The sequence below is a fragment of the Trematomus bernacchii genome, unplaced genomic scaffold (assembly GCF_902827165.1).
Source record: "Trematomus bernacchii unplaced genomic scaffold, fTreBer1.1, whole genome shotgun sequence".
NCBI classification, from domain to species: domain Eukaryota; kingdom Metazoa; phylum Chordata; class Actinopteri; order Perciformes; family Nototheniidae; genus Trematomus; species Trematomus bernacchii.
Window position 1 is genome coordinate 6,043,294 of NW_022987582.1, and position 228,427 is coordinate 6,271,720.

At 41.1% G+C, this 228,427-nt stretch overlaps 19 protein-coding genes across 32 annotated transcripts in view; 5 read left to right on the forward strand and 14 right to left on the reverse strand.

Moving 5' to 3' along the window:
- Positions 1 to 7,196, reverse strand: part of tcea3 (transcription elongation factor A (SII), 3) — a 7,778-nt gene extending 582 nt beyond the window's left edge. Inside the window, exons 1-19 of one of the 5 annotated variants that reach the window (XM_034127695.1) lie at positions 6,892 to 7,196; positions 5,983 to 6,045; positions 5,736 to 5,841; positions 5,531 to 5,621; positions 4,125 to 4,631; positions 3,913 to 4,044; positions 3,540 to 3,641; positions 3,383 to 3,451; positions 3,169 to 3,273; positions 2,990 to 3,058; positions 2,631 to 2,690; positions 2,453 to 2,524; positions 2,301 to 2,369; positions 2,167 to 2,229; positions 2,012 to 2,086; positions 1,527 to 1,687; positions 1,276 to 1,337; positions 1,015 to 1,164; positions 745 to 891 (exon numbers count right to left, since the gene is read on the reverse strand). In XM_034127695.1, the coding sequence (XP_033983586.1) occupies positions 745 to 891; positions 1,015 to 1,164; positions 1,276 to 1,337; positions 1,527 to 1,687; positions 2,012 to 2,086; positions 2,167 to 2,229; positions 2,301 to 2,369; positions 2,453 to 2,524; positions 2,631 to 2,690; positions 2,990 to 3,058; positions 3,169 to 3,273; positions 3,383 to 3,451; positions 3,540 to 3,641; positions 3,913 to 4,044; positions 4,125 to 4,631; positions 5,531 to 5,621; positions 5,736 to 5,841; positions 5,983 to 6,045; positions 6,892 to 6,960 (2,172 nt within the window). In that variant the 5' untranslated portion in view covers positions 6,961 to 7,196. Of the gene's footprint in view, positions 1 to 744; positions 892 to 1,014; positions 1,170 to 1,275; positions 1,338 to 1,526; positions 1,688 to 2,011; positions 2,087 to 2,166; positions 2,230 to 2,300; positions 2,370 to 2,452; positions 2,525 to 2,630; positions 2,691 to 2,989; positions 3,059 to 3,168; positions 3,274 to 3,382; positions 3,452 to 3,539; positions 3,642 to 3,912; positions 4,045 to 4,124; positions 4,632 to 5,530; positions 5,622 to 5,735; positions 5,842 to 5,982; positions 6,046 to 6,300; positions 6,815 to 6,891 lie in introns of those variants that run through there. The other 4 variants (XM_034127696.1, XM_034127694.1, XM_034127697.1 and 1 more) reach the window with 4 other exon arrangements.
- A 19,090-nt stretch (positions 7,197 to 26,286) lies between these two features.
- On the reverse strand, positions 26,287 to 31,307 carry tent5ba (terminal nucleotidyltransferase 5ba). Its single transcript, XM_034128141.1, has 2 exons — positions 30,919 to 31,307; positions 26,287 to 27,877 (listed from the first exon to the last, which is right to left on the reverse strand). The coding sequence occupies exons 1-2, from the start codon at positions 31,072 to 31,074 to the stop codon at positions 26,849 to 26,851; spliced, it is 1,185 nt and encodes a 394-aa protein (XP_033984032.1). The 5' UTR covers positions 31,075 to 31,307; the 3' UTR covers positions 26,287 to 26,848.
- A 14,897-nt stretch (positions 31,308 to 46,204) lies between these two features.
- Positions 46,205 to 54,749, reverse strand: zdhhc18a (zinc finger DHHC-type palmitoyltransferase 18a). Of its 2 annotated transcripts, XM_034127773.1 has the most exons (10): positions 54,137 to 54,749; positions 53,776 to 53,936; positions 53,398 to 53,547; positions 52,240 to 52,377; positions 52,074 to 52,125; positions 51,093 to 51,195; positions 50,886 to 50,998; positions 50,305 to 50,410; positions 49,021 to 49,091; positions 48,205 to 48,383 (listed from the first exon to the last, which is right to left on the reverse strand). In XM_034127773.1, the coding sequence occupies exons 1-9, from the start codon at positions 54,370 to 54,372 to the stop codon at positions 49,050 to 49,052; spliced, it is 1,101 nt and encodes a 366-aa protein (XP_033983664.1). In that variant the 5' UTR covers positions 54,373 to 54,749; the 3' UTR covers positions 48,205 to 48,383; positions 49,021 to 49,049. The 2 variants fall into 2 exon arrangements, with proteins under 2 accessions (XP_033983663.1, XP_033983664.1); XM_034127772.1 differs by lacking the exon at positions 49,021 to 49,091 and having other exon boundaries at positions 46,205 to 48,383.
- Positions 54,750 to 55,233: 484 nt separating this feature from the next.
- pigv (phosphatidylinositol glycan anchor biosynthesis, class V) lies at positions 55,234 to 58,093 on the reverse strand. Its single transcript, XM_034127238.1, has 3 exons — positions 57,741 to 58,093; positions 56,317 to 57,477; positions 55,234 to 56,219 (listed from the first exon to the last, which is right to left on the reverse strand). Exons 1-3 carry the CDS (start codon positions 57,807 to 57,809, stop codon positions 55,932 to 55,934), a joined length of 1,518 nt encoding a protein of 505 aa, XP_033983129.1. The 5' UTR covers positions 57,810 to 58,093; the 3' UTR covers positions 55,234 to 55,931.
- A 3,166-nt stretch (positions 58,094 to 61,259) lies between these two features.
- arid1aa (AT rich interactive domain 1Aa (SWI-like)) lies at positions 61,260 to 78,030 on the reverse strand. 6 transcript variants are annotated; one of them, XM_034127278.1, is made up of 20 exons: positions 76,796 to 78,029; positions 74,112 to 74,330; positions 72,182 to 73,090; positions 71,971 to 72,066; positions 71,047 to 71,287; positions 70,364 to 70,453; positions 70,087 to 70,257; positions 69,092 to 69,521; positions 68,830 to 68,975; positions 68,650 to 68,735; positions 68,333 to 68,542; positions 68,035 to 68,239; positions 67,734 to 67,887; positions 67,417 to 67,586; positions 67,121 to 67,310; positions 66,382 to 66,507; positions 65,736 to 65,829; positions 64,734 to 65,568; positions 64,492 to 64,622; positions 61,260 to 64,404 (listed from the first exon to the last, which is right to left on the reverse strand). In XM_034127278.1, exons 1-20 carry the CDS (start codon positions 77,732 to 77,734, stop codon positions 62,539 to 62,541), a joined length of 7,308 nt encoding a protein of 2,435 aa, XP_033983169.1. In that variant the 5' UTR covers positions 77,735 to 78,029; the 3' UTR covers positions 61,260 to 62,538. The 6 variants fall into 6 exon arrangements, with proteins under 6 accessions (XP_033983169.1, XP_033983172.1, XP_033983171.1 ...); XM_034127281.1 differs by having other exon boundaries at positions 62,539 to 64,404; positions 67,417 to 67,580; positions 67,734 to 67,869; positions 76,796 to 78,030; XM_034127280.1 differs by having other exon boundaries at positions 62,539 to 64,404; positions 67,734 to 67,869; positions 76,796 to 78,030.
- A 2,630-nt stretch (positions 78,031 to 80,660) lies between these two features.
- Positions 80,661 to 85,292, reverse strand: gpn2 (GPN-loop GTPase 2). The gene is made up of 6 exons (XM_034128185.1): positions 85,217 to 85,292; positions 84,185 to 84,706; positions 83,622 to 83,778; positions 83,272 to 83,432; positions 81,406 to 81,536; positions 80,661 to 81,221 (listed from the first exon to the last, which is right to left on the reverse strand). Exons 2-6 carry the CDS (start codon positions 84,635 to 84,637, stop codon positions 81,149 to 81,151), a joined length of 975 nt encoding a protein of 324 aa, XP_033984076.1. The 5' UTR covers positions 84,638 to 84,706; positions 85,217 to 85,292; the 3' UTR covers positions 80,661 to 81,148.
- Positions 85,293 to 85,836: 544 nt separating this feature from the next.
- gpatch3 (G patch domain containing 3) lies at positions 85,837 to 88,484 on the reverse strand. Its single transcript, XM_034127209.1, has 7 exons — positions 87,929 to 88,484; positions 87,210 to 87,661; positions 86,934 to 87,108; positions 86,634 to 86,693; positions 86,427 to 86,548; positions 86,223 to 86,350; positions 85,837 to 86,100 (listed from the first exon to the last, which is right to left on the reverse strand). The coding sequence occupies exons 1-7, from the start codon at positions 88,437 to 88,439 to the stop codon at positions 85,917 to 85,919; spliced, it is 1,632 nt and encodes a 543-aa protein (XP_033983100.1). The 5' UTR covers positions 88,440 to 88,484; the 3' UTR covers positions 85,837 to 85,916.
- A 17,697-nt stretch (positions 88,485 to 106,181) lies between these two features.
- Positions 106,182 to 107,485, forward strand: nr0b2a (nuclear receptor subfamily 0, group B, member 2a). The gene is made up of 2 exons (XM_034127927.1): positions 106,182 to 106,782; positions 106,899 to 107,485. The coding sequence occupies exons 1-2, from the start codon at positions 106,248 to 106,250 to the stop codon at positions 107,138 to 107,140; spliced, it is 777 nt and encodes a 258-aa protein (XP_033983818.1). The 5' UTR covers positions 106,182 to 106,247; the 3' UTR covers positions 107,141 to 107,485.
- Positions 107,486 to 111,045: 3,560 nt separating this feature from the next.
- Positions 111,046 to 115,336, reverse strand: kdf1a (keratinocyte differentiation factor 1a). Its single transcript, XM_034127648.1, has 4 exons — positions 114,980 to 115,336; positions 113,636 to 114,678; positions 113,203 to 113,283; positions 111,046 to 111,898 (listed from the first exon to the last, which is right to left on the reverse strand). The coding sequence occupies exons 2-4, from the start codon at positions 114,657 to 114,659 to the stop codon at positions 111,813 to 111,815; spliced, it is 1,191 nt and encodes a 396-aa protein (XP_033983539.1). The 5' UTR covers positions 114,660 to 114,678; positions 114,980 to 115,336; the 3' UTR covers positions 111,046 to 111,812.
- A 3,090-nt stretch (positions 115,337 to 118,426) lies between these two features.
- Positions 118,427 to 120,291, reverse strand: LOC117480354 (trophoblast glycoprotein-like). Its single transcript, XM_034127649.1, has 2 exons — positions 120,029 to 120,291; positions 118,427 to 119,399 (listed from the first exon to the last, which is right to left on the reverse strand). The coding sequence occupies exons 1-2, from the start codon at positions 120,289 to 120,291 to the stop codon at positions 118,427 to 118,429; spliced, it is 1,236 nt and encodes a 411-aa protein (XP_033983540.1).
- Positions 120,292 to 121,034: 743 nt separating this feature from the next.
- Positions 121,035 to 125,824, reverse strand: LOC117480355 (transmembrane protein 222-like). Its single transcript, XM_034127650.1, has 6 exons — positions 125,673 to 125,824; positions 125,361 to 125,445; positions 124,905 to 124,936; positions 124,714 to 124,810; positions 124,498 to 124,628; positions 121,035 to 121,720 (listed from the first exon to the last, which is right to left on the reverse strand). Exons 1-6 carry the CDS (start codon positions 125,789 to 125,791, stop codon positions 121,633 to 121,635), a joined length of 552 nt encoding a protein of 183 aa, XP_033983541.1. The 5' UTR covers positions 125,792 to 125,824; the 3' UTR covers positions 121,035 to 121,632.
- Positions 125,825 to 126,800: 976 nt separating this feature from the next.
- wdtc1 (WD and tetratricopeptide repeats 1) lies at positions 126,801 to 135,793 on the reverse strand. Of its 2 annotated transcripts, none has more exons than XM_034127653.1 (16): positions 135,716 to 135,793; positions 134,975 to 135,107; positions 134,744 to 134,827; positions 134,572 to 134,618; positions 134,270 to 134,381; positions 133,704 to 133,891; positions 133,436 to 133,618; positions 132,920 to 133,008; positions 132,652 to 132,767; positions 132,491 to 132,566; positions 132,290 to 132,386; positions 132,018 to 132,188; positions 131,691 to 131,926; positions 130,662 to 130,830; positions 128,746 to 128,938; positions 126,801 to 128,292 (listed from the first exon to the last, which is right to left on the reverse strand). In XM_034127653.1, the coding sequence occupies exons 2-16, from the start codon at positions 135,038 to 135,040 to the stop codon at positions 128,095 to 128,097; spliced, it is 2,025 nt and encodes a 674-aa protein (XP_033983544.1). In that variant the 5' UTR covers positions 135,041 to 135,107; positions 135,716 to 135,793; the 3' UTR covers positions 126,801 to 128,094. The 2 variants fall into 2 exon arrangements, with proteins under 2 accessions (XP_033983544.1, XP_033983543.1); XM_034127652.1 differs by having other exon boundaries at positions 135,614 to 135,773.
- A 3,266-nt stretch (positions 135,794 to 139,059) lies between these two features.
- Positions 139,060 to 151,324, forward strand: cep85 (centrosomal protein 85). Its single transcript, XM_034127655.1, has 14 exons — positions 139,060 to 139,267; positions 140,216 to 140,279; positions 140,374 to 140,505; positions 143,485 to 144,275; positions 145,512 to 145,642; positions 145,920 to 146,037; positions 146,155 to 146,340; positions 146,814 to 146,966; positions 147,068 to 147,222; positions 147,321 to 147,438; positions 148,063 to 148,113; positions 148,195 to 148,302; positions 148,431 to 148,674; positions 149,490 to 151,324. The coding sequence occupies exons 3-14, from the start codon at positions 140,388 to 140,390 to the stop codon at positions 149,651 to 149,653; spliced, it is 2,337 nt and encodes a 778-aa protein (XP_033983546.1). The 5' UTR covers positions 139,060 to 139,267; positions 140,216 to 140,279; positions 140,374 to 140,387; the 3' UTR covers positions 149,654 to 151,324.
- ubxn11 (UBX domain protein 11) lies at positions 151,319 to 155,288 on the reverse strand. Of its 2 annotated transcripts, none has more exons than XM_034127656.1 (14): positions 155,194 to 155,288; positions 155,042 to 155,082; positions 154,524 to 154,640; positions 154,309 to 154,409; positions 154,158 to 154,209; positions 153,980 to 154,059; positions 153,788 to 153,893; positions 153,462 to 153,679; positions 153,286 to 153,363; positions 152,984 to 153,107; positions 152,789 to 152,892; positions 152,569 to 152,654; positions 152,042 to 152,191; positions 151,319 to 151,942 (listed from the first exon to the last, which is right to left on the reverse strand). In XM_034127656.1, the coding sequence occupies exons 1-14, from the start codon at positions 155,262 to 155,264 to the stop codon at positions 151,795 to 151,797; spliced, it is 1,476 nt and encodes a 491-aa protein (XP_033983547.1). In that variant the 5' UTR covers positions 155,265 to 155,288; the 3' UTR covers positions 151,319 to 151,794. The 2 variants fall into 2 exon arrangements, with proteins under 2 accessions (XP_033983547.1, XP_033983548.1); XM_034127657.1 differs by having other exon boundaries at positions 151,321 to 151,942; positions 152,569 to 152,642.
- A 585-nt stretch (positions 155,289 to 155,873) lies between these two features.
- fez2 (fasciculation and elongation protein zeta 2) lies at positions 155,874 to 161,734 on the forward strand. Of its 2 annotated transcripts, XM_034127658.1 has the most exons (9): positions 155,874 to 156,284; positions 157,293 to 157,401; positions 157,570 to 157,686; positions 157,830 to 157,962; positions 158,510 to 158,775; positions 158,926 to 159,006; positions 159,167 to 159,242; positions 159,329 to 159,394; positions 160,680 to 161,734. In XM_034127658.1, exons 1-9 carry the CDS (start codon positions 155,944 to 155,946, stop codon positions 160,694 to 160,696), a joined length of 1,206 nt encoding a protein of 401 aa, XP_033983549.1. In that variant the 5' UTR covers positions 155,874 to 155,943; the 3' UTR covers positions 160,697 to 161,734. The 2 variants fall into 2 exon arrangements, with proteins under 2 accessions (XP_033983549.1, XP_033983550.1); XM_034127659.1 differs by lacking the exon at positions 158,926 to 159,006.
- A 66-nt stretch (positions 161,735 to 161,800) lies between these two features.
- On the forward strand, positions 161,801 to 164,171 carry clec3ba (C-type lectin domain family 3, member Ba). The gene is made up of 3 exons (XM_034127660.1): positions 161,801 to 162,508; positions 162,675 to 162,773; positions 162,958 to 164,171. The coding sequence occupies exons 1-3, from the start codon at positions 162,412 to 162,414 to the stop codon at positions 163,356 to 163,358; spliced, it is 597 nt and encodes a 198-aa protein (XP_033983551.1). The 5' UTR covers positions 161,801 to 162,411; the 3' UTR covers positions 163,359 to 164,171.
- Positions 164,172 to 164,365: 194 nt separating this feature from the next.
- Positions 164,366 to 172,438, reverse strand: LOC117480358 (CUB domain-containing protein 1-like). The gene is made up of 9 exons (XM_034127654.1): positions 172,226 to 172,438; positions 171,262 to 171,471; positions 170,796 to 171,158; positions 170,344 to 170,712; positions 168,965 to 169,156; positions 167,666 to 168,040; positions 167,229 to 167,585; positions 166,366 to 166,453; positions 164,366 to 166,107 (listed from the first exon to the last, which is right to left on the reverse strand). Exons 1-9 carry the CDS (start codon positions 172,287 to 172,289, stop codon positions 165,672 to 165,674), a joined length of 2,454 nt encoding a protein of 817 aa, XP_033983545.1. The 5' UTR covers positions 172,290 to 172,438; the 3' UTR covers positions 164,366 to 165,671.
- A 1,897-nt stretch (positions 172,439 to 174,335) lies between these two features.
- On the reverse strand, positions 174,336 to 175,789 carry LOC117480149 (transmembrane protein 158). The gene has a single exon (XM_034127340.1). The coding sequence runs from the start codon at positions 175,630 to 175,632 to the stop codon at positions 174,919 to 174,921; it is 714 nt and encodes a 237-aa protein (XP_033983231.1). The 5' UTR covers positions 175,633 to 175,789; the 3' UTR covers positions 174,336 to 174,918.
- A 12,261-nt stretch (positions 175,790 to 188,050) lies between these two features.
- lars2 (leucyl-tRNA synthetase 2, mitochondrial) lies at positions 188,051 to 218,730 on the forward strand. Its single transcript, XM_034127515.1, has 21 exons — positions 188,051 to 188,193; positions 192,129 to 192,372; positions 193,761 to 193,892; positions 198,824 to 198,915; positions 198,996 to 199,056; positions 199,176 to 199,265; positions 199,620 to 199,763; positions 202,789 to 202,896; positions 203,988 to 204,147; positions 204,487 to 204,591; positions 204,954 to 205,069; positions 205,490 to 205,773; positions 208,850 to 208,948; positions 211,335 to 211,472; positions 211,552 to 211,655; positions 212,471 to 212,650; positions 213,326 to 213,495; positions 214,451 to 214,528; positions 214,625 to 214,736; positions 216,183 to 216,310; positions 218,420 to 218,730. The coding sequence occupies exons 2-21, from the start codon at positions 192,139 to 192,141 to the stop codon at positions 218,597 to 218,599; spliced, it is 2,715 nt and encodes a 904-aa protein (XP_033983406.1). The 5' UTR covers positions 188,051 to 188,193; positions 192,129 to 192,138; the 3' UTR covers positions 218,600 to 218,730.
- Positions 218,731 to 228,427: the final 9,697 nt, after the last annotated feature.

The following is a 228,427-nucleotide window of genomic DNA, read 5'->3' on the forward strand; positions in this document are numbered from 1 at the left end:
GACATACGAGGATACAATGAGGAGATTAACTGAATACAATTGTATAACACTTCTTCATTAACACAGTGGTGTTGGGGAAATGTGTTCCTAGGCCCATAACCTTGACCCAGTTTATCAGTTTGTACTGCCCTTGAGCACAGGCCTGCGACTTTGGGCTGCTGTGCACTCAGTGTTTTGTCTCCCTATTCCTGCCTGCTGGTCAGCTGATAGAGGAGTTATAGTGCTTTGCCTGTTTTATCTTGTTATGCAGCATGTTGATTCTTCTCTCAGAGCTAGCTAAATACATGGGACTGGGGGAGAGATCTTCAGAATTGGTTGACTGTGTCACCTTGTACAGTAGCTGCAGCAAATGTCTTTGTCAATTCTCAGGCCGTAAGTTCATATCAATCTTCAGTGTTTGCCATCAAGTTTCAGCTCTCCCCGTGTTTCATTGGGTTTCGACTCCATGCTCCAGAAGTTTCCATTACAAGTGCAATTTTTTTTTTATGGCAGACTATACAACGATTTTTTTACTAGATGTTTCATCACATACAATACGATGACCTTTGTTATTACAATCGTGACATCCTTCATATGGCCTTTTTCCTTGACATTCTTTACGACACTTCTTATGACATTCTATAATACTTTAGTATTTTTTTATGGGACAGGACACTGTGTTTTTTATTTTGTGAGATTCTATCAAATGACTTGTATGAAACTTTTATGACATTTGTATAGCATACTACAGGTGTGTGTGTTTACCTGGTTGTAGGTGCAGTTCTTCTTCCTGCACTTGCTGCACTGGAACATGTCGGACGAGGTGCCTCCAGTTTTGGCCATCTGGTGCTCCCGGATGGCTTCCTGGGTGAGAACGTTCCTCAGCTGTTTCAGCTCCTCGCTGGCCATCTCCTACATCAAGCAAATATGTGAGAAACTGGGGCAGATCGACATAAAAGTGTGGCACACCAACAGATCCGAGCATCACAAAAGGAGTTCATGGATGGTTTAGTATGAATTGGCGGTGTTCTGTACCTCAGCCGACATGCTGGCGATGCGACCCAAGTCAATGTTTCCTGCGAGGACGTTCCTGCGAAGCCCAGGGTTCTTCGGGTCCTTCAGGTTGCTGATACGGCTGCGGACTTTGTTTTTATACTTCATATCAGTGGCCTTTGATTCCTGGTAGATATGTGCAACCGCACAGTCAAGGTAGATCTGATCACAGTCATAATGTCAAACAGGATACTTTCAAGTTTGATGACCAAACATAAAGAAAAATTATTAGTTAAATTGAAGGATATGATCTTCAATCTCTGCAGCCATGCTGTCACAGTTGGTTGCAAAATCCTTGAAGTCGTCTGTAAAGACCAGAAACAAAAGTAAATCTGGACATCACAGTGACATTTGTGTGTGTTCCTTTGGTGGTATCTTGCTGTAGATTTACACTCTGCCGTCTGTTTTTGTATGTGTTTCTTTGTCAGTGTATTCAGAGCACAGCAGCTGCAGTAGTGTGTATTCTCAGTGATAAAGTCTAATCTTAGCCTCACTGTCTGCGCGCAGGGCAGCTGCCAGCAACTCAATGCACTTGTCTCTGATGGAGTCTCCAGTAGCATAACGAGGGGACAGTGGCCCCCCGGGGGAACTGAAGCTGGGGGACATGGGGCTGGTCGGGGTGGTGGGAGTTTTGGGAGTTTCGGCTTTGCCCCTCCTATAGAAAAAGGACACATTAAAGCATAGCATTCAAAGTGTGTGAAGCAACACCTCCTGTGTGTTTGGCCTGATTTGACCTGAGGAAGGAAAGGAGTTACCTGCTTTTGTGATCTGCTTTTTTGGGGCAGCATAAAACCCTCATTAGCTTTGGTCTCAAATGATTCATATGTCTTTATGGGCTTTAGGTTTGTTTACCTGAATATAAGTTACTTAAAATGAATGTATTTCAGCTAGATTAAATGTTAAATAATCATCACCAAACATCCTAAACCTTAGCCTACATGACTCTACTATTGACAAAATAAATAAATAATTGAAATACTTCTCAATGCTGTCGGTAGAGGGCTTCCTCTGTGGAGGTCCAGGCTGAGGAGTCTTAGAGCCGTGAGACTCTCTCCTGTAAAACAAAGTCAATAGCGTCATCTTCTTGCTTTTCATAGAGAAACCCTCTGAAACCTTAACGGGAAAATGATTGACCTTTCAGCTGGTAGCTTCCTTGCTGGCGGTGAGCTGCTTCTCTTTAAATCGATGGATTTCCGCCTAGTGAATAATGAGACACTTTCAGTAAATATACATTTCCTTTGCATTTCCAAGTATGAATGAGATTTTACCTGTCAGGTTTGGAGTCAGTTGACGGATGTTTCACTGGTGGGCCAGGCTTTGAGTCGCAGGAGTCCTTCCTGCAACACAAGAGACACCGATAAAGTGTAGTTAGTGTTGATTCAAAGGCAATATACAGTTGAATTCATTTGTTTCTGCACACCTGTGTTTTTCTTTTTTGACATCCAAACTGGGCTTCTTGGGAAGGGGCGGTCTTGACTCCAATGAATCTTTCCTGAAAAAGGAAGCATTTATTTGATTCTTAGACAAATCCGGTGGCAGAAAGTGAACAACAAGGCAAATATAACCATCACTGGTGTTCATACTCATGAGTGACCTACCTTTCTCTCTTGGCCTCATCTGAGTGTTTAATAGGCACTTTGCTATCCGATGACTCTTTCCTGGAAAAATAAAACAAATGTCCAAATATATTACCAAAATAATATATTTGCTCTTTACAGTTAGCTATTGCTCTCCCTTTACACTGTAGGTAAAGAAGTGAATAATTTCTTTTTACATCATATATTGAAGAAATGCAAGAAACATAGTGAATAAAACCTTAAGCTGATTAAATGTATCCTTGGAAACTCTGTAAATCTATTTATTTTGCAGCGACGTAAAAAGAAACCAAAAAACATGGGTTGAGGTCACTGATCCTCCAGCATTTTTTTCAGAATTAATAATTTCCAGAATCCCGGACCTTTCTTTTTTTACAAGGCCTGATGTCTTCTTCTGTGGTGGAGGTTTAGAGTCTGATGACTCCTTCCTGCTGCGGCAAACAACACAAGGTTTCGATTCAGAGAGGAAAAATTATAATTTTTCAAAAATAATGCTCTCAGACACTTCCGGTCCTGTAATGAGAACTCATCTGATCCAGACCTCTCTTTTTTCACATCGGGTAAGTGGCGCTGCGGGGGAGGAGCCTGGGGGTGAAGGTGAAATGGAAGTGGAGCAAAAGGAGCGTTGGGGTCAGGTGGCTCCTTTCTGAATAAAAGAAAACACCTTTGAGTTGAGAGGCGTCGCTTCATGGTGAGAGTGGATATTATAAGCAATTACTTATGTGAGGCAACGCAGTGGGCATGCAGACCCTGACCTGGGTGGAGGAGGATGAAGGTGAAGAGGAAGAGGAGCAAATGGAGCATTGGGATCCAGTGGAAACTTCCTGGTGTGAAAAGAATTCAACATTTGTTTGAGAAATCTCACATTTCTCTGCACTAACTCAGTCCACCATGCACAGAAGCACGCCTGACCTCTCTTTCTTTACTTCCACGGAAATCCGCTTCGCTGGCGGAGAGGCGGGGAGAGGAGTTTGAGGACGAGGATGTCGGGAGGAAGAGTCTTTACCGTCCTTCCTGAACAAATACCACAACAGAAAAGTCAGAGAGGGGCAACTGAAGAGTACCCAATGCTGTTCCAGTGAAATAAAAAGTATTTTCTGACACACCTCACTGACCCATCACAGCATGCACCCATGCACAGAGAGTATCCTGTTAGCCCAAGAGTCTGCTAATAAAACTGAAGACACAAATGTCAGTGCATTCGAGTGACTCAGAAAGGGTTATGTGGTGCAGTTATATTTCCGTCCAACATGCTCTTCAGCGCACGCCATGCATGAGTCCAGACCTGTCTTTTTTCAGGTCCACTGAGGGGCGTCTAACTGGGAGAGGGGGCCGGGCAGGGAGCGGGGCCCGGGCAGGGCGAGGGGGCGAGGGGTCCCGGGTGGGATAAAGAAGAGTGCAGTCCATCACTCCTCTCCTGCAATACATTATTTAATCTGAAACTCTGACGCATGTTTTGATGTGTATTAATCCATTTTTGAGCCACCTCTGTCTCACCTTTCGAATAGTGGTTTGGAAAATATTGGTTTCTTTCTCTGGGGTTCGATCGGCGGCCTCTCATGTCTGCTACTCTCCTTATATTTGTCCTTCTTCATGTCATCTGTGTTGCTGTGCTTCTTCGGCTCCTCTGGGTGTCTTTCCTTTTTGAACTCTTCCAGGTGTCTCATGTTCTTTGGTTCTCCTAAAGGTCTTTCTTTCCTTGGTTCTGGATGGTTTTTCTCACTCTGCAGGTCTTGCATATGTTTCTGTTTGTAGTAATCTGCTTCCAGCGGGGCATCCCCTGCATGTCCTTGTTTTTGGGGTTCTTCTAAATGCTTCTCTTTTCTGATTTTTTGGGGATGTTTCTCATATTGGGGCTCCTCCGGATGTTTTTCATCGCTGGGCTCTTCTTGGTGTCTCTTTTTGTTTCTGTGTTCATCATTGTGTTTTTCTGTTCTGTTTTTATCAGAGTGTTTTTTGTCAGGATCTGAGTCGTGTTTGGATTTGATATCCAGTCTTCTGTGACTAACAAAAACAAAGGGAGTATCATATTTACCTCTTTACCAGAGCCAGAAAAACGTCTAGTTTACGTCAGGTCTGTTGTTGTTGCAGCTTAAGCCCCCTTCATACAGGATTCAACTGACTGATGTTGACGGGTCAGTTATGCGCTGAGCTGATTAACTCAGTAATAGTTAACGGCTGTATCTGTACAAACTCAGAGATGCCTTTACAGATAGGACTCTAATTACAGATACAGCGAATAGTGGAATAAATGAAATCCAAATGGGGACAAACAATGTCAGTCTCAGATGGAAACACCATGCATGATCACTTCGTTCATATAGCCTCTTTAGAAATACCCTAGTTCGCACTCGTAAACATGTTTACCTAGAAAAACATGCAAATTCAAGCCTCAGAGAAAGAAGCATCCATCATGACATGCCTATAGGTGCAGCTATCAGCAGGTAGGAACGTAGACAGACAAAATATGATTTAAAAGCTTCCATGGAAACGTTTAAAAAGAGAGAAAATATTTACACAGTGTAAATAACTATTGACTGGATAGGCTGCTAGAGTGTGACTCCTGAAACTTTCTTACAGCTTTAATTTGTGTAGTTCTTCTTATGAAGGAGATGCTGGGTTAAACTATTTCTATATAATATAAATATAATATACACTATTATGAATACTATATTTAATAAATACAAATGTACAAGTACTCTAGGTCTACTGTTGTGTATTGTGGCAATTCATGATAAACATCTCTCTATCTCCCTGAACGTCTACACTTCCATCTTTTACTACATCATATTTCAGATTAAATTAAAGCAGTTCACACTCAACACTCTCTTCTTGTCTCTGCTTCTTCATTAAATATCATGCCAGCTGTGGGGTTTCGGTGCAGCAGCTGTCCAAGTACTGACCTGCTCTGTGTGTCAGAGGGGGGGCTGCTTGGAGACCCGGCCGTGTTGCTGGAGTCCAAACCGTTCTTCATGAGGGATGCTTTCTCAGTATCTGTGTGAGTGTTTGTGTGGAGGAATCATATCAGTAAATCACTCGGTTCATAATCTATTTACTGCACAAAGTATGCTTCTACTGCTGAGTAAATCATGCATCAGTGTCAAGTACCCAGATGTCTTTTCCAGTCTTTAATGAGGACCTTTGCCAAGGCAATGACTTCCTCATCTGTGCAGTGCTTCCTGATTCCGTTCACTGACATGCCGATCCTCGTTTCCTTAAACAGACATACATTTTGGAGCTTAAGTAATAGCAGTCATCTTATTTTTCATGATGGTTTATGACTATCAATAAATCCTATGTTAAAAAGCAAACTGTATAAGGTAAATTAGACTCAAGACAACATACTGGTGCATACCTGGAGACGTTTGAGTGTCATATTGAAACTTTTGAGTTCCTTCAGCAGGTCCATGGCGCCCTCCTGAACACACAAAATAGTCAAATGCAAAAATAAGTCAGACGTTTTAACCTGTACATATTGAATGGTTTTATTTAGAAATATGTCATGAAGATGTCTAATGCAGATTTGATTCCATGCAAATATGAACATCTCAAAAAAGAAAGTGCAGATCGTGTGTGTGAGCAGAAACAGTTTCACTTTTGTAATGTAAATCAGCATTTTAGACAAATACATATTAATTCATACATTTAAATAACATATCATAACAGGCATTACATAGTCATTTGTGAGACTGTTGTCTTCATTCTAGAAATCAAAGTTTCCATGGATTATTTTTTGAGTAGGCTACTGCATTGTCGTGTAAAGCCCTCTAATGCACTCTGCACTCCGTGACTCGCGCCATGAAACAACGTCCTGTTTGCACAGTTCTTCACAACACACACGCACGCACGTACGCACGCAAACACACACACACACACACACACACACACACACACACAAACACACACACGCACACATTTACAAACGACCTTGCCCAATGGTCGCTCTGTTTACTTTCTGTCGAATGAGTCACTTTTAAAACGTCAAACTGAAAAAAGTTGCAGAAATTGTCGAAAAGCTGACAAAACTTGTTCCATAGAGCGCGGCACAGTAGAGCCAAACACCTGTTGATCATTTGTTGGAGTACAGTCAGGCTCGTATTTCAAATGCAAAATGTCGAAGTATTACACCGATACAAACGAAATCAAACGTAATGCAAGGTAGATCTGAAGGGAAACATTTCCAGAAGAGACGTTCACGGGCCTTCTGTGCAGCACGAGGTGGCGGGACGACGCGCCACCTGTGGGTGTCAAAATAAGTTCTCACCGTGTTATTCCGAGTCACCATCTTGTCCAGTTTTTTTGCAATCCGGATGAGATCTTCCTCTCGCGTCATCGCTGCATTTACTCGATTAACAAGGAACCTATATTGTCGATAGGGTACTTATTACAAACCGTGAAATTAGGTTTTTTTTAAAAAACTGTTTGTCTCCTCTGCAGGTCGGACTGTAGCGCACGCTCCATTCAGCCCAGAGGCGTGTCCTGCTGCAGGGTCCCACACGCTGCACGACACATGACAACAACTAAATATAGAAGCTGAAGTGGACACAAATATATAATGCTAAAGGTTATTCACTTAATGATATTTTAAAGAGACATATTCATTGATTACTTTCTTATTTGTGATGCTGAAGCCGCACATCAGTGACCTCATTGCATCCGTCTCATGTATTACTCTGTGTTTTGGCTGCACCTGTTATTTCCAGTGCAACAGTTGTTGTTATCGTGCCAAAGTTCAGCCTGACACCGGATCACAGTTACTACATGTGTGTTAGCTCACCAAGAACTTCAGCACTATGTAACACAGGTGTACCCTTTCTGAGCATTGGGTGTGTATAGTGTGTGTGCGTAGTTAACATCAGGCAAAAATAATTCATTTTCGTTATTACAAATAATATAATGACTGATGGAACTTTTGTATTTGTTTGTACGTGTTTACCACCAGAGGGCACTGTGGTGTAAGTCTATAACCTCACAACAGTCCAACAACAGATCTGATCACAGATCAGATATCATGCTGACCTTGCAACCAACCATTACATTTTCTTCTGGGTGCCATCCTTCAAGTAGTAAATGTAAACCATTTTTAAGTGCTCACACCATTTGCTGTAACATTTAGCGTTTAGGTGTGACAACGTTAGAGAGCTATTTTACCCAAAATGTTTGAAGTGATACCTATCATCCTAATATTGAAGTGGAATCATATTATTCAGAATGACTGAAGCCTGTTTCCGTGCTGCTCAGTTTTTTTTAATTCTGGCCGTGTACACAGTGAGTAAGCTGAAGTTGGTTAAAGGAACATTCAGTGTAGGAAATTACTTGATATTACACGAGCAAGTGCTTTTCACAAGATCCCTTTAAAAAATGTGTTTATAAATCAGCCTTGACAACTTTTTGGAAGCAACCACTTTCAGACTGTTTTCAAAGCAAAATCAGGGGAAGCACGCTCCCAGTGCTGCAAGGCCCAGAGACTTACTCCCACGGTCGACCCGCTGCACTTCAGATCTTAGAGACGTCCCTGCTGCTGGATGTCTCCACAGTTGTGGGAAGCGAGGACATGGGAGATGCAAGTCCCAACAGTCTGCTTTTGAAGTTAGATCAAATATCAGTGGGATGAAGGTTTTGAGGTTTTAATTAGTTAGGATTTCTCCGTCTCGAAATGTACTCATACAGCGACAGTTTATATGGACAGTTTATGTAGTCAGCAATGCTCTGCAACATAATTGTATATCATTACAGAACAGTATTGGCTGGAAAACGTAAAAGTCTGCCCTTAAGGTGAAGTGTAAGAGAATGGATTTCTTTTATAACGGTGTGTTTAAAAGCCTAAAATATGGAGCATGTCCCATTTATCCTGAGAGCTAACTGTGACGCTTCTGTTTGTGGCCCGGGGATTTGAAGATAACTGTGTTAATGATGGCAGGTGAAAGTACAGTCTGAAAGCTTGTCTCGGGCAAAGAGTATTATCTCTTTACAACACTCTTACACAACAGGCTGAGTGTATAACCCTTACCCCTGGATGTCTGGCAGGTAGAGACAGTGTGGGCCAACTAGAGAAGTGGGACAGCTACGCGTGAGGTAATTGAGGAAGCAGGCCAAGAGGAAGGACCAGTGATCAAGATCAACTGGCAACATCCTTTAAAACTCTGTGCACTAAACCCTTTGGCTTGGAGCCATTCGAGAAGAAGCAGAGGATGAAGAAAACAACCTGCTTCCACTTCTGCAACCTCAGACCTTCTTCCCAGACATTTCGACAAATAAACTGTATGATCTCTTACTTTTGAAGAAAAGCACTCTGTATAGCTTGATCCACAAGCCTCATCGCAAAAATCAAATAAGGCTCATAGACAGAATATTATAATACATTAATTGCACCAAAAAAACAGCAAATGCAAGCTGCGTCAACATCATTGACTGAAGACTTTATTATGTATTAATTTTATATTTTATAACGTGTATATTGCCAATGTGTCAGCAAACAATTTACACACTAAATTATTGCAGATAAACATTTGCTTTTTATTTGGGGTAATGTATGGGTCGACATAATGAATTTAATGGTTCAAATCACTCTTTTAGTGCTGTATTTGTCTCTCTGACGAAAAAATAATAATCTGGATCTTCAGCCGCTATGCGTTCACCTATGTGACGTCCGTATTATTTTCCGTGTTTGTAATGCTAAAGGACCGTTTGTTATAGTTTTTTTGATAGAGTTGGATATGTCAACAACAAGTTGCATCAAAAAATACTATGATCTATAATACAGCAGCATGTCCCGAGTGACAAACAGAAAAGAAAGCATGCATTTGCCCCATAGGGCAAACATTGGAAAATGGATTAATGTGCTGGAAATAAGATAACTACAACTTTGAAGCCGGGGCCCTAGATTCAATGCCTGATAAAGTCTAATAGAATACATGATTTTATACTGTAAAGAATTTCAATAGAGAGCCCACTGTGTTGGTCCAAAGTGTTCCTCTTAGGGCACTGTACATCCTACATGCTTTAACAGACAAAGAGTACACACAGATCCAACAGGGAACATCCACCAGTCTACTCTCCTCTATAGGAACTCGCCCAGAGCTGGTGTCTTCGCCAGTCACAGACCAAAGACGCCAGGCCTGCGCAATTATGGCAATTTTTTGATGACATCAGACCAGAAAATGATTTAATTGAGATGTCCTTTTTTTTCTGGATCATGGTGCAGGATGCAGAACCTGTAATAGAGCATGTCAAAACAGAGTGGGAGAATTGTTTAGACGTTCACATCTGCCGTTGGCTGGAAGGTAATTCCAGCCTGGTTGGTTCGTCTGCTAATAATGACCACTGTTTGGCGTTGGCGCTCGCAAAAAGTAGGCTAAATCTCCTGGAGAGGTTGGACCACCCAAAGACTTTAAGAACATCCCTGTGCCTTCAGCTGTCTCAAAGTCTTTATTTACTGCCACACACACTCCAAATCTACCATATCCAAAATTGTTTTGGTGGGGGCACTATTTTAGGCTACCTTTGACCAAAATAACCGGTGGTGCCACCGTTAGACACAATCCAACCAAAATAAGTAAATGAATAACCTTACTAAAGCTGAATTACGCCCCAACAAAGAGATGTTTAACTCGATTCATACAAAAAATACTGTTACTGTCACCTGATTTGCAGACTAGGAAGAGAATGATTCGGCCTATACAGTAGCTTCACAGTGAGCAGCACAAAGCTTCATTTAAAGACAACAAAAAAAGCTGGATTGGAATATGTAAAATATTCACTATAACTTTTCCACAACTGTCAATTACACATTGGCACACTGGACAGACACTGAGTCATTTGTATAGTGTTGTCTGCAAAAAGATCCTGTGGTTCTTCCCAAGGCTGCGATTTGATCTCTGAGCTCTCTTCGTTTGTGCTTGAGCTACGGCTTTATGCTGACAAACAAGTGCATAACCCTCATTTGGCATGAGACTAAAAGAAAGGAAAATTGTTTCAAAATATAGAACAAAATGAGGATGAAGAGCAGCTCAAAATAATTGATAAAGCGGAGCTCCTACGCCAACAGCCCAGATAGGGTTAGTGTGTAAATCCCGTCTTACTCTCATTTCCTCTTCAACTGACCTCTAATCCAATTATAAGTTCAAAACCTGCAACATCTACCGTTCCTCTACTTATTAGCAGCTTTCTGAAGTGATTTAAGAGAAGCAGGAATTGCTGACTCAATGCTGAATGACCCAGTTAGTAGACATGTAAATCCACAGATTACATTACATTGCATTTAGCTGACGCTTTTATCCAAAGCGACTTACAATAAGTGCATTCGACCAACAAGATACAAACTTGAAGAAAACAGAATCATATAAGTACATCAGGTTTCATAGAGCTAAAACATTTCAAGTGCTACTCAACTGGCTTTAGATAAGCCAGTCCTTTATTAGTATATAAGTGCTTTGTTAGCAATTCTTTGTTAGTAATTATATCGCTCGAAGTGGAGTCGAAAGAGATGAGTTTTCAGTCTGCGCCGGAAGATGTGCAAGCTATCTGCTGTCCTGATTTCAATGGGGAGCTCATTCCACCATTTTGGAGCCAGGATAGCAAACCGACGTGTTTTTGCTGATGGGAACTTGGGTCCCCCTCGCAGTGCTGGTGCAGCGAGCCGTTTGGCCGATGCAGAGCGGAGTGCACGTGCTGGGGTGTACAGTTTAACCATGTCCTGGATGTAGGAAGGGCCAGATCCATTCGCAGCATGGTACGCAAGTACCATTGTCTTGAAGTGGATTCCAGAAATAACTGGAAGCCAGTGAAGTGAGCGGAGGAGCGGCGTGGTGTGGGAAAATGTTGGAAGGTTGAAGACCAGACGAGCCGCTGCATTCTGGATGAGCTGCAGAGGTCGGATAGCACATGCAGGTAGACCAGCCAGGAGGGAGTTGCAGTAGTCTAGGCGTGAGATGACGAGAGCCTGGGCCAGAACCTGCGTCGCTTTCTGGGTCAGGTGGGGACGTATCCTCCTGATGTTATAAAGCGTGTATCTGCAGCAGCGGGTTGTAGCAGCGATGTTTGCAGTGAAGGACAGTTTGTTATCTAGGGTCACACCCAGATTCCTTGCAGTCTGAGTCGGGGAAACAACAGACGTGCCGATGTTGATTGTTAGGTCAAGAGTGGGACAATCTTTTCCCGGAAGGAAAAGCAGTTCAGTCTTGTCAAGGTTGAGCTTGAGGTGGTGAGCAGACATCCACTGAGAGATGTCTGCTAGACAAGCAGAGATGCGTGCAACGACCTGGGTCTCTGAGCGGGGAAAGGACAGAATTAATTGGGTGTCGTCAGCGTAGCAGTGGTATGAAAAACCATGCGGGCTAATGACAGATCCGAGCGAGTTTGTGTACAAGGAGAAGAGGAGGGGACCAAGTACAGAGCCCTGAGGGACCCTTGTAGTTAATTGACAAGGGTCGGACTCGGACCCTCTCCAAGTTACCCTGTAGGTGCGGTCTTTGAGGTATGAGGATTTAAACAGCGGTGGGAAGTAGTGATACAAATACTTTGTTACTGTACTTAAGTACATGTTTCTGGTACTCCACTACTTGTTTTTCTGACGACTTTTTACTTTTACTTCTTACATTTTTAACACAAATACACAGTAAAATCTGGAGTGTTAATTTAACACTCTGAGATAAGGACCATATGTTCACTGGCTCAGTGTTGAAATTGACTCTTTAACTGTTAAATTAACACAGTCAGGAAGTGGGCGGTGTTAAATTAACACTCCAGATTTTACTGTGTACCTGTACTTTCTACTTCTTACATTTTCAAAACAGGCTCATTACTTTAGTTTTAATCTGCGTTTGGTGGTGTGATCATTATTATTTAGAGTCATTGCGTGCCTATTGATTTGAACACAATCCATGTATCCATAATTTCCTGGTCTTCTCTAAACAAGAGGGATGAGAATGGCGGGAGGAAGCGTAAGAGGCAGAGACAGGTGATGAAGTTAGCGACAATACTGAGAGCAGCGGAGATATTAATCTCCCTCACCCATGGCCATACAGTATCTGAGGGTGATGTTCGAAATGATTGGCATCAAAAGCGATTCCTGGCGATGTGTGGTTCAGGAAACTATTGTTACGCTGATGTTTTCAGCTATAATGTTACTTCATGTTAATTTGTTTGGTTTTCGAAGACATAGACACAAACACACACACACACACACACACACACACACACACACACACACACATACACACACACACACACACACACACACACACACACACACTTTTTACTTAGGCAAGGCAAGTTTATTTATATAGCTCCTTTCAACACAAGGCAATTCAAAGTGCTTTACAAAACTGAAAGACATTAAGAAAATGGCATTTAAAAACGGTCATTAAAAAGTAAAGATAATAAAATAAACATTAAAAGAAAAAATACATGAATAAAAGTTACAGTGCAGTTTAAGATATGAATAGTTCAATTAAAAGCAGCGGCAAAAAGAAAAGTCTTCAGCCTGGATTTAAAAGTAGTCAGAGTTGCAGCGGACCTGCAGGTTTCTGGGAGTTTGTTCCAGATATTTGGAGCATAATAACTGAACGCTGCTTTACCATGTTTAGTTCTGACTCTGGGGACAGAAAGCTGACCAGTCCCTGAAGACCTGAGAGATCTGGATGGTTCATAATTTAGCAGTAGATCAGAAATGTATTTTGGGCCTAAACCATTCAAAGCTTTATAAACCAGCAGCAGTATTTTGAAATCAATTATTTGACACACAGGAAGCCAGTGTAAAGCCTTCAGAACAGGAGTGATGTGATCCACTTTCTTAGTGTTAGTGAGGACTCGAGCAGCAGCGTTCTGAATTAGCTGCAGCTTTCTAATAGATTTAGATTAGATTAGTGAGACCTGTAAAGACACCATTACAGTAGTCGAGTCTACTGAAGATAAAAGCACTACTTAAGTATACTTAAGTACATTTCGAAGCCCATACTTTGTTACTTTTACTTGAGTAAAGAAGTTTAGTCAGTACTTTTACTTTTACCAGAGTATTTTTAAACACGAGTATCTGTACTTCTACTTGAGTAAAGGATGTGTGTACTTTTGAATTGAAAGACAACCACACAAAAACGGTAAAGTACATAAAAACCAAATGGAAACTTTGACCTCAGGGTAACAAGAGTGAAAATATTTATAGTCCCTTTTCTTGGAATGCACAGAGGCACTACAGGTTTCGAACATCCATAAAGCAAAGTATTCACAAGTGTCTTGTGGAAGTATACAACTTTAACAATTGATCTACATGACTTCACAACAAATTGAAAGTTCCTCACCGAAAGGCTTGGAGAATTCCCTGCAAGCACTTCCTCTGACCTCTTATGGTAGACTGACAATCTGAAATAAGAATAGGTTAAGAGTCAAGTCTTCGTCACGTCTGAGTGGATAACCCCAGTGATGTCATCAGGGTCAATGTTGAAAGAAGTGAAAATGTATTTTTAGGTGATTTTAACGCGAAAACTCATATATTGTTGCACAACCTTTAAAAGGGGACAAAGCACACATATATTCTTGTGCAGCTGATCAAACCTAGTAACTGATGCTGCTTCTCACTTGCTCACAGAATGTGAAAAAAGTTGTTTTATTTGTTTTGACTTACACTTTTCGAGAGATGGGACTTAGGAGGATATTTCAAATAACGCTCTGTGAAAACTTCCCTCAGATGTTGCTTTGGGCTATAGCTGTGTATGTCTGGATTCTTGGTAAAACATAATCATTTTGAAAAGGTTTATTTGTGCCGGATTAAGGTTTATTTAATTACAGTGCTGCACATCAATGGTGAATAATAAATTGTGCCTTCATAGCTCTGGGCTTTGGCCAAAAGGAAAATGGACTCTGGTTTGTTGTCCATTTACTGTCCATATCTTCCCCTTTCTGGTTCCATGTGGGAGGTAGTGGAAAGAGTGAGATCAGGCGTTGCCATAGACCAAAGGTTTCAGACTTTAACAAAAATATGATTTGTTCATTGTTATTGGTATTTTGATTGGCCTTGGATTCCTTCACACCTATGAGAGGAGGCTCTGTGTGTCTGGAGGTTTAGATAAGAAGAGGAGCTCGATGAGTCCCAAGGTAAACTGGACAAAGGGTTACACAAAACTGTCTCCCCTCCTATTTGGGGTTGTAACATAGAAAATGTTGTATAGAGATAAGTAAATATATTAGTTTTTTTACGTCTGTTTCCATGCATGTTTGTGTCTTGTGTTGTAATAAACTTTATCTTCACTAAGTAGAACTGTGGTTCATCGAGTTATGAGATTGATCTGAAGTCCAAGATTTCCACAACAGGCACAAAACAAAAATAAACATCCAAAAGAAAGAAAATCAGTTTATGGAAGGAAAAAAGAAGCAGGAGGGGCTATCCAAACATCTTTCAGCAGTGTTTGTTTCAAGTTTGTGGAGGATTTATTACTACCACATGAGACTGCAACAGCCCACAGGAAACAGGGATTTTTTGTCCAAGAGTTGCAGTGAAAAAGGTCTCCTGATGGCCTTGGACGGTCAACCCAAGGTCAAAAGGAGCAGACTTGTAAATGCTTGGGTGAAGTCGTGATCAAGAGGTCTCGAGTGATGATGTCAGGATATAGACTAATGCTTTACATGTGCATGTCTCTGTTAAAGAGAGTAAATGCATGCTGTGGGTGTGTCTGCTGGGGGATGGATGATGTATATATTTGTTTCTGGTTCAGTTCCCTGACAGCACACAGATACTCTCTGTCCATGTGGGGTCCGTGTAGTTAAAACGTCTCCAGGCAGAAGACTTGTCTCAGCTGAGGACAGGATGCCTTAGCTCATCTGGTTCAGCTTCCTGCAGGCAGGTCACACTGCAACAACGTATGCTTTAAATCGTCCTTTTCAGCTGTTTGTTTTGTTTACCATTGATGGCTGATTTTAAGATTGCTTTATGTAACCTTAAAGACAAGTCAGGTTTTCTGTTTAGAGAAACAATCAGAAGACAGAAACTGAGGACAGTCTTCAGATATCCAAAACATTTATATTTTCACTATCGACCTAATGTGGAAAAAGCTTCAATAATGACAAAATATATTTGTTTGTCACAGATGTTTTTTTTTTACATTCTTCACATCCTCACACAACTTCAAACAGATTGAAGGTCAAGCTTGGATGCATGTTGTCAGTGAAGCACATACAGTAGGTAAGGATAGAAAAAATACCAGGGAAAGAATATTTAGCAAATAACATGGGGCCAAAGATGGAGCCTTGGGGAACACCACAGGAGATAGTAGCAGGTATACTGTTAGAAAAATCACTTATCTTTGAATGCTACTGAAAATAATTAACAACTTCATACTGACGCCAGAAACAGATCAGTAAACAAAGACCTATGATTCCTTTGACATGTTGACCCACATTACAAACACTTAAAAAAAAAAACACACACACAGCTTTATTCTGTTATTTTCTCATTAAAATCAAGTGAATTATTTGTGAAAATACTGCAGAAAACTAACTGCAGAGCACATTGTGAGCAGCCTGACTAGGCTGGAGTACATTGAGGCCTCAGGGCTCTGTGTCCTTACTGTAAGATGTCCAAATGTGGTCATTTTATCCTCTGGGGTAAAGCAGAGGCTTGTATTCAAAGTTGAGGTTAACATTGGTTGTTCCAAATCTGCACGTTCTGATGCTTCCCTTCTGGCCGTAATTAAATAGAGAAAATAGAGAGCCCAAAGCATACATCACACTGAATAAACACACAATCCAAGATTTAAATATAAAATCCTTGTATTCATAAGAAAATACCACCTCAGTGAGGGATTCGAAAATAAAAGTGAATGAAAAGTTAACAAGGCCTTCATCACATGAAGGAACATTTAGTTTGTATCATTATTCCTGCTGCCTGTGACATGTCTATTAACAATAAACATTAAACCTTTTGGTAGACAGAGAAAAAGATTTTATGAGAAAAGGAAAAAGTTACGTTTTATATCTCACTATAAAAACTGACTGACAGTATACAATAATTACAATTATCAACAGAACAGCATGAACACCATGGTAATTACGTGCATGTAAGTTTAACAAGCATTTTTTAATGCTTGGAACTGCATTGGGGTGATATGGGAACATTCATTGTGTTCGTGCTACGAACCGGAAAAGTCTTCAACTTGGGATTTAACTATTTCATGCAATCAGAGATAAAGTATTCCCCAAGGATAAACATTTGGTTTGGTTCAGTTATCCTATTATTTCTGTTTAAATTTGATTCAAGTGAATCATGTGATTATCGAAAAGCACCCGGAATTAATTATTCTCTTGATGTTGACTGCCAATTGTGTCATTTATGGCCACTTGTAAACATGGATTCATCTCTAAGTTCTAATTTAATAAATAAATATGGTGCACATAACAGATAGTCTGTCAGCTATGCATACAACGTTTCAAAATCTGAAAACACTGAGGGCCTTGCATCTTTTATGACAGCTGTCTGACGTTTTGTGTGCGGTTGAGATCTGAAAAATAGGGGGGGGGGGAACAAGTTTTGTTGAGGCTGCCATGATCTTTGAGAAGATTCCCTGATAGTAAATATTTGGAACATTATTGAAGCTAAAAGCCTATGATTCACAAGTGAAATGCGCTGGCAAAGCAAATCTTGATTTATGTGTTTTGATGAGGTCTCAGTTTACATCTGATCTCAGTGGCAGATAGAGAAGAAATGTAGTTTGAAGGGAAAATTGCCACCTTCAAAAGTTCTCAGATGACCTTGGAGCAACATCAAGACATGAAGTGTTTAATGGTTTAACTAAGATTAATATCGACACAAAGCCATGTGGTTATTATAACCAGATTGAGTTGATGTGCTTAGTGAGTTGGTAGCCAATAACCCCAGTCACTTGCAGCAGAAGGCAGATTTTGGGGGTTGAGCAGCCAGCCTGTTGAAAGCTTGAAATGTGGAACAGTAACTATTACTGAGCCCTGAGTAAACAAACCCATCAGACTGGACTAAAGTCCTTTCACATAAGTATGCTTATATTCATGAGCCACCAACAACACCAATCTCATGAAAGCCCTACGTGGAGATCTTCAACAATCCTCTCTCCACCAATCGAGCCCTTCTCTCAATATGACACTTCCTGTCCTGCTCCAGGAATGCAGAAAGTGGAACATCAGTGAAAGGGGCCGTGGTGATGGGATCCACATGACGTCCAACTTGTGAGACAGGGGGATTTCCCATGCATAATATTAGCCCACCTCTTAAAAACAGATCACTTTCCTGGATATATTCTGGAAGGGAAATACTAAGTTACTTTTGACTAAAACAATGTCTCCACAAGGTCCGAGGATAAACTTTTAATCTCAGCTTTTACGTCCACATGGATGAGAAGTTCTCCAAAAACGTTGAGTTTAGGCAGATCACTTATTGCAGTTTATATGTTTACATTTATGATAACAATGGAGGATTTAGGACCTCAAATTCTCAAGATTTCTTTAAACAATGGGTCTTAAATTTCACAGAGAAGTAAACACATGCAATATTCTCATTGTTAGCCTCTGCCGACAATAGATGTTTAGCTCTAGATTTAACAATTTTCTGGTTTCACTTTTAACAAACTTAAGGTTTCATGAGAATGGACCATAGTTTTCCTTAATCCTGCTGAAAAACAGACAAACAATTCAACAAACATAATTGAAAACCTAACCACGTGTAACCCAATGTTACTACTCTGGGCAAGAAGATGGATAGCTGAACACACTAATGTTTATGTCAGAGTATAGTAGATAAACACAATTTGTATCAATTGTATACATTTATCCACCCTACAATCTTCAATTGTGCTATTATTGGACAATTGCTGTTTAGTGCAAGGTGTAGCAAACTGTTAATTTCATGATAAACAACTTAAAGTGGACCTATCATGCTATATTTGAATAATATAGTGTAGGACCATACCTATATAAGGCATATTTATACTTTTTTTTAACCAAACAGATCATGCATTTTAGCCATGCCTCATTTCGCTCAATTTGAACTTTTTTAGCTCTGTTTTTGCAAGGGCTGATTCTGTGAGAACAGCACCACCTACAGGCCTGGCATATGTACTACAGCATCTCCAGCGCTTTCGAATGGCAATGGCCGTGGCTGTCTCCTCCTGATTGGTGGAGTTGGCCCAATAGCCGTAGCGCCACCGTCCTGACGTCAGGACAGTGTTCAAATCTGGATCAGTTTTTATCAGATCCGTTGCAGCCTCTTTTTTAGAGATTTGGGTATGGAGGAAAATAGAGAGGGTTGTGTTTTCTGACACTTGGTGAGTTCCCTGGAACACCGGGGACACATATTCATGTATAAAAGACGTACAAAAGTGCATTTTGCATGATAGGTCCCCTTTAACTCAAGTAAGATGGTATGAAACTATCAAAAGCTAAAAAAAATAGCAATAACTGACATTTTGATGTGATGTTGTCAGGGCAAGAATTCACTTTTAATCTCAAAATTCCTCACTTTAGTTCTGAAATGAGACAACACAATAAGTCCTGTTGCATGGCCGTTATGCAGAGTTTATATTTGTATATGTGTGTCTGTGTGAGTGATGTTAGAATAACAGGCAATAGTTTGATCTATCCCACAGAGTGAAGGGTGTCGAGCTTTTGTGTTCTCAATAAAATATTTTTTATTATTGAACAAGGCAATATAAAGCTATGCTATATTTTGCTTTTTGAATCTTTCTAATCACAGCTGACATCACTTTTTACATTTATAGAAGCAGACATGTGTGCTTACATGTATTTCTATATTTATGAACATGTTTTGGTGTATTTTCTAAGGAGTATGAAAAGGCCATCTGCTACTTCAATAATGAGAAAAACAATCAAATGAAAAACACAAAAAGAATAACTTGCAAACACCAAAGATGTTAAGGTGCCATACACTGGGCGGACAGTTTCACCACAGACTGTTTGGATGGGGACAGAGTGGAGGATGGGGCCGGGCACTGCCCCCTTCAGCGGGTAAACTCTACACACTGCAGCCATTCAGTTGGCGAGGCTCACTGGATAAAGTTAGGATTGTTTGTCAGCGGGCTGTAATGCCAGGAATGCTCAGTGCTGGCTCCCCCTGTGTGTGTGAGTGTCTCTCACACTTTATTTTGCCTCTCCAGCAGCAGTTTGGATCTGCGGTACCACCCCCAATGCTCACTGAACTCTGAAGTAAAATAACAGATTATATTTCTATATTTTTCTATTTCTGGTACCCTGACACACACACACATCCACCTCCTCAAATTACCCCACCCTCTGCCTCCCACCACCCCGGTAGAGACTGTCCTGTCTATGGTCTGGCATATTCAAGAATGTTCCATCCGGCCATCATGACACACATTACATTACATGTTACTTGTCAGACGCTTTTATCCAAAGCGACTTACATACTCAATACTGTGGACAATCCCCACAGGAGCAATTTGGGGTGAAGTGTCTTGCCCAGGGACACAATGACATGCTGACTGCAGTGGGGTTTGAACCTGTGCTCCCCTGATCCCCCTGATCCGATCACCAACGCACTAACCCACTGCGCCACAACACACACACACACACACACACACACACACACACACACACACACACACACACACACACACACACACACACACACACACACACACACACACACACACACACACACACACACACACACACACACACACACACACACACACACACACACACACACACACACACACACACACACACACACACACACACACACCACACACACACACACACACACACACACACCACACACACACACACACACCCACACACACACACACACACACACACACACACAGGTTGGTCTGGTGAATCACAGCTTGAATCAAACCAGCGTCCCCAGAGTCCTGCTCCACTCTCAGATCCAAGTCTGCTGTTTAGGGTTAAATTAATAATGTTTTCACATTATCTTAAAGGAGAAAAAAAGCCTTTGTAATTGTATATATGTCTTAATGATGAACATTTCATTCACATAGGCACAATGTTTATAACTTTTCATAAATTACTTTAATAGTGGTTAATTGATGGTTTACTAAAAGCTTCTCAAGTCATCGGCCTAAATGAAACAACTTGTGTGGTTTGCAAGGCAAACACACATTTTATGAAGACAGTTGAACCACTCACATTCCTGTGAGCTGAAGTAAATGAAGCTAAAGTGCAAGTGGTTGATTAGCTTATCATAGCTTAGCTTAGTTCAGCTTTGCAAAGTTTCGCTTATTTAAAATAAAAGCTGGCCTGGCTCTCTCTTAAAAATGTCTACCAACACATTCAAAGGTGGAAACAGTAATCTAAAAAGGACAAGGGTTGTAACTATTTGAAATTTAATTAAAGGTGGGGTAGGTCATTTTGGAGAAACCAGCTCGAGTGCGCTAAGATTTGAAAATACACAGCCGGAACAAATCTGCCACTTCCTTACAGAGCCCCTCCTCCAACACACACGAACGCGCACATGACCAATGAGGGCACGAGATAAGTTTGTGCACAGATGGAAGGCTGACAGGCAGGTAGGCCATCCAGTTATTTTAGCCGGGCCGGCTAAAATGATTGGTCGTACTTTTTACAGTATTACGGCTTCCACAGATGACATTTTTTAATGTATTTTTTGTCAAAGCACTTAAAATATTCATTGCTATCGGGATGTTAAGAGCATTCCATGGAATATAACAAAAAGTGTATCTCGAGCCGGTTTCTCAAACTTACCTACCCCACCTTTAAATGTTTGTTGCTTTTATTATTTAATATTTGATGGTTACTAAAGGCAATGTACCAATAAATCTGTTACAAGTGAAGATTATACATTTAAATGTATTAAATGTGTTACTTACCTAAAAGCACACAAATATTATCAGATATAATTACTGTGAATGTGAAAAATAGAAGTACGCATACTCATGTAGACTGAGCAGGGGCGCCGGAAGCAGGGGGGCCAAGGGGCCATTGGCCCCCCCACTTTACAGCCCTGCTCCACATTTTCGCACTCTACATCCCGTTTCAATAATTCCCCTCTACTCTAAAGTCGCATCTAAAAAGAACGCGATCTGATCTAGCTGTGTATATTTTGTTATTTTTGCAAATTGAGGAGATGATAAGACAATCTCATTAGCTACAGGCAGCGACAGAGGCTCATATATTGCATTAGGTAAAATAAAGCAGGCACACATAACAGGAAGAATATGTACATTTTAATCCAATCCAAGAGGACATTGTCACACCATTCAAATGTATCCATGTACATTACAACCAATAAAAAAGCTTAGATTTGTTTCTTTGTTACGTTGTTCTGTGTCAGCCTTGATATCGCAAACATGTCAGAAGAACCAGAGCATAATTAAATAAAATACAGTCAAACAAAACTGAACTTCAACAACTTCAATGTCACATCCCTGACATCCACAACTCCGGAGCCTGGCCCTTCAACCCGGTAACCTCAATGGTGGATACGGCCATGCCTGTAGCGAGGCCGAGTGATTACCACTCCGCTAGTGCCTGTAGATTTAGCATTTCTTTGACCATCACATAAATACGCACTTTTTGGCCACTTCTGAAATGAATCCGGCGCCGCTGAGACTGAGTCACTGTAATATATTCTTATATTACGTGTTACTTCTGATTTATAAAAATAATTTAAATGTTGTAGTTTGTGGGAGAGACAATTCTGGCTCTAGTTCACTGTTTCATAGTTTAATCAATAGTAATGATAAATGTCTTGTAGTGTAGCTAAATAGACCCAAACGCAGGACATTGACACAATGGTAAGTAAAGGATTATTGCGGCCAACAGGGAATGGAATTGGATTGGAGAGCAGACCGGACTGAACAGGTGGACAAGAAGGCTGAGAGGTTTGGAAAGGCTGAGATTGCCTGAGGGTAAACAGTCTCTAGCACGAAATAATACACTGAATAGATCTGAATAGTTGTTCAAATAAGCTGGCACAGCGTGGAAGAAGAGCCTGGGTTATAATATGACGAGAAATTGATGCATTAAGAGCAGGCAGCTGTGCAGGTTAACCAGGGACACAGTGAAAAACTGGGGACATGAAGAGTGGGGAACAACAGGAAAAACAAGGGAGAGACAGGAAATGATAGCATCATAAAATGATCAAACATTCAAATGTAATTCTTAAAGCTCATGCAAAAACACGTGTCCACCCACAGGTGTTTTCACTTAAGTTGCCTCATAGTTCTCTTCTCAATAGTGTGTGGGCATGAACAAAAGCTTTGTTGACTTTTCCCCTCAAATGTATGTTGTTTTTGTTGTATTGTGTAAAACTCAGCATAGCTCCAACCCAACGCACACCTGATTAAAGATGTCTAATCAGCCAGAGTAATTGGAAACACCTGTGTGGGTGAGTCGTAGAAGTACCAACGACTGTCAAAAAATAGCAAACATTGAGTAATTGAGTACAAAACTGTCCTTTTGAAATGTAGTGAGGATAAAATGACAAGTTCTTCTACAGTATTTGAGTAGGCTACATCTACTTTGTACACTCTGCCACTTGTTGATATAAATGTATATCGTACTATGATGTATTTTTTCCAAACAATATTACCTGTTACTTAACATAAGAAAGCTTTAGGGCCAAAAAACATTTATTGGCTGTCCAGATTTTCATGTTTTCAATAACATCCAGGTAAAACCTTGTTTCCAAGTTTACATATTCAATATTTTCAGAACATATTCTGTGAGATAAGAAATGTATTCGAACTTTAATGCTCACTCTCCATTGAAAGCCCCATTGAATTATGTTCTTGGTGATACACGGATTTCACCTGATAACAGCAGCTTGTGATTTATAGCAGTATTATTCATGACTGAATGTTTTGTGGTCTATAAGTGTGTGGGTTTCCTCTTTCGAATCCACCAAGAGATACGCCACAGTTGTTTGGACTCTCTCCCTGATGAAGAACTTGTGATGAACTTGTGGACATTTCTCACTGCCGCACCCTGGCAACACAGCAACACACAGAAAGCGGCACACAAACACACACACGCCTCATCCAGATGAAGCTGCAATGTACGCTTGCTCCAATCATTTAGTTCAGCTAAAACATGTTTCCCCTTTGCACCCTCAGGATGATGTCACATCAACAGAGACATGTTCTTCCCAAGTGCAGCCTAATTTAAAACATCCGCATTTCCTGACTCAAGTCAGTGTGATTGGAATTTAGTCTTAAAAGAGTTTGTCCTACATCATGAAAGACAACAGAGGCACAAAGTGAGAAGCTCCCTGCGGATAATGGGTAAGTGAAACATTGTAATCTTGGGTGAATAAACCCTTTTTTTCAGGAGAGGTAATAGCACAGATACTGGGCTAGGGTGAGTTTGATTTGTGTTGTGGCAAGAAATTGCAAAATCTCTGTCATTACTGAGTCTCTGTCATCACACTGCTTTCACACAGACATGTGCACAGAACCTCAGCCCACACACATACTCCCTCAATTAAATCCCAAATTAAATGTCTGAGAAGTCTTAAACTATCATCCCTGGGATGAAAAAACCTGTGTTCTAGACATAGCAGTAGATAACAATTGTTTGAATCATCTGCATTAGTTTGATTGCTAGATTTTTGCAGTTAAATCCATCAGCAAGTGCAACATTTCATCAATCATACTGGTCTATTTATAATTTGATATAAGAAGATCAGGGGTCATCAAGCCTCAAACATTGATTGAGGCTGCGGCTCAGTGGGATAGTGCGCTGGTCTTCGGATCAGGGGAGAACAAATTCAAGTCCCAGTCAGCATGTTGTTGTGTCCCTAGGCATGTAGTGTAACACCAAATAATTTACAGTAAATGTACTGCTGTATTGCTACCCTTCAGCTCATATACTGTATATGTTTTAAGCTGATCTGTTAGGTGATAGAAAGGATGATCTTTTCAACTTAATTATCGCTGTAAGGTTTCATAACTACACGTCTTGGTGAAAGCAGTTATATCAGCATACTAGGAAGCATAGTGTCGCTTAATTAAGTATGTTTAAAAAATGGAGCAGCATATTGAGTTCATGACTCACCAATGACACTGAGAAATATACTAAATATAGAAGTAGACTGCATTATCTCAGCTTGGGCAGTTGCTCTGGTGAAAGACTGTCCTGAGCCGTAAGAGTACTTTATGTATTTTGTATAAATCAAAATCGTCAATCATTGTTCATTTTTATTATGGATTTAAAATGTTTTCTCAAACTTTTAACGGCAAACAAGCATCGCCAAGACGTTCCAACAGTCTCAGGTTCACTGAATGTCAGGTGGTTTCGGTAATTTCATTAAAGGGGTCTTCCACTGATTTAATAGCCTATTGTACTTTCATGAAGTTGGAACTAACAAGAGTCTTACTGAGAAATAAGGATGAATCAAACTCCAGCCCTCAGTTTGCAACACAGGCTTTTTGTTAAGACTGTGTTGTCCCGAGGCCAAGCCAAGATAAAAAATAATACAATCTCTCAGACATTACAAAGCCCCTTCAGAGCCCCTGAGTAGCACCCAGCATGGGAAACAAACCAATATCAGTATGTACAGTTTGTGGAGTGCTCATTTAATTGCAAAATTGATACATTTGCACCAGTGCATCAAAGCATCAACTAAGGAGGGTCCCGTGTTATTAACTATAGTGTTGTGAAAGTACCCAAGGCCAAAATGTAGGAGTTTTTTAATAATTGCACCCAATATAGAGGCTACTTGGAGGCTACTCTTTGAATACATGGAGGACAGTAGATGGGAAGTCAGCTTAATCTGGCCATGAGTGCAAGATAAATTAACACACAGTGAAAGAATGCCACGATGGAAACATTGACAGTCCTCCATTACTTTATATTGGCTCCAGTACTGACTGCTCGCAGTAACCCTGTATTTAACAGATTGATACAAAAGATAAAGCAGCGTATATATAGGCTTCAATAACACCACATTTCTAATGCTTTCTTTCAACACCAGACTTAAAAATCTCAGTTCAATTAATGACACACATTTGGCAAAATAAACTATTTTTTATTCTCACTTTGCACAGCGGATGTAAATATTGGCCCAAACGTCTATAGCAAGGATTGCAAAGGTCGGCGGTCTGCTAATAATTTATATGAGCTGTGGCGTTTCCACCATTTCTGTCTTTTTACAAACTTTACCATTCTAGCTAAAGATTTGGACATGGATATGGAATCGGTCAAGCAGGGCTGGGTTTCCAGTGGTAACATTCGTGGGAGAACAGGACGGCCTTTGTTAAAAAGCTTTAGTATCACAGAGGAGAGAGAAGTCATTGTGCTTTAGAAAAGCCTCCTTATGGTTCATGTCCTCAGAATGTAATGGATCCTCAGCCCCATTTTAACAAATGCAACTCACTCCAGCAGACAGTATATGCATTTCAATGGGCCTGCTTACTGGAAATGAGCGCCTTGTTGTCATCAGCTTATCAGGATATCCATCCCATGATTCCAGACCAAGATCAACAAAAGTGTGAGTCAAAGTTATTCCCAATTTCAATGAAAATGTGTTGTGTTATTGTGAGGTAAGAAGTCAAATAAGTTTAATGTGTTAATGGTAAAGCAGTTCAGATTATGACCAGTCTGATTTAACTGTATCGCTGACGACCACAGATTAACATGTCTAAACTTTAAAGGTTAAAATAATCACGATACCAAAAACTGTAGTTTTTCCTTTTTTATTTCACAAAAATGAATGCTCATGTTCCTGAAAAGAGACAGAGAAATCTAGAAAACACTGAATGCACAGTTTTCAATTTGCAGATGTGTATCTTTCTTCATTTTTTTTTTAGAACAATTCATGGTTCATTTTTAGGCACTTGGAATCATAACAACATTCCCTTTCTGAACAAATACATCTTTGGTCCAGTATGTCATTTAAAAAAAGATAAAGCCAGAGTATGAAAATAACACCAGCTCAGTTGTTTCCTCAAAAATGTATTTTTGACATATATAAAGCTTCATAAAGACTTTAATACTTAACAAGATATCATAGCTACATCTCAGAAATGACCAGCAATCTTACAGATGTTTTGCAAGAGAATACAAGTGAGAAAAGGTATGTGTCGGCTCAATCAGATGTACAGCAGTACAGGATTGTTTAGTCAAGTCACATTTGGCAAATATGGGTTTCGTTTTTTTTTTTTTTTTTTTTTTTTCAGTCCACTTCCTTTGAAACATAAAGAGCGATGGAGATGTCCACCCTTGCTCCTCTAATAGCTGGTTCAGTTACAGGGCAGCCATGTCCGATATGCATTATTGCACGGGGAGACCTGCGGCGGCTGCACGTGTGCAATATAGTAGTTACTGAAGTTGATGTCCTGCACGTACGGAGCTGGCTGGTAGTAACACGTGACGTTCGTTACAGTGGGGATGGCGTTCTGCTCAGCCAGCACCCTCAGTGCCAGCATGGAGATGAGGCTGAGCGTCTGGCGCCGCTCGTGGCCCATCAGACACACGGTGCTCTCGTTCACTACATGGTGCAGAGTCATCAGGCACTCATACCGTTTGTGCTCCATCCCTGCAAAGTGGTTCTGCAGGTAGGCCTCCAGCTTCCTCTGCTGTTCACCAATGTCAGAGAAGTCAATGAAGAACCGTGAGCACATGTAGCGCTGCAGGTTCTTCATTTCAGGCTCTGAAGAGGCGGTGAAGCCCCGCACCAGCAGGTGGCAGTACTTCAATAAGCCGCCCCCTCTGATTTCTTCAGGGCTGCGTGTCGCTATCGTCCTCTGACACAGGTGCTCCATGGCCTCCTTGAAGTCCCCATACACACTCTCCCCGATCACAGTGGGGTGAAAGCTCTCAGACATGGGCGTCTCTGAGCAGCGGTCAAATAAGAGCAGAGAGTCGAGGCAAATCTGGAAGGAGTCCACACTGAATTCAAACTGACGCCGTAAAGAGTCCACAAATTTTAGCTCCACATTCTTGCCTGTGTTGTTGGACAGCGAGATGAGGCTCCAGCGGTCTGTGTCATTGCAGACCTTTACCAGTTTCTGTACATAGGCCTCTTTTAGCGTCAGTGGCGAGATGCGCTCCTTAGAGACGCCAGCCGGCAGGAAGTCAAACAGGCATTCTAGAACGACATCCTTCACCAGTCGGAAGGCCTGATCGTCTTTCAGCGACACGCCAAAGATAAGGTCGAGGTCCTTGTAGCCCAGTCCGGTGTCCTGATGGAGCACATAGCTGGCAGCCGAGCCGTTCAGCCGTACGTCCTTAACGCACACACCCCTCTCCTCCAGCCGAGCCCGCACCACCTGGACAGGGACGAGACAGAGACACAACATGTTATAAATGACTAACAGATTCTCTTATAAAAAGGTCCCTTAATGTAAAAAGTGAGATTTCCTTTTATTTTTTTCTCTAATAGTAAAGTATCAAAACCCTCAATCCATGATCAAATGCACACAGCTCGTGCTTAGAAAATGTTTCTTTAAAACAAGCCGTCAGGGCTTCTGTAAAGTTGTGATGTCACAAACATTATACAGGTAGAAAGTCCAGCTACATTGACGCCACAGTCATTACCCATGTATAATGATGTATAAAAAAGGTAGATACGCAAGACACAGAAACACTGACCAATCAGAGCACACATGTAAAAATTCTAAAATATAAGTATAATGCTGAAAATTGGCATTAACATTTCTTATTAAGGAAGTTTAGTTTTAAAAAATAAACTAGAAAAACGCTCCTATATTTGCAGAAGACACACAACTAAAAAGACTCTTGAAATCTGTCCAAATAAGCTCCACAAGGGCTGAGTAGACATCAATAGCTTGTGAAGGCAAAAGTCAATTGCATCAGCCTCAGGTTGAATAAAACCTGAAGAGCCCAAACAAAGTGCAGCAGCGCTGGTGAGTGCGTGCTACAGGTCCATCTCCCTCTGGGTCAGACTGTCTTATCTTCTATCAAATTCACAATTAGATGTATAATCCTGAACTGCAGCCAAGAGAGAGGGAACACCAGAGTCAATGACCACCGGTGTCCTGTGGCGCTTGGGGCTAAATGACATGACCTGCAGTCATTAAGGGTCAGCAGCTTTCCCCTTCCTCTTTCCCAGTGACCTGTGAGATGTTTGAACTGTCTCGCCTCAGTGCGGCCACATTGGAAGAGGATGATCTACAGCTTGACAGGGTCAGCCAACATCAATGCTAGCGGGCACAAAGGGAAACATGTCAGAAATAAGACTTCAAACATGGATTCAGCCTTTGTACATGTTAAATCTGGCGTGCTATTTGAACAGTTTGTCAAACCTATTCAGTGTATGCACAGCTGATACATATTTAACAAAAACTAATACATTTCACACAGACTGTACATTTAAGCTACACTTTACTACACAAGCATTTCCTCTGTGCAAATAATTATTGCATACAATTTGAACAGTAAGGCTAACATGACTGGTTTCACTCTCGCACACACAATTCTAAATCTCCCCACTGGCACTGACCTGTCAGATTAGTGTCCGTTAACTCTCTCTCCCATGGTGATCAGATAACAAGACGGCTCTATTTATACATACTGGGTCAGGCTCCGAACAAACATTTTAAGGCAAGTCAACCTTCCGCACAGGACTGTGTTAAAGTACAAAATCATAATTACATAACTTTGCAGTAATAGCGTGGTAATCCTTCAGCAATAAAGTGGTGCCAATTGGGTTCAAATTCCAATCAGAAGCAATAATAGTTTGCCGTTTGTTTGCTTCTGTGGTCAGCCTGATATGGCAAAACAGTCTGAGCCAAATCCAGGGTCAGGTTTACACTTGACCCATTTCCTCCCTCTGCCCTATAACCACAGACAGAATTATAAACATACTAAATTGGCAAGACGGTTCCACTTCTTGAAATAAAATAAATTAATAAAAATGTAAGAGTAAGTTATTGATGATTGCATTTGCTGATTCTTTCTAGATTAATCACTTAATATTTGGTCTATGAAATATCAGAAAATAGTGAAAAATGTCCATCCCAGTGTCTCAAAGTCCAAGGTAAATGTATTCTTGTCATCACAAAACCCAAAGATACTCAGAGAGCAAAGCAGTACATATTTAGTGTTTGAGGGTGTTGTTATCTTAGATTTACAGTTACAGCCCTCTAACTCCTTGGACTCTAGAGCTTCATAATGTTTATCCCTCTAAACCTGCAGCATGACAAAGGTCCCCACTATCAGTCCGGCCTTCTGGGATACCTAACAGAAGTGATAATTACATCAAAATGGATTACACATTTAAGTTAAATAGCTTTTTTTCTAGGTTGTCATGACACAAGATTCACTGTTGATTGGTGTTCAGAAAACCACTCATGTTGCAGATGTTAGATTTGAGCTAAATACAAATTATATAGGGTTTCCACAAATCCAGGGGAAACTCAGTCCCCACATTTGGGGCTCGAACCTGCATTTAAGCCTCCTGCACACTCAATGGAGCATTCATCTCTCCGCAACCACAAGCATGAAGCTCTGGGATTCACAGAGCTTCATCTTGAATAGGTCCAAGTGTAAAAGCAATGGGGAACAAATTCAAGATTCTGCAACACATTACCTGACTTTACTTTTTGTTCATTCTGAAATGCTATCATATCATTTAACTTGCATTCTAACACACAGCCAACTATATCTACAGACTTCACGGGGGAAGTGAAATGTGATCCAGCCACAATGTACAAGAGATGGAAATGTGGAAGAACCTTTGCACGTGTCTGTTTCATACATTTAAGTCAAACCAGGGGAGTTGCCGTGTATTCCTCACTGTTGTATTTTGACAAATCCGAAGAGAAAATAACTTTTTAATATTTGTTTTAATCATCAAATAGCCTACTATAATGTAATCTCATTAAGATATAGAGAAGGATTTAAGTTTGTCTGCAGATATTTGAACACAAGCATTGAAGGAATACATAGCAGTCCTCTGAGTAATGTAATGGCCATGGAAATATAACTTAGCTAAGGATCCAAAGAACCTCCATATGTTAAAACCTGGGTTTAAGTGGCTCTCAAATGTAGGTTAAAAGACCACCAGGGGTCTTCTAGGTTTCCAAGGTAGTTCCAGACAAATAATGTAATTTTTTTAATTTCTAACTACCCTGGTGTGAGTGTGGAAAGATAATACTGCATGTAAGACAACATAATTAACAGCTTTCACTACTTACAGTACTTACCCACCTGAATGATATTAACTAGGCTAGTAATGTGATTCTAACTAAGTCTATAAAGTAAAGTTTCTACATGCTGACACTTCAAAGTAAAGTAGACATGCCAGAATAGACAAGTGAGCATGTTAAGGATGTGTGGTTAATATTACCTGGACGATCTGTCGTGGTTGCACGGACAGAGTGGGGAAGTTTCCCCGGCCGTGGATGGGGACAGCCTCCCCGAGGATCGAGTCCAAACGCTGCACCTGATCCCAAGACAACACACAGAACCGCCGACTCTGATCCGACGCATCACCGCAAGACATGGCGATGTTAACTTTGCAACAAAAAAACAAACTGAAATGTGAATCAGCGCTTCTTTTCTCTGCTGAGTTCTTCTCTCTGCAACACAAGGGAGATATTCCTGCGGTGAGGAGGTCCGGTTTGCGGTGTTGAGCTGAAGAGTGTAAAAAGTTGCTTGACTCAGAGGTGCTGGAGATGAGAATGAGATCTTTCTCTGGTGTGTGCCACTAAAATCCGGTCAGTTCTGCAAAGAGGCGATTCATCAGAGGGTTTAAAGGCTCCTCATTAGCATGCGGCCTGTGATTGGCTGCTGTGTTTGGTCATTGATTATGGACGCCCTGTCTGCACAGAACAACCTGCTGACGCATTTGACTGCCCCCTCCCTCTGCTCTGCTCATGGTGCACGCTGCATGCTGGGTTTTCCCTCAAACAAGCCTTGTTATAATAGTCTTTTGATCTGAAGCTGCAGTGCATTTATTAATCTATTATTTGATCATTTATGTCAGATTAGTAAAAACAATGACAGGTCAGTTTACAGCTGTGCAAACACAACCTTTACTTTCCTTATTTATCCAGGGAATGTTTGCAAAGCATGCAGGATGTAACGCCCTGCCTCACGTTCATACACTATATGACACTACATTTATAATATATAAATAAACAAGAAAGTAAAAAATATACATGTTGAATTACAAAATGTACAGTAAAAAAATACAAAGCAAGTTATTATATATACATAAGTATGTGAGGCATGGAATATTAAATTGAACATAAATGTAAAATGTACAGTGTGATTTTAAGTCCAAGAGAAGCTATGGTCTCCAACATCTGCACACGTTGAAGGATCTCAGCTTCCTCAGAAAATGGTCTGCTCATCCCCTTTTTGTACACAGCGTCAGTGTTGATCCTCAAGGTCAGTCCGTTCTCTAGTGGCGCATTTCCACCATGGCGCGGAGCGCGGTTTAAGCGTGCCGTGTCGTGCCGGGCCCGTTTTTGGTTGCGTTTCCACTATGCCTAGTTCCGGCCGGGGCTACTTTTTCACCTTTTTTCTGGCCCGACAAAATCGTGGTTCTATCGGGGCCAACAAACAGGGCTGAGTCGGGCTGAGTTTGCTAAACTAGAGAGAGAATCGCTGGCAAGGGGGCTACAACTACAACAAGATGAACATATTTGACCGTGATTTAATTGTAATACACGTTTCAAAATGATGCCGAAGTAACAACATACTGATACCGGTTAGTAAAAACCATGAATTAATGCTTTGACAAGTCTGCAGACAGACGGCAGGCGAAAAACCTTTTAAAATGCGTGTTGTCTAAATGGAGATCGGCTAAGCTAACGCAATATATGCTCCGACCGTCCACACTCACAACAACGGCCTACAGACATAAATAAACCAGCGACTGTACTCGCCATGACAGTCTGTGGTTTGTACTTGCCTAACAAGGCCTAACAAAACCGTACTAAGTCGAGCGAGGCCTGCGGTGGAAATGCGCCATAAGTGCACTCCCAAGTACTTGTAATCCTCCACAACAGCCACATCCTCTCCCAGAATGCACAGGGGCAGTGGAGACGTCCTCTTCCTCCTGAAGTCAATTACCATCTCTCTGGTCTTGGCCACATTCAGAAGCAGATGATTTCTTCCAGTCCACTCAACAAAATCACCCACCAGCTCTCGTTACTCCTCTCCCGTCCACCCTACAACTGCAGAGTCATCTGAAAATGTCTGCAGGTGGCATGACTCTGAGTTGTATTTAAAGTCAGTGGTGTATAAGGTGAAACGGAAAGGAGAGAGTACATTCCCCTGTCGGGCTCCTGTACTACCAACCACCACATCAGACAGAGCACTGCCCAGCCGGACATATTGTGTCCTGTCTGTGAGGTAGTTTGTAATCCAGGAGATGGTGGATGTGTCTACCCTCATAGCCTGCAGCTTGTCACTCAGTAACCGTGGCTGGATCGTGTTGAATGCACTGGAGAAATCAAAAAAAGTGATTCTCACAGTGCAACCTGATCCATCCAGGTACGAGTTAGCACGCTGCAGCAGGTAGATAATGGCGTCATCCACCCCCAGGTGAGGCTGGTAGGCAAATTGCAGAGGGTCAACAAAATGATATCATCTGCGATCTGAGATGGGCCAAGACCAGTCTCTCCAGTAGCTCTCACATACATGTGATGAAGGTGCTGGAGAGACTGGTCTTGGCGATAGTCAGCCCAGAAGGAGACGTCTTTTTAGGACTGGAACAACGGAGGACGTCTTCCACAGCACCGGGATGATCTCCAGGTACAGGGTCGGGTTGAACAGGTGTTGTAAGACAGGTAAGTACCAGAGTGTAGGAATACTCTGTTACAGGTAAAAGTCCTGCATTCAAAATGTTACTCAAGTAAAAGTAGAAAAGTATTGGCTTCAAAATATACTTGAAGTATCAAAGTACTCATTATGCAGATTGGCCTATTTCAAAATAATATATATTATATTTTTGTATTATAAATATTGATGCATTAATGTGTTATCATAGCTGGTAAAGGTGCAGCTAGTTTTAATTACTTTGTATACTGCAGGGTAGATTGTGAATTTACTCCAGGTGTAACTAAAGTCTGATTTAAGTTTTGATGTATTTCACATCATTAAACAAAATCTGCAAAGTAGCTAAAGGTATTAGATAAATTAAGTGGAGTAAAAGTACACGATTGACCTCTGAATTGTAGTGGAGTAGAAGTACAAGTATCTCAAAATTGTACTTATAAGTACAGTACTAGTCAATCTACTTAGTTACTTTACACCACTGTTTATACATTGCCCTTTTCCTAACACTGTCAGCTTTCTTCTCCATTTAAAATTAATGAGGGATCTCAATAAATGCATCTTTAATCAAATAACTTAACCACAAGCTGTGGCGACAACAGTATTAGCGTGCAAAGCTAGGCTAGTTATCTCTTAAAGGACTAGCTAATTTGATGTTATTTTTTTCTATACTAATATATTTTTAATGCGATACAAAACTCGTCATTATTTTTTATGCTGGAACATTACAAATTATTTTTCAATTACGGGAATAGCTAAAAAGCGATGTTGAGGTAAGGCTATCTTCCATGCTATCTTATGGTGTGCAGTCCACTATGTTATGTTTTTTGCATAGTATTTAAATATTTCAAAAACTCACTTTCTGATCTTATCTTTTTATATTTTTAATACAGAGTCTTTGTATGGCAGTCTTCATGCACACCAAAATCCTATTTTTTTATTGTAAATGTACAAGACAATACATGCATAATGTTATGTTCATTTTATGTAAGAACTCACATGCAGGCTTTTACATAATAGTGCCATAAAACTCTATCCTTTATCATCTACTGAAATTCATGAGTATTTAAACTATGATAGCAGGTTAATAAAGCCTAAAATGTTGTTTGCTGATCACACATTTGTATAGGTCTTTATCATTTTTACTAAACAGTCCTGTTTAAAGTGGAGTTGCCTTACCTTTGAAATGTATATTTATTCAGTAAATGGAAGATTAAAAACCACAGCTAGACCGAACAATCATTCATTCAGTTCTCTTATCAATCAATCAATGTTTATTTATATAGCCCAATATCACAAATGTTACATTTGTCTCAGTGGACTTCACAGTTTGTACAGAATATCAGTATGACAATACGACACCCTCTGTCCTTAAACCCTCACATCGTACAAGGAAAAACTTCCAAAAAAGGAAAAACCCCACAGTTTAAAGGGGAAAATGGGAGAAACCTCAGGGAGAGCAACAGAGGAGGGATCCCTCTCCCAGGACGGACAGACGTGCAATAGATGCCATCTGTGTAAATCGAAAAGATAATACATTTACAACATAGGTAGACCAAATGTTTGGAAATGCATGTGTCTATAATAAGAAGATGAATCCACGAGGATGTCAACAATCCTGTGGGAGCCATCAGGGAAGTAGTATGATGAAAGTCAGGCAGGACCACAGTGACAGGTTCAGCCACGACTCGAAATCCAGGACTCAAATACAGGACTCAGGATAGAGGATCCAGGACACAGGACCGCTGCAACAGGATCAGCCACGACTCAGGATCCCAGCGTAGATAGACACCAAAAAGAAATTTGGGGAAAGCTGGGTTATTCGGAACATGAGAGTACACAGGTACAGACAGAGAGAAGGAAGAAGTAAGGTGTCCCCCGACAGTCTAAGCCTATAGCAGCAAAACTAGGGGCTGAATCTAATCAGCCCTAACTATAAGCTTCATCAAAAAGGAAGGTCTTAAGCGCACTCTTAAAAACGGATAGGGTGTCTGCCGCCCGAACACAGACTGGAAGCTGATTCCACAAAAGTGGAGCTTGATAAGAAAAGGCTCTGGCCCCCATTGTACTTTTAGAGACTCTAGGAACAACCAACAACCCTGCATTCTTGGAACGCAATGCCCTAGTAGGACAGTAGGGTATAATGAGTTCTTTAAGGTAAGATGGCGCCTGCCCATTAAGGGCTTTGTAGGCGAGAAGAAGAATTTTAAATTCTATCCTGTGTTCTATAGGGAGCCAGTGTAAGGCAGCCAGAACAGGAGTAATGTGGTCCCTTTTCCGAACTCTGGTTAGTACGCGTGCTGCAGCATTTTGAATCAGCTGAAGCGACTTAACTGACTTCTTGGTACACCCTGATAATAAAGAGTTACAATAATCCAGCCTTGAAGTAACAAATCGTTTTGAGGCAAGATATGCCTGATTTTTGCTATGTTACGTAGATGAAAAAAGGCGGTCCTTGAGATTGATTTTATGTGGGCGTTAAAGGATAAATCCTGATCAAATATAACAACAAGATTCCTTACAGTCTCACTGGAGGCCAAATGAATGCCATCCATAGTTAATATATCTTTAGATAGTTTGTTTCGTAGAGTCTTTGGGCCGAGTACAATAACTTCAGTTTTGGCCGTGTTTAACATAAAAAATGTAAGGTCATCCACGTTTTTAAGTCCTTGAGGCAGTCTTGAATTGTATTGAGATGATTGATTTCATCAGGCTTGATGGATAAATATAGTTGAGTATCATCCGCATGACAATGAAAATGTACAGAGTGATTCCTTATAATATTGCCTAACGGAAGCATATATAATGTGAACAAAATAGGTCCAAGCAATGAGCCCTGTGGCACTCCATGGCTAACTTTGGTTTGCATGGAAGATTCATCGTTGACACACACAAACTGAGAGCGTTCAGATAGATAGGACCTAAACCAGCCTAAAGCAGTTCCCTGTATGCCAACTAAGTGCTCTAGTCTTTGCAATAAGATGTCATGGTCGATAGTATCAAATGCAGCACTGAGATTGAGCAAAACAAGAATAGAGACAAGTCCTTTGTCTGAGGCTATGTGAAGGTCATTTGTGACTTTAACCAGAGCTGTCTCTGTGCTATGATGTGTTCTAAAGCCAGACTGAAAATCTTCAAATAACTCATTGTTTTTTAAGTAATCACACAACTGTTTTGCGACTGCTTTCTCAAGAATTTTTTAGAGGAACGGAAGATTAGAAATAGGTCTATAATTGGCTAAAACCTCTGGATCGAGGTTGTGCTTTTTAAGAAGAGGTTTTATCACTGCTACTTTGAAAGATTGTGGAACATAGCCTGATAATAAAGAAATATTCATAATATTTAATAAAGAAGTGTTAATTAATGGAAAAACTTCCTTCAACAGCTTAGTTGGAATCGGGTCTAAGATACACGTTGATGGTTTAGAAGAAAGAATCATTGAATTAAATTGTTCAAGGTTTTTCTCTTATGATTGTGCAGGGGTTTATGAAAAGGCTCTGATAACCTATGATGCCCTTAAAGCTTTCCATGTACGATTTCACTGCCATTTGTTTCCACTCTGCCTTCTTATCTGTGGTGCACACTGCTCTTTATTTGTTTCAGTGCAGATACAAAGAAATTCCTCTGGATGAATAGAACATGTACAACTTTGTATGCCTAAAACTGTATGCAATGTTTCATCTGAGGCATAACAAAATAATATGTTCTGAGGAGGCCTGAGGTTTATAATACAACATGTTTTATTAAGCTGCTGTCAGATGTATTCAGTTTCCTCCAGTTTATTTAATCTCTGTATTTTCCTAATCTCTCTTTTCTCTGCATCAACAGGAAGGGACTGTGGTCACATCGTCACTGTCTTCATAACTCATCCGGTCCTGCATGCAAATTATTAAGTGTTTAACTGCACTAAATATCCTGTAATGAAGGACCTGGCACAATGGTAGACATTACTCACAATAGCAGACGTGACTCTCAGCGGTGAGAAGAGTCAGGCACTATGTCATTTGCCAGTTAAAAAACAATACAGGTGTTTACTTCAGTAATTTCCTCTTTTAAAATGACCCAACTTTAATTTATCAAATCCATAACAACTCATAAATGTCCACACAGCATGTTAGTGCACCTGTAAAACGTTTACAAGAGAGTAAAGTTCATTTCATGATTGATCTGTGTGGGGTTTTTAGTGATGCATCAATAAAACACAGACAGGTGGAAACACAGACGCACATCATTTTCCCGTGGCGTCCCTTGTGGCGTGTGTGTGTGTGTGTGTGTGTGTGTGTGTGTGTGGTGTGTGTGTGTGTGTGTGTGTGTGTGTGTGTGTGTGTGTGTGTGTGTGTGTGTGTGTGTGTGTGTGTGTGTGTGTGTGTGTGTGTGTGTGTAACTAATTCACATCTGGAGGTTGACAGTGGATCACAAGCCTCCGAGAGGTCGGGGTCGTGGGCGTACAGTGGATTTGGTCTCCATGGAAGATCACTTCAAATCCTATGATGTCAACATAATCCTGTTTCCTTGGCAACAGCATCCGCTTAGGTTGTCTCCAGCTGAGGGTCCTGCCAGGTGCCGATGCGAGATGTCTGCGTCATACGACTATAAATAACCCTCCATTCGGCAGCTGTGCATCCTGGGAGCAGAACCAGCATTTACCTGAATGTGAAACACTTGGGAACGAGGGAACAATGACGGGAGATAAATGTCAGGCCACTTGACATTCTCGGGTTCCCTCACAGCCCCATATCAGAGCGAGTGAGTCCAATGTGAAAGCAATTCATTCAGGCAATGGAACAAAAACAACGTACACAACATTAAAACACTCCTTCAATGTGTTCATTGCTTTTTTACTTTATTTCCCTATGTGTTCATTCACGTCATGGTCCACTAAGTCCTCTGTTTATCCTGGGTTGACATCCTGCTAAAGCCATGACAACTGAAACTGTGAGTCTAGTAGGCGCGGTGAGATAGGCTGTATTTAAACACACCTTTAACAAATGTATGATGCATTAGACCGCCGGGTGTATCAGTCCTAACCATAGCTCAACTGGTAGTCTTGCGTACATACAACTAAAGACAATTAATGAAGGTCTATTAAAGACATTACTTCCTCTGTGTTTGTGCTCAAAGGCAAATAAAAGAGATCAGACAATCGTTTATTTTTTTGTCGAAAATGTCTTTCTGTCTTTGCCTCATGGGAAGTGACAGGAAGAGGAACAATATAGGAGAACGGGCTTTTCCCTCAAGTGCAGGGGCATGATTGGACGTCACAGTGTGTTGTAAAAGGCTGTCTGGAAATCGATGACGCCAAACAACAAGCAGCAAAGTGTCAGGAAGATCAATTGTGCCAAGACTGATAACGCTCCGTCTGTCACACGGAATGAGTGGTGAAGCTGTTTTCTTACCACTGTCAGGGCACACTAAAATCTAAGTGAATGATTTCCTCAAGAAGATTTCACTCGTCTGTCACTGAGGACATGTTATACTAGAAGACTAAGTATTTGCTATTATTAGAGCGTGCATCATGTGTAACTGTGGGCCGTGTTGCCAGCTAAAATAGTGATGCAGCTGCTGCATGGCTGACATTATACTGCATGTTTAATTTTAAAATTCTACTTTTGTGAATTAAAAAAAGATTTGATTCTGTCAGAGTGACTCTTCTCAGTCTACCATGACAACCTGCAGGTTGAGTTGACCAGTCAGGCTGGACCCAAGGGGCCTATACCTCTGATAGAGAGTGTGTGATAAGAAAGGTTAGTTGACTTTTCCGGATTGCTACAGAAGACAAATCTATGGGACAGTGGAGTGAGGTTACGCAAGCAGCAGCGCTTCTGACGTCAGACTGCCTCCGTTGCCTGCTTGATTTATTACAGTAGTGCTTGGTAGAGCGCACCAGTGTGCTGCTGGTAACAACACACCAAAACACACTAAAGAAGTGGCATTCAAGTGGCACTGGCTCTCTCCTCTTCCTGCACACTGAAATAGAAAAATAGTCTTTAAAATAAATTACAAACTACTTGATCTGTTGTAACCTTTGTTCCTATTGCTGAACAGAAATCAATCATTACTTGTGTTTCCTTGTTGGTATCAAGAGCCTGTGCTAAAATCAACCTATATTTACCCAAGTACTGTATCTAAATACATTTTTGAGTTCTCAGTTCTTTACTCGAGTATTGATATTTTACAATACTTCATCTCAGAGGTCAATAATGTAATTGTTTTAATATAATACATGTATTGTTTGCCTACTGCACTATTACATTTCAGATTACAATTTTGCAGAGAAAGCCATATGAAAAGTTTACAAAATATAATACTGTGTTATAGGTTTAACTAAATGGTGGGTCAAATGCTTAGACTGTGGTAAATTCCAATAATATGATATAACAAATACTTTTATTCTAAAACATAAAGTACAGTTTGCTGTAAATAGTTGAATACAGTACTTTCAATAGAGTATTCCTACAAAGCAGTATTGCTACTTTTGCTTAGGTACAAGATATGAGTACTTCTTCCACCACTAATCCTTTTTAGACAATCACTGACACTTGAGAGGCTGGTGCATAGTTAAAAAGCTCTGAAGCTCAACGATCAAATGTTGTTTTAGTACATGTATTATGTCAGGCTTGGCTTTATAAAAGAGTAAAAAGGAAAGAAGAACATTTTGAGTCTGAAGTTGTGAGAGATGTCAAATACAAAACAGAAAGAGAAAGAACATAGGTCAATATTGGCTTGTTGTTAAGAAACATGAATCTATACAGAGGTGCACATCAAGGAAAGATAAGAAATTCCTTCAGAGGGTGCAATTCAAGCTTTATTTCCCTAATCAATTCTCAGCTTAGTAGAACTGAGAAATGTTGTCCTGCATCTATAGTAATAATAATAATAATAATAATAATAATAATAATAATAATAATAATACATTTTATTTTTAGGCGCCTTTCATGACACCCAAGGACACCGTACAATTTGTATAGTGAATATAATATATATATATTTACTTTTCTTTTCCTCAAACTCTCAGATAAGCACATGGATCTATCACATGTGACTCATTTCTGCTTATGGAGGAGCACATGTAGAAGAGAGAGAGGTATGGCCCTGGTAATAAAATACGCTCACCTCCTTATGTATGTCTGGAACGTGCTAACTTGGATAGGCTTCCTTAACTGGAGCTTATAACATGTTGTGCAACATCCCCACACCCTCTGTAACAGGACATTTAGGGTGCCTGTTGCATATTACAATGTTGAATCCACAAAAGAAAATTAAACCCCCAGTTTACTTCACCGCTCAGCATTGGTGATATTAGACAAATGATTCCCAGTGGGTTCTCACTCTGCTAGGATTCTGCTACCAACTACACTGCAGGGACGTAGGAACAAGTTGACAGCTGCCTACAATGTGCAGATACCGCTGAGTCAACTAAATGTGACCATAAAAGCTTATAAAATAAACATGTTCTTTAATTCTCTCAACACATGGTGTGGACATGGCGTATTAAAAGCTACCAGAGAAGAACCGGCTCTCTAAAGCATTTACCAGAAGTGAGAGGGAACCCCTATTTAGCAGTGAGCTCTGATTTCATTCCCAGAAATCCTGCTCCTCGCTCCCCCTTCCAGTAGCTGGGAGAAATCAGGCCGAGGGGCGATAAAGAGTGTAACAGGTCTGGAAACTGTGTAAATTCACTGGAAGCCTTTGTTGTTAAGCACAGCAGAGATATGGAGCAGCTCCCTCAGAGACGTGTCAGTTAAGGTCAAGATGGTACCAGCACAGCTTGACTCGCGTAACTGATACTGCTCCGAAAACAGTCAGGTTAAAACCTCTGAGCCACTAATAAAAACATGTCTGCAGTACGTTTCTCTGATCATCTTCCAGATTTCTTAAACCCTCCTACAAGGATTATGGGATCGGTCAAAAGTGTATCCCAACGTGTAGCCGCGAGTCAGAAAGAGCCAGCATGATGTTCCAAGAGCTACAAAAAAAGCTTTATAATATCAAAAAGAACAAAGTGCACTTATTAGATGGATAGATGCATAATCAGATTTACAGGCAAATTCATGACAGGTGTTTGTGGATATTTATAACAAAACAAGCTGTCAAACTAAATCAAATGTGGTTTGTTTTCCATAGTTTTGAAAAATTCACGCAAGGCTTTTTGTTGAAGGGTCGAGATGTATGCAGTGCTGCTGTAACTGAAAGCAGGCATGAGGCAGGCATGTTGCACACATGGCCAAAAGCTGCTCTCAGTTACATACTGTAGAGCTATTGGCAACAACAAGGCCTCAGCAGGCCAGTCCACAGTCTCAAACATTTGACTCTACAGTTACAAACCTAAACTAAAACTCACCCCTCTGTGTGTCTGTTCTACCTTTCTCCCCTTTACTTAACTTCCTTTTGAGTAACTTAGGTAAACGCGATAAGCAATGTGGAGAAAATTAACCCGTTCTGTACTCGAAAAGCTGCACTGAGACCTTTGCTATAAGTCAAACATGCTGGGAATATGTCTGGTCTTGCCCTTTCAGTGACTCAGCATCTATCTCTCTGTCACCTTGCACCACCTCTTTCCCCCCCTCACTTTATTGTCGTATCTTCATAAACCTGGGCCATAACCAAGCGCACGAGCGCACGACGTTCAGAGCACAACTAGGTCATTGCACAACTCTCATCACAACTCTCATCTGAACATAACCACATTCCTACAATGTTTGCATTTTCACAGTATGGCTGCCTAATACACTTATATGAAAAGATATATGTAAGAAAAGTAAAGACTGAAAAATAGCTGCAGTAGAGCTCATTTAGAAATACTTGTATACTTTTAGGAGGTTTTATTTACCAAATAGCAATGCAATGTGCTTATTGAAGATTTTTTAAATCATCTGCAAAGTAACAACTATACATTTATGCATTTTGATTAAAAAAGTTCTTACTTTCCTCTGATTCTTGTAATGATTGTTCCTTAACCCTACAGTTCTCAAATACAGCATGAATTCATCCAATATAATACAATGTGCTGACTGTGTTTCCTTCCAGAAACTGCCATGATTAGAGTGATAGATCTACCTGGTTAGTATTATATTTTAATAAAGATGTGCACATTCCCGTCTGCTGCAAAAACCAACACATGTTTCTCTTTTGTTCTGCCGTGGCGTTGATGTTTGTGGGCATGAAAAACAATCATCCAAATGTTATTCTGGCGTCGAACCACTGTTGCTCAAAAAACAGTGCTGGTTTATCTGTTGGCAGTTGAGACTATTATTATAACAAATAATCTGTCAGCAACCAAACAATTTTCTAGCGGATTGATTAAGGCCTTATCAAACAGTGAGCATGATAATGGCTGCAGTGATAAGGTCTGACCCTGTGGTACCCTGGTACACTAATCCAGCTCCATGGCACATATTCAGGTTTCCATGGGGAGCTCTTTCCACCTCGCCGTGCACAATCATTGTTTTTCCACTGCAAACTTACGTCTATATCTCACGTCTTTTAATTTATTTACTTATCTAATCTGCATGCTTAAAAAAGTGAAAAACGAAATGTTGCACATTATGGTATCTTGAAAAAGTGGAAATTGTTTTATGATTATTTAGGAGATATAAAGACCTACAAGACTGCATAGCAACAGTAACAGTTGCATAAAATGATCGTGTGCATAGTGAGCTTTACAGTCAGATCTGTAACCGTGCACTTCTAATCTTTCAACAAACTGGATGGGTCAACAAACCCTAATACACAAACCAATGAAGGGATAACACTCAACTAATCTATCATTAGCTGGATGTGCTAAAAGGCTTTCAGGGCTTTTTACTGGAGGTGTTCACACAAACATGTTGCCACCCAGTGACGTCCCTGGAAAAGCAGTCCACAAACATGGATAAGTACTGACCAAACTCAACAGCCAGGCGTGCTGGTGTTGCCATGGATATTCTTTGAGGAAAAATATTTATTGCATTTAAATTCAGCAACGATGAATGAGTTGCAAACTGTGGATGTGTGCAGGACTTTTGATGTTAAGTGGTGGAAGAAGCATTTTTTTTGTTGGGAAAAATGGCACTACTGCAGTCAAATACTGCATAAAAAAAAACAATTATTATGCACAATCGACCTATTTCACTTTTTTATACTACTGAATTACAATTATAGATGCATTCATGTGTTTAACCTCTTTAATGTGACAGATGTTTTTGTCATTTTACCATATATACTGCAGGGTATAGCTTTAGTATTTAACCAGTACAGTAAAATACACGATAAATAATTTGTTGATTATATTTTGTATTTCAAAACTGATTATAAAACTTCAAAGTAACCCGGTCTTCAAAAAGTTAAAAGCACAGTATGTATTAGTTGTATAGTGAAAGTAGAGTCCTAAGTTGCAGGAAAAAAATACTCAAGTAAACAATTAACTCCAAATTGTAGGTACAGTAATTAAGTAAATGTACTAATCTACTGTCCACCACTGGTTGTGTCAAATTCAACATCCAGGACTGAGAAATCCTCACTGCCACATGCACGCTGCCCACAGGATTCACTTGTTTCATGTTTCACTGGCAGTGGCAACAAACTCTGGCAGCTGGCTCTCCTGCTCAGTACAGGCGGGGTTAATTATATCCAGCTTCACTGCCCAGCACACAGCACACTTTTAGCTCTCCAAAATCACAGCAGCAAGTGATGTTGACAGCAGGCCTGACTGTGAGTCACCTGCTGTGCTCACAGAGGTGCTTCACTTCTGCTCTGGGCACACCAGCGAGTGATGAGGAGAAGACTTGTGAGAGTGTGACACACGGCTGTACGCATGACAGCAGGGCCAAACATGGCTCGCTTAAGAGGAACGAGCACAATGAGTCACAGAGAGGATGACGGCCGGGGGTAAATTGGTAGTAGATATTTCTTAGAAGAGCTGGAATCTATTAGTTTTAAGTGAAAGAAGTAGCTTTCCTGGATGTTCAGTTACTGTCTGTTTGAAAAAATAAGTGTCACATTGGACAATGGAGCCTGGGCTGAATCTATATAATGACCACGTATCTACTGAGGAGACAAAGCTTAGCCGTCATACATGCAATCCATTATTAATAAGAATCTGTGTCATCAAACTCCTTTTGTAAAGTAAAATAAAGTCATATTTTTGAATAAAATACACCCTCTTATTTTCAAAACCCAGCAGTAAAGCTGGCCACTCACTGGGTGGCCTCTCTGTCCCTGTGCCACACCAGTTGGGGTTAAAGAGCAGGTTACACTCAAGCGAGACTAAGTCAAATCCTCATGTAAACACTGCTGACAAATAAACCCGTTGCACACTGATGACTTACTATGCTGCTGTAATTTTAACTCATCTGATTCTGTGAGAACAGCACCATCTACAGGCCTGGCATATGTACTACAGCGTCTCCAGCGCTTTCGAACGGCAATGGCCGTGGCTGTCTCCTCCTGATTGGTGGAGTTGGCCCAATTGCCGTAGCGCCACCGTCCTGACGTCAGGACAGTGTTCAAATCTGGATCAGTTTTTATCAGATCCGTTGCAGCCCCTTTTTTAGAGATTTGGGTATGGAGGAAAATAGAGAGGGTTGTGTTTTCTGACACTTGGTGAGTTCCCTGGAACACCGGGGACATAAAAAGATGTACAAAAGTGCATTTTGCATGATAGGTCCCCTTTAAGATACACAGGTTGATATACTCTCATGCCTTAGCAGGGAGTCTTTTGAAGTCAAATTATGTAATAGATTCATAAATATCTTGAGAAATCCATTAAGGATATTATATTTCACTACAAATGTTGTTCTGTTTTGCAAGGTCTGTGCCTTGCAACCATGACATCCTGTGTCTGAATCCAGACACAGCTTAAGCACGAGTGTATGCCTTACTCATCTTTTTCTTCCTGAATGTATTTACAACTTTTCTCTTTTGAACAGCCCTAAAAAGGTCCAATTCACATTTTTTATTTACATTTTTTTTAAGTATTTTAAAGAAAAACTGAAATTGCATTCAAACCAATTACATTTTTGTGTCAATTTAAGTTAATTATTTGGCATTAAGAAGCTACAACCTTCAATTGCCAATTATAATCACACTTTTGGAAAGGTGAATAACTTCAAACAGGAGACACCAGCTGCCACATGCAGACCTCTTAGAAAAACCTTTCGGCCACATTCACGATTTTATGAGACCAGAAGAGCTGAGTGCAGTCAGACGGAGAGCTCAGCTGCCAAGGTCCATCCGTTGTGATCACTGGCTTTTAGGCTATTTTCTCCAGTTTTCAATTTGAATAATTACAGAGAACGGCGTCCTAAAAAGTATAACCCTGGGCAGAGAATAAAGTCCACCGCACTGTGATGATGACATTCACATTTTATGCGGCTATTTCCAGTCATATCCCATCTTATACAGTGGGAGAGCATCTCTGGGGAGATACTATATCTGTAAAGCGTCTTAGAGCACCTGTAAAAGTGCTAACAAAATAAATCTATTATTATTATATGTTTGAACACACACTTTGTATTATTGCCTCCTTGGTTCTGTACATTGAACTTGCAGTTTTGTTACCTTGTTGCACCACATTTTGTATCCACAAAGATATATATTCCTATCCTCTCCTCCAGGTCTGTGTCCACTTGCATCCACACTGCAGATGCTTTTCATTGGTGGATCTTTGTCCGGATGAGCACATGGTCAACATGTATGTCTTTATGGTTTCCAGCTGTCAGAATGACAAAGCCAAATATCAGTGATTGTTCTATATGTTCATTGGCGTCGGTTTGAAGTGTAGTTCAAACAAGGTGAACACAAGGTTTTGCTATTACTAAGCTGTTGCATGCAAAGCTCTTTTTGTGTAGATTTTACAGAAAAACACAGAATCAACAAATGTGATGTTTTTTTATTGACAAAATGTTACAGTTCCACTGTTACATCCTACAAAATACAAACAAGTTGTCCATACAAGCACTGCTTGTAAATGTCTACACAACCTATGGGTCTTGATGCAGAAATGAACGACCCACTCACTATGGCGATGCGTTTCCTAACAAACTATCTACAGCTTCAACACTCCACTACAAAAAATAAATGAAACATCAAAAGGCCTTGGTTGTCATGTCACTAAAGTGTCCTCTGACTGGGCTGCAATCACATGCTGCCCTCTAGTGGCACAAACTAACTCCTGCGGTTTCACGTCACACTCCACCATCTCAGACAGAGCGTCATACTGTAAAAAAGCAACAGACATGTAAAGAGACCTCATCAACATTCCTGTGACAATAATTTGCTTGTATACGCTGCATACGTTGAGCCTGTGCTGTAACCACCAAACAGCATGACAGGCAACATAAGTCTGTGGCCTGAGGCAAAGAAAAAACAGATGCACACTCGCACTGAATGAATCCCATTGAATCACTTTAACAGGAAACAGTGTGTGGAGACAAATACTGCAAATCAAGCCCTAGGGGTGTAGCGGGAAAATTGATTTGGATTTAAATGAAATACTGGTTTTAACATCCAAAACATCTGATCAAACAAAGTGGCAATTAAAAAACGTAATTTTTCATGGAGTTTCCAGTCATAAATGAAAAACAGAACAAATTAACTCGGTTTAAAAATCCCTCTTTCAATAATAGTCTCCTAAAGGGATTCACCCCAACAAAACAAAAAATATACCAACCACTTACCTTCATAGCCTCTGATATACAACATATGCAGAACTGATGACCAAATACAGCAAAGACCCTGATGTGGAAATAATAAAACAAAGAACAAACTGCCCTTCTTCAAACTGAGTCCTCATTAATCTTAACACTGTCAACATAGATCACCCTGGAACGATTTAGCTCTACATGACAGGAAATGATGTGACGTGAAATAAGGCCAACTTTAGAATTGATTATCCGGAAATGGCTCAATTCTCAGCCAGTTTAGAAAATCAAAGCTTCTGTTTCTGTACATCCTCACTCAAACTGTAAGTACTTACTGTACTCATTGTGTCTGTATTCTCAGATTTAAAGACCTGTTTGCATAATATATTAGCAGGAACTCAAACACTGCAGTGCTGATGTATGGATTGAGGTTATGTGGAAGTTGTGGAAAGGTGTTGCAAAAATATTTCTACATTGTGCTTCCAAGTATAACTAAGATTTAACTTCGTCCTCAAGGACACGTATAGGACACAGATAAACCTCACAGAACATAAAGTGAGTAAATTAACAGTTCACCCAAACATTTTGAAATAAATGTACATTTACCTATACACGTACCTGTAGTGCTTTGGATCAATCTCCAGTGTTTTGGTGTGAGTTGCATCTCAAGCAGACAGTCTTTAGCCTCATGAGTTGTAGTCATTATGAGTAACTGGGTCATGCATTCCAGAAATAGATATTGCTGTTGTGTTTTTCTGTAATTTTTTGGAGCTTTCAGCTACTTAAGCCGAGTGCCATACATTTGAGTTTTATTTTAGAGAAGGCCGATTTGTCTATATCTCCAACTCTGTGCAGCTCACACCAAAACGATCTAGATTGATAAATAGCACCACAGTTAAGAGAATAAATATGTATTTTAAATTTTGGGGTGAGCTGTCCCTTTAATCAACTCATCAGAATGTCATCTTCACTTAACGGCGACACATAGAATGACAACCACTATAAAAAGTTTCTTTGTAGCCATACACTCTGATCCCTTTTCTTCTCTTTTGGTTTCTGGGAGTACTCAGGGCAGGGGGATAAAGCCATTGTCAGGGGCATCTCCCAGAATAAAGGTGGTGCGGCTCAGCGATGGAGAGGGTGAGGCCAGGCGGAAGGCTGGGTTGATGGAGTGCAGCGAGTCTCTCCTCTTGTTGCTTCTGCTGAACGGGGGGCAAGGGGGGGCCACAGGCTGGCGAGGGTCCTGCGGCAAACACCAAGCGGAGAGGGAAGGCTCAGAGGAAGCTGCTGCCGGGCCGGAAACCTCCAGGTCCAGAGGGGTGGTCTTTGGGGTTGCTGGGGGGCACAGCCCATGGACATCGTACGAGTGGACCATCCTCTCCAGCACGTCCTTGGTGCTCTGAGTGCACTGTGTGGAGAGGGAAGAAATAAAGGAATAAGACACATCATCCGTTGGTGTTATAAAAGGCAGAGCTGTATCAACAGTAACAACATATATAGACAATTCTGCAACATGATTAAAAGGATTGGATTTTCAAGCACAGTGAAAGCGGTGATAGCACTGATGGCAGCGGGAGACTCAAATGGAGAGACATGGAAGAAGTGAGTTAGATGCAGACAATGAAACAGGTTAAGAGGGAAATGTGTGGAGAAGCTGCTTCCTCTTGTTTTTCTTCTGGCTCTGATAAAAGTAGAAACAGAGATACAGTTTATGCAGACTTGTATTTCTGGCACCTCCATGCATACACAATAAAGCCCTTGATACATAAGAAAAACCTCTCATCTAACTACGGAGGACAAGCGTAAGATCAGAAGCTTCAAACATGAGTGATTTAGAGCGATTGTTAATGAGACGGGAGTGAATGATAGTGAAGCATGCACACTCACAGGTGAGGCAGTGAACCCATCCCAAGCATAGACAAATACAAAAATAAGCAAAAAATGCAATAACTTAGAAAATAAAAGATGACAGCAGTTTCAAACCCAAACGGTGAATGATAAGTGAAGACATGTTGTGATGCTTTATTGTTGAACCCTACTCTTACCATCGACCGTCTACATGCAGCAGTGCCCTTCAGGCTGTGCAGGACAAAGCAAAATCCTGACAGTTCTCCTCCTAGCAGGGTGGATACAGTACAACACTGAGTGTCAGATCTAGCAATGACGTAACAGGCATAGGAAACAAATGTTTATAACAAATAAACCCTTATGTTCATTAATTATGCCTACTGAAATAAATATAATTACCTTAGAAAATACAACTGTTCCAAAACATCTTAAAATCCCAAGTCAGGCACATGAAGACTTGAAAAAATGAAGAGGCAAAGTAAATTCAAAACAGAGGCCAAAATCTCAAAATACAAAAGTTATGTTTATTTAACACTTTTAAAGAACACTTTTTAGGTGAATAAAATAGGTACGTAAAAAAGAAAGCAAAAGTGTAGTTAAGAAAATAAAGCAATATAGCTTTTGATAATACGTCTTAGACATGATATGCTGACCATATTGAATGACAAATGTATTGGACACATGTGGCAAATGATCTGTGATAAAGTGCTGTTGAGTCAAATACATAATATGATATTAAACATTTGCATGTTCTAGGAAAAAAGCAGTTATTAAGACCTTTGTGTGCATACACATTCACAAAAAACATAGCAAACCCTGCAGTACAGTAACAAGGAGGTAGATGCAGCAACATGTCGGATAGAAAGAGTGAGCAAACATAAACACAAGTCAAATATCAAAAGGTGCAACAACGAACGTGTTCAATGTCCCACAGCACAAATAATATATCTGCAGCAGGGGGACTCAGCAACTCACCATCACGTGAACAAATGGTTCATTTCTGACTGTAAAAACTCTTACAACTCTGTGTCCACTTTCTCACATTTGTACCTGCTCAATGGTGCCAAACATTGTTACAGGAGGCTCCCAAGACATTTTGTTTTTAAAGTTTAAACAAGAGGCACAGCAGTATTGTTTTAGCATGATCACACCCTTCAGTAGATGTTATAAAGCCTTTCTACTGTGGATATCTGGCGTTCTAAGCCATCGCAAACTCAGATGTCCAGTCTAGTTAGAGACTACCTTTCACGACATTCACAACGTTTTTACAAACAATATAGAATCCACGTCTTTCATAAACACTGGGCACATATTCAACTCTACTTTAGGGACTGAAACTGAAGTCTGGAGGATGGAGGAGTGGACACACAGAGTGGAGAAGGCACAGGGTGGGAGGGGCAGCCTAACAACAACAACAACAACAACACAGGAGCTAAGGGACAGTCGGGACTCAGGAGGGGCCACATGCTGCTTCATCCTACCATGTGTGCGTCGCTCTTGACCGTGAAGGGAGGCAGCTCTATCTCCGAGGCCGACACAGCAGGGATCGCCTCGTCGAGAGACAGGAAGCCTCTTCTGTCAATCAGACTACAGATCACAGGGTTATGAGAGGGTGCACTTACATCCATAAAAACAAATAATACAAGCAGACTGACACAAATGTCCCACACTATGATTAATAACATACAGTTAATATGCAATACAAAAGAACTGCAGAATCTTGACTGAGAGAGAAACCAATATGTTTCACAAAGGGTGAACATATACCCCTCTGTTTTTAGACTTTTTGGGTGAGATTTAAATGTATAGCCATGCATAAATTGAGTTGTGTTGATTTTGAACTGATGGTTTGATTCCAGACTTTTGTCTAAACCTTAATAAACTTGAAATAGTACATAAAACAGGTACGTATTCATTTTTAAATTACACATTTTACTGATTTCTACTCCAACGTTGATTGTACATGTCATGCCATCTTTAATAAAATGTTCATGAAGCATTCCACTGATACTAAATATATGTAAAAAGTCTCAGCTTAAAGGACGGGGACATATTCACTCACCTGGGGGGCATGGGGCCACATAAGGTCGCACAGCAGTTTGTTATGATACTGTTGTAACTGTACGGGTTCCCAGACTCCTCTGCACACCTTTTACTTGACCAGGAGCCTTTAATCTGCAGAGTGAGTACGGTACATCAAGTAAGCTGTCAGTTCATGGATGAAGTCTCAAATATCATGGTTGTATCATTAAGGTGCATGAATACTTACGTCTTCATTTGTTGTGAGGTTTGAGGCGATTAGGTATGTATGGAAGCCTGAGAGGCCCAATATAGACCAGATGGAGAAGAAACAAATCACCAACTCCACCACAGTGCACACGGATCAGTCAAGGATTGGTAATATCAACATTAACAATAATTATTTAAGGCAGATGGCGATAAAACAAACGCATAAAGGCAAGTCATTGTACTGCAAATTAAACAAAACCTTCTCAGATAATGGCAGACCATTTTTCAATATTAAAATACTAGATGTAAAAGAAATGGAATTACATAAGTAAAATAAAAGTTCCTCTAAATTATACCGGCGCAACACTGTTAGTTATTACAAAAAAAACTACCAATTTGTGACCATTATGTAAACAATGGGGTCTCCCTGCTAACATTTAGTTGCTTCTGAGAATCATTCATCCTAAGTCTAGACAGTATCTTGTTGGCTTACATTTGTTTTGAGATATATTTATCCTTAATCATGGACACGTTGTTCCAAATTACATGTGATATTTATACTGGCTAAAAGACGCATTACAGCGTTAAAGTCTCAAACGCTACAGAAATAAATCAGATCTTTGGCTCTATGAGATAACAAGTAAGGACAATGGGAGTATTCGTTCTGAATTCATGAAAATGCCATGCATATCATGCGCTCAATGTAGAAATTAACCCACACCCTGACTGTGAATAACAAATCTCTGTAGTTCTGCCGGCTATATTTACCTCTAACTTCATCTCACGAGAACATGAGGCAGCAAACCCTCTTCTGCAAAGCCATCTGCCTAAAAGCATTGCTCTGCTGGATGCTAACTCTCTGATCCTATTAGGCGTGGGCTTAGACTGAGACGCAGCAGGAAATGCCTTGTCAACGGCGTGACTTGTGTTATTTCTCGACATAAACAAGAAGCAAATATATAAAAGATCTCATCTATTTCATTAACAGATGATGTGAGAGCTGGTATCTACAAAAGGATATCTGGCAGGGCTCTCTTGGATGGACTGGACGAGGCTTTTACCTTCTTGAGAACCTGGAGAGAAAAAGGACAAATAGGAAATAAAGTTATCTTAAAGTGATTTTTGATAACATGACAGAAACATCATACTGAGTGCTTTATGTTTTAATACTTTGTGAGGATACTTACGCAGGGTAATGTGCGTTATGACACAGCCAAATATGAAAGATGTCAGAAAAGACAGAGAGATGATGAAGCTGTAGAAAAAGCGGTAGTTGCGTTTGCCCACGCAGTTTCCCACCCAGGGACAGTGGTGATCAAACCGTTCTGAGGGGGGGAAACAGGATATATAGAGATAAGAGGCAAGTTTATAGTAGTTTTAAAGTTTCTAAGCACGGCTTGATGCCAAATGTGTTGTATATTAAACAATAATGAAACACTACCCTGGTACTATAAGGGCCTTTTCATCAAATTATGATTTTCCTGGTTCAGTAAAAGGATAGATCCAAAACATTTTAAGACCGTAATCAGGTGTCTATGAGATTACTGAAACTGCTGTAATCCTTCCACCTGTTCATTTGGGGCGCAAAAAGAGATCCCTTCCTCATTTGATGTAAATTATTCGAAGGACAATCCTTGATCTGTGCCCAAATGTATTGCAAAGTTTATCTTATAATGTGAGGCTGCAAGAGTTAGACTTATCCAAACGGCCTCTTTTAAAATAAGACATTCTTTAGTATAAAATCCCCTCTTTATGCTTTTATCATTCCAACACAGGCAAACAAGTAAACACTGTAAGGAGAACACACAGAGGGAATGTTTTGCTTAAACTACTGTAACATTGTATGAAAGCCACATGATTTGATTAACTCTGAATGCAGAAGCATCACACTCGCTTCAGTTAAACATTCTAGCACTGAACGAGGTTTGTAAGATGTGTCGCGCATTCGTTTCATGGGAAGCATGCGAGGGGGAGATCATTTAGCTGTCAGCATAAAGAGGAGGAATGACTAGAGCAAAAATGGATCCCCACATGTACGTACATGTACATACATACATGTGAGGAATGTCTTAATACAGACATGGGAAAATGTGAGCAGGACAGACTTTCCAGGCAGGCTAATGCTTTTAAGGCCACCCACTTTAGGTAAGAGTATGTTGGTTTGTGGTTCTATGTAACTTTTTTGATTGGTACATTTCACTATAGTAGGAAGGTGCGCTCCACGTAGCAAACTAGTGGAAACCTGGCAGCCAAACAGTCTGCATGGCATGTTCCCCATGGCACTGATATTAAGTTGTTAAGTTTAATTAATGCAGTTAAGTGGTGACTTCCCACCACATCCTTACCCACACAGTTGTCACACAGGCTGCAGTGGGAGGTCCGAGGAGGGCGGAACATTTTACATGTGAAGCAGTATTTGAGCTTTACCACCTGCTGGTTGATGAGGATCTCCTTGGTTCGAGGAGGGGGGCGATACGTAGAGGATCCTGAGGTATCTTAAAATAGAGAAGGGGACAGACTCAATGGGACGTGCACATTTGATTTTACCCATTAAGCACACAAATGATATGTCTGGCTGTTGCTGTCTTCATACATGGTAGAGAGTAAGCTGCTTAGGTCTTGGTAGGCAGTTCAACCACAAACACTCAGAGATCCCCCATATGGCAAAGCTCCCTTACCCCATCTGCCCCACAGTGATGTTGCAACTCCATGTTGTGCCTTACCTATCTGCTTCTCTATGTCTGCTGCTTCATCTGGGGTAGCCCTAGGTAAGATGCCTGGGTCTGTAAAGCTGGTTCTCAGCAGGGAGAAGACCACAAACACAAAAAGGGCCCCACCAATCACAGGTATAAAGACGGTCAGATGTTTCACCAGGAATGGGCAACTGGAAAAGAGATACGTTTGTTAGTGTCTGCCTGCACTAGTCAAAACCACATTTAATCCCTTAGTATGTTGTCACGAAACTCTGCGATGAAAGTATGAAGCAGGAAGATTGTTCAACTTCCACATTAGTAAAATACATGACATGTTGCATTCAGGGTTCACTTGAAACAGTCATACAAAAGAAAATGTCTAGTTACTCACTCGAATGCAAAGAAAAGGCCACACGTGACAACAATAAGGCCTAGTGTCAGAGGAAGGACACCGCTCTGACTGGCCAGGATGATCCGTCCATCGCAGAAAAACCTGTTCTTCCCCGGGAATACTTCCCATTTCCTCCGCGACCGTTGCACCGTCTTCTCGGTGTTGTTCTGTGCGGACTGAGGCAACACCGACAGCGCCCTCGGGTCGATCTGCTGGTACTCGCAGTTTTTCATCATGTAAACAGTATCGACACGGCTCGAAGGTAACTAAAGGCACACAAAAAACTCTCCCTTCTCGCCACGTTTTCGAGAGACTGTTGTCTCCAGATTAAGTCATTGTAGGTTGGTATTTTGCCTGTTCGGTTAGCGTTCAGTTGTCCATTCTGAAAGCTAACGAAAGCTAGCTAGCGAACCAGCAGAGACATTCTTCTCCGTAGCAGACTTTAACAATATGAATCAGTTCCCGGGATGACTCAAGGCTAACTACCATGTTTAGTAGTTCAAATAAAGGCTGTCATCAAATAAAGTACTCATTTTGTTAAATTCTTTATCATAAAATCCAACACGGTTTTTGCTGGAGCTTCTTGCAGCAGTTCACATTTCCTTTTTTTTTTGTTGCTGTCAGCCAATGTACGTCAGGATGTGGACGTTTGACGTAAGCACGCAAGCTGCTGACTTGTAATTACGCAATCACGTAATGTTTGCACGGTGGTTATTTGTAGATCACATCCTATGGTGAAAACACGGAATCTTTAGAGAACTAATTAAATTAAATCCCCCATGGAAAATATAAAAAATAATTGCAAACAAGCAAAACTGAATATAATAATTTAGATGCATTATTATAATACACATTTGAACCAAAGGGAGGTAGTTCCAAGAGGTTTGGACACCACAACGTTCTCATCTTATATTATAGTAATATTGTAGACAGGTACATACATCCAAAATGGGACTATACAATTACAAATGTTTTTTTCATAAATGTTATTAAATTAAAATGTGCTGCAGCTGCACATCCTTCATGCGGCAAATGAGGGCATTATTCAGCCTTTGGCCCATTATTCAATACAAACATTCTTTCATAGAAGCCACTGATTAGACTGATACAAATGTGTTTTTTAGATGTATGCAGATTCATTTCAAGGGGTAAACATGGTATTGCATGTCCTTTACAACAAACACAATATAGCAATTTTACATTAATGCCTTGAGAAAAAGGATTATCTTCACAATCAAATAAAACTATGTGAGGATTATTTACAGCAACAAAATCTTTATTTTTTCATTCACATCCGATAATCCCAACGTATAACTTGGGATAATTCTTCCAAACATGCAGTGCAATATTAAATTAAAGAGCAAGATATCAGCAAGAAATAAAAATATTTATTTTTAAAGTAAAACCATAGTTTTCCCAATATGTACAATTAAACAGTGTTGAATAAAGGAATATTTTACATTTGCATTTGTTCGGTTACAAACAGTTGACTATTGCATGAATAAATTGCCTTCAAAAATGTGTTCATGTTCATAGGTTCTATGTAGGACTGGGTGACATAATTATAATAAGAATTTGAAAAAACTACATTTAAGTTAGTGATTTCAGTTGTTTTTTTTATAAATGAGACATTGACATAATGTTGCATTCATGTATACAATACAATTATGTTCTTTGTGAAAAAGGAGGATTGATGATGTACTGTAAAACACTGGTGATCATATTAATTATTATATGGTTTAAGCCCAGTCCTACATAGAAATGTTGCATTTAAAGCTCAGAGTACCGTCTTTGGTCATGTCCATGGCAAGAAGTTACAATGCAGTGCCAGGCCCAGGACCCAGTAAGAGAGGAAGTATCCCAGGATGCCCTGTGTTGTAGAGGAACAGCTTTTGAAGTATGGTAGCAGTGCAATGATGGGGTTTTGAGGTGTGTGCTGGCATCCATTGCTGGAATGAGTGTGTAGCTGTACATTAGGATTTGATGTTTTCCTTCGATGAAGAAGTGGCTCATTGAGGAGGAGCAGGTGAGCACTTATCCAGAAGGGCACAGGAGTCGAGGAGGCCATGAATCTGGTTAGAACCTACAAATGCAGATTAAAAATAGGAATAGATGAAAATCAAAAAATGTCATACAACCAGACAGATAAAAACATGAAGATGATTATATCCTTTACTCACCTGCACGTGCATGCACAATGTTCCGAACACCAGAAGTACCGTTGAATGTACAATGTACACAAACACTCTGGGGTTAAACATTCCAGGTGTGGGCTTGTCAAAATGTGCACCTGTGTCCCAAAGACCGAGTCTAAGACACAGTTCTGGATTAGCTAGAAAATAAGCATAAGCTGCCATAATGCCGAGGGTGGCCATAGGTAGAGCCAGAATGAAGTTCGGTATCTGCCTCAGCTCAAAGTAGCGGAGGAAGCCCACATCCCAATAAACATCCTGGATATGAGAATACAGCAGAGGCAGAGGTCTCATGCACCATAGAGGCGGTGGACCATTTTCATCTGGAACCCGGTAGCCCTTTAGTTCAGCCAGAGACACAAGAGCAGGGGGGATCTGTTCCAAGGAGACAGAAGGAGTGCAAAACGTCCTATACCCATAGTATTGGAAAGCACAGAAGGGAAGAGCAATAATTGCAGTTCCCAGGAGGGATGTAAGCAGGAGACGGATGATGGCCCAAATGTAGTGGAAGACTTTACTGTGGCCTTTTGTCGTTGTTCGATAAACACGAATCTGGGTAATAGCATGCAGTGATGGAAGATACAGTAGAAATCCTATGTTAACAAGTCCATTAGACCGTGCTGCAGTGGCTATACTTAGAGCCAGACAGGCTCGGAAGGTGAATCCTTTCTCCAGCAGGTACAGACCGCCAAATGTGAGTGCAGCAAACAGGCTTTCTGAGTATCCAGCGGTCATAAAAACGTTGGCAGGTGTGATGCAGTAGAGCAGGCTGGAGAGCAGAGCAAGTCGTCTGTCCTGAAGAACCGTCCTACTGAGCGCATACAGGGCGACCACGCTCAACAGGAAGAGGGCAGTGTTCCCCAGAGCCACTGCCACCAGCAGACGCCCCCGCACACTCAGCCAGCTGCTCAGGGGCCACAGCAGCGTCTCTGCCAGGCCCCGGAGGATGATGGGGAAGAGGGGGAAGAAAGCAAAGTTGTGCTCATAAAGGTATCCTCTCTCAGCGATGAAGAGGAAATGCTCAGCATCCCAGTGAGACAGGCCTCCCAACAACCACTCCACTGAAGAGTCCAAGTACAGAGGCTCCTCTGTCCGTGGGGGCCTGAATGCATCAGCATCATGGTCAGGGATGACAGCATTGAAGACAGCCTGAGGAGAAATATGAAACACCATTAGAGTAAATCCTGCCATCGTAAGCAATTTTGCTGTACAGAGAAACCCAGCTGCAGTCACTCTGTCTCTGACCTACTTACCACATACAGTATGTATTCCCCTGAGCACTATCCATTACACACAGACATATCATTGCCAAGGTGACTTAAACGTCAGGGGAAATCATGGTTAATAACAAACATTGCAGGTGTAAACCGGATTAGCCTATTCCTAACCATCCAACTTGGGCTCAAACTTACCTGCAACAACAGGGACAATCCCCTGGTAGCTGTGGCAAACTCCAGCACTGCTCGGACGTCCATAGTCATTGATGTGACGAAGAAAATGTGAAAAAGCCGGTTCTGAAAGGCTGGAGCATTGTCGCTGCTACGAGACAGTCACCTCATACTGACTATAAAACATAACTAGCGAGGAAAAAACACTCAGCGAATGATATTATGGAAGTTTCGCGTTTTCATTGGTTAGACAAATTTAAGACAGGGTAAACACTGATGTTATTAGTTAGCCAGCCGTCGTTATTAATCGTTTGTTTTCGCATAGGTGCAATCTTTGTCCTCACATCCTCATCATCCTGCAGCAGCAGCTTCGTTTCGAATAGCACTTTGTACTTCCGGTGCAACTGAAGTCTTTTCAAAACAAAAGCTCATGAGGCGAGTTTAGGAGAAGCCTTTTGTAGTTTCTGGTAAGTAAAAATGCTTTCATTTTTATTTATTCGAGGAATGGGGGAAGCGAAATATAATCAGTATATATTTATTTATTCAATTGTGTAATCTTAAATCAGATATGTCGTGTCTTAGATTTGTTGGTCATGTGACGGAATCAATGCTGTTTCTTCCCAGCAGACGGAGCTCCACACTGTTTTATGGACTGGTTTTTCAAGTGGTGCAAGTATGTTCTTCATGAAAGGACATCGTGTTGCCTGTCTTTTTAGCCTTTTAAATGTTATTTGTTTGGATTAAAGATGAATATTGTAACACGTCTTTGATGTACCCTCTCATGTGAAATATATATAATTTCTAAAGTCTGCACAGCTTTCATGTTAAAGGTCCCATGTCATGCTTTCCCGGTTATTACCCGTCCCCTTGTGTGTTATGAAGGTTTTTATGCATGTAAACGGTCTGCAAAGTCACAAACCCTCAAAGTACACCCTGTAGCGAGTAAAACTCTAACACAGAAAATACCTAGATGCTGCCCCAGAACGCCTCGTTGGAGATTTCTTTTTCTTCCTGGGTACAGTGACGTGCCCATACCCAAATGGACCCATTGGTCCAAATGGACCAATCCGTGGAGCCGTTACGTTACGTCGCGGACTTCCTCACACACACACACTCAATCTTTTCTCAGCTGCAGCTCCACCGATTTCTCCTCCCTGAGACGGCGGGACGAGGCGAGGCTGTGAGTCAGTCTGTGGGAGTAAGTCCTACATGTGCAAGTCATGAGCAAGTCTCAAGTCTTGACCTACAAGTATCAAGCAAGTCCCAAGTCACTGTGGTGAGAGTCAAGCAAGTCCCAAGTCACTGTGGTGAGAGTCAAGCAAGTCAAGTCAAGTCATTGCTCAGGTCAAGCAAGTCAAGTCAAGTCATACGAAATTCTGATGAATAAGCCCAGTTTCCGCATTTAAATCAGTTAAAAGACAGGGGTTATGAAAATGGATTCAACCCACACTATGATCTTCATTACATACACAGTTAATCATTTGAAATCTAATTTAGACCGATGACAATCATATTAGATTAATATTAACCCTAGAACTGCAGACAATATAGCTAGGACTCAATCAAAAAGTCTGTTCAAAAAGGCAGAATTCCAGGTAAGAAAATCGTATATGGCATTTGCCATTACACATATTTAATTTAAATATATGTTAACACAAGAACCGCCAACAGCGTCAGCACCTACATAGATATCATTTTCAAATCATTTAATTTATTCCTCTTCATAATTTCCTTATAAACTAAGTAGGACGATTTAAAACTCACTTAATTGGGTTAATTTTGAAATTGCTTCAGTTTATCATCATAACAGATCAAAAAGTTCAGATTCATTTTTACAATAAATCAAGGAATGATGCACTTCTACAAACAAAAACAACATAATTAAAACATTTAAACAAACTACTAAAAGTAGATGAACTACATTATTCAACAGTTTACAGTAACTTCTGATAATAACACAGGGGAAATAAACGAGGCATCTCTTTTCCTCTCTCTCTCTCTCTCCCTCTCCTGACAGCCCGTCAGTATCAGGGTTAGTACAAATGAATCCCTTGGCGGTTCTAGTGTTCATTTACCGTTTTGTCTTCTCTTTGTAATGCTTAATCGATTTGAAACCAAGTCTAACGTAGCTTAAACTTAACGTTAGCTTTCTAGCTAACACAACACATTCATGCACCTTTCTCTGTGGGGTTTTTTGTAGTGACGAATGAAGTTGGATGTTGTGGTGGTCGTGTCACTGATCTTTATGCTGCAGACCCTGCATACCGCTGTTCTCTTATTATTATCGTCATCGACAACATAATCCTTGAATCCAAACTTGACTATTTGTGGAGTAACGCTAGCCGCTGCCATGTTAACTGACGCTCCTGCCGTCTAGTGGGTAGCCAGGTTTGCGCGCATGGCGCTATAATCACCCAATCACGTTTAGAAAAAACTAAATGTAATATCTCAATACAAAAACAAACGCAAATATTTAATTTTAAAAAGTCAAGTCCTTTCAAGTCATCTGTCTCAAGCTTAAGTCAAGTCTCAAGTCATGAATACCAAGTCAAAGTCAAGTCAAGTCTTTTATCAATGTTAGTCAAGCAAGTCTCAAGTCCAAAAATATGCGACTCGAGTCAAGTCATGTGACTCGAGTCCCCACCTCTGGGGGCACACACACAAACTCCCAGCCAGGCTGCGGGTGTGTGTGTGTGTTCGGGCTGGTTTCGGGCTGGGTTTCGCTGTCTCGCATACGGCCACTGGGCTCATAGGGAGGGAGGGGGGCAGGAGCTCCAACAAGCCGTTTAGGACAGTGTGAATACACATACTATACAGAGATGCTGTATGAGAAACCAATGTGAGTTTGGAACATTGCACAATATAAATCTGTTAAAGTAGACCTCAACAATGGAATTATGATCAGTAGAAATGGCCATGCCATGGGACCTTTAATGCAAGTACAGTGTAAACATTTGTTGTATTTTTTTTCATATGTGTGTTGAATTAATTTCTGTTCTTTGCGTTTCCTTGTTTTAATAGTACTTTCATCTGAATGCACCAAAACAGCAAAGCAAATTGTTTGTGAAAATCTAATTGACAATACACACAATTCTGATAGTGTGCTTTTCAGATTTTTACTAAATGGAACATGAAGCGGGTTCTGTTTGGCCCCCGATAAAGATTTAGCAGAAATGTTTAGCTTTAGTGGGAAGCATAAAGCGGTTTTGATAAATATTAAAATGGATATAGTTTAAATGTGGCCCTCCTTCAGTCTTTATGCTATGTAGCCTGTTCAAGTTAGGCGAGACAACTCACTGCACCATCGTTTTTTTAAGCATGTTCGCATTTTTTTTTTTACTGAAACACAGAAACAGTAATGAAGCTGCTAATGTAAACAGTAATTAAAATGATGAGTCAAGCCCGCTGAGTAGGACAGTGTTTCCTGAGCACTGAGGTGAAGAAGCATGCACTTCAGAAATTCGTTTCAACACAATTGTGTGCAAATTCACACATTCGATGGAGGTCACTATTCCAGAAGAACAAAACAATCAACAGCTTACGAAGATTTAATGTACATTTATTCTTACCACGTGGAACATATAGTATAAGATTTCATACTGAATAAATGATATTCATTGAGCCAAAAAAGGGAAAGGGAGGAATTTACATGTTGTCTTAGCTACATAGTCTGAAATACAAATATGCAGAATCCATGACTGAAGAAAAATTGTCAAATGTGTACTTCATCTAGTTTATTTTTGTTGTACCAGGAGATAACAAGTTTTAGCCGTGTCTGCCATACTACGGAGCTGTGGAGAGACCGGAGGTGTGGGTCTAATCGGTGGGGACTGGAGATCACAGACCACACTCACATGTCAGCCTCAATCCCTCACCAATAACAAGTGTGAGAATAGTGACACAGACAGAGACAGACACAGAGAAAGGAAGTGTAATGTACAACATTATATATACACCACAGCAAAGCTGTATTTGAAGTTGAAAACCAGTCCTAAGAGGTGATTTCTTTTCATAAGGGTATTCATACAATCAAGGGATAAGAGGAGGTAAGGGTGTTGTAGGTTCTTGATACTTTGGGGAAGAAAGCCATTTTCTGTTTAACACCAAACTAAAAATGACCTCAAAAACTCTAGAAGAGCTGCATCTTCTGCTTCTTTGTGAAACGTGTGATACAGAATGCTTACACTCAAGAGCAGTACGGTACAGAAAATGTCCTACAATCTACTGCACACTGCACAGGCCTCCCCGGTGAAGGTGTCTATTGACAGCACTTAGTCTACTGTCGGGCTGACTGGTGAAAATCCAACTACAGCAACTATAACCAGTAGGCCACTTGTCAGTCTGTTTCACCTCTGAAAGTCAACCAGTTACAGACTCATTGTGCCCTCGAGGGGAGAGCTAGGGCACGCTGTGTCTCCCAAACTCACTGTAAACGAGACAGCAACTTTGGTTACAGTTTTTGTTTTTCAGCTATTTATTTATTTATTCATCTTTATTAAAAAGTACTTTTCCCCCCAAGTGCAGAACAGTCTCCCAACCGCTGTGCTCTGCTCCATGTCATCCAGTTGGCATTCCTGTTGCAAGTAGTGTCACTTTGTGGGCATCTCTCCGGTTTTGTAATCCCACACAGCTCTGTGATAGCCCTCCTCGAGCAAGGACGGCCTGCGGAGGGCTCAGAGAATGGAGTCTGAAGGATTTCATAAATTAAAGACAGTCACTTGAACTTTCCTTGCCCTGTTAACACACACAAGCCAGGTTTCCAGGGAAGAGGGGATTGGGGATAAAACCCCCCAAAATGTGGAGCCAAGGCTCCCTACAGCTGTCATGACTGGCCCACCAAAAAGAGTACATCACAGATAACATGAGAAACCAGTGAGTTCATAAGGGGAGACACTGAAAGGTCGAGGAGTCGGGACTCTTGTAGTGTGAACTCTGAGTGGTTATCCTCCACCTTGGCTAAGGCGTGCAGCGCCCGGGCAGCCCGCCGCATCATGTCTGGACTTGTGGGCTCGAAGTGCATTCCCTGTAGGTGTAGCAGAGAGCTCTGGCTCTGCTGGAGCTGCGTGGCGGCCAGACTGTCCTCCAAGAAGCCCAGCAAGTTCCCCACGCTGCCTTTCTGCACCGCGATTGCTCGAGCTGCGACGGTATCACCCTGGGCTAGGTTGGCCAGTAGGACCACGGCCATCTCCCTGCAGACGGCAACCTTCCTGTCTCCGATTAGCCGCACCAGGTTCCCGTATAGCTTCTCCAACCGACTGAATGGCGGAGTGGCCAGGATGAGGTCCACATTGTTGTCTTGGATGCTTAGTTTGCTAAGTGTTTCCAGCACCAGTCTCTGAGGTGACAAAGCACTGTGGGGGCCCAGGGAGGGGAAGGGGTCCTGGGCCTCTGCCGATGGGCAAACAGCCCAGTGGAGAAGACCATCCAACAGAGGCAGGCAGATGCTCTCGGGGTAGATTGAGAGGTCTAGTTGGCCTGAGATGTTTGCCAAAGTGACCAGTGTGTTCTCCCTCAGGAGCTCCAAGCAGTCCCACCACCATTCATCCCTTTGGCCCATGCCCTCTTCTGAATCCTCATCTTTCTCGTAGGTGAGCGGTGCTTGTTTGCGCTCAGGGTGCCTGTGATGGAGCAGGATCAGGCGGCCCAGCAGCAGCAGCAGCCCAGGATGTTTGGACATCTCGTGGTCGTTGCCTGGCACAAAGGACAGGCTCCGGACAATGTTGGAGATACAAATGCAGCGGCGGGCTAAAGAGTCCTGCCAGTTAGCCAGTGCGATGAGCGGCCCCTCGTCTTTACTGTGAGGCTCATCTTCCAGGATGATGCCAGTCTGCTTTGCCCTCGGGGTGAAGAGAATGTCAAGGGAAGGAATGGGTCGATTATTCTCCTGGTGATCAACTTTCTCCACTGTTTTTGTCTCAGAATCGTTTTTCCTCTCCTCCTCATTGTCCAGAGAGGGGCTGGTCTTCTCTGCCTCCGCAGCTTTCTCAGAGGAAGAAGTCTCTTTTGACCTTTCTTCTTCCTCCTGATTCTTCCTTTCCTCTTCATCAGTTAGCAAACTATTTTCCAGGTGCACTTCTGGGACGCGTTGCTTCAGCAACTTTGAGGGCACACATATTCGTTGTCGTGGTTCCAAGAAGTCTTTGCGTGGCTCAAAGTGAGTCTGGATGTGCTCTGTTGAGTCTCCCCCGCCAGCACTCCAATGAATTAACCCGCTGTCAAACTCTTGCATTTTGCCGTGATTATTATTAGCTGGATATGGGTCCTTCTTTCGTATCACCTTTAGAGGGAACTTGTCAAACTTGCTGGCCTGTTGGGGTCTTTCATGGGCAGCTAAGGACTGCGATGAGCCCGTCTGGTCAGAGGAGGAACCCTTGTTCTTCCTGTCCTCATCTTCTGTCTTCTCCCCTTGAGCCTGAGACTCAGAGCACTGCTCTTCCTCTTCTTTCACACGCACTGGAGCCTCTGTTTCTTGTTCTTCCTCTTCATCTTCGTCCTCGTCTCCGTCCTCTTGTTCCATATCCTCAGCTTGAAGCTCCTCTCCTTCTTTGTCCCAGTCTTGTTTCAAGGCATCAGGATCAAGTAGTGTCCTCTGGCCAGGGTCTCCCACCTCGTACTCCCGCAGAATGCCAAAGACTTCGATGAGGCAGCGTCTGAAATACTCAACCACCAACTCCAGTAGGCCGGGTAACTGAAGAAAGAACATTAGACAAACGTTAGACATGATCGCTAAGGATACTGTGCATAGTGATTGTTATAAACAGTCATTAAGTCTCACCGTATTGAGCTCAAAGGTGGAAATACTGTTGTCATCATACAGGAGGATGTTGATGGTGTCTAAGGCCCATGTACTTTCAGCCAACAAACCAGACTTTAGAGACATCATGACTCTCCAGGCCTCCGGGGTTCCTAAGGATTCAAGACAAAAAAGCAACTTAGAACCACATAGTTATAGCAGTGCTGTCAATCATAAAAAGGTTTAATGTTTAAATATACTATATTATTAAATTTTAGGCATACCAATATCTTTTACGGTGAGTCTTCGCCGTGGTTTCAGGATAGGATGGGAGGCTTCTATAGAGCCCGGGGGAAAAGGCATGTCTCGCCTTATTAGGGGCGACTGCACCGGAGGGGGCACTATGTGAGACGCAGGCACTGGAGGGCCGGCCTTCTGCATCTTCATGACTCCGTGCATGTAGGGAGATTTACTCGGTGATGTCCTGCTATCCATGGGGCGGGGCATGGAGGCGGGGCTGGACACCTGTGGAATGTGGTTCTGCACCCCCTGAAGGGACTGGTAGGTGGACTGTACCGGGCGAGGCATTGGCTGGCCGGGCCCGGCTGGACCATAAGAAGGCTGCCGAGGGCCCATCTGACTCCCCCACTGGCCATCGTGATTCATGCGCTGCTCTGACGACATCATCTCCTCCGAGCGGTTCATGCCAGGGTAACCGGGTCCCTGGGGTGGGCCGCCCTGCCGACCGGGGTAGTTCTGATAGTTCATGTCTCGCGGCCCCTGCCACATACCTCCCTGAGGACCCTCGGGACCTGGCTGCATCATCTGAGGGGGCATGTTGGGCTGAGCGTTGGGCCCCGTCGAACCCGGCATACGTTCACGGCCAAATGGGAATGGGAACTGATTGCCTGGGCCAGGTGGACGCCGATCAGGGCCGGGGTAGGGCCCGCTGCCGCTGTACTGATTGTACGACTCTTGCTGTCCTGAAGAGGGTGCAGGGGCCCCTCCTGGCTGCTGCTGCTGTTGCGGAGGTTGTTGTCCGCCATGGAAGGGCCCACTGTACTCCGCCTCATGACGTTTTGATGGAGGATAACCCCCTTCCACAGGACGCTTGTAACCCTACGCATCAAAAAGGTACAGAGAGACAATTGATTTCACAGCATAACAGTAGAACAAAACTAAATCCACTTTATAGTGTCATACTAGGCAAAGAGAAAAATATATACTAAGTCAATACAGTGTATTGAGCATCATGTGAGAGAGTGTAGTGCAGATGAATCATTGACCTGTTGTTGTGGGTACATTCCAGGCGGCTGATTTTGGTAGGAGCCTCCAGGGGGCGTTCCCTGTCCAGGATACTGATTACCATAGGAATCATGCCTGCAAACATAATGCCTCGTCAGTGTGATCATGAACATAATATGCATTTCTATGTCACAAGCTCACATTTACAGTCAACATTATGTCTTATAGTGTTTTGTGAGCAAAACATATCAAGAGTTTGTATTTATTTAAAGCTTTACACACTCATTATTCTTAATTTGTTTTTATACCCGTCTCAGTTGAATCAATAGGATTTTTTTGTATACATCTATAATACTGTTTAAATATTATGCTAAATAGAAAACTAAACTATTTGTGTTAATTGTACTGGTATAATACAGGCCTAGAGTAATTTTATAAAATGGGATTCACATTTCATTCAAATGTGACTGTGCTGCCTTTACCACACCCACATACAATAAACCCAAACCAAAAAAAACGTTGTGATCAATTGAGATGTAGAATTAAAATGTTACCCATAAGGTAAAGCATTTCATTTATAATGCTTATTAATGTAGAAATGTTTAAGATGGTACACTTTGTAAAAATGCAAATATGTTTTTTATGAAGTTTGAACAGTTTCCATTGACGGGGGCTATGTGTACTGACCGTGGCTGCTGTGGTGGGAAGCGATTTGGCGAATACATCCCTGCGTCGGCATTGGCAGGCATCATAGGGTTTGGCTGAGGAGCCCCGGATCCCATGTTGCCCTCTGGGCCCATTCCCGGCTCCGATCTGGATAACCAGAACAATACACATGGTACATTTAAATCTTTACAGAGAAACAAATATTTATAAAAAATGGTTCTGATCACACTACAACATGAATACTTTGGTGTCAAATGAATATCGGTTACTAGCTAGATATCAGATGCTACCAGTCCAAATGGGTACAACTGGGCTATCAGTCATTTTGCAACAAATTATTGATGTGGAATTATTTTTCAGAGTAGCACATTTTTCTAATAGAAACCAATCTGTTCACAAAGAAATTGAGTAAATAGATATCATTTCACAACCGATATAAAGTAAAGTGCACTGGAAATATAAGCATGGACGTGTGCCACATTCCAAACTCAATTTATATTTAAAAAAGTAAAACTTCTTTCAGATCTGTTGACTAAATTTTGAGTGTTTTTTGGTAAATATTTAATAACCAAACCGTGTCAATCCATGGCATTACATCGACTAATGTGTAATAAGCTAGCTGACTCATTGTTCAGCTTTAGAAAAACCTTTCATGACCTGCATAAGAACTTTTAGGTGTGACTAATCATAAAAATAGCTGCTGGTTATAATCAGTGTTCAACAACCTTGAAAATTCCATCTTCCTATCACTGATTTGTACCTCCTGTCGTAGCCTGGTCCATAGGGATACTGCTGTCTGGGCCCCATGGGCATCGTGCCTATGGCCCCAGGCGGTCCTCTGTTGAATGGAGGCTGATGTTGCTGCTGCTGTGGTTGTGGCGGTTGCTGCTGCTGATGGTCACCCACCCCGCTGTTAGGGCCTGGGTTAGCTGGTAGGAAGTGTTCCCCGACTGGAAATGCATTCAAAATAATTTGCATTAATAATAGACTAACTCAACAGGTAATATAGATAGTTCTTTAGTTTCTAGGACAACATGATTTAATCAGTGTGCCCACCTTTGCGCATGTTACCAAAGGGGTCCTTGTTGGGTTCGAAGGAGCCCATGCGCCCCTGAACGTCCGCCGGGTTCATGCCGGACTGATAGGCAGAGTTGGGCGTCAGGTTTTTCCTGGGGAAAGCAGGGTCGCTTCCTTCAGAGAAGGGGTCCTGCAGGTTAACGCTGCTCCTAGTAAGAAGCAGGGGTGAGAAGAAGGGGAAATAAGGAGATGGGTGGGAGAGAGGGAGGAAGAGGCAGAAAGAAATTAGTTTCTCTTATCAAAATGTCTTAATCTAGGACAAAATGGTAAAGTCAGGGGTGTTAAACAACAGTCACCTGGACCCGGGTGTCATTGGGGGCATCTGGGTGTGAGGAGTGGAGGCTGGGGTGGGAGGTTTAAGGTCCCCCCCCTCAGCCATGGAGCTGCTGGTGGACTGGGGTGTCTGTGGACCCTGCAGAGAGCCTGACCCAGCTGTGGAGCAGAGGGACGCTTCAGTTCGGAATAAAGACAGGAGCAGACAGACATGGTACATGACTTTAATTACACTCAAAAAACACAGGTTATGTTTGTAGGTAAGTGCATTCATTTAAACTGCACTTAAACATGTATTTGATTGGAATTGAGTGCAGCTCTAACCTGGAGAGGGTGGCTGGACCTTAGCAGCTTGGTTCTTTTTGTTGTCTGTCACAATCTCAGGAGGAGGGTCCTCGCCTCGCTCAATTTTGCACTCAAAGGCGTACAGACACTGGACGTACTGTTTCTTCAAAGAACTGGCAGCACTGCTGGATGTACCCACATTCAGGGATGTGGCCAGATCGCGCCATTTCTTATTCTTACTCACCTGGGAGATGCATAAACACATAATACTTAGAATAGGGGGACAAGCAATACATGTAGTCTTGAATTCATTGTAATTTATAAATGCAGTATTAACCTGTGCCATGCTTCCGATCTCTTTGACTGACATATACAGTCGGAAGAGATCAAGGGGTTTGCGGCCCACAGCGGGCAGGTTGGTCATCGGCATGGCTTTTTCTTCCACAAAAGCCAAATATCGGTCCACCCAGATCTTTCTCTCCGGCTCCGGTCCTAACTCATACAGACGGGTTATCTTCTCATTGGTAGTGGTCGAAGAGTTGGACTTCTACATTTAAAAAAGGAGAAAATAACAGAATTGTAGACATTTATGGGTTTAAGACGTTCTAAAGTTTTCTAATATAATGCCGTCACAACATGTGGTCGACAGGTTACCTTGGATTTGGGCTCCGGCTTGGGTGTTGCACCCCCATCTACTTTATTATTCATCTTATTGTTCATTTCTGGACTGGGGGCCATACCTTGACACAATAGTAGGGATTGGAATTAGCTTTTTAAATGCCACATTAAAAACAAGTGAACAAAGCTAGGGCTGGTCATCTCTGTACAACTTACCACTTGAGTTATTGGCCATGTTCGGCCCCATGGGATAAGGTGATCCACCTTGAGGGTTCATCATTCCAGGCATGTTGTTCATAGGAGGGCCATAGGGTGGGCCGGAGCCCATCATTCCTGGAGACATGTTGGCGTATCCAGGCATCCTGGCCAGAGGAAAAATAAATCTAGTTTTCATAAAAGTGACAAAGTATGGAACAGGCATCTCATAAAGTCAATCAGAGGTCTAGTGTGAGGTGAAGAGTCTCCATGGTAAACCTACCTGTTGTGCATGGAGTTGGTGGCAGGATGCTGCATGGCAGAGGGGTCCTGGGGCTTTCTGTTCATGCCTGGAGGAGGGCACATGCCTGAGCCTACCTGGGGGGGCATGTTGCCCATGTTAGGACCCATGTTAGGACCCATGTTGGGACCCATGTTGGGACCCATGTTGGGGGCCATGTTGGGTGCCATGTTGGGTGCCATGTTGGGGGCCATGTTGGGGGCCATGTTTGGACCCATGTTTGGACCCATGTTTGGACCCATGTTTGGGCCATAGGGACGTGGCCCCATTTGATGAGGAGGCATCCTTCCGGGGGGCATGCCGGCATACGGCGGTCCCCCACCCTGTCCTGCCATGGCATTCATTGGGCCCATGCCCGGACCAGTGTAGTTTGCGTTGGGCATGTTTCCATAGCCAGGTTGCCGTGGATAACCTAAGGATGTCATTTTAGAAAAAGATTATCAGGGAGAGAAATCACTTGGCTGTGGCTGTATACTGGTCTTGAAAAAACACGGCAACAGTTAGAAATTATTTGTGTTCACTTTAAATGTGGATATTCGGAGCAACAAGAGTATTTTACTCAAGAGCTATGTGATGCAGACTTTTTTCCTACAGTGTGCTAGCAGAGAGAGCTATGCACCCTGAGCAACAAGCCTTCGTCACAGTCTCAGCTCTACTGACAGGAGGCTCTGCTACGTCAGCTGACTCTCTGCTTCACAGCTATAAATAGCTGCAACAGAGTCAGAGGGAGGGACCATGGTATTCATATGAGGCAGGGGAGATATATTCCATAGGTTTTCCTAATGGAAACTAAACACTAGAGAACCTCAGAAATATAAGTAAATTAAGTGGAAAGCTTTTTGCAACATAATCGTTTAAAAAAATCCTCCTCTAAAGCCCATTATATAATTAATCTTTCCAAATCATCAGAGCATAATTTATAGTAAATAAATCTCTCTTCAAGTAAAACATAATGAAGATAATGTAATAGTACACACCTTGTGGGCCATATTGTCCCCCCTGCTGTCCATAACCACCCATGGAGTTGTTCTGCTGATATGGGCCTATCCCAGGATGCATCTGTCCCCCTGAGGACTGTCGCGGGGACAGTGCAGAGGCTGACTGGGGGGAGCCATAAGGGGGCATCTGAGGGTTTCTCTGCATAAACCCTGAAAGAGGGATGGAGATGGAGAAGGCGCTTAGAATCAGTTTCTGCGTCGAACACTGTTGACGTGTAAATCTCTAAGTACACTTTGCGTTTTGACTGCAGCATACCTCTGTCCTGCGCCATGGGAGACTGGCTCATTGCAGGATGTAGACTCCCATCTGAATGCACACTCGATGGCCTGGGAGGCATCTGGGTCCCTAAAAATAATAATATAATGAGTTAATTTAGTGACAGTTGAAAGTGGGTACAAGTATTGACTTTCAAGGTACTGTGCTTGTCAGTTACCAAATGTTGAGTAGGAAGTTAAGTAGTATGTCCCTATGTAAAAGTTGTATCTATACTAAAAATGTCGTTGAAAAACGTTCTAATGGGTATCGATTATAAATGGAGAAATTCAGTAACCCTAGAAAGAAACCTAGGGCCAGTGATTCAAACAGGATTGGTAAGCATTTACTGCTGGACCCATTGGGTGAGTAAGTAAGAATGCATATATTTTTTAGAAAGCATTATGGCTTCAATAAAGTGAATAGAAGAGAATAGTATTATTAGAGTACGGTACCGTGTAATTCTAAGTTAAAGACATTTCAGAGGGAAGCACTGAAATGATTCAAGCACATTTCAGAGGGAAGCACTTGAATAAAAAAGTATATATAATAATAGTTTTTATATTAAGTGTTATCCATTAAATGTTTAGAGAATATTTGTCATGTATTGCAATGAAAATTATTCAGAATTTCAGAACTTTCTAATGATCATATGCCTAATTTCAGTGTGTGAGGGATCAGCCCACCTGGCATGTTGGCGGGTGACAGCGGTCCTGTGCGGGGCGTGCTGGCACCGGCAGGGGAGCCAGCTGGTGAAGGTGAAGGCCCTCGGATGCCTGGCAGGTGGGGAGACGTATGAGGAGAGAAGGGCGACTGAGCCTGGTTACTCTGCTCGCCCTGGCTGCTCGACACACCTGACGTGCTCACACCGGGGCTCAGGGCGCTCTCTGCACCTGTAGGCAGGTCATCGATGGACCCCGACAGGTCCTGAAAACACAAACAGGAAGGGCAGAAGAAGGGTCACAAACATGAAATACTCTAAAGAGTTCGAAAAAAAAGAAAACTGTTATGTTTGTTTAATACTCCGGCTGTAGTATCAGCAGGTTGCAATTCCTGCTCTGTTGTTTATATACCAGTGACACACATACAGATACTACACACGCACACAAAGGCCCAGAGGCCTTTGTCCTTATTTATCTTTTTCAAAGAAAAAAATGAGTGTGCATTAGGGCCAGGGGTTGTCATGGTTACTAAGGCTTGTAGGATGCCAGCTGAGTCAGCATGTAGCAGCAGCCTTGCCATGTGATTTGAATACACAAACAAACTGTCTTGTGTTCATCTGATATGGACTCATTTACACAGCACCTTTTACACAGATGTTTCTCAAAATCTGCTCTCGCACAAAGTCTAAAATCATTAAGGGGCGGAAGCAGCCACAACACAAACGGAAAGCAAAATGAAAGCTTAAAAAAATTAATAGCTGACATTTAAAAGGGGGAATTTAAGTGATGGGCCTCGTATTGTCATATATTCGATATATTGACAGATTAATATGTCCAGTGGAATTTAAACAAGGACACAAATAGAAACTTGCCCTCTCCTCGGGGTGAAAGACAAATAAAATGTGAAAGGCTTTCTATGTTCCAGCAGAGACTTAAGAAGAAACTGACCGGAAGGCTGGAGGGGCGGCCTTGACTGTCCTCTGGGCCAGATTTAGGCTGAGTGGATGGAGGGGCGTTGGACTGAAATGAGTCCTGCGATACCTCCTAAAAGACACCAGAACACATGCTTAAGTATACTGCCAGAGTTACAGGACAGCATGCATGTGATCACAGTATTTAATTAAGTATGATAGCTATGTTGCCTGACTGGGGGTAGTACCTGCTGTGGTGGAGGAGGAAACCGCTGATAAGGTGACTGTTGTGCTTGCTGCTGCTGCTGCTGCTGCTGTTGTTGTTGTTGTTGCTGCTGCTGCTGTTGTTGTTGTTGTTGCTGCTGCTGCTGCTGCTGCTGTTGTTGTTGTTGTTGTTGTTGTTGCTGCTGCTGCTGCTGCTGCTGTTGTTGTTGTTGTTGTTGCTGCTGCTGCTGCTGCTGCTGCTGCTGCTGTTGTTGTTGTTGTTGCTGCTGCTGCTGCTGCTGCTGCTGCTGCTGCTGCTGCTGCTGAGGGTTCTGCGAGTACGCTGCAGGCTGGCCCTGTGGGTGTTGGCTGTGTCCTGGTGGCTGCTGTGGAGGCTGAGGCTGGGGCTGGGTCTGGGTCTGGGGCTGGGTCTGGGGCTGGGTCTGGGTCTGGGGCTGGGTCTGGGGCTGGGGCTGGGTCTGGGGCTGTGGCTGCGGCTGCGGCTGCTGCGAGGGGGGCTGCTGAGGCCCCTGTGTGGACCCTGGGTAGTTGGACTGGCCCTGTGATCCTGGGGGTTCCTGGGAACTTGGCTGCTGCGGGGCCTGACTGGGAGGACCCTGCTGCTGGGCGTAGAGAGACTGGCCAGATTGTGGGGCTGAGGATTGGGAATAAGGTGGCTGAGACTGTGTAGGCCCTTGGGACGGGCCTGGCAGCGGCCCCTGGGATTGTGGGGGCTGCTGATAAGGTTGTCCTCCCTGGGTGTGTGAAGCAGAAGTCGGTGCAGGGTGGGTTTGCCCTGGGTAAGGCGCCTGGCCCCCCGGTTGTCCTGGTGGGGTCTGGGAGTAAGGAGTCTGCTGCTGGCTCGGGTGAGGAGCCTGGCCGGGCTGGTTGTAATACGGAGCCTGGCCCTGAGAGCCATAGCCTCCTGGTCCCTGCTGTCCATAAGATCCCATCTACACAGAATAAACATATACATAAGACTTCAAACACAACTGAAACGCTGATGCAGATAAAATGTGTCACTTAGGACCAGAGTTCCCGTTAGCCGGTAATTACCGGACTATGACCGGTAAAATATGCTGAAGACCGGCAAATCTAAATATCTCCGGTCAAAATGTCCGGTCAAAAATAATTTCCCCTTAGCGCAATACCGCATCAGTTGTGCCACTTATGACAGACAAAAGATTATGTGACAGACAAGAATAGTCAATTCTAATGTCTAACACTTAATGTGGAGAAAGAGATGTCCTGTATGGGTTGATTGTGAGTTGATCTGTTGGTAATGCCTCGGGGTTCCGGTGGGCATGTAAACAAATCACAAATGCATAATGCTGCGCTATACTTTGTGGCCTCACCCGGTTGCATAGCGACGCTTATTGTTTAGGTGTCTTTTAATAAGCAGGTAGTCATATCATTAGCTAGAACTAGCTAGATCTGATCGATATGGACATAAACGCGAGTAAAGTCTAATCTGACGGGAGAGAGAGAGAGATCAGCTGCTGCTGACGAGTCGACACGCAGCTCTGCATGATCACCTGCAGCGGTGAGCGGAACAAAACACACACTTCAGGTTAGAATATCACACGTAGCTATTTTAATTACCTCTCAAACTACCTAAACTAGTTATAGATATGTTTAGGTTTACTGTTGGGTCACTCATTACTGGATCCGCGAGCTGCATGATACTGACGGGCTGTCAGGAGAGAGAGAGAGCGCTCCGTTTATTATTCCCGTGTTATTATAAGTTACTGTACACTTTTGAATAGTTAATCTACTATAATTAGTTTGTTTAATATCTAATCATATCAATTTGTTTTAAAGCTCAATAAATAACAAAGACGACCTTTGACAGGCACTTTTCTAATTTTGTCCGGAAGATTTAAACTTTAACGGACATTTTGACCGGCAAAAAAATATTCTAACGGGAACTCTGCTTCGGACTCAATTCTGAATAAGATAAGATGTGTTTAATACCTGAGGACCATACGGCACACTACCCATGGCTCCAGGTGAACGTCCTTGCATTCCCACTGGAAATCTTTGAGGACCTGGAGGGCCATAACCCTGACCAGGGTAACCTGGCCCCTGTTGTGGACCTGTGGGAGGCCCTTGCTGTGACTGCTGACTGTATGGACTGCCTGCTCCATATGGTTGACCTCTCATTTTCCCCATTGGGTCAATAGGACCAGGTGGCTAGAGATGGAAAAAACACAAGAAAAAGACATTAAGTCAACAACAAAACCGCATAGGAGAAATTGATGACAGCAAGAGATACCACTTACATGCAGCTCTCTTTATTCTTATACTTAATTAGGCAATTAAAGTGTCTCCATAAACTACTTGGCTGCATTATGTAACTTTGATCAACTTAAAGTGTTAAAACAAACTTCAATGAATGAGGAAATTGTGCCTTTTTTACCTTATTTCCCACGGTCATTACCCTGATTTTTTTCACCTCACTTTGCAATAGTTTCGGAAGTCAACAGAGCTATATATATATATCTACTTTCGAATGGAGGGCAGTCTGCCCAATCTTAAACATATCCCAGCTGTGCTTCTGTTTTGAGCCTGGTCCAAGTAGCTTTTTTTCCCCTAGAGAAGGCAGTTTGGCTCTGGATGAATGACACCAGAAATGAGCGAAGTACTTTCAAAACAGCAGGAGAGAGTGAAAAATGCTCAAGAGCCTACTCCGTTTATAAGCCCACGGTAAGCAGAAACTTTCATGCTCAGGTGAAAACTACCTTCTAATAAATCATCAATGTCGTTGAGATAGTCACTATGCTAGCGCCCTGCGGTGAATATGCATTATTACCTCACCTCCATCAAAATCATTTAGCACCCAGAAGGTCAGGAATTTTAAGATAATTTCAACACATGAAAATCTTCTTGAAAACTGAAAGTATCCCCTTACATGAAGTGAATTCCCACATGAGCACTTTGCTGAGGAGAGCCTCCTCGGGTTAACAACGGCCCTTTACAAATAGTATGCAAAATGCTTTACATGACATTTTGCAGATCTGAGATAATGAAGTGAAATAAATAAAGAGCAGCACATGGCTAATCTGCATAAGACAGAGAGGAAACTCCCTTGGCAAGTGAGAGATGGTGGACTGCCTTTTGATTGGCTTGCGGGGAGGATTGGGGGGAATTCTATGCAGTCACACAGTCAAACTTGTGTGGCATGCCAGACAGAGCAGCGACACACTCGCACAAATCCTCACAGGCAGTGGTCAAATGTGCCTATTGCTCCAGTGTAACAAGTTATAATATGAAACAAAGACGTCTATCACTCCATAATTTGTTTACAGAGAGAGTCAAAGATAACAAATAAGATTTTTTTTTAAAACAATGATGATGAAAGAATAGAGCAGGAGATGTTGTAAACATGAAACGACTGTAATTATGCCATAATGTGTAATTTTTGTCTAGTTTTGATACAAACAACACTGTAGTCTGCAACTTGTATACATTAATGCAGAGTGTAGTTCACAAACATGTTCCTTTTTAGGGAATCAAGCTACAGGGTATGTGATAGTGTATGTGATAGGACTGGTTCTCATGCTGCCTTGGTGTCCGAACAAAGAGGGTTTTTTGTCTCATTTGGGGAAATATTTGCCAAAAGATCAAATTTAAAAGCACACGTTATTCATGGCCCAGTTTACTCCAACAATGTCTGATTTGTTGAAAGTGAAACGGGAGCAGTTCTGAGGAGTGAAAAAGCAATCCTTCTGTGATGAATTAATGGTGAACTTATCAGCAACTGTTGCCCTGCATCACATGTAATTAGTAATGGCCATGAGCAGCGGATGAGGAGCCAATCAGATTACAGCTAGCATGTCAACCAAAGACCAACTATCTCCTGGCTTTGACAGCAGGATTTTACCTCCACAATTCAAATCCCAGTGCAAACTGCAATCTGCAGCCACTCACTCATATGGCTGAGCTGACTGTTTACAGGCAACATGCAATGGGAAGCCAAGCAGCTTTGCTGCACAGGGAAAGTACTTTAATTAATATGTGACCAAAATGTAATAATTACCATCCTTCCCTAATATTTCGACAGGGCATTTAAATTATTTAAATTTAAGCTATATTAGCCATGTAACTAACCGTGTGAGGCTGATTCGGCATGCAACACATTCCTTCCGTGATAGCCACACAATTATAGCTTATCACACAAGAAAACAATATAAACGTGACCGTATACGAAACTATCTAAAACGAATGTGTGAACACGTTATAATGTATACACACGTATACAATAAACCCATTAATACCACAATACGTTGTAAATTCAAGGTAAAACAAGCGTACAGACTCTATGTGAGAAAAAACGAGTCGTTGCTCTTCAGTGAGTATTTTCGCCCCTTTTCAAAGTCGGGCCTTCTTCGCTCGATGAACGTCCTTACATCGTTTCAACAACTTATATCTTCATCAAGCGGCACTCTTGCATTGCTACATACCTTCATCGATATATCAAAAACAACAATTATTTAAACCGTGTGCTGTAAAAGGAAAAAAACACACACGAGAGGCAGCCATTTTAGAGTCTTTGCGAACTAGTAGCAGACAATGGCTGGCCTGCTACGTTGTAGCTAGGAGGAGGGAAGGAGACGTGCTAAAGCCCACACCGTGTTCCTGTAATAATGAGACTTTACCTGGCTTCTAGCGAGCGGCTGCCCTGCACTTCCCGGGCTCATAGGCGACGGGTGAAGGCTTCTTTGTTGCCAGGCCGGGTTGCTCCCTCCGTACAGCCCGCTGCTGGCCATGTCTGCTGGTCCCTTAGTAGCTCCCTCCTGGCTGCTGTAGTCGTTAGACGGGTAGTTTGGATAACCCCGCGTAGAGCTGGGGGAGGTCAGGAGCTTGTTGAGTGTCGGTGTCGATGTCGGTTGAGGGTTCCCAATGTTATATCTCTGATTACTGTAAGTTCCAGCCATTGCTGTTGGTGTTGGTGTTGGTGTTGGTCCTCCCGCGGGTGGCTGCTGCTTAACGTTAGCTGGCTGCCCCCCAGCTGTCGGCGCCTGGGTACTGCGAGGGGAGTTCATACCGTACGCTTGGCCCGGATAGGGAGTTCTGTTCGGAAACTGGTTATAATTGTTAAACTGGTGGTTTGAAAAGCCATGCTCGTGTGAATTAGGTTGATACGGCTCCATCATGTTGCTCGACTGAACGACCGGACCCGCAGCAGCTGCCATGCCAGGGCTTTGTTGTCCGCCATGTTGATGAAAAGGGGCCCGACCGTAGTGCTGACTATATCCGTACGAAGGAGGAGGAAACGCGGTGCCGTGATGATGCACCAAACCGGGATGGTTATTTCCCTCCGGTCCGACAGAGTCATTCTGGTTATTATTGTTAGCCCTGGGCGGGTTCCCATTCCCGTTCTTCATCTCAGGTTCCCCTCCTCCCCCTGCATTTCCACCGTCGGCCCCGTCCTGCAGATCCCCCCGGCCCGGCGATCCGCTGCCCAAGCCCGGCTGCTTTTTGTCTGACTGCTTCTCCCCCGGTACCGAATCCTCCTTGGGGTCTCGATCCGGCTTTTTAAGTTCGGAAGGCGGGCTAGTGTTAAGAGTGGCGGCGCTGGCGACCTGAGCGGCCATGATATACCCCCCCACCCCACCTCTCTCTCCCTCTCTCGGCGAGTCAGTCACAATCAAAAGCTAGCATTGAATATAAATAATTGTTTATAACCATTTATCCTTGAGCCGATTCATTCCCACCCTCATACCGGACCGAATCCGGCTGCCATCCCGGTTCCGGTTCCGTAAATGGGTTAAGAATATGATGGACGCTCCATACAATGCGTAAAAAAGCGACAGAAATTGTTGTGGGAGTTGTGTTACTGAGTCCGGGTAGAGGCAGGGAGCAGACCCAACCAACACGAGGCTCCGCTACATACAGCCATTTTACTGAGCCGCACAGATGGCTGCAAGACATGGACTGGATCCGCTCCAATGCGGACTGGACTTTTTTTCTTACCACCACATTGTCTTTTTCCCCCCATAGGTGGAATATCTTCTTCACACGAAGATAGTCTAATGTTCACACAACTTACCAATGTACTGTTGTCAACATATAAGAACTATGTACTCTAAACCAACCGCTCAGTACAACACAATCATATTACTAGTTTATTTCATGAGTGATCAGGGAAAGGGGGGACTAATCCATTTAAGACATATTGTTTATATTATTTTACTTATGTGTGTTTTGCACGTATGTGAATGACACAGTTGCGAGTGTAAAGAGTTGTACAGCACATACTGCAAGATGGTTATTAAATGAAACAGGGAGTCTGGCTTCCACGCACACATACACACAGTACTAATTCATACTTGGGGGGAAAAAAGGGTAGTGATGGTCATATCTATAAATATATTAAAGCTCAGAAATCTGCCTTTGTACATTGTTGTTTATACTTGATTTCCACCAGTGATTCTGAGTGGTATTTAGGCAAGCAAAGGCAACACACACAGGTTTTTCCAGAGTAGAAGGAAGCCTTGCAGCAAACGAGACTACCAATGCACATTCCCTCTTCCTCCCTCCCCTGCCTGCTCTGCTCTCCTCTACCACCCCCTCTCCTCTCTGTCTGTCTCTCACTCCAGCAGAAACACTCCTCTGCTGAGTGTGGGGGGATGGGTGCTCACAGGCTCTCTCTCACCCTACTAACATTGAACTACGCGGTACAGGGAAAGAAAAAAAAACAGACCCTATCTACCAGATAGAGGATGCATGAACAGTTTCAAAGTCTCCCCAACAATTAGAAAAATTGAGCATTTGTCCCCCACCTCTCCTCAGTCAAATGAAGCAGACATTTTTGGCATCCACAAAATGCACAGGGTGTGTGCACAGCATTGAGAAGGGGGTGGTAATGAGAAGTGTGTGTGTACTGTGCTATGCTGAGGGAGTTGTTATTTAAAAAAAAAAAAAAATGCAAATGTATTTTAAGGGTTTTAAGACATGTTTTCCTTCGATTGGTTGTTGATTAAAATTCAGATTCTGGGTGTAAGTGGGACGAGGTTGCCTTTTTGGTTTATGTTCTCACTCTCTGCACACTCGCGCACACGCACACGCACACAAACTGCCTCTCGCTCACACACACACACACACACACACACACACACACACTGCCTCTCTCGCTCACACACATTAATACACACACACACAAACTGTCTCTCTCGCTCTCTCTCACACACACACATGCACTCGCACACACATCTACCTCTAGGGGGGAAAAGGCAGGAAGTAGCAGTGGGAAGTAGCAGTGAGCAGGCATACTTGATCACATGTACAAACATTGGAACACAATTTAACATTCTGCCTGACACACCCCCTCATGCACTGCGAGCAGAGAGCTTTGCAGGCACATATAATTTTTTCACAGCCACCACATCATACCATACAGGGTTAATGTGATTTCCCACATCAGTGCGAGCTTGCAAAGGGGATCACGCTTTATTTCAGGGTGAATACAGCAGTGCATGAGAAGTACATTCACTCTGACACGAAGCCTCTTGTTTAATGTTTGTATGAGTGTCTAGACTTTTGAATTGTAATGTTAATGAGGTACATTCATTAATGCGGATGTTGGGTTTTTAAACTGGGTTTCACAGTAAAGACAGAGTATAAGGGCAGCAGTGGAAACAAAGTCATCTCCCAAGTTAAAAAAGAGAGTTTTAGTTAGCTTTTTTAGAAAGACAGTTCCATCGCAGGGACCAGACACAGGGCCAGTTGTGCAGAAACAGATTTAATGTAGCTTCCTCTCCCCGCCTGACTTAATTTTTCTGCTCTGGCTGCAGGGAACATTTGGAGCAGACTTTAGAGGATCTGGGAAGAGGATTCGCAAGCTCATGTGCCATCTGCTGGACAAAAGAGAGGGCCTACATACAAGCACTTGCTCTTGGCCAAAGTCATTTCTACTTCTGATGTGTTGGCGATGTTTCTGACTCGTCTTTGTTATAAATTGCTTCTTGAGCATTAGTTAAGCAGTCATGTTATTTCTAAGTATCCTATGTTTTCCTGATATTCATTCCAATTGAACCAGGAAGAAGCACAACCCACATGTTGTACTGAGCAGAAAAGCTCTGTGTATCTTTCATTATGCTATAATTAAAGAAAACACATTACAATCTATACTGTACAGGATTTGGTGTTACATTTGTTCAGACTTCAAAACACTTCTTACAACTTATACAATGTAATCAAATTGGTTGGTTCTTAATCAGTTTAGTATTTGACCTACAAAGAATATTAAAATGTTTTTTATAAACAATGTTTATATTTACCTATCCACTATCCACACACTCAAATTGATAGTATCTGAGGCACTGCTGATTGTCAACTTCCATTATATCCCTCTTCATATCAAGGGGATTTTCTACTCTGTATCTTTCTGTCAGATGTACTCTACACTAATACATGCACATGACAGGAGGAAAGTCAAAATCTTCAGGATTATCTTTGCCATACTTCTTTAATTCAATAACAGAACCCAATTGATGCACAAATAAGCTCAAATAACCATCGAGTAGTAACAACATTAATCTTTTATTTCCATCCAATCCCCATAGAGAAGACACAAAAAATGCAGTCACCTTATTGTTTCAGAATGAGTGTGACTGACCCATGATGCTTAGCCATTGACATTTTACCTGTGCTCTTAAAATATATGGTGAACATAAACATCTAACAAAACTAAACTTAAATGAGGGCCGTTGCATTTGTTACATTTTGAGAAAATGTATTGGCATTAATTGGAGATTAACCCCTTTCGATGATAACTGAAGAAAAGCTCTTAATTTACCCCTACTCAGTTGTCCTCATTGTGAATTGTATGACGTGTGGTGCAACCTTGAAGCATCGACAGCACCCAAATGTAGTTCCTATCTCTTCTTCGCTTTCGCAGAGAGGCTCAGAATTCAGGCCAAGTTAGATGGATGTTGCCAAGACTCCCCTTGTATACTGAAGCTAAAAGGGCAAAAAACAGTTTTGTCCTTTTATCTGGGTTTTTCAATTTACAGATCCATCATTTCCTCCTCCAGAGTCTTTCCACTGGTTTCGACATAGCGCTCTTGCACTCCAAGAGTACTGAAGAACTGTTAAGGAAAACATTGAAAGACGTACATTTTACAAGTATATTTTAAGATTCAGGTTACCCTTAGCAAAATCCATTGAAAATCATTAGTCTTTTTACGATCTCCTGCAAATTTCAAGGTTTGTCTTTAAAACACATGAGTCACAGTGAGTCACCATAGCGATTAGAAAAGGATACGAGTCGAACTGGAAGTCTGCCCCCACAGCAGCTGACATCATGGCCTGCAGATTCCTCTCCTCCAGGTCTCCAAAGCAGTAGCCATTGGCTTTGTCCACAGTCCGTAAGACCTGAATCATGCTCTCTCTGTCCTGGAAACGAAAGAGGAGAAGAATGTGAGATCGGGGGTTTTTCCCTTGACAAATTCCCTGAAACTGCCAGATGGCTTAAGATTTGCTGAAAAAACTCTCACCGAAACCTTGATAATGTGCTGTTTAATTATATTCATGGTTTCTGAATAATCTGTATAAAACAGTATATAAATCAGTGTGGGATTTAACTTGCTTCATATGTCCTTATTCTCTTCTCCTATTGTTTTTCTACCAGGCAGATCTACTGGAGGAGCAGACTGCAGGCAGCTCTTTCCTTGGAAAAAGATTTTGAAACCCCCTCAGAAATGTAGCAGTGCAGCCTGTTCAGCCTTGCAGTATGTTTATCAATGCTCAGTATTTGGTGATAAGCTACACATGAATACAAAGCCATAAAATCCCAAACTTCCTCTGCTGCTCAGAGTTCAGCATCTAGTCCCTCTCAAGGTCAAACGTGTTGTGTCTTTGTTCTTTTAAATTTGCTCTCTTAAAGTACCCTTGGTAACCACGGTTACCAGTGGCTGCTCAACTTAAAGGGGGTAGAAAAACGTAGAAACACATCAAGGCTGCGTTCTCACCACTGTGGAAACAAGACTGCCAACCTGCCATTTGTATAAATTACTCGTCCCATAGGCAGAAATGGCACAGCGGTCTAGACTCATCACACAGGATCATATCAGTCTCCATGAAAACATAATGGCAGGGAACGAATACAGTGTGCAGACAGCCCACTCCCTTTCAACAGCCCAATCCATCTGCAGAACATTGATCCACCGCTCAATTTTCAACTGCTAAAAATGATTTATGATGAACTTGTTGGAACGATGAAATATGCCATGACTGATTTTTTAAGATGTCTTGAAAAGGGAGTCATCTTTACACTTGGGAATAAATGTTTGAGTTTAACATGTTTGGGCTGGTTATACTAAATAATATAGATATTCAGTGGGTACTAAAACATCCCTGTAAAAATATAATGAAGGAATTCTTAAATGCTATCCACTCAACATCTCTCAGTGGCTTTGCATAATTTCACAGAAATATATAAAACCTGAGACAAAGGGTTTCAAATTAACTTACACTCAAAACATGGAAAGACTCAATGGCTAAAAAAAGGTTTTACTAAACTTGTAATCTTTCATCCTGTTATTCTTTGCCAAACACAGATAAGCTTCAAGGCCTTATTTATGTGTGTGTGCCATATTTTGTACAGCTGTTCAGGCTACTTGTGAGTTTGGATTAAGTTCATAGCAGACTTGACATTTGTTATCAATTAGCAATTACATGACTAGCAGATTGCAATATACAGTAGCTCTGTTAATTTTTCTTTCAGCAAAAACATCCCTGATCAGAAACAGGGCGATGTTTTTCTTTTTTTGGCGTTACAAAATGGCAGCAGATCATGCATACAACTTGATCCGTTACAGAAAATATTACCTAAATATTAGTCACATTATAAACCTATATGAATAACATTAATTATATAATTAATTCTAATTTAGAAGGTTGATGACAGCCATGTACATTTAACCCCTAGATTAGCATCAACAGCCCAATCCTTTTTTTAAATTAAGGGAAGCCCCAGGAATTCAACTTGTAATGTCTGAATCATATTTAAGTATATATATATGGGCATTTTGGCTTGCATATTCCACCAGTCGTTTGAAATACATTGAGACAGAGTGTCATGCTTATAGATAACAAACAAGAAACCATTTAAAACAGTCAAGGATAATACCTGCACATTGAGAGGCACAAAGGAGACAAGGCTGTAATCTTGTATGACTTCTGCCAACTTTTCATTAAGACGATGGAATTTCTTAAAGAAGGGGTCTGCAGCCAGGTGATCGAGAAGATATGTCAAATCCATGACCTCTGTGTAGAAGTCAAGGTTGAAAGCTGTGTAAGAACAGACAGGAAAAATGTTAAAATGGTGAATTAAATGACCACATAAATATGTTTCTGACAAAGTTGCTTGTTTATTTATTTCTGAGAAATATAAGAATACTGGGTCTTTATTTGTAATATTTTTTGAGTGTGTTAGAATTTTGTTTTTGTTTAAGGTAAAGCCAAAAGCCCTTAACTTACCCAGTTTGCCATACTGCTCAATCAAGTCCATCTTGGAGAGGATGTTGACGTGGGGAAGCTCCACGTGCAGCATGGTGGACAGGGAGGTGCACAGCACAGAGATGAACTTTGCCGGGTCAGCGCAGTAGTGAGAGTCCACAAGGTGCACTGAAGTGAGCTGAAAAAAGGGAGAAGGTGGTTGAGAACTTGTATCAGGATTCAATACAATCATGACAATCAGCACTGCTCCCAGTAGTCTGCACATACCAACACTGACAATTCCCCTTTGCAGTAACAATTTATACCAAACTGTGATATATCAACATTTCATACACGTGTACAAATGTGAATCCAATCATGAACTTATATTTAGCTTTTTTACTTCTTTTTTTAATGATGACTCTTGTTGTGGCTCCCCTATGGCACTGAAACACTGCAGTATCTCAGCTCTGGGACTAATTAAAGGTTATCCTAACTATTATCTTAACATATTGTATATACATGATGACAGTATAGATAAAGTATCAGTGTAAGAATTAGGTGAAATAACAAAATTCCCATCCCTGAATGTTTAAGAAGCTCACCCTGAAGTTCCACTTGGCGAGCTGTGAGAATATATTCTTTACTGAACTCTGGTGTGTGTAGAGCTCCACTTGTCCTGGACAGTCAAACAGGAAGTAACAGTCACTGTGCTCTTTCAGCTTGTTCTCTAACCAGTCCAGATTTGCTTCTACATACTCCATACAGTAGAGGAGCCCACCGTTGGGCCCGAGCTTCATGCTCTCCATCACATCGTCCAAAGTGACCAGCTCTGAGATATTCACCGCACAAGAGTACGGTAGAGTTTCGTTGGCAGGGTCCATGTTCACCACAATCACCTTGCGTCCCAGGCTAGTCAGGAATTCCTGCATTCCTCGACAGTAGGTGGTTTTTCCAGAGCCTGCGGGTCCAATGACCACCTGGCCGAAGCGCAGGGAGGGCTTTACTCCTGTATGGCTTGACATGGTTTCAGTTCCCCAAGGATTGGAGAGAATCATATAAAATGGGGCCAGAAGTCAGATGTCCACATAGGATGTCCTACTGGGTGTCAGCATCCAGGTTCTTACCTGCAGGGTCACATCAGTCAGTGTGAGATCATTAGCATGCAAAAGGCTAGACAAAAGGACATAACAGGTTACTTTACTAATTGCTGTAAAGCTATATAGTCAAAGAGATGTAACACATTGTAATCCCTGTTGACTTTGTTTACATAATGGAATATCACACATCCTGCAACTTCAATGGGCAAAAACTTAATTGAACGAGATCAGCATAATTTTGGTTTGAAGTGAGCTACACATACATTGGGGGTATATATATATCTAAAACCTAAAAAGTTACGGGGTTCTTTGTAGGTTTGAAAGGATCCCCCCCCATACTTAGCTAAACAGGGTTAAGGTGAACGATGTATAAACAATTGCAACATCACACTCCGGATAACTTAACAGTAAAGTTATTAAATAAAAACTGCAAACTGTAGCTAATTTTAAGTGTATGTGTGAGCATATGGAGTACCTTTTCTGTTACGACATTGTGGACTTTGTTTATAAATGTAATAAGTATGGATGGATATTTACCGTCTGCTGCCGTTGTGTTTGCATGCGTAGAGCGGCAGCTAGCTAACTGGCTAAAAAACTCTGAAGTACATCCGGGTCACGTGCTCGAGGTTTCAAAATAAAAGCAATGTTTTATTTGAAAGGGATTCTACACTTACCCTTGCGCAATGGTGGAAATTAACCAAGTACATTTACTCAAGTTATTCTGCAGTAGATGTATGCGTCTTTATACTTCTGTTCCACCACATCTCAGAGGCAAACGTTGCACTTTCTATCCTTCCACTACATAATTTTTATCTGACAACTTTAGTAACAATTACTTTTACTTTGGTGCTTCAAATATATATATTGATACTCATACTTTTGTACTTCTACTTAGGTAAAACATTTTATTTGCAATGGATTAATTCTACACTGCAGTATTGCTGTTTTTATATAAAAAGACTACTTTTTCCAATCACTGCCTTTGGATAGCGGTTTTTATATTTCAGCCTAAAACATATGTAACATTATTAATACATTTCATACTTTTCCATACATATGTGAGGCATTAACATAGGAACAACATTTTTTTCGTGATTAAGACAGTCATTTGAGGAATTATATAATAATATAAAAAGACAAAATCACCACAAATGTAATGAAAGGTTTGAAAAATGTTTTAATAAAACAGTCAGACAAGTAAATAGGTAAAAAAATCTATAGAAAAATAAAAAAGTTGTCATCTTCGGGGTCCAATGATGCCACCTGGCTGCCAGCCTCTGTACTTCATACTAGTGATTGGTTGACGTCTCAGCAAGGTGTCGCCTCCATCAATGTTTTTAGGTTTGTCATAGACTGTACTTATATGAAGATCTGTTTTGGCCTTTTTTACGGGATTCAAGAACAATTTCTCTCCATGATACCTGCAGGGAAAAAACATATATTGACTTCAGGAGAGCACTACAAACAGTACATACTCATTGACATACCAAAACATGCCACATGCAGTTATTTTGTTTGATTCAGTTTTCATGTTCATACGCACCCAAAGCCCCTTTTACAATAGGGATGTTGTCCGTCACTCTCAAGAGCGTCAGGAATCCCAATCTGACTGTTTCCCAACCCATCACCATCCTTCCAGCCTTGTTTTTCCATCAAACGACGGCCAAAGCCCTAAAAAGTAAAACAATATTATGAAAACTGTTCATATAAGCTATGAGATGGAGTAAGTTAAAGGCCAAATCCTTACCCTAGTGTACTTCTCAAAGCTGCCAATGGATTGACTCTCTCCAGATCTTTCTTCAAGACCCTCCCTCAGCCTTTTTTCATACCTCATCCGGACATAGTCACGGGCATCCATGTCACCTCCATCTGCGAGAGAAAGACCTTGGTTAAAGATCCTGCATAGGTAATCTGGCTTCAATGTTATCGCAGATGTAAAAAAAACTTGAAATACCTTTATCATAGTACACACTCATGTCGACATCCCAGTCATCTGTCGTTTGTTCATCAAAATCTGAAAACAGAAAAAAAAGAAGGAATAAATGTTATTGATATCTCCTCTAGCAAATAACTTCATTTTAAGGACAAAAAACAAATACATTGATCTTATGATTCAATTTAGATAAAAATACATTTTGCACACTTAAAATATATTTAAACACTTTCAGATTTAAACTAAACAACACTAGCCATATTATTTGATATTCAAGAGGTATATATCAAGACTTTTTCCTAGTATGTTAGTGTTGCAAACCTCCTTCTTCCTCCTGCCAGAACTGGGCGTCAGTGTAGAAAACCAGGCCTGAGCCGCCCTTCTCCCACTTCAGCTCGATCCTCTCCTCAAACAGCCTCTCTTTGCTTCGCTCCTGGCTCGTGACATCCTCATGCAAAGCTTCATGGCGTTCCCACTCCTCACACCAGTCATCATCCTACAACCAACAACATGAACAATTGTCAAACAGCAGTCAAGGCATGATGATTTTTCATGTATACTTGACATAAACATAATGATATATGGATTCAAACCCACATCATCTGCATTTGAATGTGCATCCTCTTCTTCTTCCTGTGGCTCGTCAGTCTCTGTTGTTTGTGTGCGATCAGCCAGCAGCCTCCGTCCTAGGTATGGAGCAGTATAAGTTCCTGGTCCTGAGATTTCATGTCCATCAGCTGTGAATATAGTCTCCTCTGTGGCTGGAAGTGTCCAACTGTCCTTATACTGGAAAGGTACATTGCCGTACCGGCGGTTGGAGCCAGTCTTGGGGAAAGTGAGGCCCAACTTCCGGATAAGTCTCGGAGGCAGTCTGCAGGACTGGATGAGCTGGAGGAAGACTTTCACCGGTGTGCCCACATTGCCATTCTGCATCAGAGCTGGTGGATTCAGCTCGGATAAACTCTTGAGGTCAGCTTCTGTGAAACGCTCTGTTAAGGACACTCGATGGCGCTGCTCGTGCTTCGATTTATAGGGGAATGAGCCATCATCTGGAAAAGGAAAACAAATTAAATGGAGAACTACCTTTGAAATAAGTCTCTAAATAATTTTCGTGGTTTAAAATGACAGGACTCTTGATGTAATCTTCAAGTCACTATACAGTTTTTTATTATTAAAACATAAAGGTCCCCTTTAATATGGCACAACAGAAATATGTCTAATCCAGACAAAACGAGGAGTGATCTGTTTGTATGAGAAGCTACTAAAATGAGCCTGCCTTTATTTAAACTATGTAGGAAATAATATTGATCACTAACCTTTGTCGTGTGAAACCTTTACTCTTTTAACAACACAGCGTCTAGCCAGCCAGTCCCCCTTGGAGTTAATCCAGTGATTCCCCGCATACATCTTGATCAATCTGTCGGCATCTTTCGCATGAAGTGAGACTATACAGCAGCAGGACTTCACCGTCTGCTTCTTCACGGAGCTGTTTTCTGTCACGGCGCTGTTTTCTGTCACGGCGCTGTTTTCTGTCACGGCGCTGTTATCTGTCACGGAGCTGTTTTCTGTCACGGCGCTGTTTTTTGCAACGGAGCTGATTTCTTTGCCCTCTTCACCTTCTCCACACATGGGGTTTTTGGGTTTTTTGGGGTTTTCGGACCCCTCGGACTCCCTGAGAAGCTCCGGTCGATGTCGATAGTGAAAACACTGAAAACCTCCGCTCTCTATAAACTGACTGAAATAATTTCTCAGGTCCGCGGAGTGAAAGGCAACAGGAATGTTACCAATTGCTAAATACACAGGAGCTACCACTACAGAGTCCGCCATCTTTGTTTCTTTTTTGGACGTTAAACATCAACAGATCGGAACGGTAATGACGTCAGTTCCGCTTCCTGAGAACATTTAAAAGTTTGCATCAGGGGTGGACATATAAAATAGTTAAAAAGTTACATATTTCAGATTCAATATTTGTTAAATTCACAATTAGTTTTGATTCATAATATTTTAATAGTGCTACTATATTGTTTTAATTCTTGGTAAACATTTTTTTAAATGTGGTTTGGCATCAGCCCATCTCTTTTTATGAATATGAAATGACCCTAAAAATAAAATGTACTTTACAAAAAAAAAAAATCTGTGTTAATACCAAGCGGCAAACTCTGGGGAAGAGCCGGGACGCCAATACGGAAGTGCCACAAACTGCAGTTCATATATTGGCCGATAGGCGATGACTGCAGAAAGGAGCAATTTCCATAGACCCCCATGTTAAAATGCCCAATTTCACAGCAGAAAAAAAACGTTTCTAGCCATGGATGCAATAAATATTATTATGTATATAGTTAGATTCCACCTTCATGATTATGAATCTGTGAGTGAATTGTTTTCTAACATGACCCTTTTATTTATATTAGGTCTTAAAGTTTTTGCATAAATTAGGGCGTGGTCACATTGAGTGACAGCTCTGTCAAGTGACTGCTGCTGTTAGCTTCTTGTCTCTCTGCTAGCTGCTCCGTCTCCATGAAGCTACAGGGACTCTGCCTGCTCAGTTCATCCAGGGAACACAACTTGACCCCGGCCGTGTTTGTTTGTTCTTCATGCTTATATATCGGACTATTGTGACTCGCTCTGCGGTTAAAACAGACGGTGCATGAATGCCGTTTTGCGGTAAGTGAAATTCGAGTACTTTATTTATGTGTTTATGATTTCAATCAGCTACATAATGAATGTTAAGGCTTTGGTTAGCGTGTAAGCGAGTGGTAGCTACATCGGTGCTAACGATGCTAATCTTAGCCTCCAAGTTAACTTAAAACCATAGACTGTATATATAAAGGTTCAAACGAAATAGACAAGTGTTAAGCGTTAAGTGGGATAATACTGTAGAACAAAAGGCTTCTGTTTGAGGTTGATAAAATAAGGTCATCCTTGTAACTTAGAGAGATATTTTATTATGTAGGTAGTAACTGTATGCATCGCTAAGGTTAATTTAAATTGGCTATGCTCAAGTATGTAGACAAGCTAACGTCGAAGTAGTGTATGTGAAATCAACCTCACAATAAGATGTGTGTATATTACAATTATTAATGTCATATTTCAAGATGATTACTTAGATATTACAATATGGTTGGTTGAGCTGGAGTTCATTATTGAGCTTACACGTTAACGTCACAGTCATCTGAAGAACGAACCCAAACCTTGTTGTTTTTATTAATTGCATTACCAAATTGGTATCAAATAAACAGTAAGCATTGGTAACACAACTTCCAAAGTTACAGTAAAATAAAAAGGACCCTGACTCGACAAAATGTATTTAAAGACCAATCTTTATTTGAAGGTGCCTCTTAACCTGAGATATTAGTTATACAGTAATAGTATTGACAATCTAAAAAAACTGAGCAACTCAACAGTCAACTTTATATTTCTTATTGTCTAAAGCATTTATTATTTTCATGTTTCCCCTCTCATATTCAGTGTGGATGGATTGAGACAGCGTGGTGTCCAGAGAGCTGCAGAGACTTCAGGGAGAAACCTCCGTGTGATGGACGGATTGAGACAGCGTGGTGTCCAGAGAGCTGCAGAGACTTCAGAGAGAAACCTCCGTGTGATGGACGTCCTGTCTGTTGGTTTGGCCGGAGAGGACTGAGGGTCTTTCCTCTGTGAGGAGCACCAGGCCTGATGGAGGAGCCCATGCATAGCTGATACCACCTGATCAGGCCTAGTCTGTCACTTTATTTGACTAAATGTGTTTACTTATACATTTAATAGGTTTACACCTTCTGTCCATATGTGCTTTTTATTTAAAACATGTTTGATTAACTTTTGGTTCACATTTCAATAAATTGAATTTGTATTTGCACTCCTTTTGTCCATTATTCTTACTGAAAATGTTAGATTACACATTCACATCCGACTGAAGATTGGCCCCATTTATTTGCGTTGCAAACTCTGCGGTACAAGGTACATGTTGTGAAGCTCATGAAGTGAGGCAAATAGAAATAATCAGCTGATGGAGTGTAGATGTGGAAATAGGTGCATTCGATCAGCTGACTGTGTTTTCACAATAAAAATAGTTTCTTAGTGAATGTCCTGTACTGGTCTTAACATCTCATAACATCAGCTTTTAATTTTCCTATTGGATGTTTTTCTTGACCCTCAGAGAAAGAGGAGATGCTGAGTCGTGTCTTTCAGGCATGTCCTTTCCTAACAAAAATTACAGGAAACATAAAACATATTATTGCAGAACAAGTGTGTTATTTATGAAAGAGGTGTGTTTGTGTTTAGGGGCTGTAGATATAATTATTTTGTAATTGTAATGTTGTTGTTTTTTCAACAGTGAGCTACAAAGACAATCAGATTATGAATGAACAGTATGAAATTCATCAACATTGAAATGTATTTTATTATCAAAATAATATTTAACTGTTATTAAAACAAGCTTGCTCTGTTGTCTCACTGAAAGAATAACTTTTACCACGTTTTTACAGACAATATTGAGAGATAAATAGCAGTTGTCACTATGCGTTAAATATCTTTGCCTTCAATACATTACATTAGAAAGCTGACAGTCATATTGCTTGTTAACATCTAAATGTAACCCTTTGCATGGAAAAAACCCTCAACTTCACTGATGTGTAGGTGATCTAGTATTTAGTATTGTTTAATGGAATGTATAGCAGTGTATTAAAGTCAATACTTCATTTATTTAAACCAATATCTTTCTTGATTCTTTGTACAGTATGAAAAAAGAGTCTTTGTACCTGTGCTGAAGTTCACTGCTGTGAGGAGTCCAGTTCTGTCTCTCACTCTCTGGTCCAGCCTGTCTGCATCACCTGGACACTTTAAACAAACAGATATATATGTAAAGAACCATGTGTACAAACAATATAACTGATTATCTTCTGTTGAACATGTTGGATTGTGTATTGTCCGAGTCAGGGTCCTTTTTATTTTACTGTAACTTTGGAAGTTGTGTTACCAATGCTTACTGTTTATTTGATACCAATTTGGTAATGCAATTAATAAAAACAACAAGGTTTGGGTTCGTTCTTCAGATGACTGTGACGTTAACGTGTAAGCTCAATAATGAACTCCAGCTCAACCAACCATATTGTAATATCTAAGTAATCATCTTGAAATATGACATTAATAATTGTAATATACACACATCTTATTGTGAGGTTGATTTCACATACACTACTTCGACATTAGCTTGTCTACATACTTGAGCATAGCCAATTTAAATTAACCTTAGCGATGCATACAGTTCCTACCTACATAATAAAATATCTCTAAGTTACAAGGATGACCTTATTTTATCAACCTCAAACAGAAGCCTTTTGTTCTACAGTATTATCCCACTTAACGCTTAACACTTGTCTATTTCGTTTTAACCTTTATATATACAGTCTATGGTTTTAAGTTAACTTGGAGGCTAAGATTAGCATCGTTAGCACCGATGTAGCTACCACTCGCTTACACGCTAACCCAAGCCTTAACATTCATTACGTAGCTGATTGAAATCATAAACACATAAATAAAGTACTCGAATTTCACTTACCGCAAAACGGCATTCATGCACCGTCTGTTTTAACCGCAGAGCGAGTCACAATAGTCCGATATATAAGCATGAAGAACAAACAAACACGGCCGGGGTCAAGTTGTGTTCCCTGGATGAACTGAGCAGGCAGAGTCCCTGTAGCTTCACGGAGACGGAGCAGCTAGCAGAGAGACAAGAAGCTAACAGCAGCAGTCACTTGACAGAGCTGTCACTCAATGTGACCACGCCCTAATTTATGCAAAAACTTTAAGACCTAATATAAATAAAAGGGTCATGTTAGAAAACAATTCACTCACAGATTCATAATCATGAAGGTGGAATCTAACTATATACATAATAATATTTATTGCATCCAGGGCTAGAAACGTTTTTTTTCTGCTGTGAAATTGGGCATTTTAACATGGGGGTCTATGGAAATTGCTCCTTTCTGCAGTCATCGCCTATCGGCCAATATATGAACTGCAGTTTGTGGCACTTCCGTATTGGCGTCCCGGCTCTTCCCCAGAGTTTGCCGCTTGGTTTGTACACATGGTTCTTTACATATATATCTGTTTGTTTAAAGTGTCCAGGTGATGCAGACAGGCTGGACCAGAGAGTGAGAGACAGAACTGGACTCCTCACAGCAGTGAACTTCAGCACAGGTACAAATACTCTTTTTTCATACTGTACAAAGAATCAAGAAAGATATTGGTTTAAATAAATTAAGTATTGACTTTAATACACTGATATACATTCCATTAAACAATACTAAATACTAGATCACCTACACATCAGTGAAGTTGAGGGTTTTTTCCATGCAAAGGGTTACATTTAGATGTTAACAAGCAATATGACTGTCAGCTTTCTAATTTAATGTATTGAAGGCAAAGATATTTAACGCATAGTGACAACTGCTATTTATCTCTCAATATTGTCTGTAAAAACGTGGTAAAAGTTATTCTTTCAGTGAGACAACAGAGCAAGCTTGTTTTAATAACAGTTAAATATTTTGATAATAAAATACATTTCAATGTTGATGAATTTCATACTGTTCATTCATAATCTGATTGTCTTTGTAGCTCACTGTTGAAATAAAAAAAAACATTACAATTACAAAATAATTATATCTACAGCCCCTAAACACAAACACACCTCTTTCATAAATAACACACTTGTTCTGCAATAATATGTTTTATGTTTCCTGTAATTTTTGTTAGGAAAGGACATGCCTGAAAGACACGACTCAGCATCTCCTCTTTCTCCGAGGGTCAAGAAAAACATCCAATAGGAAAATTAAAATCTGATGTTATGAGATGTTAAGACCAGTACAGGACATTCACTAAGAAACTATTTTTATTGTGAAAACACAGTCAGCTGATCGAATGCACCTATTTCCACATCTACACTCCATCAGCTGATTATTTCTATTTGCCTCACTTCATGAGCTTCACAACATGTACCTTGTACCGCAGAGTTTGCAACGCAAATAAATGGGGCCAATCTTCAGTCGGATGTGAATGTATAATCTAACATTTTCAGTAAGAATAATGGACAAAAGGAGTGCAAATACAAATTCAATTTATTGAAATGTGAACCAAAAGTTAATCAAACATGTTTTAAATAAAAAGCACATATGGACAGAAGGTGTAAACCTATTAAATGTATAAGTAAACACATTAGTCAAATAAAGTGACAGACTAGGCCTGATCAGGTGGTATCAGCTATGCATGGGCTCCTCCATCAGGTCTGGTCCTCCTCACCCTCAGACCCTCAGTCCTCTCCGGCCAAACCAACAGACAGGACGTCCATCACACGGAGGTTTCTCTCTGAAGTCTCTGCAGCTCTCTGGACACCATGCTGTCTCAATCCATCCACACTGAATATGAGAGGGGAAAAATGAAAATAATAAATGCTTTAGACAATAAGAAATATAAAGTTGACTGTTGAGTTGCTCAGTTTTTTTAGATTGTCAATACTATTACTGTATAACTAATATCTCAGGTTAAGAGGCACCTTCAAATAAAGATTGGTCTTTAAATACATTTTGTCGAGTCAGGGTCCTTTTTATTTTACTGTAACTTTGGAAGTTGTGTTACCAATGCTTACTGTTTATTTGATACCAATTTGGTAATGCAATTAATAAAAACAACAAGGTTTGGGTTCGTTCTTCAGATGACTGTGACGTTAACGTGTAAGCTCAATAATGAACTCCAGCTCAACCAACCATATTGTAATATCTTTTGTCTTTTGAATTGTTTGTCTAAAGTCAAGGATCTAGAACTGGTACTTGTAGTTTTAATGATACAGTCTGGTTATAATGCTGTTTGGAGGAGGCCTCACAGGTAAGAGCACTAACTAGCTATCATCACATGTACCTTAGCTTAACTTAAATGTATTAAACGTATAATTAAGTGATGGCAAAATATAAATAACTAATGTCATGCAAACATATTAAAGCTCCCATGTCATGCTTTTCCGGTTATTACCCGTCCCCTTGTGTGTTATGAAGGTTTTTATGCATGTAAACGGTGTGCAGAGTCAAACCCTCAAAGTACACCCTGTAGCGAGTAAAACTCTAACACAGAAAATACCTCCCCAAAACGCCTCGTTGGAGATACGTCACTGCCCATTTGAGTCTTCCATTTAGTTCCGGGTACCGCCTGATGTCATGCGGTACCCGGAACGAAATGGACCAATCCCGAAGAGCTATGGCCACACCAGCAGCGTCGTGTTCCTCCTCCAGAGGTTCGAAGAACCGGCATTTCACAGACGAAAGCTTCCAAAACATTGCCCAGTTTGAGGCCGGATATGCACAGCTTGTTTGGACCGTTTGGAGCAGGGGAAGATCCAGGTACACAACCTGTAAGTTTGCATTGTTATTTGTGTATTTATCAAACAAGACTGTTTAAATGTGTAAACTGTGTTGGACTGCTAAGCCATTGACACAGTGCTAACTAAGTTGCTAGAGTTTCCATATATCAACTCTAATATCAGCAGATGGCCTTGCATACATGTATCTCATAGCAGGAGAATGTCTGCATTCACACACAAAATACCTATTGACAGTATACTCCGGGTGATTTGCCGGTCAGTCGCGAAACGTAATTACATTATAGCTGGCGTAGCGATCTAACACACGGAGCTAGAGCTAGTTTCGGTCAGAAAAACATTTTTGTGATGCTACGTTGCTAGCGTTTAAATATATCAACTACAATGTCAGCAGATGGCCTTACATGTTTGTCATGGCAGGAGAATGTCTGCAGTCACACACACGGAATACTCATACAGTATACTGTACTGTGATTTACCGTACATTGTGACCGTACATATACTGCATGTAGCTAACGAGGCTAGCTGAATGCTAGCGCAAAACAATGTATTCATGCAAGTTACATTGTATGACCGAACGTAGCAGAATACCCGTATACGATTGCAATTATAAACACGTTATTGCTAGCCTAATATGAACCACTAGCTTTTGTTCATAGTAGTTTTATTACACTGCATTATAGTTGCCTTTCCTCCAAGCTAACGTTCATATCGTGTTAGCTACCAAGGTAAACAAAGCTAGGTTAGCATATTAGCAGGCAAGCTGTTCATTACACAACTACTACTAACGAATCTAAAACAACTAAGTTTCTCTAATATTTTGTGATTTGCATTTGATTTCGTCCAGCCAGATCCTGGCGGACAATCCATGACGGGGAAGGGATTCTACTACTACTGAGGGTGCTAAAAGGCACCGCACCGACTGTGCGCAGGCAAGATGCGAGGAGGAGGAATGGATGATATACCGTGTATATATGTATATTTATGTTCATTTTGTACATTTCTAAAAATAAAGTTTAATGGAAATACTTAGTAGGCCTATCCTTTCTTCCCTGAATTCATATATAGCAAACCATGATTTGATTTCTCATCAAACAGTAGTAGTTTATAACGGGTAAAAATAACTTACTCTTTGTTATGAGAGTAGCTCGTAGGCCACAACGGAAAGGCAAGGAGACATACACGAGTTTACAAAACCACGGCACATTTATTGTAGTAAATGCAGAGACAGGTGGTCGAGGGGAGAGGGTCGCTCAGTTCGTCCTTCTGCAGCCGCTTTGGAGAGAGACTCCGGGCCGCTGGGATTAATAGCACCGGCTACGGAGGTGTCCGTGATCGCGCTGATTACCCTCTTCAGCTCCACCCCACCGTAAGACAAAGGCCCTGAGGCCGTCACACTCTTCTATAACAACAGTTAAAAATATATATGTATATAAAATATACCGCTGTACCGACGCCATGATAAGACTGATGTTACGCTGAGAGCAGCCGGGAAAAGCACTGACATGGGCGCAGCCTCTCTGGTGGTTGACTAATCAGAACGAGTGGCCGAGCTGACCAATCGGAGCACACTAGGCTCACAGGGAGGGGGGGGGCAAGAGCTCCAACGAGTCGTTTAGTGGAGAAAGTGAATACTGCTGAATACACATGCTTGACAGAGATGCTGTATGCGAAACCAATGTGAGTTTGGAAAATTGCACAGTATAAATCTATTTTAGTATACCTCAACAATGTAATTATGATCAGTGGAAATGGCCATGACATGGGCCCTTTAATATTTGCTTGATTCCAGTGTTGAATTTAGCACAATTGCATACAAACGTTAAGGGATTTTAAGATTCTGAAGTATTATGCTAAAAACTCAACTTAGATTATTATTTATAGTTTTTTGCTGAATAGTCTCATGTCCGCTTACCTTAGAAACGTAAAATGCGACGGCAGTGTGCAGATGGGGAGCATGTTAGCTTAGCTTGGTAGCTTCAGCTAGCTCTGGAACTTCCGGCCATGGATGTATAATAAGAACTGGATACAGCGTGGGAGGCGGGGCCTCATTCATTCCTATGAGAGTTGCTCATTCGCGCATGATGATAAAATGGCCCAACTTTTGAGAGAGCGAACGTCACAGATTACCCGGCATGCCTGAGAAGTACCCGTATGTGCGCTCATAGCGCATGCGCAACTTTAACCATGCCCCCCAAAATGCTCGTTCACATCAAGCACGTCAATTTGCGTACACGTAACAGCACCGCACGTTCATGACAGCATGGTAATGTTTGTTATGATAGATTTGATATTAACGAGGCGGCAGTTAGCAGCTAGCGGTTAGCTAGTAATTATGCTAATTTACACATCAATCGTTATGTACTTTTATATTACTCTGTAACAGGATCTAGTGATATCCAAGCAACAGAGCTTCATTTAGCATGAAAGAATTATTGCACTGTATATATATATATATATATATATATATATACACAGTGCAATAAGCTTCTTAGTGCAATAAGAAGCTACAGGGACGTTAATCTACGTCGGTAATATTAACTTTATTTAATACAACATTTACGTTACAAGATTTAATCATACAGCCCATGTAGTATAATATTTTACAAATGATGAATTACAGCAAACATGTGCAATATATCCATTATTACAGCTCCGTGGGCTGGCAGTAAGGCGACATGGGTCCGTTCTTATTGTGCATCCATGGGTAAAGATAAACGCATGTAGTGCTGAACACGTAACATGAACGTGCCGGGCGGCGCGGTCCCGTGGGTTAGATGCGCGTTCATAATGCAGAGGGAAATAACTCTCTGAATAACGTTATTAGCACATTTTACAACTTGAGGAACGAATGTTTTTAATAGAGTGGCGAAGTCCCTCCCCTTCCGGTGGACCTCCATGGGACCTTATTTCGGAAAAATTATGTATTGAAGTCAATGGAGAGAGAAAGATTATCTTTCGATCCCGTTTGAATTGTGCCACGAATTACACATATGATGTTTGTCAATTTAAAAGATAATTTTGCAAGTAAAAAAAAAAAAAATGTGTCGTAAAACTGTGAAGTAACACATTTGTTTGTGTGAAACGCTCAATGAACTACATCTCTGGTCAACAACACACGTCACCAAGATGGCCGTCACTACTGTCTTGTCAACAAAACGATTGACTATCCTCACTATCACCACAATGAAACACGTCCTGAAGAATGTCATGCAAAGCTGCCTGCCTGCCTTCCTTTGATTCTCTCTGAACTGCCTGGTCGTTTTAATGTTTAATGTCAACCATTTGTGCAGATAGCATGAAGTAGAGAAGATCGCCGATGCTAACGTTAGCGTTAGCATTTCTCCCCCGGGCTTAAATGGTATATTATAGAATGATCACACCGGTGACAGTACTATTCAAAGGGTTCACGAAATATGACTACTACTCTTACTGTTTAACATTTTGGGTTACTTAATGTTACTTCATGTTAAGGCTAATAAAAATGACAAGGCTGTAATGCTAACTAACGTGCTAGCTACTAGCTAGGTAGCTAGCTTGATCAAGCCACTCCTGGTCATCAGACGGGAAGCAAAAGAACGAGCAAGACCCATTGCTGGTATAATAACAACCTGGTACTAAGCACACAGGCATCTTGTTAAAGTTATCTTATCTTAGCCAGCGCCATATAGATAGATTATATCTATATTGCGCTGATCTTAGGTATCTGAATGGTGGAGGAAAACAATTGTGACATCACTTACGCGACTCTGGGATTTGTAGTCTTTCTAGTTACGTATTTTTCATAGTCTTATATTTCAACAGTTTTACGACAAACTGTGACTTTTTTGACATGGAAATTATTTTTTAAGATTGACAAACATCATATGTGTAATTCATGGCACAATTCAAACGGGATCGAAAGATAAGTTTTCTCTCCCCATTGACTTCAATGCATAATTTTTCCGGAAGTAAGTGGGCGTGACTTCGCCACTCTATAAGGGCAAAGAGGCGGAGCCGAGGCGGGACCTTCTGCCACCGGGCCGGAAGCAAGCCCCCAGGAAGTGCGCCGGACTCTGATGATAATATTCGTGCTGGCCAAACGGCGGTACTACACTTCCTTTTGGTTGCCAGGCCCGGAAACACTTTTTCCCATTGACTTACCTGGGGAAAGAGTGGTCTGTAAATCGTTGGATAATTTTTTTTAAACTAAATAAACTACCCAGTATGAACACTTGTATAGCCCTTATAGAGTGGCGAAGTCACGCCCACTTACTTCCGGTAAGTAGTGACGGCCATCTTGGTGACGTGTGTTGTTCACCAGAGATGTAGTTCATTGAGCGTTTCACACAAACAAATGTGTTACTTCACAGTTTTAGACACATTTTTTTTTTTTTGACTTGCAAAATTATCTTTTAAATTGACAAACAACATATGTGTAATTCGTGGCACAATTCAAACGGGATCGAAAGATAATCTTTCTCTCTCCATTGACTTCAATACATAATTTTTCCGAAATAAGGTCCCATGGAGGTCCACCGGAAGGGGAGGGACTTCGCCACTCTATTTGGAGCAGGCGGGAGTGGAACTCTGACGCCACTGTCGAGCCGTTAGTGGCCGACTCCGCCTACTAAGGGCTTCTCGGCAACTCTGCAGAATCCTATGGGTGACGTCACGGACCCTACGTCCATTTATATATACAGTCTATGGTTAATACTATCACCTTTGAAGTATGTAAACATTTCTCTACAAAGCTACTTCACAATATATATTTTATGTATGACCAGGTCCCTTATTTTAAAGATGAGCTATATTTAGAAATAAACTACATATTGTCGATATTGTAACAGTCTTTTAATCTCTTTTTTACTCTCACTATTATTATTTGTATTTCTGTTATATTGGTGATGGAAGAAATACTAATTTACTTAAGCAAAAGGAGTTACATTAAAGTTTAAAAATAGTTTAAACACTCCTTTTATAAAGTGAGAGTCCTGCATTTGAATGCAGAATGTAGGCCTATCATTTCAGAATAATACATAAAATATCACTGAATTATAAATAAGTGTGCATTGATTTAAAGTGGGGGGAAATAGCCCCATGCAGCTTGCAAAGGTATGGGGATTCATTTCAACGTTATATACTGCTGGGTAGCTTAATTCATACTATTCATCATAAATGTTTTGTTAATTTAGATATTGTATAATGAATGTGATTCTGCAACTAATGTTGGCAAAAAATGTACATATGAAAATATTTGGTAAATACTTAAATAAAACACAAGTACCTAAAAACTGTACTTGCACTTACTTATTGAGTTCTCTAGCACAGGCAATTATCATACATTTAACAGAAAAGAGAAAAAAGACAAGTGTGGAGGTTTATATGAAAAGGTAAAGATATAATATGCATTATGTCCATGCTCATACATAGTAGCATGGACTATTTTTATCTTTCATGAAAATATGTTATATTTACTATCAAATCACATATCCTAAATAATCAATAATGAAATCCATCTCTTATAGTTTGACTGTATGTGCATTGAGGTTTCTTTATCTGACATTCACCTGATTTCACGTGAAAGGGCCAGTGATGTACTTTCATAAAACCAAAGGGAATAAAATATCTATTTTAGATGTAGGTGACATTATAGAATATTAGTAGAGTAACTAGTGGAAGACATGCTATATCTTTCAGGAAAAATATTAAAGTCTTTCCCATTACTGCACAACTTTTTTCAGAGACAACGAAAAAAATGATTCAGTCAGAGTTCATCAACCTGAAGCCTACGCTGCCTCTGGCCTTCACCTCAGCTTTTATCATTGTGTGTTTTGATAGTAATGGGCAGTAAAACTAGAACCGTGTGTCTGGACCCTGACTTAACATTACCCTTGTCACACACGTATTGTGTATTAACCATTATGGATTTTGGAGCCATGCTAATACTCACAAGTGTCACATCTGTTGGGAATTATTGATGAAAAAACCTGACAACACCAACATAACTTTACAGATAATATACATATATTTTACAGGAGAAATAGAAGCTAAATGTTACTTTTTAGGTTTATTATCTATCAAATTGAATAATTGTAAATTACTGAAGGAATTTTTGGACAGGAAAACCCTCAAAAGGCCCTGCTGTGTCCAGTTTATTTCTGCTGTGTCCAGTTAGGCCCTCCGAGTGTCACAAATAAATACACCAAATATCCGTCTGTGGTAGAAAATAAAATAAAATAAAGTAATATTGAGGCTGGAAGACATACCAGAAAATCTGAAAGGATGAGTCACAGTCAACATTTATAAATTAAAGATACAGCTTTAGTATTAAAGTTTATTTTATTCTGGAACCAGTAACAATACTTTTTTCAATACTTTGTACACATTGGGGAATATAAAATATAAATGCTTTGTTTTAATTAGACAAAAGACCTTCTCAATTCCTTCAATATTAAATATCGGAACTTATAAATAAAACAATGTGCAAACATATAATTATTAAGGAAACGTCTAATCAAAGGATGACTAAACACTACTTAGAAATGTATTCAATGCCAGCTTTTGGTTTTGTATTAATCTCAGCTATACTAAAAACTCTTACGGACCGTCCACACAGCAGCGTTAAAAAATCTTGAAACGCTTCTGCCCATTCACTTTGAATGGGGTGACGTCACTTTGCCTCACTTTTCGCCGAACTGCATTGTGGGCAGGCGAGCGGAGATTTTCAGGATTTTCAGGATTCAAAGTTGAGCAATGTTCAACTTTTGAAGCTGAGGTGGAAGCGTCAGCCAATCAAATCCCGTGTATGCAAATCTGACAGTTCAAGCGCTAGCCAATCAAACCGCGTGTATGCTGGGAGAGACATACCGCCGGTCATTTCCTCATATTCCAAAAATTGGAGGAGAAATTAGCGGTAGGGAATCACCCGGTGCTTTATGACCAGTCCCTATTTACCTACCGGGATATAAACCGGAGGAGCCTGGCATGGAGGGAGGTGGCAGAGACAGTGGTATGTTTTCGCCTGTTTGGGGAGTTTATATCCAGTTTACTTCAAACTTTTTTGCTTCGTATGTCGGGGGCGGGACATTCATGTGATTGGTTGTTGGTGCCTTGCTCGCAAAAAATCCCCAAGCTTCAGATACGCCCACCTCCAAGATTTTTTTAACGCTGCTGTGTGGACGGGCCGTTAGTCAGTCTTGAAACGGTCTTTGTGACCAAAGCATGTGTGCGGGTTTTTTTATTTTTTTAAAAACATAACCTCTTGGTCAGGACCCAAAAAGTATTGGAGTTTAGCGTTATGTTGGTTTAGTAGGTTTGCTTTTCCAGGTATTACCATGTCAACATCAGTGCAAAATCTGTCAGTACAGTACATTGGGTCATTCAGTTAGGTCAATGCAAAAAAAAAAGGGAAAAGAAAGAAGAGAGAGGGATTGCAAATCAAAACAAAATATCCATAATGATCAAAAACAGAATGGCACTATTGTTTTATTGTGTTGAAGTCTCAAAAGTTTGTAAAATTAGACTAGATGGACCATTGATCAGTGTTGACTTTGATTTCTCCAGTATCAAAAGGTAAATGTTTATTTCAACTTATGAATTTTGTTTTTATCAAGAAAATTATTCAAACTGAATGTTTTGAAAATGTATGTGCAGCACATTGCATCTGGAAATGTACTGTTTACAGTACATAGTGGTCTAGTAAGTAAATATCATATTTAAATATACGTATATACATATGTATTACTTTCATTGTGAACCTGAAATAACTGTATAAGAACTAAATTCCACACATTTCAAATTCCAGGATGATCTTAATATTTTTCCCCATGGATTGCAAATGACCATGTGGAGTAACTGTGACCTTTGTGTTGCTGACCTTATGAACACAGAGCCAGGTGAATGTACCTCTGCTGTATTAGCAGGACGTCAAGGCTAAATGTAATGTACCGAACATAGTGTCAGTCCAGCTCTGAGAGTTCATTGACCTGGGAAAACTAAAGCCAGAGAAGAGGCAAACTGTGTTGCTATACTGGCACAATTACCTTCAAAATGATGCAATGGTTGTGCTATTATTTATTTAACTTGAAAACGATATTACAGGCAATTTTCTTTATACATTTTGAGTCAATGATAATTTAGAAAAAAGGCCTGGACATCTTTAAGTGTCATTACATCATGCTTTATCAGACCTGCACTGTTTTGCTTGCTTGAACTCCGAATACAGCAGTTGCTCCATTTATAGAATCAAGGACATTTTATTTTTACTGTCTTGGTGAAGATAAGAGTCTGTCCTCCGTGTCCGTCTCTGCCTGCTCCTAACCTCTATAAACGAGAGCCTTATCTCAAGCATTTACGACTGTAGGCCTACTTCATCAAGCCTGAGGGTTGTTCTGAGTGCATTACAGGTCACTGAAAACTAAAAGGATCACATTCTTGAAGATAACGCAGTTGGTTTTGTCATGCATTCAAAGCTGAGGTCCATTACGTTACAGACATGTCACGTACTACATGAATAATCACTGTATCGTAATGAGATCACTTCAGGAGAGTAATCGAGGCTATAACATTCTGGAGTATTCTCTGAAGGGATGAGTAAGGTACTGATGAAGTAAAACAAACATTCGGTGACTGGTGCTGCCAGTAGTGTCTGGCTTGTAATGTCTTTATTGCAGTTAGTCACTTTATGAACTGACCTTGAACCCTCTGCGCTGTGTTTCACATCCTTCTCTGAAACTTCCATAATGATGCCTCCAGGCTGCTGGGCTTGTGACCGTCCCCACAAAAGTATAGAGCATAATATGTTATATATTGGGTCACCTGTCACTCTACAATGGGGTGTTCCCTAAGTTGGTCCATGGTACTAAATGTCAAATTGAAAGAAGCTTGTCATTAAAAATTAGAGTCTGTTTATTTGTGAAAACAATAAAGTAATTAGCTTATCAGTCTCAAGCCTCCGTGCCAGGCACAAGGGAGATAACGTAATAGAGTAAACTCATTTAAATGACAGGTGGAACATTTTACCGCCGGTTACAAATGTCATAAACTGGAATCCCCGAAAAAATTGCCAACTTTAATTGAGTCAGGATAAAAACAACATCTATCTGATATTATAGGATCCTGCCAAATGATAAAGCCCTTAAAATAAGCAATTTTGTCCACCACTGACTGACTGAAATATCTCAGCGTTGTCCTGAAACTCATCTCAGTATTGATCGTTCTGACTTTGGGGATCCCCTGACACTTCCTGTGTTTTTTATGAAATGTCTTAAACACTATTATAGATAGATTGCCATTACATTTTGGACATACACCCATGTCCCCCTCAGACTGAATTGCAAAAATCGTAATCTTTTTTTAGATTCTAGAGTCGTTATCATGTCCAATCTTCAATTTGACTTTCCCTTCAGCCTCAATTGTGCTTTGTACTGATGATAACTAGTAAATGTTAGCATGCAAACATGCTTAACTTAAAAAAGTGAATATGGTAAACATTACACTTGCTTAGCATCCGTAGATTACGATTACAATTGTAAACATGTTTGAATGATGGAGTTAGTATTTAAAGGGGACCTATCATGCAAAATGCACTTTTGTACATCTTTTATACATGAATATGTGTCCCCGGTGTTCCAGGGAACTCACCAAGTGTCAGAAAACACAACCCTCTCTATTTTCCTCCATACCCAAATCTCTAAAAAAGGGGCTGCAACGGATCTGATGAAAACTGATCCAGATTTGAACACTGTCCTGACGTCAGGACGGTGGCGCTACGGCTATTGGGCCAACTCCACCAATCAGGAGGAGACAGCCACGGCCATTGCCGTTCGAAAGCGCTGGAGACGCTGTAGTACATATGCCAGGCCTGTAGGTGGTGCTGTAGTCTGCCACAAAAGCAGTGAAGAAGACTTGGTTACCATGGTTACCCTTCTGTTTATTCTCCGCTGTGGCTTTCTTTCTCCCTCCCCGAGGCAAGCGTTTGCTCCCGCTGCAATGCAATCCCTCCCCGTCGAGGCAAGCACTGTAATTCTCTCCGGTTAGTCCACCAGCAGATGACAAACACCCACCTCTCCGCCTCTTCCAAGGAACGAGGGGACCGTGCGGCAGAGTTTCAGTTTCAGTTTCTTTTGCCGGTCAAGATGTCCGTTAAAGTTTAAATCTTCCGGACAAAATTAGAAAAGTGCCGGTCAAAGGTCTTCTTTGTTATTTATTGAGCTTTAAAACAAATGAATAACGACTCTATATAATAAAACACGGAGATCTCTTTTTCTCCCCCTCTTCTGACAGCCCAGCAGCTGATCAGAGCACGTCTCCCCTCTCCTGCAGGGGGGCGTGGTCAGCAAAATCAGACCCGTAGACAGCAAACAGCACACAGAGCGAAATGAGGCATGGCTAAAATGCATGATCTGTTTGGTATTTTGAAAACAGAAACGTATAAATATACCTTATATAGGTATGGCCCTACAATATATCATTTAAATATAGCATGATAGGTTTCCTTTAATTTAAAGCATCACTGTGTACAGCCTCAATTAGCAGTTAGCATGCAGAACTTGTTTAACTTCATTATCCGACCTTTTCTGAGTAAATAACCTTTTAGATATCATAAATGGAGAATTAGCTGAATAGATGTCAGATTTTCTTGGTCTCTGGGTTTTAGCAAAAATACAATTAGCATTTCTAAAATCCTGGCTTTGGATCTCTAGAGCTGTTTGGTATAAGTCATGTTGGTTCATTTTAATTGGGTTAGTTTATATCAAAGGTAAAAGGGCAGTTTTAGAATGCCAATAAAGCTTTTTGAAAATTACAAGATACATTTATTTGAAAAAAAGAACTCGCTATACCTCATGAGGACATAACTTGTAGGTCAATGCCCCCGCTCTGCTTGGCCTCCTTCCAGCTCCCAGGTGTGAGCTGGCAGGGTGCAGGGACACGGCGTGGCGCTGATTACCCCTGCAGTCCTTGGTAGCTTGGTACTGCCTGGGTTAATGACACCGGCTACAAGATAAGGCCCTACCCTGCTGTTGATATCCAGGCATTACTCTAGCAACTCCTTTTCATTGAGAAAAGCTTATCGGTTTCCCAGGGTTATGCCATCAGTCATCTGGCAGAGCACATGGTTGTTTTTCAGAGTCTATTGACAAGTCAAGGTCCGCCTAGTAGGCTGGGTCGGTCCTATAAATACGAGGGACACTGGAAGATGCAGCAGCAGTACTCACAAGCTCTTGGAGAGCCCATCATTTGAGAGGTCTCTTACAATTTAACTACACAGATCTCAATCAATCAATGACAAAATGGATAACAGGTGTCATTGTGCATCCAGCAGCGACAGGTTTTCGAACCCTATCCTGTACAACATCCTGAGCCAAATGGATAACAGCAAGCCAAACCAAAACTGCTTAAACTACAATTCAATACCTCACCGATGCAACTGTGAGCTGCGAAGGACAGTGTGCTTGAAAAGACCCTCCGAGGTCTGCAAAGAAGCGTCAGCAGTTCTGGTTAAGACTGTCCATTTCATGAAGAACTTACCTGCTTTTAACCAGATGCCACCAAATGACCAGTTCATACTTCTCAAAAGCTGCTGGGCACCGCTCTTCATCCTGGGTCTGGCCCAGGAGCAAGTGAACTTTGAGGTGACGGACACACCTGCTGACAGCATGCTGAAAAGGATTCTCCTTAACCGACAGGAGAGCCCCGATATGGAGAGGAAACAGCCCACTGTGTCTGGGGTCAGCAAACTTAGGTCCTGTCTTAAAAAGTTTTGGAGTTTGGATTTGAGTCCAAAGGAGTATGCATACCTCAAAGGGACCACAATATTCAATCCAGGTATGAATTCATCTGTATTTATTAAATTAAATACAAATACTTAGTTCCCAGGAGTAAGAAAACTGCTTTATACATGTCTGTGACAGTGTCTAATTTTCGGTCTTTACTTTCAACAGATGTTCCATATTTAAAGGCAGCTGTGTTTGTGGAAGGCTTGCAGCAGGAGGCTCAGCACGCCCTCAGTGCGATGGTCCAGCTCCTTCACCCAGGGGACCAGGAGCGCTTTGCTCGGATCCTCCTCACAGCCTCCATGCTGCAGAGCATCACACCCAGCCTCATCACTGAACTCTTCTTCCGGCCCGTGATAGGCCAGGCTGATCTGCTGGAGCTGTTGGTGGACATGCTCTTCTGCAGATAGACCAGGACAGGTGGACTGAAGAAAGTTGAATCCAATGGTCTTAACAGTGTTGATGCAGGACTTCTCGCTGACCAACCCAAACAATGTTTCCTCATAAAATGACGGAATTTTTGACAGCGGACTACTAAAAAAAAGCAATTACAACACTACTGTCAATTGGTGAATATGAATTGCTTGTATTGCATTGAAGCTCAGGTCACTTTAGCCTAGTCGGAAAATCTGTTATCCACTGAAGTTGAAAGGCAGAATTTTTACAAAAAGAGAGACTGTACCCACTGTTCATATTCTGCATCTTATGTGGAAGATATTTTCTACTTGCCTTAATGTTGTAAATAAGTCTGCATATACAGAACATTTCTAATAAATATATTTTTGTAAATTAACATTACAGTGATGTTTTGTATAAGTCCTCACAGCAAGCCACACTATTTTTATGTACAAGACTTACAGATCAATACCGACATGTTGTGGAAGTGTGCTCAAGTCCCTTTATTTTAAGTTCTTGTCAAGACCTGAAAGCAAATGTGTCATAGTGAATTTCCTAGAAATTAAACAAAAAAGACGTTACCCCTAAAAATACTAATATGGGTGATTATGGGTTTCAAAAAACCATTTCACTAATTTGTGATGAATCTTAAATAAAGCATACCTACTTAGAAATGAACATATTGTAATACAGTACGTCTGGTTATCATTGGTGGAAAAAGTACTCGAGTACTTGAGTAAAAGTAGAAGTACCAGAGGGTAGGAATACTCTGTTACAGGTAAAAGTCCTTCATTCAAAATGTTACTCAAGTAAAAGTAGAAAAGTATTAGCATCAAATATAATTAAAGTACCAAAAGTAAAAGTACTCATTATGCAGTTCGGTCCATTTCAGAATAATATATATGATATGTTTTATAATTATTGATCATTAAAGTGTTATAAAAGCTGGTAAAGGTGCAGCTAGTTTTAATTATTTTATATACTGCAGGGTAGCTTGTGAATTTACTCCAGGTGTAACTAAAGTCTTATTTAAAGTGGACCTATCATGCTATATTTGAATAATATATTGTAGGGCCATACCTATATAAGGTATATTTATACGTTTTCTTTTTCAAAATACCAAACAGATCATGCATTTTAGCCATGCCTCATTTCGCTCTATTTTGCTCTCCTCCACCCTGTCTTTGCATGAGCTGACCACGCCCCCCTGCAAAGGAGGGGGCCGAGTTACGAGCGTCGTGTTACCATGCTGTTACCATGCCACGGCAACCTCTCATTCCCCTGATAGGTCAGCTCCTCCATCCTGACATCAGAGAAATGTTCAAATCTGGATCAGTCTGTATCAGATCCGTTGCAGCCCCGTTTTTAGAGATTTGGGTATGGAGGAAAAGAGAGAGGGTTGTGTTTTCTGACACTTGGTGAGTTCCCTGGAACTTGGTGATCCTATCATGCAAAATGCACTTTTGTACGTCTTTTATACATGAATATGTGTCCCCGGTGTTCCAGGGAACTCACCAAGTGTCAGAAAACACAACCCTCTCTATTTTCCTCCATACCCAAATCTCTAAAAAAGGGGCTGCAACGGATCTGATACAGACTGATCCAGATTTGAACACTTCAATGACGTCACAGAAGTGGCGCTACGGCTATTGGGCCAACTCTCCACCTATCAGGGGAATGTGGGGTTGGGCCACGGCCGGCCATTGCCGCTCGAAAGCGCTGGAGACGCTGTAGTACATATGCCAGGCCTGTAAGTGGCGCTGTAGTCTGCCACAAAAGCAGCGAAGAAGACTTCCCGCCCATAGTTACCATGGTTACCCTTCTGTTTATTCTCCGCTGTGGCTTTTTTTCTCCCTCCTCGGGGAGGGAGAAAGCGTTTGCTCCCGCTGCTTTAATTCAATGCAATCCCTCCCCGTCGAGGCAAGCACTGTAATTCTCTCCGGTTAGTCCACCAGCAGATGACAAACACCCACCTCTCCGCCTCTTCCAAGGAACGAGGGGACCGTGCGGCAGAGTTTCAGTTTCAGTTTCTTTCGCCGGTCAAGATGTCCGTTAAAGTTTAAATCTTCCGGACAAAATTAGAAAAGTGCCGGTCAAAGGTCTTCTTTGTTATTTATTGAGCTTTAAAACAAATGAATAACGACTCTATAGGCCTATAACAATATAATAAAACACGGAGGACAGAGATCTTTTTTTCTCCCCCTCTTGACTTGATCAGAGCATGGCTACCCTCTCCTGCAGGGGGGCGTGGTCAGCTGCAGCTCATAGAATCAGCCCAGTAGACAGCAAACAGCACAGAGCGAAATGAGGCATGGCTAAAATGCATGATCTGTTTGGTATTTTGAAAACAGAAACGTATAAATATACCTTATAGGTATGGCCCTACAATATATCATTTAAATATAGAATGATAGGTCCACTTTAAGTGTTGATTATATTTCACATCATTAATCCAAATCTGTAAAGTAAGTTAAGGTCTTAAATAATTGTAGTGGAATACCAGTACAAAGTAGCAAAACATTGAAATACTCAAGTAAAGTACAAGTATCTCAAAATTGTACTTAAGAACATTGCTTGAGTAAATATACTTAGTTACTTTACACCACTGTTGGTTATTTTCTTAATCTAAATTTTAGGCATCTTTAAAATAGTAAGGTGACACTGAGAACGTAGCTCATACTTTGTTGGTATTGCTTAAACTCAAATTAAGAAACCACATCTGATTCATGCATGATGTGTTCTCCTTCTCGTTTTACCAGATTGTCCTGAAACCAAACTGTGAGTTCAACATATCAGTGGTGAGTATCTTTCTCTCGAGGGGAGACTTTAAAAACACGTGATTACAACTTTTCACAGAGCTCAATTGACTTATATATAATATATATGTACATATTATATATATTCAGGAAAGTAAGCCCCCTTTGTATGTTAGGTACTTTGTCTCCCTCTCATGGTAAAAAGTGGACTTCTCATGTTACTATAAAGGCTATGATCACAAAGACACAGTAAACAAGTGAACCTGCCATTGTTGTTTACAAAAAATAAAAGCTCCACACAAAACAAGAATCAGATTTTAAAAGTAAGTAAAGGAAAATCTGAATGCTGAATAAAGTATCCTTAAATAAAATCTGAGTTTGTTAATCTGCAGGTTAGATTTGATTGGAACAAGCCCTCTTGATTAGTCTTAACCTGTGGTATGCTAGTTGTGAAACAGTGAGCTTTTACTTGACACCTCATACAGGTAAAACAGGAATGTGCTGGCGGGGGCAGAGAGCTAGAGGAAATTGGGTTACACAGGGCTATTGCAACACAACACAAACTATAAAAACTCAGCATTTGGCTCAGGAGAATTCAGAGGAACTGCTCGTTTGTAGTTCAATGCACTTCGTTAAGTATTTGTAATAATCTAAAGGAAAACTCTTTTCACCAATATCGTGATAAACCAGAATTTAGAATTGTTCTCTTGATGCTACTGCAGCTATCTTCTGTGCAGTTGCAATATGTTCCATAGTCCTACAATTCAGAAGTCTTCCTATGTTGTATTGCTTTGTGGCTAATGATATTAGCTTTTACACATTTTAATTGACAGTTGCATCAACAGACATTATGGTTCATGAAGTTTCATTATTTTTAACCAAAGGATTAGGACCAGTTCTAGATGTGTGCAGTGCTTCTTCCCTTTGCAACAAATTACAAAGACAATCCTCTAGATTTTATTTCCTTTTTGTCAGAACCAGCCAAACGAGTTATTTATTTTGCTGAGGGCGGAAAAGGCTGCCTGCTGCAACACTGTGACCTCGGGGAGACGAGCTTGACAACAATAATTCCAAGACATAAAGAGGAGAAGTAGGCTAAAGCATTAGAAAATCCTGGGAATAAAGTACTTGATATATGAGAGAAAATGGTGCAAAATGGCACAATTATGTGGTGAAAGAACATTAAAAAAAGCTCTGCAAACGTCAAGCAGTATGTCCCATTTTCCATAAGCCAAAATATGAAATAGATGAGTTAAACACAATTATTGTATACATAAAGGCATTTCATTATTGAATGCACTCGAAATGGAATAAACAAGCATGGAGATTTTTATTTTGTTAAAAACAGTGAATAAAAAAAAACTGCGGCGAAATGCCACAAATGGTTAAAAAACCCAGAGAGTAACATTGATAAAAAAAATATGTACATCAAAGTATGGCTTAACAATGCAGTTTTCAGGACAAAACATGCTTTCAAGGAGACTTAAATGGCAGGAGTGGATAAGCCCCAAACATATATACGGTTCACGCACAATGGCTTGCATACACAATCACAGACAAGAATGAGGACGGTTACATTCTACCATCGGTCTCTATCCTCTGGCCTGAAGGAGTGTTGTCATGTTTCATTTTCTCAAAACAACTTTAAACACTGCATACATTAACAAAAAAAACCCTGCATTGTCTTTTGCTTTGTACAAAAATAATTGTTTCCTCAGTGGGTCACTTGCTGGAGAGATAAAAGGTGCATGAAATTAAATGACACTCCAATAGCAAACATTAACCACTAAAAGCAGAAGTACCACCGCCCAGGGTAAAAGGTGCTTCACTTAGTAACAGCAGCAAAACAATATAGCAAAAGGATAACATTGTCCATTTAGTCGGCTACATTGCTTGTTAGGAAAGGTACTTTTTTTGTCTGTGTGCCCCTTCAGAGAATAAGAGGAGCGCCTGAAGAGTCTATTTCGGTGTCACGATGGTAGGCCGAGTAGGCGGTAGCGGTGCTGGAGGAGTACGCTGTGAAAGAAAGACTTTAGTTTAGTTCAATGAAAATCAAAGAATAGCAGTCGTAGAAATATAAACAACACTGTAGATATCATGCACAACTGCGACACACAAGAGTTTAACCCGGGACGACAACACATTCCCAGGCCATGATGTGAAAGTTTAGGAAACACAATTCAAAGACGTGTAATGGGACACCCCTGGTTTTTAACCGCCTCTCCACTGAACAACAAAAAAGAGGAAAGGCTGCTGCACAGTAATCCATCCGTACCTAAAGTTGTGGGCCAAAATGACGTAGTAAACCATGGGACATTATGAGGCGTATATTTAATGTGACTCGATCTGCTGCTGCTGTGGCAGGTGGTGTAGCATGACCGCTGAGCTGCAGGGGAGAATGAGGCAGGTTGATAGGTAGGTGTAAGGTGGCGGATGAAGTGGGGGGGGGGGGCAGCTAATGAGCGAGGGATTGTAATATGCAGAGAAAAGGACAGGAATGTGGGAGTTTCACTGCTTAAAGAATGGCATGTTACAGGAAAGTAGAGAGAAGGTGAGAGAATGCCTGCAGCTGCAGCTGCAGCCGGTACAATGGAATCCAAAGACCTGCGCTCCACACACTGCTTCACCGAGGGAGTAATTATAGCTCAACGACAGGGACAAATGGGACTGTATCTCCGTCAGCACAATGCTTTCAATTAATAGGAACATTTGCAATATCTCTAACTGCTCACCGCATGCTTGTACACTTTTGTCCCAACTATGAATTCTTCAGACGTGTATTTAAATGTTACCCAAAGTGAGACGTACATGTATGGTGATAATTCAATATGATAATTTATCGCTTTTCAATGGCAATATATAGCAAAGATATCAAATATTGATAAATTGTGATGCATACATTGATAATAAGAACATACCACCTCACATTTCTCAGAAAGTAAGATCAAACTCAGTCAGTTAGTCAAACCACTGACTTAATCTGAAAACATTGTATTTATGTGCATGCTTGTAAATCAGTAGATAGCTGAATATATAATTTCTTTTTTTACAATTTCAATTTCAATATTATTGTCATTTTGTCATTTTGATCATATAAAAAAAACCACTCTGTACTTCTCATATGCCAAGTATTTCATTTACACAGAATTAAACATAACTACGCTTTGCCCTTTATTTATATAATTTATTAACACGAAACAGGCTATATTAGGATATAAATTAATATATTTATTGACATATAAAATGGCCTATATCGGGATAGAAGCTTTTGGCCATATTGCCAGGCCTAACTGCACCCCAGTTATAAAATATGTACTCACTTCTCCCGCTGTAATGTCTCATTTTCCTCGCCAGCTCATCCGATGGCGTCTGCTCTGACACTTTGACCTCTGGAAAAAAAGCTGGGGAGGAAAGACAAAATGAGCGCAAGCAGACATTAATGAACACTCATCTAAGAATAAATCCGGTCAACTTGGCTATTGTGCAACACGTTTTCCAAGACAAGCGTAACCTGTATCAACTTGCCTCAGATGAACCAATTACTGCTAGGTCACTGCCTGTTGTATTAGGGCTTTAAAAAAAACTATAAGCCAAACAAAAGCAGTGCTCCAACAGACACTATGAGTCATTTAGGGAAGACGGATCAGATTATTGGCATATTTAGTCTGTCAGACAGAAGAAATTGTCATGTTGTATATTATAAATATTAACAGAAGTAATTCATCATTTTAAACGCTTTAAAGGTATTCTTACAGTCACTGCTAACTAAAGTGTTGGTCATGGTCTCGTTTCCACTGTCGGGGAGGGTCCCGTTGGGACGCTGCCCTGTCGACTGATGGCTCTTGTTCCTCTTGCCCTTTCGGGTGCTGATGCGGATGACCCCGTGCACCAGCTTGCACTCGGCCTCCTGCTCCTCCAGGTTGTAGTCCTGAGCGATGCTGTAGATGAGCTCGCTGATCTCGTTGGTCTTGCGGGAGAAAGAGGAGTCAGAGGTGCACTTGGCCAGCTGGTCAATCTGGTGCAGGGCGTAGAGCTCCAGCAGCTTCTTGGTGATCAGAGAGTCAATGTCTGTGCCTGTGTCGCTCAGGTCATCCAGGTCATAGTCGTCACGGGACAACAGGCTGGTGTTGCTGACAGGCCGCTGTGTCTCCCCCCTGCCGGGCGTACGGGTTCGTTTGGGGGCAGCAACTGGATACCTGACCATCTGACCTGCGAAGCGCACATCCTGGTAGCGGAAGCTGTCACTCGTGGGCAATTTAGAGGCTTTGGTAGACTTGCTGGGCTCCAAAGGGATCCCGCAGGTGGGGTTGGTCACCGCCATGCCATTAGGAGGGTGAGGCTCACTGCCTGCTTTTGGGGGGTGGTCTGTGGAGCTCTCATTTACAGGCAGGCAGGGCTCTCTGCTGCCATAAAACCCGCAGGTCAGTATACAGCAGATAAGAGCCTTACAGCCACTCCAGCCCATGGAGGCACACGAGCCACAGGCATGTCTACTGGCAGGGGTGCTGTCCGCCGAACCAGGGATAAATCCTATCGTCTCTGAGCCCCGAGCGGTGCCATTTCGTGGGTGGCTTTTGCTCCGACCATACTTGTTGTCTGAATGCCGGGAGTGGTCAGCGTGGTGCTCATGTTTATGCTCCACATGAGGGTCCTTGCAGGAGTCCTGGCTGGTCGTGCTGTCCCTGTATATAGTCCGGGTCTGTCGGTACTTCGAGCTGGAGCTGTGGTGTTTGTGCTGGCGGGACGCCTGGGGAGCCCCTGAGCTGTGGCCAGGCATGGCTCAGAATACCTGGGACCTGGTGTGGGAGAGGCATGTTTAGAAATAATAACCAGGTGTTAGCCTACCCTTGTTGTTGCCACACAGGCTTGCAGAATTAAACGCACCATGACACATACAAAGTAGCCTGCGTTATGTGGTAAACACAGTACAGAAGGCTCCCAGGAAATTCTGACAATGTAAATAAAACTGACTGCATTGATTGCTAGCGTGATAATAATTTGGGTCATTTCGTTGCACTCTAAAAAGCTTGTTGTGTTCAGACCAAAACTCACTCAACATTTAAGCGTTTTTAAGGTATTTACAAAACGTTCACTTACCGCATAAGAAGAAACACTTGTGGTTGTCGTTTACCCGAAATAACTTGTTCAGCGAGGAAACCGCGGAAGTCTCAGGGAGAAAACTTCTGCTAACGCTTCACAACGAGAAAGAAAGACGGGTTTCCACCGCCCACAGATTTTCAGGTAACTTTACCTCCACGAAACAACAAGCTTTGCAAACTTAACGTCGGATGCCTCGACCGAAAAACACAACTCGGCTCATTCGCCGCGTGTCCTCTTTTTTGTAAAACTCAGTCTTGTGTAAGTCTTGTGTTGCCGTGAGTCTCCCAATGTTTGGCTATTACCTGCGGCTATAGCTAATCCCAGATCCTTCACCCACCCACAGGTGAGTCGTGGCGTCACGCGAGGCGGATATAAAGCACAGAAGAAGGAAAGAGGAAAAAACTACTTTAGTCACTATTTGTTTTTGTTATGGAATGTTTTGACTTTCTTTACTTTACTCTTTTTATGTTTTATCCCTTCATTAGGTTTTATAAACATCTGCTTATTTCTAAGTTTAAATATTTCTGTTTATTTGTGTTATTGTATTGTTAACTAACTTGATATAAAAAAACGAATACAATGTAAAAAGCAGAAGGAAACAAGAGGGAAAGACACTAAGGACAGCAAAGAGAATAGCTAAAAGCAAATTGCTGCAAATCTGATCAAAATTGAGAAATCTTTGATCAGATTGTAATCTGTAACAATGTGAAGCAACATAGCAACTAATGGTGAAACTCTACGCTTTACATTACATGTCACTTGTTAGACGCTTTTATCCAAAACCACTTACATACTCAATACTGTGGGCAATCCCCACAGGAGCAATTTGGGGTGAAGTGTCTTGCCCAGGGGGCTTTACATTGTGTGACATGTAGAAAGAGGTTGGAAGTAACTAAGTATTTACTCAAGTACTGTACTTAAGTACAATGTTGAGGTACTTGTACTTTACTTGAATATTTACTTCTACTCCACCACAATTCAGAGGTAAATTGTGTACTTTTACTCCACTACATTTATTTAATACCTTTAGTTACTTTGCAGATTTTGTAAAATGATTTGAAATATAATCAACACTTTAAGACTTTAATGTAAATTCACAAGCTACCCTGCAGTAGTCATTAAAACTATCTGCAACTTTACCAGCTTTGATAACACTTTAATGCATGCATAACTATAATCAAAACATGATGGCCCAATCCCAAACCACGCCCTACACCCTACCCCTACACACTCCCCCTCCCTGATGGAGTGAACTCCGTGGAGTGACACTCGCAGTCGCAGCTCAACGAGGCTCCCTCCTGTCAGATGGAGGGAGTAAATACAGCGGCAAGCTTTGGGACAAACTCCCCTCTCTCCGGCAGAAACAGGAAATGCCGTAACTGTATGTAACAACGGTTTCAAATCAGCATCTCTTAGACTTAGAAAAAATTAAATTAATAACTAAAATAAAACTCCAAACATCTTTAATTGTGTTACTTTTGTGTAAAGCTCTTTTAGTTTTTCAACCTGATTTTTACAAGCTTCTTAGTTTTTGCAACAATCTGTAAATATATAATAATAAAATGCACACATTTACCTTTTTCTAGACTAAACACAGGTATGATCCTAAGTTAAAAAAATATGAGGTTATCATGAGGTTGTTAACATCGCAATTTATCAGTGGATGTTTGCTGGAACTGACGGACACACACAGCGTTGAGTCCGGTCAGGTAGAGACCGGTCTCCAGTTAGCACCGATGCAGACTCGCTGTTTGTATGAGGGCTTGATAACCCACTCCCCCTCCACACCGCTCCACACTCGTTGGTTTGGAACAGCACTTAATGTGGCGGACCCTCCGCGCGAACGCGCAAACGGAGGAGTAGTGTGTAGGGGTAGGGTGTAGGGCGTGGTTTGGAATTGGGCCTAAATATATCTGTAATGGGCCAATCTGCACAATGAGTACTTTTACATTTGGTACTTTAAGTATATTCTGATGCTAATACTTTAGTACTTTTGTACTTTTACTTGAGTAACATTTTAAATGCAGGACTTTTGTAACAGAGTATTCTTACTCTCTGGTACTTCTACTTTTACTGAAGTACAAGATCTGAGTAGCTACTTCTCGCACCTCTGCATGCAGACTTCTTCATACATGCACACACATGCTATGAACACAAACACGGACCCTAGGTCTGACATGCGTACAGAGCTGCACAGCCGCAAAGCAAAGCAATATTTTTCATTTCGCCCTATTTTCCCTCTTTGGAAACACTTAATCACCCGCTGTTTAAACTGGAAAAAGTAAGGCCATCCTACCTGGGGAAAAATATTAGTCTTGTGGTCCCAATAAAACAGGGGCACAACAAATTAAATACATCAAGTTTAATTGAATTGTAATTATTGTTAATACAATACTTGTCTACGGTAGGTTTGATATATATATATATATATATATATATATATATATATTCATATCAATAATATAATACTGGTCACATTATAAATCCTAACATATTAAAGATTCATGAAACCTATTCTTCACATGATTTATATGATGTAATGTTGTCAAATTAATGTATGTTTTATTTGATCTGCTAATGATGTCTTAACGCATCAGTTCTTTCCTTGACCAAAAAGGTGCATTGAGAGGAAAGTCTTATTTGCCTGCCCCTTACTCAAGATATAAATAGTGTGTCAATTACAGTTACATAAACAATAATACAGTAGAAAAACAAGAATCAAGATCCATCCTTCCCAAAGTTCTCTCTTTAAATACATTTTCTAGAGCTGAAAATAATTAGACAACCCTTCAAATCCCTCTGCAGAGAATTACACATGCACTAAACAGTGTCTGAAATACATACGTGCTTTAAAGTAATCCATACATATTGATGCTTAAAATGTAATTCCCTTCTATAATCTTCGTCCATATCAACACCTAAATGAACAGTACATCGACATTAACATTGTCTTGTAACAAACACATCTTCGACACCTTTTTTTTTTTACTAGTGCTATATGATTTTCCATGTTTATCATGCATTACCACACCTCAAAACATAGATCCAGACAGTTTCAATATAAATTCCTCCTTCTAGACAGCTAAACTTTGATTATATTGTTTTAATGTGTGCCCTTTATTTTTGAAGTCCTTCGGCCCCTTTATTTATTTTTTTATTATTTTGTTAGGGTTTATTTTGTATATGTTTGTATTTTCTGTGAATCTTGTGTTCTTTAATAGTCTGTTATTTAGCCTATGTTTTTATAAAAGGTATAATAAACACACAAAATGTAGGTCGATTTACAGAAACGTGTGCCTTGAGAAAACACAAAGGCACTTTGAGGTATTTTTTTCTTCTCCAATGCAGTAGGAATCCTAAATACCTCAACTGTAAATGTACTGGCATTGACTATTCACATCTACATCACTCACTGTCAAATGAGTCTCTAGCTTCATTAAACGATCATAGTTTCACATGTGGAGAGGTCGTCAGCTGTTTAACCTGAGTGTCTGTAGGAAGCTGGACAATATGGGTGTCACTTGGCAGCTGCTGAGACGTATCTAATCCTGAATGCCCTCGTACCCCGCTTCCGCCATCTTTAGAGATCTGCCCCAGTCGAGGGTCCGAGTCCAGCTCAAATCGGTAGTGGTATCCCTCCAACACATCCCGACATGCATCTCTCATCTCAATGATCCACGTCTTCATACGTTTGCGATTCAGATAGAGCACGAAGAGAAAGACCATGCCCACTAAACCGAGCACCAGCCCCAGCAGGACGTAGGATGTCTGCAGGGTGAGATCATCCGCCTCTTCTTGGACAGGAACCACACATCCAAGGGCGTGGACACCGAGCCCTTGCAGCCGGGTGTCACTTAACCCCCCCGGTGAGGCACACCTCACAGCATCCACATCCACCTGGGCTCTGGATTCATTCAGCCAGGCAACAAAATGACTGATCTCACAGGAGCAGGTGTAAGGGTTGTCTCCAAGGAGGATTCGGATGTTGCCGAGCATCTCCAGCTCCTCTAGAGCATCAGCGCTGACCGTCGTGAAGGCGTTGTGTGTGAGGTCCAGCAGCTGCAGGTGGTTCATACCAGAGAAGGTTCCACTGTAGACGGCCTTAAGGGAGTTGTTGGTGAGGAAGAGGTGCTGCAGGTTGGGAAGGTGCGAGAACATCCCCGGGGGCAGCAGGACGAGGTGGTTCCCAGAGAGGTCGAGGCGGAGGAGCCCCCCGAGGCCCCCCCAGCGCAGAGCCGTGATGAGGTCCGTCAGAGCGGTGAAGTTGCTCAGCGAGTGGCTCAGGTTGAGCTCCTGAAGGGGGCTGCCGGGTATGCTGAGGGCTTCTGGGTGGATGAGGGCCAGATGGTTCTCACTGAGGTCCAGGAAGCGCAGGTTGCTGAGGGCAGAGAAGCTGTGGGATGCCATCTCTGTAATCCTGGGAAGATGACTAACACTGTAACACCTTTCTTTATGTATTGGGCATATAAACCATAAAACCACACTCAGAGATATAAACATTAGGAAGGCACAATATGTATGGCTGCAGAACAGTTATTGTCTGACATTAAGAAGTTGGTTTATTTTTACTGTAATACAATTATAGCTGATACATTCAAAACCAAACTGTTTCTTTGACTTAACAAGCAGTATATAAACACTACACTACAGTAGCCTATGTGATGGTTTGCACCTTTAAAGTGTGAAGGTTTTACAGTTTTAGAGGAAGACAACAATATTGTAATTTGCAATACAAGTTTTCTGATGCATGAAAAAACTAAAAAGAACATTGAAGGGCAACCCAACTTTTCTCAATATATCGCCTTCCTTACCCTCAGGTGCGCATAAACTACGGGTTATGAACTGAAAAATTACATGAGTGTGAAATATAAAATCATATTATTATCAGTCATAAGAAGCAATTGGTTATTCATCTGTATCGGCTGTAAAACAATCAAATTGTGCATACCAAAGAACATTTTGTATCTATTAGATACACATCAACAGAGTAAGCATGTAATATGGCTTGATATGTAATGAAACTAAAATAAACTGTGATATTCTTACCTATTATTGCTCAAAATGATGTTGCTGACATTCTCCAGCTCTGCAAAGGAATCAGGTCCGATCTGGAGAATATTATTCCCTGCGATGATGACGGTCTTTGCATATCCTGGAATACTTTGTGGCACCGTGAGCAGATCTTTAGAAACACATTTCACTGTGTGACTGACAGCAAAGCACTCACAGCCAAAAGGACACTCCAAGCACTGTGAGCGCGGTGCACAGAAAAGGACTCCCAAAAACAGCCGGACTGCAAAAACACACATCTCTAAATTATGATCAATGAAAATGTAAGTTTAAAAAGATGTATTGAATTACAGAAGAACAATTTTAATATTCTGTACACAGCTTTTGTTCCCTCCAAGTGAATATATGCTGCAGAGAGAGAGCTTCAGCGCGAGCCCCTCCTCATCTGCTCCACTCTGGGGATGAAGGTCCCCCTAAATTGATGTCGGTTCATATAACGCAGATGGTGCTGGATGAAAAAGGTACGTGGGTCCCTTAAAGGTACAGAGGACGATTAGGGCATCTACAGCCTGTGACCTACAGCAGTCTGAAAAGCTGAATACAGCACATCCAGCATCCAATAAGGTCACAGAAACAGATAAATCACAGAAACAGAAATGTACGATTATATGGTTGGGCTGCACCTAATGATTACTTCCATGAACTGTTAATATACCAATTAGTTTCTAGATTAATCAATTATTCACCTATACATTGTTAGAAGAAAGTCAAAAGGTCCAGCCTAGTCTAAGAGTCCGAGGTGATGCAGTATATCTGCACATTAGATGTGGTTTCTGTCATTTTTTGCATGACAAATAACTCTTTAGATCAACTAATTCTTGCAGCTGTAATGAATAATACTCTTTTGGGTACATACCATCAACAAAGTAAACAAAAAACGGACATAAGTATTATAGTATTGCCATTAAATTACAGTTAAAGTAACTTAAGGATGTAAGGATTCAAATTCTGTCTGGAGAGGAGCAAATAATACACGGAAAGATAAAACATATACTTGTATTTATACACCAAAAGAAACGGGATTTAATGTAGGTTTTTTACAGCATGACAGTACCTCGGTTTTTCACAGATGGGTCCTCCTTATCTCTTTTTGGTAGCGTCTCATAACTCCTACACAAATAGTTGATGAATGCTTTTAGCGTTAAGATTTTTTGATCAATTTTAGAGTTATTCCTCACCGATATGAACATTAGCCAGTCAGAAAACACATTCATCATTGCCATTCTTGGAAAAGTACATCTCAACAGTTCTGTGGTATAACCATTTTATAATCCCCCAGATAAACAAAACATAAACACAGAACCCACTGTATAAAAAAACAATTCAATCATAAAAACTTAAATAAAATAAATGGTAAAAACATACTATTGATTTCAAAACTACGCACAGACAGCTACAGTATGGTTTGCCCTTAAATACCCCCCTAGAGAATAGATCCCTAACACACAATGAAGTCCATCATCTGGATTTTGTGTACATGAAACAAATGTCCCGTCAAAACAATTTCATGTCAACAGCCGAAGACAATGTATAAAGTTTAGCCAAAGTCTGTGAGTCCTCCCGATTGCCTGCCTGGTCCCTTAATGCAGGTTGAACGTGAAGATGAACGTGCCGAGAATTCCGAAGATCATGAAGAAGGGAAGCCAAGTCTTGAGGAAGGCCGCCCAGCTGAAGGATACAGAGAGGGTAATGTGTGTTAGAGTAATTATTAACACCTGGATACGGAGAGTGTGTGGCAGAGAGGGTAAAATACCCTCTATTGTGTGTGTGTTGAAATCACATGGTCCGATCTATTTACTCCCAGGGGCCCACGGCTCCTCTCTCCGCCCCTGAATGCACCCCACCTGTGCCCTGCTGTCCTCTCTACCCAGCCGGCGCAGGGAGCCCCACACCGGAGAGGTGACCTTCAGGTGTGACACATTGGGGGGCTCTGCTGTCATTGATGAATTACACAACTCCCCTACTGTTCAACAGACTCCTGTGCAGCGGGAGTGTATGTGCAGAGGCAGCACAAACACCGGCATCTCTATGTGGGTCACCGGAGAATTATGAGGCGGGTTCTCTTAGCCATATGTCTCCCAATGCTCACCAGCATCCAGCAGCAGACCAATTTAAACGACTGTGTACATGTTAGTGATGACAATGCTTTAGGTGTGTTTGGTCCAGTACTGTGAGTAACAATGTTTTCCTTCTGTTAACTTTGTGATTTAGCGAATGCTTCTTCTGTCTTCACTGTCAGTACGACAAGTCTTTTGCCCATTGAAGTTTCCTTTCTTTCCATGGAGTTTTGTTAATCAAAATTGGGTTCTAAAGGCCCAGACAAACAAACCCAACTTCAAAAAACTAGCTGTGATGTCTCGCCACATGTCCCCTGTGTCTTGGCCAAAAAGTTGCACTTAAACACAACACAAAAACTAGCGCATACATGCTGCATCTGTATGAAAGGAGAAACTTTTCCATACTAGCAGGTGGCAATATTCTGTATCCCACCTGCAAAAAGGTAAACCTGAAGACCCCAGACTGCAAATATAGAAGCCTAAATTGTCCAGCGTGCTGGCCTGGTGCTTCAGGGCCTCATGGAGACATGTGTTGTAGAAATCCTTAAGCAGTGTGAGGATTATATGTGATTTTCGACTTTGGGCCAAACAAATAAAAATGTACATGATTTGATCAAACCCCTGTGATGTCACAAACATCATCAACACAAAACAGAAAGACTGTTTAATATGTTCAGGTTTCATTGCTACACCCTGTAGCGAGTAAAACTCTAACACAGAAAAGACGTGTCCATGCTGCCCCAGAACGCCTCGTTGGAGATTTTTCTTTTTCCATTTTTTCCTTCCGGGTCCTATTGACGTAACGAAGTCCAAATGGACCAATCCGCGGAGCTCCGCACACACACACACACTCAGCCGCGGAGCTCCGCACACACACACACACACTCAGCCGCGGTGCCACACACACACACACACACACACACACACACACACACACACACACACACACACACACACACACACACACACACACACACACACACACACACACACACACACACACACACACACACACACACACCACACACACACACACACACACACACACACACACACACACACACACACACACACACACACACACACACACACACACACACACACACACACACACACACACACACACACACACACACACACACACACACACACACACACACACACACACACACACACACACACACACACACACACACACACACACACACACACACACACACACACACACACACACACACACACACACACACACACACACACACACACACACACAGCTGCGCGGAGCTCCGTACACACACACACTCGGAGCTCAGGCTGTGAGTGTGTGTGTGTGCTCAGGCTGAGCTCCGCGGTGTCTCGCAGACCCCACGCAGCAACCAGGAAACGACACCAGTAATCCAGCTCACACTGTCCGCTCCTCGAGCCTCAAAGGGCGGAGCAGCGAGCCCCGCAACACGGCACCCAGACCCCACGCAGCATTCTCATCTGTTTGTCATTACTGGTGTCATTTTCTGGTTGCTAACAAACGCCATTGTAACACATAAACACTGATGTTCAGCTGTAACGGTGGTTGACTAATCAGAACAGAGTGGGCGAGCTGACCAATCAGAGCACAGTGGGCTCATAGGGAGGGGGGTGGGCAGGAGCTCCAACAAGGCGTGTAGGACAGAGAGTGAATACACATACTATACAGTAGGGCTGCTCAATTAATCGTATTTTAATCGCAATTACGATTTTGGCTTGAAACGATTATGAAAACAACATAATTTAAATAAAACGATTATTGATTTTTTTTTTTTTTTTAAATGTAATGTTTCTAAAAAAAGAATATTGGTTTTTCAATTGAATTATACTTAACGTTCAGGGTAATCAACTGTTAAAAACATACTGTTCACATTGTGGATGTTTTCAAAGTAAATGGATAATCGTTTTTAATAATCGTGATATCAATTATTGACCCAAATAATCGAGATTATGATTTTTGCCATAATCGAGCAGTCCTACTAAACAGAGATGCTGTATGAGAAAACCAATGTGATTTTGGAACATTGAACAATGTAAATCTATTCTAGTAGACCTCAACAATGGAATTATGATCAGTAGAAATGGCCATGACATGGGACCTTTAACAGAATCAATATTTGCAAAATGTATTGTAATTATAATGTAACAGTAAGTAAATCTGATAAGTCTTAACAAAGTAACTGTTGTTGCCAGACAAAATGTTTAAGACACAAATGCTATGGTGTAATCAATGCAAATAAGCACTCTGTAGTAAATTATTTTAACCTATTAACAAGATGGTAACCTGGAAGTGTGGCTGGGTTCTTTATGTATGAAGTGTCTTTTTTGGTAAAACAAATGGCAGGATGAGTCTTAAAAACTTACCTCACATGTTTTCCATGAATAAGAGACAGCGCACACAGTTTTATCATGTTCCAAGACGTGCTGTTGTTGTAGCGCATAAGGTTGAGGGCCATGGCAACGTGGGAATGGCAGTTATCTAAGCACAGATTGTGCTTAAACAAAACAGAAAAATGTTTTATTACAATGTGAATAATCAAGGGGAAATATAAGTTTCAAAAATCCTAAATATCGTCTTACCGGCCTACATTTGTATTCCTCAGAGGCGTCGTGCACTGCTTTGTCCCATATAGCAGCTCCATTGCCACAAACTTTGTCCACATCAAGCTTCCAATACCTGTGATAATAGTAAACAATCCATATGTTCATTAAACTGTGTCATAAGGTGTGACCCAAATACTTTTTGACAGTATTTTAAGTAAGAAACTTACTTTGTAGGTCTTCCAAAGCCCATGTTATCTTCCTGAAAAAAAATCCAAATTTAAATTGTAAAACATTGAATGAATCATAATCTTGTTTATGGCCAAGTAGGTTTTTACATACAAGGAATATGCTCTGGTCTGGTGTATTAGTGCATAGACTAGAAACATACATCTAAAATAGAAACAATTATGATAAAAAATATTAGAAAATACTACTACATTAAAAAAAATGCAGACAATATTCTAAGGGGGTGTACAAAGGTTAAAAGTATATAAAAAACATATCTCACGCAAAAGTGTATCTTTAAGGTTTAAGATAATCAAAACAATTCAGTCATTGAGTAAGTCAGCATGAATTACTCAATGACTGCAATTACCTATGCCATTTCATTAGACGTGAAACTAACTACTGTAGCTAATAAATACATATCATATTACTTTTTCTAAAGCAGTAGGCCTACTCACCGAGACAAAGTATGATCCTGCAAAATCTCGTATAATTCCAGCAGAGGTGCATATACCCATGTGACCAATGAAGGGGAACACCCACCTGCAGAATGCACCCATCACAAAACAGTAGGATCAGAATACATTAGGTAGAGGACGTGGAGTACATTGTATGCAATCATTCGCTTAAAGCAAGTACTGTAAACAACATGAGATTCAACCAGCTAACATAAACCTGTCATCATGTCATCTGACATTAGCAACATAACAACCCGCTGTAACGTTGCAGGTACGCTAGCAAGAAATGCAGCATGTGTTAGAGCTTCTTACGATAAAATAGGAATAGGCGTCCAGACGATGCAATACGGGTAGCGGTTGTTTTTTTTGTCGCCTTTTAAGAAGTCTCCGTGGTAGTTCATCATGATGTCGGTTTCGTCCACTTCCGCCATCACTGCCAGGAGGAGTGACCGGAGATAAGTGACGCACAGGCGGCGCAAGGCGACGTGAAAGCGCGTCTCCACGGATAAACCGAGCCATCTGTCGGTCATTGAACGCAACACCCCTCATTTGTGTGTTGAGCGTGGCGTTTGGGTACGGTCATTTATAAAGGATAAAGGAGGACTTTTGCAAGGTCTCAGTCTTTTGTTTCTACGATTACAATAATGTTGTTTTTATTCATTTTCATTCTGTAAATTGTATATTTAATTTTTAAGTCTTTCTAGGTAGTCCGTGTAGGCCTACCTTTGTTTCAATGTTTTACTTTCTTAAACCAGTAAACGGAAAAGCCACTGCAATGTTTTTTTATATACAACCACAATTATGACGATAAATGCGTCACAAATTAAACAAAGTATAAAATAAAAAAAGTGATAGGATTAAGAAAGTTTGAAAACATAAATAAAGGTTTTATTAGGCACGTGTACACCTGATTCTATGATAATGTTTTTTGAAGTTATGTGGATCAACTGAGATTATTCCATCACAGGGAGCTTTAAACATAAAGAGGCTGTGCTCATGTGTTATTTAAATCAGGATTATGTTGGTATCCATTTATCAAACATTTACAGATTGATAGATTTTCAGATCTGTCCCTTCAGTGTTATTCGGCACCCAAACTGCCAGACTCGGCTGTGTGCTTTATCAATGTATCCTCCACTACCCCCAAAACTGGGTCACCTCATTACTGTATGGTATATGGGGCAGGAGATGCCCCCCTAACTACTCATGCTTGTGATGTACTGTCCTCATATTTGTTTCACAGTAGTCAGCAGTAAAGCAGACACTGATGAATGAGCAGGATATAAGAGAGTTCATACCGTAAACTCACCAGCAGTGTATCTTCCCAGCCTAGTTAGTGATGTGTCAGTACTGCCTGTATCTTATGTGCAATTGTTATGACACTAAAAGGACAAACAATTCATCATTAATGTTTTAAGAATGAAAGTAAGAGAATACAGACAAGGTGTTCAATACTTTTATTGTTGACTTTGTTTGCAACAAAGATAATTATAAGATTCCTCAAATCTCAAATGAATGAGCAAAGTAAAACACATGGAAGCTTAGTGTTGCATGATGTTGAGGACCTTAAAGTTACCCTTTTGAGGGGGAAAGAAGACCCAACGGGCTGTTCTCTGAGCAACAGTTGGGATGGCTTAGTGTCCATTTTTGCTCACAACTATGGTCAGAGAAGCCTCATGCAAGCAGGACTGAACACCTGGCTGCAGCAGAGGACTAGCGCTAGAGCCACGCAGCTAGTAGGCAGAAACCCTATAGCCACCAAACATGTAGCGCCCTGTTACCATATAGCAAAAATTAGCATCCGTGCCCCTCTTATACCCAACAGAAGTTTCACACTAACATTTCATGCCAAATGACATAAGCAATCAATGGGGCTTGATTTATAACATAAAAACTGCATTAGAACGTTTTTTCTTTTTTTTTACAAATGTTCTTCTGTTGATATGTTGTTGATCTTGTCAACAAACTATTGTAGTAAAACATCTCAACTAAAAAGGAGAACAGTATGCCAACATGATGTTTCAATGAAACAAAGACAACAGACATTAATCCTTGGCCATTGAAGTGACGACCTTTGGCAGAAGAAAACACTTTTCTGACAGTTATAAACGTAACACAGCTTTTAAATACATTTCTTGGGAGCAACAATACAACTTGGAGAGAGACAATTTATTCTTGGCTTCCTGTGATCACAACTCCAACAAAAAATATGACCAAGTCGTGTTGGGTGTGCAGCCTTTCTGAGACGAGCGGGCACTCGGACTCCAGGAGACAGGAGGTGCAACAAAGCACCGTCTTCTGGTCTGTGATCTGATCCTCCGGGAGGACACTGCGACTGTGCAGCCACACTGACCTGAAAATAGGTCGTCTGAGGGCCTTCTGCGTGTTGAGTGTCTCTCCAACATAAACCTGAGGAGGGATAAGTGCTGAACTCCCTCGTCTTCGTGACAAACTGGGGAGTGTGGTGGAAGGTGCTCTCCTCAAAGGTGTCCCCCTGAGGTTGGTGCTTTGAAGGGGGCGAGATGTTTGTCTTCTCCACCCTCCATAAATTCCTCTCCCCAAAGTGGTCTCCACCAGTCCTCTCTTTGGAAAGGGGAGGGCGATGCATAGTGCAGAGATGTGACATGACATTCAATTAATGTTTCTGTCAGATTGGTTGGGGGGGAAGATTCAAACAGGAGCTGGGAGAGCGCTTTGCTTCCTACATCCATTCTCTAGAATGGCTGAGATTTGTTTAGCTTGGCCGACACTGAACTTGTCCGTCAGAGCTGTCTTCATCATCGGAGCCATCCGGACCGACGCCACGCAGGCCTGTGATGCGATAGCCCATGTTGAGCAGCATGACCTCCAGCGGGTCAGCGTTCATGCGCCGCTGATTCGCCTGAGCAGCACTCTCCATGTCCTCCACCACCCGCCCGTTCTCAGTCTCTGTCTGTATTATGAAAGGGGAGGAGAAAGGGATACAGAATGAGTGATAAAGGGTTAAAGCTTGTATAGGCAGTATGTTTGGTGTCATTAGGCAAACAGTACATATTAACCTTACAGAATATTGTAGTTCAAATTGCCTGTGAGAAAAACTAGAGTGTGACACCTCCATTTGGCTCTGAATTCAGGAATACAGAGCCAAAAGAAAATCTAGACCGTGATTGTGGACAATGACCAATCACAGTTTATCTGAGAGTGGTAGTTCCTATTTCTTGTACTACTACTACTGCGGATAGCTATACTGAATCTTCCAACAGCAAAATATCCTGTAGGAAATTGCCATGTATTTTCAAATTCTGGCTCAAAATCAATGATTTTGGAATTATGTAATGAAACAAAAATAAAGAAAAATAACAAATGTAGGAATATATATCAATACGCCTTCATTTCTGTGTTTTACCTCAGCTCTTGGGCTCCATAATCGAACCACAGGGTCGATACCGCTCGTGGCCAGGAAGCAGTAGCTGGGGTGGGGCTGCAGGCAGTTCACTATGGACTCATCCCCCTGCAGGATCCTCACCAGGTTAGTCGTCTCCTTTTCCCAGATAAAGAAGGAGCCGTCGTCTGAGCCGCTGACAATGTACTGGCCTTTGCTGAAGAGAAAAGGAAACCACTCAGACCCACCTGCAGTGCCATGTCGTACTAAGAGCAATCACAACATTGCATAGTAGATACAGTACTAGAGCATTTATTTCTGAATGAAAGCTACTTTTCATTGTAGATTTTTGCTCTACTGATTCTCCGCTGCAGATTTACTGATCTCCATCTCGAGCTGTGACCGCCCTCTAGTGCAGGGGTTCCCAAACCTTTCAGCCCGCGACCCCCAAAATAACTGTGCCAGAGACTGGCGACCCCCCGCCACGTGAATTGTCAACGGGGGAGGAGGAGCAGTCCGCCCCTGAAACATTTCTATGCACACGTTATTATTAATAATAGTAATACAAATAACAGTGTTTCCCATACATCGACATACAAACCCCACAGATCCTCAACTTCGGTGTGTCTCACTCATTAAGGCGAGACACGGCAGGCAAAAACATCGTTTTTCATGCACTGGTCGATTTTGATATTTTGTGCTATTTTGATTCCATAACATGTTTTCTTTCAGGCTTTTGGAAGGAAAATGTACAAAATACACATTCAGGTGTTTATTTTACTATAGTTTGTCTATTTGCGTCTGTAGATTTCTCCTAAATTCACCAAAAGTTAGCTTTCTAACGTAACATAAAGTACCGCGACCGCTGTTTGCACCATGTAATCAGAGGTATCGTTCGAAAGCTCCGTCTCTCCTGCACAATCTCATCGGATCCAAATATGGTCATTTCCTTTGTATCAGCAACCAATCGTGAAAGTACAAAGGGGTCTTAAACCAAAAAACTAAATCTCATTGTCTGGTGTACATTTCTGACAACGTGATTTGTTCAGATGCGTCACGTGGTGTGCTAAAACACTTCTTGGTTAGCTTTCCGCTAGAAATTTAAATCTCAAAATGGCAAAAGAACAGCGAAAAAAACGTTCACAGAGAAGACAACAATTGTCACTTGCACGAAGCAATGTTAGATAAAAAACAAATGATCCCGAACACGAAATACCTTCACGGAGTGCGTCGAGGCGCAAGCTGTCATCCAAAGAACAGAAGGGTTTAGGTAGCGCCTCACAGCAATCTGTGGACCTATCATGCTATATTTGAATAATATAGTGTAGGACCATACATTTTTTTTTTTTTAAATACCAAACAGATCATGCATTTTAGCCATGCCTCATTTTGCTCAATTTGACAATTTCTAGCTCTGTTTAAGCAAGGGCAGATTCTGTGAGAACAGCACCATCTACTGGCCTGGCATATGTACTACAGCGTCTCCAGCGCTTTCGAACGGCAATGGCCGTGGCTGTCTCCTCCTGATTGGTGGAGTTGGCCCAATAGCCGTAGCGCCACCGTCCTGACGTCAGGACAGTGTTCAAATCTGGATCAGTTTTTATCAGATCCGTTGCAGCCCCTTTTTTAGAGATTTGGGTATGGAGGAAAATAGAGAGGGTTGTGTTTTCTGACACTTGGTGAGTTCCCTGGAACACCGGGGACACATATTCATGTAGAAAAGACGTACAAAAGTGCATTTTGCATGATAGGTCCCCTTTAAAGAGAATCAAATTATGTGGGAAACACTGGATAATAATAATAATAATAATAATAATAATTAAAATAAAATATAATCTTTTCTATAATCATCTCGCGACCCCCCCTCGGGGTCTCGCGACCCCCACTTTGGGAACCCCTGCTCTAGTGGACCTCAGCAGACTGGGTGGAGATCTACTGACCTTCCAAAGAAGTTGGCCTCTTTGATATCAGTGGTGGTGTTGCAGTGGCCGCAGTATCTGTGCTTGTAGTCAAAGCTGCGTTCTCTCAGCACCAACTCGTCTTCAGGGATGGACTCTTTCCGACTGAATGAGTGGAATCGAATGGAGCTGTTGGCCTTCTTATCTTCAGCTGGTGAGGGTAAGAAAAGTTATACTTGTTAACACGGAGTCATTCAGATACACTTACAAACAAAGGCTGTCTGTTGCACATAGATTCACACAAGCAGCATTACATTAGTGTGATGAATCACGTTTACTGAATGGACATTTCTTGACAGAAGCATTTTTAGTTCAAGGAAAGCGGTGAGATTTATTTGGCAGTCGTTAATCTCAATTCCAACATTTTTAATGTTATCGTACATGAAGTGTTTTGTCCAGGGACACAACGACATGCTGACTGCAGTGGGGTTTGAACTTGTGACCATCTGATCCCCATACCAAAGCTCTATCCACTGTGCCACACGCCTCCCGCAGCACCAGTGTCAAAGTGTCCAGGGGTTTTCCTAGAAAACTATTGTGTGAGGGCGCTTACGCCAAAATTACGGCCCTGCCCACTTTCCGGCAAAAATAATACATTAGAGCAAAGCGGAAAATAATAGTTTCTTCATGTCTTAAAGCTGCCAAGTCAGTCAAAGTCAACTTTATTGTCAATCTTTCAGTTTGTGTGTACAGACAGAGATCGAAATACCGTTTCCCATAATCCCGAATATAATAATACAAATATATTGCACCTCAAACAAGACGATTTTCATATATTATTAGTAATTAAAACGTTTTAGACGAATATAAATATTGTTATCTGGCATGACTTTAACATTTTACTCGGAGAATCTGCATTTTGGTATGAGGGCGCACGTCGAAAGTAAGAGGGCGATTGGGAATTACCTAAAGGCAGTGTTAATTCCAAAATCAAACTGGGTACAGGATTTGGTTGACTAAATGAGGGTTATTTATTGGAAATCAGCAGAGTATCAGTTCTGTCTTTCCTACCTGTTTCTGTCTTGGTGAAGAGAGCAGCCTTGATATCTTTATCCAAGGAATCACAAGCACTACTGTGGGCCTGATCTGGAAATTTCCCTTTGAAATCATCCAGACACTCCATAGCTTCAGACACGTACTTCAGCTCAAACAGACAGCGTGCCAGCCTGAAATGAGCCTTTAGGTGAGTGGGGTTCAGAGACAGAGCCTTCAGGCAGTCCTTGAGGGCATCATAATGGTCTCCGTCCCTGTGACATGTAAACAAACACTTGATTATAGATTTGAATATCGTTCAGTAAAAGAACATCATCCATTGTGCAGTGATAAAGTGAGGCTTACCACTTGCGTTTCATGTATGCTGCTGCCCGGTTCCCGTACAGCATGGCGTTGCAGCTGGCCTGATGAATGCCTAAACTGTACAGCTGGATGGCCTGCGTCCACTGCTGCCGTGCAAACGCATCATTAGCTTGTTGCTTTATCTTTTCCAAGTAAGCAGGGAGCTCAGTAGAACTGAAACAAAGTGAGCAGAGGAAATATAACGTAAAGTGCGTGCAGGACCAAACAGTCAATCTCGTTAGAAAAACAATCAATGGCAGGGTGGGAAGACAAACCTAGAGCCCGTCGTGCTTCCGGAAAATCGAATATGGCTGGTTGGCAAGACAATTCCATTTGAGACGCCATTGGTTGTCTTTCCATTCTGTACATCTCCTGGAAAACAACAAAAGTTTCAGAAACCATCAAGACAACTAGAGATATCGTACTCGATTTGCCTTTATGGGGCACCTTTGTTGATATATATTTCACAGTCCTACCTGTTGATGACTGGCACTTCTTTGGAATCAAGAAGGTGTATGGCCTCTGTTTAAATGTCAAGTCAAACAGATACACCTAGAAGGACCAAGCAAAAGCACATGTTTAAACACTGAACCAGAGATTATTAACCACTCCTTGTTTGGTTGTTTTTTTAAAGTACCTGTTCACCACCCATGTTAACCAGTAGCTCAGTGCCATCAGGACTGAAGGTGACATAGGTGGCCACCAAGACTCTCAGGCGATTGTTGTAGTCTGGGAGTTTCACTGGCAAGTGACCTGAAGCATTTAAACAGAATGTTATGTTATTTAACCACTTCCTCCACAAACACATTTAACCAGCACATTTCCTGATGACTAAACTATATATTTTGAATAATAATGTACTCATTTAATACTATTTATACCAGACAATTCATCCTTATATTCACCTGCAACGTAATACTGCCCAGCTCCGTCTGGGATGGGTTTCTCACTGAATGTGTGCACAGCTGCTGATGTGCCCTGATTCATAGATTTCCTGTTAAAAAAAAAAACTTCTTTAAAACACAGTTGTGGATATTTATTTTAGAGCTTGAATGGTGAATGCACTGTAATAACGAGCTGATCGACAGATAAATCATCCAAACATATTTTGAAAGTGGATAAACCTGAAGAGCTTGTTCATAAGAAATGTCAGAAAATGCTGTTTTCAGTCAAATAAGGAGAGTTCCTGCTTTTCGGTTTTACGTCACATTAAACCGAATTTCTGTTGGTTCTGGACTGACAAAACCAACATTTCAAGACATCATCTGGGACATTTTTCCCTATTTTGTGACATTTCTTAAAAACAGTTATTCTATTAATCTAGAAATAAAAGGGCAGAATAACCAATAATATTAATAGGCTTAAGAAGTAACACTGTTATTGAATTATTATCATAGAATAACATCAGAAACGAAACCAACCTGTAGTTGTTAATCATCCTGATGTCATAAAGGCGAACAAAAGGCCCATTGGCGCCCACTGCCATGTAGTTGTTGTCCCGTGGGTTGACTGCGAGACACTTGGCCTCGACCAGCTGACCACAGAACTCCGTGAGGTCAATCAGCACCTCTGAGCGCTTACTGTTCTCCCTCAAGTCGTACTGCCTGTGGAGACGAAGAAGAATGTAAACACATTACCTGGAGCAAAATTAGAGGTAGGGTGTGTTTTAATTTCAATTTAAATGTAAACCTGATGATGCCATCCTCCGCAGCGCTCCAGAAGGTGTTGGGCCACATGGGGGCTGTGGCAATGCGTTTGACTCTGTTGGTGTGATCAGAAAACATATGGATGGTCTCCTTCACAGACAGGTCATGCACATGGACCTTTGTGTCGGCTGCGCCTGTTATCAAGATCCTGTCCCCGGAGTGAGGGAGGAACTGTATGGACACACAAAACAGCAGAATTAATTGATATGTACTGACATGATGTTTCGATCCATATATTGCCATTAACCACACATTTTCTGTACAGTGTTTTAACTTATCCTGATACTTCAGTCATAAGGCTACAGTGGTATGCCACTGGCGATTTTTCTGTGCAGCAATAAAACAGTTTGTGTTGTACACTACATTGTTTTAAATCAAACAACTTTTTGAGTTTGAGTTTGAACTTGTATCACAGAGTTATCATCATCACATTACGACTAGATTATCAGTATGTATGTGAATGCAACTAAAGTAATCTACAACTGTATAACAGTAGCCTAATTTCCCTCCTGACATTCAATGCACCCACTTTACATTAGTCATTCTTACCTTTACAGAGAAAATATTTGCTGCATGACCTGTGTGCATGGTGGTAAGCTTCTTGTGTTTGAATGGATCCCAGACGATGGCATGTTGATCATCCGAGCCCGAGGCCAGTAAACTGAAAACAAAAAACAATCACCGATACAAGTCAAGCAATATTTGTTGAGGCTCGTAACTACTTATGCCTTTTATGATCTGTGAAGTGTTAAGATGAGCCATAGAGGGGTCCTCTTCACTATACACCTAAGGGTTAGGCATTAGGTCAAAAGCTATTGTAATAGGCAAAATGGGAAATTGTATAGACTTACTCTCCACTTTCATTCCATTCCAGGCAGTTCACACAGCCAGTGTGACCCTGTTAAGACAGACAGCATACATTAAAAGAAGATATGATAATACTAAGGAATATTTTCACTCTCACGCGCTCGTTTAAAAACTCTTTCCCTCAACACATGCACCAACAAACACACTGTCTCTGACCTGAAGCTCGGCCTCCAGCCCAAGTCTTTTGATGAAAGGGTCGGTCACATGATAGGACCTCTGGAAGGCTGGTGCTCTCTTGTCCTGAACACATGCATCTTTATCAGACTTTTGTGCATAAAATGATCGATACAAAATGTGAACAATGCTATTGGTTGAGGTAGTATTCCGGGTTGTGTCTGACAAATTGTCAGTCGATGTGGCTCCACAGGATGCTGTTTGTTAACTCACTCTGATCTGCCTGTGCAGGATGTCTCTGGTGATGTTGACAGCAGTCATGTTGATACCACAAAACATCAATTGGGGTCCGGAGTGGAGATGTCAAAGCACTGATGACATTTACTCAGTTTTCCTCCAGAATGCACTGTAAATACGTTGAAAATAGTGAGATAATAACACAGAAAGACACTTTTTATAAAGGAATTCCACGTTTACAAGTTTTAGAGCAAAGGTGCTCAGCAATTTGAATTCATCGCTCATTATGGGTTGTCTTATAAACAGCTAGCCATAAGTATGTCATATTACGTTAGCTGATCTGCAGACTTTGCTAACCCCAGTGCCCAACACAGTGGGCGATGCTCCCGTCATAAACACCAATAAGGCGAGTTCATGAGCTAACTAGCATAAGCTTTTCATCTCTGTTAGTGTTATAATCGGCGGGCTGTTTCGAAAAACACAATTATTTGACGTCAATGCGCTATTTTCTTGAAAGAATCGTTAGCCACCTATGCAACGGGCCTTTAAGACCTGACATTCACCAAGTAGATGCTGTTAGCTTATCCGTTACCTTGCTAGCTAAACAAAACACTTCATGTACGATAACATTAAAAACGTTGGAATTGAGATTAACGACTGCCAAATAAATCTCACCGCTTTCCTTGAACTAAAAATGCTTCTGTCAAGAAATGTCCATTCAGTAAACGTGATTCATCACACTCTATGTGAGTTTGTTGACAGGATTGTCGCTAATACCTTGTGAAGACAACCCTCCTCCCACTGCACTGAGCAGTGAGCACGCAGATCACGCAACTTTGGTCTGCGAGCTAAAACCTAAACAGAATAATGGCTTCCGGTCGGTGTGTATTTCAGAATAAAAGCATTCTAACGACGAAGTAATCTTTACATGTACACCTATGGTTAACTTGAGACAGTGTTCATGCAGTCCTGGAAGAAGAACTCAGATATTATACTTAAGTAAAAGGGGCTCTGTACGGAAGTCTGAAGGAAGGGGCAGATTTTCTTCGGCTGCATACTTTCAAATTCTAGCGCACTCGAGCTGGTTTCTCCATTTTGATTGATTGATTGATTGAAAAGTTTATTAACAGCTTGTATATTGGGTACAGTACAGTACAGCTCAAAACATACAATTGTTAAGGGGATGCAGACCAGAGAAAGACTTTCGTCTTGTTTACATCAGGGTCCCCCATTTCCAATTCATCATATCATTTAAGACATATAAGACATATTTGACATACAGATGGCTTATTTACAATTTACATACAGGTGTTTTTTTACATACAGATGGCTTATTTACAATTTTCATTTTAGATTTCGTTCTAATACATCCTAACCGGACATTTAAGACATACCAAGTCTACAGATATACAGTTAGTAACAGAGTCTAAAATGCGAGTATATACATAGATGGGGGGGGGGAAGCTGTCCATTGTACGACAGGTTGAGATTTGTACCATTACCGGGGCCAGTTTTGCAATGCTTTCCCCCGAAGGTGCTCTTTAAGAGAGGTTTTGAAGGTAAGTATAGTTTTACTTTCCTTTACAGTTGTGGGAAGAGCGTTCCACCTTGATGTGGCATAATTGCGAAACGTGTATTCCCCTTTTTTTGTGCCAAATCTGGGTTTTACATGATTTGTGGAGCTCCCTCTGGTGTTATGATCATGGTATTCCTTGACCTTTGGGAAGAATTTTGACATGTACATGGGTACCATAGAGGTGTAGTGGATCTTGTAGACCAGGCCCATTGCAAGTAGCTGTACTCTGTCATCTACTCTAAGCCATCCTAGGTTGTCAAAGTGGGCAGAGGTGAGGTGGGTTCTAGATGAAAGGTCAAGCAGTAGTCTGACCAGTTTATTTTGCGATGTTTGAAGTTTTATTTTTAGCGCCTTGGAGGTGCTATGGTACCATGACGTGCAAGCATAGTCATAGTACCCTTGAATGAGTGCTCCTGCCAGAGTTTTCAGGGTGTTTTTGTTTACCAGAGAGGAGATCCGGTATAGGAATCTAGTTCTTTGATTGACTTTTTTTATTACATTGGATGCCATTTTGTCACAGGAGAGGTTTGCCTCAAGAATAGATCCTAGGTATGTAATTTCCTTCTTACTTGTGACAATAATGTCACCCACTGCAACTGAGAAGTCGTCGGATTTGCTGAGATTATGTTTCGAACCGAAGAGAATGGACTCTGTTTTACCCAGGTGTAATGATAATTTATTATTATTTTACCTACCCTGGCTACCTTTAAAGGTGGGGTAGGTAAGTTTGAGAAACCGGCTCGAGATACACTTTTTGTTATATTCCATGGAATGCTCTTAACATCCCGATAGCAATGAATATCTTAAGTGCTTTGACAAAAAATCCATTAAAGAAATTCATCTGTGGAATCCGTAGTAGGCTACTGTAAAAGCACGACCAATCATTTTAGCCGGCCCGGCTAAAATAACTGGATGGCCTACCTGCCTGTCAGCCTTCCATCTGTGCACAAACTTATCGAGTGCCCTCATTGGTCATGTGCGTGTTCGTGTGTGTTGGAGGAGGGGTGGCTGTAAGCAGGATCCCCAGGTGAAGTTGTGTCCGGCTGACAGAGAGGACAGCCTGTCACATAGAAACTACACAGTGGATGAATTTGTTCATATTAATAAGAGATAAAAAGAAAAAAGACCCAGTCCTGCCTACTTCGTATATTCAGAATGCTCACACATCAATCAATGCATTATAACACTTGTTACATTGTATCATTTTTAGAATTAAGTGCTATTTTAACAAACAACTGCTGACATTTTACAATATAAATAGAGCAAATTATACATCTATTTTTTTGCAACATAACGTGAGACAGTCAGTTGTATGTGCATTGCTGGTCACAGAGAATGAGAGAGAAGAAATGCATACAAAACGTAGCAAACTAACACAAAAGGTGAAAGGTCAGCTCTTACATTACCTGCTTTTCAGTGGAAGCTTAAAATGTAAAAATGTGTAAGCGTTGTTGTTTCACTGATGGGGAATTATAAATAGTTTGGAAAGATGATAAGATAAACCATAAGATCAGGCAGAAATGAATGTAATAAGACTGACGACCTAATAAACAACTGTCTTGATGAATGTATGATATACATGTTAACAAGATTGGTAGATTAAACTTCTGCTGAACACAAACAAGATATCTCTAACATGACTCTTATTTCTTCGTTACAGCTGCTTCAGCCCTTTTTTGTTGTCTTCACTAAAGCTCACAACCTAAACTCCTGCATAACTGAAAGTGTAGTGCTGAGAGATCTATCAATACAGAAGCTTTTATTGGTTATGATTGATGAAAGTTGTTCAAACACAAATCACAAGGCCTTCCAAAATGCCTTACATCAGATCAGGCAGTGCCTTTTGGCAAGCATATGGAAATATTCCTAAGTATTTGTAGTGCATTCATTGTTATTCTCCCAAAATAAGACAGAAAAAAAAGATGTGTTCAGTATTTGTATTTCATCCTCTGAAAAAATAAAGATCCTGAATGGCAGCATGTCAATTTGGTAGATGTTTCAAATGTTTTCATCAATTATGTTCGGCGTTGATTCCTTCTACATGATCTCAATATCAGTAGCCATATATGGCTATATGGTTTTAAGTTTATTGCAGTTGTGAGCAGAACTATGGCTCAAACACAATTTCCACAACAGTAACTGTACTGTTGTGGAAATCCATGTTATCTAATTTAAAGAGGACATGTGTATTTGTTGATGTGACTGCCTATTTTAGTTTTTTGTGTAATTTTCCAATAATACACATTATTAGTTTTAAGTCTGATTAAACGTTAAACCTTAAAAGGTTAACATTTTGGAGCCAAAGCCTTATTTCCGAGATTATTGTAGCAAACTGAGCCTTCTTTGTTAGGTTTAAATTGTTCGTTTTAAATCACTGCAGTGTTTTTGGTCATATGGCAGAATGACCCTAGTCAAGCCCTTTGTTGAAACAGCAGCTATATTTTAAGAAAAGTCTCACGTACTGTGCTACCCTGGGTTTTAAGTTGCAGTCTGCAAAAACGTAACCACTCCGGAAGCATATCCCTTGCAGGCAAGCAATCTGCAAACGGTTTCTTAGCGTAACCGTTCAACGGGCGGCGCTGTGACATTAAACACGCGCGCTTTATGTGTCTGATGTCTTCCATCAGAAGAGCGGATCAGTTCAGTTGGCAACCGGAACAACAGCGGCAGCAGCAGCGGATGGTACAGATTCGGTTGCCAGCCTCAAACTGAGATTTCTAACTGCATTATTCTGTGTTCATGTGAAACAAAAGGTAAAGTAACAGTTTGTCAGTTTATAGAGCTTAGCCACAGTAATGTAAGCACGGAAGCTAACACATATTCATACCTTAATGTTAACTCAAGTAGCAAACCGCAACGGTTTGTTAGCTGATAGCTAACGTTAGCTTGTAAGACGGAAACGGATTTGTCCTGGATCAGCTAACGAGCATCGGTCCACAGCATCTTACTAAACAAATGAACGTTATTTCGAAGAAATCTTTAAAAAGTTGTCGATTTTAAGCATCATCTTCGTTAGCTGTGATTATCGCGTTTAGGTTGTTGTTTATCATAACATTTAAATAAATGCTTTTAAGCAATTAGTCTCGTTAAGAAGATAGCCTGCCTTGTGTTAGCAGTTATTTCCTTTATGAATTAGCTGGTTAAGAGGATTAGTGTGTAACAACCAGGCTTCTCTGTACCCATCAGTAAGCATTATATCGGCTTGCCACCGAAGGTACAACTTCCTGTAGCCTCCTATTATGGATATAGATGTTTGTGTAACACATTATGTAAGGATAAGACATGTGCTCATGTTGTTATTTCTGTTGCTACCCAGAGGAGTCTTTTGAGGTTGTTGAGGGGCACATGAGTTTGATAGGTGATCAAATCAGTCAACAGCTAACAGCTGCTGTGTCCTAGACTTTGGACCATCACTTCACAATATACAGTGAGCACGAAAGGAGCCTTTGTCCAGATGGTATCACAGTCTCTGGTTCATCACAACGCCATAGCTACCAACCCAGTCTTTGCTTTTCCAGTTAATTAAATCTTAACAATAGCTTGTTAGATATTTTGCTTATGACTGAGAAGTAAACTTATCTAACCTACATTAAGATATTTCAAGAATTTGGCCAGTGATTTAAATTAGGTTGGCTACCACTCTTAAAATATCTTATAATAAATATATATATATATTTTTTTTTTCTCTTGATCTCAACCAGGTGACATTTTCTCGTATGGAATGACAACCTCACACAGATATATTGATTCCAAACCAACCAGCTGGTAAGTTGACACTTTGCAGTCAAAATGCGTACTGTGTTTCAGTTCAGCATTTGTTGATGTACTTCTCTATTGCCATTGTCCTGTTTCACATTAGCTCAGTTTGCTGACATGGAGTGGCAGACACCAGCTGTGTCAGAGAAGTTCCAAAGTCGATTTGGCCGCCGGCCTGGGACAGCGGACAGTGGGGACACGGGTCTTGGCACCTCGGCGTCTGACAGTACAGAAGGTGATCACCTTTGCTTGTTCTTCCCCTTCCTGCAGTGTGCATTGTGTAACATTGTTTTCAATTCTGCCTGTTGTTGATGGAGTTTTTACAGACAGAAATGGGTGTTTCTTGTCAGCTGCAAACATGCAAATTACATCATATGTGTTCAAATTATTGTTTATCATTACATGAAAAGTTTAGAAAAATCAGATTATGTAGAATGTCACAAACCACGCATGGTCCTTGCTGAAAATACTTTGTATTTACATTTGTGTTGGTGTTTCTAATGCTGTTTAAAGAGTGAAAAAGATGTTCATGATCCACAGTTGGTGCTCAGGAGATTTGCAGTGATAGATTAAAGTCCCAGCCAAAAATGCCCCAAGGCTCCGCTGCAACGCTCTGTTAATTGGGAGGGTGGGGGTGTTGCAAGGCCAGGACAGAACAGCTCAATGGAAACTGGACCTTGTCTGTCGAGTGAAATGTCATACTAGTCAACACATTTTTTACATTAGGATGATTACAGAGGGAATATCCCAATGGAGAAAATGTGACATCTCACTAGAGATAGGGCGTGTGCTATATTAATACGCTACACAGAGTGGAAAAAACCACAGACACATGGTATCAGAGAGCTTCCAGGTAATGGCTGGTCAGCTGGGGTGGATGGTCCCTTGTGCAGCTGAAGCCCTACAAAATAACAGCCTGAAAAAACATGAGAAGTGCATCAACAGCGTAGTGTTTGACTCCACGGAGCTGGTATTTATGTACGTGCTGCCAGTTGGAAGCTATTCATAACATACAGGTCAACAGTTTCCTTACGTCAAGTTACACCTATTTATGTTGACATCCCTGACGTACTCCTAAGGATAAGTTTAAAACAGCAAATGCAGAAACATTTATTTGTATTACAGTTCTTCCTTGCTCACTGTGTTGAATTAAAAGATATCTGCACATCTCTCGTCCCCAGATTTAAACAATCACTAAACCTGAAAGGGAAGGTGCAGATAATGCCTAATAATGTTAGTTGGCGCATATCTTCAACATCTTCCAAATATCTGAACAATAGGATTGAAGCTGCCTTCAGGCAAATTGTGGCCCATCTATCTTTGTAGATTATTATTAATCAATTCTTAGGGTTGCATGTTTTTTTGAACAAGGTGCATATAAAAATGTTAACAATAGAACTATCTTGTGTGCAAGCAATTTATTTGTTTATTTCATAATTGCACATTTTCATCCCAGCAACTAACCTATTTGGTTTTGATTGGCTTCTACGTTCTTTTTTACATGTTTTTTTTCCAACCATGTATATATGTGTGTTCTTGGATACATTTCCTTTATAGCTGTTGTCTTCAAATACACTTTATTTTTATTTTTTAGAAGACTGTAACTATAGACTCAGCTTGCTTAGTTACAACTGTTGGGCCTTCTACTAATGCTTGACAGCTTTATCCTGGCACTTAAACCGGCAGCCATGCCTAGCAACCTGACAATTAGTCCCAAATGTAGCCACATAATGAACTGTTATAGATAAAACTGGATAGCATGCTTAGGGTGTGAACTGAACAGCTAAGAATACATTAAAAAAAAAAATGTATTAAACAAATATTTAAGTAATTTGTTTTTAATTTTTGTTGCTGGGTGTCTTAAACTGCAGCAGGTAAATGTGTTTAATTATGTTATTGACTTTCCAATAGCAGGAATTTCTGTTCCGTAAAATGTTCTTCTGAGTAGTTTAGACTTGTTCTAGCCAGTCATGAAACAGTGGAGCCTGGAGGCTTTTTCTTATGTTAAGTTTTACCTTCCTTAAAGCTTTATGTTGTAACTTGTAATCATGATATTTTTACTTTTTTGCTAATTATTATTTTCATATGTAATGGGGAAAACATGTCTAAGTTAACTAAAGTTGTGGTTTAAACTGTGCAGGAACGAAATATCCAGTTCAGTCTTTGACTTTGGATGTACGTGTGCGCAGTGGGAGGGGGCAAGGTGCATAAATAAGCGGCACCCACAGATCACCCTGTAACATGAGAGGTGGGCTATAAATACCCCTAACCTTTCTGCGTGTGTCTGTTTGTGTGTGTTTGCTCAGAGCTCTGGTACAGGCTGGTTTAGCTGTTGGAGGACAATACTCTTTTGGGCACTGTGCCTGTCTGCTGCTCCGCTGTCAGTATTGGCTTCATAGATTGATCTGCTACTGTACAGAAATGCAGAGGACGACATTTTGTTTTGATTTAAAGCGATCTGCTGCTGAGCTCACCTCAGTTCAGCTGTAGAAAACATGCCACAGCTAATAACACGCTTGTTGCCTTCGAGTGACTGCCAGGTCTCTGTACTTCAACAGCTCTCTCAGGTTGGTAATGCGGTTGAAATCTTGAGTTATGTAACTTTGAGTTGTGTTGGGGCCTGTGAGGATGTCTGTAGGTTGGTTGTAATGATCTGAGCTGTGTTACTGAAGTCCTTTTTTTAAGCACAAGTTTGATCTCTGAGGTTTCCAAATGGAGTTAACAGTTTTAACTGAGTGGATTGTGTGTGTACTCTGACGTGTGATGGTGCTGCTCTGTATGTTGTAAGGGAATAATTACAAGAGTGTATGCTACTTCAGAAGGTAGACTCTTTAGTCAGCATACCTTTTGTAGCTGTGGATTAGGATTGTTTACTTGTATACTTGATGGCATGGCAACTTCTACAACACAAGCTTTATCAATGCTGTACACAACATGTGTTTTAGAAAAAGTAATACGGAGCTTTCATTCTGGCCATGGTTTAAGTCTATTATGAGCTTATTCCCTGGGTCAGTCAAAGCCAGTTAATTCTTTCAGTGGTGACACCTCATCATCAAAGTAGGCCACCCATAAACCCTGCTGCATCTACTTTACATCTCTGACTGGAAATAGAGGAAAAGGCCTGCAGAACTGCTCTAGATATTCGAATAGTCTGTCAGTCTATTGAATGGTGAACACTTCATGTCACTAACAATGACTCTTTCTTCTTTTAAAGATTTCTGCAGTTCCAGCAGCAGCCCCTCTTTCCAGCCCATCCGCAGTCAGATCCCCATTCCCACTGCACATGTCATGCCCTCCACGGCCGGAGCCCCGGCCTCTAAGCCCAAGCCGTTTGTCCAGGAGGGGTCCCTGTCCTCCGTTGAGGGCCACAGGTCTTCCTCTGGCTCCAGAACCACGAGTGGCTCCACATCAAAGTCTTCCTCCTCTCTCTCCAAATCTGCATCTTCGCCCAACCTGGACGCTCAGACCGGGTTGGGGGGCGATCACGTGGGGCCAGACTGCCTGAGCCGCTACCGCAGCCTCGTCAATGGGCTGGACCACTCGCTTTTCCCCTCGGATCACACGCGTATGGATGAGGGCCAGAGGTTTGACACTCCTGCCGTGGAGGCTACGCTAAATCAGTCTGCCCTGTTGGGGGGGTTGTGCCCTGATGTCAGACTCCGATTACAGGGGGCCGGGATTAGAGACACCCCAGACTGTGTGTCTGAGGCCTACAGAGGCAGCATGGAGCACAGCTATAAGGTTCTGCCTGAAGCTCGGTCTGGGGGTCCCAGCACAGCAGAAGCCTCCAATCAGAGGGCAAGTCTGCCCGGTGCGGCCGGACCCTCTGGAGTTTATGCCCCCCCTCTGAGCCTGCAGACACAGGCTCTGCTGAGGGAGCACGCCGGCGCCAAGGGTTACGAGACACTGCGGCAGGACAGATGTGGGGAACTGTCCAGCTGGCAGCAACAACAGCAACAGAAGCAGCAGCTGGAGAGTTTACGCCTGCAGGTGGAACAAATGCAGGTAAGCATTTATCCTAGATGGAACACTGTACTGAACTAAAGGTTTTTGGTCTATTTTCTAAAACTGTCACTGCTCTGTTTGGATTATAGTCTATAGAGGTTAGATGTCCCTCGGCTGGGTAGCAAAACAAACTCTCTAAGGAAACACCTTGATAATGTAAACATGTGGGACAGTCAGTCGTTTGTGGACATTGAAATCTGGCCAGGACTGTAGTTCCCGACACATTTATAGGTCATCATTGGAAAAACTAAAACAAGGCCTGAAGCCATACAGACAACTTGTCCTAGTTTATAATAGAATTTGTCAAATCAATAAGCTAAATCTAAATCACAAGAGCCCCATCAAAATCACAAGAACTTCAAAATGATTTTCTAGGGTTTGTTGTAGGATTATTTGAAACATGTACTATCACAACTCAGAAAATCACAGGCTTGATCAACTCTAGAAAGCTTGTGTCACAGCTTCCCTTCTGCAGGCTTTAAAAAACAACTCTTTAGCATCTCAGCTGTTTTTTAAAGATCATTTCCGCACCATGGCAGATGCTGACTGAGTGCCACTCTGGAGTGACTTCCTCATAATGTGTGCTGACAAATCACCGACACCTAAACACTTTAACACCATTTTAAAAGTTACTTGAAATACTGGGATATGGCAGAATATTCAAAGCCAAATTCCTATTGGACTCATAAGGGCGTTGACTTTATGAAAACATTGTTGAACTTCTTGCAAGTTTAAGTCATGATGATAATCCATTGCCTCAGAAAGTAAATGCTTGGCTGTTAAAGTTTTGAAAGGCATTCATTTATTGTAATCTTCAGCAATATTTAGTTGTCCGGAAGAGAGACATTAAATAGTTTCTTAGTTGGAATTTAATTCAACAATCTGTACGGCTGATGTGTGATTTTCTTTTTTGTGATAGCTGCTTAATATCAACCATGTTGTCATTGCCAGAGTCTGTCACTGATTTCCTAAATGACTTCTGTGGTAAAAAATGATGTTGTCAGGCTTAGCAATGCTAGCTATAATTCCTGAGCTGTTTTCATTATGTTTTGTGCAAGAGTCGTGTGTCTACACCTGTATTGTGTACACTACATGCTATCTACACGGTGCTCGGATACAAGTGCAAGCAATACAAAGTAAAAAAGAATGTCATGGTTCAAATTGCGCATTTGTAAGTCTTCACATATTTTCTCCACATGCTGCAGCTCTAACATGCTGTGTGTCTTTTTGTTACAGCTAATGAGTACTGGGGTGGGTCAGTACCCGTCTCTGTACTCCACGCCCGTTCACTCAGAGGCCGGCAAGTGGGACGCTCTGGTGAAAGCCAGTGAGTCTCTGCTGAAGGAGAAGGAGCTGATTATTGAGAGGCAAGTGTTTTGATTTGACTGCCTAGGTGTGGGTGTCTGTAGTGGGCTAGGGGGTTGTTGTATCACTTTTTGATAATGATGAAATTCTTAAATGATTTGTGATCAGTTAATACTGCTTTTTTGGACTAAGTCAGTATGTAATATAGTGTGAGAAAAATTGGTAAACATATTTATGTCTGTCCTCTCACCCCAGCTCTATACATAGCTTTTTACAGTTTTCCACAATGTTGCTAAATGTATTCTTTGCTTGCCATGACAATCTTTTGCCCTGATGCAGACAAAAGCAGCACATGACGCAGTTGGAGCAGCGTCTGAGGGAAAGCGAGCTGCAAGTCCACGGAGCCCTCCTGGGTCGAGGGTCTTCCTATGGGGATATGTGCATGCTGAGGCTGCAGGTCAGTGAAAACATGCAGAAGCTCCCACATCCAAACCCTGTGTCACACCGTCATTATCCTTACAAGCGATTTACCCTTAAGAACTGTGTTTTAAACTGAAGTATCACATGTTTACAGGAGGCTCAGAGGGAGAATGCGTTCCTCAGGGCGCAGTTCACTGAGCGCTCCGACTGCGTTGTGATGGAGAAAGCGGAGGCAGAGCGCAGACTCGGGGCAGTGGAGGCGGAGACACGGCGACTAACCGACAGCCTGAAGGAGACCTGTGAGAGACACGCAGAGGAGATGAAGAAACAGGAAGAGAGGGTGAGTGCTTACCTCACACTTCCGAACCAAGAGTGTTGAAATGAAACCAAACACAAAGTTGCAAAATGAAATGGCCCTGAGAAGTTTAAAAGGATGTCCTCGTTTACAAACTCTTTTGAGTGGATTTGAATGGTTAAAAACTGATTTTAAAATATGTATGTTGTTAATGAGGAGAAGCTTTTATAATCCTGTCCAATTTCCTGCCTGGCAGCGGATATTATTATAACATTTGACAGGAAACTCTTAATTTCCCACAGCTGAGATGCTATAGATAGAATAGCTGGTACGCTCGGTACAAAAATAGATGAAAAGATGCTGCTTATAACTGTCTAACAAGTTTTCTTTCGTGGAGAATATGAAAGTGACTTCCCCGAGGCCAACGTCTGACTGTCTGTCACAAGTTATGAATGGGGGTTTTTCTTGTTATTTTGGCAGCGTATTTTCCCACTTACCACAAATGCCTACTTGTGCAGATCCGCAGTCGAGACAAACACATCAACAACCTGAAGAAGAAGTGTCAGAAGGAGTCGGAGCTGAAGAGGGAGAACCAGCAGCGCATCGAGACTCTGGAGCGCTATCTGGCCGACCTGCCCACCTTAGAGGACTACCAGAGCCAGAACAAGCAGGTGAGGGCGCTTCTGCTCCAGTTTCACCATTCTTACTGGATCAAATGTACCCATCAATCATTCAATCCTAACGTGTGTGTGTGTGTTGTTTTTTGTATCAGCTCGTCGAGGCTGAACAGCATGCGGCTCAGCTACAAGAGACGGTTCGAGATTTGGAGCTCTGTCTAGACACAACGCGCTCACAGCTACGAGAAAAAGACGCACATCTGGACGAACAGAAACGCAGGGAGAGAGACCTGCTGACCACCATTACTGAGTATGAACACACACAGTCTTATAACAAATCACTTTTTAGTGAGCCTAAAAACCGTTAGGACTCTGAATAATGTGCATTCTGTGTTTTTGTTGTATCAGTATGCAGCAGCGGGTGCAGCAGGGCCTGGAGGATGGAGCCAGACTGCCTTCAGTGGATATGGAGAAGCTCAGAGGAGAGAACAATGTTTTGAGAGAGGAGCAGCAGAGACTCAAAAAGGTCAATTGTTGTGTCTGTTTTGTGTGTTTTCTCTATAAAAGTTCATCTGGGTACACCATTATACTTGAAATATTTCTGGAACACCTTTTTTTTTTTTTTAAATATCTTTTATACATAAAGTACAGAGGGTGTACAAGGGAACTTGATAAATTGTAGCTGAAGCAAAAACATTATCAATATAGTGGTTGAACCTAATATGTTGAGCTGGAAACAAAAGAGTCCCTTTCTAGGTAATCCCCCCCCCCCCCCCCCCAATCTCTTTGTCTTGTATCCAAAATAGGCCTGTGTGAAGTGTTCACTCTAAGCCATATCATTGTAGTTTTACTGTTTATGTGCTTGATCCCAGCTTCAAAATGTTGATTTAGCTACATGAGCTCCAAGAGAGAATGTTTGAAGTCTTAATTCCTCTAAAAGCATGATTGTATATTGTGTTTAAAGCAAACTGTTCATATTTAGAATTATATTTGTTAGCCTGGTTTCTAGTTATTACTCGATGTTAACCATGTTTGCCATGTGCTAGAAAAGGGGAATGCTTCCAGTCGTAAACACACACACGCTATTTCCTCGAAGCTAAGGTCCCACAGCACAGGGAGCGGGTGAAGTAACTTGATACTCTCTCTGCAGGTCATTGAGACGCAGCACCACATGATGGAGCAGCTCGGCTCCCAGATCCTGGTCTGTTTCCCTTCAAAATGAGTCTCAATGATTATTGTGGTCTCTTAGCGTTTGTGAGTTACTAACGGTTTGTGTCTGCAGGCGTTGGAGGAGCAGATCTCTCAGGAAGACAGCAGCTCTCAGGCTCTCCGAGAAGACGCGTTGTCCAAGGAGCAGAACGTGTTGGAGCTCCACACAGCCATGAAGGAGGTGAGACCATAATGGAATAATACAAAATAAAGAAATGACCCTGTGTCTAAGTATGGCATGCAGAGAATCTGTGAGTCCTAAATGACCGTGTGCACAATTGCCTGACTCTTTTTGTTGCTGTGTTCCAGCTATCGGCCCAGAACCAGGAGCTGATGGAGCAGAACCTGACCCTGCAGGAGCAGATGGGGGATCCAGAGCAGAGGAGCAGCAGCCAGGCGTCCCCCCCCCTGCAGCCCGCCGGGGCCCGCCTCACTCACAGGCTGCATGCAGAGATGAACTCGTGCCTCAGTGACCTGCGCTCCCTGTGCAGCATCCTGACCCAGAGAGCCCAGGGACAGGACCCCAACATCTCCCTGCTGCTGGGCCTCACATGTAAGCACTGCGGAGATCTTTACTCTTTCACTTATTTCAGGAAATCAGTGTCGTGAGATTTTAAATATGGCACATAGTTACGCGAATTGGGATAGAAATCGCAATAAGAGCTAGTGCAATATTCAAGTGGCAGGAAGCACAATATTTGTTTCAGGAAAAAGTATGTGTAATAAAGGAATGTGGTGCCGTAGTGATGTCGCCGCCTACAAATAATATTCTACTGCCTTAAAGGTCACCTGTTATGCAAAATCCACTTTTCATGTGTTTTATACAAAAACATGTTTCAGGGAAAAAAGATTCTCTCTCTTTTTGTCCTGATCCATTTCTATAAAAACCTGTCTGAAAATGAGCTGATCAGATTTTGGCCACTTTGTGATGTCATAGTGTTTTTTTGGCTTGTGTAACCATTAGCCAATCACCAACCAAGGTAACCCCCCCCACCTTATCACCTGAATCTCCTCCTAGAGCACCATTGAGTTCTTTTTAACCAAATATCTCTCAGAGGGGCGTGGGGAGTGGCTCCTTATTTTCATCTAAAGTAACAGACAGAGAATCAGCACTTTAGAAACAGGGCTGAAACAGAGGGGATTATGGGATGCTACAATGCATGATCCGTTTGGTATTTAGAACCAAACACTTCAGAGACATGTTTTGTATATATCTAAGACCTATACTATATTGTTGAGAAAGAGTATAATAGGAGACCTTTTTAATTATCTTTGTTTGATACAGATCCTCTCAAAATATAACTAAATAAATATTATTTCAGATATCTTTCAATGATAAGGAGATAAATGATGATTATTTTTCTCCAGTGCCCCCTCCAGTGACCCAGCTGGACGAGGACTGGATGAATCCAGAGGTGCTGCAGAAGAAGCTGGTCGAAGCTCAGCAGCTCCGTCGAGACGTGGAGGAACTACGCAATGTAATACTGGACCGTTACGCGCAGGACATGGGAGAGAACTGCATCACCCAGTAACTCTCCCACCCAGGTGACACTTCTCCACTTCCCCTCTGAAGCCTCTGAAACGGGCTCGTCTTTCATGACTAGTTACTGAATGTCACAAAGAGAACTGGATTTTCCAATTTTATTAAATGAGGACAAAGGAAAGCCCAAATGGTTTAGCTTCTTCTTCTCTCGACTGAATGTCTCAGAATCCTCCCATCCCTCCGGTGAGTTAATCTATTTCAGTCCAAGGGCTAACGGAAAATAACTTGCCTCTAATACTTGATCCTTAAGCATTTTGCGTGTGTTTTTTATTTGTATTAATGATGACATGAATATTGTCAGTTACCAAACAGTCTTATACTTTTTGTTTCACTAGCTATTTGTGTAGAAGTCCCACAAATATAATTTATTTAAAACTTTAATTTCCCTCTCCGGGGGAATTAAAAAGAAGTGGTTGACAATCAACTGAAATATTTTAAACTGTGCTTTTAACAAGATTTACAAGTGAATGTTTCCAACATGCCGTTATTTAAAATGGCCAATGCTGTAACATTAGACTCTGCTCTACTCTTTGAGGCATTGGACTTGATACTGAAGGGTTTAAAACCAAAACAGCTTCTCACACCAACAGGCCTACAACCGTTTTATTACCAAAGAAACTCTGGTCAGAGCAGTTGTGCAAGTCTGTGAATGTTTGTGAACGCTTCCCTCTGCTGCAGGCCTCGTTCTGAATGAACACCAACATGTGCCTTTCTGTCGCAATGCTAGTTCATTTTAGACCAACCACAAAAGGCTGTTTGCAGCTGACTCTTCCAATATGACCTTTCTCTCAGCGTATCAACCAGTGGGATATTCAATACATTCCCTGACTCTGAATGTAGCAGATAACTTTGGGAAAACTCACAGAGCTTGTGGAGGCCCTTTTAGAATGTTTTTTTGTTGTTCCTGGTAGATAAAGATAACTCTTTAGTCTGAGTGATTATCTGCCCAAAAAGGTTTCTGTATATTTCAGGTTGATAATGGCTGACAGAGTGGGTAACTGTTTCATTAATGTGTGACTGAGAAACAGTATTAATCTTCAGTATTATTTATTTTGTATTGTTTGCATTGACAACTCAGTGTAAAAGCCTCCTAATGCGTTGCTGTAATAATGTGCTAATGTGTTTGAGCTTGTGTAAAGGTCCCATGAAGTGCCATCAGATTGTCTTTTTCTCCCGTGGTGTTTTTTTGAACGAGTTGTCTGATGGCTAATGATTGTCAGCGGTCACTAAGGGATCTTTAGCTTCTTCAGGTCCAAGAATGTTTTAATCCCATGTGAGGATGATGGGAGGGGTTGGCTGGTTCACCCCCAAATCCCCCATCACATTGTACTGGATGGAGTTTTATATTTGCCCTGAGTGCAGGAGAAGCCATTAAAAAAGAAAAGCTTGACACTTTACAGGATATATATATATATATAAACATATGCAACAATGAGTTTTTCTGATACAGATCAACCCACCCAGGGACACACAAGCCATTTTTCATTTCATGGGACCTTTTTTAGAAACTTGAGTAGCACAAGTTATATCTTTGGAAAGTCCGGCTCCGCATGCCTTAACATCTCAAACGTTTAGCAAAAAGGGAAAAAGATGTTTATATTTTCATACTTTTGTCCTTGTTTGTATTTGCATATTTTAGAAATAAAGATTTTCAACATTTTGCCATGTGTTTTAACTTTATTTGATTTGGTGTAAAACATTTTCATCCCTTCTGTGCCGAAAGCCACGAGTTCCAGCTTTCTATAACTAATGATGCACTGATCCGATATACTGGATTTGTATCAGCCGTGAAAAGTATTTTATGAGCAGATCGGGAAAGGACCATGACTTGATCTATTACTCATACTGTTTCCTTTGCCAGTGAAAAATAATCTGTTTCCGGTATCGGTTACATGCATTCAGTCACGCGGGACCACCCACTTTGGAGACACCCTGTCCTCATGTTACGTAACATCCCAGGCGGGGGTCAGGCTGCGTGCTGGTTCACTGTCCTACTTACTGGGACGCTTACATAAAACAAAGCAAACATTAATGTTATTAAACAGCTGTGTTTTTCTATGACAAGCCAACATTTCTGCTGCGGTAAAGGCCGATACCTCATCTTTTATAATCTTATTTTATTGACTTCACTCAGTGAATGAGGCTGTTTCTGCCTCTTTTTCGCAGCAGCAGAGAAGCATTAGTCGTGAGGCCACATGATCTGAGCGTCTGGCGGTCCTCATCGTAGCGGTGCTGTGGGTACGCACTGATGATGTCATAACCAGGGAGACCACCCCCTCTGTAATGCAAATAATCTAAATGTCACATGCATGGATGTGTTAAGAGATGTTGTAAAGACAAGAAGATACTGCGTCAGTGCAGGAGGTCGAGGACTCACCTGTGTTTGTCCAGATACTGTCGCAGCTGACCGATTGTTTCTGAGAAGCTCATTTTCAGTACGTAAGTATGATTCCCGTCTTCTGACTTCACTTTCATTGTGATGACATCACAGGGGGACCGAGGCCGATCGGAGCTGGAAGTCTGCAGTCTAGAGGGAAAAACAACCCGTTTAATATTCATTAGATGCAGGTCAACCCAGCTGCAGTCCAAGGCATACAATTCCAAACCCACTTGATATAGCACTAGTGACCCAGACTGGCCTGAGGCTCCTCTACCAGGGCGCTGACCTGACCTATTTTCCAATGCAGTGCATACAGTAATCTTGACAATCGGACGCTGCGGCCAAATCAGTATTTCAATCAGCCTTTACATCATGTAGTATGTTCTTGGATCTAGTAATCCCTTTAACCCCATAACATCTTTGCCTTTTCTTAAGATGTATACATGATTGTAATGCCAAAAAATGTTCTAGACATATTACAAAAATGAATGTGCTTACATAATGGAGGACATCATTTTAAATACCTCTCTTTCATCGCTTGCAGGGCCGGCGTGTCTATGAGGATCATCGAGCTGCTGCTCCCAGCAGGAGATGAACCCTGGTGAGAGCACTTGTTAGATAATTGACGTGAGTGTTCTTTCAGCATAAGCACAGCAGGTGAGAGTGCACTACTATAGTGATTATATGTTTACCACACAAGAGCTATAGCTGCTAACACTTTCTGTAGGTATCTTTGATGCTCACCTGCAGGGCGGCCCTCAGGGAGTCCCTGATATCAACCACACGGCCAGCCTTCACTACTGCCTTTGGTAACCTGCTCAGGAACTGATCCACGCTCAACTTCTTGCCTGTGGTCAGAAGGAAACGGCACATTTAGACTGAGGAGAGCCACCTCAGGTCTGTATTTGGTAGCATTGTTGTGATGTGTGCAGGACGGACCAGGTAACTGAGAGCTGACAGTATTGGATGTTTCATTTTTCTCCCCACGGACAGCCTGTCCTTCGCCTGGAAAATTATTCCACGGTAGCCTGGTGATAAAATCCTCATCTCGCCTGTCATTAACCTGCAAAAAAAGTAGCAAAGTTGCAAATAGGCAACAAAAAGGAACAGACTTTTGTCACTATTTCTGACATCTCATAGAACGAAACCAAACCTTTAAAATAATTGGGATAATAATTGCTAGTGAATATAATTCTTAGCTGCAGTCCTTTACATTTGCTTGCAATCAAATAAAAACAAACCTCAAAAGGCACACCGTCTGGAAATATTTCTTGAAGCTCAGATGGAAAATACCCGTCCATCAGATCTTGCATGCACCGCTGCAAAGTCCAAAGATAAGAGGATTTGACTCACCAAAGAATCCAGGTTAAAATATCAAAATATCTTCTGAGCGACTTTACTTATAGTCTAATCTAACCTGGGTGCTGCGCTCCTGATACGAGCGGAAAGGACCGTCAAACATGACAATGCCGTTGCTGTAGAGACTCAGCTGAACAGGGTCCTTTTTTGCCAAGTGTGCCCCCGTGGATGTGGATTGAACGAAACACTCTCCCTCTCCTGCCAGGATGTTCAGCTCGTTGATCCTCTGCAGCACCAGGTCAACATTCATGTGGAAGCTCCTGACCACAGATGTGTCTTGCAGAGGAAAAACACCCAGCATGTTAGTAATCATTTCAGGTAGAAGGTATGGTGATATTTCAACTATTTGGAATGTAAATGTTAAGGAAGGCAATGTAAATATACCTGGCTGCCAGAGGCCTTGCTCTAAGTTATGTGGCTGCTCACTCTCTGCAGAGTCACTGCTCTCACCATCTCCCACCCAGATCAAACCATAGTCATTCAGAAAGCTCTGTAAGAATTTGAATCAGCATAATGTAATATGCTGTAATCAAAAATATTAACATATAACTGAAGGCTTTTATTAAATACACTTACATCCATTTCTTGCACTTGATTTTGCAGCTGTTGGCATCTTCTCTCAAGATCATCTCTGCCACAAGGATGAAGAGTACCCTCTAAAGCCATAAATAAAAAAGCAACATGTAAATAAGATCAGACTTTTACTTTTATTTAGAAATTCAGGGAATATTGAATTTAGGTATTTTCCCATTACCTGATTCTTTTATAAGCCTCTGATTTTTCTCCAACGCTGAAATCCTTTCATCCTTAAAGGAGACATTGGAAGAAAAGGAGTTAGTCAGTTGGACATGTTTGAAAGATCTGTTTTGTAATGCTATTCCTCTGGAGGAGGTGTGTGTTTTCACCTTTCTCTCGATCTCCCGTGCCTGGCTCATCACTGTTTTCTCCAGCAGGCTCACCCGCTGCATCATGGCAGACATCAGCTCAAAGTCGCTTGGTGCACTACCTGTGAAAGCATCCTTTACACTCTTGAAACTTGTTTTTTAAATTCATATAGTTACCTGAAAGTGTACATTTGAACAATGAATAAAAGGAACCAAAACTCTGTAATAGCTTTTACCTTTCTTTAATGGGGCTTTTGATTTTGAATTGGAGGCATCATTGGCTCCCGTGTGAGAGGTCAAGGAAGGTTTGACATCCGAGGATTCATCGTCATCAGCCAAAGCTGTCTGAAATTCTGGACATAAAACAGACCCAAAACCAAAAAACATGATGAAGTCTATGATCAGCTTGTAAGAGTAGTGTGATAACCAGAGTTTTGTATAGGTACATTGACTCAATTACGTCATTGTCTAACAGTAATAAGAGCTAAAACATTTATTTGACTGATCAATTCATAAATGAGAGAACATTATTTCTTTAACAAAAGAAAATACCAAAGTTTTCAGGGTGCAGCTTACAAATGAGAGAACTTGATGCACAATGTATGACTTTTTCTTCAAATTAAATCATTTTACAGTGGGCTATTATTATTACAGAATACTTCCTTACAACCTGGTGTACAGTTCTGCTTTGGTTACCTGTCAGTACAGTGTTATTATGCCTTTATGTAACGATCAGATTTCACTTGAAACCTACCCTTTATGAGATTCCCCCTGAAAGGCACTTTTTGTCCTCCCCTGCAGGTGAAAGACAGTTTAATGTACACATGCTTAGACCTCTTCACAGTAGCACACTTAAAGTGAACTGTCGTTAGTTCTTCTTTGTTGTTTCACAGTAAATAAACCTACCATTGCTCATTCTGAGGGCTCTGCAGTGGAGTGCGCCTCGTTTTCTTCAGCATCGACAAAGGTGAGCTCATTTTACCTGGTCAGGAACTGCAGGAAAACGCTTATCCCTAAATATCTCACACTTTCTCGAGTGCAGCCTCTTCACAATCCTGTCCGTTTTCACTTTGTTTGGAGTCCGTTACCATTAGCAACACAAAGCGGGCAGCTGATATTGTAGAATGAGGTAATACATGTTTCATCCACTGGGAGGCGCTGTTTAGATTTCACAATTACCTTTTATTCACCTTTGTTGGGACTAAAGTTTTAAGATGTTTTGTTGGAATATGACATGAAACTAACATCGATATATATAATAATTATACAACTTTCTGCATGTAAAGACCACATTTCAGTGCATAAACGTGTCTTAAGTTACTTACATTTGTATGACTGGTTAAGGATTGTCTTGTTTAGTTGTTTTGCATGAAACAAGCAAAACATTGTGATTTAACAAAAACATTTTAAGGGACAACATTTAATTATTCTCAAATGTAACAACTTATATGTAAACAATGTGAATAGCTGTCCTGATACGTTCACGGGCCTCTAACGTGTAGCCACTAGTGGGCCCGGTGCGGTGCCGCCATACTGTCCGGTTCAGCCCGCTGGCGGTGGGGAGTGATCGGGCATTCAGAGAGGATGCTGAGGCCTGCCTGTCCCGTCCCACCACACATCCATCATTAACCCGGGGCTGCTAAGCTCGTCCGGGCTATGGCTGCACCCATCGCACATTTCGACGAAGACTGGCCGATATTGGGTGATTTGAGCATGGTTTCAGACCAGCGGCTGCAGCTGCCGCAGAAAGGCCGAGTAGAGAGCGCCTCTGCGGGGGGAGCAGCGCCGCGGCTGCTCCTCCCGGGTGATGGTGATATCCCCGATCTGCAGGACGGCAGCTTCTCCCCGGGGGAAACCGGTTCTTTCAGGTCTATGGAGGATCTTGTGAACGATTTTGACGATAAATTATCCGTGTGCTTCCAGAATTTTAACGCCAATACAGACAGCATCGCTCCTGTGAGTGTGATAACAGAGGAGTCCCTGCTGGAGAAAGACGAGTGAGTGTTTTTGTTTCCGGCCTGTCCGCAGGCTAGTTGTTTATAATAATAAGTGGATGTTAAGGCTTTTACTCAACGCTGCAGGCTGCATTTTAAAAAGCATACAATGTTATGTTGTCTGCCATGGGATTTATTTTCTTAGATCAGGAGTATTACACATTGTTACACCGTGTAATAATGATGTAATGGGGCTCTAATGACAGCTAGACTGCCACCATCTTTTGTCAAGTCATCAAAACTCAGGGCATAGGTCTGCTCTACCAATGTAATAACAAACCCATTACACATTGATCCTAACAGGTGCGATGATATTGGCATCTGCTCCAAATGGCTTTACAAACAGATATTTACCAATATGTATGTGTATTGGCTCTTACTTTTGATTTTGCAGCCGATATTTAAAATATAGCTCTTGTGTCTATTTTCCAGAAACACACTCAAATCAACTGAGGGAGCCAGTCAATTAATCGGTCAATTGATTGATAGGAAATGAATGTGTTAAGTGTTAAATTGTTAAGTCGTTTATTTAGGAAATTATTTGATGTGTGTAGAGTAAAAAACTAAAATAAGTTATGTAGGGCCTGTGTACATACAGTCAATACCATGCCCGTGCTAGAAATGTAGGTATGTGTTCCATAATAATAGAAAGTCTTGATAATAAAGATAGAGTGATTAAGTGCTCCAATAAAAGAGCAGTAGTTTGATCCAAGCAGATTATTCTTACTTATTTTTGCTGTCAGTATATTTACGTTTGCTATTAAATACATCCTTACTGTTAGTCCTTCCATAAAATGTTTCATAAAAAAACAAAAAACACTTGACCCTAAAATGCATAAAGTATTTCCCATAATGCAATACAATCCCCTTGTAGCCTACCTGGTAAATCCCCCAGTTTGTACATTTTTGGAAGTCCGGGTGTTATTTTCTCCCCGTTATGAGTACATTGATCTGTGATTTTGTCAGTATAATTTGGCTTTTTGGACTGACATGTTATTTATTTCTCCAAAGAATCTGGAAGGTTTTAACCAGTAACTATGGGCATGTGATGCCGGTGGATTGGAAACATTCCCGAACATGCTCCCTCCACAAACCCTCCTACAACCTGGAGGAGAAGCCCGTAAGTGACTCCCCCCCCCCCCTCCCTTCTCTGTCCCACTTTCCCTTCAACGCCAGCACTCCTACCCACCCCAATCTCTTTTCTGTTTATCTCACAAATCTCAAATATGTATTGTGCCAGGGTTTAGCGTTTTTGATTAAATTCCCTCCCCCCATCCTTCCCGGCTAGAGAAAGACTGATGTCACGGTGGAGCTGTCGGACGATGAGGAGCTGAGGGAGCAGCTGGACATGCACTCCATCATCGTCTCCTCCCTTGCAGACGAGCCGCTTTTCACAGCCGAGCAAGTGAGTTACATGTAGTGTATCCCAGATGCAGCCACACTGTATCAAGTGTAGGAATACAGAGCTGCAGCTTAACATGGCTGAAAATGAGATTTAATAACAGATGAGTGCTGCCTCTCTGATGTGTGTGTCTTTGCTTTGTGCAGGTTATCGAGGAGATAGAGGAGATGATGCAGGACTCTCCTGACATGGAGGCAGGCCACAACCCCTCTCAGTCAGACCTCTCGATGCTCTCTCTGGACGTCCAGCGCTGCACCAGGAGCCCCAGCTACGAGTCCAGTGAGTGTCCATTTTGGGCTGAGACAAAACATCAGTAATATATATAATGAGACATGCTATTGTGGTCTGCTATAAGTACAAAGTAACCATTATGTCGCAGCCTTTTATACCATACTGATGTAATTGTATCAGTATCATAGTACAAGCCACACTGTTACACTGGGTGACATGTTCCTTTATTGCAATAATCTAGGCACTGTAGTTTATTTTGACTCAATAACACAAACTCTGTCTTGCAGCATAAATACTCCCAAGCACATCCTGTATTTTCTATTAATCCGAAATAATCCACAACAAATACGGGGATATGGGAAATTGTTGAGAGATAAACGTACTCATTGTTGATTTTGGTCTTTTCATCGGATTTGTTGACAATAAATAAAGCTAAAATAAAGCTTATCCTCTCGTGTCATAAAAATGTGATGGATTCATGATAGTCCGGTGTCATAAATTGCCCTGCGACCCTTAATCGTTCTATTTTTTGATGAATGAAGGATCAGAATCATAAACAACAGCTGTGTTTTCTCTTTGTTTGTTTGTGGTCCAGGAGTGAGGTCCCTGAGTGTTGCGGAGCTGAATGAACGTCTGGAGGAGACGGAGACGACCATCAGGATGTTCTCGGAGGAGCTGGTTCTGCAGCTGGCTCTCAGGGACGAGCTGGACTTTGAGAAGGAGGTGAAGAACAGCTTCATCTCAGCGCTCATTGATGTACAGAACCGACAGAAGGAGCATCGGGAGCTGCTGAAGAAGAAGAAGAAACTTAAAGCAGGAGCCGGGACGTCGCAGGGACACGCAGAGAAGAACCAGGGATCAGTGAGTGTTTTGCTCCTTCATAACTACTGTAATCACGGGATGTCTTCAGTTTTTCTTTTCCAAACAAACTGTATTTTCCTGAAACCTTTTCCTTTCTTTTCTTTTTTTACTTTGTCTTATATTTCTCTGCTTTACTTCCTTCCTCGTCAGCGCTTCAGCGTGGAGGGAATCTCCTCTGTCATTCAGAACAGCTTCCGGCAAACTTTTGGGAGCGGGTGCAGTGAAAGACAGGTTACTTTGCCTTTCTCTCTCAGCTGCTGAACTTTATCTTCTTCCTGTTTTCTGCACAGAATATAAACACATTGATAGGAATCTCATCCAACAGAAACATCATCTACAGAAACTTGATCTCATCTATTTGTCTTTCGCTCTGTTTTATGTTTCTTTACAGTATTTGACCACAGTCATCCCATACGAGAAAAAGGGACACCCACCCTCCCTTGAGGACCTCCAGATCCTGACAAAGAGTACGTTTCTTTATCTGCACCGGCAGTATTTGAGTGTTAGTGGCTGTGATTGATCCATTCACTCCTTTGTTTCTGCTGCCTTGCAGTCCTACAAGCTATGAGAGACGACAGTGACAAGGTGCCCAGTCTCTTAACAGACTATATTCTTAAAGGTGAGCTCTTCTCGTTTGTGTGTCTGCACTATAAATGATGTTGAGAATGACAAATGAATGTCACAACTAAACAATTGTATACTTCATCTTTATTTTGTCCATTTTATCACATGTTGTTATACAGATTGTGTTTCCCATATCTCAATAAAGAGTTTTAGTTTATTGCAAAAATCCCCAAATCATTTAAAAAAATGCTTCATTTAAAAAAAACAAGTCAAGTCTGCTTGTCGCAGTTGAAAGCAAGAACTTCTTTAAACAGTTAATGTGGGAGCGTTGAAAGACACAGCAACATTTGACAGTTTGCAGCAACAAGGTTCCACTTTTATATGTTTGTTGTTGTCAAAAACAAACACATATTCATAGTGATAAAAGTAATATATAGACCTGGTATTTAAAAAGTCTGGCTGTTGACTCTGAGGTCCTAAATGTCACAGTGCTCAATTAGAATCCAGCCCTTTTTACTGCAAACATTTTGACATGTCATGACAGGATAAACACAGGTGTACTTGATCAAAAATAATTATGATGCTGTTCTATTTAGTCTGTAACAGCCATTGAAGTTATTCATTTGATCAATTACACCTGTAAAATGGCTGCTGTTAAAAGGGCATTTCTTAATATTCGACTCTCAGATTAACTAGAGTAACTTTATTGTGAAATTCTGTCCTTCAGTACATCCTGCTGAAAACATTTGCCCTCCGTCTTTTATGTTTTCTTAGTCCTTCCTTTCACATATGTTCTGCTTTCATTCTTTCATGTTTTCTTTCTCTACTTCTCATGACCTAACTTATCTCCGCCTCACCAGCTCTGGTGTGAGCGATGGATGCAGAGGTTTGTTTCACATGTGATGTGCACTGTTGTGGTTGTCTCACTCACATGGGGAGAGCGCCCCCTCTCTCTACCACTGAACTGTAGTGCAGTCTGACCCTGGTGTTGTCCTTTCACTGTACCCCCCCCCCCCCCCTCTCCACACAGTGACTGCTGCAGCATGGTTGATCCCTCTTAATGTCACAACCCACTGTCACACAAAATGTCGATTCACCCTGCAGTTCACATTTAACACACAGTTTAATGATCATTAGCCACCTAGCATTGCTGTGATTTCAGGATGTTTCCTCACCCACCCTACTTCAGAAATAGGTCATCAGCACTAACTGGTGTCCTTACATTTAGATTTTCCTTTTTTCCTTTCTTTTTCTCCTACTTGTAATTTGTGCTGATCCCCTCATGCTGAAGGTGCACTCCTGCTCCATCGTTCTAATATGAATCTCTACTGTTATTACAGTGCTTTGCCCAACGTAGGCCAGAGGGACGGTGCGCAACGCTGGAGAGACTTGAGATAGTTTACCATGGCAACAAGAGGAAGAGGACTCATTGTATTTTTTGCAGACATGAAGCACACTTTAATTAGATCCTGCATGTTTTTACCTCAAGATGTCATTTTTTGTGTTCTTCTCTTCTTTATTTATTTTGTGTTGAGCATTGTGATTTTGCAAACCTCGTGTGTTCCTGTCATTTTTACCTATTTTCAATGTTTGATTTTTGATTTTCCTGCACTCTGAAAGAGCATCTTAAAAATGTTAAATTATATAAGAGAAAACCCCCAGATTAATATATGTGGGTTGTAAAAGCTGCTCTGTTTGTAACTGAGCTCTGCTTGCTGGTAATAAGCATTGCATAGGGCTTTGTATTTGTCTGAAGTGATTAACTGAGCAATGAACAAATGCACAAAGCATGTTGAAGTTGCAGTAATAAAGGTGCTTTTGAAGCATCATAACTGTAAAGCATAAACAGGAGAGTATGATTGAAAAATATTCTTACAATCCCCATGAGGAAAGTATTACAGCAGCACATAAGACAGTAGAGAGGTATGAGAGAACAGGAAAAATATACTTTTAACCAGGATGCATAAACATCATTTGCAAAACCACCATATGATTTATGCAGCCGACAAAGTGTTTATCTGCGTTCATCTGAGCAGATCACTCCATACATCTTCATTGTATGGAAGATAAAGTGTTGAGGAAATGTTTGAACTGAAAATAACAAACTGACTAACTATGCATTTGAATTGTGATCCACACTGTCTGTACTTCCTAGACACTGTCTGTAACTCTGAATCAGAGGCTGGAGCGTCGGCGTTCCTGCTGCGCACAGGGCAGCCTGTTATTCTCTGTGTTCTTTTATATGTACAAACTGCCTTTGGTCTTTGCCTGAACTTTTGTACATTTTAAATGACTTATTTTCAATTAATGTGAAATGGCTGGACTACTTACAGAGCCTGCTTCATTGTTATTTATTTTGTAAATATTTTTGTTTCAAATATATTGATACAAATCACACCCTGTTTGTCTTGGCTTATTTTATTCATGTTGCAAACCAGCAGATGAAACATAAACAAATATTGATTTCACAACAGTCTTTCTTCATTATATAAGTCTCTGCCTCATGTCTGCTACACATCATCGAGCTCACTGAGGGGATCCAGATGGGGGATGTGTAAAAAAAACCTCAAAAACATCCAACCGCTGGCCTGTGGGAGCCTTAGGCAGAAACACAACAGGACCTTTAACAGGAAAAGCCCATTTATATTAGCAGGCAACGATAAGAAGGCACAACTGTTTATAGCTCTGTATTTGTTGCACTCAAGTGGCACAGACAGATGCAGATCATTGATAAGGACATGATGAATATGAAAAAAATGTGACACAACCACACAGAGAGATAAGGCCCCGCTGCAAGTGATGACCTACAAACATGGAACCCGAATCATGCTTCACAATCCATCTCCTTTAAGCGTTTCAAAAGCAACACAAACGTCTGTTAAAACATCTGTAAAACATTTGTTCTCTCTCAGATAAGATTTCCTCCTTCAACTCTGTGTCGCCACCCCGGGCTTGTAAAACACAACAGCCTTTGTCTGGCCAGCCCTCAGAGCTGCAAGGAGCTTTCCAAGTGTGCTGCTACACCAGAAACAGCTTCTCTACAGTGGAGTTAAAAGCATTTCTTCCAATATCATGGATGCTCGAAGGGTTTGTCTGATGTTCTGCCTTCTCCTGCTGGCACACTGCACACTCCAGCAGACCTCCTCAAAGAAAAGAAACAGCAAGAAAGGTAGGATAATAACTTGACTTTGAAAATAGTATCATAGTGTCCTTGTTAAAAACCATGAAGAACTTTTAGAGAACAACAAAACTGAACTATGTGTCATTTATACTGACTGAATGCATTATACTTTGGAATACATTTGGCATGTTCTTTTTTTTTACCTCTTCAACAGACTCCGCAAACAGTGCTGCGATCGAGGAGCTGAAGAAACAGATCACTGAAATTGTTCAAGAGCTGAATTTGGTGAAAGAGCAGCAGGCTTTACAGACAGGTATTTCTCATGCAGATAAATGGTTAATGACTTGCATACAATTTTGGAAAATGCTTTTGTCTCACAGCTCAATAATATCAAGTATATTTCACAACATGTTGGATGTAACATAGAATAGACTTTAACACTCTCCAGTTATAGAGAGCCCAAAATAGACAAGAATAACCCCTGGTTTCCTCTTAAGTTTGTCTGCGAGGCACCAAAATCCAGGGCAAGTGTTTCCTGTCTGACCCGGTGAAGAAGACCTTCCATGCAGCCATCGAAGACTGCTTCTCCAAGGGAGGCAGTCTGAGCACTCCTCTGACAGGAGACGAGAACGAGCAGCTCTACCAGTACGTACGTCAGAGCATTGGCCCCGAGGAGCCCATCTGGCTGGGCGTCAATGACATGGTGACCGAGGGCCAGTGGTTGGACCAATCAGGGTCCAGCGTGCGCTTCAAGAACTGGGAGACAGAGATCACCCTGCAGCCGGACGGAGGGCGCAGCCAGAACTGTGGCCTCCTCTCCACCACGGCACACGGGAAGTGGTTTGATGAGAGCTGCCGAGCTGAAAAGGCTTCTGTGTGCGAGTTCAACATCGTCTGAGGGGCTGCTGTCGACTTTAATATCTCATCTGTGCAGATCAACACGTGTGTGAAGATCAAATGCTGCGCGCAGAAAGGAATAAAACAAGTATCAGGTACATCTATGCCATGCATTGAAAAGTAAAGTGCTGCATTTTCTTCTTCTTCACACAGTGGTCTGGGATACAGCATGACATTGTATAAGCTCAATATTGTTGTATACATAATAAATATTACTAATAAACGTGTTATCAATGAATGTATTTAAGCATATAATCAAGGTAAACACCACTGGATGGCTTTTCTCTATGTATTGTTATGTATTCTGCTTATCAATGCAATACACCTTTATTACTGAAGAGCAAACATTATGATGACCTTTTCTGAACTTATTTCTAGTTCTGAAAGTTAAAGAACTATATTCTTAATCTTTTGCTCATCAGAGGAAAATAACTGTCTATTACAATAGTTACTCTTTGATTTCATCGTTTTCTTTACAGGGTATCACCAGTTTGGAAAGGTCTCGAGCAGCTAAAGTTTCCCTTTCAAAATAACACTCAAATATTTGACAAAGGAAATGGTAAACTTCAACAGGAAGGTCCAAATTGAAATAAAATACATATATGTGGAAAGGAGGATTTACTGTTGGAAATATGTGCAGGGATTCCTAGAAATGCAGTGATCAACATTGCCTCCAAAGAGTTGACTTCTGAAACATACAGAGGTTTCCAGGTCCTACTTTTTAGAAACATCTGTCCTAACTTAATGAGGACAATGACTTACTCTGTCTCCACCCAGCCCACACTTTTTCCATCATGAAAACCTAGTTTCTGGCACTCTGAATAGTTTACTCATTGAAAGGAGGGTTACATCATGTCAACATGTTTAAACATCTCCACGGAGATGCACTGATGTCAGCAGCAGCAGCAGCGTGTAAGTATAAAGCATGTCCTCAGAGTACCTATTTTCATATTTACATGACTCTGGACCAAAGTGACCTCACATTCAGAGAGTTCTTGCATTGTTTTCTGGCAGAAGAAACTTTATTTCCTCAGGACTGAGAATGATTTTATGGCAACTTTGTTCCCCTCTGCAGTTCACTTTCTGAACAGCTGGAGGCGATATGACTTCACAAAAAAAACATCTATTCAGTTTTTCCAAAAGTTTGAAAACTAATCCCATTATTCCTCAAATGAGACCAGCTAATATTCTGTCACCTTGGCCATCTTCATGTCAAAATCGAAACCCTAATGAAATACTTTAACATGCTGTGTTATGGTTTTATATCCCGGTTGAAGTACAAATCTTTGAATTTTACAAAATGATTAACCTGTACTGGACTGTGACGTGGTTAGGATTCAGTTTGCACCATGAACTTTTTAAAACAGATTGTTGTTCAACACTGAATAACTGAGACTACACAACACATTAGTACCCACTCACACTTATGTTAAATGATACGCCTCACAGTCTCTCTTTTGAAAGCTACCTGTTATTAATGACACAATTCAGTCAACAATGTTGCTTCTTTGAAAGATGTAATTCTTTGCTCACAGAATGAAATGAAGTGTGTTTAATGATTTTAGTTTTGTGTGAGAAGGGGTCTGTAGTCCTCAAAAGCCTTTTCCTAGTAATTGTTATTCATCAAGTAGCAAAACAGTCTCTTTTTTTTAGCCGCAGATCACTCTTAAGATTCCTAAAAGCATGTGTTCAAAAAGGAACAAAAGGAATGTACAAAAAGTTGAAAAAACCCCCAGTAAAATCCTAATCTGCATTTAAAGGCGAGTATTGACTTAACTTAAATTGTAATGATATATCCAGAAGGCAAAGAGCAGGGTAAAAAGCTTATAGTAAAAAGATACCCCATGCACATACACTGCTGTTGCAATCTTCTGCAATACAGGCAATCTTCGGGCCATCATGTTGGGATGATGCCATAACAATACAGGGTAACAATAGCAGTAGAGTCCTCTCTCGGTTAAATATTAAAAAGAACATTTCAGCATGTAAACAGCACACACATTTGCTCATGTAAAAACAACCACGAATTGTACAAAATATCTCAAATAAAAAATGTTCATTGCCTAAAAGAAGCATATTTTCATAGTGGCATCGCTGGTACAAAGAGGATGATTGTGTACTGCCTTCATCTGAGATAAAACATCGTAACAAGCGGCAGGCGGGGTCAGCAGGGTAATTTGTGTGCCTGGCTTTGGTGCAAAACTACGCTCGAGAGAAAACAAAACAAAGGCTTCTTGAGAGGCAGGTAATCACAAAGATGCCAGGGAATGAATATCTCAAAGGTCAAGAGAGAAAGCTGAATCCAATCTCCTCCTCAGTTTCCTCCCTCTGGCTCCAGCCGCGGCCCCAGATTCGGAGAGTTTTCCTCTTCACTTGGGTCCTCGGTTTGGTAAATCACATTGTCCTGCATTGCTTTCACGTGGCTCGGGGGCCGGATTGGAAGCGGAGGAGCCTGAAACTTCTCGTAAACCCCAACCGGTATGTCATCGTCTGCAGCTATTTTAGAGACCAATGGATTCTGTGAGTCTGTCTGCCCCGAGAAGGGCGGGTGTGTGTCGAACTCTCCGTAGACGCCCATCTCTGCTCCCTTTCTCAGAAGGTGCGTGTAGACCAGCGTGTCCTCGATGGAGGCGTACACATGGGACTCGTTGTCTTCTCGTGTTTTTGGGAAGCCGTTTGGTCCTGGCAGGAAGCTAGTGCCGTTTGGATTGTAGATGGATATTTCATGATCCAGCTTCTTTTTCTTCTTCCTGTTTGGCAGGGAAGACATTATGATCAGAACTTTAGAGTTAAATACTGCATCAAACTAACAGCCAACCATTTAAGTAAGAACATTTTAAATAAAGGGAGACATCTCAAGCAGATTGAAGTAAACATGAAGAACCGCTATTTCTCCACTATATTTATTAAATGCCTTGTGTGCAAGTGAGCAATTATAAAGACAACAAAATGTGCTTATTAATTGTGCATTATGACATTTCTAGAAAACAGCATGCAGCAGCACTCACCTAATCACCACACAGACCACTACCAGCACAATGACAAAAATAACCAGCAGGACAGCCACCACACTCAGGATGATGGTCAGCAGCAGGTCTAAATGAGAGAGAACAAATCAGATACAAAAAGGTTTTATTCTGATGCACTCTAAATACAGTATACCCTATGTCCTTGTGATAGAAAATGTGATGTTGCTTATAAAAGAAGACTGATGATGAACCAATATTCATTAACTGGTTGTAATGTTGGCAAATTAGACTAAACTTGCGCTAACATGCTCAATAACACTAGCATGTTGATGTCAACGAATGTCATTGTTGACCATGTTCAGGATTCAGTCAGTTAGCATGCTAACATTGGCTAATTAGCACTGAACACAAAGTACAGCTAAAGTTGATGGGAATACAGTTTTGCAGGGATTTGGTCATCAACCAAAGATGATGATTTTAAACCTGGAAAACCATTGATATCTGTCCCAAATGTATATCAATTAATCTGATGGTTGTTGAGATAATTCAGCCAAAGGGGCTGACTGCTTGCATGGCTAAAAGTAGCACCTTAAAAAGGAGAGATGCCTGTCTGAAGCATATTACATTACATTACATTACATTACATGTCACTTGTTAGACGCTTTTATCCAAAGCGACTTACATACTCAATACTGTGGGCAATCCCCACAGGAGCAATTTGGGGTGAAGTGTCTTGCCCAGGGACACAACGACATGCTGACTGCAGTGGGGTTTGAACCTGTGACCCCCTGATCCGAACACCAACGCACAACCCACTGCACCACACGCCTCCCTCCCGCCGCATATAAAGACCCACTTGTTTTTTAAAGTGTTAAGTAACACAAAACTAAGTTGCCTCTTACTCTTGCTCTTGTGCAGGGTGATCTTGGTGATGACGCTGAAGTCTCCTCTCTCAGGCATACAGTTGGACATGTTGAGGTAGAAGTTCCCGTTGACCGTGATCTCACTGTCTGCCTCTTCGTCCTCCCTGCGGCTGTACTCCTCCTCCAGGCGGCCGACTCTCTGCACCCTGATGTTGGTGTGGCGGTTGCTGCACTTGGGCTGGCTCAGGTTGGCGAACATCAGGTGAGCCTCCATTCTCGGAGGAACAGAGACGATCCAGGAGACGGTGGAGTAAGACTTCATTCCTACTGGCCAGCCAGGAGTAGCCAAAAGGACAGGAGTGTCTCTCTTTGGAGACACAGTGAATATGTATCTTTCTGCGTATGAAAGAAAAAGAGTATTAAATATCACTGAAAACTGCTTTTATTTATCTACATTTATTTAAGCTGCTTGTTACCTGATATCCCCTCTTTGAAAAAGGCCTCCATCAGCACAGGCTTGGAAAGAGTCCTCAGTGATTTACCCCCCATCCCGGACACAGTGACGGTCATGTTGGTGTGGATTTGGACCTTCTGTATGGCTCCTGGGGTGCAGAAGTGTCCGATTGTAGTGCCGTGGTCTTCTGACAATTTAAAGATTATGCTGTTGTTGCACTGCTGCCCAGGTAGGGACTGCTTTAGGGGCCCGAAGGGAGAGGTGAGCTCCACAGTGCCGTGCTGAGGAGGACGGAGGGTCCAGGTCACGCTGCTCAGAGGGGCCAGGAGGCAGGGAGGCAGCACGGGCACCGACAGACGGGCAGGGGTCTTTGGGCAGTCTTTCAGTACACTACACTCTGACATGAAAGAGAGAGAGATAAACCTTTATTGATCCCCGTAGGGAAATTCAGGTGTTGTATGTAGATTAAAGCAAGAAGGGTTTAGAAATTAGAAATAATGTCTGCCTTCAAAAGCTCCAGGCTGAAAAGGGTCAACTCACCCAGATTACCAAACCAAAAAAAGTATTTTCAAACTTATTACAACTTATTTAAAAAAAACGTAGAAACTGTCTGTATGAGAACTGTCAACAGTGACTCATCTAGATTAAGACAGACACTGTTTCTGTAAAACAATGCTGACTGAGTACCAAAAACAAATTCCAATCATTCCAGTATTTTGGGGTGGAGACCGACACTTATCTTAAAAGTAAACTCAAACAGCATCCCACTGAACCCCTAAGGCCAAATTAAATGAGGCAGTTATTTTATTTAGGTCACTTACAAGTCAATGACATGTACAATATAACTGTGAGAAGACTATGAGGTTAACTACTTGCTGGCTTCCATTATTTACTTGGACATCAGATCCAAATACTTCTCAATAACTAACTAACTTATAACAGAGGCACTGATGAAGACAAGGAGTCTATTTTGGTTTGTCGTGAGATTTTGAGCCCAAATGCTCAAAGAATACATTTAGAATATAATTTCACCTAAGGAGAGAGAGCCTTGGTTTGTTCTGCATCACTTAATACCAAGCAAGACTTACTGGTTCCTGTTTGCAATACTTTGACATGCCCTACTAAAGAGCACATACTGGATCAACCATCAGAGCCATGCACCGCTTCCTTCTTCCATTGAAAAAGAAAATGATGACAGAGAGACTGTTTTCAGCCTTGATCTATGTTGGGATATAATATATTAATCCAAATAGGGTGAGTTATAAAAACCTATTTTGCAGAACCCGAGAAGCCTCCACTGAACACATAAATCAGGGTTTACCTATGGTTTTAGTGGCGGTGATTTGCACCTCTTCGGGAAGGCAGTCCTGGAAAGTGAGCTCACTCTTCGATGTGACCGTGATTTTCTCCTTAAGCACAGAGTTGACTTTCATCTTGCAGACAGAGGCCGGTCTCAACTTCTTGATGTGAAGAGAAAGGCCCCCCATTCTGCTCGGATCCACTTTACATGACACTACAGAATAAAGAAAAATCAGATATTAGTATTACTCCCGTTTCCTTTTCCCTCACGCACAACCACACAAATGCAAATGTGTGGACATGTGCATTTTAAAATCACAACCAAGTTGAACAGGAATTACAATTTTGATTTGACTGATAGAGTTCTATGTAATTCCCGGATCATTGAAGGAAGTGTTTCCCAATAATGAACCACTTATGTCATGACTCAGCGATGAGGCAATCTTAGAGCTCCCCTAACCTGACACCCTAGGGCTTGAATAAACACCACGGGGCCCACTCTCCACGTCACGTTGTGTTACTCATCCACAGCCTGTGGCTAAAACATGGAAGATGTATTTGTCCTCTGACTGATAAAAGTTCACCCCTGTGGTAAAAATAATAACGAAATAGAAATTAAAGACTATTTATATTCAGTAGTCTCTTGCCTGCTACAACATGAAGAGGAGACTCTCCCAACACTTAACTCCCTGTTGCTCCTGGGCCCAAAAACTGCTTTCTTTTCAGTTATACATTGACAAACGAAAAGTTGATCAACACCATTTTTTTTCATTTTCTTTTTCAGGCATGATACACTCGCTGAATCTAAGTCTAAACATTGTCTCTTTTAACTGTCTTCCAACAGCTAAAGGACAAATGTGTCTCTTTAGCTTCAAATGCTCCCTGTGGTGTAAAGTGTTTCTCTAGAGCTTTATATCCCCAAACATATGCCTAATGTGATCAGAAAGCAGCTATGAGACGTGAGAGTTAACAGAAATGTTTGATTGGGGGCTTAAAAACTAAAGAAAAGGATAAAAAGGATAAAAGCGATCCCTAGAGATGAAAAGTTGGGTTATAAAGAGTGGATTTGTCATTGCAAGCTAAATCTTTCAAATTATACATAGCCATTTGAACTACTGTTAATATATACATACATTATTAGAGCAGCTTTACATTTCAGGTAAATCATTTTTTCCTCATAAAACTATCCTCAGAAAAAAAACCTAGATCTCAGTTCGTTTTATAGGTATAGTGTATATACAAACAACATTCTATCTTCATTATGGACAAAAACTACTTTTCTCTGGCTCAAGGTCTATCTCCCACTCTCATAAATGTTTGGAACATATTACTTATTATTTTTAGAGGTAGAAATACATAACTCTCGTGGCAGTGGTAAAAAGTCAAAACTGATGCACAAACCTGGTAATCCTGCTCTTGAAGACGACACCCTGAGGTTCAGCAACAGTCCAGGAGAAGCAGCACTTCTTATGTCCATCTCACAGTTCCTCAGCGTCAGGGTGAAGTCTCCCTGATTCTGTTTTGGCTGGGGTTCCGACAGACTCAGCACCATCGCCCCTCTCCCTTTGCTGTGGTACTCCACCGCTGTCTCCTTCTTCAGACAACGCGGCTTTGTGACATTTAAAAACTGAAGGGCCGTTCTGTGTTTGTCCGGTACTTGAAAGTACCACTGCATCACGTCGTCATCAGGAAAACTATCAGGGTAGTTTGGCGAGAGCAGCTCTAAGGACGAGGTCCCTTTTGGAATCATCACTGTAATTTTGGTGAGGGCTGTAAGAGAGAAAAATATACAAACTCAAGTATTGGACACATAAAGCATAAGAGATTATTCAGACTCCAAAATGTAAACTCACATTTGATTTCCTCCCCAACAGACACGTCAAACTGGCCATTTTGCAGCTTCTGTCCTGCTGGGACGTCCAGAGAAAAGCTACCTTGATTCAGAATCTGAGCACCGACAACAGGCCCCCTCCTGCAGTATTTCCCGACGGACACATTTCCTGTAGTCTGGAAGGCCTGGAGATTGTAGCTGTGTCCATCTGGACATCTGTCAGAGGGATTTATCTGTCTTAGACCCGTGTTGCTGAAGTCTATTTTAACTGCTTTTGGCGCAGAGGCCTTCAGGTTCCAGATGAACTTGCGATTAAAATCCAGCAAAGGAAGAGAGCCGGTGTCAGCCTGGATGATGTGGCCAGTGCACAACTTTGTGGTACATTCTGAGAGGAGATAGTCAAAAATAGATTGTTAGACCTGCAAGAAAATTTGATTTGCTCAAAATAATAATTTGAATTGGCTCTTTTACTGCAGTACTATATTTACCTATATTTCGCGCAATTTCCACGCTGAACACATCTTGAGGTCGAGAGCACTCAAACTCCACAGAGATGCGAGTGTTGTCTTTTAACACAACGGATAAACCACATTGTCGTAGGCGTCCTGCCCCGGTGCAGACTTTGCAACCTTTGACCTGACTACTGCTGATGCTGAGAGTGGTGCCTCTGTCAGGGGTGATGGGCAGCTTTAGGACCCCTGGACAATAAAACAAATAGAAAATGTGATTAGGAGAAAAGGGAGGAGTGTATATACAGACACTAGATGTAAACTGCTGATTACATGAAATATCACAATGAAATAACCACTTAGATGTCAATGAATATCATATTATAAAGATGTATTGATAATTGTTGAAACATGCTTCTATTAAGTGTTAACAAAGCCCTAATGACTAACTGTGTGATGAGGCAGACGGCTTAGCTTCACTCCCTCTATGAGTAACATGGACTGTGCTGAGCAAACACAGCCATGTTCACACACAGCAGCACTTTGCATCAACTCTCCATTGTCCCATATATCTTGCTTTACACTCTATTATGTCTCTTTATATAAATCTATTTCTGAAGTGGACAAAATACAGACATGTTATTTAACCTGACACATGATGATGAGGTTTCTGTTGAACAAACAACAGAAAAACCCACCAGTCACAACAATAGCTTCACACTGCCCTTCCTTTTTCATTTTGTCCTCATCCTGATCCTGCTATACAACTTCATTTACTGTGACACAACTAATCCTAGTCATTCTGGTTCCAACAATTAATCACCAGCCATATTACCAGTTATCACACACAATAATAACAGCTTTGCCTTTGACATAGTTAATAATAAAGTTGATTTGGAATTAAATGTTTTCCCTATACAGTCATTGTCCTATAGTCTGAGGAAAAATAGTATACCACAGCAGATTTTCTGTCCTGCTGGTTAATAATTGAGCTGTAACTCACCTGAAACAGTGGCTGTGACGAAGGTGAGAAGAAAAAACCGAAGCGTGACTCTTGTTGATGACATGCTGTCCGACACTGTTCTTCTATTAGATCCGGGGGGAAATCAGCGCACATCTGCGCATATTTCATTTCTTCTCCACAGCTGCGACCTTCATGCGCCACATTTTCGTTTAGGCTTAGCTCAGCTTGTAGTTTACTCAACTGCTCCACTTCCTGTATGTGTGAGTGTGTCCGCAGCTGAAGCAACAGGTAATGGAAAGGCGTGGCTGAGTCAGCCATTTTGGCAGGTACAGCGTTGCATGCCTAACGTCATTAAAGAAAAACTAAACTAAAAAACCTCCTAAATCCCTACAGTTTAGTTATTTATTTTGAATATGTTTCAAATATTGGTATTTGCAATAAAAAATACGAAAACATATATATTCATAATAAATAATACAGTGCATGGATGAAACACATTACGCATTACTCAAGTAGGCTACTGTAGCCTACTTATACAATGTTTAGCCACTTGTAATTAAGTATTAATATTTGTTCTGCTACTTTTACTCCACTACGTTGTGGAGACCTGTATAGTCCTATTTCACTTGACTACATTCATTCAACAGCTAGCTACTCTGCACATTTACACCATTAATAAAACATCCACTGATGTCAAAGTTATTGCATTTTGCAAATCCTTCTTTACCCATTTTTACTTGTTATAGGTTTTTTTTTAAACTGTGGTAATGCGTCTTCCACCAATGATACATAAATGACAACAAAGTGTTACTTTTATTATAATAGTATATAATTATAGCCTATAAATAGCCTAGTAGTACCATGATATTTAGTACCGCAGGCTCAACATGAACTTGTGACTGAATATATTCAAAGTACAAAAGTATTAGACATGTTTTTCTAATGTTGCTTATCGTTATTCAAATTATACACTAGCCTACACTCCATGTGCCAAATTAGTAGGTACTCTTACCAAAGAAATAACGTCATCTAATACAACAATCCTGCAATAAACCTTACGTTCTTGATGGTTATAAAGTTGATTCAGCTGTGTAATAATTATCTGATGTTGTACTGCAGCTTATGCTAATATTGAAGCATTTTTCTCAGCCCTGCTTACAATCCTAATGAAGGGAGGATTTATTGTATTGCTGTGTTAGAATACATTGGTCATAACTAGATGCACCTTATATACTAGCAACCTTGTGCTTTTATAGGAATAAAATGATCAATGAGCTGTATTTTAAAAACATTTAAAAATCCACTTTGAATATATCATCTTCACAGGCTAGTATCTCAAATAAAAGTATTTTTTAATGGGAAAGCCACATAAAATATACTAATACCAAACAAAAGAAGGTACAATAGAGAGGAGACAGAGAGCTGACCTCAGCCTGATGGACTTTACTAAAAAAGAGTTGACAAACTGCAAATGTATTAGATTTGATGAGTTTCTGTACCAACAAAACCTGAGCATTAGCTGAACCAGCAACATTAAAATGCTGCTAGTTATGCATCAATACTTTAACACTCTGAAAAGAAGCCATTGTCAGAAGAAGTACTTTATCATTGATATTGAAGTACTGTTAATAATTCAACATCTGCAGTTAAGAAATAAACAGCAAACAAAATGTATATTTGAGTTGTATAAGTCATATAGGCAGGCATTTAAACAATTTATGAGATAATAAAATAATATGGGTCAATAGAGTCTATTATTTGCGCATTTCGCACTTCATATAAAGTAACACTTCAAGGTAACACATTTCTGAGCAGTGCAACACAGCTCAACAGCACCACAAACTTCATCTTCAAAAATGATCAAACAGCTGAATCAACACCTCTCTAAAACATTAGGACCTTCCTCAAGTATCGTTTAAGCTGCATTAGTTTGAGCTTGGTGTAAAAACTGGCAACTGAGTGTATGTTTTCCAAAGACATTGCCTTTGTTCACATGCAATGTTCACTTAAACTCAGTGTGAAGTCAATTTGACTTCAGGTCTGCCTTGAAAAAGAGATCAATGATCTCAATGGGATACACCTGGATAAATAAAGGTTTGAAATGAAATGAAATGATAGGGCCACAGAAAACAGTTTAGAGAGAATCTGAGATATAGCCTATAATCAATTTTATTTTAATTGAAACCATCGGAACATGGATACAAATAAACACACATATTGATATTATAAACCAATGTTATAATTGAAACCCTCTCTATTTCAACCAGAAACAACATCTATTTGGGAAAATTAAAACTAATACATGAACTTTGAACATGACTATGGGTTATATATGTGACGGCACACTTTAAAGTTCAGGTTTCAGTGCAAAAGTCCTACACATGGGATAAGGCAAAAACGTTCTAGAAAGATTAAAAACTATACAAACACTGTTTAAAGAGAAAAGTTTGCACAGTTTACGCTGACATTATATATAGGAAGGCCTACAAGGGTATACAAAACACATTGGTGTTGGTCCCAGTATAGATCACTAATGGCTAGTAGGCTATAATCCATCATACTTTACCTTGTAATGTGGAGGAGCTCTAAATTAGTTAAAGAACACCCCAAAACTAAAGCATCTGATCAAAAATGTCTCAGTAGCGCCTCCATCATTCATTCAGGTGAACAGTTCAATGGCTACAGTTATAGAATAGGCAGCACAGGCTAATTATAATAAAGATTATGTTCAATTATCTCGGTCTCCTCTGCTCCATCCCATTGGGCAGAAACCCTGCAATGATGGGGACTGGCCATATGAGAGCAGCAACACTCCACACAATGATGACCAAAGTCATGAAACAAGCCACAAGTGTCGACTCGATGGGCTTTCTGTTCAGCCTCCAACTTTTGTCCCCCTTCAGTTCGTCGAGGCTGAAATCCACGCAGCAGAAAGTGACCTGATCCCCCGCCTGCTGGCCCCTCGACCTGCCCTGGCCAAACCTCCGGTACCGGGACATCCCGCAGCCCACGCACAGCCGCAGCTCCTGCTGAACCCCGGTGACACCGAGATGCTCGATGACGACGGGCGAGATTGCCCTGTTGAACGCCGCGGAGAAAAATGCCCTTCCGTGGTTGTTGATGGTGTAGATGAGCACATCACACTGGAAGCCGAAGCTGCTGTCCCAGCGGGCCACCAGCGAGGTGGGCAGCAGCCTCTGCACGCTCACGTTGCACTGGGACACCGGCTGCAGGGAGGAGGCGTCGGGCGAGGCGTCGGGCGAGGCGTCGCTCTCCTCCACGGACCTCTTGGAGAAGCGCACGTCCACCTCCAGGTTGGCCAGTAACCTGTTGGAGGAGTTGGTGGGCGGCAGGAGGAGGTCTTCGTCGCTCCAGCCCTGGCATCGCTGGAGAAGTCCGGCCACTGCGGTGAGAGCCAGCAGGAGAGTCGGGGAGTCGTTCAGCATGGCCCAGGGCGCGTCTCTCCTGCTCGCATGGTGCTGTGGCAATCCGCAGGCGACGGACAATGCACTCCAATGTTTGGACCAGCCAGTTGCCAGTGGTCTTTAATAACGCAGCTCCCGATGGAGAAACTCAATCCCCTGTCTTACTAGTATGAAGGGAGCCGTCCAATGCCTATCACACGCGCGCTTCCCCCTCCCTCCCTCCCTCCCTCCCTTCGGATATTTTCCTCCTGACTTGTTCGCTAAATTTACAGCAGAAACACGCTGGGCAGCACCGCGCGCTGCCTTCATCACAGCTCGAGCTCAACTGAGCTTCGCCCCCCTCTTTGTCACTTCAGGTGTGAGCGCTGAGCAGGAAAACACACACACACACACACACACACACACACACACACACACACACACACACACACACACACACACACACACACACACACACACACACACACACACACACACACACCATGTATACATCACTTCAGGGGACATTACATTAACCATAACCAACACATGCCTAACCCTAACCCTTACCCTAACCCTAAACCTAACCAAGTCTTCACCCTAAAATTAATGATTCCCCTCATGGAGACCTCCATGTTGTCCCCATAAGGGAGGCGAGTCCCCACACGTGACTGTGTAAACAGATTTAGGTCCCCACAAGTATAGTAATGCTAGGCCACACATACACATACACACACACACACACACACACACACACACACACACACACACACACACACACACACACACACACGGTCAATGCAACTTTCTCAATGATGGAATGAATGATTCGAGAAATAAATCCTTATTCATCCTTTCACTATCGAGATAAGACTGTAACTAAAATAACACTTAATTGCCCACAGAGATCAACCTGTGGTACGTTTTTTAGGTTATAAGTTGTTGTTTTTTTAAATGCATTCAACTGATCTGTAATATTTCTATAAATAGATGATGCCATCACAAAGATCTAAATGCTGTTTCTAAACCTGCACTGGGATGAATGCATGGGGGGAAAGCAGTGAATCCTTCATCTATGTGCAGTGGCGTTTTTATATGTACAAAAGTGGTGGGGCACAAAAAACTTAGATGTCTATATATAAGCTTCTGCAGTGACGTGCAGTGAGGTTCATGGCTGGTGAGGCACTGGCACTGACTCTTCAGGTTTACAAATATTATATTTTGACCTAAACCAAAATATAATATTATTTTCAAAAGCTTTTTTTGTCTGATGCTTCGATTAATTTTAAACAGACAGTTCAACAAAAGGATACCCAAAAAATGTAATTGTATCATTTAAATATTGAATTGTTCTCTCATAGTAAAATCCCATTTTCAATAAAATGGCGGTCTTACCTTGACTTGAAGATGAAGTCCATTTGCCTATCCTTCTGGACAAACATTTCTATTACTTTTTTGTAAAAGTCCTCCTTATCTTCTTGTAGTTTCAAAAGTCTATCATAAATCTAATCCATAGATTTATGATAAAAAAATTATAAAAGTAGGGTAGACATGTGGATATTATCCGGCTGAACAAAACGTGCATTTATCTAACAGGTACGTTTCCCACAGATCTTATTTTGAGCTATTTTCTAAAATCCTCTGGAGAAATCTCATTGCTTTTTTGTGCTTACTTCCTGGTTTTAGGACGCGCCACTGCGCACTGCAGCTCTCTCGTCTCCACTTCACACAGCACACTTTTCGCGGCACACGTACTTACAGCCAATCAGCTCTGAATGATTTGAGATGACGTATGGTGGGGATGGTAGCTCCGTGCCTCTCTGGTCATTATTTTTTTGCCACACACATTACATTACAAAATACTCTGAGCATGCGCAGTGTAGTTTTTACAGTCACGTTCACTTCACAGCGAGAGGAAGGGGCATAATCAGGTTTTGTCCCACATGGCTCTAAACAGCTCAATAGGCACACACTGTGACTGTAGACACACTAATTAGAAGAACACAGACTAAAACAGCAATGTACAGACGAATCAGATGATTAAATATGATCTTAAAATATATTTTATATTTTTTTTTATTTTTTTTTTTGCATTTTTGTAATCATTATTTGTAATACTTTCTGCTGACACTAGGTGGGGCTGTGCCCCACCTGCCCCTAATGACCAGTCGCCACTGTCTATGTGATTATTTTGTTAGCTTGAAATGAATCAAATTTAAATATGTTGACATAAAAGATATTGGAATTTCCAAACTAAATACCCACTTTATGTACTTTCTTAGCTGAGCAGCCCCAGGACATGAGTTCAGTGACCAGTGGGTATACAGCCCTTTAATCTATTGTAGAAAAAATATATAAAGTATAAAAATGCTTAAAGGTCCCATGTCATGGCCATTTCTACTGATCATAATTCCATTGTTGAGGTATACTAAAATAGATTTATACTGTGCAATTTTCCAAACTCACATTGGTTTCTCATACAGCATCTCTGTAAAGTATGTGTATTCACCGGTATTCACTCTCTGTCCTAAACGGCTTGTTGGAGCTCCTGCCCCCCCCCCCCCCTCCCTGTGAGCCCAGTGTGCTCTGATTGGTCGCGACGTTTGCGAGGCTCGTTGCTGCTTTGAGCTGCTGCAGGAGCAGACAGGCTTCCGTGTCGGCGATACAGGAGAACAAGCGAAACTCATCCTGAGCACACACAAACACTCACAGCCGAAGTAAAAACAATAAGTGTGGCTTGATATTGAGTAAGAAAAAGGTTTATAACGCTGTGAGCATCGGTCTGCGGAGAGCATTTCTCCGCGATCCCAACGTAGTAGTCCGAAAAACGTTCGCCCATTTAAACAGTCGGGGTAGATATCTTGTTTGTTTTAAACATCATAAATACACAAACAACAATGAATACTTACAGGTTGTGTACCCGAATCTCCCGCTGGTCCAAACAAAGTAGGAACAGCATCGTTCTTCAGTGCCCTACGCTGTACATATCCGGCATGAATCGCTGAAAGGTTTGGGAAGCTTTGTTTCGTGAAAGGCTGGCAGAGGGTGTGGCCTCTGGGTATCCCCACGTCAGAGTACCCAGGAAGTAAACAATGGAAAATGAGAAATCTCCAACGAGGCGTTTTGGGGAGGTCTGTGTTAGAGTTTTACTCGCTACAGGGTGTACTTTGAGGGTTTTTGACTCTGCAGACCGTTTACATGCATAAAAACCTTCATAACACACAAGGGGACGGGTAATAACCGGAAAAGCATGACATGGGACCTTTAACACATTTTTTTATTTTGTAAAATACTATTTAAATGTAATTGAGCTCTGACATCCCTAATAACATGAGAGACATGATGTGATTTCAGGTAACAAAGGTTACATCAGTGACTTTCACCATTGTGATTGAGCCAAACGATCAGAAGTTAACCTGCATCCCACGTAGGAGAGATTACCTTTGGGACCTTTAACCCCACCGAACCAGTAGGGGCTTACGTGTCTTGCCCAAGAGCACCTCAGCAGTGGTGATGAAGCAAGGGCAAGTTGCTCTTTCACTTTCACATCAACATTTGTCCTACTAAGCTGTAGTTATTAGTCTAACTGCACACATGTTTCCCTCCATTCAGTGATTTACAAAAATGCAAGGATATTTTTTATGCCAAATATCACCACCATAAAATCTGACATTTGTATTTTTCAATTAGTTGTGATGAAATCAACTCTTGTCTGGGCTGTTTAACCAGAAGGTAACAAATCAAGTTCACTTAAATACTTTGCCTATAAGTGCACATGTGAGGTACTAGGCCATTGTTCTACTTTGTATGTGACAGCTATAGTTACTTTACAGATCCAGATTATTAAAATAAGGTATACATCAAATATTAAAAAGTGATAGATTATGATAGATTAAAGTATCCCCCAGTTATAAACCCTTGTTTACTATATCTGATGAACACATTAATGCATCAGTTAATGTTACTCAATAATATATTATTCTGAAATGGACCTGCAAATTGAGTGCAATTTAAATTCTGAAAGTTTGCTTATTTATATATTTTTGCAGTATTTCTAATTTTTGTTCAACGTAAATTATCCTACCACGACCGTGGATTCATTAGTTACCATGGTTACTTACGGTGACATACTTTGTGACATTTTGTATATAGATACACAAAACAATAAAACGATCCAACTTTGTATGAGTGTTATATCAGGCATGTATAATAAATCATCTCTGAGAGGTAAACCCAACAATCGGTGTGTAATCCAGGTCCTTGTTTGTTCATCTGCTCTCCTCACTGAGAGCTCTCTGTACGTTGCTGTTTGTTTCTCTGTTGTGCACTCAGGGGCAGCGAGACCCATCAATAAACATGTTCCTCCTCTGAGCTGCAGCAGCAGGGGTTTGTTCACAGTGGCTGTCACCTGGCTGCTGTATCTGAAGAGGACACACTCACCGTCCCTCACCCTCTTTGTGTTTTGGATCCAACGCTCTGTAACAAGCAGCAAATCTGATTACATTAACAGCTGGGGACACAGCTGCAGTTAATCTCAATTGTGTGTAGTTGTAATAAAAGTTTAAGCATTGAACACCTGGACCATTTTGGCAACGAGTTTTTCAAGCTGTGGCCACCGGGTGAGCCAGCTTTGGCCAGAATCTCACTGAGCTCAAAGTCCACCCTGGATCCTAAAAAACACTTTTATACACTCAGGCTCAAACCTTTTAAATTGTTTAGGTGTTGCTCTCATCTCTTTTTAGAGACACTATCACCTCCTCCTAAAAACATTTAATCAGAAAGTGTCATTGGTTTTAAGATATCAATACCTGATATCAAGAACAATAAACTAAACACAATCAGCAAAAAAAAACAACAACTACACAAACAGCAAGATATTAACAAAATAATCCTAAAAATGCTTTACATTTCATTTAGCTGATGTTTTTATTCAAAGCTTCTTGCAATTCAATACAAACTGCAAGAGTCCTGCAAGTATAGCTTATAATATGCCAAATCACTGTAAGCGCTGTGCGTTCGTTTGAAATGAGCCAGAAGTGCTACATACAGAAGTTAAAAACGTTTTTTCCCCCTTTTTGCATCAGATAATAAAGCTTAAACATCTCCAAGCGAAAGGTCAGACTCTAATTTGAGGGCAGTTTGTAGTTCATTGCCAACATTAGTGTGTACATCAGGGATATGTAAGGTTAAGTAATTTCTGAATTGGACTTATTAAATGTATATGAGACAAGAAGCCGTAGGTATTCTGGGAGCTTCAACAGAGCTTTATAGATGAGTAACATGAGATGGCTTTAGATGTCCATCACTTAATTGTCCATGCATCCTGATTCGATGCGGCTGTGGCTCAGTGGATAGAGAGCTGGACTTCAAATCAAGGGGTAGCAAGTTTGAGTCCCACTGCAGTCAGCATGTCGTTGTGTCCCTGGGCAAGATACTTCACCCCAAATTGCTCCTGTGGGGATTGTCCACAGTACTGAATGTATGTAAGTCGCTTTGGATAAAAGCGTCTAATAAATGACATGTAATGTAATGTAATGGTAAACACAGTTTCAAGATTGAAATAGCTTTTAACAAGGAAACAGTTATGCCTTTTACCAGAATACTCCTCCTGACACTGTATAAATAATGCATCAGGAAAGATAATAAGCTATTAACAGAACGAGGTCATTGACCAGAGGCAAAATCGTGATGAATTTTTTCTTTCATCTTTGCAGGCTCCAAAATACGAATGCTACTTGTATGAATTGTTTTCTTCTGCGCTGTTTAAATTAGGTAATTTGCTCCAGAAGCTCCTGAGGTGTATTTGATGTGAAGTGAAAGACGCTTTGGTGTCAATTTGCACCTGAAAGCCCTCGTCCCCATGTCTCCGTTTGATGATGACAGCTTATTCTACTCAACATTTTACTTAAAAACAATCATGTAGTTGTCTGCATCTCTTTCTGCACAGACAGACATCTCTCAGGTGCTGAAAAACAATCCCAGACGTCGCCAAAAGCCGGGCTCCGCATCAGATATGCTCTAGTCTAGACAGTGTACTGGTGAGCAGAGCAAGAAAATGTAAATGACTTTCTTGTTCATTAATTATGCTATAAAAATGTAAATTGCTTTGGTGACAAAAATGCAAATTGGACTAAGATAAAAGTCTCTAGTGCCAAAAGAGAATGTATGAAAGATTTATTTTTCTTAAAATGTAGCTCTTTATTCAGGAAACTGAAAGAAGGAGCTGTTAGTGGCTCTGTGGATCAGACACCATTAGTCGAACCCCGCACCTCACACACACACCACTGACTTCATTACAAGCTGAGGGTTCGGCTACGTACATCATTTTCAAGCTGGTCCTTTTACATCTGAATCCCCTGCCTTTCTCCTGGCGTTCTGTCACACACCAATCACTGCCAGGACTCATCACCACGGCAACAAAACAGGCAGTTTTTCTAGAAGCAGAGAAGCATCAGTGTTGATAACAATAAAAAAACGAATAACATCATCATCATCGCTGTTATTGTCATGTTCGGTGCCATTGCCAAGAATATTGCAGGCACAATTATTCATAACAGCGTTGTGTTCAGGTTCTGTCTATCAAAAGAAATCCACATCCACTCTGTCTATTAAAGTGAATCACACACCACAGAGTTTCTTCTTCTCTAATTTCTCTTATAAAGGAATAATACAGTCCAAGCATTAGTTGGATCCTAGCACTGTAGCACAGAAGGATCATCAATTAGTGGATTTGATGTATTTATTAAATCCAGACCTTCGGGCCTCATCAACACCTGCAAAACAACCCATATCACTTATAGGATAAAGTACTCATCTTTATTTAACTTATTTCACACATTTGGACACCTTTTGCACTTCTTTGGCCTCTTCTGCTTCGCTGTTGATGTGTTTCTTCTGATTATTTCTTGTGAGTCCTAGCTTTATGGAAGTGCAATGCTTAATCACTATTAGCAATATTATAATGTAAAAATACTTTATTCAAATCCTGTAATGAAAATATTAAGACATATTACCAGCACAATGTTTTTTAGTTTGAAAGCGTTTTTGTGTCCTTTAGAAATTAAGTTTAAACTAGATGTCAAATAAGTTACAGCACAGTGGTAGCTCCCTTAAATATAGTGGATTACAAATGTATGACGCACACTGGCCACATACGTAAAGAATTACGTAAGAAAATACTGATTTCAGACTGTGTGGACTGACATTAAAGGTCATCAAATACCAATTTGCTAAGTATGATGGTAGACACTACAACCCACTTTATTATAATGCCCCTTAAAAATCCTACATTTTTTCCTAAACGAATGAAAATGGATTATGGCTCAGCATTTAACACAATACATCCTCAGATCCTGTTACACACGCTGAAACAGAGGGAGGTGAACCCTTATATTGTGGAATATAGTACCATGCATTTTCCATAGGAAATAACAATGTAATATAAAGTTACTGAAAAAAGATTCAGACGCTTTATAGAAGTTCAGAGATAGAAGAGTTTATGCAGTGGTGTGAGGGGCATAACTGAATGGTAAACATAAAAAAAAGAAAGATATGGTCTTGATCATAGGTCTGTTGGTGAACCACAGCACAATTGTCAGTGTGGAGAGAGTTGAAGAGGTTACAACGTACAAGTAGGTATTTACCGTGATTCACAGTTACAATGGGCTCATCAAGTGGAGTATGGTTTGCAAATCTGCAGTATAATGTCTGCTTTTCTGTGAAGGCTCGTGTTACTTAGAGTGGATACAAATATTTTATGGGCAGCCTTTGAATGTATTATTCTTTATGGCTTCACATCAGTGTTTCGTAACCTATCTGTTAAATCTAAATCACAACTCCTGATCAGAAGATCTGGAAAAGTAATTGCCGTTCTGCCCCCATCTTCTTTTCAGGAAAATATTTGAGGAAAAAGCAGATCCTAAAATCAGCTGTGACACAAAAGACACCATTAGCAAAGAGTATGAGCTGATGCCTGCAGGCCGAAAGGACAGGTAACCAAACTGTAAACTGAACAGGTAAAATATTACCCTAGTACCTATCAATCAAACTACTGAACCTATATGGAACTGTGTGTGTCACTGAATGTTATCTATAGTTTGATTATGTTTACTGATGTCACTCTTGAAATCTCAAAAGTGAGCATATACTGTACCAAAATGGAGAGTAAATAGTCACTTTCAACCGTTGCTCATAATTGTTAAACAGATCCCAATTACTCAGTGTTAAGCTTTAAGTGAAAGGAGGGCTGTTAAAATGCTCATGAACATTTGTAGGAACCCATTTAAAACTCAGTGTATTTGTATCTGTAATTTGCCTCTATTACAGCCGGTTTAAGTGTAATCTTGTGAGAGAGTGCAGAGGGATCTAAGGAGTCGTACTCTAATTAGCTACATTAATTGCAAAGGAGCTACTCAGAAATCAGGCAAAGTGGAGTGGGAGTCTGGGGGAAGATGTAACAAATGTTTTGAACAGCTTGTCTGTTGCAGAATCTGCATTTGAGTTGGAAAAAATTGGAAGATGAGCGGGACGCTGCCAGACAGATTCTTTAAGATCTTGTTCCAGATCCGAACCTCCTCATCGCCTCTGTACCACAGTGTTTCTCTCTGGGGTCTCCATGATAACAGATAAGTGGAGGACACAAGGGGTTGACGATGTGAAACCGGTCCTAGAAATAACATCACACTTATCAGGCTCTCTGGATCAGAGTCAGAGGCGTGCAGAGGCCCATCAGCTCCTCGCCGCTCTCGGGGAGCTGAGATGGTGTGAGATTGCTTCTCTGCGGCAACTCATTGAAGTGCATGTGAATCACACACCCCGTCCACAAAGGTCATCCTGGACAGGTGAAGACAAGTCAGACCCCCCCCCCCCCCCTCTCTCCCCTCATCTGCTTTCTAGCTTACGCACTGCTGCTGCGGCCGCTCTACATGGTCGTTTGTCATCTGGTTCTCTGCTAGTGAAATGCAATCGTCCTCCGAAACAGGGCGAGAGGGGTGATTACCGTGGGCTGTTTGTCGTGTGGGATCGGGGGAGGCGGATGTGGGTGGAGAAGGAGGATGAGTGGTTGCTTTCAAAAAGTGATTTGTTTGAAAAACAACAGTGGCTGCTTGTACCTTAGACTCCGATTTAGCAGTCCGAAAATGCAAAACTTTAATGCAACCCAAAAATAAATGATTAAAAGACTTAAACTGAGGAGCCCTGCCATGTTTTTTTAATTACAGTAACATATAAAGAAGTGGAGCACAGAGACAAAGCTGGCAGCTGGAAAGAGGATGAGACTTTAACAGAACTGTTTCCAAGTTTTATTTCAGTTTGTTCTTTCTCCACAGAGCTTCAGCAATTAATTGGCTTTGCTCACTCAGACGCTCCCTGAGGACATCGTGCCTCCATCTGCTCCAGTTATATGATACCTATCATTTCTGTGTATACAGCACGTTGTGAGAGGACCATTCATTTGAAAGAATATCGACCCCCAGCAGAATAAATACAGACCTCACATCATCAAATGTTTATGTTACCCTGAAAACTTTTCAACAAAAAAGGGAACATCCCTGGTTTTAAGTTAGCTAAAATAAGATTTTCTTTAAATATTACCATTTATGTTGTTGATTTAAAGTTTTATTGGTATAAAAAAAAGCCACAAGCAAACAGTAAACACACTGTTGGGATAGATTCTTCTTTCTTTTTTTATTAGGTTCAGGGGCTTGCTACAGGCCAATAATATCTTTTTGTTGTGATTTTTCTTTTTATATTTTATACAGACAGTAAGTGCAAGAAGATAAAGGGGTTCAAAAGGTTGTAGGTCTCTGGTTGGAATAAAACCATGAGAGTTTTTGTTGTGTCGTGTTTGTTTCTTCTATGTGATTTTCATGTTGTTTATCTCATAAAAGCATACTCGTGAAATTCATTCCTCGTATATAAAGGGACTGGATCTGTTTTGAACGTCAGGATACATGCTCTAACCCTCCTGTTGTGTTCGGGTCAAATCTGAATTTTGGATGATTTAGTCAACTATGTAACACCCATGGTGTGACCGCCATAAAGAAAAGGAATTAGTAACCATCCGGATCAGATAAAAAACACACACACACACACACACACACACACACACACACACACACACACACACACACACACACACACACACACACACAATTTTATACATTTCCCGCTCTTATGTGCCCATCCCCCCACATAGATCACACCTGGCACACGCAATACATGTTCAGTGTCTATTCTTTGCATATTTACAGCAGTTGTTCATGTATACCAGTAGTCTGATACAATATTTACAGTTTGAAAGGGTGTTAAATGAAATTTGGTGATGATTAATGTTTTTTGTGTTAATGTAATAGCAGTTACCGGTCAAATTTGACCACGAACACCAAAGTAAGGGGGGGGAAACGAACACAACAGGAGGGTTAAATCACAAAGTTAAACACTGCACGTTTAAAATGGTGTCTGTGCTGTCATGTGAGTGATTATTCTTCCATTGCTTTAGATCTGGTGTAAAGTTCAAACCGTTATATTGACTCTTAACATGAAAGCCCTTCAATGAAGGCTGCCTTGAAAAAGTGACATTCAAGCTCACCTTTGTCTGACCTTAGTTCAGCTTTTTCATCCATCATATTGGTGCTCTTATATTTTCCTAGCTTTGCGAAACAGCGTTATGCTTTTGAGCAGTGAGGATCAGTGACACAGAGCTGCAGGAAAAAATGTATTCCAAGTGTTGGATTTCAGCAGGAATTTCAATTTTGAACAAATAATAAAATACCATTCATCATGATGAGGAAGTGAGTATGAGATACATTCATCAGGGAGCCTCTTCTGTATCTGCAGACAGATCTCTGGCTGTAGTGTAGAGTTAGTGTCTCAACTGTGTCAAAAACCCATTTCCCGCTCTCATTCCTCCTCTTCATCCACATCCTGTTGTGCCCTGAGCAGAGCTGCCCACTTAGCTCTGATATACGACGGCAGCCCGGAGCAGAGCTGCAGGTTTAGCTCTGTGACGTCAGGCTGGGAACTCTATCTCCTGCTGATAATTTCCCAACCTCCATTTTCCCTTCACTCCTTCATGTCAAATCAAAGGTGAGAACTCGTAGAGAAGGGGCTCTGATGAGTCTCCTTTCCTCCTCCTCGTCATCTCCCTCCTCAGAGCCCTTTTGCTATGTGATGAAGATGAGAGTGAGTTAAGGTGCTCTCTCATTCAGCAATCACTTAACACTAGATGTTAGCATCAAAGAAATATGGGCTCCTCTCTAAAATCATGTATAATGAAAGCTTCTGTAGTGCTGTTGGCGGTAAATATGTGTCATGGATTTATTATTTTTTTTTCCACATTTTTGGTAAGTATCTTCATCTAGGACTGTGATTTGATTTGATTTAAATGCCAAAATGTTGTGAATACAAGAATAAATTATGTACATTCCATGTAGGCCTATGTGTTTTTTTTCTTGTTCTATTTAGAATCAACTGGTTTCTTGCACTCTTTATAAGATGCTATCAAGTGTAAAAAAACGTGTTAATTAATAGGAAATCTAAAGTTATTGCTTTATTTAAGTCTATGAATCATTAATAAAAACATGTTTTTGACTCTGATTCTAAAATACCCTTTTCAATTTAAAAAACAAACATTTTACAACACTAACCAACGGCAAAACAGCTGCAAAGCATCTATACCAAATTACAATTGTATAGTTTATCAGAGTAAAAGACCCATGACTAATAAATTATGCAATGTAAACATAACTTTGTTATATATCCAATGAAGGACACCATCAATAGAAATCTTACGAACCTGGCAACCCAAATGTTGTTCTTATCATTTGACACAGATAAATCATCAGTTAATAATTTATTTTCCAGGCAATAGTTTAAATCGATTAACCTTTTAAAAAAAAAAAATGTTTTAAGAATCCCCATCAGGCAGAATTACAAATGAAAATGAGATTCTTGACAATGAATGCAATTTATTCTGTCAAATGTGCATGTTCAGGTTATTTTAGATGTGCAAAACACTGCTCTGTATCTAGAGGCAGTAAATTAACTGGAGTAATAATTTTTTTCAATGAAAAATGAGAATTAATAACAGGAGGAGATTACAGAGTTGCTAAGGTAACAAGCAGTGACATCATCTCACTTAAATAACTGAGAAGAACAATTAAGATCTTGCAAGAACAGACACACACACACACACACACACACACACACACACACGCACGCACACACGCACACGTTCGGCATGTGAAAGAAGGAGGACCTTAGTGGTCTGGTTGAAATATAAAATAAAATAACATAAAAATAACTGAGAAGTTTTAATCAAAAATAGTCATATCTTAAAAACTATCACATCAGAAAGGCATGTCGTATAAACAAATGTCGCTTATGGTATAAAATAATACAGGTTTTGTTTTGTCGTTGTCGATGTAGACTGTGCTGATAAAGTTTATTCAAATTCAAGATGGCGGCGCCTGTGGTGAAGTCGTGATCCCAGAAATAAGTCATGTATAGCTCATTTAAAACATGAATACGACATAAATAACATGGACTATTGGATGTATGTCATCACGATCATAACGCGGAATTAAAGGACCTGGAAATAAAACAGTAAGAAGCTTAAAACTGATGTTTTTCTAAAATGTCCCTCAGTTTCATTTTCACTGTAACTGTGCAACCTCTGACTGTAACGTTACAGTATATAAATATATCTATTTAACTATATATGTAGGCTATATAACTAACAGTATACGAGGGGAACCAGTAGTAGATATACAAGAGCTAATCCAGCAGATGTACGTTTTATATTTGTAGCTAACAGAGGACCAGAAAGATACACCTATAATCTAAATCAATGACATGCTAGCACACATATTGGCTATTGTATTTTTTTTTTACATTTATCTTATTATAGTGTAGTGAAACTAACGTTATGCAAGTTACAATTTCGTTGCATGAAGTTGTCCTCATGTTTAACTAGTAAGATCAGAACCACCTTTAAAGTATGTGTTGGATGAGGATCTGCTACACAGACAAGGACATATTTGACAGACAGTCTCTCTTCTTCCTCAGTTTCAGAGACTGTCTGCAGTGAGCCAGGGTTTCACTTTAGCACCATCAAAAACGGACAAAAAACGTGTTATAGTCGATGAGTAACTTGAAATTCAGCTATTCAGCTTATTTGGCACGCCTCTTTTCATTACTTATGTCATGATTCATGAATTGCTTTTCCATACATATTTTAACATAAGATAATTATTATTTTTTTTTTAAATAGCTAGATTTAAAAAGTGGCTCCAAATCCATATCAGATATTATTCCTACACTGGACAATCGAGACACACCTCTTTATTTTCTTTGATTTGTAGTACTTTATATTATTATTTTATATGAATATCTTTATGAAAAAATCAGCAGTGTTTTAATTATGTATTTTCAATAAATCCAATCTGTACCTGAAATTATTATTATTATACTGGACGAGGAGGACACACCTTTTGTTTATAAAGGAAATATCAATATGTAACATCAATACATGAATTTATGAATATTTGATGTAAAACGGATATTCATTTATTGTTATATTTATTTATCTCTGCTAAAAAAAATTGTGCAACAAAAGACTTTCATTCAAATATTAATTCAAAATTAAAGTTTGTCCGACTCGTCCCGTTTTGTAATGCTGCATTGATTTGGAATCTATTAAAATTCATTTTCCCTTTTCTGTTGAACAAAATACAACTTCTAAAAGTCAAACTTTCCCAAGTGCAACAGTGTTTAATGTGTCATAATATAAAACAACCATATAAGTATTTTTCTGAATAAAATATAGTATTGAATGAGCTAATTTAAGATGAAATATCTGAAGATAAGTGTAGCAACAGCCAGAAGAACTCCAACTGTCAGTATTCGTCAGTATAAAGTAGAAAAGTCCGTACAACAAGTACTGTAGTGTGATACCAGGCTGTAGACATGACCAACAGCTACAGATGTTCAGATAAAGCTTGGCCCTCCTCTGCTGTGGTGAACCAGCGTGTTGCTTGCAGAAGTTTTCAGTCACTCTGAATAGGAGACACCCGAACGGTTGAGCCCAGTCACCATAGAAACATTTTCTCAGTCTCTCGCCTCAGCCCACTCACTTGCACCTTCAGAGATGTACACAACCTTGAGTGCTCGTCTCCCGGCCTGAGCCTGAGGGAGGATTGTCGGCTGCTGCGAGACTCAGGTTATACTCTGGTGAATTTAGTGAAAAACACATTCCCACAAGCAGGTGGGTGAGAGAAGAGGAGAGGAGGGGGGCGAGCACCCTTCTCTGGTGTCGCACTCATTTAGTTGAAAAAAACCTCAGAGCTATCCTCAGAAGATCTGTCCCCCTGGTCAGTAAATCCTTGACGTTTCTTCCATTTGAGTGACACTCATTTAATTTGCACTTTGTTTATTTGCTGTAATCCACAATTGTTATCTGCTGGTGAAAATAATATGATTTGACTCATACCATACAGGAGTCTACATTTATTTCCACTGATATAATCAACAGATTTGTTTTCTCTTAACATCACAGAACATAGAACAACCTTTTTAATTGCTCCCACAGCTATAGATGAACAGACCTACTTTGTATTTACCCCATTTATATCTGTATCTCTGGTGTGCTAATTATCCCCTTGTTTCACTGAGCAGCTATAAAAGTCTCGCTCTCTGAGATCCAGATATGTCACTGCTGTAAAAATATTCTCTTGGACGGGTCGGGTTAGCAACAGTCGTCTTCTGCTACCACGGAGGTGAAGAGATTTTATGTATATCCCAGGTTACCTTGGAAACTGTCAGACAAATTTGGGTCAAAATGTTTTTCTCACTTCTAGTTGAGTGTTTGACCTACATTGAACCACAGGGGGGTCGAGCTTCACTGCTGTGCTCATGCAAAAGAGTGTCAAACTTTTTTGAAGTACCCACAGTCAAATCTGAGTTGTTAATTTGAGAAATGAGTCATTTTTATCCTGTTTTTGATAACCCTGTAGTTCAGCATTCAATCCGTTTTAATTACCACATGTAATTACTGTCAGATACCCAAGGCTGTTCGAGTATTTAGGCGCAAACTGATGAGCAGATTTGTGGCAGAGAAATCGGTGAATAATTGTAATTAATTTGATTGAAAATGTCATTCTCACATCTGAGCTGGCATGCACTTGAATAAGAACAGCCTGTCCAAAGCAGAGCGTAATCACATCACGCTGAATAAACCTCTTATTTCACAACGCCAGGCTGTTGTTGTGTGATTGACGTTGGAACTGAGAGAGAAAATCTGCAGAGCCGAAGGTCCCGGACTCCCATGCACCGGTGATGATTTTGAAGGGGTGTCATCTTGTGGCATTTTCAGTGCTTGAGCGAATTGCACACAAAGCCATTGTGTGTGATTAATTATTGTCCGAGGGTAAAAGCATTTCTGTGGATTAGATTAACTTTTTTTTAGTGTGGTCAATATCGTGCATGCCGACATTAGAAACTACCCTGAGCACTCACCTGAACATTCAGCATAAGTTATGTTTTTCTTTGGGTGGAAACTGGTAAATGCATGAGTAATAAAATATATTTCTGAAGTTCAAAGATTGTAGCACACCGTAAGGTCAATGTTAATTTCCATTTCAAAAGGAACTACATTTATGTGCATTCACATATATTAAAGGTCCCATGTCTTGGCCATTTCTACTGATCATAATTCCATTGTTGAGGTCTACTAGAATAGATTTACATTGTTCAATGTTCCAAACTCACATTAGTTTTCTCATACAGCATCTCTGTATAGTATGTGTATTCACTCTCTGTCCTAAACGGCTTGTTGGAGCTCCTGCTCTGTGAGCCCACTGTGCTCTGATTGGTCAGCTCGCCCACTGTGCTCTGATTGGTCAGCCACCGTTACAGCTGAACATTAGTGTTTATGTTTTACAATGGCGTTTGTTAGCAACCAGAAAATGACACCAGTAATGACAAACAGATGAGAATGCTGCGTGGGGTCTGGGTGCCGTGTTGGCGGGACGTTGCGGGGCTCGCTGGTCCGCCCTGTGAGGCTCGAGGAGCGGACAGTGTGAGGTGGATTACTGGTGTCGTTTCCTGGTTGCTGCGTGGGGTCTGAGCTCCGCGGTGAGCTCAGGCTGAGTGAGTGTGTGTGCGGAGCTCCGCGGATTGGTCCATTTGGACCAATTGGTCCATTTGGACTTAGTGACGTCAACCTGCCGTCAAAAAAAAATCTCCAACGAGGCGTTCTGGGGCAGCATAGACAGGTATTTTCTGTGTTAGAGTTAAGTAAAACAAATCCAAATTTCATAGGAAATACTACATTTAACAAACAAAAAACATTGGAATCAATAGGCAGAAAAATTACAAAAGCTAAAGAAATATGTATTAACTTAGAAAGAAATACAATAAATATAAGTACAGGAACACACCTCTGATCTTGAAGTCAACCCACCTCTGGATATTTCATTTATTCCCTGACAGCACCCTCCTGTCCACTGAACCGCTCTTTAACTGTACCTGCTCTGTTTCAGGTGAGGAAGCATGCAGGCGTCCGTGAGAAGGCTGGCTCTGGTTCCCCTGGGTGCTGCCCGGTCCTGCCTGATAAGAGGAGCTCTCCTGAGCCCCGCGGCCCGCCTCCTCCCCCCCAGCACCCGCACCCTGCTCAGTGAGACGGGAGAGTGGGAGAAGGACTACAAATCAGAGACCCGACGCAAGGTGGAAGAATGGTGGCACCCACGAATTATGGCACAGTGGAGGAAGGATGCACTGAAGGAGGTAAGAAGGCCTTCACACTTCACACCTATTGTCTTTAACCTTGGGATTTTCCAAAAATACATCTTCGTCATGGTCTTTTGGTTGATTGGCTTTATTTTTTGAGTGTGTACACTCGATTTAGAAACCTGGTTAGGCCCTTATCCCGTTAACCTGGATACTGTGGCACGTAAACGCCTTATCCTTATTTTAGATATGACACCCTATTGACTTTATTTTCACTACATTGCATGTTAATCACCATTTAATGTGGTGCATTATGATATCCTTACCTCCCAGGCCCATGTCATGAGTAAAAGACCAACTCAATGTGCAAATAATTAGGGTTGTATGCAAAATTAGGCAAATGCAAACATCCTGTTTTTTGTTGTTAAATATTAGTTGACTACAAGGCCTCGACATTTTAGTCTATTTTAGTCAAAGAAAAATGTAACTTATTAGAAAAAGTCAATGAAAACTGTTACCAATGTTTTAGTTAGTTTTAGTTATCATATTATATTCGACCTCAATTAAATCAAAAAGAGCTGTCCGTTGCCCAGTTTGCAGTTTTGAATTCTGTTATGGAACTTTCCTTTTGTCCTCCCATCTGTCTTCCCCTTTCAACACTGTATCTATCAATAAAGGCACTCTCTGGCCCAAAATATATATTAAAAAAAGGGATTTTTGTTTAGTTTTTAGATATAAAGATTGCATTTTTTCTACTGCATTTTTCATCAAAGATATTGCATGTTGAAATTGTTACACTTAGTGTTTGGGGTAATGTTTTTTGTTGACAAAATGAACACCACCGGTAGTCCCATTGAATGAGTAAATACTTAAAATGTTAAATAGATGTATGTGTGCACAGTTTAGATAAATGAATGAAATTATTATAGTTTAGATAATGATGTCGTCTTGCATCCTTCCACATCCTTCCACATCCTTCCACATCCTTCCAGCTCTAACGGGGTCTGGCGCTTGCAGCTCCGGCTGATTATAAATCCTAATGGTCGCACCGTGCATCAGTCTGGGACGGGCCGACAGTGATTAAGTGCATTCAAGACAGCCCTGGTCCCTAATTAATTTATTGAAAAATTCATGACTCGGGTTTCCTGTAATCACGTATAACTGGGTGTAACCAGTACTTAGTGTGTTGCCTTGGTAACTGTGTTGTGAACTTGTGACTGTAAACCATTTATAATCAGACACCGACACACACCAGAAGTCAGTCAGTGCTCTCGCTCTGTAGGAGATGAGTTATTACGCCTGTCATGACTTCGTCAGGTTAATGCAGCATATTGTACACAAGCCCCCCACTGATGATGGATTAACCATTATTGTGTTTTCTCACAATTCAAATAAAGTTTTACGTACATTTTTTTTCATCCCATTACATTGTTTTGTTTCCTCAGAGTTCAGTGAAGAAGAAGTTTTATGTCCTCTCCATGTTTCCGTACCCTTCGGGGCGACTGCACATGGGCCACGTGCGAGTGTACACCATCAGCGACACCATCGGACACTTCCAGAGAATGAGAGGCCACCAGGTTAGTCTGCTTCCCAGTAAATGAGTTTCTATCATTTCCTTCTATCCTCCCTCAAACAAGCAGGGTCAGTGCAATCTGGCATCACACTAGGAAAAGCACACGAGTTCGAGGCCTTTTGGATGGAAGACATTGTGACATGTCACAGTATGAAAAAGGACTGTTTAACCAAATGAATGATTTCATTTCTAATTAGCTGCTTCAGTTTCCATGGTAGCTCACTGTCATGACTTACTGGGACTCTTGATTCAATCAGTCTCATCATTTTTGTGCTTTTTTCTATTTTGACAAATCTTAATGTCAATGTAATCTTAAAAGGCCTTTTGAGCTTATACAATTAATATTTTTTACACAAAATAATTACCAAGAATCAATAACCTCCTCTCATAAGAACAGAAATGAAAGATATCAAGCAAAATAATGTACGCATTATATTGTCGAAAAACAACTAGGACTATGGTTTATATAATTTGTTGAGTTCTGTATTGACATTATCCAAAATCTTTCCAACAGCTTTGAAACTTAGAGAAATCCCTTATTTCAATCAAAGTAACGGCCTCTTTCATTTGATCCCCTGTTGCCTAATTTCAATAATTTACTTGTCAGTTTTTCCAAAATCTAAAGCAATTGGATGCTAAACAGAGCTTTTTCAACTTATTTATGTTTAAAGACTATCATATAAATAATGGATCATCAGATTAAATGTCCCATTCATTGACTAAGGAGACGACTAACCAGTGATATCACTAGTCTAAGAGTTATTTCAAAATGAAAAACATGGGTTTACTCCCAAGTCAAAACAATAGCTCCTGGTGGCCACACATTAAGAAAAACCCAATTACGACTCAAAGCTTGTAACTCTTAAGTTCTGCCTGGTTTTGCTTTATTTTTGTTATCTTCCCCTCACCACAAGTACTCTTCTGTGGCTTTACTGTCCCTGTTTCAATTCAGACACACAGTTCACTGAACTGACTTTTAAAATGTCCCCAAAATCACTGAGTATGTGTCTTCCTCTGTAGGTACTGGTACTGTAGAAGCATTTTTTGTCATGATTGAGAGACATTATGCTTTCCTGTTGGGGTTAAATGGTAAGGATTTCGCCTTTACCCATGATATATCTGGTGAATCCTCCTTCTGTATTAGAACAGTAAGTGTTTCTATCTGTGTTGGGTTCATAACATTATACAGTGTTGACATTATTGACTTTCTGATATCAGCTTCACACTGAATATCACAATGAATGGCTTTTAGCCTAGTCTCACTGCACTGCTGTCCGACTCTGGTCTGTTTGTTCCTGATCCATGTATTCAACTCTTTCTGAATAATATCATTAAGCTGTGTTTACACTGCTGCAGCCTGTGTTTACACTTCTACTGAACTAAGACACTTCAATTGTCCCATCCCACATTAATGCCATAGTTAGTGCATTATATCACGTACACTGCAAACAGAAAAGAAGTACCATTATTAGAAGGACAAAGCCTCCATGTACACGGTCCTAGGAGCATCTAATTACATTTTATGCGCTGGTTGAACTTGTATGGATTTCTTCCAATCGCATGTTGTGTACTCTGACATTTTATATAAAGCTTACACTAAATGCTTTCTTTCATGAACATGTTTCATCTGCTACAAGTACCTAATTATAGAATGTGTCCACCTTTTATGTTGCTGGGTTAAAACATTGAAACCACCAACTGTGGGTGTTTTTAGATGGAATGATTCCACGATCCTCTCTGAGATACAATCAAGTGTTAGAATCAATATATATTTAGCACTTAAAGTCCAGTAGTCTGCTGTTGATGCGGCTGCCAACAGTTTCTGTCAGACACACACCTGACATGATGTTTTATGTTAAGTCTTTGTCCTCTTGTTATGCGTCCCTTTCTCCCAGTCGGCAAGCTGAAGTGTGACAAACGTATCTGTTTTCTTTCCCCGGTGGATTTTCTCTTTCTGCTTCTGTCTGGTCTCTCCCCGAACAGAAACGTGGTTTCACATGACTGGCAACTACTTCCTGCCCAGGAGTGTACTTTCTCTCAGCATCTGTCAGGAAGGGAACCTTGTTCCGCTTCTTTATTCACTAGTTAATTAGGAACGTACACTCTGTCGATTGTCACGCTCAAGCTATTTTTCGGCTTTTTAAATCAGAAAATAGTAGAAGCTTGTACCCAGACTCCATGTTCCTGTTGTCCAGTAATCTATTATGACCAGAACTCATCAATGGAGTAATGATAGAGTTTCTAATGAGTTAAGTGGCAGACTTGCCTTACTGTCCTTTGATCACTGGATGATTAAGAAATGGACAACTTTCTACTCAAGAAGTCCAGAGGGTTAAATTGTCCTTTGGTAAAAAGGCTATGTGATGTCCTTGAAGATATGGAAATCTTATTTTATTTATATACTGAAGAAAAAGTATCTGTGGATTCTCAAGATAAGGTCAACGGCGAATACTATCTTTATTCTGTCCAACAGTAACCAAATCCACCAGATGCTCTAAAGCTGCTTATAACACTAATCAATTATGTGTTTAATTGGTCAGAAAACCCAAAGGGTATTGTGTCCTTCCAAGTTGTCAGGGTAGCTATTTACCGTCTTCATGCTAAGCTAACCAACTGATGACAGTAGCTAAGTATGAACTGCACGGTGATATCAATCTCATTAAACTCAAAAAGGGAATCAGTGTGTTCAACAGTATGTTCGAAACTATTCATATAACCAAAATGATCTGCATTCCTGGATACCGCTACGGTAAATCTACTTCAGTAACTGGTTGAAATGAACCTTTATAGATGAAAATGAAAACGGATTGACTTTACGCTCCTCTTCTTCTTGTCCTTTGCTCTACAGCTGCTTGTTTTACATTGGCTCCTGTGTATCATTGTGCTACTTAACAAGACAGTTTTATATTGATGCAATTACCAGAGCCTGGTTAGAATTGATTAGTGTGATGAGATAACAGTTGACGTGCTTTACAAAGCTGCCACAGATGGAGTAAAGCCTCTGGCTGGAGCTGTGTGGGCGGATGCATGCATGTAGCAGAGTGGCCTCACATTCACACAATCAGTCAGCAAACACGGCCTGTCCCTGTTGTCGTCAACGCGAGGATCCTGGAGCGATGGAGTGATGTATCTGCCTCAGCTTGGCACTGATTCGCTCCACATTACAGAGGACAGATTGTCATAAAATGTGCCTACACTGCCTCTTGTCACTCAAGCCCTGAAATGTACCATGATGACGGGTTGGTGAAGAGCCTAGCATTCATAGGGATAAGTGGAGCTGAAGCTATCAGCGGGGAAAAGATAGTTTGCCTCTGCTGCTTTCTTTAAACTTTGAGAACTGAGCTCACTAATGCAGCCTGTCCATCACAAGCGCACCCTGTAAAATTCCCTTCATGAATACTGCCTCACTTTAATTCCAAATGTACACTTAATAAACAACATAGTAGCATATCCACCCTAATGAGACGCATGTTTTTTATTCTTTGGCCTGTGCCTGTATTCCTCCTGAGCCACAGTGGTCTGCCGTGCCGAGCGCTCTTATCCTAATGCCATCCAGCACTCGGCTTTACAAATGAGGCAGTTACCAAGGATACCAATTCGTCTGAAACATCAGACCCGTTAGAGTCCGTGCGATGATCCTCTCCAGTCCTCGACTCCTTGTCGCTCTGCCTCTCCTCTACTTTACTCCCGCCTTCCACTCCTGTGCTTTCATCTCATTTCTCTCTCTCGGAGCAGAAAGACACATCCGAAGCGCTTAAGGGGGAAAAAGAGAAGAGTGAGCGAGACGTCGTCTGGAGGAGAAAATGACTTATGTTAAGGAGGGTGTATGCTGGATGGTAATGTGGATACAGAGTACAGAGGGACAGAGGGAGAAAGCAGACAAAGGGAAAGTGACAGTAAATTGTGGTTTTTGTTCCGGACACTGTGTGTAAAACAGATTACTGAGTCATTTGCATCAGGCTTAAAGCTGTCACATCCTGATCTCCCATTTTAAGCTCAACATGGCTTTCCACTTATTTTGCATAATGCAACAGCTGCAATTACATGAACATTGTAGTTGGTGTAAATGCATTAACTACCATGTGTAATGGAGTTGAGATCACCGCTGAGGCATTATCATATAGGGGTCAACATGTGCTGCAGTTAGGGGAACCCAGAGCTATTTTGCGGAATAAATTACCTCCTGCAATAAAACATGGTTCATTTTTACTGTTATTGGTTGTTGCATAAATCCTCTCATCACATACTTTATAAAGTAAGCGGTTGCTCATTCAAACCTTTAAAGCCCTCCCTCAAAAAATGTGTTTGCTATTGTTCACTTGGCTTTTTTTTGTTGTTCAATTCAATTCAAGGATTTAAGGCTTTATTGTCATGTGCACATTAGCTACAGTGTAGATATGGCAACGAAAAACTGAAGTCACAGGCTCCTCCAACAGTGCAACATGAATATATACAGGACATAAAACAAATAAAACTGAAAAAATAGTGCAAGAGAATGTTTTGAGATGTGCAAGTAAATACAAATAAAATAGGATTTTGGACCTTTATTGTGCAAAGTGATAAACTAGACTCTAGAATATATATATATATATATATATATATACTGAAGGCAGACGTTTCTCTGTATGTGAATGAACATCAAAAAACAAAACATTTAGTAAATTCTCATTTCAAATTCATATAATCTTGGCTTATTTTCACTTCAAATGTTCTTGATACAGGCTGAATCAGTCTATACTTTTTATATTGATCATTTGGTCTGTAAAAGTAGTGATAACAATTGAAAATACTTTGCAATGAGAAAGCAAATCTTCACATTTTGAGCTGAAAATAGTGAATAGTTTGTATGTTAAATGATTTGAAATGAGTTGATTATCCATATTGTTGTTTACAGTGCTATCATGACTAATACAGATCTTATAACTTAATCCAAAGGTGTTGAATCCGATGGGTTGGGATGCTTTTGGACTTCCGGCCGAAAATGCAGCCATTGAGCGAGGTCTCGACCCAGAGGAGTGGACGAAGAGGTAGTTGAAAATATCACATCTGTTCTTATAAGCGTGAATTGTTAAACATACCCTAACATTGCTGTTTTCTGTGCCGTCAGTAATATCCAGTCCATGCGGGAGCAGCTGGACAGCCTCGGGCTTTGCTTCAACTGGGACCGGGTGAGTAGGAAGTGAAGTAGAACTGAGCATCAAACAGACTGTACGGCTTTTAGATCTGATTTGCTCTCTTGTATGCGTCACACCACCCACTGCTGACATGACTCTGCTTTTCCCGACAGGAAGTCACCACTTGCCTTCCAGACTACTACAGGTGGACGCAGTATCTGTTTGTCAAGCTCTTCGAAGCAGGACTGGCATATCAGAAAGAGGTAGGAATGGCCTTTGCACTAAAGTGCTTATACAGGTTTCCTTCTGAAAGGATGGTATGATTGGTTTAGATTTGAGGTCGCTGACTGTTACAGGAATGATTGAGGCAGCTCACCCATTACGGTTTGACAAAAAAATAAGAATGGAAAATAGCAGAGCTTGTTAGAAGCTTTTTAATAATGTTTAACGAAATGGGACAACCTTGAAATAAGCCTTTTCTCTGTCTATTAAATCCAGACTACTTCCTAAGCTCTTTTTTCCTTTGAACTATGTGTGTTTATCTGCATTTGTGTGTGTGTTGTTTATCTGCATTTGTGTGTGTGTTGTTTATCTGCATTTGTGTGTGTGTTTTCCAGGCGGTGGTGAACTGGGACCCTGTGGATCAGACGGTGCTGGCTGATGAGCAGGTGGATGAAAATGGTCGCTCCTGGAGATCTGGCGCCCTGGTGGAGCAGAAGCTGCTCACACAATGGTTCATCAAGACTACAAACTATGCCAAGGTATGGCTTTGCAGTATGTGTGTGTATGTCTGTGTGTGTGTGGGAGAGAGAGCTCTGCATGATGTGTGTGACCAGTGGTGCCTGTATGGCTGGCCGGCAGCTTCATGAAGGCCAAAATGAGCATTGGGACCCTACTGATAACAATCATGGCTGCCACTTCAGAAGCAGCAGCTGCAGTCCTGCCTCTCTGGTTCTGCAATCAGACCCCTGGACAGCGTCATTTGTAGATAGAAACCAGCGGTGGCGTGTTAATGCCACCAGGAGGTCTGGCCAGCTGATGAGAAGCCTCCACCATTGCGCACAGAACCGGCCTGCTGCAGGACAAAATGAGCCCCCCCCCGGAGATGTGATATGATTCACCGACAGGAAAGATGGTTCATGCAATGCAGAACATGCATTTGCATTGTTGGAGATGAAGGTGTGCGTGTGCTAACAGACACACTGCACAGGAGAAAAGTGCTTTTGTTTTATATAGATGGGGAAATCACATTTTTCCAGACCATTGACTTACAGACAGTGGCTATTACATCTTAAGTTAGTTGTTTTCTAAGTTTAGAAGTTTTTGCTGAAACTAAGGATTGTAATTATTAATCAATCTATAAATCATCATTTTTTTCCTATTGGTCTGGCGTGTGAATTTGCAGAAGAAAAAGAAAATGCCCATCTCAATTTTGTAAAACGCAAAGAGACATTTTGTGTCGTGATTTACATTATTTGTTTTGTATAATTTCAACATTTTTTTAAATGTAAGATGGTCTGTAATTATTTTATGCAAATAAAAAATAAATGTAAAAAAAACAAAACCCGAAGACATTCAGTTAAAAACAATAAAAAACCCAGAAAAGCAGCAGCTAAACCAGAGAAACTGACATAACTGCTTGAAAAATGACATGAACATGAACATAGTTGCAGATTATTTATCGATCAACTAATCATATAAATTATTTTAGGTCTTCTTTGGTCAAACAGCTGCCACATGAAGGAAAGGCAGAGGAAAGTATAGCATAGATTTGTATACTGTACTAAAATGATATTGAAAAGACCTGCCTGTTGGATGTGAAACAATCTAAGTCTTGTTGCTTTGAAAAATGATCATCAATAATGGAACACTTGTGATTTCTTATAGAACATGTAAAAACACTTGGTCCTCAGAGGGTTTGTTAATTCCTTTGCTAATTGTATCACTTTGATTAAAACGTCAGCTCGTCACCCAGTTTTAGCCGCAGCGCTGAAGCCGCCCATGCTTGTCTATGTCAGAGGTGTGAGAGGAGGTGGAGGCTGCCTACTGTGACAATGTGTTCCTGCATTTCTAATTTCTCCCTGACGAATAGAGAAGTGGGAAGGAAGGAAGAGGAAGGTGTTAAAGAAAAGAAGTGAGAAAGACAGATGGAGTGAGAGGACGACCGTGTGAAACCTTAGCTTGATGTAATTGGACTTTGATTTCCCGCGTGTGCGTTTCTCTGCTCGCCTGTACACGTGTTCCACTCTGTTAGACAACATTAACCTCAGACAATATTTACTCAGCAGTCATCAGTTCAGCTGTCAGCTAGTTCAACGGAAAGAGTTTCTTCATGAATCTAAATCATATTGTTTGTTCCAGGACATAGTTGACTGCATGTTATTTCTAAGATGGAGCAGGCAGGATGTGAAATGATCACATTGCTGGAGCAGAGTTTTCAATTTCATGCATAATCAAACTTGTTGCACTCAGGCACACATGCCGCCTGCCTGCTGCACTGCACTGACATCTAAATGAATCACAAACTGAGGGCTCAGTGTGTTCCTCAGCAATATTATTATTCAAATATGAGGGCTGTTTTGCATCATTTGGGTACATCGTAACGTTGGTAGGTAACATGGCAGTAGCCAGCGAGAAAAAGCTAGATTTTTACAAAATGAAATGATAAACGCATTCCAGTTTTATCAACTCTTTTCCAAGGAAAGAAGCTACCAGCACTTAGTCCAAAAGTTGCTTAATCTACTCAAATCTAGCTGTGTCTAGCATTTCTACGAAGCCTTTTCCCTCTATAACACATGACTAGCTTCAACCACAAACCACTGTTGACTTACTGGTTTATATCCTTGTGTTGCTGCATAATGTATTATTTTAGTCCAAGGTGTACTTGATGCGTCTTTCTCACACATGCTCATACAATCCTCGGTCATTGCTATACAATCCCTTTTCTCACACGCTTTGCTTAGTTGCCATGGAGACTCCTGTCCTTGCTGTTACCCCTGGTTCTCTATAAAACTATATTTTTAAATCCAGACAAGTGAAAATGTTTACTGCCTCTCACTGTAAAGCCACCATCGGTTATCTGTCATTCCTCTTTCTGCTTGGAAAGTCTCTGTTTTTGCTGCGTCTCTCCATCATGCTGACACAGATACACTGCTGGTTTGTAGAGCCTCTTTTTCTCCCACTCTGGAGTAAATCCATAACCGACACACTCCACGGCCATGCAGGTGATGACTATAGCCAGTGTTTATGTGCCTATCAATATCGCTGTGATGAGGTACTGCATGCTGAGCGGCACAGTAAGGGGGGATTGTGGGTAATAGATTGTGACAGTCTGAAAAGGAAATGGAGAGTTCGAACATCTCGGGCCTCTGCCCAGCTGTGGCTTCGTGGCCCGAGCCTCGTTGATATGCATAGCTTCCTTTAATCATGCAGAGTAACTCGTGTGAGAGAGAAAGAGAGAGAGTGAGAGAGAGAGAGAGAGTGTACACTTTATAGGCGATAGCTTTGTGATATCAAAGAAAGTAGGGCAAGTGGAGGTCAGGATTTTTGAAAATCCCCTTTTGTCTGCATAATGTGACCTGGTCGGCTCTGCTGCTTTGTCAAAAATAAATTGGCCAGGCTTTGGAAGAGGTCACACTGAGTCAATTGCATTATCCTAGGCAGCCATAAACGTGTGAGGAACTAGTTGCCCCACCTTTAAAAAAAATAGCTATTTTCCACAGTGAAATGGAAAATTATATATTTTTTAAACTTCTGCAAATCTTTGTCCCTGCCTCCCTCCTGCAGCCGCTGCTGGACGCCCTGGCCGACCTGCCGGAGTGGTACGGTGTCAAAGCCATGCAGGCAAACTGGATTGGAGAGTGCACCGGCTGCTACTTCGATTTCAAACTCAAGGTGAATCTCGGCTCCCTTCCCCCCCTTCCTCACTTTTTATTCATTCATCATTCTTGCTTCCTTTTTAATCTCTCAACCTTTTTCTACTAAGTGTTTCCTTGTTTTCTCCTCATTCCCAGCCCCTGTTTTTCATCTCTTTCTCCCCGAGCACTGATTGCTTGCTTTTATTTTGGAAACCTGTATTTATCCATGTATTGTTACCAAAATTCAGTTGCCAAAACATACAAATCTACGCTTTGTTTATCATGGTCATCAGGTTCATTGATCTGCAAGTGGAAATCAACCGAAACAAGTCTGATGATTCAAAAGTCTTATTATCCTGTTCACCTGGAGAAAGATTCAGAAAAAAAGTTACTTAAGTCAGTCCTTTAATTTCATAAATTGTAAATAGGAAAGCTTATAGACTTTGTTTTTGTGTCCTTCTGTATGTATATGGGAGTGGATTTCTCTTGCAGAATGAATAACTAAAGTTAGAACCAGGGGTCGTTACGTTAATTGAATGGCTGCTTGACTTGTATTACATCATTTTAAATTGTCAAAGGAACCCTTCACTCATTATCTCCCCAGGGGGCTGTCAATATGTATTACTATCTTTTCTACAACATGACTTATACATGGAACCCCCTATCATATGTGTGTCATCTATAAATAATTATAGGATTAGAGACTTTGTAGTTCATTATTTATCAAAGATCTACTAACGGCACATTTGCGTAACATCTCAGACGCAAGATTCGAGGTAATAGATTGAGACTCCAGCCGATAATTTATCAGATCATTTGTTAATCATTTGTACTGTAACAAAAAAAATCTCTTCTCAAGGTACTTGTAGCAACCTTAATTGGTCTAAGCCTACAGACAATAGCCATGCTAGCAGCTCTGTGTGTCAAGGCTATTAATGATGTGTGTTTATTGTGTAATTGATTGCCATGCTCTCCAAAGACAATATTTAATAAACAGGAGAACCTTTCAGTGCTATGGTGAACACAATTTCTACATACAACTGTAACACAATGCATTTTTAGCTTACCCTGTAATGTGTTTTAAAGTCATCATATTTTAGAATACTTGCTTCTCGTCTTCTCCCCCAGGTGAACGGGGAGGACACGGGGGAGACCCTGTCTGCCTACAGCTCCTCTCCAGAGTCTGTGTTCGGAGCAGCCTACCTTTCCATCCTTCCCTCCCACAGACTGCTGCTCGGTAGCAGCGCAGTCCGCTCGGCCCTTGAGAAATCCTTCCAGCCAGGCAGAGGTGAGCTCTTCCGCACTGACTCTACTCTGTGATTGGGCTTGTCAAGGATTTCCTGTTTTAGGTGGGGGGGAAGATGAACGTTTTCCTTATGGGGGTTCTTAATTGAGCAGTGCCTGATAACAGAAATGGTGCTGCTCTCCATCAATCCTCAGATAAAGAAGGAAGGACTTACACTTTTTTTCGACATTTCATTACAGATGTGTACTGTATTTGTCTCCCTATATTCCATATCATCATTTGAGACTTTGTTAATGTGAATATGTTTATTTAAATATCATGGTATAATGAGCTGCCAGGTGAAGCAGCGCTGCCTCCCTCACACCTCCACCTGCTCTCCAGACTCCCTTACAGAAGTCACCGCTCACAACCTGTTCACCGGCCACGAGGTTCCCCTGGTCATCTCACACAAGGAGGCGTTTGATGCCTATCTGGATACCGTGATCGGTGAGTTACCGGTGGTTATCTGTGTGGGCGGGTTCAATAATCATCTAGAAATCGTATCTGGTCAATAAAAACAGTAATCTGTATCTAACCCGGCTGATATTAAAGCAAAAAAAGATTGAGCCTTAAAACACCTAGCATTTTGAAGATTGATCCTTTTGTTATACGTCTTTTTCATGCAGTATTTTCAAGTTCATAATGATGTTAAGCCAGTGGGTGTTTGTCTCACAGAGAGTGGCAGTGGAGCCCAAGAGATTTGAATTATTAGTCCAGCACAGCATGCTCACCTCTCAAGAGATTTGTTGATGTGTGTGGGTCTGTGTTTTTTCTGTGTTACATGTGTATGCTGCATCTGTGTCTGACAGGTATCCCAGACTGCAGTGAGGAGGATCTTTCTGTGGCCAGAGCTCTGAACCTGAGCTGGACGACAGTGCTGAAAAGTGACGAAGACGGGAACCAAACTCTGATCAACTCTGATGAGGTCTGTTGATGGTGACCAGAACACTTGCAATCAAATGCAAATGACTATTTTATGTAACATTCAACATTAAAATATCTAAATATACGTATGTAAGGAATATATATGTAATTACTTTATCTCAAAAATGTCTAACAACTTTCAAACTTAGAGAAATCGATCACTTTAATCAAGTTACCAATATGTCGCCTTTGATCTGCTATAATGGCGTCACATTTCTGTGTTGTTGCATGTCAGAAGATGGTATATTTGGCTTTTGATACTGTTTTTCCTCACTTAAAAAAAATACACCTCTCAGATCTTGTGAGTTTTAACCATATATTTGAACTGGGAAAAGGAATTTGGTCATTGGTAAAAATCGCACGACAAACATATATAAATAAAATAAAATGTTAAATGCTCTATTTCCTCTTCTTGGTGTAGTTCTCAGGACTATCTAGAGAGCAAGCATTTGACTCTATTACCCAGAAGGCCAGAGAGCAGAAGACGGGCGGACACCTCACCAGCTCCAAGCTCCGGGACTGGTTGATATCAAGGCAGCGATACTGGGGCACACCCATCCCCGTGGTGCATTGTGGATCTTGTGGTCCAGTTGCTGTTCCTGAGGAGGAGTTACCTGTTACGTTACCAAAGCTGCCGTCTCTCAAAGGAAAGGGCGCTTCACCGCTGGAGGAAGCTCACGACTGGGTCAACTGCAAGTGTCCCAGGTGAGAACACTGACATGTTTTATTTAAAAGTTTTATTGGAACATTACACACAAAGGTATTTTAATGCTTTTTCCATGCAGTCCTGTTTGGTGTCATCTTAAACATAATACATCCTGAGAAAAAACTCTGTGTTATTCCTTTAATTACTATACAAAAAAGGAATATTTAGCCGTTTTATTTGCATTTTTGAAGTAGATAATTTTGATTGGGAATTATTAAAAGACTCTCAATAAGCCCTAATTATATGTCATCCATGCACAAGGGAGTCAAGCCTCAAGCCAATCAATGTATTTCAATTCTATAATCATAACTTTGAATATTATTGTTACACGCTTGTGACATTTGTGGCCGAAGGTATTGTGGTTTCGGGGTTTTACATTCTTCCATCCCGTTGTCATGATTGTGATATCTCTGTGAATCTCTTCAAATTTGGCACAAACGTCCATATCAACTCAAGGGTGAATAGATAACATTGTGCTGGTAAAATCCACTCATTAAGCACGTTTTTGGCCGTAACTCAATAATTCATCTGCTGATTATTACAATTTCACATTAATGTCTTGAGCTTTCCTTTGCAAATCCGCATTATGTGAACTTGTTCGGCTGGAGCTTGAATGTAACATTCGTTTATATGTTAATGTCCCACACTCCAGCTCTAAATAACCTCAGATTTATAATAACCATTTCAACTCTAACCATTTGCATAGTAAGAAAGCATCCCGCTTAAGTGCTCTTGAGGGTCACTGAGTCACCGACACCTCCAGTAGCACTGTAATCATCGGCGGATAAGTAGCTCTATTCAGCCGTTTGCTGTAGCAGAAATGGAAAACGAAGATGTGTGTTTTGCTGTTTGCACGACTTTAGCGATTTGGGCAATAATCCTGTCCATTATGGTGTTTGTGGAGTGGGAATTGAATTATGTGTAAACCCTCTCCTGCGTACTTCCTGTAGTTCCTCAGGAGATCAGCACTGACTAAACGAGCCCGCTGTCAGCGCAGGCTGAGAAGATTGACAGCTTCACAAGAACACAGAGCATTGAGAGCGAGCCTATGATTGTGTGATTAATACTTTTGCTCTGATGGGGTTGTGTAATGAGCGGCATCTGTGACAGGAGCAGCATGAGATGATGATGATGGAGGTTACATAAGCCTGCGGTGCCTCGTGAGACGCACGCAAAACTGTACATTTACACACACACACACAACAGCCTTTTGGTGCAGAGGCCTTATTAGACACACACACCTACACGCACGTGCACACACAGCAAGTCACCTGAGTGACTGCGTATGAAAATGTTTGCTGTTCAGCCGGCGTCTCCAGAGTCCCTCGCTGACATGGGAATTCCTCTCTGAATGAGACTAATCACCATCTTGGCACCATGTTGATTAAAACAACGGCCCACTCAGTCGCAGATGGCACAAGTCATCAGATTGTGTTCAGTCACTTCCACAAAGTTTCTTGAAATCCTCCCATCAGTAGAGATTGATGGCTATAATCGCAAAGACATCGTTATCTCCTCTCTTCCCATCTCCCCTCCGTTGTTAAGTGTCTCTGGAAATGTGTTCTCTTCACTCGTCGACCATGTCCAATTAAAGTTTGAGTGGAACACGGTCGAGCAGGGTGATGAGAAATTGAGTTTTATTTGTCCTTGAGGAAGTCATTTCCTGTGTACTCCTCTGGTCTCGGGCCCGCTGTAAATTGGCCTGCCAGCTGAATCCCCCTGCTCGACTTAGGCTGGCTTGGAAGGTGTGCATAATAGTTGTTGTTGTTCCATGATTTTACAGGTAAAAAGGGAAACGCTTAGCTAGTGCAGCACACACATTTGCAGACGCACACAGCACAAGGAGCAAGGGCCATTTTTCATGCGAAGAGCCCACTTGTGGAGTGGACAGCTGCCTCTCTTGCCTCATCTGTTCGAGAGCCTTTTGGCTCCTTCTGGCTCATCCTGCAAACACACATTCATTAACACACTTGTGCATACAGGTTGCATTAGATGGACTTACCTTCTGTTGTTGTTGTGCTCTTTCCATGGGTTAGAGAAGGGCGCCGTCTCCAGAGAGAGTCCCTCTGTGTTGTCTAATCTGATCTGACTGTATATGCTAACAGCTGCCTGTCAAATGACCACAATCTGGCCTGTGATTTGGACAGTCTGCTGTGAGAGAGGAGGCAGCAAATCTCACACATTTAAGCAGACATTTTTGGGGATTTTTTTTTCCCATTCTGTGAAGTTTCTATTTTTGTACTCTTTTGTGACAGTTTATTATACTGCTGGATTTTTTATATTATGAAATAACAACTGGCTTCTTAATATTAACCTTGCTACACCTTAGCCTTGTTGCTAGGCAACCTTTAGCTCATACCTTATCATCACAGATCATTATAGACCTGTGTGGTCGAGGGGTGTGTGGCTGTGCTAGTGAGTTTGATATTAAAACATTTGACTGTGAAACGAATGTTTGTGTGAGTGAAAATGTTAGAGACAATCATACTAAACAGAGACATCCCATAAGGTCCAGGATACGATACTTGCTCTGTTGCTCATAGTGAAGCTCAGAGCTTTGCTTCTGTTTATCTTTCTGGGACGCTGATTTCAACTCTACTGAGACTCATTATAAAGTAAAAGGCAGGCGCTTTCACCGTTCCATTAAGTGCTTTTAAATCCAAACAGAAAAACTTTGCAAACGTCCTCGTCCTCCACTGTGGAAGGGGTGTGGGTAGATTCACATCACGTACCCAAGTGCTGTTTGGTTTGGATAGAAAGGGGCATGGGGTGACATTTCCAACACAAACACATGATCATGTGTTGGGCCTGCCAGTTGGGTCCGTGTTAGCTCAGCCTGTTAGTCAGGGCACAGGAACAGAGCTGCGGTGCCAGCCTGGCTTCAGCTGTGCTCCTCTAAAGGGACATGACCCCCACATGCAGATGGAGCCAGCGTTACACACACAAATAGATCACATACTCTGCCATTTCACTTAGCATACAAACAGAGATCGTTCATTTGTTCGCATTCTACTTAGCAACCCTAATATTGATTGTTGTGTCGCCTCTAACAATCGTCTTTGTCTCCTCTGACAGGTGTAAAGGCCCAGCCAGGAGGGAGACTGACACCATGGACACGTTTGTTGACTCGGCTTGGTATTACTTCAGATACACAGACCCTCATAACACAGACAGGTACGAACATTCTCCTACTGAAACTTTTACTTTCTTGTTTTTTTACAGTTTTTTTAAGCCACAATAATGCAAGATCTTTCCTTTTGCATCTGTTTCCTCACACTGTGACAGATTTGAGCGCAAATTGCACACGTCTTATTTACACCGTCTTTGTTCGAATACAAAGAAGAAAAAGCTCTTTCTCCAGGAGTGGGTGGACAGTGAGCATATCTGCCTGTTTTTAGATATTTCAAAAAAGATTCTTTGTAATGTCTGCTATGTCTACAGAAATGTGATTATCTCTCTTGCCTCATACACACACATTGCACTTCCACATACACACTTTGGTCTATATGCACCATTGACAAGTACTCAAACACATAATCATGCTCAGGGTAAGATCACCCACTCTCTCCCACTTGCCCATTTAAAACATGCATATACTACTGTGCACACACACACACACACACACACACACACACACACACACACACACACACACACACACACACACACACACACACACACACACACACACACACACACACACACACACACACACACACACACACACACACACACACACACACACACACACACACACACACACACTTGCCTGGAACTTGCATTCCCTGCCAATAGAGATTATGGAGCTATGGATGTCACCTGCTGGGATGGCAGCGATACCCTGAGCTCAACAAAAGAGATTCATTTCCCAGTGCCCTGACCTAGCTGTAAAGCTGCTTTAAAAGGACGGGGACTGCTCTCCCCATCACTTTTCTTAGTGGGACAGATTATGGCACAACAGAAAAAGCAATTACACTATTTGTGAATTTCAGTTAGCCTGCTGAGCCTTATGTGCACAAGGGGAAACGATAATATAGGAAGCAGGAGATGTTGAAAGTAGCAAGTAAGAGGAAGGAAATAGGGAGAGGGTGTTATATGGAAGTGTGTGTGTGGTATGTATAAGAGTTCCCTGGGCTGATGCCAACAATCCGGTTAAATTATTTTCAGCGATGTGAGTTCATAACTTTTTTCCCTGGTTCAATTATCCGGAGACACCATCAGCCGGAGAGGGAGTGTGAAGGCAGGGAAGAGTGGAGGAGAGTAATGAGTGGTGTGAAAGGTGACACCCAGAGATAGCAGACTGCTCTAAAAAGTATCATTAGGTGGAATCCCTGCCTCCGCTGACCGTCATGCCGTCAGACTAACCACATGCTGCTCCAAATCTGAAAGAAACCCAGCAGTCTCAGTTCAAATGTACAAATGCTAAACTATTTTTACATGAGATGCTGAGTTTAGAGGAAACCTTCACAGCCAAATTGAAATAGATATTACTTGACCAGATGTTTTCTGTGTGTGTGTGTGACTATAAGCTAATGAGATAAAGGAAGCTCCAGGAGGCCTCTGCTCGCTTCATCCCTGGATCAGTTTCAGCCTGCCCCCTAGAGGAAGTGTATGTATGTGTGTATGAAGCACACAAATGGTTTTTAAGAACAATGCTGGGAAATGATTTGTTGCTTATTCATCTAACATGAAACTTTATTTCTATAATTGCACTGTAGTAGCAGAGTTACAAGATATACAAAGAGCTTTACATTGTGAAATTTATATCAAAGATGTTTAACTCCATAGTAAGACAAATAAAAGTCCAGAAAATTAAATACAATCAAATGCACCACAATAGACACATTTGTTGTCTATTTATTTTTTTTAAGTTATATTAACAAATAAAGCATAGAATCAATCAACTTTATTTTTTAAATCATCTTTCTTACAGTTTTGTGCCTTTCAAATGGCTTCTCAGATGAATGGCATGCTGGAAATAACAGATCTAAAAACAGTGAACAGAAAGAACAAAAACTGTTAACAAAATAAACAAATTGAGACCAAAGCACTCAAAACAATAAAATGATAAGATTGAATAAAATACACAACAAATCTATAAAAACAGTTATAGAAGTACCATGATATTAAAGATTATTAAAACAGATTGAACCATTCCTAATCAAAAGCCTAGATTTCAGTAAGATTTCCTCAGATACTCGGAGCATGATAAATTAATTGTAGAACTGGAAAATCAAAATAACATATTAAATCAATAATAATAAAACTAAAATGCTTATGATTTAATGTTATACATCCAGCATATATTTATGTTATCAAAGCTCTTTTTCTGGGGAACAGGGCATCATTCCAGATTACTATGATTAATATTTAGTTGGAGTGGGCATGCAGTGAAAGCCAGTGTGGATCAATTAGAAAAAAGAAAACAACCTCTACATAAAGTAAGACAGAGAATCTAAGGTAGACACAAAGATGTCCAACAGCAAGAGTTCATTTTGAAGCTTCTTTCAGAATAAATACTTTCAGAGACAGCTCCCTCAAACTTGCTCTTCCCCTCCAGGCCTTTTGAGCGGCAGCTCGCGGATCACTGGCTTCCTGTGGACGTTTACATAGGAGGGAAGGAGCACGCTGTCATGCACTTGTACTACGCTCGCTTCCTCTGTCACTTCTGCAAGGATCAGGGTCTTGTCGCCCACAGGTACAGAACACAGTGTTTTATCCGCTTTTCCTGTGCACGTACATTTGTGAGGTAATTAACCCGTTTCCATTTCCTTTAGGGAGCCTTTTCGGAAACTGCTGGTCCAGGGTCTGATCAAGGGCCAGACTTTCAAAGAGGCGGAGAGCGGCCGGTACCTAAAGAGAGAAGAGATAGACTTCACAGGTACACACTGTTGTGAAACTGAAGGATGTTTGTCAGTGTGACACATCTCCAACGGAGGACAGGGTTTCCCTCCACGTGGCTGTGCCAGATCAAAATGAGTCATGACAACCTTTTCTTCTTTTATCAAAGTAACATCCATTTTAAGCTGCTGATAGCAACCTCTCTCTTTTTTATGCTTTATAGCTTTTCCTTACTAGCTACTCCTGACAAGTAGTCAATCACAAGAAATCCTTTTGAAGAGACCTAAGACGTCTCTTACAATTTGCTTTATGCTCTCTATTGCTTCCCAGTATTATGTACTCAGATTGACTAGTCCTTTTCTTTACTGTGTTTTACTAAAAAGGCATCAAACAAGAGCCAGCAGGAAACAATAAACGAACTTGACAAAAGGCTTTAAGTACAAGGAGTAAAAAAAGAAAGCTTGAGAGAAAATGAATAAAGCCAAACTGTGAATCTCGAGTGATAATAAAAAAGAGGGAACCTATCAGAAGACGTCATTGTTCAGGCTGCTATACCACGCAGGCCCTTAAAATCCAAGATTGAAATATAGGTCAGTCAGCCAGTGAGTGGAAGCTAAGGGAGATATGATGATGCCTACAAGATTTGGTTTCGGCTACCTTTTGAAAACCCTGAATCCTCGTAATCATGTTTGGCCAAGGCATGTAAACAAATCATTATAATAATCCACACGAGAAGTGATAGAAGCATTAACAACTCCTTGAAGACCATTAAACGTCATCAAATATCTTATTCAAGAGATATTTCCTAAGTGAAATAAAAAACACAACTGACACCTAAACTGATTCCTCTTCTAGATGCGGAGCCGGTGATGCGTGGTGGTGGTGATATAGATGTGACGTGGGAGAAGATGAGCAAGTCTAAAAACAACGGTCTGGACCCCCAGGATGTGGTGCAGCAGTACGGCGTGGACACGGTTCGACTCTACATCCTCTACGCCGCTCCACCCGAACAAGACATCCTCTGGAATGTCAAGAGTGAGTCGCAAAATTACAATTAGTTTAATCCCACAGGCAATAAGACTGCTAACACCTGAGCTCTGTTAAGTGCCTCGATAAACATTCATCTGTTTGTCATCTTGCAATTTATTTATTTATCTAAATAGTTATCACCGAAATAAACCGTATTTAATTTCATCTTAATGCGCAATATTTAATTTTACATTCTGTTGTTGTATATATCATATTCTATTCACGTGTATATAGACTTCTTGCACTATTCTTATTTGTATTTTTGTATTTTATTATATACGTTGCATCGTTGGAGGAGCTCGGGTCATAATATTTTCATGCCATTTCTACACTGTAGCTTATGTGCATATGACATTAAAACCTTTGAATCTACACTTCCACCTTGAGTTTCTATTTAGAATCAAATGAATTCAGAATGATGCCAGATCGCTTTAGTTTTGTTAGATTTTGCTTTATCTTTATACCATCAGTGTTCGTACAAAATCTTAAAATTCTTTCTTTGTTTCCCATATTAGGAATTTGCTTAAAATTGAATACACTCCTTAAGAATTGCTAGATCAGTTGCTTTCAGATGACATCTTGCAGAATGTTTGAAAAGGTCTTTCTCCCACAATATTTACTACTTGACTGTGCTGTCGTTAAATTCTTTTTTCTTCTGTTTCTGTGTCTTCCACACATTAGCGGACGCACTCCCCGGGGTTCTGCGCTGGCAGTCTCGGCTCTGGCAGCTGGTGACCAAGCTGAGGGGGGCTCGACAACTCGCAGATCCCCCCAGTCCCTCCCTGCTGAAGAAGAAAGAGCTGGCAGAGACAAAGAAGATCTGGGCGAACAAGAATTACGCTATTGAAGAGGTGTGGTGTGGTATAAGTGGCTCAAAATGTCTCATTGTGACATTATTTAATAGTTAGACATTTCCACAGTCATTACCAGTAGGGGTCAGTAGTGGGTCAACATTTAAAATCTCATTTCACAGCAGGTTGGTGTATATCTTTTTCAGTAAAATGGGTGTATCACTCCATTGCAAACCTTGGTTTTGAATTAATTCCTCCGCTAGTGCCAATTGTCTGTAGTTATTGTTTTTAATGTGCAAAATTAAATAATTCATTTTCCTTAGGCTTTTTCCAGCGAAATAGACTGTACTGTTGAAAGGCATGGTAAGATGTCTTTTCTCAGTTGCTCCTGCATGATGGTATGGTCTGAGGTAATATCTTTCATATATTTCGGTCCAACAGCACACAGTCCTGAGTTCCAGCCTTTCCATCCAATGCTAAACACCACAACCTGAAACCCCTGGGGTAAAGAGTAGAAGAGGAAGGGGATGGAAATTGATTTTAAATCCACTCCGTCTCCTTTCACACTTTATAAATAGCCTCCTTTGGCTGCCAGGTTTGATTCTGTCTCCACGCCTCAGGGTCTGTGCTTTTAAAGGACCTCAGGCTGTTTGCCATAAGCCCCCAAAGCCGAGGCTGTCCTTTGATCTGTCCCTCAGAAAAGCCTCGGTGATCGACCTCCTTCTCCCTGAGGCCCTTACTAAATGGGTTCTTCTTCCCAGAAGGCTAAGCAAGGCGGTGTTGACATGCTCTGTGCCTTCAGCCGGTTCACATGGTGATAACAGGGGGCGGCTCCTGTTTCCAGTCTGTCACTGATTTTGAAATAATCCAGATTGAAAAATATTGAATGATGCTGTCAATCAATGGAGGCGTCAACATGTCGAGTAACCACAACAAAATATAACGTCTTAAACTTTATAGATGTAACTAACACAACTGTCACCTGTTTTATTTTTGTTGTCGTTTTTATTTACAGGTGACATCTCACTTCACAGAGGAGTTCCACTTCAACGCTGCCCTTTCTCGGCTAATGGGACTTACCAATACACTGAGTGTGAGTGTGACCTCCGGTACCTTGAAATAATGATGTCACATTTATTGTTTGTCACAAAACACTCTGGAAATCCCATTTCTACCACTGTGTGTTCAGAGTGCGACAGTCGGGGTGGTGCAGCACAGCGTGGAGTTTGAGGAAGCTCTGGCGGCGCTGGTTATGATGACAGCACCCATGGCCCCTCACCTGGCTTCTGAACTTTGGGCAGGTTAGTGACATACAAACTATTCACGCGTAATAAATAATACACTCAAAGAGCATGTACTAAATTCTTCCTTAATCATATGTCTCGGCATGGGACATTATCAAAATGTCATTACTAAATAAATTAGATACATTTTAATTGCATCACAAAAAGGAAACATTTGTTTTTTTGTGAACATTCTTGAGTGAAAAAACTAAAATAATAAATAAAGGACAAATGAAAAACAGCAACATTGTGTTACTCTGTAATAATTCCTGTATTTTGTTTTTAATCAGGCTCTGTTTTTCACTTATTTATCATGATCATGAGCCATACAGCTTTTTTAAAGTAACTTATCAGGATATTTCCAATAATATATTTCCAACTGAATAACATGTTTGTTATAAATGATGAAAGAACATGTCAAAGAGCAGATAAAATAAGGAACAGATAACAGATTTAAAACATATATCGTCTCATCCCAAACCAGGAGATGCTGCATCTTGCACTAAATGTACATTGTTGATTTATTTAGTTTTGTTTTAGACTCTGAATATCAATGGGGTTATATTGGTTATTTTGTACAGTGACACATTGACAAATGCATTTTTGGTTTTTGGTGAACACTTTTTTTTCCTCTAATATCTGTGAGAGGAACTTATCTGATATGAGTAAGCGCTAACTGTCACCGGCAGCTGTTGTGTCACTGTCATATTTTCATCTGTGTCCCATACAACAGTTCACCTTAAATATGCTCACAGTACATCAAACAAAACTGAGTACTCCTGGCCAAGGGCAGAAAGCACACAAGCGAAGATCTAGCGTCACTTATGTTCCTTATGTATAAGCTTTCCCCCACACTGCCCGGGAGGACATCCCCTTATTGTCGATGACACACGTACACCAGCTCTCTCTCTCTGCACACAGCTGACAGACGGGAAAGAGGTTCCGGAAAGCATATTGTCCAGCTGATAGTGGCAGTCAGGAAAACTTGACGGATAACCCTTGGGAGGAAGAGGCCTGTATGTTTTTAACGACGGGCTGTGTGCATTTTGTTTGTGCACACGTGTAGTTTTATAAACGGGATATGCAAGAACATGTGACCTCTGCTGAACTCAGTCACGTTGCCTTTTTCACTTTTGCCTTGTTTTGAATTCACTCGCACAGTTCACAATAAGGGAAGTTCATATCCTTCCCTTGTTCCTCCTGGCAGGGGATGTGCTCTTGCTGATTTGAATGAGAGTCAGGACAGGGAGTGGTGCGCTGTTGTTTAACCTTTCATCAAGATACATTTTCCAAAACAAATTTAGTAAAAGAAAATATAAAAGTCATCCCCAGCAAGTTATCTGACTCTCTTAAAAAAAAAAAACACAACTTATTTGGTTTGTTATGTACTTTTTCCATTTATTGTCACCCCTAGGCTGAGTTGGTATAATTTTTTTTAAGTTGTTCTTCTGTGTTTCCTCACAGGTCTTTGTCAAGTGGAGAACCCCCTCAGCCCCATCCTGCAGCGTGGAGGAGACGTCCTGCAACAGGTCTGGCCAACTGTAGACCCCGAGTACCTGGAGGTCCCTGACTTTGTGGAGCTGTCTGTACTGGTAAAGTCACACTCACACAAATACACATTATTCATTATCTCGCATTATCTCTTTGGTTGTGTGCATTTCACAATAGTTGTGCCAAAGTTGTGCTGAAGAAATTATTGTTATTGCTCCACTTGTGTTCATTTTTATTTTTTAACATAAAGGGGTTTCACTCAGAGAGAGCAATCTTCTCATTATTTATACATTACTTATTAAATGCTATCTGCACACATTTGCTCTTGCACCCACTGGCATTTTCACCCGAACTCTCCGCTCTTAAACCCAAAGTCTCATAGTCTGTAATTTTCAAGAGAGCCTGTGATTACCCTGTGTGAGTTTGTGTGTGTTCAACTGTGTCCGCACATGTGTGTTTATTCGTCCGCATATCAAGTGGTGTGCTTTAAGCTAAATAGACAAGTGGGTCAATAATTAAAAGCCAGTAAAGGAGCCACTGTGTTATTCCTGAGTCACTGTTACTCACCCTCATTTCTGCCTTTTTCCTGCCCCTGAGCACAATCACACAAATAGCAATCGGTTTGGCAGCGTTTGTGTGTGTGTGTGTGTGTGTGTCCAGTGAGTTTGTCGAGTGTTAAAGGTGGAAAGGCAATCAGAGAGAATATCCAGCTGTGATGTGAAGGTTTATAAAATGAACTTGGATCAGATCCAAGATTCACACATGCTCACACTGGCACATGAATGAACACACACACACACACACACACACACACACACACACACACACACACACACACACACACACACACACACCCATCTTCACAGTGTCCTGAATATGGACTCGTTAGTAGATCAAAGCTGAAACTTCTTAATCTGTCTGTTTTCTCTAGAGAGTTGTACCCCCTGCTAATCTCGCTCTCACACACACACACACAGTGTGTGTGTGAGAGCGTGTGTGTGTGTGTGTGTGTGTGTGTGTGTGTGTGTGTGTGTGTGTGTGTGTGTGTGTGTGTGTGTGTGTGTGTGTGTGGTGTGTGTGTGTGTGTGTGTGTGTGTGTGTGTGTGTGTGTGTGTGTGTGTGTGTGTGTGTGTGTGTGTGTGTGTGTGTGTGTGTGTGTGTGTGTGTGTGTGTGTGTGTGTGTGTGTGTGTGTGTGTGTGTGTGTGTGTGTGTGTGTGTGTGTGTGTGTGTGTGTGTGTGTGTGTGTGTGTGTGTGTGTGTGTGTGTGTGTGTGTGTGTGTGTGTGTGTGTGTGTGTGTGTGTGTGTGTGTGTGTGTGTGTGTGGTTGGTCTCTCAATTAGAAAACAGAGGAAGAATCCAACCCCTGAAAGACAGGAGCTTTTAGTCAGCTGACTGTGTTCGCTATCATCACATCACACACACACACACACACACACACTCACATGTGATGTGATGATAGCAAACACAGTCAGCTGACTAAAAGCTCCTGTCTTTCAGGGGTTGGATTCTTCCTCTGTTTTCTAATTGAGAGACAGAAAAGGCAATGAGAGAAGGTGTGCAGTGTGTGTGATTGTAAGGCTGTGTTCTCTCCATAATCATATTTGCCATGCCGGGGAGTTAAGATAACGCTCTTTTACACATCTTTGGTATTGCATTCTTGTTGTTTACTCGTTCGTCTCTTTCACAAGTCACAAGTTCTACACACACTGTCTCCCCTTATACACACACGCATCCAGTGTTTGATGATGTTGATGAAGATGATGTTGGTTTTACCTCAGACTGAGCTCTCTGTTGTGGGCTTCCTCTGGAGACAACCTCACTCCCTATGTCCTCTAATCATGTACTTGGGTTTGTCTCAGAAAGGAGGCCAAGGCTGAAAGGCCTCACACACACACACACACACACACACACACACACACACACACACACACACACACACACACACACACACACACACACCCCAAATACATGAACACATTCAAATTGTGCACACATGCATCTAAACATTACAAGACGGCGTGCCCTTCCCATACCTACCACTAACTATGTGTTTTAAGGGTTCACTGTGTGGAAGGAGAGGTGGAGTCTGTTATTTTGGGACCCTTTATGCCAGGAAGGAAGAGTTTATGTAGAGTCTGACAGGGCAAAACTGCTTTCAGACGGAGATTAAAGTGGAACATTTGACTCATTCTTCATTTTTCATCCTCAGATTAACAACAAGGCCTGTGGGAGAGTGACCGTGCCTCTGCAGGTGTCCAAAGATTCGAAGCGAGTGCAGCAGCTTATCTTGGAGAGCCCGTTGGTGCAGAAGCATCTTGGCGGGCGCAGCATCAAGAGATTCATCCTCTCCCCCAGGACCGCCCTCGTCAACCTCCTCATTGACGAGTGATGTTCTGGTGTTCACTCACAAAAGACACAAACGGGAGGACTTTAATACAAATTTTAAAAAAAGTCAGTTTAAATTACTTTGATGTTTTTTATTTATACTTTCCAGTTTTTATTAAAGAAATACAAAAAGCAGTTTGGTTTCTAGTCTCTTTAAGAGAAATCCCAAGCAAAATGTGGCACCTGTCTCTTCAGACCAGGGCTGCCAACCCTCACGCATTGAGCGTGAGAGTCACGCAATTAACCCATATCTCACGCACTCACGCCACACATGCCTTTCCTCACGCTAAGTTTTCGTCCAAAATAAATGAATATAAAAATAAAGTGAAGGAACAGCAAACCGAGCGGTCTACGAAATGAGACAGTCTTCTGGCTTAGTTCATTAAAGTTGGAACGATATTGGGAGATTCGGATTTCACGGATCAATAACTCATGAACAAAACGTTATTCAGACACAAATGACGTCTAAGTACCGTGGTAAGGTTGACAACGAACTACAATCACATTTTGATAAAAAAAAGGCAATACGCGCCGTCCTCCGAGCTGGACACATTAGGTCTCTATCCGCAGCCGGAGAAGAAACGAGTGCTCAGGGACCGTCTGCAAAGTGCAACTCCGAAAAAAGAGAATACAATAATATTTAATCACTATTATACAGCTTATTACTACCAAACTCACCACACACATCAATAGTCTCCTCTTGGTCATACTACAGCAGAGAGTTTTGAAGAATATGCTTTTGAATAATATTGGGGAATATTTATAATGTAAATCTTCAATAAATATTATCTTGAATAACTTTACAATTATACAGTATATTTCTAACAAAAACTCACTATTTGCATTGTTGTTGTTAGCATCTGGTTAGCTAGCTGCGCTAACGGATATTAGAAGCTGTTTCTAAAACAAGGAGAGAGAGAGCTCTCTCCTATCAGACTGAGAGAGATAACTACAGCTCAGTGAGGTAAGGGACTCTCTGAGTGTTTAGATAGTTAACTTTAGTCTAGTTATCTCAGTGGGTCTCAAACAGTTAAATTGGTCACCATTTATGAGAATAAATGAAAAACAGTTATGAAATGATTGACAGTAAAACAAGAATACAGTTTAAAAGGGAAGTGATTTGTAAAATATCCATAAAGAAAAAGAAAATCTGCTTACAGTTCTGTTTCATATGGGTGTTGAGAGATGTATCCATAGATCTCATTAACATTGACTTTTTATGTCTTAGTGAAACTTGGCATAAAAATGGTGACTATCTCTCCTTAAATGAGGCTACACCTCCAGGATATAAATACTTTGAGAAAGCACGCAACTCCGGGCGTGGTGGGGGGCTAGCGCTTATTTATCGGGAAACTTTTGGCATGGCTGAAATCCGGGTTCCTGATCTGCCATCATTTGAGTGTCTAGCTGCTAAATGCCTAGCTCCAGAACCCCTACTAATCGTCTCTATCTATAGACCACCAAAGGCAAATAAAACCTTCATCTCAGACTTCTCAAGCCTACTCACAACTACTGTATATGCCCTACTTTCACCAGGCTGGTTATCCTTGGGGACTTTAACATTCATGTTGATGCCCCTAAGTGCTCACTGGCCACAGACTTCCTCAACCTCCTGGACTGTCTCCCGCTTACCCAACATATACAAGAGCCTACTCATAAACATGGCCACACCCTTGATCTTGCCATCACTGGTGATGTCACAGTTACCAAAACCCACACTTTTGAGCTTGGCATGTCAGACCACCGGATGGTGCTGCTGGATGTCATGTCTCACCCATTGGATCCTGGCAAAAAACGTACCATAACCTTCCGTAAGACCAAGGACATAGACCATAGTCAGCTAACGTCTGCCCTCTCCTCTTCCCTATCCAGGCCCCATGCTGCACTCTCACTTGAAGAGCATGTGCAACGGTATAATAACACCCTGCATGTGTGCCTAGACAGGCTGGCACCTGAAATAACCCGAGTGGTGTCTTTCCATCGCTCTGCCCCATGGTACACTGACCAGCTCAGAGCGCAAAAATCAGAGGGTCGGAAGATTGAGCGCAGATATAGGAAAACTGGCCTAACTGTCCACCTGCTCTCTTTTAGAGATCACCAGAAGGCCTATTCCTCGGCATTGAGAGCAACCAGGTCAGCCTACTACTCGAATCTGATTGAGACAAATCGAAACAAACCCAAGCACCTATTCTCCACAATACATCGGTTGCTCAAACCTAGTGATCCCTCATCAACCACTCCTACAACTGATGGCTGCAACCGCTTTATGGAAGTTTTTAAAACAAAAATTGAAAACATCAGGCTTAACATCGCCAAAGCCTCCTCAAACCAACCTGTCTCTCCACAACATCCTGTACTTGCTCCATCAAATGCACCAACCCTAAACTGCTTCACGGAGGTCACGCAAGCTGAGCTTTCAAAAATCATCTCAGCTATGACCTCATCTAGCCGCGCCCTTGATCCTATCCCTACCTCCCTACTGAAAACCTGCTCTCCATCCATTATTCCAACTGCCACCATCATAATTAAGAAATCCTTGTTGAGTGGTGAGGTCCCCCCCTCCCTCAAGCTGACAGCCATCACACCTGTCCTGAAGAAGCACAATCTGGATCCTGAGGTACTCACAAACTACCGCCCCATTTCAAACCTGCCTTTTCTAGCAAAAGTTCTGGAAAAAGTTGTTGCCCTTCAGCTTCACGAACATCTCCATACTCATGAGCTCTATGAAACCTTCCAGTCTGGTTTCAGACCAGCTCACAGCACTGAAACAGCTCTGGTCAGGGTTCTAAATGACCTGCTGATGGTGGCTGACTCTGGTTCCCCAAGCCTACTCATCTTGCTGGACTTAAGTGCAGCATTTGACACTGTTGACCATCGCATCATGTGTCGGCGACTCCAGGAGGTGGGAATCGCTGGCAAGGCTCTGGACTTTTTCCACTCGTACCTCAAAGGAAGACAGGAATATGTCCGTCTTGGAAAAAGCACCTCCGACACACACTGTGTCACCTCTGGTGTACCCCAAGGGTCAGTCCTTGGGCCACTGCTCTTTTTAATTTACATGTTGCCCCTGGGACAAATACTGAGGAGCCATAACATCAGCTTCCACACATATGCTGATGACACACAGATTTATTTCCAAACTGCCCCGGATAAACATCTGGCACTTTCAAATGTCTCAAGATGCCTGGAACACATACACCACTGGATGAGCAACAACTCCCTCCAACTAAATAGCAGCAAATCAGAGGCCATTCTGATTGGAACACCACATCAAACACAAAAAACTGATATCCCTCATATCAGCATCAATGGCCACTCCATTCCCCTCTCCCCACTTGTAACGAGCCTAGGTGTGAAACTGGACTCATCCCTTTCATTCCAAGCACACATAAAGACAGTCTACCAAGCCTCATACTACCACCTAAGAAACATCTCCAAAATGCGACACTCCCTCACCAAACCGGATGCAGAAAAACTGGTCCATGCCTTCATCACCTCCCGCATTGATTACTGCAATTCTCTGCTTGCAGGCATTCCAGCAAAAACCACTCCGAGACTACAATATATACAAAACTGTGCCGCCCGGATACTCACAAAAACACGCAAATCAGAGCACATCACCCCCATCCTTCATTCACTCCACTGGCTCCCTGTAACACACCGGATCAACTACAAAGTCCTCATAATGGTCTTCAACGCCATCAACCACACTGGCCCCACCTACCTACAGGAACTGCTAACCAGAAAACATTCACATACCTCACGCACACTCAGGTCAGACAGCTCCAATCTCCTGGCTGTCCCGCAGACAAAACTGGTCACCATGGGAAACCGTACTTTCTCCTCCCTGGGTCCACGTCTGTGGAATCAGCTTCCAGAGAACATACGGACCTCAGCATCACTCTCAGTTTTTAGGAAATGCCTCAAGACCCACCTGTTCCACACCGCATTTTACTGACTGTCCTTTACTTTATTTATTTTTAAACCTTCTATGCTCTTAACCTTTTATTTTTATTTTTATATTGCCATATTTTATCCAATATGCTCCTTTAGATAACTTTTTACTTATTGTTCCTTATAGCTTTGTGAAGCACCTTGAGATGACGTTGTTTTTAAAGTGTGCTATATAAATCAAATGTATTATTATTATCTCTTCATTTTGCTCTCAAAGTGCACCAGATTGATGAATTTTACTTCAATATTTTAATAAAAATCTTCCCGGGGGAGCAAGCCCCCGGACCCCCCTAGAGGAGGTGAGGTCCACCGTCCCCCCCCCCAAAAAAAAGATCACTTTACCTCTGCTTACACCGATATGCCATTTTATATGCTGTGAGCAGATTATCGAGCCTTCATTGTAGTCGCGGGTACACTGTGTGTGTGCGTATTCCACTGTAGCGCCCGGTACATTAATGGGAAACCCTAGTTTGTACATGTTCAATACATTTGTAACACTGTACACATGAACGTTTCTTTTTTCGGTTCACCAAAAAAAATCTCACTCCAAGCTGAACTCAAAGGTTGGCAGCCCTGCTTCAGATAATTCTCCAGTTTAGTCAGACACTCTTGACAATCACACATGAGCACAAACACAACTTCAGATTCCATCCATCAGATCTTCCCTTTAACCTGTAACTCCAATTTCTGCTTCGCTGGAAGGATCTAAACTTCACATCTACCCGTTTGCTTTGTGTTTGTTTGCTTCACGTCTCGGCTGGGTCACGCAGTCAAGATCTTCCTCATCAGTGTTTATCTCTTCCTCTGCTGCTGCTTCTAACCTCAGATATTTTCTGAGCATTTTACACGGATACATTTTTGGTCTCTGGCAGTGCTCTATGAACCCTGTCACTATCAAAAGGTTTATTAATGGTCACTGAAGAGCCTCAAGAGGTTGGGGATTTTTCAGCTTCCCACCCTATCAGGGTTTTCTATTGCTGCACTGTGCCTACTCATCAGCTCGATGTCTCGGTCTCAGCATTTGACCAACATGACTCAGCCATCAGCCCAGTCTTGGCAGAGCAGCTGCTGCTCTGAAATGTATCCATGTGTACACCCACGGGCCTATCTTTGAAGGCTTGGTGAGTAAGCATTTATTTGATATGTACAAGCACTTCCAGTGGCCACATCGCCTGTAAACCAAGATTTTCAAAAGCGGTAGAACAAAAGTCTCATATTTTGTCTGGTATCAGTTTACGAATGAACAAAAATAATATGATCTCTTTGAAAAGTGAGATACACACATTGGTTTCACAAGGTCAGCTTCCGCTTGAGGGAGTGCTTTTATTTTTATGGTATAAAATAGGCAGCATGTGACTGATAAAATCACGCTGTATCACCTAATGTAAGGCAATATATTTTAATTCAAACATGATGAATAAACAAGGTGCGGACAGAGGGGTGAACAGAACATTCCCCACAGAGCCCCCTCACCTTTTTACCATATTTATGTGCTTTATCTCTGACCATCAGGTGACAGGAAGAGACTCACAGGAGAAACCAGGAATAAGAGGAGGGGAGCAAAGAGCCAACGCTGTGTTGGGTATTCTCTGTATTGTCTCAGATTCTGTGAATTTGATCTCATATACGTTGCCACAGCACAAACAGAAACGAGGTGTGTCTTATCTTTTTTTATTTTTAAAGGTCAAAACGTTCAAGAAGAATCGTTCATAAAGGGCAGGTTTAGACCTACTTTTCAGAAACCCAACACTCCAATGATCAAGCAGTGTGACGGTGTGTGACTACTAGCCAAAAAAAGGGGTATCGTGTCTGGTCTTCTGTCAGCTTTTTATGTGGGCAAAAGTTTCTCACACACATTTAACTGGCTGTATGAAATAATTAGATTCATGAAATGGTAGTTTTTAAATCCCTGAGCTCTTCCTCTTCTTGTGTTGTTATATTTCACACCTTCCTTTTCTACAATTATTTTAGGAACAGCGGCAGATAAACAGGTCTGAACCTGAACTGGTTTGACCAACAAGCTGAATTTGCTGTGTCAGAGCGACATTGGAGTGATACAATTCAATAATCCCAGGAAACACTTCCCAGATTCTGAATAAATAGATAAGTAGGATATTACAGTACAATTTATTTTGGTAAAATTAGCTCTAAGCTGATGAATTTTCTGTAATAATGAATTGTGTCACTTCAATAACAGCCAGCGAGGTTGTTTAACACTTTTCGTCAGCTCTGCAGTTTCCATGACGACAAGGATTATTGAACAGAAACAGAATGTGTCTGTGAGTCACTTTCTCCTCAGAAAACAGTGTTTCTTACACATTTATTGTACAGCATGAATTGTCTCTGATGAGTTTAAGAATATCACTTCCCTTTCTCTTGAGAAACTGCTGGTGGGTGAAAGAGGGTGGAGTGCACACAGCGGTGCAGTCACCCTCCATTGCACCAGCTGAGTCTCTTACCAGGCTGTGTATTATCACAGGGGGACAAAGAGCCTGACCTCAAGACGGGTAATTTGGTCATTCCAGATTTTTTGTGTGTGAGCTCATTGAATAAGCAGATTTGCACTGGTCCTTTTATTGTTAAGGGGATAAAACTGAACTTGGCACATATGTGAAGGCACCACACTTTCCAAAGTTACTCATAGTGTACTTTGCCATAGTAACAGAGTTTAGTCATTTTGTCTTTTTCCTATATGTGAATTAGGCCATATCCTACGCTCTGCACATGTGACGTGGCCTTTTTTTCCCAGAGGGATCTACAGTTTGCATTACTTTATGATTGCATACACTCTGCTGCTTTCTGTAGATTCAGTTGTAAGACATAAGTGGTGGCAATTAATATTTCTCATGTATGTGTTAATCAGATAATCAGTCCCTAAGAATCTACGGTAACACTTTATATTAAGGTACACAAATTCACCATCAATTAGTTGTTAATTAAGATGCATATTAGCAGTATATTGGCTCTTTATTAGTAATTATAAAACACTTATTAATGCCTTATTCTACATGACCGTATTTTACAAGTAATAGGCCATTAGTTGAGAGTTTTTCCTCAATAACCCTCTAATTAAATCAAATCAAATCAAATCAGGTTTTATTTATAAAGCACATTTAAAAGCGATTTGTGGTCGACCCAAAGTGCTGTACATGTAATAAAAACACATTACTACAATCACAATAAAAGACAATAAATTACAACAGATATATATAAAAAATTAAATAAAAAAAAAACACAAGGAAAAGTCAGGAGTCCGCTCTAACTAGAAATTATTAGTGCTTATTTATTGCAAGTAAGGAAGTTGTTGTAGGCCTACTTGAGTTTTGGTCTTAATATGCGCTGCTCAATATGGGCCTAATAAGGCAGTAGTACCACAAGAATTGTAATTCTCCCATAATAACACTTAATAATGATCTATTCTTATGTAACAAGATATGAAACTATAAGTGTTAATTGTGTCTAAATAACAAAAAAATAGGTATTTATATCTAAGAATATGTTTTGGGGTATTGACAGTTCAGCTACCAATAGCAAGGTGATATTGACCTGTATGTTTAATATTTGCACATTTATATTTTTGTAACATTTGTACTGAAGGTTAGACAGGAAACCGGGTACAGGAAGTAAGAGAAAGTGAACTGAATAGCATGGCAGTAGACTACTACTAATTTTCCCTATGCAACCTGAAGAGTAAAAGGGTCAAGTCCGTCAGAAAGCAATGACTGTAAGTGTAAGTGTAAGCCTTACACTTACACTGTAAGGATTAGTAACATGTATTGTGTTTATGTGATGACATTCGGAGATGTTTAAACTCAATGAGAAAATGTGTTAGCATTCGCGCTAGCGTTAGCATACAGGCTAGCGTTAGCCATACTAGCCTGTATGCTTATTGCACAGCTAGCATTAGCTATATTTACCTTGTTTACACTTAGCGGTCCTATGTGTTAATCTGTGTATGTTACACTTGCATGTATGAGATCATTAAGTGCCTTGTAACTTATTTTTTTATAGTTTCACTCCGTTTGAATGTCAGTGGACTGCAAATAAGTCAATAAAAGAGCATGGCTGCTCATTCCCTGGCTCTCAAAATAGTTTGGCTGGCTGTTTAATCTATGTTCACACATCTACAGTACAACACATCTACAGTACACCCATTGTGTAAGTACATACAAGCAGGTCACACAGTATGATCACAAATACATAAACTCTGTTAAAAATCAGTTTTTATTAAAAAGTACAGGCTGCATGTGTTCTCAGCCTTGGAGAAACTTGACATGTTTTGGTATGTGTCTGAACCTCTCTTTAGTGGTTCATTAATAAAACAGATATTTCAACGTGTGCCTACTTTGTTCATGTACTGTTGAGGTTAACTTCAGTAGTTGTGTGCTATAATGTATTTACAAAGTGTGAAGAGGAGGCAACTTTAGAATAGGGAACCTGTTTAGGTCAATCAAATAACTAGCTTATTGGTTATGAACAAGACTTCACTTTAAAATAGAGAACATATTCTTAGATATAAATACCTAATTTTGAGTTATTTAGACTTAATTAACACTTGTAGTTTCATGTCTTGTTACATAAGAATAGATCATATTTGTTAAATGTTATTATGGGAGAATTACTATTCTTGTGGTACTACTGCCTTATTAGGCCCATATTGAGCAGCGCATATTAAGACCAAAACTCATGTACAACAACTTCCTTACTTGCAATAAATAAGCACTAATTAGAGGGTTATTGAGGAAAAACTCTCAGCTAATGGCCTATTACTTGTAGAATATGGTCATGTAGAATAAGGTGTTTTATAATGACTAATAAAGAGCCAATATACTGCTAATATGCATGTTAATTAACAACTAGTTGATGGTGAATTTGTGTACCTTAATATAAATGTTACCAAATCTACTTTATGATACTTGCTCAAACACATCTTGAAGTCATACACATTAGAAATGAGGTGGATGCCTCGAGATTTCTGAAATATGTGTTTTAGTGTTTAAGTAAATGCCACTTTACCACAACTTTTTAGCTTCTGCTCCATTAATTCCAATACTTATGTATACCGATCTATGTAAACAATACAAAATAAATAAAAATAAAAACACTACTTTGCATTTGAACAAGATCTCGTTTGCGGGGTTTAACACAATAATGAACTAAGATGTTTTTAGTGAATTTGTGTGATAAAGATGTGAAGCAGGTTAAGCCTATAGCTTGAAGGAATGCTGCATTATGGTGACTGTTTCAGAAACATACAGATGGCCATGGCTTATAAACCTTCTGTTTTAATGACACAGCCAGCAGCAGCCTAGAGGCCCCCTTAAAAATACTGGCTCCATATTCTTTTCACATCAACTTGGGCTGTGGGACAATATATGCACACTCAGTCTTCATTCAGGACACAAATAAACGTGTCCTATGTTTGTATCCTATATTTGCTGTCAAACTAAGTCTTTTTTTTCTCCATACACATTATGAGTTCATCCTATTTTACAACACAGCTGTTTCAAATGGAGAGATGTATTTCATGAGCAGGAATGTGTGACGTCACTCAACCAAAACAGAGGGGCACAAGCTCTGTAAATAGCCCCCCTCAACCACAAGAAAAACACACCCAGAGAATAGTCACAGTAGCTTTATGGGTTTACTCCACTACATAGATTGTTTATGAGATGCTGGAAATGTTCAAAAATTGTGAAGAGTGCCACAGGCCTTCCTGGATGTATCCTAAAATAATTCCATTCCCTATTCCCCACTTTATTTTTCCTCTAAAAGTAAACAAAACCCATAAACCATGGTTGGAGAAGTATCAAGATCCCTATACTAAAATACATATGGCAAAAATAGACCAATCAGATCTTATTTGGTCCAACTTAAA

Bases quoted from the DNA above. Each gene is read 5' to 3' on its own strand.
- arid1aa (XM_034127278.1), bottom strand. From the start codon at position 77,734: ATGGCCGCTCAGGTCGCCAGCGCCGCCACTCTTAACACTAGCCCGCCT. The intron at 68,240-68,332 runs GTTAATACTGCA...TGCATCTCCCAG, and splicing joins AGATCGGAAGCATGGCACAG to GTGAGTAAGAATAAGAAATG. The intron at 67,311-67,416 runs GTGGGCACACTG...ATGCATTTCCAG, and splicing joins CTTTGGTAACATGCGCAAAG to TCGGGGAACACTTCCTACCA.
- gpn2 (XM_034128185.1), bottom strand. From the start codon at position 84,637: ATGATTCTCTCCAATCCTTGGGGAACTGAAACCATGTCAAGCCATACA. The intron at 83,779-84,184 runs GTGAGCTTCTTA...CCCTTTTTTCAG, and splicing joins TCGCCAAGTGGAACTTCAGG to CTCACTTCAGTGCACCTTGT. The intron at 81,537-83,271 runs GTATTATCCTTG...TTTCGTTTCCAG, and splicing joins TTGTGCCTCTCAATGTGCAG to GACAGAGAGAGCATGATTCA.
- pigv (XM_034127238.1), bottom strand. From the start codon at position 57,809: ATGACTATGGACGTCCGAGCAGTGCTGGAGTTTGCCACAGCTACCAGG. The intron at 57,478-57,740 runs GTAAGTTTGAGC...ATTTCTCCTCAG, and splicing joins GATTGTCCCTGTTGTTGCAG to GCTGTCTTCAATGCTGTCAT. The intron at 56,220-56,316 runs GTGAGTAAAGGA...CTGCATTTGTAG, and splicing joins CATTGTGCATGCACGTGCAG to GTTCTAACCAGATTCATGGC.
- nr0b2a (XM_034127927.1), top strand. From the start codon at position 106,248: ATGGATAACAGGTGTCATTGTGCATCCAGCAGCGACAGGTTTTCGAAC. The intron at 106,783-106,898 runs GTATGAATTCAT...TACTTTCAACAG, and splicing joins GACCACAATATTCAATCCAG to ATGTTCCATATTTAAAGGCA.
- LOC117480149 (XM_034127340.1), bottom strand. From the start codon at position 175,632: ATGCTGAACGACTCCCCGACTCTCCTGCTGGCTCTCACCGCAGTGGCC.
- wdtc1 (XM_034127653.1), bottom strand. From the start codon at position 135,040: ATGTTTTGTGGTATCAACATGACTGCTGTCAACATCACCAGAGACATC. The intron at 133,619-133,703 runs GTTTACATTTAA...TCGTCTCCACAG, and splicing joins GCGGAGGATGGCATCATCAG to GCAGTACGACTTGAGGGAGA. The intron at 133,009-133,435 runs GTTGGTTTCGTT...TTTTTTTAACAG, and splicing joins AGGATGATTAACAACTACAG to GAAATCTATGAATCAGGGCA.
- kdf1a (XM_034127648.1), bottom strand. From the start codon at position 114,659: ATGCCTGGCCACAGCTCAGGGGCTCCCCAGGCGTCCCGCCAGCACAAA. The intron at 113,284-113,635 runs GTAAGAATACCT...TTTCCTCCCCAG, and splicing joins CACTTTAGTTAGCAGTGACT to CTTTTTTTCCAGAGGTCAAA. The intron at 111,899-113,202 runs GTGAGTACATAT...TTTCTTTCACAG, and splicing joins GAGACATTACAGCGGGAGAA to CGTACTCCTCCAGCACCGCT.
- ubxn11 (XM_034127656.1), bottom strand. From the start codon at position 155,264: ATGAGCTCACCTTTGTCGATGCTGAAGAAAACGAGGCGCACTCCACTG. The intron at 153,364-153,461 runs GTTAGATTAGAC...TGGACTTTGCAG, and splicing joins ATCAGGAGCGCAGCACCCAG to CGGTGCATGCAAGATCTGAT. The intron at 152,192-152,568 runs GTATTTAAAATG...TTTTCCCTCTAG, and splicing joins CTGCAAGCGATGAAAGAGAG to ACTGCAGACTTCCAGCTCCG.
- gpatch3 (XM_034127209.1), bottom strand. From the start codon at position 88,439: ATGGCGGACTCTGTAGTGGTAGCTCCTGTGTATTTAGCAATTGGTAAC. The intron at 87,662-87,928 runs GTTAGTGATCAA...TTCCTTTTCCAG, and splicing joins AAAGGTTTCACACGACAAAG to ATGATGGCTCATTCCCCTAT. The intron at 86,694-86,933 runs GTTTGCAACACT...TTCTGTTTTCAG, and splicing joins CTGGCAGGAGGAAGAAGGAG to ATTTTGATGAACAAACGACA.
- LOC117480358 (XM_034127654.1), bottom strand. From the start codon at position 172,289: ATGTCATCAACAAGAGTCACGCTTCGGTTTTTTCTTCTCACCTTCGTC. The intron at 170,713-170,795 runs GTGAGTTTACAT...TCTCTCTTACAG, and splicing joins TGTTGGGGAGGAAATCAAAT to CCCTCACCAAAATTACAGTG. The intron at 166,108-166,365 runs GTGAGTGCTGCT...CCTGCCAAACAG, and splicing joins GTGGTCTGTGTGGTGATTAG to GAAGAAGAAAAAGAAGCTGG.
- fez2 (XM_034127658.1), top strand. From the start codon at position 155,944: ATGGCTGCACCCATCGCACATTTCGACGAAGACTGGCCGATATTGGGT. The intron at 157,402-157,569 runs GTAAGTGACTCC...CTTCCCGGCTAG, and splicing joins ACAACCTGGAGGAGAAGCCC to AGAAAGACTGATGTCACGGT. The intron at 157,963-158,509 runs GTGAGTGTCCAT...TTTGTGGTCCAG, and splicing joins GAGCCCCAGCTACGAGTCCA to GAGTGAGGTCCCTGAGTGTT.
- LOC117480354 (XM_034127649.1), bottom strand. From the start codon at position 120,291: ATGTGTGTTTTTGCAGTCCGGCTGTTTTTGGGAGTCCTTTTCTGTGCA. The intron at 119,400-120,028 runs GTAAGAATATCA...TCATCTTCCCAG, and splicing joins ATCATTTTGAGCAATAATAG to GATTACAGAGATGGCATCCC.
- LOC117480355 (XM_034127650.1), bottom strand. From the start codon at position 125,791: ATGGCGGAAGTGGACGAAACCGACATCATGATGAACTACCACGGAGAC. The intron at 124,811-124,904 runs GTAAGTTTCTTA...CTATTATCACAG, and splicing joins GGCTTTGGAAGACCTACAAA to GTATTGGAAGCTTGATGTGG. The intron at 124,629-124,713 runs GTAAGACGATAT...GTTTTGTTTAAG, and splicing joins AGGAATACAAATGTAGGCCG to CACAATCTGTGCTTAGATAA.
- zdhhc18a (XM_034127772.1), bottom strand. From the start codon at position 54,372: ATGATGAAAAACTGCGAGTACCAGCAGATCGACCCGAGGGCGCTGTCG. The intron at 53,937-54,136 runs GTGAGTAACTAG...TCTCTTTTCCAG, and splicing joins GGCCTTTTCTTTGCATTCGA to TTGCCCATTCCTGGTGAAAC. The intron at 50,999-51,092 runs GTAAGTATTCAT...CTCACTCTGCAG, and splicing joins ACCTCACAACAAATGAAGAC to ATTAAAGGCTCCTGGTCAAG.
- tent5ba (XM_034128141.1), bottom strand. From the start codon at position 31,074: ATGTCTTGCGGTGATGCGTCGGATCAGAGTCGGCGGTTCTGTGTGTTG. The intron at 27,878-30,918 runs GTAATATTAACC...GTCCCTGTCCAG, and splicing joins AACCACGACAGATCGTCCAG to GTGGTGCGGGCTCGGCTGGA.
- clec3ba (XM_034127660.1), top strand. From the start codon at position 162,412: ATGGATGCTCGAAGGGTTTGTCTGATGTTCTGCCTTCTCCTGCTGGCA. The intron at 162,509-162,674 runs GTAGGATAATAA...CCTCTTCAACAG, and splicing joins GAAAAGAAACAGCAAGAAAG to ACTCCGCAAACAGTGCTGCG. The intron at 162,774-162,957 runs GTATTTCTCATG...TTTCCTCTTAAG, and splicing joins GCAGCAGGCTTTACAGACAG to TTTGTCTGCGAGGCACCAAA.
- lars2 (XM_034127515.1), top strand. From the start codon at position 192,139: ATGCAGGCGTCCGTGAGAAGGCTGGCTCTGGTTCCCCTGGGTGCTGCC. The intron at 192,373-193,760 runs GTAAGAAGGCCT...TTGTTTCCTCAG, and splicing joins GGAAGGATGCACTGAAGGAG to AGTTCAGTGAAGAAGAAGTT. The intron at 204,148-204,486 runs GTGAGCTCTTCC...CCTGCTCTCCAG, and splicing joins ATCCTTCCAGCCAGGCAGAG to ACTCCCTTACAGAAGTCACC.
- cep85 (XM_034127655.1), top strand. From the start codon at position 140,388: ATGGAGTGGCAGACACCAGCTGTGTCAGAGAAGTTCCAAAGTCGATTT. The intron at 145,643-145,919 runs GCAAGTGTTTTG...GCCCTGATGCAG, and splicing joins AAGGAGCTGATTATTGAGAG to ACAAAAGCAGCACATGACGC. The intron at 148,114-148,194 runs GTCTGTTTCCCT...TTGTGTCTGCAG, and splicing joins AGCTCGGCTCCCAGATCCTG to GCGTTGGAGGAGCAGATCTC.